The 283,261-nt window shown below is 53.0% G+C and overlaps 7 protein-coding genes and 1 pseudogene across 18 annotated transcripts in view; 3 read left to right on the top strand and 5 right to left on the bottom strand.

The window, feature by feature from the left end:
- Positions 1 to 544, top strand: part of KLHDC9 (kelch domain containing 9) — a 10,077-nt gene extending 9,533 nt beyond the window's left edge. For all 3 annotated transcript variants that reach the window (XM_054011419.1, XM_054011418.1, XM_054011417.1), the window contains one exon: positions 1 to 544. This exon is cut by the window's left edge and continues 452 nt beyond it. The gene's annotated coding sequence lies outside the window, so the exon portion shown is untranslated.
- A 6,333-nt stretch (positions 545 to 6,877) lies between these two features.
- PFDN2 (prefoldin subunit 2) lies at positions 6,878 to 10,987 on the bottom strand. The gene is made up of 4 exons (XM_054010800.1): positions 10,881 to 10,987; positions 9,837 to 9,925; positions 8,774 to 8,897; positions 6,878 to 7,200 (listed from the first exon to the last, which is right to left on the bottom strand). Exons 1-4 carry the CDS (start codon positions 10,950 to 10,952, stop codon positions 7,021 to 7,023), a joined length of 465 nt encoding a protein of 154 aa, XP_053866775.1. The 5' UTR covers positions 10,953 to 10,987; the 3' UTR covers positions 6,878 to 7,020.
- Positions 10,988 to 11,052: 65 nt separating this feature from the next.
- Positions 11,053 to 21,034, top strand: NIT1 (nitrilase 1). Of its 3 annotated transcripts, none has more exons than XM_054010794.1 (7): positions 11,053 to 11,205; positions 13,300 to 13,404; positions 13,626 to 13,901; positions 14,984 to 15,087; positions 16,818 to 16,951; positions 18,145 to 18,270; positions 18,560 to 21,034. In XM_054010794.1, coding segments are annotated over exons 1-7 (1,026 nt in total). In that variant the 5' UTR covers positions 11,053 to 11,203; the 3' UTR covers positions 18,839 to 21,034. The 3 variants fall into 3 exon arrangements, with proteins under 3 accessions (XP_053866769.1, XP_053866771.1, XP_053866770.1); XM_054010796.1 differs by lacking the exon at positions 11,053 to 11,205 and adding an exon at positions 11,280 to 11,299; XM_054010795.1 differs by lacking the exon at positions 11,053 to 11,205 and adding an exon at positions 11,340 to 11,425.
- Positions 20,939 to 66,715, bottom strand: DEDD (death effector domain containing). 3 transcript variants are annotated; one of them, XM_054010798.1, is made up of 6 exons: positions 66,533 to 66,715; positions 64,839 to 64,901; positions 47,977 to 48,375; positions 35,731 to 35,838; positions 27,650 to 27,796; positions 20,939 to 24,044 (listed from the first exon to the last, which is right to left on the bottom strand). In XM_054010798.1, the coding sequence occupies exons 3-6, from the start codon at positions 48,299 to 48,301 to the stop codon at positions 23,668 to 23,670; spliced, it is 957 nt and encodes a 318-aa protein (XP_053866773.1). In that variant the 5' UTR covers positions 48,302 to 48,375; positions 64,839 to 64,901; positions 66,533 to 66,715; the 3' UTR covers positions 20,939 to 23,667. The 3 variants fall into 3 exon arrangements, with proteins under 3 accessions (XP_053866773.1, XP_053866774.1, XP_053866772.1); XM_054010799.1 differs by having other exon boundaries at positions 66,633 to 66,651; XM_054010797.1 differs by lacking the exon at positions 66,533 to 66,715 and having other exon boundaries at positions 64,839 to 66,171.
- Positions 66,716 to 76,611: 9,896 nt separating this feature from the next.
- Positions 76,612 to 82,313, bottom strand: LOC128827316 (SLAM family member 9-like; annotated as a pseudogene).
- Positions 82,314 to 94,844: 12,531 nt separating this feature from the next.
- GABPB2 (GA binding protein transcription factor subunit beta 2) lies at positions 94,845 to 112,195 on the top strand. Of its 3 annotated transcripts, none has more exons than XM_054010894.1 (9): positions 94,845 to 94,961; positions 97,208 to 97,347; positions 99,015 to 99,182; positions 100,809 to 101,003; positions 101,657 to 101,807; positions 104,618 to 104,731; positions 106,213 to 106,398; positions 108,847 to 108,989; positions 110,215 to 112,195. In XM_054010894.1, exons 2-9 carry the CDS (start codon positions 97,240 to 97,242, stop codon positions 110,500 to 110,502), a joined length of 1,353 nt encoding a protein of 450 aa, XP_053866869.1. In that variant the 5' UTR covers positions 94,845 to 94,961; positions 97,208 to 97,239; the 3' UTR covers positions 110,503 to 112,195. The 3 variants fall into 3 exon arrangements, with proteins under 3 accessions (XP_053866869.1, XP_053866871.1, XP_053866870.1); XM_054010896.1 differs by having other exon boundaries at positions 94,855 to 94,877; XM_054010895.1 differs by lacking the exon at positions 94,845 to 94,961 and adding an exon at positions 95,552 to 95,698.
- Positions 112,196 to 120,921: 8,726 nt separating this feature from the next.
- On the bottom strand, positions 120,922 to 122,320 carry LOC128827245 (cortexin-3-like). Its single transcript, XM_054011081.1, has one exon. The coding sequence runs from the start codon at positions 122,192 to 122,194 to the stop codon at positions 121,934 to 121,936; it is 261 nt and encodes an 86-aa protein (XP_053867056.1). The 5' UTR covers positions 122,195 to 122,320; the 3' UTR covers positions 120,922 to 121,933.
- Positions 122,321 to 153,598: 31,278 nt separating this feature from the next.
- On the bottom strand, positions 153,599 to 245,472 carry SEMA6C (semaphorin 6C). Of its 4 annotated transcripts, none has more exons than XM_054011409.1 (20): positions 245,358 to 245,472; positions 214,860 to 214,940; positions 190,806 to 191,008; positions 190,229 to 190,343; positions 189,263 to 189,320; positions 188,810 to 188,866; positions 187,858 to 187,959; positions 187,040 to 187,130; positions 185,083 to 185,205; positions 184,508 to 184,596; positions 183,412 to 183,629; positions 181,237 to 181,368; positions 180,563 to 180,718; positions 179,511 to 179,684; positions 178,908 to 179,045; positions 174,897 to 174,974; positions 171,118 to 171,173; positions 170,113 to 170,163; positions 165,956 to 166,105; positions 153,599 to 155,890 (listed from the first exon to the last, which is right to left on the bottom strand). In XM_054011409.1, exons 3-20 carry the CDS (start codon positions 190,921 to 190,923, stop codon positions 154,668 to 154,670), a joined length of 3,129 nt encoding a protein of 1,042 aa, XP_053867384.1. In that variant the 5' UTR covers positions 190,924 to 191,008; positions 214,860 to 214,940; positions 245,358 to 245,472; the 3' UTR covers positions 153,599 to 154,667. The 4 variants fall into 4 exon arrangements, with proteins under 4 accessions (XP_053867384.1, XP_053867385.1, XP_053867386.1 ...); XM_054011410.1 differs by lacking the exon at positions 245,358 to 245,472 and adding an exon at positions 242,221 to 242,277; XM_054011411.1 differs by lacking the exon at positions 165,956 to 166,105.
- Between the last annotated feature and the right edge of the window lie 37,789 nt (positions 245,473 to 283,261).

Raw genomic sequence — 283,261 nt, 5'->3', positions numbered from 1 at the left:
CTCTGCAGCCTCCAGCACAGCTAGGAGAGGCCAGGTGTCATGGTGCTGACATGTTGCGAGGGGAAAAGAAACCAAACATGGCTGAATGGGGCAGGTCCTGGTGATCTGCCGAGAGCGGGGGAAGGGCAGGGAGCTGTTCTCTTCCTCCACGGATCACCGTTAAAATAAAGCCTTCCGCCCTCTCGAGAATTCATCAGAGGAAACGACTGGCCGGCCCGGCCCTTGTCTGAGGCTAGACAACCTGGTGCTAGACAGCCTCGCTCCCCTAGGTCGTGTGTGAAATGAGGAGAGCGAACGGGCGAGTGCCTGCACCAGCAGCCCCCAGGAAGGCGGCTGCACCCTCCAGCACCCAGACTGGTTTCTCCGAGGTTTCAAGCCGCGCTGTCGGCGGATCACTTAGTAGGACGAGCCCGGCCCTCAGCTCATGCCAGGAGAAAGGACCTTGGCTTCCATACAGCTCTCACGGCACCACAGCCAGAAACTTTCCCACATTCGTATGCCAAGTGAGCGCCTTGTAAAATTAAAGAGTCCTCTGCTGAGACAAGTCCCTGGCCAAAGGACTTGGCGTTAATCACCTCCTAAAAATAACTCGGGCCCGTGTTTGCTTCCCCATTCAGAGTATGATATGATGGGACATCACAGCCTCTCGGACTCTTCTGCCAGCCACGTGGTCCTGCAGATGTACCCCACCCTATGGGGGGCACACTCAGTAAAGGGCCAGGGACGGGCTGGTCTCGTTTCTGCCCCTCCCAGAAAGTCACAGCTGAGGCACGGGGGTTGGGGCGCGAAGGGCAGCTTGACGTTGCCTCCTCGGGATGCTGTAGAGGAGCAAAGAGAACCAACCTTGCTGGGGAGGGGCGGGGGGAAGAGGATTCCTGCTCTAACACGCGCATGCCCACGCCCAGCTGCGCTCACCCTCTGTATGTTCCAGCCCTTTCCACCAGCCCCGGGGCTGGCTTGTCTAGTTAGGCTGTAAGCTCTTTGATGCGAGGATTGTGCGTTGCGTGTGCAGCATCTAGTACAGGAGCCCCGATCTAAGCTGGGGGTCCCCTTAGCACTACTGGACTACAGGCACTAACGGTTTCAGCCTCTCTGCAAACTCAGGCGGGCATCTCTGCAGCGGAGGTGGGTTTTCTTTGCACTCGTAACACCTAGAGATTGAGTTTTTAAAAATATCTTCTGCTGAGACTGTGGAGAAGAAGGTCTGTGCGTGCCCCACCCCCTCCATAAGGTTCTGGAATCAAGCCCCAAAACTGCCAAAGTCATCTCCCAGCAATCACTGGGGTCACTTGGCTGGACTCTCTGGGGTCACAGCTCCCAAGTCCTGGCCTGGAATCAGGAGGGATTAGTGCAGATTGGGTCCAGGCTGTGTCTACCCAGCAGGTCACAGAGAGTTTGTCTCCCATGCCTGGCTTAGCTCCAGTCATCCGTTCCCCACTGGCAGTGCAGGAGTGTTTTATTTCAGGCCCAGGGATTGCAGTTTCAGCAGGGAGCAGGGGGTGGACTGGTGAACCTCAAACTATCCCGGCCCAAGCTATTGCAAACTGGGTTTTGCCCTGGAAAAGCAATGGCCTGGAAAAGCCAGGCCCTCTGACAGCCAGCACCTGCATGGGCTGGGAGGGTAGGAACAGAAGGACGGATCCTCTGTGGATATAAAGGGTGCAGCACCATGCATCCATCAGCTAAGGAGCTGGACTAGAATATATAGCACCCATGGTTCTATTTCACCAAAAACTGCACCACAGCTAACTTTGTTCTGCGGCGGGGCTGGATGGGCTGTAGAGCAGTGGGGGGGTCTTCTGGCCACTGAGCTGATGCCCGTGACCCAACGGAGCTGGGGATGAGGGGTTTGGGGAGTGGGAGGGGCTCAGGGCTGGGGCAGAGGGTTGGGGTGTGGGGGTGAGGGCTTTGGGGTGCAGAAGAGTGCTCTGTGTTTGTGGGGGCTCAGGGCTGGGGCAGAGGGTTGGGGTGTGGGGGTGAAGGCTGTGGGTTTGGGGTGCAGGAGAGTGCTCTGTGGGGGCTCAGGGCTGGGGCCAGGGATGAAGGGTTTGGGGTGCAGGAAGGGACTCTGGGGTGGGGGGGCTCAGGGCTGGGGCAGGGGATTGGGGCACAGGCTTGCCTCCGTGGTGCAGCGGGGGTGCTAAGGCAGGCTTCCCGCCTGTCCTGGCACTGCGGATCACGCTGTGTCCCAGAAGTGGCCAGCAGCAGGTCTGGCTCCTAGGTGGAGGCGTGCAAGTGGATCCGCGTGGATCTCGCCTGTGGGCACCACCCACCTCAGCTCCCATTGGCTGGCTTCCGGCCAATGGGAGTGCAGAATCAGTGCTCGTGGTGGGGACAGCACGTGGAACCCTGTGGCCGCCCCGCCTAGGAGCCGGACCTGCTGCTGGCTGCATCCAGGGCTCAGTGCGATGTCAGAACAGGTAGGGACCGACGGGACTTTTAACCGCCTGGTGGGCTGTGCTGACCGGAGCTGCTGCAACCCACTGCCTTCCATTCTGCACCCCAGTACTGGGTCGCGACCCGTAGTTTGCAAACCACTGGTGTAGAACAGCGGCAGTGATTCAGCCTAGAGCAAACCAGCTGCACATTCTCCAACCTAGGATGCACCCCAGCCTCCCGCGTTCTTGTGCTAACACTAACGGAGCCGCCAGTTGCAGGATCTCTGCCGCTGGAAGCCAAGCTGTTGAAATTCAAGTCCTCTCTCCAAAAGCCCGTCAAAGCCGATGGCCGAGCAGGTTTGATGCCCTGCAAGCAGTCGAGGAATCCGTGGCGAAGGAGAGGGATTGGTTCCACAAGCAGAGCACCCCACATATGGTTACTGACTTTGGCTCTAAAGTTAGGCCAGGACTAAAAAACAGGAGGTTTAGTGGCATCCCAGCAAACAGGGAAAGAAAAACAAATAAGGAGGATAGGGATAAGATACAGATAAGAGGGAACGTGCATTCATGGACTGGTAACTGGTTAAAAGATAGGAAACAAAGGGTAGGAATAAAAGGTCAGTTTTCAGAATGGAGAGAGGTAAATAGTGGTGTCCTCCAGGGATCTGTACCGGGACCAGTCCTATTCCACATATTTATAAATAATCTGGGAAAAGGGGTAAATAATGAGGTGGCAAAATTTGCAGATACAAAATTACTAAAGATAGTTAAGACCCAGGCAGACTGTGAAGAGCTACAAAAGGATCTCACAAACTGGGTGACTGTGCAACAAAATGGCAGATGAAATTTAATGTTGATTAATGCACATTGGAAAACATAATCCCAACTATACACATACAATGGTGGGGTCTAAATTAGGTGTTACCTCTCAAGAAAGAGATCTTGGAATCATTGTGGATAGTTCTCTGAAAACATCCACTCAGTGTGCAGCGGCCGTCAAAAAAGCGAACAGAATGCTGGGAATAATTAAGAAAGGGATAGATAATAGGACATAAATATTATGTTGCCTCTATATAAATCCATGGTACGCCCACACCTGGAATACTGCGTGCAGATGTGGTCACCCCATCTCAAAACAGCTATATTGGAATTGGAAAAGGTTCAGAAAAGGGCAATAAAAATTATTAGGGGTATGGAACAGCTTCAATATGAGGAGAGATTAATAAGACTGGGACTTTTCAGCTTGGAAAAGAGATGGCTAAGGGGAGATATGATTGAGGTCTATAAAATCATGACTGGTGTAGAGAAAGTAGATAAGGAAGTGTTGTTTACTACTTCTCATAACTCAAGAACTAGGGGTCACCAAATGAAATTAATAGGCAGTGGGTTTAAAACAAACAAAAGGAAGTATTTCTTCACACAACACACAGTCAACCTGTAGAACTCCTTGCCAGAGGATGTTGTGAAGGCCAAGATCATAACAGGGTTCAAAAAAGAACTAGATAAGTTCACAGAGGATGGGTCCAGCAATGGCTATTAGCCAGGATGGGTAGGGATGGTGTCTTAGCCTCTGTTTGCCAGAAGCTGGGAATGGGCGACAGGGGATGGATCACTTGATGATCACCTGCTCTGTTCATTTCCTCTGGGGCACCTGGCACTGGCCACTGTCGGAAGACAGGATACTGGGCTAGATGGACCATTGGTCTGACCCAGTAGGGCCATTCTTATGTCAGGTCTAAAAGCAAGTGAACACTAAATACAGTCAGTTTGCATTAAGCAAGAGCTGAGTGATGAATGCTTGAAATTCTGTACAGTTCCCAGCTGTCGACTTGTTTGTCCCACTGTGTGTCCTATTTCTAGATGCATCCTGGGGGTTCAAACCCTTCAATCTCCTTCCTTGGACAGTTCGTAACACTCATCCAATTAAATCATCATCGGGATGTGGGCCATGCCGCAGCTGCAAACTTTCCTGCTTAGCGCTGTGCTTTTTGGCTGTCCATTTTAAAAGATCAACATGCTCAAGTTCCTGGCTAGGGAGATCTTCCCAGTGGCATCTTAGGGAACTGGACAGATTTGCATTAGGCCAGGGATTATACTGACCTGGGAGATGTCCCAAACTGCGATCTCCCTTCAGCAGCGGGGGCAGCAGAGCTGTGAAAGCAATATCCTTTCACCGGGTAATGGAAGTGGAGCTGCTCTGGGCTAAGTTATAAACCCTGCATGCTGGTCTGGCGATTGTGATGTTACTGGGGGACTAGATTGGTTTCGTTTAATGAGGGTGCAGCTGTAAGGAATCACAGCTCCAGCTAAGCCATTTCTCAGCAAACATGTGAGAAGTCAAGAGACAGCGTCCGGCTGGGAAGAGGCCTGGGAACCAGACGGTAGCAGCTTCAAGGCCAGATCAGCTAGACCCCTCTAGCACAGGCCATTAAACGCAACACCCACACAACAAGCCAACACCCAGAATCAGACCATTGCACGGGGGCGTTGTGGGGGAGCTGTTCAGGGAGGTCTTTGGGGGAACTGGTGTGTGTGAAGTCAGGCCTGGCTTGGGGAGGGCAAGGCCTTAGGGGGCTGGAGCACGACTTACGAGGAGAGGCTGAGGGAACTGGGATGGTTTAGTCTGCAGAAGAGAAGAATGAGGGGGGATTTGATAGCTGCTTTTAACTACCTGAAAGGGGTTTCAAAGAGGATGGACCTAGACTGTTCTCAGTGGTGGCAGATGACAGAACAAGGAGTAAAGGTCTCAAGTTGCAGTGGGGGAGGTTTAGGTTGGATATTAGGAAACACTATTTCACTAGGAGGGTGGTGAAGCACTGGAATGGGTCACCTAGGGAGGTGGTGGAATCTCCTTCCTTAGAGGTTTTTAAGGTCAGGCTTGACAAAGCCCTGGCTGGGATGATTTAGTTAGGAATTGGTCCTGCTTTGAGCAGAGGGTTGGACTAGATGACCTCCTGAGGTCCCTTCCAACCCTGATTTTCTGATTCTATTAAGACAGGCCTGGGTATAGACTGTCTGTGATTTGAAATCCATTCCCCCCTCCCCTCCCCAAACACTTTGTTAAAATAAACAAACCTGGGGGAGAGGGATAGCTCAGTGGTTTGAGCATTGGCCTGCTAAACCCAGGGTTGTGAGCTCAATCCTTGAGGGGGCCACTTAGGGATCTAGGACAAAATCAGTACTTGGTCCTGCTAGTGAAGGCAGGGGGCTGGACTCAACTCGATGACCTCTCAGGTATATCTCCATATATTTATTTATTTTAAGCAGCAGCTTGGTCGCTGTATTCAGCACTGGGCCCAGCTGCCAAAGGGAAGAACCAAACCCAGCAGGGTGCTGAAGCCCAAGGCCCAGGCGAAAAGTGGGACAATCCCAGGACTCCGCGGCAGGAGAGCTGACGGCCTGAAGGTGGGGGTAGTCAGAGTGAGCTCCGAGATGCCTCTAGACCTGTGTCCGTGACACCGAGCTCTGCTAGAGCCGAACAGCCTCCACTGATGAGCCGCCTGGGAGAGAATGGCCACAGATGGGAAATCAGCTTCATCCATGAGCATCACATGCATCCGGCAGGGATCCCAGAGCCTGGCCTCGAGTCAGACCTTGGGAAGATGCTGCCAAGACCATCGGGTCTCGTGGGGTTTTAAGGACACGGAGGGTGCTATGGGCAGGGCCAACGCTCTCATCCTTGGTTTGGTTTTCGTGCGTTCGGTTCCTGAGCCCGCAGGTGGCTGGGAGCTGGGCATGGACTTGCTCGTTCTCAGTTCTGGAAGGCAGCAAGTCATGGCAGTTCAGCAGCTTGCAGATGTGGGGCGTAGCTGCCTGGCAGCGTCCGAGGCGAGTTCTGCAGAGAGCAGACGTCACGACCGAACACAATTCTTCACGAACCCCCTGATTTTCCATAAAACCGTGGATGGAAAATTCTCCACCAGCCCTAACGGGAAGGCTCCCGGTGACTTTCCCTGCTGGTGGCAGGGACCAGCCGGGAGAAGATGCCCATGGAATGAAACAGGTGCGATGCATTCTCCCTGACTCCCATTCCTCCACATTGCCAATACTGCGGCCAGGCAGCCATCTGGCTCCACTTGGTGCCAGGGGCTGATTAGACTCATCTGTCATTCGCCGCCAGCCGGGGCTCTGGAACAGGAGCCTCTCCCCGAGACAGGAGCCTCCCAGGACCTCTCCTGCAAGTGGGAGGGTCGGCCGGCTGGAGGCCCTGGTGGTGGGCCGCAGATCCTTGTTCTTTCTACCCAGCAGCTCAAATCCAGCTATGGCATGGCCGCGAGGGATGCCTGCTTGCTGGCGTACGAGAGCCGCGCCTCACTGCAGCTCCTGGGAGCAGGCATCCGCATAAAAACCCCAGTGTGGCATCTGGCTCCCACACCAGCAATATTGACAGAACTCAAGGACCCATCCCTTCCCGGTAGCCAGTGCCCCTGCTCAGTGGGCAAAAGCTAACCTCTAGGGGGCCAGTCCAGCCCCTCCCCCAGCCCCACATTCACCTAAGCTCGTGACAGAAAAATGTTTATTTAACAACAACAAAAATATTACAAGAGCGACACCAAATAATAAAGTTAAGCCTCAGAGGTCAGGGAGGGGGAGGGATGCAGAAAGTCCTTTGGGTAGGGGCCTGGACACAATGGTCTCCCTCCTAGGAGACCAGGACCCCAGCGGAGCTGGTCTTGGCTCCCGCCCCGTCGGAGCTCTCCTTGGGCGGTGGCTTCTGGTCGTCCTCCCCCATCACGCGGATGTTGTGCTTCTCCCGGAACTCGTTCAGCTCCTGGCCCTTCGCCTGCAGCTGCTGGGTCAGGGTCTCGATGATTTTGTTGATCTGCAGGGTTGGAAGCAGGGAGGGAGGGAGTCAGTCAGGGCTGGGGTGCAGGGTGGGCACTGGCACACACCTCCCTCCACCCCCCTAGGGTGGGCACACTTTTTGGCCTGAGGGCCACATCTGGGAATAGGAATTGTATGGCGGGCCATGAATGCTGACAAAATTGGGGTTGGCGTGCGGGAGGGGTGAGGGCTCTGGTTGGGGGAGTGGGCTCTGGGGATAAGGAGTTTGGGGTGTAGGAGGGTGCTCTGGGGCTGGGACCGAGGGGTTGGGAGGGCAGGAGGGGGATCAGGCCTGGGCAGGGATTTGGGGCATGAGGAGAGGCTCAGGGGTGCAGGCTCCGGGCAGCGCTTACCTCAAGCAGCAGCATGTCCCTTCTCTGGCTCCTATGCGGAGGCGCAGCCAGGCGGTTCTGCACGCTACCCCAGCCGCAGGCACCGCCCCGGCAGATCCCATTGGAGTGCATAGGAGCTGGAGCAGGGCCATGCCGTGGCTTCCAGGAGCCGCGTGGGACAGCCTCCGACCCAGCACCCTGGCTGGAGCGCCGGAGTGGGGCCAAGCCATGTGGTGTGGCCCGTGACCCAGTGCCCCAGAGCGGGGAAAGCCCCAGACCCCGCTCCCCAATGGAAGTTCGCAGGCTGCCTTAAAACGGCTCTGGCCCGCGGGCCATAGTTTGCCCACCCCTGGTCTATTGCAATCCCAGGCTGAACACTGCCATCCGCTCCTCCCCATGTATGATGGCAGGGTCGCTTAACCCCAGGCCTCGTTGTTTTTGTAGATACAGACTAACATGGCTACCCCCTGATACTTAACCCCAGGCCGGTGTGCATGGCCAGAAACCCCTTCACCACCACCCCAGGGAGGAGATCAGGGCCACACTGGCCAGGAGTGGGATATCGCAGGGGAGCGTGTGGCAGCGGGTCGGTCAGTTAGCGACGGGACAGCAGCTGTGCTCACCGTGAGGCAGGCACTGCTGCTCCCAGCTCCCTGAAGGGGAAAGGGAAGCAATGAGCACAGCCCTGCCGGAGACCAACGATTAAAATTAGGAATTGAGAAGAGCCCAAGCACAGGAGCCCGGACGCCTGGATTCTATTCCTGTCTCAGTTACTGACTCGCTGTGACAGCCCGGCCTGGGAAAACGTGGGAACTGTAAGATTTTAATGAAAAATACTCGCGACTCAGTGTCCCCACTCACACTCTGTGCTACCCCCTGGATGAGAAGGGGTTAATTGCTCCTTTTGGACAAGGGATGGCTTGGTAGGGTCTCTCTGGGACCCAGGGGTGGGAGGTTCCACAGGGGCCAAACTCCCCCTGAAATCCAGTGGACACTGATCCTCTCCAGCTCCCTCGCAGAGCCCAGTAGAAAGGGGTCCAGCACCTCCCCACTCCCAGACACAATGCCCTGTCCACCTCTGCACTAATCATATCATGGCCCCTCCAGCAAGATGGAGAAGATGCTCCATCACCAAGAGAAACAGGGTGCAGTCATACCACTGGGGCTCAGAGCGTAGCGGGATTCCAGAGGAGAGCCTGTGTGGCCGCCTTTGGGGGCGGTGCCCTGCACCCGCATTACCTGCTCTTTGTTGCTCTCCAGGGCCGGGAGGACCTCCTTGACGGTGCGCTCCACCAGCACCCCGCCCACCATGCGGTAACACTTGCGGGTGGGGTCCACCTCTCGCAACGTGTCGATGACCAGGCTGTGGGAAAGGCAGATGCTGCTGAAGTCCCTCCAGACCCCACAGAGACCGTATGGCCAGGGCTGCAGATCCACAGGGCCTGGCCACGCGGGATAGTCTCAGGCCCAGCTTACCCGATCCCCAGGGCCCTGTGTTCAGAGTCACGATGGGATCAGAGCCCAAAGCAAGCCCCACATGCCAAGGCCAAAGCCCTACATCTCCATGAGATGCCGCCACCATCACCCTGGCTATGGCTGGTAACGCCCACTAGGCCAGCGATTATTTCCAACAGCGCGTTGATTCTTTGGGTGCCTTCTCCCAAGGTCTCAGCTCTCACCATGGGTCCAGGCAGCCCAGCCCAGAACCTCCTTCCACCCCCCACCAGGAGGGTGACTCATTTCTTTGGCTGCTGTGCTTTCTCCAGGCCCCCTAGCTCACCCGCCTACAGCCCCCAACGACCCGGACTCCAGCTCTGCCCCCCTCCCTTCCCCGTCTGGCTCCACGGACCAGTCCAGGGAGCACACAGTGGAATCCAATTCAGGATCCCCTGCAGGGAGAGCTGGCGGGCAAGAAGCAGCAGCAGGCAGGTGCCCGCGGGGAGCTGAAAAGGACGGCCCTCTTGGGGTGCCAGCTGGGACTTGGGAGACCCCAGTTCAATTCCTGACTCCACCAGAGTCCCGGTGCGACCCTGGGCCAGGCCCTCAGCGTCTCGGGGCCTCAGAGATTGGGGTTCTGTGCAAGAGCAGGGGCGGGGCCCGTCTCACCGGGCACGGCCCAGACACAGAGCCACCAAGATCAGGGCTACGCCATGTCCGGCTCGGCCCGTGTGAGCCGTGGGGGATCTGGGCCACGTGCGGCACAGCGGGGAGCCCCCAGGGCGCAGTTGGGGTCCAGGCGAGGCCACAGCAGCTGCCCCAGGGCAGCTCAGCGCAGGGGAGGAGGGGTCTGATCCTGCCCCACCTGTGCTCGTTCAGCTCCAGCTCCAGCTCTGCCGCCTTCGAGGCCAGGCCCCGCTGCTCCTGCCGCAGCCGGTTGAACCCGGCCACCACCTGCAGGGGGAGGGGAAGGTCAGTGGGGGGGGGGGGGAAAGAACCCCACTCAATATACACCCCCCTTCGGGTGCGATGGACCAGCCCGAAATACACACACTCCCCCCCATTAGGTGCGATGGGCCCGCCCAGCACACACACGCCCCCCCCCCCCCCCCCATCAGGTGCGATGGGACCCCCCGGCACACACACACATGCCCCCCCCCCAGGTGTGACGGGCCAGCCCGGCGCACACACACGTGTCCCCCCCATCGGGTGCGATGGGGCCCGCCCAGCACACACACGCCCCCCCCCCCCATCGGGTGCGATGGGGCCCGCCCAGCACACACACGCCCCCCCCCCCCATCGGGTGCGATGGGGCCCGCCCAGCACACACACGTGTCCCCCCCCCATCGGGTGCGATGGGCCCACACGGCACACACACACTCCCCCCCCCCATTAGGTGCGATGGGCCCACACGGCACACACACACACACTCCCCCCCCCCCCCATTAGGTGCGATAGGCCCACACGGCACACACACACACACTCCCCCCCCCCCATTAGGTGCGATAGGCCCACACGGCACACACACACACACTCCCCCCCCCCCCATTAGGTGCGATAGGCCCACACGGCACACACACACACACACACACACTCCCCCCCCCCCATTAGGTGCGATAGGCCCGCATAGCACACACACACACGTCCCCCCCGCATCGGGTGCGATGGGCCCGCCCGGCACGCGCACACACACACACTTCTCCCTCCCCCCCTCAGGTGCGATGGGGCCCCCCGGCACACACACATGTGTCCGTCTCCCCCCCCATCGGGTGCGATGGGCCCGCCCAGCACCCACACGCCCCCCCCCCCCCCCCATCGGGTGCGATGGGCCCGCCCGGCGCACACACACAGACACTTCTCCCCCCCCCCCCCCCCCCCCCCCCCCCGGTGCGATGGTCCCGCCCGGTACCTGCTCCGCCGTCAGGGCTTTGCCGGCGGATGGAGCCGTCGGTGCGCTCTTGCTCTTCCCACTGTCCGCCATCTTCCCGCCAGTCCTGCGCAGGGTCCGTTCCTCCCCACGGCCGGGGTCACGACCTCCAGCGGACGGGAAAAGGGGCCTGTGGGCGCCATCTTTGTTTGGGGCACGTCCCCTAGCGACGCTCCCGGGCCGCCCCCTGCGCTAGGGGCCCTTCCGGCTCGCCGGGCCTGGCTCCGCTGCCTGCCCCCCGCAGCCTTCCGGCGGCCTCGGGAACCAGCAGCGGCCTCGCCCAGCCCGTCCCCGCGGCCTGCTCCATGTAACGGCCCCGCTCGCTGGGCGGGGGAGGGGCGGTACCGGGCTCGGGCTCGGGCTCGCCCCGGGGCTGGTGCCTGGCCGTCAGCGCAGGCTGGGTACGGCCCGTCGGGGGAGCGGGGGCTGCGGGCTGCGAGGCGGGAGCGGATCTGATCTCGCCATTGTAGTTCTGTCCATCCGGAGACTGAGATTTCGCTGCAACAAAACAGAGATCCTGGGCCTGGGTTTGTCCCTTAAAAACTCCGCCCGTGTGGAGGCCGGCAGCCCCTGGGCTCTCCGCAGAGCAAGTGTCGCCCCCCAGAGCCCCACAAGCCAGAGCTGAAAGGGGAAGGGACTTGGGGTCAAACGGTTCAAAGCTCAGATTTGTGTCGACGCCGTTTTGACCTCAACAGCAAAGGCCCATCTTGGCTAATGGAAGCCTTTCTTAACCATACCACACCTAGTTTGACCAGGCAGCAAGTGTAAAAAATCAGGACTGGGGTGGGGGGGTAATAGGTACCCATATTAAAAAAAGCCCCCAAAATCGGGACTGTCCGTATAAAATCAGGACATCTGGTCACCCTAACCACACCCCTGCCCTTTGATTCAGTTGTTCGCGCTTTCTGTTCTCCGTAGATTCTTATGCCGTCGTGGTCCTCGCCGGCGTAGGAGCGCCTTCCGGTCATGCCTTAAGCAATTGCCTGGCATCTGGCACGTGTGGTTTGTTCTCTCACCCTCTCCCTTGGAGAATAAGTGTGTGCAGTGGAGGGTTTTGCTTTGATAAGGTTTGTTCTTAGGGTTGGAGGCAGGTTGTTGGGGGTATTTTCACATGCACGTTGCTCTGCGTTTGTGTTGGAGAAGACAAGCTCAAAGTTCGCTGAGCAAATATCACTGTGCCCTCCCATAGCTCCTGCAACCAACCCCCGGGAGGCCAGACTCGACCTTCCTGCTGTTGCTGAGATAAACCACTGAGCAGCAAGAAACTGGTTTCTTGTCTCTGGCTGCCTGAGCCACCTTCTTGGGACCAAGTTTCTAGGATGGTCCGTCCAGGAAGCCTCTCAGGTCAGATGTTCAGAGAAAGCGGCTGCAAAAGGGACATGAATCTGGATGAAGAAATATTGGTGTTTGTTGGCACAGGTATTTTGGAAAGCTTCTCAAGGACTGTGCCAAGCTGTGATGCTGAGTGCCGGGCTGGTGTGTTGTGGTAGGGTTGTTCATGATCATAGAATCATAGACTATCAGGGTTGGAAGGGACCTCAGGAGGTCATCTAGTCCAACCCCCTGCTCACCGCAGGACCAATCCCCAACTAAATCAAACATTGGGCTGGCCAGGCTGGTGTGTTGTGGTAGGGTTGTTCACGAGTGCTGGGCTGGCCAGGTTGGTTTGTGGTGGTAGGGTTGTTTCTGAGCACCGTGCTTGTTTGTTGTGGTAGGATTGTTCCTGAGCTCTGTGCTGGTGTGTTGTGGTAGGGTTGTTCATGAGCGCTGGGCTGGCTGTGCTCGTAGGTTGTGGTAGGGTTGTTCCTCAGCACTGTGCTGGTGTGTTGTGGTAGGGTTGTTCATGAGCGCTGGGCTGGCTGTGCTCGTAGGTTGTGGTAGGGTTGTTCCTCAGCACTGTGCTGGTGTGTTGTGGTAGGGTTGTTCATGAGCGCTGGGCTGGCTGTGCTGGTGTGTTGTGGTAGGGTTGTTCCTCAGCACTGTGCTGGTGTGTTGTGGTAGGGTTGTTCCTCAGCACTGTGCTGGTGTGTTGTAGTAGGGTTGTTCATGAGCGCTGGGCTGGCTGTGCTCGTAGGTTGTGGTAGGATTGTTCCTGAGCTCTGTGCTGGTGTGTTGTGGTAGGATTGTTCCTCAGCACTGTGCTGGTGTGTTGTGGTAGGGTTCTTTGTCAGCACTGGGCTATTCCTATTTCCCATTATTATTATTATTATTTATTTTCCATTGAAAAGGGAGACACTGATCTTCTTTTAACCCCCCCCTCACCACCTCCCCCCATCACCCCGGGCCGCCATCAGCAGGCAGCAGCAGGCCTCCGAGGAGTGGGGTTGGTCTGGGCTTCTCACTGCAGCGGTTGAACAGAATCGTTAACCCCCCCCCCCCCCTTTCCCTGCGCATCCCCCAGGCTGAGAGCAGTGATCCAGACCCATCTGTGCCCGTTGCACCGGGCCTTTCGCCAGGCTCCCGGGAGGCAGCTGCGAAGGATCCCATCCTGCACAGCCAGCCGCAGGTACGATGGGCAGGGTTGTGGGGAGTTGGGCACCTGGGGAGGGTTGGAGGAAGCTGATGCCTGATTCTCTAAGGCCTAGGCATAGGCGTCCTGTCCAAGGCCGTCTCCGGAAGGACCCTTTACAACACGACCACAGAAAGCTGGGCTGGAGCCCAGAAGCTGCAGCCGTCTGCCTCTCCTCGATCAGTCTGTTCCACTCTCCTCTTGTTCCTGGCCCCCAGCCCTGCCCTGCTGTCCTGTGCCCCTTGGCAGCCTGGCATCATGGCTGCCATTGCGCTGAAGCCCCTCATCGCCGTGTGCCAGCTCACCTCCACGCCCGACAAGGAACAGAACTTCGCCAGCTGCTCACAGCTCATCCAGGAGGCAGCGCACCGTGGCGCTTGCATCGTCTTCCTCCCCGAGGCCTTCGACTTCATCGGCAGCGACATGCAAGAGACCCTGAGCCTGGCCGAGAGCCTGGAGGGGGCCCAGATTCAGCGCTACGCCGGCCTAGCCAGGTACGGTTCTGTACGACGGAAGAGCAGCACAGGCGGCGCTGCGAGATCCCTTTCAGGGCCAGGGCAGGATTGGGCCCACTCGCTTAGCCCGGCCTAGTTCAAATGGCCTGCGTGATGGGGCTCCCGCCCCATCCCTGGGGAGCTGCCCCACGGCTGCACTCTGCTTTCCAGCCAAACGGTGATCCCGCACTTCGTTTCACCCTGTTCTCACTATTCCACCCCCATGTACCGCCCTGTCTATCCCTCATCTGCCTGGAGCTTGCTCCCCTCTCTTTGAACCTTTCCCCATTGTTCCTGAACTCCCTTCGCTCTGTCATAATCGCTCTGGAAGCAAGGGACTCAGTGTGGGACCCGGGTGATGGGAGGGGGCAGGAATGAACTACCCTAGGTAGTGCCAGATCTCTGAAGGGTCAGACCCTCAAGGGGGAGAGGTTGGACGTGACCCGAACCCCGTTTGGAAGGGCCCTGGCGGGGCTGATGGGGCTTGTGGTCCCTTCTCTGGGCAGGGGATGGCAGGAGAGGCAGCAAAGCGAAGCTGGTTAGGGTTCACCGCAGGCCTCCCAGCCTCGACAGCATCTCTAAATGGCAGCGTGGACCACAGCCGCTGTCGTTGGGACAGGCTGTGGAGCCTGTCTGCTTTGGCTGCTGGTTCGGGCATTGTCCCCATCCAGTCTGCTGGGCGGGGCTCAGTCCTGTTCCTATTGGACAGACGTGGCCGGCAGACGGGCCAAGCACTGAGTGAGCTATGGAACCAGCGCTCTCCGCTGGCGGGGCCTTGGCAGGGCGGGCGCGTGCAAGCAGGGAAGTGTGCGAGGGAAGCTTGCCCTGGGCTGCAGCCGCTCTGGGGGTTGAGTATCAGAGGGGTAGCCGTGTTAGTCCGGATCTGTAAAAGCAGCGAAGAGTCCTGTGGCACCTTATAGACTAACAGACGTATTGGAGCATGAGCTTTTGTGGGTGAATGCCCTCTTCTGGGGGTTGAGGCTGTCAGGGTCCAGAGCCATTGCTCGGGCATGTGGGGGGCAGTGAGGGCCCAGGGAGGGCTCCAAGCTCCTGTGTAATGCGGGTGCATCTCTGCCTGGCAGGGAGTGTGGAGTGTGGCTGTCTCTGGGTGGCTTCCACGAGAGAGGCGAGGACTGGGCCAGCACCCGGAGGATTTATAACTCTCACCTGCTCCTGGACCCCACAGGTGAGAGCGTTGGGTGCGGCGCCAGCCCCTCCCTGCAGGGACATCTCCTGGCACTGCCCTGGCTCCGAGCTCCTGCCATTGTGGGATAACTGATGGATGTGAAGGGGTCACTGCTTTCTGCCTGTTGTCCCGTGCCTGGTATGGGCACAGCTGAGAGGGCCAATCTCAGGTCAGACTGTCAAAAACTAGGCGGACGCTCCCACACTCGGGGTATAGTCTAGAATTAGATTTAACCAGAGCTGCAACAAATGTGTGTTCCTGCATCGCCATAGGTTTCAGAGTGGTAGCCGTGTTAGTCGATATCAGCAAAAAAAACTAGGAGTCCTTGTGGCACCTTACAAATGACTAACAAATGTATTTGGGCATAAGCTTTCGTGGGCTAAAACCCACTTCATCGGATGCATGCAGTTCTCTATGTATAAATATCTTCCTACTGTATTTTCCACTGCATGCATCCGATGAAGTGGGTTTTAACCCACGAAAATTTATGCCCAAATAAATTTGTTAAGTCTCTAAGGTGCCACAAGGACTCCTCGGTTTTTTTTGGATGGCCATACTAGCTTAACCCGGAGCCGCAGACAGTCCCCTTAGACATTCCAGCCTATGTCACCACCCAGGCAGACTAGACTGCTGTGAGGAAAGGTTATTAAAACAGATCAGTGGATGCTCAGGACCTTAAACCAAAGCCAACACTGCAGCCAATCCTTTAGTAAACTAACGAAAGGTTTATGAACTAAGAAAAAGGAATGAGAGTTACTAAACGGCCAAAGCAAATAAAAGTTGGATGAAACTATGTTATCCAGGATGTTAAATCTGCTAGTTGTCTATAAGTCTCCCTGGGTTGGCCAAATAGTTTTGGGGACCTCAGTCTATTTATCTGAAATTTCCCCAGTTAGAATTCACCAGGCCTGAGATGAGGTAGGAAAGAGATGGTGAGGGGCCTTTGGTCTCCTCTTTATATCTTGAGCCTTTTTGCAGGAAAAATCCTGGCTGTGTCACGAGTCAGACAGTTCCATGGCGTACGTTCTTTGCCATCAGTCCTGGATGTGAACTACGAATTTGGCTGGCACCTCCTGTGCACATGCAGTCTGTGGGATCTTTGGGGCAACATGCAGAGGCCCCTATTTACAGGTTTTGTTATACCTGAAGAGCCAGCCTGTGGGCGTTTCTCAGATAGACAACATGTTTGAGTTACAAACATATACCAGAATTTCATAACTCCACACACAGTGTCAATACACACATTATAACAGGACACTAATACTCAGCGGCTTACAACTTTTCCAATGATCCCTCACAATACATACTTTCAACAAGATTTATCACACTTTTGTAAAAGTGGTGACCTTATTAGTATAGACTGTCACCTTCCCCTTTAGACAGCATCACACACATGCTGGCAGCTCGGGGCCAGGGCATGAACCAGATCCCTGATTCATCCAAGCTGGGAAGAAGGAGGCAGTGTGGGAGTCAGGACTCCTGGGTTTTATCCCCAGCTCTGCCCTTTGCTGGGGACATCCCTTCCCCTTGCCTCCAATGGGGACAATGCTGCTGACCCACCTCCTAGAGGCTGTGGGGAGGAGTCAGTAGTGGGGTTGCAAAGTACTTGGAGATCTCATCTGGCCAGCGCCACAGAGCCTGTGGTGTTGGCCCTTTCCCCTGACCCCCCTTCTCCTAGAGGTGGGGGAATGCCCATGCTGCCTGCAGTCTCCTCTCCCCCTCGTCCCCAGGGCACGTCGTGGCCACGTACAGGAAGACCCACCTCTGCGACGTGGAGCTGGAAGGGCGAGTGTCTATGAAGGAAAGCAAGTTCACCAACCCCGGGCCTGAGATTGTGCCGCCCGTCAGCACCCCTGCTGGGAAGGTAGGAGCCCGGGTGCGGTAGGGAGGGGGCGCTGGGCAGGGTGAGCCAAGATCTGAGACTCTCAGGCCAAGCCCCGTGCCGTCGATCTGGAGCGACGGCGCCGACAGCGGGGGTGACTCTGGACTTAGCTGAGAGCAGAGCAGGGCTCTAGCAGCCACTGAGCCTGAGCCCTTATGGCTGCCGAGACAGAGCCCTCAGCATCTCCCGTTCCTCTGGGCAGCTCAGGCTGGTCTGGGCGGGAGACAGGTTTCCCCTCTGGTGAGGATTTCTGAGAATTCAGAAATGTTTCCGTTGGGAGTTGAGGCCTGGCTGGGTCATTGCTCAGGGCCCACGGCCACTGCCTGCCCCAGGTAGGATTGTTTCATGGAAAATGAGAGTTCAGAGCGGGGTGGGGGGAAGAGGAGTGCTCTTGCATATGGGGGCTGGGGGAGCCCGAGGCCCAACCGGGAGCCCCAGTAACCTGTGCTGACTTCCTTGATTCCCTGCCACAGCTGTGGGGGGTGGATGGGGGGGTGGGAAGGCGTCTCACTGGGCTGAATATTTGGCTGGTATCCCCATATTTGGTACAGGTAACCGCTTCCAGATGCAGTGGTGGTATCGGGACCAGTTCCCTGATTTCACTAATGCATGACAGACCACAGGGGCAGCATGCCCAACCCCCTCCCCCAACAGTGACCATGATGCATCCTGGTGTGCAGTGAGGCTTTATGCCTGGCCCCCAGTAACCCCTGGAGCATGAGGACCGATGGCCCACATCATTCTGATTCCTGCTAGTATCAGTGTAGGTGCCATCCTGGCTCCCATCCCCTGACTGATCCCTGCTAATGTCTGCTGCAGTGAAATCCTGCAGCGAAATCCTGCAGCAGTGAGTTCCGTGGGTCATTCTTGCAGCTTTCCATGGGTGGCCTGTACAATGCATCTAGCGCCCCTGGGTGTTTGGGCACAGGGTAAATGGGAGCCCAGTTGGCTTTCTCTCCAGTGAATTGGGCTTCCATTGAAGCAGGCACAATCAGGCCCTCGGATCCCCCCCACTTTGGTGGCAGTTGTTGTGCAGACAGGGCCGGAGCTGCCCTGGGGGCGAGTTCTGGAGCCTAGGGCAGCTGCGGCCCTTGCTTGGTTGAGGCCCATCACTAGCAGCACCTCTGGGGATCTGTGTCATTTGCCGGCTCACATAACCCCTCTTCCTCCTCCAGGTTGGCCTTGCCATCTGCTATGACCTGCGTTTCCCAGAAATCTCTCTGGCGCTAACCCAGGAGGGGGCAGAGATTCTCACCTACCCATCAGCCTTCACGGTGACCACAGGCTCCGCCCACTGGGAGGTGAGTCCAGCCCTGACGGGCAATGCAGAGCCTGTGTATATGAGACAACCGCGCACTCTAGTGGGCGTGCAGACATGTGCGCACGTAGCCATTAGAACAACTCCTGCCCATTAGAAGAAGTGTCAGGCAACACGTCTAGCTGAGACCCACTGGAGAGATGATATGGGGGAAGCCTGGGCTCAGAGCCTCCTCCCAATAGCCCAGAACTAGCCCAGGGGGGTTGGCTGGTTGGAGCTTGGCGGGGAGCGTCTGTGGTGAGCACCCCTGCCCCTCTGTCCGCCCCGCTCAGGTGCTGCTGCGAGCCCGCGCCATCGAGACCCAGTGCTACGTGGTGGCAGCAGCTCAGACCGGAAAGAACCACGAGCGCCGCAGCTCCTACGGCCACGCCATGGTGGTGGACCCCTGGGGCAGCGTGATCGCCCAGTGCCAGGAGGGGCCAGGCCTGTGCTACGCAGAGATCGACCTGGGCTACCTGCGCCGCATCCGCCGGGAGATGCCGGTCTGCACCCACCGACGGGCCGATCTGTACGGCAGGGTCACTGTGCTGAAGAAACCCCCGCCTCCCTGAGGGGCTCCCCCCACCCTGGAAAATCCACCACTGCCAGCCAAGCCCTGCAACGCTCCGTGATCAGGGAGCAGAGACCCCTCCCGATATCCCCTCCCCTCCCCACCCCGCACAGACCCAGTGATCAGTCACGGATTCATTTAGCAATAGGATGACTGGCTGAGCTGGCCCGAGGGCTCTCCCAGTGTGTGCTGGGCAGAGGCTCCCTCTAGGGGACAACATGGAACTGCAGCACAATTCCTGCTCCAGGCCCTAGTGAAAACAGAGCCTTTCCCAGGGGTGAAGGGAGCAGCTCCCGCTGAGCCTCCGGCTTCTCCATGCGGCCGTGACCGTCGGCCCCCAGGCAGCCACCCTGCGGAAGGAGCATTCGCAGGGGGCTCCCGCGGCAGAGCAGGTAGAGGGAGGAAGCGGAAGTGAGGCAGCTGCTGGCCACCCCCCGGCTCTACGGAGAGGTTCCCAGGGCTGAGCTGAAGTCACAGCTCAGTTCCCCTCTCAGCAAATGCTCGAGTGTACCAGCTCCTGAGGGGTCCTGCCTGCTGCCCTTAACACTACTTCCCACCCCCCTGCCTGGGGTGGGGTGGGGTCTCTGTTTCGCAGCGGGGGGGAGGGGCTGATGCTCCCCCCCTCGGGCAGTTCCCCTGTCATTCATAACTAGTTAGGAAGTTCTAAGAGTGCAAAGTCACTGCTACTTCTGAGCATATAGGGTGGGCCTGAGTCTCCCTTGGACCTCAGCAAGGGATGGATTGGCCTGGGCTACTTCACCTTTAGAGTTCCTGGGGTAGGGAACTGCACCCTGGTTACAGCCCCTCCAACGCTGCTGTGAGACCTTGGACAGGTCCCTTCCTCAGTTTCCCCATTGTCCTATGACACTCACGTGCTCCACGATCTTTAGGTGAAAAGCTCCATGTTAGCATGAGACCCAGGCAGCTGGTGAAAGGACAAATGACACTTAGTAATTGAAGTAATGGGCAGCCTAGAGGGCTAAATGCTGGCCACAACCCTGGTGTGAAGCAGAACTGGATAATCTTCCCACTATACCTCTCCCCCAGGCTCAGGGCCCCCTGCCTGCCATTATCTCCCCTCCCCATCCCAGTGCTCTGCCTTGCATCTAAGCTACTGTCCCTCATGTGCGTCACTTTCTCCTCCAATCCCACTGGCCCTATGGAGAGCAAGGCCCAAAGACCAACAGTGTAGCAGGAAACATGTTCCCTGCCCCAGTAAAGGGACTGTCTCTCAAGTGGTTAGAGCTGGAATCCTGGCTTATATTCCCAGCTTGTAGTGACATCCCTGGCCTCTTTTATGTTACCTCCAGGGAGCCTGTCTGTTCAGGCCGGTGCACCCAGCGTGAGACCTTTGGGACAGTACTTTTGCGGTGGCCCTCGCGTTTGCCTCTAGAAACCAGGGCCCAGGCTGGATTTCCTCCCAGGAAGAGCATGAGGATTCAGTTAAGTCATAATAGAGAATTGTGAGTTGTATGGGGGGAGGGGGAGAAAGAGGGTCCAGCCCTAACCAAGCTAGGTCTAGTGGCTGAGCCAGTGCAATTAATCAAGGTCCCACTTACATCATCTACAGGCTGATTTAAATCCAGGGGGGCAGTTCATGCGTGGTGGACCTAGTGGTTCAGGCTGGCTGCAGACTCAGGTAGACATTGCTAGATGGTTCTGGCGCTGAATTCAGCAGTGAAGAGGGGTATTCTCTAGCCATGCAACCCACAGGGCCCCTGCTACTCTCGGCTCCTTTTCCCCAGCACAGCATCTTTAATTGAAGTGCAGCTATGACAATAATGAGGATTGCACCTTTACCAAACTGAAGAGGGGGAACAGCAGCCCCCCAGCGAGGGCAGCCAAGCACACCTGGGGCCCAGCAGCTTAACGTGTCTCTGGGGCTTCGCTGAGCTAGGCCAGTTGGGATCTTAAAAAGAAGATAAACGTTACCCTGCCCAGGCAGATGTGCTTCTGCAGGGCTCAAGGTCACCCCGGAAGGAAATGGAAAACCAGAGGCCAGATGAGACACTTCAAAACAAAACACCCCAAACAGCTGGAAGGGAACGTACATGACCCAGCAGCAGGGCCCTCTGACCCAGCAGTAAGGAAGCAGACGAGATGCAGTAGATGTTTATTTCAAGAAAACTGAAAGCTACACGGGGATTATGACTGTTATATTGGAAGTTTAAAAAATACAGAAGAGTCACAGAAATTACACAGTTTGTGCCAGAATTGTCCTTAAAGAGGGAGGTGTGTGTGGGGAGGGGAGGGGGTCTACACGCTCTCAACTGAGACAACCTGTGGATAGAAAATGCATCAACACACACACACCAAACAATCCCATTGAGGCATGAGGGTTGCAGCCCGCAGGGCTATCACATGCCCTCTTCCTTGGATGGGGACTTGGTAAGCACAACGCCCTTTCTTGTCCCTCTGCCCATGGCTGGGTAGGGCAGCAACAATTCATAACAAACATTCCTCCACCCCGTGTGCACTGATCTGGCTTCCAACAGTCTTTCAAGGCACAGATCCTCAAGAGTACTGAGGTGTGTATCTCCCCTTGGGAGTTGGGCACCTACATACCTTTGAGCATCGGGGCCTATAGGGAAAACACCCTGCAGCTCAGCAGAGATGTGGGAGGGTGGGAAGAAGAAAATCAAATCCAGAAAAATAACCCTCAGACCCATTTGTTCTCCCTAAACTCAGTGTGGAATTGTGTGGAGCTGCTTTAGATTTGAGGCTCCTAAATCCTTGAGTGTCTACTTGAGTTACCAGGAAAAGAACTGGGGAGGAAGAGAATTTTCCAATTAAAATGCACTCGATGCCCCTGGCAGAGCGGTACTCAGTGTGACCATTTCAATGACAAACCCACTCAGCCTCCAGGCGCCAGGTCTGGCCCCAGGCTCAATGGAGCCTGGACATCATGTTACGAAGTGGGCATGTAACTGGCTATGTCTGCCCTGGCACCAAGTTCTGGGCTCGAGAGGAGGGAACAAGCCAGAGGCCTGTTACCAAAAGGTAACAAAAGTCATCCCAAAATTTAAAATATGCAACTAAGCCAGCCACCGGCCCCAACCCGCTCAGTGGCCTCCGGTGTCCTGCGTGCAGGGGGGAGGCGCTCGGACAACAGCCTCTAGCGTGTTCTTGCTTTATCCAGCTCAATCCCCATGCTGGGCGAGGGCTCTCTCAGCTGTGGGGATCATAAGGGAGGGGCAGGCCGAGGGCCAGTTCTGAGACTGTTTGTATTACAGCAGCCCCGAGGTGCCAGGCGCTTTGCAAACAAACAGCTTGCTGGCCCCACGCTGTAACTAGACAGGCCAGCACCTCCTACTCGCGCCTGTTGGGAGCGGCTCCTTCCTCGTGGGATGTCCAGTGCCAGCAACAGACAGACGACCCAGCGCCAAGGAGCTGACCAGGAGCAAACCGGCAATACCTCCCTGAGTGGATTTTTCCCCACCTCTAGGTTCCCATCTGGAGCCGTAGATCTGGGCAGGGGGAACAAATTAATCTCACAAACCTTCCGTTATGGGGTAGGATCAAACAGGAGCCACCTTCTTCCCAGTTGGGAACGGGCCCCGTGCCAAAGCGTTACTCTGCAACCTGCCCCACTGCATCCCTCCCCGCTGCACAGCCCAGCCCACCCCTGCGTCCCGCAGCCAACCCCACCGCACCGCCACTGAGCCTGACCTGGTGGTAGCAAGAGGGAGACATTGGAGCATCGTCTGTGACATGGGCCAGTGTTGGGCGCTCCCCAGCCCAGACCCTGCTGCTGTGACACTGCCCCGGAACATCCCAAAAGCCCAGACCTGCCCACCTGCGCCCCCACCCTGCAGGCAAAGGGAGTGGGGATGCACATCTCCCTGTGCAGAACTCTCCTGTTGGGCCTGCAAGCATCTCTCAGCTCCGGGGGGAGAGCAGCTGTGGCTGGACCAGCTCTATGCATCAGACAGCAGCAGGGCAGGGCAGGGCACCCCTTACTCAGGTTTCCTCTCTGGGATCAGAGGCCTGGCAGGGATTGTTGGGAAGGGGATAACAAAGGCCTGGGAGAAAGGAACACTGACCCCACAGCTCAGCACGAGCTCCATTGATGCAGCTGTTACTCCTGAAACAAGCCCGCCCGGCCTCGAGCAGATGGTGCCACAGGGCCACGCCAGCAGTCACCTTAGCTCAGCCTCCCTCCTGGCATCCCACGCTGGAAAGACACCCAAACTGGCTAAGGGCACACCCGGCAAGATCGCCAGCTGAGTGCTAAGTGGACTGGTGGAAACGGGCTCCCATCAATGGAGGCTAATGCCACAGGCCCCAACCCCCGCAGGCTGTTCATGCCACACGCACACAGCTCCCGCTGCGCTCGCTCATTTTTATTAAAGTGAATAATCAAGAGCCCCACCTCGCCGGCCCATCTCCGCCCTGCGTCCCCCACACACATGGGGCCCCGGCCCCACAAGACAGTTTTGCCTTTTTTTAAAAAGAAGACCGTATAAAAGAAAAACCAGCACAAGAGAACCCGGGGCAGAGGGGGGACAGGACAGAACGCGTGAGCACCCAGCGCTCCTGCCGGCAGCTCTCCCTTCCTACCGCTGGGCGGTTCGGCGACCTCCGGCCAGGCTCCCGGAGCAGAGGGGGAGTTGCTCTCTGGGTTGCCCCAGGTATCATGGGCTCTTGGCCGGGCTGGGGCCACCAGAGAGCTGGCTAACTCCTGCCGCTCAGGCAGGTCCTACAGTTACACAGCACTTGGCAGGAGTTTGCTGGGGGTCGGTGGGTTTTTAAATGATTTTTTCCTTTTTAAAAAAACGAAACGAAACGATTGGCTCCCAAAGAGCGGCCAAGGCCAAGCCCGGGGGAGGGTCAAGGGGCCGTGTGCAGCATTAAGTTCCGCAGGAGTTTCTGGCGCCCAACCTCATAATCCTCCTCGTCCACGTTGACCAGCAGCTTGATGGCCTCATGGCCCACGGCTTGCTTGAGCGAGTCCGTGATGAAGACGCCCTTGAGGGCCTCCAGCAACGAGCCGTTTATGTAGTCGCGCCAGAAGGCGTCGAGGTAGGTGAGCTCGGAGAATTTTATGTCACAGATGATAGAGCCCAAGTCCCGGGATTTTAGGATGGTGTTGGCCTGGTTGAAGCGCTCAAATTGCCGCTCCAGGGGATCCTGCTTGTTGGAGAAGACGTTGCCCTGGAGCGCTGTCTCGTGCTGGCAGTACTCTGCTCGGACTCGCAGGCGGATGTCTGGGGGCGGAAGGCAGGGGAGGACAGTTAGCGAGTTCACTGCAACCCCCCTCTGCCTGAGGATCCCAGCGCTCCGCGCCCCGGGGAAGGGGTAGCTGCCCTGTCCAGATGGCACAGAGGGGAGGGATGTAACCCAGGCCAGGGCCAGCAGTGGAGCTCAAACTGGAACCCAAGAGTGGCCACTAGCCCCCACCTCACTGCTCCTTCCCCACTTCACCATGTGTGTCACCAAGCATCGGCTGTGGAGAGGTGGCTCTGGTGGTGGGTGGGGAGGCGGGACCATAGGTCCTGGCTATCGGACCCAGTCTTGCCTCTCCCGTGTGCTGCGTGCCTAGATGTCATGGCAACCAGTACCAAACCCAAGAGCCAATGAACAGTCACAAATATCAATGACAGCTGGTCTGTTTCCAGCTGACAGGGCAGTGCCTTGTGCCCAGCCCTACACTCATTGCCAGCAGCATCCCCACTGAGCAGGAGCTGCTGGACGAGCCCTTCTCCACAGACGCCTAACTGGGTGCTGAGCTCTTCCGAAAACCCAGTCCAGAGTGCTCGATTCCCAGCTCAGTATCACCACCCAGCGCGCTGCAGAGACGCCAGCCTGTCTCCTCCAACACCCAACCCCCTTCTGCCCATTTGGATCAGCTGCGCAATCCAAACCTGTGCCCCATCACTGGCATCTGGACACTGCGCTCTCACCAGACAGACCAGGTCAGCGGGACTGCCAGCTTGGAGCTCAGGGCGCTAAGTGATCACGAGCGCACTCAGCGGGCCTTGCTGTAGTCGAGCGCCAGGAGCTTTCCCTCCACGGCAGGCACCATGGCCAGTTTTTTCTTGGGAATTAAGACATGGGCCCAACTCAGAGTGGCTGCTGCCCTCCACTCCCAACTCCTGTCGGACATATGGAGAAGGCTGCTGGGAGGAAGTAAGGGATCTGGGCCAGCTGTAACAGCTCTCAGAGTCAGGCAGGCTCCAGGCTCGGGCGAGACAGGCACATGGCTGGGAATAAGCTGCCTTGGGCTGGCTAATGGAGCCATGTGGCTGGTGAAGGGGGGTGGCAGCGGGAGGAGTGATGGGGTCTCTGCCTGCTCCATGTGCTGCAGAAACACAGTCACCCCTTGCTAGAGGCCAGGACTCTGGGCTGCTCTTGGCTTTGCAGGTAGCAGTGGTGGCTCAAACAGGTTTATCTGTGGGTGGCTAAGAGGCCAAGGTCTTTCTCTGCAGACACACACTCCTCACTCATCAATCCCTCCAGGCGGGACTATCCCAACAAGCTCCCATCTAGAGGCACCCGCTGGCAGGAGCGCATTCTCCTGTGCCAGTCCCAGGCAGCGTGGGACCCACCTGGCCTAGGGACCACCTCTCCTCCAGGCAGTGTTAATGGCTGCGAACAGCAGAGGTCATTCTGCTGACAGTCCCTAGATGGTGATCATGCTTGAAGAGTGGAGGCAGCAGAGGGTCCCCAGCTGGGGAACCAGCTCCTTTTGGCAGCCTGCCCACCAGTGCCTTCAGAGCCCAGGCTGGGCTCACTGCTGGGAGGTGGGTTTGGATGGTACAGGTGGGGGTGCTATTGGTGCTGTCTCATGAGGGCCGTTTAAAATCACGTGCCCAGATGCCACAGCACCAGGGAACTGGAAGTCATGACCAATCAATCAATCTCACTCATCACAGAAGCTAGCTCTCTGCACAGGCAATAGAGGAGAAGGCCGTTCAGGGTCATCCGGAGGGGATCAAAGCAGCTGACTGGTTTTTGCACCTCACTTTCAATGGGAAAGTTTGGAATTAAGTCCTGCTGTCACAATCGAAGGCAAGCCTTTCCAAGCCTCTCATGAAGAGCTGAAGCGACAGACCTCACAGCCAGGAGCCCCTCCCAACTCACTGATCTCCAAGGAGACTGTCATCCCCACGACGAAGCAGAGTAAAGAAGTGGGTCTACGAATGCCAAGTCTTCCAAACTTGACCATGCTGTAAGTACCCAACTCCCAGGACACAACGTTGAGCATCTCAATGAAGACCTCCACTGCTTCTCAACCCCTTGGAGAGATTCCTCATTGAGACCAAGACTAAAAAACCCTTTTGAGGGGCCGGGATTATACAAACGTTGATTTCTTGCACAGGCAGAGATTCACCATCTCTATTATTTGTATTCCAGTGGTTTCTATAGGCTCCAAGCCAGACCAGGACCCCATTGTGGGTAGGCTGGGTAAAAGGGATATAACAAGCAGAATGAAGAGTGACAGTTGGCGAGTGTCATGTTAGTCCCCAATGTAGTATTTGTTTAAAATAAATAATCTAGCCCCTTTGACAGCTAGAGACTCCTAGAAACAGGGCTGGAGGGGACCTCCAAAGGGCATTTGGGCCCTCCCTGCACAATGGGGCAGAGTCAAGTAAAGGAGACCAGCCCTGTCAGGTGTTTGTCTAACCTGGTTTTAAAAGCCTCCAAGGATGGAAGGTTTAAAAACCTCCACAACAACCTCAAGCGGCTGATCAGCGTCACTGCTCCTCCTAGGATGTCCAATACCCTTAAGGTGCCTGTGACCTCAAGGGTTTGAATTGTGAGCATCTGCACGACTGCTTTTTTCCGGTCTAGGAATTCCATTGAAAGATTTAGTTTTACTAAATTAATTCTTTGGACTTTCTCTTCCTCCTCCTAACCTGGCGTGCGCAGGAGGCAATAGTCTGAGGTTTCATTCCCGCCTGTCCCCCCCGCCAAACTAGGCTGATGATCCGGCTGCGCCCACAAAAATGGGCTTGGGTTGTTTAAATCAGACTGTTGAGATTTTTCTTAAATTTCTTCTAATGCAGCCTTTGGAAGATGGGGGCCAAACTATCAAGCTTAAGTACAAGATCAGCCAGCCCCACCCTTCACACAAGGAGGGGAATAAAATTTAACTCACTAGTCCAAAAAAAACCCACCCCCAAGCTACTCCCCTCTGCCCCATCAACAAAATCACAATACAAAGGTTTTGACCAGTTCCAGGTTGGGCTAGATCCCAATAGGTGGCTAACCTTGTAACAGGCTGAGCCAGAACTCCGCATCTGAAGCAAAGCACAATTTTGTCAGGCTGTTCTAATGCATTTCTGCATCTTTTGGATGCTGGTGGATGAAAATACAGAAATCAAAATGCTCCAAAAATGTTTAAAGACCTCAGCACGGTGTTCAATTCTGCCCTCCCCCCCCCCGCCCCTCAAGGAACTTGGTATTCATTTAGATTATCTGCAAAGTAAAAATAATAGAACTCGGTTTCCAATCTGCCCCACCACTGAGCCTTTGGGTAAAGTGGGGATGCAGAGCTTTTTGCCAGCCGTGCGAGATGACTATATGAAATAAAACCTGTCCCTGGAAGGAGGAAGGATGAGCTTCTCCCAGCACCCCAGTGGTAACCCACAAACCCACCACAGCAACAGACAGGCCTACGAACATAAGGATGGCCACAGTGGCTTCCACCTAGCCCAGGGTCTTGTCTCGGACAGTGGCCAGTGTCAGATGCTTCTGACAGTTGGAGGTTTAGGGACACCTGGATACGGGGTTGTGTCCCTGACCATCTTGGGTAATAGCCGTTGATGGACCTTCCCTCCAGGAACTTAGGCTCTTCACAAGTTCTTACCACAAGTCTGTTTCTCTTTAGGATCCGGCGTCATTGACTTCCTCCTCTTATGCTGGCTACTGAGGAGGGCTCTCCCACGGCCAGGCCTCTTGGTACAGACCGGAGGTCCAGCGGAGGAGCGGCAGACCACAGGGTGATGGGGAGGCACTAATGCAGAGAAAGAGAGCCAGGGTTAGAAAGGCAAAGGTAGACAGAGCCCAGGATCACATCGCTTCTCCAAAGGGGAGCAATATCACATGAAGTAAAGACAGATGAAGCCTCTCGGCTCCCATATATTCCTTCCCCAGCCACTTGCTGTGGGAAGTTTTGTAGGTCTCCAGTGATGGGGATTGCAGCCTCTCCTTTGGGAAGCTGTTCAACATCCCATCAGTCTGGAAGCTGTTCAGTTAGCCCTGACCCCTGCAGCACCGTAGAGAATTCCTCACCCTCCTTGCTGTGCACAGCCTCTAAAGATCAGCAGATGTATGCCCCGGCCTAGCCCGGTGCTTTCACTCAATCTCCTCCTTGTCGCCCCCACCCAGCCAAACCCGCCACCCTTCCCAGATGATTTTGCTGCTCTTCTCTTAACGCTCCCCAGTCTCTCTCCGTCTTTCTGGAAACATGGCGCCAATACCTAAAGACGGTATCTCAGGTACAGCCGCACCTGCGCCAGAGAGACAAATGGTCACTTTCTTGCTTAGTAAAAAATAACAGAGTCCTGTGGCACCTTATAGACTGACAAAGTGGGTATTCACCCACAAAAGCTTATGCGCCAATACGTCTGTTAGTCTATAAGGTGCCACAGGACTCGGCCGCTTTTTACAGATCCAGACTAACACGGCTACCCCTCGGTTTCTTGCTTAGTGATACCTGTGCTCATGCCGTCCAAAAAGTCATCTTTTTTTGGTCAAATATTACAACGCAAACACCAGTCTAATTTACTGTCCAGGATCACTTTTAACCACAACTTAAATGCAGCTGCCTCTTGGGTGGGGCATAGTAGCTGTTTAATAACTCACAACATTGCCCACCAGAGCATTCTTCACCTCTGATCCCATGTTACCCCCAATTCAAACTGCAGGAGGAATTTAAGGAAGCAGAACATATGGCATTTGGCCAGATTAACACTCCAACTCTTCCCAATGGTGCTAGAACATATTTAATGGCCACATATGGTCAGGACCACAGTTTGGCATCTCATGCAAAAGAAACTTTTCCAGCAGCACAATGCTTCTCACAGCATGTTGGGGCTCACGACCCACTGAGGGAAAAGCTCCCCGTACTGAACATTTAACATCACTGTCCCAAGCCTGCAGAGTCTGCAAGCTCCGACAAGATCACAGCACAGGCTGGGATGGCTGCAGATGCAAGTTCAACGGGACAAGGAAAATAATTCTGGCTAATCAAGGGCAGTAGCACGTACCACAACCACCTGCTGCTCTGGAACAAAATGACCCAGGATTTCAGAGACAGCCCGGGTGTGTGAGGCTAAGACTTTGCTCAATGAATTCAATGCATGGTGGTTATTGCAGTTAACCCCCCATAAAGGTGTTTGGGCTCAGTGGGCTCGGAGACCATTACATTTCAGCCTCAGAGCTTAAAGTGCTAAGTGCGGTGCTACAAATTTTAAGCAACGTTTGATCATTTTGATCTAAGCCTCCAGAATAGAATGATGCTCCTTAAACTCAGTTCATCACCAAGCCGCCTTTTAATCTGTGTCAGTATCATCTCTGCACCCAATGAATGAGCGCCTTTAGCTGCGTGGCCAGGGAACCGGCTTTGAAGTGTCACAAACCCTCGAGTGGTGGCTCCAGTACAGCAGCAAGCGCATTTTGGAAGCAGCCTATCTACAAGGAGTTGCTTTATTGTTCCTATGCAGGGTTAAAGCATATTTTGGCCTAAGATCTATAGTCAGTGGAATATAAACCTCTTGAACCCAAGGAGTGCTTGTGTGTGATCTTGTCGAAAGTGGCCACGTAAAAACACGGCTACCTCATTCCCTGCGTGGGTCAGAGTTACATTGCTAATTTGAGCAACGGTATGAACATACAATAGTAAGGATGGTTTTGCCCTTAATGCTCATTTAATCAAAACCCAAAGAAGAAGAATTCATACTCTGGCTCATCCTTTGGGAGTCTGATTGCTGAGCAAAGCCAAAGGCAGAATCATAATTGCTGGACAAGGTCAGAAGAAGCAGCAGCTTGATTTGCAGATGCCCTGTGGAGTTTGCAGTACCAGCCGTTAGAATTCCCCCCCCCCCCCCCAACTTGTTAATAGAGCACATTTGGTCTGGGATCACAGAGGAGTGACATGGAGACACTAGGTCCTTTTCGGAGGGTAACAATAACTTTTGATTTAGAAGTAGAGATTCGGTCATAATATTTTTCCACCATAAACTGTGCCGGGATATGCAGGGCTATGTCTGAGCCGAAGTCTTTTACGGTGTAATGGATGCCTCTGACAGCTCAAGAACAACAGCCCACTGAAGAAAACACTCCCTTTGCCCTGGAAAGAAGGGCTTTATAACCTCACTTTAAAAGTTAGTGAACCTTTTTCGGTGAGCGTGTTCTGCAAGCTGAAAAAAGTTAATTCTCACCCTGAACAACGCTTGAAATCACAGCTGTGAGCTGGACGTGTAACAAGTGAGCCAGAAATTACTGGCTTGAACTTTTCCAGGAAACGAGTGAGTATTTGGGACAACCCGGGACCACAGTTTGGGAGCCCAAAACTCCAGCTTGCTGCAAGCACTGCTGCTAAAGAGTACTTCCTTTTTCTAGAGCCTTCCCATAAAAGCGGCCGCCCAGCCAGGCAGCGGTACAGCTGCGAGCAGCGGCAGCAAACAGGGCGGCTAACAGGGGAGTTTGAGAGGGAGTTTGCAGGGGGAGGTAAGGGGGGAGGCAGGAGGGCGCGGTGTGTTCTGTGCTCCATCCCCCCAGGTGTCGTGGGCAGAGACCGCAGCAGCCATGAGCCAAGCAGCAGCAGACAGAATGCAGATGGCGACATGTGGGAGCTGTGGTATGTATATAGTCCTAGCAGGAGACCCGGAACAAAGGTATGTGTGTATGAAGTGTCGCCTGATAGTGTTACTGGAGGAAAAGATTAAGGGGCTGGAGATGCAGGTAGATACCCTGGTGGAGTTTAGGCGGGGGTTTGAGCAGCTGATGGAGGAAAGGCAAGGGGGGGCTGAAGGAGAATGCCCTGTGGCGGAGGTAGAGGCAGGTGAGAGGGGAATGGAGGGGGGAGAACATGGGAGGTGGAAGCATGTGACTGTGAGAAGTAGGCCAAGGAAAAGAAGGGCCAGTGAGGGGGGAATAGAACTCAGGAATAGGTTCGAGTGTTTGGATAGCGAGGTGGAGGGGCAGCAGGTGGTGACTGAAGGTGGAAGGGTGAGAAAGAAGAGAAGAGCAGCTAGTCCAAGAGAGAGAGGGGAGGAGTTGATGGAGACAGCACCAATTCTGGGCCCCGGGAGGATTCAGGAAGGCATAAGGGGGAGCATAAGGGAAGATAGGAACAGGCACAGGTCAGGACTAGAGGGATCGGAGACTAGATTACTAGATCGCACTGTTGCCAGGCGGCGGCAGGTGTATGTGATTGGAGACTCTTTACTGAGGAGATTGGACAGGCCTGTGACCAGGGCGGACCCAGAGAACAGAAGGGTGTGCTGTCTCCCGGGCGCAAAGATACGCGATGTGGACCTGCGGTTGAAAAGGATCCTAAAAGGAGCAGGTAAGAACCCCTTGATAATCCTTCATGTGGGAACGAATGACACGGCTAGGTTCTCGTTAGAGAGGATCAGGGGAGATTATGCCAGGCTGGGGAAGACGCTCAAGGAGATAGAGGCTCAGATTATCTTTAGTGGGATTCTGCCCGTTCCGAGGGAAGGGCAGCAAAGGGCTGATAGGATTGTGAGAATAAATAGTTGGCTAAGGGAGTGGTGCTATAAGGAGGGCTTTGGGATGTATGGCCACTGGGAGGCTTTCGGGGACAGACACCTGTTCTCGCGGGATGGGCTTCACCTGAGTAGGGAAGGAAATAGACTTCTGGGAGGGAGGCTGGCTCATCTAATCAAAAGAGCTTTAAACTAGGAAGTTTGGGGAGACGGTTGGGAGATGCACAGTTAATCTCCACGCCAGATTCCAGTATGGAAAAGGTGAGTAAAAGGAGAGGAGACACAGCCGGGGAGATGAGATTGGACATAGGAAGGACAGGGGGGACGGACACAAGGAGGCCCGCAACATATAGTGCTGCTAATGGGAGACGGGCTAAACGACATACATTAGGGTGTTTATACACCAATGCCAGAAGCCTAGGTAACAAAATGGAGGAATTGGAGCTCTTGGTCCAGGAACTGAAACCGGATATCGTAGGAATAACGGAAACGTGGTGGAATGGCAGTCACGACTGGAACACAGGTATGGAGGGGTATGCGCTGTTTAGGAAAGATCGGAACAAGGGTAAAGGTGGGGGGGTGGCCTTGTACGTCAATAGTGAAATAAACTGTAAAGAAATAATAGTGGATGGATTAGATAACACAGAGTCTGTCTGGGCAATACTCACACTGGGTAATAGGACTACTAGAGCCTCTCCGGGGATAGTGCTTGGAGTGTGCTATAGACCGCCAGGATCGACCCAGGATATGGATAAGGAACTATTTAATGTGTTTAGAGAAGTAATTACTAACAGAAACTGTGTAATTATGGGGGACTTTAACTTCCCGGATATAGATTGGGGAACAAACGCTAGTAGCAATAACAGGGCTCAGATGTTCCTAGAAGTGCTTGCTGATCAATTCCTCCATCAAGTGGTAACTGAAACGAAGAGGGGGGAGGCCATTTTAGATTTGATTCTAGCAAGTAGTGAGGACCTTGTTGAGGAAGTGGTAGTAGGGGACAATTTGGGCTCCAGTGATCATGAGCTAATTCGGTTTAAAATACATGGAAGGAGTAACAGAATTAAATCAAAGACTAGGGTTTATAATTATAAAAAGGCCAATTTTAACAAACTAAGGGGACTGGTAAGGGAAGTGGATTGGGCAAACGTATTAATGGATTTAAAAGCAGAAGAAGCCTGGGATTACTTTAAGTTAAAGATGCATGAGCTGTTGGAGGCCTGTATTCCAAAAAAGGGAAAAAGATTACTAAGCAAGAGATTTAGACCGAGCTGGATGAGCGACTGACTCAAAGGGGCAATTAGGAAAAAACAGAAAGCGTTTAAAGAGTGGAAGAGGGAAGGGATCAGTAAGGAAATGTACCTAAGTGAAGTCAGAGAATGTAGAGATAGAGTGAGAAAGGCCAAAGGCCGTGTAGAGTTGGACCTAGCGAGGGGAATTAAAAGCAATATTAAGAGGTTTTACAGCCACATAAATAGGAAGAAAGCAAAGAAAGAAGAAGTGGGACCGCTGAAGACTATTGCCGGAGAGGAGATTAAAGACAATCTAGGCATGGCGCAATATCTTAATGAATATTTTGCATCGGTGTTTAATGAGGCCAATGAAGGTATTAGGGATACTAGCACCACTACAGAGGGGCATTCGGGATGGGGGATTACCGTATCCGAGGTAGAAACAAAACTTGAACGCCTTAATGGGGCTAAGTCGGGAGGACCGGATGATCTACATCCGAGAATATTGAAGGAATTGGCGCGGGAAATAGCAGGCCCGTTAGCGATAATATTTAATGAATCTGTAAACTCGGGGGTGGTCCCGTTAGACTGGAGAACAGCCAATGTGGTTCCTATTTTCAAGAAAGGGAAAAAAAGTGATCCGGGTAACTACAGGCCTGTTAGTCTAACATCTGTAGTGTGCAAGGTGCTGGAGAAGATTCTGAAAGAGAAACTAGTGGAGGACCTGGAGGTTAGTGGCAATTGCGATAAATTACAACATGGTTTTACGAAGGGCAGATCGTGCCAAACGAATCTGATCTCCTTCTTTGAGAAAGTAACGGACTTATTAGATAAGGGAAATGCGGTGGACCTAATATACCTGGATTTCAGTAAAGCGTTTGATACTGTACCCCATGAGGAATTATTGGTTAAACTGAAAAACATGGGGATCGATATGAAAATCCAGAAGTGGATAAGGAATTGGTTAATGGGGAGAATGCAGCGGGTCGTATTAAAGGGTGAACTGTCGGGTTGGAGGGAGGTTACTAGTGGAGTGCCTCAAGGTTCGGTTTTGGGACCCATTTTATTTAATCTATTTATAACTGACCTCGGAACCGATTGCAGGAGTGGGCTGATAAAATTTGCGGATGATACGAAGGTGGGAGGCGTTGTAAATTCGGAGGAGGACAGGGATATCCTGCAGGGAGACTTGAATGAGCTTGTGAATTGGAGTATCAGAAATAAGATGAAATTTAATAGTGAAAAGTGTAAGGTGATGCATTTGGGGATGACTAATAACAATTTTAGTTACAAGATGGTGACACATTGGTTAGAAGTTACGGAAGAGGAGAAGGACCTAGGAGTTCTTGTAGACCGCAGGATGACTATGAGTCGACAATGTGACGTGGCGGTGAAAAAAGCCAATGCTGTCTTGGGATGCATTAGGCGAGGTATATCTAGTAGGGATAAGGAGGTCCTGCTTCCGTTGTACAAGGCGCTGGTGAGACCTCATTTGGAGTACTGTGTGCAGTTCTGGTCTCCCATGTTTAAAAAAGATGAACTCAAACTGGAACGGGTGCAGAGAAGGGCCACTAGGATGATCAGAGGAATGGAAAAGCTGTCGTACGAAAGGAGACTAGAGGAGCTTGGGTTGTTTAGTCTGACAAAGCGAAGGCTGAGAGGGGATATGATTGCTATCTTTAAATATATTAGAGGGATTAATACAAGGGAGGGAGAAGAATTATTCCAGCTTAGTACTAATGTGGATACCAGAACGAATGGATACAAACTGGCCGTGGGGAAGTTCAGACTTGAAATTAGACGAAGGTTTCTGACCGTCAGAGGGGTGAAATATTGGAACAGCCTACCGAGGGAAACGGTGGGGGCGACGGACCTGTCTGGTTTTAAGATAAAGTTAGATAAGTTTATGGAGGGAATGGTTTAATGGTAAAACATAGTAGTCAAGGAAAGCCAAGCAATGGTGGGTAAATAGTATAATGGCTAACGGGGTCAGGCTGGAGACTCTTGCCTATATGCTCGGGGTCTTACTGATCGCCACATTTGGGGTCGGGAAGGAATTTTCCTCCAGGGCAGATTGGCTGAGCCTCTGGAGGTTTTTCGCCTTCCTCCGCAGCATGGGGCAGGGATCTCTAGCAGGAGGGTCTCTGCCGATTGAAGTCACTAAAAACAGGATTGGGGACTTCAACAGCAGAGTCCAGGGAAGGGGTAGGGACGGTTTTATGGCCTGCAGCATGCAGGGGGTCAGACCAGATGATCATAATGGTCCCTTCTGACCTTAAAGTCTATGAGTCTATGAGGTCTCAGTTGGCTTTACGAATGTTTATAAATTCATAGATTTTAAACGCACAAAGGACAGCTATGATCACCTAATCCCAGGGCCGGTGCTACCTTTTAGGCCAACTAGGCGGTTGCCTAGGGCGCCAAAAAGCGGCACCCCCATTCCCCCCCCCCTTTTTTTTTTAACCACAAACAGCGGCCGCTGCGCTGGGAGGGAGAGGGAGTCTGAGCCACCGGCAGGCAGCCCTGGGGTTCCCCTGGGTCAGAGCTGCCGCACGGACCCCCAGGCCGGGGTGTGGGGAGCTGCCGCGGGGGGGTGCCTTCCCCGGGCTGGGGGGGGAGCTGCCGCGGGGGGGGTGGAGGGGGAGGCGCCTCAAGGTGCGGGGGGGGGGGCGGGGAGCTGCCGCAGCCTAATCCAACCCCTGCATAACAGGGGCAAGAGAATTTCCCCTCAGCAATTCCTGCCCAAAACTTCAGGTTAAACTAGAGCACCTCTAAACAGGGTATAATATGCATCAGCTTCAACATGTTAAGAGTTTAGTGGCATGGAAGTAAAGGGACGCAGACAAGGGAAAATAGGACTGTTCCAATAATCCACATTTAACCTACAACACACTGATGCATAAGCCTTAGGAGATCCCAGCTGTTTATGACCAAGGATTCCAGTGAAACCCTGGTACTAGGCAGCAGTACCGAACTCTTACCTGATTTGTGGGGGTGGGTGAGACCATGCTCTGCGTCGCTGTGAGCTCGGGGCATCACGTAACGAATGGACGTCTCTTCTAGGTACTTGTCCACGAGGTCTGGGCACACTGGAAAAGAGGGAAAGAATTTTTTATTTTTTTTTAAAAAAGAGGGCAGAGGAAACCATTACTGATATAGCAGATGCCAACATGAAGGCAGAGGGAATTGTTAAAAATCAGGGTGTGAAAAATTTGACATCTACCTGCCAGAGGCCAACATGAAAGATTTTTCAGGGCGAAGGAGGGGTTCACACAAAGGAGGTCCAGGGGCAAGAGCTCCAAAGCAGGGACTGCCTTCCCAAGATGCTTCAGAGTGAAACTTAACATCATTCTTGTCCCTTTCACTGTTGCCCACTGGGTTCTGAAGAGCAGCAATGGAACTGTTGTCAGTTTCACTTTGCTGCTTGAGAAATCTAGAAGCAGCAGTTGAGGCAGTGGACCTGCCAGCAGTCTCAGGAACAGGACTCTGCACTCATACACATTTTGAATGCTTTTCTTCCCAACCGTAATGGCTAGATTTTTTTTTTTTTAATTAAAGCTTAGATTCTAAAAAAGTTGACGGCTTGGACCCCAGGGACAAGTCAATTTTTCTAGCCCTGACAGTGATGATCTGACATTTATTCCCAAAATTAATTTAGTTACGTTTGCAGAATGACAGACATCACCTAACAGAAAGCGGCACAACCCATTTTCAAATTAAATAGCACATCAAGAACTGCAGCGTGTAGAACTATTAATTGTTCTTTAAGATCAGACTCCCTTTGGCTGGACAGATTTTAAACCCAAGTGCTCAACATGTGAGAGCATACCAATGACTTTCTAAAACAGAATTTACAGAAACACTTGTTTGGATTTACCACCACCATTACTTGCATCATCTCAACTCATTAGAAGCCCGAGGGCTTAATGATTGGTCAGACTTGACTGGGCGTTACATGTCACACACGTATACGCACAGCCCTTTGTTAGGGGGTTAACAACCGTAACCAGGCAATGCAGTGTCTGAGTAAAAGCAAGATCATGAGGTATGCAGATGACCTAGCCCTGTGCAAGGCTTCAACCAGTGACGCACTCAAACTAAGACTCTAACATCACAAGGGACCATCGTGATCATCTAGTCTGACCTCCTGCACATTGCAGGCCACAGAACCTCCCCCACCCACTCCTAAAATAGACCCCTAACCTCTGGCTGAGTGACTGAAGTCCTCAAATCATGGTTTAAGACTTCAAGTTACAGATAATCCACCATTTACATTCGTTTAAACCTGCAAGTGTCCCATGCTGCAGAGGAAGGCAAAACCTCCCCACCCAGGGTCTCTGCCAATCTGACCCGAGGGGAAAATTCCTTCCCGACCCCAAATATGGTGATCAGTTAGACCCTGAGCATGTGGGCAAGACCCGCAAGGCAGATACCTGGAAAGAATTCTCTGTAGTAACTCAGAGTGTCCCGTTTCTGCCCACTGGGGATTTTTACAACTGGCAGTCACTGATGAGCCACATGTCATTGTAGGCAGTCCTATTAGACTGTCTCTCCATAAACGTATCAAGCTCAATCTTGAAGCCAATTTGGTTTTTTGTCCCCCACTGCTCCCCTTGGAAGGCTGCTCCACAACTTCACTCCTTGGATCCTAATTGAGCCTAAACTTGTTGATGACCAGTTTATTGTCACTTGTTCTTGTATCCACATCGGCGCTTAACTTAAATAACTCCTCTCCCTCCCTGGTCTTTATCCCTCTGATGTATTTAGAGAGAGCAATCACATCTCCCCTCAGCCTTCTTGTGGTTAGGCTAAACAAGCCAAGCTCTTTGAGTCTCCTCTCATAAGGTAGGTTTTCCATTCCTCGCATCATCCTAATAGCCCTTCTCTGCACCTGTTCCAGTTTGAATTCATCTTTCCTAAACACAGGAGACCAGAATTGCACAGAGTATTCCAGATGAGATCTCACCAGTGCCTTGTATAATATTAACACTTCCTTGTCTTGACTGGAAATACCTCACCTGATGCATCCTAGGACTGCATTAGCCTTTTTTCGTGGCCGCATCACATTGATGGCTCATAGTCATCTCCTCCTCTGTTGCTTCCAACTGATAAGTTCCCAGCTTATAGCAAAATTCTTGTTGTTAGTCCCTAAGTGCATGACCTCGCACTTGGCACTATTAAATTTCATCCCATTTCTATTTCTCCAGTTTACAAGGTCACCCAGATCTTCTTGTACGATATTCCAGTCCTCCTCCGTACTGGCAATACCTCCCAACTTTGTGTGTCATCCACAAATTTTATTAGCACACACCCACTTTTTGTGCCAAGGTCAGTAATAAAAATATTAAATAAAATTGGTCCCAAGATTGATCCCTGAGGAATTCCACTAGTAATCTCGCACCAGCCTGACAGTTCACCTTTCAGTATGACACATTGTAGTCACCCCTTTAACAAGTTCCTTATCCACCTTTCCATGCTCATATTAATCACCATCTTCTCCAAATGAACTAATAATTTCCCACATGGAACTGTATCAAATGCCTCACTGAAATCCAGGTAGATTAGATCGACTGCATTTCCTTTGTCTAAAATCAGTTAACTTCTCAAAGGAAGAGATCAGGTTGTTCTGGCGCAATCTACCTTCTGTAAAACCATGTTGTATTTGATCCCAATTACTGTTCACATCTATGTCCTTAACTACTTTCTTTTTCAAAATTTGTTCCAAGACCCTGCACACAATTGAGGTCAAACTAATAGGCCTGTAGTTTCTTGGATCACTTTCCCCCACCCCCCTTTCTTAAAAATAGGGACTGTATTAGAAATTCTCCAGTCACAGGGTACGCCCTCTGAGCTTACAGATTCATTAAAAATCCTTGCTATTGGGCTTGCAATTTCAGGTGCCAGTTCCTTTAATATTCTTGGATGGAGATTATCCAGGCCCCCCGATTTAGTCCCATTAAGCTGTTTGAGTTGGACTTCCACCTCGGATGTGGTAATTTCTACCTCCATATCCTTGTTGCCATTAGCCACCCTGCCACTACCCCAAGCTCTTCATTAGCCTAATTAAACGAGGCAAAGTATTTGTTTAGGTGTTGGGCCATGCCTAGATTATCTTTAATCTCCACCCCAGCCGCAGTGCTTAGTGGTCCCACTTCTGCGTTCTCTTATTTATATGGTTATAAAACCTTTTATTATTGGTTTTGATTCCCTTTGCAAGCTCCAACTCTGCTTGACTTTTGGCAGTTCTCACACTTTCTGACTCCAAGTAGTAGTTTTCCTCACTAATTCCTCCCATCTTCCGTTTCTTGGAGGTTTCTGCTTTCTCTCAATAACCTGTTTGAGATTCTTGCTCATCCAGCTTGGTCTGTAACCCTTCCCTATGAATTTTTTCCCCTTGCTTGGGATCCAGACTTCAGATAGCTTCTGCAACTTTGACTTAAAGTAATTCCAAGCCTCCTCCACATTCAGATTCCTGAGTTCTTCGATCCACTTCCCCAACTAATTCCCTTAATTTTTTTTAAGTTGGCTCTTTTGAAATCAAGGACCCTTGTTTCAGATCTATTTTTGTGTATCCTTTTTAGTTTAAGCTGAAAAAACTCATGATCACTTGAACCAAGGTCATCCTCTACAACCAGTTCTTCTACGAGGTCCTCACTACTCAGCAATACCAAATCTAAAATGGCATCACCTCTCGTTTGTTTAGCAACTATTTGATGAAGAAATCTGTCAGCTATCACATATAGGAAAATTTGGGCCCCACTATTATTAGTAGCATTTGTCCTCCAATCTATAGCTGGGAAGTTAAAGTCTCCCATAATCACACAATTCCACGTAGTATTTATTTCAGTAAAAACATAAAACCTAAAAACATTAAAGAGGTCTCTATCCAGATCCAAATTGGATCCTGGTGGTCTAACACACCCCAACCACTATATCAGGGGAACCTCTAGAAGTTTTCTTCCCCAAAGTGGTTTTGGCCCAAACAGACTGTCTTATCCATTCCACCACTTCTAATTTCTTTACAGTCTATCTCAACATTAACATACAGTGCTACTCCTTTATTTGTCTTTCCTGAACAGCACATACCCTTCAATACCTGTACTCCAGTCATGACTACTATTCCACCATGCTTCTCTTATCCCTATAAAACTTCCTGCACCAGTAGTTCTAGTTCCTCCGTTTTGTTACCAGGCTCCTTACATTGGTTTGCAAACATCTGAGCTGTTGCTGCTTGGTTTCGCCCACATTCCTCGCCTAATTGGGTACAGTCATTCCACTGCCAGTTTCACGTATCTGACTGGTATCAGCACTATCCCTCTTAAATGTTCATTCTCCTACCCACGTCTGTTCCTTTCTTCATTGATACAACTCCTCTTACTTGATTTTCCTCCCTCTCAACGTTAAAATCAGGCGTGGAGGTTACATGAGCATCTCCCAACAGCCTCCCGAGTTCCTAGTTTAAAGCTCTTTTAGTGAGTTGTGCCAACCTCCATCCCAGACATCTATTTCCCTCCCTACTCAGGTGGAGTCCATCCCTTGAGAACTGTCCTCTGTCCATGAATGCCTTCCAGTGGTCAAACATCCCAAAGGCCTCCATATAGCCTAATTGCCTGAGCCACCTGTTGATCACCGTAACAGTCCTCTCATTTAAATCTCACCCAGGTTCCAGTCTTACACTCGCGAGGAATCACTAATCAAAGCTTTCCTTGCTTCAGGGCATGTCACAGTTATCCTTCATTTGCAGGTGTGTATTGTCCAGAAAGCAGCATGTATAGAACACAGCAGTCGATTCTCACAGGTGCCCAGCTGAATGAACCTTTCATCCCTGATTTACGCTCCCTACGTTTGCTGACCAAATTTTGTATTAATTTCCCAATCTACTACTTACTTTTAAAGATACTTAGTAGTTGTGTTCCCTCTGTATCTTAACCCAGTATATTCCAGGCTACTCCCAGAGGTCAGACTTCACCAGCCATTTGGCTTGTCCACATTCATCTGAGATTTCAGGTTGTAAAGACTTAATTATGCTCAACAATTGCGGAAGTCTTATTGCTCTTTGGATTGCTTGATAAATGGGCGCAAACAATATGCATTTTAATATGCTAAATGTATATGTATACATCTAGGAACAAAGAAGGTAGGCCGTATTTACAGGATAGGGGACTCTACCCTGAGAAGCAGTGACTGAAAAAGGTTTGGGGTCATGGTGGGTAATGAGCTGAACATGAGCTCCTAGTGCGACCCTCTGGCCAAAAGACCTAATGAGATCCTGGGAGAGACAAACAGCAGAATCTCAAATAGGAGCAGAGAGGCTATTTTACCTCTGTATTTGGCACTAGAATACGGTGCCTAGTTCTGGTGCCCACAACTCAAGAAGAATGTTGAATAACTGGAGAATGTTCAGAGGAGAGCCAGGAGAATGATTAAGGGTAGGTCTATACTTACCTCCGGACCCGGAGGTAAGCAATCGATCTTCTGGGATCGATCCCGGAAGTGCTCGCCGTTGACGCCGATACTCCTGCTCCGCGAGAGGAGAACGCGGAGTCGACGGGGGAGCCTGCCTGCCGCGTGTGGAGCCGCAGCAAGTTCGAACTAAGATATTTCGACTTCAGCTACGTTATTCACGTAGCTGAAGTTGCGTATCTTAGTTCGAAGTGGGGGGTTAGTGTGGACCAGCCCTGTCTTATATAGTGACAGACTCCAGGAACTCAATCTATTTAGTTTAACAAAGAGAAGGTTAAAGGGTGACTTGATTATAGTTTATAAGTACCTATATGGGGAACAAATATTTAATAATGGCTCTTCAGTCTAGCAGAGTAAGGTATCCAATGTGTGGGGATGAAGCTAGACAAATTCAGACTAGAAATAAGGTATACATTTTTAATGGTAAGAGTAATTAAGAACTGGAACAACTTACTAAGACTGTGGTGGGATTCTCCATCAAGGACAATTTTTAAATCAAGATTGCATGTATTTTCTAACAGATCTGCTCTAGGAATTATTTTGGGGACGTTGTATGACCGGTGTTAGGTAGGAGGTCAGATGAGATCATCTGAATGGTCCCTTCTGGCCTTGGAATCTATGAATCATTCAGCAGTAGACTGAAACACAGTAAGATCATGAGTCTGGGGTCAGTGGTGCACAAACTTTTCCAGTTGTGTGCCCCCCTCTGCCCCACTATTAATGGAATCTGTCTGCACCCCTCTCCTCCCCCACATTAATGCACAGCCAAAGCTTCCTCAGTAGTGGAGCTTGGGCTGCAGGCAGAGCTGGGGGCGGAACTGGGGATGGGGGAGTAGCAGAGGCTAAAGGCAGAGCAGGTCTGTGGGCAGAGCCAGACTGGGGTGGAGCTGGGCCTGTGGGCAGAGAGGGCTGGAAGTATGGCACTCGCTCTCCGTGGGGACGCTGTCCTGGGCCCCACCGTGTGCCCCCATGAACATTCCTCCATGCCCCACAGTTTGAGGGCCACTGGTCTAGCCATTTGATTCCAGCCAGCTTCAAACTTGTGTTAAAGGAGACTGGCAGGAAACTGTTATTATGCAAGAATAAAGTGCAATCACTGAGCATAATTATCCTCTTATGCCAGTGAAAGAAACCTGGGGACTGAATAAAAATTGATGAAAAATTCTGATTTTTAAAATTCAAATTAAATAAACTTAAATTACGACATCCTTTGTTAAGATCTAAACTTATTTTAATCTATTAAAATCATTTAAATTAAATACAAATAGTATTCAAGCAGGACAGGTGTGCCGTCAAAGTTTTAAAGAAAGTCCAACCCCTGAACTGGTGGAAATCACGGCTGAATATCTGGAAACAGTTCTCTGACGTGCAAAAGCACCTTTTGTCAGCAGCAGCATAGACTATTTCCTTCATTTCAGTTTATCCAACCAGTTCAGTTCAATAGTTAGTTCTTTCAAAGTGAGAAACTGACTAGAAGTTTTAATAAAAAAGCGTGTTGCCCTCTTCCAACCTATAAATAAAAATGAGGTGAGAGAGGATATGGTCTACTAGTTCTAAAATATTGCAGGATAGGGAGACCAAAAACAATCAGTTGGATTCACTAAATATAAATATTTCCTTTGTTTAATAAATCAGTTTTAAATGGTACATGGTTCGATACTTTTTTTCTTATGTATGCAGCACATTTAAGATAATTTTATTCAACCAATAATTTTAAAATGCTGGTTTTGTCCATTTTTAATTTCATTCCAATTTCCATCCAAATGCAGCCCAACAATCAGTAATCTAGTAAATAAGAAATGCTTCACTGTTTTCTAATAATAAAAAACAGAAATTAAGAATCTGAGTAAGTTTATGTTAAGCTACATAACTGCTTAAATAAATGTGTATAGATACAGTGATGTGTTGGGGAACAAAAAAGTAATAAATTACACCAACCATTGAGAATCTTTAGGAAAAAGGAGTTTAAAAAGTACAAATGCAAAATTAGGTTGAAACCGATTATTTAAATCAATCCACCATGCAACAGGACATGGAGATGAAGATGAAAATAGAAGAAGTGCTGTTTGTACAAATGTAAAAGGTTGAGAACTTATGTGCAAATTCATGAGAGAGAGAGAGAGAGAGAGACCATCAGTTTAGATTTTTTTTAAAATAAGATCAAGCTTCACTGAATTTTTACCTACTATTAACACCAGAGACCCCTGTACACCTCAAAAAAAAAAAAAAAAAAAAAAAAAAAAAAAATCAGGAAAAAAATCCTTTTTTGTTCTCAGCATTTTTCGCACACTCAATTTCCCAGTTACCGCTTATTTGTTTGGATTTGTCACACAAGAGGGAAGGGAAAAGCATTTACAATAACTTTCATATTTTCATTAATGCTCAGAAAACTGGCCAGGGAGTTCTGGGACACATGAATTACCTGAAACTAATGAAATCATCATCAAAAAAAAAAAAAAAAAAAAAAAAGAGAGAGAAAGTTATCCAGGTATCTTCAAGGAATCTCCAAGCAATATTAATTCAGTCACAATATGGTAAGTGTTTGTACTGTTAATTTATGTACCATATATATCTAATATGGTTAACGCTGCTGTGGGAAACTAACTCTGGATTTCAGTTTGCTTCAGATCTCAAACTTTCCTTTTTTCCTTTTAACGTTGTTGGTTAAAACCCAAACAGGGGAAGGAGAGAAGAAATATAAATGGAGTGTGGCTGCACATTCAAGTCACTGGAGCCTTTATGTCAGGGCTTAAAAGTTTGCCAGTCACTCACTAGCCAGGGGATGATGCATGAGCCAATGAGGAGGGCCCCACCCCCAAGGAAGTTCAGGGATGATGCATGGATGAAAAGCCCAGCCCTACCCCAACTGCTTACCGCGATTCCTACCAGGTTGCTGACTATGGACCCAGCTTGTGGGTTCTATCATGAGCCTCTGGCTAACAGGTCTCAACATTTGAAGGCCACCCCATGCTGGAGGAAAGATGCTTGCCCTCCTATCAAAGCCCCTCCCGACTTAAAGGAAAGGTGGATTCCAGAGACTATAATGAAGGAAGGCTTAAAACACATCTGATTGATAAAAAGCTGAATTCTCTTACTTTCTTTAGAGGCTTTTAATGGCTCTGTCCTTCAGCACAGCAATGTCTGAGCACCTCACAAACACAAAGAAGTTTATCGTCACACCACCATGACCAGGACGAAAAGCCTTAGTCTCACTTTCCAGATGGAGAACTGAGGCACAGATTAAGTGGCCTGCCCAATGTCAATATCTGTGACCGTCTGGATGAGAACCCAGATATCCAAGTTCCAGTCCAGTGCCTTGATCACCGTCATCCCTTCCTCCCAAAGGTGCAGTAAAGTTAGCTCTTCTGTTCACTTTCCAGGTAAATGCAAATCTACTTTTATCCGTATAACAATTATGTTGTTAGAACGCTACATGGCAAAATACCAATTAAAAAAACTAGTGTTGACACTCTGCTCATCTGTTTTAGACAGCTCTTTGATTCACTTCCAGGTTTACCATGCATTATTGAGGACATGAAATTGTCTATTACACTGACGACTACTTCCAACATTTTATTGTTGAGAAAAATCAAGAGAGTTGGCATGTATGTTCCTCCCAACCTCCTCTTCTATTAGGGTTTGTCTTGACTGCAACTGTTACCTTGAATTACTAATACCCTCCAGTCACGCCATTCAAGCTAGTTTAGCTCAAGTGAGGGCAACCACGAACTACACAGAATGATTGGATTAGCAGCTGAGGAGCTGTAACTCAAGTCACTGAATCCCCAGCTCTAGATTCAGCAGTACTCCAACTCTAACTCTCATCCCTGACAGGGCACCTACCTTGAGGTTAAAGGACCACTTAACTCAAGCAAGACATTTGTGGGTGTGGGCAGGAGTTGGGTGAGAGGCAACACTTAAGTTATATCTTGAGCTACCAATGCTGTGAAGACAAGTCAATGACAGAACAAGGAGGAATGGTCTCAAGTTGCAGTGGGGGAGGTTTAGGTTGGATATTAGGAAACACTATTTCACTAGGAGGGTGGTGAAGCACTGGAATGGGTTACCTAGGGAGGTGGTGGAATCTCCTTCCTTAGGAGGTTTTTAAGGTCAGGCTTGACAAAGCCCTGGCTGGGATGATTTAGTTGGGAATTGGTCCTGCTTTGAGCTGGGGGTTGGTCTCTTCCAACCCTGATATTCTATGATTCTATGAACAGAGCAAATGGGTGTCCTTCTCAGAGAAAGGTAATATACTCTGATTTATAGGGGATACCTTTAAATTGTCAACCTTTACCTACAGCTGCCATATAGATAAGACAACACCATAGTACCATACTGGAATGCCACCAATTTTTAACGTTAACCCTTGCCTAAACACTAAAGGAAGGAGGAGGATTCTTTAGGGTGCTACAAGGGACACAGCTAAAAGTAATCAGATTAAATTAAGAGACTAATATAGTCAGCAGCAAGAGCTATTCAACAGCTATGGCGAACCCAGGAGTCAGGTTCTAGGAGTTTTCAGGAGGATGAATAGCTATTCTGAGTCACTCTAGTTACCAGACCAGATGGGTCTCCTTAGCTCCAGATCAAGAGTATCAATGTTTAAAGTCTCTAAGGCAAATGAAAAGGGGAACAGCCAGCTCAGGGGGAAGTTTGGTCTGTAGTGCCTAACGTGACACCTCCCCCAGCCTGTTTTTGGTCCTCTTTTCCCTCCACCTGTGTATCACTTCTATCCCTGCTATATTGCTGCTCACAGCTTTCCCAAGCAGTAGCATGAAATGCCACTGGAGTCCACAGTGCTATGAACAACAACAGTGAAAACTGATCAGAGACTTGTCAATTTCACGGTGGTTTAGGAAGGCCAAGAGCAGCTGACTCAGCCAGAATTGTGTTGATTTACATTTGCAACCATTAAGGGCTAGTTTTGTTTTGTTGTTTAGAAAAAATGGAAGTTTAAATTCTGCAAAAATTGATGACAATCTTTCCTTGTTATAAGTGAAAGTTTCCTTCTGACAGGTGGATATGTCAGGTCCTGTTTAATCTGGATCAAAGTTTCTGAGGCAGAGCATTGGAATCCTGGCATGCTCTAAGGCAGTACACAGCCAGTGGATGCACGGCATTGATCCAGGAAGGTTTGGAAGCTGGAGAATTGGTACAGGGTTGTGGTGTGGATAAGATCCCACAGGTTAGTTTGCTCAGATCCGAAAGGGAGAATCACTGCACCGGGGTGGTTATTGAAATGTTCAATACATCAGTAAATCTCTCAGAGCGGTGCTTTGCAGAACGAATGGAGCACACAATGTATGAAAGCAGGTTATGGGACAGGGCAGGGGAGAAAACAGAAGGGTCATTAACCCCTTCTGAACAGATTTTTTTGTGGGATGAAGGAAAGAAGGAGGGATTGAGAAACAGTCCCCTCCCTCCTCCCCCCCATCTCGGACACTGGAAGAAGCCAAATGTATTTTTGAAGCTTCACTCCTGGGGAGATACACCCCTGCACCCTACACTATTTCAAAGTTCACCCTGATTTACTTACAATATGCACATTCCCAAGGGCTCAGCAAGGGGAGGGCATAACCAGGACATGTATTAACATTTCAAAATGTTTCCCTCCCACAGTGTAGTGACTATCAAGTCATCATCAAAGACAGCAGGTATACAGTGCACTGGAGGTTGTAACACCCAATTTTGAACTGAGTGCAAGAGAAGTGAAAAATTGAATCAAGAAAGCTCCCAAGCATGTGCTGGCCATTCCTATCCTCCCCTTACACACAAGCATCAAAACCAACTGAACTGATTCCATTTTTCCCAGAAGACTTTCACAACTGGGCCAGCACCAAGGGAGAGACTTCAGTCTAAAAAGGATTCTTTTCCCCCAAACTTCTGTAAATAAATGAATACGGCAGTTTTGCTCTGTCACTGAAATCCTGCATGGTATTGCTATTGGTAAGCAAAGAAACGGAGGAAAGGCAGGCATCTCCATCTCAGCTCCCCCACGTTCCTTGTCTGAGCATCTCACACCTGTACACCAATCTCAATGTCCTCTATCATCCCCATTATGCTTCTAGGCTCATGGGGACCAGTGGGGATTCCTTTCAGAACACTTTGCTGCTGCTGCTGATTGATCTGATCAACTTCATAATACAGTAGACCCTCAGAGTTACGAACACTTCGGGGATGGAAGTTGTTCGTAACTCTAATCAAAACATTATGGTAGAGCTTTCAAAAGTTGACAACTGAACATTGACTTAATATAGCTTTGACACTTTACTAAACAGAAGAAAAATGCTGCTTTTAAACATCTTAATTGAAATGAAACAAGCACAGAACATTCTCTTACGTTGTCATTTTTTTTTTTTTTAAACTTTCCCTTCTTATTTTTTAGTACCTTACGTTTAACACAATACTGTACCACATTTGCTTTTATTTTGGTCTCTGCTGCTGTCTGATTGCATACTTCCGATTCCAAATGAGGTGTGTGGTTGATTGGTCAGTTCATAACTGAGGTTCTACTGTATGGTCTTCCCCCTGCCTTCTGATGGGACAGGGTTATCTTAACAGACCTCGGCACTCAATTAGGTTGTCCCACACGGCAGCACAGACCGTTACCCACATTGTTACTGGACAGCCACAGACACGCTTTTATCATCTCACTTCTCAGCAACACAAAGCAGCAACAGCAGCTTGACTTAAACTGCCAACGGAGATCTATAGCTCTCAATAGAGCATTAAGAGCAGCCAAGGACACAGAGCAGATGACTTACCAGCCCTTCTCCTCTTCAGCGTGACATAGGGCAACAGGTCATGGCGCGTGATAATCCTCAGCAGCTGCAGCACCTGGCGGAAGTTGGTCTCATCACAGCGGCCCTGCCTTTCTAGTGCCAGCAGGAAGTCCCGGCCGCTGCGGATCATCCCCCTCTCGTAGTCATCAATCACATCCACAAAGAGAAAGGACAACACACGTACGTCCCGGTGGGTCAGGTGAGTGCCCACAATGTCAAACATGCGGTGCAAACTATAGAGTCCATGCTCCCTGTCCCCCGTCTCCTCTGGCCAGGCTTGCGCTCGACTCCGTTTCAAGGTGTCCATCCTGCACGATGGCCGATCCCGCCACGTGCCACCCAATTCCAGAGGATTGGGGGGCTGTTCCCAGCACTGCAACCCTGGAAGATAAAGAGGGCCAACAGGCTGTAATCAACAATTTTGCTGGTTTGTTCCCTAATTACTCTTAGCAAAATACTTAAATGAAAATCATTGTCTGAATTCCCGCATCAGGAGCAGTCTGTACTCAGATCCTCCTTATCTAGAGTCATAATATTCATAGTAATTCATTCTCTCTCTATATATACACATACACACACACACATATACACACACACACTAATTAATTCTCTCTCTCTCCCTCTCTCAAGTGAAAAGCTCTAGAGAGAGAGCGCTTTTCACTTAAGAGTCCCTATGGCGGTCAGTCAGGATTATATTTCCCCCCCGCATCTGGAAAGTGGGGTTACATAGGCTCAGAGTTTGTTCAAAGGTCAAACAACAAGTCTGTGTCAGAGCTGGAAATAGAAACCAAGAGTCCTGATCACCAGCCCTGTATCTGATCTCCTCTGCCAACTCCTCCTACTATAAAGTTGCTGGAAATCACTCCTTCTTGCTGTTCACTAGAGACCAGTCTACTGGCCTTCAAGACATAATGCAAAACACAATGTTTAACCGGCTTTGTACTGGGTATTTACAAAGGGGGGGGAGGGAGAGAAGAGAAGCTTTCCATGAGGTATCTAGCCAGGTACTGACACTGCTCCCATGGTATCTGAATGACCAGCATGAACATATTTATGCACCAATATAAAGTGCTATATATTATCTATAGATCTAAGGATCTCAAAGTACTTTAAACATTAATTCGGCTTCACAGTTTCCCTTCTGAGGAAGGTGCGGTCTCTCTTTTACAGAGGAATACTCTGGCATACAGAGGGATTAAGCGATTTACCCAAGGTCATCCAATGGCTAAATGGCAAATCTAGGAAGAGAACCCGGGAGCCCTGACACCTAGTTCCCCACTCTAAATACTAGCACAACCGAAGCATTTCATTTATGGAGCTTAAGGTGGTTTAACTTTTCCTCCTCCCACTCACACCACGTTGTTCAATTCTCATCCTGCTTGGTAATTTGTCATCCTGCCACCTGCACAACATGTGTAAGACTTAATTTGAGAGAGAGAGAGAGAGAGAGAGAGAGAGAGAGAGTGTGTGTGTGTGTGTGTGTCTTGGTGCAAAATGTATGGCACAGACTCTATCCAACCCTTCAAGGGGTGGAATATGATTAATTGCATGCAGGTCTTTCATCTGTCATCAGGCCGCCCCACCTGGAGTGCCCTCCTGTGACAGGCTGTGGCATGACAGGCACGCCTGTCTCAGCTTCCCTCGTTCAGAGGCCCCAGAGACAATGCAAAGACTCTCTTAGTTCCCATAGCCCTTGTACATTTCATTTATTACAACACACACACACACCTGGGCACATAAGTCACAACACCACAGTCTAGACAAAGCATCAAATACAGCTTCAGCAGCCTTCAGCACACCCCAGCTCCCTAGCATCTCTCACCACGCCCTGGTTCTGGTAGTTCTCTCCTGTCCTTGTACCAGGATAGCCACCGTAATCCTTCCAATTGGAGAACACCCCTGTTCTTCCCAGTGGGAACCCCTACAACCTTGTTACTGGGGAGCCTTCTTGCCAGGGAAGCATCCCTCGCTCTTCTGGGTCCAGCTCTCCAGCCCTGTAAGCCCCTCCACTACTACCCTCCCCCCACCCCTCCAATTTAGAGCCAGCAAGCAACTCTCTATGATGCTCCTTCAGTTGTGGCTCTCTCTGGCTTGGGGATGCCAGCCAGCAAACCCCTCTTGCTGCTCTCCCTGCTTTCAGCCTTTCCCCAGGAAATACCTCCTGCTTCCTGTCAGGACTCCTCCAGTCCCCTGGCAGCTCTCACCTACCCTCCTGACTGAACCAGTCTGCTCTGACTCACGGGGACTCCCCTTCCTAATCCTGAATAGCCGCAGGTACTGCCCAGCCCTCTTAATTAGCCAAATGGAGCACCTGTCCTGGCACAGGGGAGCTGAACCTACTTCATTTACAGGGACCAGACTTCCTGTGACACCATCTTTAACGATTATGGTCCCAAATGCCTTCTGGCAAGCATATCTACAAGTTACAATGCCCGAAGTGGTTAGTGCAGAATACAGAAAGGAATTCAAGCAAGTAATCAAGTGAACAGTTAGCTTTTTCCATCCCAGCAATGGCCCCTGCACCTAACAGTAGTGCATAAAGGCCATCAAATATATAAAAACCATTGAGAGCAGCCATTGGTATCACAATGAAACAGCAAGCCCAATACATCAAGTATTAGGCAAGAACCAGTTTGGGTACTAAGCAGGCCCAAACCTGTTTTACTTTTAAAATGAGATGGGAACAGGCCAAGGCAGACTGGCTTTCATGACCCCTCCTTGCTTCAGTGAATCTCTAGACTAGCCTACATTACCCATATACCATTCAGTTACGCACACTCACCTGCTATAAAACTGCCCCAAAAGCCTAGGAACTATTGGCCTAACAGTCAAAAACCTGGCATGCCAGATACCTAAATCGGATGCCCAGACATTACTCCCATGGTGACAGGGACTGTCAGTGTAGAACAGCTGATTTGGCAGGTGTCTGCATTTTAGTGTTCTCATACCAATAGCTGATTAAAAGTGGCATTGACTTGTTCAGCAAGGGAGTTGTATCAAGCCCTCAATCTGGGAGCAGGTGGGGAGAGAAGAGGGAATTCTTAGAGCTTTGAACCCTAGCCACCTACACATGCTCTGAAAGTGATGAAAGAAGAGGATACCTGGACACTAACATAGCTAAGGAAAGTTGCCCATGGTAGGTTGTTCAGCGTTAAGAGATCTTGTAAAGACAGGCCCTATCAATATTTAAGTACATGAATGGGACTGAATTTAATCATATTTTAAACAGGTTCCCTTGTTGATATTAAAACTCCATCTTAGATTATTAAAACTGAGAATCTTTTAAAAACCCAGTTTCCTGGTCCTTCTTTCTGCCGTTTTATTTTTTTTTCCATTTCTCTCATCTTAACCCAGTTATGGTTTTGTTTAGAATCAGCTGCACTTCCAGGTTCTCACAACAAGGGAAGGTTTGTTTTAGGGGGAAAAAAGAAAAAAAATGCAACAGTTGGGTTTTTTTTGTTTTTTTTTTTATTAAACAAATGTACGTTTTAGGACAATTTGGAGTTGAAAAGTTCTCACAGGCCAAGACAGCCACAGCTGGGAATTTCTGAACTTACTATTCCCTTTGTATAGCTGTTACACCGAACACGAAGTTTGCATATCATCAGCATGGATATTTATAGGCAAGGTAGACTGCTCGGGGTAGGCAGAGAACGCTTTGCATGCCTGATTTTGGGTCACACACAGTGCAATCTCTGCCCCCTGCTGCACCGGGGCTCTGAGGAGAGGCATCTATAAAATTTAGTTTTGCCTACCTCCTTTCAGAGATCGTCGTCCTCAATAGTTGCTAAGCTACATTTGTGGGGGGGGGGGGGGGGAACCTGCATATGTCTGAACTGTTTTAACAGACTGCACTAGATTGGAAGCAGGCACTTCACAGCACAAAGCACACTGTGGGAACACAAATAATGCTGTAAGAAACTGACAGGGGAACATTTTAAAGATGTTAAAAAGGCTTTTATCAAAGGCTTCTGGGTTTCGGAGTTTATTAAATTAATTTGGGGGGGTTTTTTTTGTTTTTTTTTTTTTAACACTAATTTTTGAGTTCCCTGTAGCTATCGAAAAATCAGTGGGTTTCGGGGATCTCTCTTTGTGTATACGCGTAGTCCTGTTTCAAACAGCACTATGTTACGAGAGTGCAACAGTAGGGCCTATACAGACCAATTCACGTGGAACACCTTAGTGCACTTTAGAAATCACATCCCCGTAGTCTGCATTACTGCTCTGTGTAGACAACCCCTTAGATATAAGCCAAGGAGCAGAACATCACATATATAAACAAACTGCACTAGGAAAGAGATGAAGTCAACATGAATTGAGTAACCATTTCTGGTGTTTAGTGGATAAATACTGCACTTGCGTGTATGTGGCGGGGAGGGGTATTTTACTGGTTAAAATCTAAAATCAGAAGCCCTACTTAGATCTTTTGAAACACAGCTTCTCCTGAAGGAGCTGTGCTTTTACAAGGTACACACTGGACTTAGATGTAGCAACTGTTAAAAGTAAAGATCAAACAATGGAGAAAAAGTTGTTTCAAAGTCCCAACCAAGGAAGTATATGTAGCAGGGGTAGGCAACCTATGGCATGCGTGCTGAAGGTGGCACGCGAGCTGATTTTCAGTCGCACTCACACGGCCCGGGTCCTGGCCACCAGACCGGGGGGGTGGGGGGGGGCCTCTGCATTTTAATTTAATTTTAAATGAAGCTTCTTAAACATTTTAAAAACCTTATTTACTTTACATACAACAATTGTTTAGTTATATATTATAGACTTATAGAAAGAGACCTTCTAAAAACGTTAAAATGTATTACTGATACGTGAAACCTTAAATTAGAGTGAATAAATGAAGATTCGGCACACCACTTCTGAAAGGTTGCCCACCCCTGATATATAGGTTGCCAATTAAAATCTTAGAAAAAAGACCTCCTCCCCATCCCCTCTCCGCCTTCTTCCACCTCGATGACTTTTCAAGGTCCCTTCCAGTTCTAGGAGATAGGATATCTCCATGAATTAATTAATTACATTTATTTATTTATCCTGCTCCTGTCTTTCAGGGCCCACCTCCAGCAAGAAAATGACCATGCTGAAGCACAGTTGCATAATAGTTGGAGACTGATAGCTTTATATGCTTTAACTGTCAAAAATTTGTACCACAGAGGAGCCCCTCTGACTTTTCATGCTGTCTGGGAATTAATCTCTTCCAGGGCCGCTATGGAATCCTCACGCTCCAATTAAAAGTGCATGTGTGCGTACACACACACACTTCAAATAAAGTTCGTGTAAGTTAACTCATTTCTGCACTTCAACTGTAGGGTCTTCCATTTCTCCCATCAAGGTCAGTGACACCCCTACCATCAGAAATGTCTACACAGATGTCCTCACTGCACAATTAACTCCAGTGATCAGCACCCAGGCCTAGTCAGGGTGTGAGCAACCAAAGCCCTGCTCAAGTCACTGCACCCTCACTGGTGCTGAACTCACTCACGTGTCAGGTTTCAGAGTGGTAGCCATGTTAGTCTGTATCAGCAAAAACAATAAGGCGTCCTTGTGGCACCTTAGAGACTAACAAATGTATTGGGCATAAGCTTTCGTGGGCTAGAACCCACTTCATCGGATGCATGAAATGAAAAATACAGGAGCAGGTATGAAAGGATGGGGGTTGCTTTACCAAGTATGAGGTCAGTCTAACGAGATAAATCAATTAACAGCAGGATACCAAGGGAGGAAAAATAACTTTTGAAGTGGTAAGAGAGTGGCCCATTACAGACAGTTGACAAGATGGTGTGAGTAACATTAGGGGGAAATTAGTATTGGGGAAATTAAGTTTAGGTTTTGTAATGACCCAACCACTCCCAGTCTTTATTCAGGCCTAATCTGATGGTATCCAGTTTGCAAATTAATTCCAGTTCTGCAGCTTCACGTTGGAGTCTGTTTTTGAAGGGGTTTTTTGTTGAAGAATTGCCACTTTTAGGTCTGTTATTGAGTGACCAGAGAGGTTGATGTGTTCTCCTACTGGTTTTTGAATGTTATGATTCCTGATTTCAGATTTGTGTCCATTTATTCTTTTAAGTAGAGACTGTCCGGTTTGGCCAATGTACATGGCAGAGGGACATTGCTGGCACATGATGGCATATACCACATTGGTAGATGTGCAGGTGAACGAGCCCTGGATGGTGTGGCTGATGTGATTAGGTCCCATGATGGTGTCCCTTGAATAGATATGTGGACAGAGTTGGCACCGGGCTTTGTAGCAGAGTTTGGTTCTTGGGTTGGTGTTTTCATTGTGTTGCATGTAGTTGCTGGTGAGTATTTGCTTCTGGTTGGGGGGCTGTCTGTAGGCGAGGACTGGCCTGTCTCCCAAGGTCTGTGAGAGTGAGGGATCGTCCTTCAGGATAGGTTGTAGATCCTTGATGATGCGCTGGAGAGGTTTTAGTTGGGGGCTGTAGGTGAGGGCTAGTGGCGTTCTGTTACTTTCTTTGTTGGGCCTGTCTTGTAGTAGGTGATTTCTCGGTACCCTTCTGGCTCTGTCAATCTGTTTCTTCACTTCACCAGGTGGGTACTGCAGTTTTAAGAACGCTTGAGAAGAGATTCTGTAGGTGTTTGTCTCTGTCTGAGGGATCGGAGCAAATGCGGTTGTATCTTAGAGCTTGGCTGTAGACAAGTGTGTGTCACTAGGACTTTGAGGGGCATATCCTAGGGTTCTTTGTGCAGCAATAAGCAGAGCCACTATATTCTTTCCCAGTGAACTTGTCTGTCCTCCTGGGCACGCAGAGGGAAATTGCGGAAAAGCATTGGCGGTCTGTCACCGCTCGAGTGATTTAGCTTGCGTCCTCACTGCAAAGCGGGCAGGTTATCAGCCCAATTGAAAGCAGCACACAATTCTAACCTACACTTCCAGCCAGCCTAAGCTGTGAAAGCACCAAGCACACATGAGAAGGCTGTGGGGGGGCGGGCAGAAGGGGGGTTAGGGAAAACACCCAAGTAAGAGCCTGAATTAGCTCTGCAGGGAAGATGTACCCTAAGTCAAGAGATGTGTGTCTGAGGTTGTGACTGAATGTAAAAGCAAGCAGTAAAAAAGTCATGGGAAAGAGTCCTCTCTCAAATGAGGGGTGGGCTGAAGAGAGCCAGCATTTTAAAAGGGAACCAGAAATGGTGAAACTTCAAGAGATGTTCAATTTGCCAGCTTGGGGCGATCCAGCAGCTTCATTTAGTCACACCGCTTTTGTTTCCTTCTAAGAATGCAGGCCAGCCCTTTACAGTCTGGGTCCAAGATTTCCTCCTGTCAAACCAAGGTTCTGAGCAGTCCTTTCACAAGAGTCAGGATGTTAATTATGGAGTCTCCCTCACTTGGACTGAAACCACAAGGCCAGACACAGCAACGTTTTCTTGCCTGGGAGAGCAGGCCTAGAGACATCCAACTAATGTAGAACATGGGAAAGAGCAGTGGAGGCAGAGAAAACTGCAGAACCCTGGATCCACTCCTCCATCCACTGCAGCCTGTTCCCCTGACTGCAGGTGGGTGGCCCCCACTGCAGCTGGCCACTGAAGCAGCTCACACACAGGGCTGCAGGACCTGATCATGCTTCCCTTCCATCCCCCAATCTCTAGTCCTGTGGCACTTGGCTAAGAAAACAAGGTCCAAACCCAAAGAGTCACTGCACGATCACCCTGAGTAGCACGTAGCCTTTTAGAGAAGAGAGGCAATGGAGACAACTAGCAAAAAAAAGGAGGGAAAGAAAATGGACCGAACAAGAAGTTAATCATGGCATGGTACAAAAAGGGGATATAGAAAGAGGGCACCCATCTACCAACTCACAGTATGGGAGGGCTTCAACAAAATAAGGCTGGGCATTGCCGAGGTGCGTTATTTTGAGAGGTAACATGGCCTGATGGAATAAGCATGGATGGAGAGACAGGAATCTTTTAAGTTCTATTTCTGGCTCCATCAATGACTCACATCTGGCCTTGGACAAGTGACTGAAGATGACAATATTGACCTACTTCACAGTCTGTTGTGAGGCTTAATTAATGTTTGTGCAGCGCTTTGAAGATATAAGAGCTGTAAGTGCTAAGCCTCATTCACTTCCTGCTCTGAAGTGCTGTGTGCTGTTGATGCAGGATGCTGAAGTGCGCTCACGTTCCACCCCAGAAATGAGTGCATTTCAGCAGCAGGCAAAGTAATCTCTATATACTTCTTCCATAACTCACAGGACACCATGAAGTTTAACTAGCTACAGCAAAGTGCTTTAAGATCCTTGGGTAGAAGGTGCTAGAACAGTGTGAAATATTAAGACTGCAATGGATGGTGATTTTTTTAAATTCCTGTAACAAAAATGGCCAAAAACATTTTTCAAAATAAGCAATCAATGTTATATTTAAACGCCAACAATATATTCCAGCCTTTAGGCCTGGACTACACAGGTTTTATACTTGTGTAACCATTTTGGTCAGGGGTCTGATTATTTTTTAACCAAAATAGTTATAGCACTACATCCCCTAGTGTGGACACACTTATATCAATATAAAGGTATTTACACCAGTATTACTTATTCCCCTTTCCACACAGGGATTGCTACATGGGTATAAGCACCTTTATACCAATACAACCACATCCACCGAGGAAGGTTGTACTGCTTTAACTACAGCAGTTTAAGAACTACTTAACGTACATACCCTTTCCACATGCTGGATGTAGTATAAAGTTTTCTGTCTGCTGCATTCGGGCTAGCCAGTTCTTTGCTTGTTTTGTGACAACTTCTCTTCGTGACCAAGTAGCTTAACTATAGTAGTTCCCTCTCTCCTGCCTGCAGAAGGCAGAAGTGCCCAGCTGGCAGGAGCTGGGATCATATCGTCCCCATCCCATATTCTTTACTTTGGCTGTCTATGAAATGATAGCAAGCCGCAGGGATCCACACCCACTCGCTTCATGACCTTGGGCATGTCACTTAGGATCTGATCCCAACCCAACTGAAGCTGATGGAGTTGCTCCACTGACTTCAGTGGGTGTAGGCTCATAATCCGTGACTCAGTTTCCTCCAGCTACAAAAAGGGGAGAATGATACTTGCCTTCCTCAGTCGTGCGTCTTAGTGTTTGTGAGATGCTTTGAGAGGACACCAAATTAGTGCCAAGTATCATTCAGCTGAATTCATTAGCTAGACTGCGCCTGGAAGCTTATACAGTAACACTTTCCTCCTCCTTCCCACACTTCACCAGTAGCAGCAATAACACAAAAAAGACTAGAGTGGCAACACTAATCATTTTAGATATGGGAACAGCCCGTGCAACCAAAGTTCTATCCTGAAGCACCTGTTGTACATAATTTGCACTCCTCAGCCCTCCATACACAGTTAAAGGGGCACGATCAAGAAAAACTTATCTTCCATGTTTTAGAAACATACTTAAAAAAAAAAAAAACCTCAAAGTCTAGTTTGCTTTTCCCAATTTATGCTGTTTGTTTATTATGGGCACTTCAGTTTCACCTTGTTTCTACTCAAGTTTCACTTCCTGGTTCCCAGGCTCTAGGCCTGATGCTGAATCTGGGAATCCAACACTGCGGGGCAAGGTTTGAATGCCAAATATACATATGCATACACACAATTCGTTTAAATAAGTATTTTTATTTTCATGAGTCATTTCTAGGGACATTAGGATTTATAAAAGCTACACTTGAGGTATAAACTAAATTAACACAACCCCTTACTCTAGAATTCTAAGGCGTGTGTGTACATTACGTATAGAGTACCAAACACCTGGAAAATGAAGTGCAAAGTTTAAAAAAAAATAATAAGCATCAGGCAATTCTATGCTGTACACTCTGGACAGAAACGAAAATTCAGCACAAAAACTCCAGTCTCTTCAAGCAGGCAACTTCTCATTGCTGCAATACCCCAGAATGACATTTAAGTCTGCCGTATTCTGGCTTCTTTAATCAGGGGCTTCCATTGTGTACAAGATAGAAGACACCCCACTTCTCCTCCCACTCTGCTCTCCTCAAATTTCAAAGTCATCCAGCCAGGAGAACCCAACCTGTTTTGTTGTAAAGTAGCATTAAAAAAAAAAAAAAAGGACTAGAATCCTTTGAACTTTTAGAGCTGCTCTGGGATTGAAGGTGTGGGTGTGTGTATGGATGGGAAAGAGAATCTGTCACTGACAGGGGAAAAAAAACATACTAAAACCCTGTCTACAGGACAGTTCTTAACCCGAGTTTGCAACAAGCAAGTGGCATGATGGGGGAGGAGGGGAGAGTGGGTCCGGCTCCTCAGTTGGTGTAAACTGGAATAGTTTCCTGCCAATACAAACCAGGTGAAGATCTGCTCCATTGTTTGTGTCCACACCCCACATGATTAAAGGGACACCGTCAACTGGAGAGGCAGCCAGGCTCAAAAATTTAATTACAAAGTAGTTACGTGTCTTACACCTGTCCCAACTCTTCCAGCCAATTTTAGAATTTAAAAAAACATGTTTCTCTCTCTCCTGCTGATGCATGAAAGACCCACACAAACAGGGGAAGCGGACTATAAACACTGCTGTAAAAAACATGAAGCAAAACAGCGAGGCTCAGTGATCTTAGCTGTTTTATTACTTGTAACAAAAGTGGATAAAAATTGCATACAGAAGGGTGATTTTAAGTTGATGGTATCCCTTTAACATGCTGTTGGCATGCTTGGTTGTTTTCCTGTAAACAGGTTTCAGAGTAGCAGCCGTGTTAGTCTGTATCCGTAAAAAGAACAGGAGTACTTGTGGCACCTTAGAGACTAACACATTTATTAGAGCATAAGCTTTCGTGGACTACAGCCCACTTCTTCGGATGCATACCATCCGAAGAAGTGGGCTGTAGTCCACGAAAGCTTATGCTCTAATAAATGTGTTAGTCTCTAAGGTGCCACAAGTACTCCTGTTCTTTTTCCTGTAAACAGTTTATAGCCCTTATTTTGCAGTGTACACAAGACCACTGGCAGTGAGCATGTACGACTGGCTTGGCTGTTCCCCCTTCCTCCCAGCTCTTCATGCTGTAGGAGCACATTGTCCACAGGCTGCTGACACTTCCTGCACATATCCTCTGGACACTCTGTCCCTCCGAGGCACTAGACAGCTGCCCCGGTTCTCCCAGAATGCACTGACACAAGCACACACAGGTGCGTGTACTTGCAAGCATTTATCTGAGCCACATGGCTCTAGTCTGAAGAAAGCGGAGGTACAGGTACAATTCAACTGCGTTCGTTGTAACCGAGTAAGACAAGCCTGTTATGGCATGGCTACAAAGATACCACTGCCCCTGCACACTCAGCATAAAGTACCTGATCACTCTAGCATTGCAGCCTGGCTAGCTATTACGGAGTTTAATAGCCAGTACACAAACGTTTATCTCCCCCCCACACACACACACATACACACCCCTATTCAAATGAAGGAGTTTGGGGGGGGGGGGTTGTTATTTGTTTTGTTTCACACTACTCAGAAAGATATAGGTACAATAAGTTTAACTTGAACAGCAAAAAAAAAAAAAAAAAAAAAAATCTACCTAAGTGCCATATGTTCTACAACAGATCAACTCAAATAGCATTGGGATACAAGATTATTACCAAACATACATTCCTGGGGTGTTTTCTCAAAACACTCACTTTTTTAAAATTAAGACAATGGCCAAAAAATTATTCCATGGAGTAACAGATCTACACTATCCTTTATGCATAAAAATTGCACGCATACAATATAGTAAAAGCTATACACGTGCAAACCTTAGGTTGAGATTTTGCATAAAACTCAGAAAATGCAAGGTTAATGTTCCAAAGTCAACCTTAACTCTACCTCTTGCAGAGTAAATTGTATTTTTTAAGTCTTGTTTTCATAATTCAAGGATTTACTAGGGCCACCATCAACTTTGATATCTAATCAAAGTTTAAATAGTTTCAGCTCCTCCACCAGTCCTGAGTCACCCCTGCCTATTCTTGTAGTTTTACAATCACACTTAATGTGTTTAAAAAAAAAATAGCAGCTTTCTCCATCGATTGTAGAGTGAAAGACTCACAAAACCAGAGGAAGCCCACTATACAGGGGAAATACTTCAACTAACACTAGCCGAAGTACTGCTATATAGACACCCCACCCACCCCATCCCTATCCCTTTCCCTTTCAGTGATAGCAATCTTAGGTCTCAAGCCTTCAGACTTATGCACATGTTTTACTGTACACATTGCAAACAGTTCCACTAATCTTCAGTGAAACTACTCCCAGTGCATGAGGTTAAGCAAGTGGTAAAGTCTTTGCAGAATTAGGGTTTACGGTCCTGATCCTGCAAAAACTTAAGCATGTGAATAGTCCTGTTGAAGTCGTATGTCCAAACAGATACTCACATACTTAAGGTTTGGCAAAACTGTTTTGCCCTTACATATTACTTGAAACAAGAGAACATGAAAAAAGCCAAACCCCTGTTTGAAAATTTGATTAAATTGACAGTGTCTTTTTAAAAAGAGATGCCCTTTCTCTTTTACATTCAATTAACTATAGGAGTACAAAATTCTAGAGGGACAGAAGCAATTATTTATTCTTACAATACTAAAAATGCCTCTTTCCTCGAGGATTCTTTTTTTCTTAAAGTTCCCAGACCATCACAACCACCATAAGCTCCCTAATTCTTTACTCAAAGGGACCAATACCATATTTTTTGTTTGTATCTAAGTTCCATAAGCTCCAGCACCAAGAATCCTCCTCCTCTTGATTCCATATTACGAATCAGCAGGTCTTTCCAGTGCTCCGCTTGAAAGCGGATTTATGGCATGGGAATGACACCCCTTATTTGTCTGGGTTTGTGAGCTGTTGACCAGTGACCCAATTTTTGTGTCTCTGGCCCCTTCCCATCCAGCATCACTGAGAGCCAGTGCAAATAAAGAGACTGTACAGTTAACATTCCCAGTCTTTCTAAAGCAGAACTTTTTTTTGAGGGGGTGGGGGGGGTGGAGGAGGGGCTAACTTCAGGCCTTCTATACAGATCATAATGCAGGAAAAAATAGCATAGCTTGTTTTGTTTTTTAAATCACACTAGAGCCTTAGAGTGCCTATATACAACATATTTAGGCTTGACAAAAATCTGATTCTTTTTGTAATTTTGACAATTAATATTGTTCTTTATTTGTGAGGCTAGACAATTGTTTTTATTTGTAAGAATTTGTTCCATTTTTAATCATTTTAATTTTTGCAGTGGCAGGAAATGAAGGGGGGGTTGGATTAGTGCAGCATGGACAGCAGAGAGCTCTCAGTGCTGACAGCAAGGCCAGAGACACCCAGGCACAGGAAAGTCTGTGGAGCAGTGACCCCAGGCCAGGCTCATGAAGAGAAGGACAAGCTCCCAGCCACTGGAGAGACCACCCTACTGCTGAATATGCCCCAGGCTCCCAGCCATGAGTGAGCGAGCTGCCAGAGCCAAGACAGGGGACTGCAGAGGGCTCTCTGCATAGCCCCGGGCCAGGGACACTGAGGTGTTGTGGAGGCCATGCTTGCTAGCTGTTATTGATGGATTTTTTTCATCGATTTCTGTGTGTCAGGTGAAATTGACATTTACCAACAACTAATTATTTAAATTGAATCCTGCCAAGCTTAAACATATTTAACACATGGCTCCTAACTGTGCATGTGGCATAATGTTTCAACCCTGCACATGAGATAAACAACATGATTGTCAGGCCTGCAATCAGGTTCTTGGATAGTTCTGCTGCTGCGTAGACTGGAATACTTAAATGCATTAAATTAAATTAATATCTCATCTCCTAGAACTGGAAGGGACCTTGAAAGGTCATCAAGTCCAGCCCCCTGCCTTCACTAGCAGGACCAAGTACTGATTTTGTCCCAGATCCCTAAGTGGCCCCCTCAAGGACTGAACTCACAACCCTGGTGCATATATAACCCTCCCCCCTATGCATGTATAACAAGGTTAGCAAGTCTTCTTAATTCCCAGGCTTCTGAGCACCGGATACCCCAATGTGAACTACATCATCTGAAAGACACCCACAATCCTCTACCTATGGCATCAGGGGAGGGAAGATGGGAGAACTGCCTGATTTTTGCCAGAATGCAAACAAATGTAACTGTGAAGCATGGTACGTATGAACAAGCAAATACAACTGACACAAAAATTCAATAAAGAATCAGACGTGTATACAGATAACAAGATCAGGCACATGAGATAGGATTATTTTTAAATATCAGGGGTATAAACACTCTTGCTTCAGGGCATAAGCCAATCACTAATGGGAGTTTCAAAGAAACCTGTTTCAGGGTAGCAGCAGTGTTAGTCTGTATCCGCAAAAAGAACAGGAGTACTTGTGGCACCTTAGAGACTAACAAATTTATTAGAGCATAAGCTTTCGTGGACTACAGCCCACTTCATCGGATTCCACAACTGTCTACTATGGAGTTTCTTGCACCTTCCTCTGCAACTGGTATTCGTCGCTGCCAGAGACAGGACCCTGGACCGCAGGAACCATTGATCTGATACACTATGGAGATTTCTGTACGTTGGCAGAAATGCCACTGAGTGGTTGCATTGGACTGGATCGAGCCCAATCCACACAAGAAAAACATGTAACAGTTTTCAGTATGTGTGTTACCCAGCTAACAGCTGAAACTGTATTACTGGGGTTCTAAGCTGTATTGCAGATAGGACATGGGCATCTGACATCGGCTACCCCTGCTCAGTGACTAGTTATTAAAAAGCCTGGTGCACTTGTGCTATACACCTGCCAAATACTGTTACAAGTTTTCTAATATAGCTGGGAATGTTTACCAGGTCATGAGTGTGTCAATAACCTGTTATAATCAACATGGCTCAATCTATAGCCTAGACAGGGGTTAGAGAAGGGCTCTTCGAGAAGGAACTAGTATAGCCAAAGCTTTTAAACGTGGTTTACACTGTTAGACAAACTGATTGTAACCCTGTTGGGGTGACCCAGGTTTTAAATTAGTCCTTTCAACCGTTTCTTCGTCAGTGCAGAGACGGCTTTCAATAGGACAAGCCCATTCCATGGCTGACTCCAATGCCAAATAGCTTAGAATATTGTCTACACTATAACGACAGCCATGGTTTTGTATCCTGGTCATGGACACCCTTATCTAACTAAAATGGTTGCGGCTACGCAACAGGCTTTTTTCCCCACAGCACAACCACATATCCATCCTGTTTGCACATCCATGCTACCATGCTGCCTACCAGTGTTTGTATCCGTGCATCCTGGGGAAACTAGGCAGTTATCTTTTCAGGTATTTATATCACTAATCAGCACAGTATCCAAGTGCTCTCCTATAATGCCTTAGCAATGGATGGAGTGCCAAGAGGACACACACATAGAGGAGTAAGACATACAGATATGCACTCAGATATCCTCCCAGTTTTCTGAGTGGTAGGAAGTAAGACCAGCCAACTCAGATGCACAGGCACAGTGAGGGAATCCATTTACAAAACAAATTAAGTTTGTCAGAACAGTTAGAGAAAAACAGCCATGCAGTAGCCCAGGCTGCTGGCAAGGGCGTTAACAGCTACCAGAGTTATTGACTGTAATATAACCATGTTTGGCATGGACACAAGCTATGTTTACAGCCAAACAGACGACTAGTTACAAACTCAGTTAAAAGTTATAGCGTAGGCAGGGCCTGAGGAGCCAGAAACAGCAGAACTAACCAAGTACGCTAGTTTAAATGAGTGGGCTTCAAAGCTGGATCTAGCCAAATGTCATGCTCAAATCAGGTCTGGAACCCAAGTCTAAGGCTAGATGAAAGTTCAACTAAGAATCCAGAGTTTCTTCTGAAAAATAAGTGTTCTGAACTTGGTCAGTATCATTATCTCCATTTTACAGATCGGGAACCTAAGGCACAGAAAGGTGAAGCAGCTTGCCCAGAGTCACACGGCAGGTCAGTGTCAGAGCCAGGAATTTGACCCATGTCTCCTGACTCCCAGCCCAGTGCTTTATCACCTGGACCACACTGGGAAAACTTCTCACGTTTAGCCAACCTATCCAAAAACCGGTTTATATAAGCAAAGAGGTCAGAGATGTCTGTTCTCATCCACTCTCCCTTCCCATTCATCTCCAGGAGAGAATTCTCTGCTATATATTTGTCTAGAGCAGCGTTTCTCAAACTTTTGGAAGCTGAATCCCACCATCAAGAAAATGAAACTAATCATAGAACCCTGCCATGTGTTGTTAAAGGCCTACCCACCTTAAGGTATACGTCTTCATATGTGCACACAGCATCAGACAAGCCCAGGGAGGCGTAACAGTGCACTTTGGGAAATGCTCATTTAGAGCACTATCCAGTCTAGTTTTAAATGTTTCAAGTCATGGAATTTCTAGCATTCTCCTGTATTCTATGATTCTAGAAGGCTGGCAAGAAGATAAACCAAGGGCAACCGGACTCAGACCTAGCAATTAGTATCATGTCTTGAATTTCCATTACTTGCATCTGAAGAAGTGAGGTTCTTACCCACGAAAGCTTATGCTCCCAATACTTCTGTTAGTCTCTAAGGTGCCACAGGAACCTCTGTTGCTTTTTACAGATTCAGACTAACACGGCTACCCCTCTGATACATGTCTTGAATTGAGAACCATACTCGCCCCCCTCCCTCAAATCACATGTTCAGTTTTAAATGAAGGTTTTAAGGCTCACACAGTGAGAGAAACTTTTACACATCAGCTAGGCAGTTGGAGGCTAAGTCAGTTCACACAACAGAAGCCAGCACAAGGCACAATATCTCCACTTATGGTATAAAAGAACCTCCCATGAAGATAAACTGAAGTGGATGAATCACTAGCATATTATAAAATGATATATAAATACAGACAAAACAGAGACCAACCTTAATTTGAAGCTCTTCTTGTCTTGTTTATATCCGCTCTACTGCACTGATTCGAACACGGGGCTGAACAAGAATTTTTAGAGAGTCTTCTATTCCTCCCTTTTACTTTACTTTTTAAATAAACAAAAAACCCAACAGAACAGCTTCAACTCTTTGTGAATGATTTTACAATATGGCTCTCGTGTCAGGGAAGCCTAACTTCTAAAGTTAGATCATCAGATGTGATATTAAAGAAGGCAGACGCCTAAAGAATTTTCCTAATAACTCCAATGCCAAAAATCTCTCCATCTACCTCACCCCACCGAGAAAAGGAAGGGGAGGAAGGGAAGATCCAAAAATCTATCCTGCACCCTCTAGGTCATTTCTTTTAAAAACATCATTTTTCTAAAGCTTTGACGCTACTCTGTTTCCTTATTATTAGTAGCTCCTTTGCCACTTTTGCAAATACAGAGTGGATCTCTTTTTAAAAAGGAGGTTTTGTCTACTTTCCTCTGCTCCCAATTTATTTTGTTTTAATTTTATTATAACTAACTAAATGTCTGGGAAATTTAAGTTAGAGACTCTACCACAATAACCAAGAAAAAGTCATTGGAATCTGCAAAATACTTGAAAATTCAACCTGTACTTTCTTCTTTATTTTTAATTGTGATGGTTACTTTTAGCGCTTGTCTTCCCCCCAATACACACACACTCTTCTCGTAATACTACTTTACCCCAAAGAACAGATCCCTCTCCAAAAGCAGGAGATTTAGAAATTGGGTGTTAAATTTTCAGAAAACTGGCTTGCCACACAGCTGTTCAACTTTAAGGCTCTTCCCCACGCTGCACAGCTGTATCTTCCTACATTCTTTTTAAATATTAAAAAATTAAAAATCTGACTCCCCCAGAAATTAAGAATAAGCTCCCAAAATATAACTAACCCGAGAAAATAGGGTTATCTGAAGATGCTTAATGTCATCACACAGCTTGCTTTTTGCCTGTGATTGCGTCTTTCCTCCCTTTTTATTAATTAATATTTGCTATAACTACTTAGCAGTTCCCACATTTCAATATGCAGTTCTAGCCCTGTTTTCCTGTCCCTGACCCCCTTTCCTCTCCCTTCCTAGGCCAGGGAAATTTGGTTTACTATGAAGCTGAGAAAAGGCTTTTTAAAGTGTCTTGTTTTAATTTCCTGCAACTCTCTCCCCCAGAGACGACCCCCTCCTCTCCCACACGTCAATATACACATTTAATCCTGCCCCCCAAGTACAAAATAAATCCGGAAAACTGGGTTTATTAGAAGCTGGAAAATGTGTATGTTTTTAACTGGCTTATCTCTCCCCCCCCCCCTCTGAAAAAGCCACCCTGAGACTCCCCACCTGCCTGTCACGCTTCTCTCTCCACCTCTATTGCCCCCTTCCCACCCCCCAACAAAAATAAAGATCCCAGGGAAAGAGGGCTGATGGGAAGCTAGAAATGAATGGCTCGCTCCTCCCCAGCAATGATCAACCCAGGGACCCTCCTAGCTGCCTGCTCTCTACCCTCTCTTCCCCACCCCCCCCGGACCCCAGGAGGTGGGGCTCAGTGGGAGCTGGCACAGGGGACCTATGGCAAGTGCTCCCCCCCCCCCCCGATCAGCTAGAGGCTGCCCCTCCCCCCAGAGACCAGGACACCCAGGGACCGGGGGGGTGGCAGGAGCTGGGGGGAGCTTGGACCTTTGCAGGGGCTGGTTCCCCCCGCTCCTCCTCTCCCCGCCCCCAGGGGCGGCTGCTGCTGCCGGGCTGGGGGGCTGCCCCGGGCTCCTAGGCCTCTCACTCTCTCCTCAGGATCAGGGCGGCCATATTGGATCCGTCAGCTTCTCTCCCCGTCCGAGGGAGGCGGCCGCTGCCGCTAGAGCAGGAGCAACATCCGGGTAACCGGCACCTCCTCCCGAGTGGGCGGGGGGGCGGAGGAGGGGCTGCCTACATCCGGGGTCCCGCCGCCTTCCTTCACCGCCATAGGAAGGAACGGGGCATGGCCGCCATTTTTGTGGAGGGCAGGCTGGCGGCTCCATCCGGGTTATTCATGGGTGGCTTCAATACCATTGGGAAGAATGGGGAGGAGGCTGCCATGTTTGTAGAGGGTAGACGGGCAGGCACATCCGGGATCTGACTTCACAGCTACTGAAGAGAATGGGAGAGTGCTACCATCTTTGTTATGGGCAAATGGGCACGTGGGAAAGTAGGGTCCGCTGTTGAAGCAAAGGATGAGCGTTCCCTTGTATTTATTAGTATCTAAATAAAACCTGCGTAGTGCCGAACACCAGTAAAAACCGGGCCAAGAAAAGCCATGCACAAAAATATGCTGTTTTAATGCATTGGTTTGCTTGATGCATGTTTTCTCTCTTGCTATTGCCTGTATTACCATTAGGAATATTGTTATTAATTGCTGTTTATAAAGAGGGCTGATGGGTGATCTGGGAGTGAGGAGACCTGGAGTCTATTCCTGGCTCAGCCATTGATCTTGGGCATGTCATTTCCTCTGTACCTCAGTTTCCCCATCTGTAAAATGGGGATATTTATTATTCTTTATTTCTATTCTGGGAGTGTCTGGTGGCCCCAAGCAGGGTTCAGGGTCCCAATGCATTACACTCATAGTCAAACTGATATAGACAAGATGATCCTTGCCTTAAAGAGCTCACAATCTAATTCTCTAATCCTGCAAAGACACAAGTTTAACTAAACTATATAATTTAGCTAAGCTATATAAGCACTAGGCATTATTGTCATTAGGTACTGCGAGCAGTCCTCACGATCAACTAAACCTAAACCATCCCTTACAGGTTGGACAAACCCCTGTCAGGGAAGGTCCGAGGTTTACTATGTCCCGCCGCAGCACAGGGAGGTGGACTTGAGGACCCTTCTAGCCCTTTATTTCTATGAGTCTATAATCTATAGTTAAGTTTTTGTAGGATCAGGCCCTAGGTAGATGATAAATAACATTTACATTAATTTTCTTTTGAAAGCACTTTGAGATCTACAGTTGAGGAGTGCTAGAGAAGAGCTAAGAATTATTATGTAGATCCATATGTATTTCTTTTTAAGTGCATATTTAAATATTGTGGTCAAACATTAGTTGTTTATAAGAGATCCAGCTCCATACATGTGACTCCAGCTGGGTCTAAGTTTGTACTAGTCAATTCTAGCAGGATCAGGGCCTTAAGGTCTGAATTGTCATGAATCTACTGTGAGAATGTGTCCTCACCTCAGAAATAAGGAAAACATAACCAGGGTTAATACGTACCAATTGGAAAGGAGGAAGAAGAAGAAGCAGCAGCAGCAACCCGGTGCAGTGGCAAATCACCATTTTAGGGCTGCTGGCATTTGGCTCTGTCAAATTTAAAGGGCTAGCTCCTAGAAAAGCATGCTGGGAAAAAAGGTTCCTCTGGTTTATAGGGATGAGGCAGCTACAAAGAAAGGTGCTTAGAAGCTGCTTGTATGTGTTGTGTATTGTATTGTATAAACGGCAGTGGTTGTCAGACAAAGGGACATGCCTCTCTGGAAACTACTGGTATTTAGGCAAATAACTTCCCTGCTCTGTGACTCTGTTTCACCTTCCACTCTTTATCTGTCTTGTCTATTTAGCTAGTCAGCTCCTTGAGTCTGAGGCTGCCTCTCACCATATGATTGTACAGCACGTAACATAATGGGGCCCTGATTTGCTTGGACTCTTCAGATGCTCCTGTAATATATTAATAATCAGCTGGAGAAATTCTGCTTTCCACTAGCCCTATAACTCAGCAGGGCAGAGAAAAATTAAAAGCCTCATTCTGGCATTCTAGAAGAAGTAGCTATTGTCCACGGATTACTAGCTCCAAACTCCAAGTGTTGAGGCTACAGAATGACTTAAGACATATTTCTTCCAGTCCCCACTACCTACTGGAAGGGTGGTGGAAAGATCAGACCAGTTTGCTAAGAGGATTCTATGACAAAAAGACCCCATGTTATCCCTGATGTCAATCCAGCACTAACCCCAGCTCAGCTACTTATGTATGGGTGGAGTGACAACTCAAAACAAATATGCTAACTCTGACAGGTACATTTTTGCCCTATGTGCCTCTCCTTTAAATGGCATGAGGTTGAGAAACACCAAATCAGGTCTTCTGGAACTGCTAAAATGCAGCCCAAAGCTGTCTACCAATATGATACACACCACCTTCCCATTCTATCTGAGCACCTCACAACCTTTAATGCAGGGGTAGTCAATCGCCGGACCATGGGCCAAATCTGGACCGCCAGATGCTTTTGAATGGACCCCAAAATCTTTTCATGTACTTACTATCATTATCATTGGGTTTGTTTTTAATTATTATTTTCTCTGGAGACTGGACCTTGACTATACCTTTGACCAAGAAATTTGCACCTGGACAAAAAATAATTGACTACCACTGCTTTAATGTGTTTAGCCTCACAACACTCCTGTGGAACAGGAACAGGGCCATGCTGTTCTCCCCATGTTACAGAGGGGAAACTGAGGCACAGAGAGGCTAAGTGACTTATACCAAGCAGGATTGAATCTGGGGCCTCTAGAGCTTAGTTCATGAGCCTCTACTGCATGAGCTATAAGCCAACTGACTATTAGCTAGGGTTGTAGAACAAACTAATTTTCTCTCTCTCTCTAAGTTGTCTCAGTACCACTAGATGGGACAGAACATCACACCCAGAAGCTGTGTGGGTTATACAAGGTCACACAGAGAATCTGACATTGCAGGGAATTGTCTTGCCCAAGTCCTAGGCTAATGTTCTAAGCACTGGACCATCCTTCCCAGGACCGGCTCTAGCCACCAGCAAACCAAGCACATGCTTGGGGCGGCACAATTCCAGGAGAGAGATTTTTTTTGTTTTTGTTTTGCTTCGGCACTTGCGCTCTCAGAGGGTTTGTTTTTGTTTTGCTTGGGGGCAGCAAGACCCTGATCCTTCCTCTCCCTTAAACTCCCTCAGGAGACCCAGTCCTTATAAATCTGAATGAGAAACAATACTGAACACGAGTAACAACTCCCTGCTCTGCCACACACTGCCCTGGGCCAATCCCTTGCCTCTCTGTGCCTTGGTTCCCCCTCTGTGCAATAGCGATAGTAGCCCTGCCCTGCCCTCTAGAGGTGTGAGCTGTTATCCAGTGGACATCTCTGCACTCTGAGATCATTGCTAAGACCAAGCAAGGTGCTTGGTACAGGATGGAAAGAACGAGTAACCTCTTCCGGGTGTTCCAAGCCCAACTGAACTGAATTGCTCTGTGATCCCTGTAGCTCTGTTACGCACAGGACTGTCCATATAAAGGGAGAAGATCCTCTTGAGAAGGGTCTGAGAGGAACCTACCCCTATTGGATTTGACAATCCCAGTGAATCAGCTGGACAAGCCCTCCTCCAAGCCCTGAGCTGAGGAGATCAGAGTGAGAGGAAGCCTTTCACTGATCTGTAAATATTTATCAACATTTATGGGGGCAGAATGAGGGAGGGAAGATTTGAAGATAAGGACAGACCTCTCGAGCCCACCTCATTTGGGAGAAAGTCACTCGTTTTTGTCCCCCAGTTACCTCCGTTCCGCACAGAGCTGTTGTTCTCTCACCTTTAACACTGAAGTTATTTACATCAGTTCTTGGTTTCCAAGGGTTGAGTGTAGCTGGACTCAACGTTCTGGAAGGCACTTGGTGTTCATGAAGTTTGGGAGCATTTCATTTACACTAAAGAAATGGATCCCAAATCATATTATGTTTCCTGCAAGAACAGTTTTTGTGTCCCTCATTTTGGGTCTTTGTCGCACGTTAAACTCTGCATCTGGGCCTTCGCGGGTTGAGAGAGAGATGGACACATGTACTGTTTCTTTAAATCTGGAGCAGGGACCCAGGCAGAGGTGGGGCTGGGGAGTCCACATGGGAGAGAAGTGCCTTCAGTGCACATACTGTAGGAAAAGTAAAGTGGAACTTAGTGCTCATTGGATCACTTGATGATTACCTGTTCTGTTCATTCCCTCTGGGGCACCTGGCATTGGCCACTGTTGGAAGACAGGATACGGGGCTAGATGGACCTTTGGGCTGACCCAGTATGGCCGTTCTTATGTTCTTAGTTATGCACATGAGGGAATCCCACCTGGAGAGAAACCCTGTCAAACTGCTGCCAAGGGGAAAAGCAACTCAACACTTAGGAAGAATCAGAGACGCCACATGGAGGAGAAAGTGGAGATGCGTTTCCATTTGGGGTCTAGTCCATGCACAATAATAAAATGGGATGGAGTGATGGGGGGAATAGAGCTGGGTGCTGGGGGTAGTTATTGTTGAAGGACCAGGAAGAGATGAAAGGTGGGGAGGAGGAGAGAGAGCAGGTTCATGAGGATCCCCAAGGGAATAGATGTTGGGAACCAGAAAGGGAGGGAGGTAGGGAATGGGGAATGACCAAGGGGATTGTGACATGATGTTACCCTTGTGTTCACACCCTACACACTGTTGTGATAATTTTTGTATAAAGTATGCCTTGTGAGGTATCATTTGAAAACTCATAATCTGCTGATTATTATTGTCCTGGTAAAACACATGTGGCAACATTGTATGTAAAGTTATAAAATACCGCTGTATGGTGTTGTTAACACATGTTCCAAACCCCACAACCCTGCCTAAAATGAGGTTGGCAAACAAGTCTATCCTAAACAAAGGAATGTGTGCTCTGCTTAATTTACATTTATGCAGTAAACAGAGTCATCAAGCGGGAAGGGAAACAAAGAAAGCTCAAACAGGTGAGAACAAAAGCAGCAGGGAACATCCTTCCACACAGACTCTTTGTCCCCTAGTGCCTAGCTGGAAATGTTTTTCAAGAGAGGGACTGAAATTATAAAAAGGAGGGACAAACACCCAGAGGGACTCCTCTCCCTCCTGTCCATCGCATTCACTGCATCTGAAGCAACAAAAGAAGCATTCGTTGAACTCTGGGAAAGGGGTCCTGACCTATAGTTTGGCCAGTAAAACTGCTGAAAGCATGTGGTGAGAAATGTTAATTAATGGAGATATCCTATCTCCTAGAGATAGAAGGGACCTTTAAGGTCATCAAGTCCAGCCCCCTGCCTTCACTAGCAGGACCAAGTACTGATTTTGCCCCAGATTCCTAAGTGGCCCCCTCAAGGATTGAACTCACAACCCTGGGTTTAGCAGGCCAATGCTCAAAACCACTGAGCTAATCTGATATAGTTTGTTAAGTTAGATGTTAGTAAACCTCTTATCTTTATTTTTTGTAACCATTTCTGACTGATTCCTCATTGCTTGTACTCACTTAAAATCTCTGTCTTTGTAGCTAAGCAATTTGTTGTATTGTTTTATCTAATCCAGTGTGTTTAAATTGTGTCTGAGAAAGTCCATTTGGGGTGACAAGTTATGTGCATATTTGCTATTAAAGCAATAACTGACTTTATATAAACTTGTATTGTCCTGGAGAGGGCTGGGCAGTACAGGACATATATTTCTGGGGGGAAATCTAAGACTGGGAGTGAGTTGGGGTCACTCTGCAGTATAACCAAGGCTGGTAAGAGCACACAGACATAGCTGGGAGTGACTTGCATGCTGGAGGCTGTTTTGTGAGCAGTCCAGCCTGGAGGTTACAGCAACAAAGCAGTGTAAAGGACACCCCAGGCTGACACAGCTCCTCATTGGTCTGGATTGTACTCCAGGTGTGTCACACCTCCACAGGAACGGGGGAGGCATAGGGGGCGTGCCCAGCACTGACAGACACTGCTGTTCAAAAGAACCTGATTTTGCATGCATGAGGCATTTGCACATGTGCAGCGGGATCCACAGTGACAGTAACTAGAAGAAGCAGAGGGACTGTCAGGGGCCAGGGAGGAGAGGCAGTGGAAAGGAGCTGAGGACTCTGTGGAGACCAAGGATGCCAGGTGGTAGGAACCAGAGTGGGGAGCTGTGTAGTAGGTGGAACTGAAAGCATTGGAGCCTGGTTATGGGAGGGCACCAGGGATGGTTGTGGAGGGGCCAGAGTAGAAGGGACCTGCAAGCCAATAGCTTAGGGAGACTGTGCAGATAAGCAGGGTGTAGGAGGCAGTGTGGCCTAGTGAACAGCACACTAAACTGGGCTTTGGTAGACCTGGGTTCTATTCCCATCTCTGGCCTGCTGGGTGACCTTGAGCAAGTCACTCCCTTGCTCTGTGCCTCAGTTTCCCTGTCTGTAAAATGGGGATAATTAGAAAGCACTTTGTGATCTACTGATGAAAAGTGCTATATAAGAGTTAGCTATTTGCTGATCTAGTATTTGGGCTATGCAGATCAATGATCTCCAATCCCTTGGCCGTGGGAGAAATGTTACAAACCACAGTGATTAGAACTGGACATCCAGCATAAAATGCCCATGGAAAGAGATCGCTCTGCTGACATCTAGATATGGAGCCTTGTTTGAAATGAAGAGGCCCCTGAGGCTTCAGTGTTCTGAACCTTGGGGGGGCAAGGCCTGATTTCCCTGCTGAACCTCAGAGTCTAAAGGCCTGAGACCTCCCAGAGCCATGCCAGCATGGACTGCACTTGTTCTCCCTCTGCTATGAGCTAAACTAAGCAGAGATGGACCTTCAGTGCAGCAGGGGGTACTGTGTATGGGAGTTTCCATTTTGCAGCTATGGGACAATACCCGAGATTCAGCTGCGCCATAAACAGAAAATTAGAAATGTGGATATGGAATCAAAAAGCAGGTGATTTCATTTCTCCTGATAACGCAGTTTTCTCCCATTTCTTATGCAAAAAAATATCAGTTGCCCGTAGTAGGTGGCAGTCCAGTTCCACCCCAGCAATTAGACCATACGTGGACAAATGACCAAACAGTACCACTAGGAGGTCTGGTTAAAAGGTTTGATAGTGACAGACACCTTGCAGGTAATAGATACAAATGGCTTAATTCTGTAATGTCTTGTAGTGACAGTGGCAGTAGGTAAGCCAAGTTTGGGCAGGACATGAGCAATATATCCAGCGCGACGAATTTATTGAGAACAACATCTTTAACAGCTTTTGCAAGGCTTCAAAGGCTCCGGCTAAAGGAGGTTTCCCTCAGTAGCCAAAATGCTGGGAAGGCCATCAGCCAGCAGAATTGTTTTCTGCCCCCTACTGGTGTGTTCTCTGCAAAGAGCTCCCCACTGTTCTGATGCCCAGATGTGTTCCTCCCCAGAAGTCTGCGTACTAGCATTAGCAGATGAATTAAATCTTCCACTGAAGAGATGTGTCTGTGAGTAACCAGATGTGGAACGCTCAGGGGATGGAATTTTAACACTGCCCCCTAGAGCTCCTGGGTATGAAGTCTCCTGGATGTGCTGGGAGGCTCACAGTTGTGGGTGCCCGCTCCCACTGTCACTTGTTTTCATTGACAGAGCAAGGGAGCTATGCGGGGGAGGTAGTGTAGGCTACAGCTCTACGGTTAGTGTCCTGGAGGAACCGCTCCTTATAGCATACAGATCCTTGGGAATAGGCCAAGACTTTAGCCACAGAGACCCTGCGTGCAGCATGGTCACTGTCAGAGAGAGGATGCTGGAGCAGATGGGTGGGACTTAGGGACCCCTTGATGCTGACTGGAAGTGGGGGTTCATAGGGTTTTACAGGGATCTCCTCAGTCAGATAGGGATCCCCTGCTGAATATCAGGTATTTGCCAAAGGGTGGCACATGAGGTCTCTACACGAGCCAGTGATTGCCATAATCATTGAGAAATGTCTGTTCTGATACTGTTTAAGGAGTTATGAATCTGTGCAGAACATTGTGTTCTTAAGGGCTTGGAGTCCACAAGGGGATGTATCTCGGCAATGTTCCTATCTGGTAGGAGGTAACTGACACTTATCTCCCTGTCTGGCCATGATGGGACTATGTTGTCTGCCTATTGGCACACTGAGACAGATGCGAATTGAGAGATTGTGAAATCTACAAGAGAACCAAGCAGGGGGCAGGAGGGTCCCGTTTATGAATAAAGACAAAGGCTTGGTCTGGTCTGTCTCGACATGCAAAAGGATGAACTGAATCCATCCCTGAGGAGGCAAACTTACAGTGTGCATATCTCTTGGAGGAAGGTCACAGGTGTAAAACACTGCAAGGATTTTGGGTGAGCAATATTTTATTAGGAATGAGATTTGCATGAGCAATACTTTGTTAGACATGATGCTAGTTTATTAATCTAGTGGCACCTTAGAGACTAACAAATTTATTAGAGCATAAGCTTTCGTGGACTACAGCCCACTTCTTCGGATGCATATAGAGTGGAACCTATATGCATCCGAAGAAGTGGGCTGCAGTTCACGAAAGTTTATGCTCTAATAAATTTGTTAGTCTCTAAGGTGCCACAAGTACTCCTGTTCTTTTTGAGGATACAGACTAACACGGCTGCTACTCTGAAACTTATTAATCTAGGCTTTAGAATGTGTGATTTTATGTCATACGCAGCCATTTGTTTCCAAGCTCTCTACTTGCTATGACCGGAGTCTCTGTGCTTTGTTAAATAAACGTAGATTTGTTTAGAGTGACATCAAAGTCTAAGAGCGGTGTGTTAAGCAGAGCAGTGATGTGGGGTGGGGTTGGTACGCTGGTGAGTAGTTTCTTTGGAAGCAGCTGATCAGTGGATACTGCGAGTGTCCAGTGGAGCAGAGGCTGGATGCTCCAGGGAGATACTAGGAGGTCTTGGGGGTTGGTCTGTGTCTATTGCTAAGGAGCAGAGGGACAGTGGGGCCTGTGTAGACCTAGAGGGGAGGGCTGACGGAGTTGGGGAGCAGAGCTGACCCTGGTAGGCACAGACAAGGCTGCTTTGTGCTAAGGGCAGGTGCAGGGCCGGCTCTGGCTTTTTTGCCGACCAAGGCGGCAGGGGAGGGCGCTGAGCCCGGCTGCGGGCCGCTCTCCCCGACTGGCCGGAGCACCGGGGGGAGGGCGGAGAGCCCGCTGCGGCTCCACTGGCAGCCGGAGCCCCGGGAGGAGGGCGGAGAGCCCGGCCGGGGCTCCGCTCTCCCCGGCGGCCGGAGCACCAGGAGGAGGGCAGAGAGCCCGGCCGGGGCTCCGCTCTCCCCGGCGGTCGGAGCGCCGGGAAAAGGGCGGAGAGCCCGCCACGGCTCCGCTCTCCCTGGCGGCTGGAGCACCGGGGGGAGGGCGGCGAGCCTAGGGTGACCAGATGTCCCGATTTTATAGGGACAGTCCCGATTTTGGGGTCTTTTTCTTATATAGGCTCCTATTACCCCCCACTCCCGTCCCGGTTTTTCACATTTGCTGTCTGGTTACCCTAGGTGAGCCCGGCCGGGGCTCCGCTCTCCCCGGCGGCCAGAGCCCCGGGGGAGGGCAGCGAGCCCACTGCGGCTCCGCTCTCCCCAGCGGCCAGAGCCGGAGCACTGCACCACGCCGCGCCGCCCCCCTCCAGGTGCCGCCCCAAGCACAAGCTTGGTGGGCTGGTGCCTGGAGCCGGCCCTGGGCAGGTGGTAGCAAGGGGCCCACAGCCCTGGTACCCCCAGAAAGCATCACAATGGGGCCTGGATCTGATTCTGCATGACTCCTCCCGTCCCCATTTCTGAGCCCAGCTGCATTTCCCTGGGGCTAGACCCCCCCCATTTCCTGGTCAAGAACGTCCCCCCGAAATCCACACCCTCCCACCCGGAGTCACTCCCCAGCCCACGCCCCGCAGCAGCAGGGCATGGGCCAGGGAGTCACTTGGGCGCAGAGTCCTCAGCCCTGTGTAGGCAGCTGTTGCTCCTATTAACCCTTTGGGAGCCACAGCCAACCCCGCTGCCGCATCCCCCAGTCTGGCAGTATGGGAAGTGTCAGGATGGATCAGCACCACAGTGGAAGCTCCTCTCCTCTCAGTGCCGTCTCTGCTCTCTCGCAGCGAGGACATTCACTGTGAGGATCCCGGCCAGCAGGGTTCCCAGCACCCCCAGCACAAGGATCCCCTTGGCGTGGCAGTAGGACAGTGACGTGGCCTGGGGCAGGGAGGGACCTGAAGGAATAAATCAATGGTTAGGGGATTTCCTCAGTCTGGAAAACCCATATCCGCACCAGGGGCTGGGAACTCCGACTCCGAAGAGCCCGGGTGGGGATGGGACGCAGATGCCCAGCTGTTCCTGTTGGGCCAGATGCAGCACAATGCTCAGTACCCTCAGCCATAGATTTTCCTGCCCAGCACCAGGATGGGGTGTAGGAATTGGGGAGTAGCCCTTTAAAAAGCCTGCAAGTCCACTAGTGATGCTCACTGTGCCCTAGAACCCAGCCAGAGCAGCAGTGTGTATATGTATGAGCGAGCCCTATACAGGCCGTTCCGTGCTGCATGCGTTCGAGGGGGAGGGATGGAGCGAGCGTCACCTTCACAGGCCGCCTTGGGGGAAGCGCTGGCCGAGCTGTTGCTGACGGGGTTCATGGCTGTGCAGGTGACGGGCGAGTCCTCGTCTCCCAGTCTGTGCTGGACCAGCAGGGATTCCTCAATGGAGAAAACAGGGGGCCCTGCTGGGCGCGTCCAGATGTATTTGATGGTCTCATTCCCCACCCCGGCGCTGCAGGTGAAGGTCACGTTGCAGGTGCCGTTCCCAGCCATCACAGAGAGGATCCTGATCTCCGGCTCCGAAAGTCGCTCTGGGGCCCAGGTTGGGAATGGGAAATACAAAATAACATTGTACAGAGGCTGCTGTGGAGAGAACCCACTGCAGGTCCCGCCCTGCGACAGCCAGAGGCTACAGTGGTGGGGAGTGCTGAAACCCGAGGGTTAATGGCCTCCCACTTAGAGACCGATTCCCACGGGTGAGAACAATGCCAGCCTCCCAGAGCCTGACCCGGGTAGGGGTTAGCTGAGCCCCGCTCCAGTGGCAGACCCTGATTCTGTAGGACATTCAGTGTTAAAAAGTAAAAAAAAATCATTATCCTTCTGCGTTTTCAGGTGAGATCTTCACAATGCTCTGAAAGGTGCAAATAGCTGCCATAAGGGGGCATGTTTGATCTACAATCACAGATCCCCTTAAAAGCAGTGGAGGCCAAGCATCCTATTTCAGGCTCCTCAGAAGGAGCCATCCAGCCTCTTTATATCGACCCCCCCTGCTACAAACAATAGAGGGAATGCCCAAGGAAGGTCAGAGCTAAGCTGTGTGGGCGGGGGGGGGGGGGTTCTCTGCTTGTAGACGCAGGGACTAGTAGACTGGCAGCAGGTGGGGTGTGTTTTACACACTATCTACACTAGAAAGTCTTTGCCGCCAAGGCTATATCGGAAGAAGTCCGCCGGCAAGCCCTCCTAGCAGAGATGCGGCTTATATCAGCGAGAGTTCCTTTGCTGGAATAGCTTATACTAGCTTACCCGACGACATAAGCTATTCAAGCAACAGGACCTATTTGCTGGCATAACAGTGTCAACGTGAAACCTTTTGCCGGCAACGCTATGGCAGTTAGGAGAAAGGTTTTTCACAAGTATGTCAGCGAATCTTTTAAGTGTAGCAGCCTGAGCTGCACAAAGTGAGGAAGAGGAGTGAGCCTGACAACATTGAGAGGGAACAGAGATATGGGGCTTCTTGGGCACGGAGTCCACTGGAGGGGCAGATGTGGGGGTTTCTGTTCTTCTGTATTTCTCCAACAGCCCGGGAGATATGACTCTATGGATGTTCTTTGTAAATAAGCAAGATGGCCCCAGAGTAGCCCTCCCTTGGAGCATTGATTTTTCCTCCTAGCAGAAACAGCCCAGGATGTTTGCAACCTGCTCAGGCCCAACGGGCAACACTCCATATAGCACCCAGACATTATAATTGTCAAGGTGGGGCCCTCTTTGCTCTGTGAGGGCATTACAGAGCCTGGATGTAAGGACTTGTGGGACTAGAACCCAGCTCTGCAGAGCCCAGGACAGCTAATGGTCCTACATTGCCACTGGGAGGCTGTAGAGAGCCATTTCCAAGGTGCACTAGGGAGATTAGGCGCTGCAGGAAGTACCGCCCAAAGGGACTAGAGTGACAGCACCCTGCAGCCTTCTGATTGGTGCAGGCTCACTATTTAACCTGAGGGTGGACTAGCAAATTGTCTGGGCACCTACATCAATTTCTGGCTTGCTGTGATGTCACACCTCACCTTGCTTTCTGATCTCTGGTCTCTGACCCAGGCCTGACCCAACACTCACCTCCTGATTCCAGTCTGGTAACTATCTCTGATCTCCACTCTCCAACCCTGGCCTGACTCTGACTCTTGCCGATCAAGCATAGCTTCAGCATTTACTCTGATGCCTGCTTGCTCATGGATATCCTTGACCTGTGGGCAGTAGCCCAGCTGTGACCACTAGGCCAGACCGCCTACACCCTGGTCCTTTGCACTAGGCCACTTTCTATAAGAGCTGACCTTGTTCTGCTGTACCCAAACTAAACTTCTGGGGCCCAGTTGCCAACTCTTGCGATGTTATGGCAAGTCTTACAATTTTTAGTGTTCGTTTTTTTCATCCTCCCAGTGCTGGAGGATCTCAGATTTAATTTAAAAAAGAAATAAGTCTGTAGCTTTCAAAGCTGCAGGGCAAAGCTTGGTAGCCTGAAGCAAGTGAGACCCTAAAGACCCCAAAGCCAGAAGGCAACTAACCCCACTCTCCAACATTTATTATTTTTAACATAATCTCATGATGTTTTAAGCCAATCTCATGATCTTGGCGGCCTGACTCATGATTTTTTAACATTTGGGCCTGGCGATACTGTCAGAAAATCACTGGCAATTTTTAAATCAAGATTGGATGTTTTCCTAAAAGATCTCCTCTAGTTAAAACATGAATCCTTTTGGGGCAGGTTATCCAGGAGATCAGACTAAAGGATCACAATGGTTCCTTCTGGCCTTGGAATCTGTGAAAATTTTATGCCACCTGCAAGCCCAGCCCTGCCTAGGGTCTATTTTAAGCATAAATTCCCCACCACCACCACCCCCCACACACTCACTGTGGATGTGCAGGTCATAGCTACATAAGATATTGCTATCTGCACTTGCTGTCTCCCAGCTGTACATGCCAACGTCTGCCAGCATCAGGTCACTGATCTCCAGCGAATAGTTCTGGTTGTGGAGTCTTGCTCTCCCTCGATATCTCTCGTCCTCCATCGAAATGTGGGGCAGCGCTCCAGGGGCCCCTGGGGTGATAACTGCCAAAGGCCCACGTGACGCATGGGCTTCAGCGTTGGCAGGGAAGGGGCCATGCTAGGTGATGCTTTTGAAGGCTCCAGGACTGAGTACAGGGAAAATGATGGATTCTCCCAGAATTCCGTTCACTGACACCAGGAGACAATATACTGTGGCTGGACTCGCATCTAATACAGAAGACAAAGGAGACTCGAGGAAACTGATATACCAATAGAATAAAAACCAGCAGGATCTTATTAAGAGGGATAAGGCAAAGATGCCACATTTATTGTAAATATACTGATAAAGCAAAAGATAAAAGTAAACAACATTGTTTGACTACTTATTTCTTATACACACAAACACACACACACATATATATATATAGAGAGAGAGAGAGGTTCATTCACACAATCATTCATTCAAGTTCTGTATAGGTGTTATAGTTACCAGCCTAGAAGTTGCTCATGCCAAGTTACTGGTCAGGTATCTTGGTCATGAGGATGGAGCCGAGTCTGTGTCAGGTGCACCTGATGCTCCTGGAGGTTGGCAGCAGAACCAGAGACTCAAAGTCATCAGTCTTTAGAAAAACAACAAGGAGTCTGGTGGCACCTTAAAGACTAACAGATTTATTTGGGCATAAGCTTTCGTGAGTAAAAACCTCACTTCTTCGGAGTCTTTAGAGTCCATTCTTATAGGAATTAATTCCTATGTTAGTCTATGGGAACTGTTTCATCCTGCTGTTGCTGACTCAATCAGCAGATGGCACATTCCTGTCCAAAGAGGCACATTCCTGGTGGCTCCACACTGTCCAAAGTTTGTGTTTCTCATCCTTCCAGGTGATGGGGTGGATCCCAGTTTACCCTCAGGGGGTTGTCTGGTGGTCCTACTCGACACATTCTTCGGCCGATGGATACTTTCTAGGCTGGCACCTCCCTAACCATTCATGTATATCAAGCATTCATCAACATACATTCCATATCTTAACCATATTTTAATGTACTGTCTCCACCACTTTTGGGGTGTGTGCTAATTCATTTGAGACTCCTGGCCCTTTAATCACAGAGGGTGGGGGTCTGTCCTAGGAGCCGTTGAATGAAGTGAAAGTCACTTAACAGCTTATAGTGTTGTTTACACTGTATCAATTACTTCAAGAACAAAGTCAATTAATTTGTTTGTAAGTTTTACATAGTAATAAAGTATCTTTCACAGGATAGACATAATCAATGGTTTCTACAGACAGTAGCTTACAAGTTTTAACAGAAGACCCAAGAGATTTTTGTACTTGGTGAAACTGTTGGATTTTAAAGTGTGGGGGACAAATTATGAGGAGGTCACTGTCTCTTGAGGGAATCACTGTTAGTACCTTCTTTAATATCCCTACAAAACTGACCAACTCCCGTCTCCCCACTCCCTTCCAGCCCTGGTATCCCAGCCCTGTCACTTGAAGGGGGCTTTCTGTACAATCGTAATAACCCCCAGCCCTTCTCTAGCGCCGCCCAGGCTGGAGTCCCAAAGCCTTTCACTCACAGGAGTGATTTGGGTCTCACAGCCCTGCTGCGCAGCAGAGAATTACAGTCCCAGCCCTTTACAATTCCCCCTCCTGTGCCCCCTGCCCAGGGACTCATGGTATTCAGTGGCATCGAGTCACCACACCGGACAGCAGAAGCTTCAAAGAGCCAGCGCCAAGCTTGTATCTCTGTTTAGCAGAGGAGGAAATGGAAGCCATGGGGCGGCGGGGGCACAATGAGTTGCTGGCAGAGCCGGGAATAGGAGCAGCTGGGTTCAGTTGCTGTGAGTCCAGGCTGCAGGTTTCATGCTGCTTCGCGCCTGCCCCATGCTCCCTGCTGCCCGTGCAGGGGTGTCAGGGCTTCAGAGAGGCAGCACATCTCCCAGCATAGCCCTCCTCCTGGCTGGCTCCCAGACCTGCACTCTCTCCTTCTTCCCCCTAGGCTTCATGAAATACTCTAACTGTGACCACAGAGTCTTGTACACCCGGTCATCTGAGCTGCAGCCTGTTCCTCCCTATGCCCAGCCATCGGAGACACACCCCATTTTCCATCTACCCAGAAGCCCAGACTGGATCTCAGGGATGGATCACTTGACGATTGCCTGTTCTGCTCATACCCTCTGAAGCCCCTGGCAGTGGCCACTGTCGGAAAACAGGATACTGGGCTAGATGGACCATTGGTCTGACTCAGTCTGGCCGTTCTTATGACCTCAGGCCAGGTAGCAATGGGAGCTTCTGTGCTTCTCTTTCTTGCTATTAACCAGAGTTGACTTTGGAAATAATGTCTCCCATCCCCTTGATGTAACTCCCCCAAGGGGTGGATATGTCCCTCCGTCACTTACCTCTGGGCTGGGAAACCATAAGCAGGAAGAGAAGGAAGGCACGGGGAGCTCCCTCCATTGGTGGAGAGTGGGCTGCAGAGTAGGGAGCAGTCGAAGGCAAGTGATCAGTTAGAGACTGAGGTGATCTGAGCATCTGGGTCGGGATGACAGGGATTCTGGGATCGCCCCACTGAGCGGTGAGGCTGTGCGAGAATAAATTGAACGTCAGCAGCTTCGAAGCTTCCTTCCCATCATATCTTGATTTAAGTAAGGCTTTTGACAGCCCCACAAGACATTCACATAAGCAAACTAGGGAAATATGATCTAGATTAGATTACTAGAAGGAGGGTGTACAACTCGTTGAAAGACCATATTGAAAGAGTAGTTATCAATGGTTTGCCATCAGACAGGGAGGCAGTATTTAGTGGGATCTCACAGGGGTCAGTCCTTGGTCCGGGTACTATTCATTATTTTCATGAATGACTTGGGTAATGGAATGGAGAATATGCTTATAAAATTTGCAGATGACACCAACCTGGGAACAGTTGCAAGCATTTTGTAGGACAGAATTAGACTCCAAAACGGCCTTGACAAATTGGAGAACTGGTCTGAATTCAACAAGATGAAATTCAATAAAGACAAGTGCAAAGTACTTCACTTAGGAAGGAAAAATACAATACACAACTACAAAAATGGGGAACAACCGGCTAGGTGGGATTACTGGTGAAAAGGCTCTAGGGATGATAGTGGATCACAGATTGACTATAGATCAACAATGTGATGCAGTTGTGAAAAAGGCTAATATCACTGTGGGGTGTATGAAGAGTGCCATATGTAAGACACAGAAGGTAACTGTCCCGCTCTACTCGGCACTGATGAGGCTTCAGCAGGAGTACTGGGTCCTATTCTGGGCACCGCACTTTAGGAAAGAGCTGGACAAATTGCAGAGAGTCCAGAGGAGAGCAGCAAAAGCGATAAAGGTTTAGAAAACCTGACCTATCAGGAAAGGTTAAAGAAACTGGGCACATTCAGTCTTGAGAAAGGAAGACTGAGGGAGGACCTAGTAAGTGTCTTCAGGTACATTAAGGGCTGTTATAAAGAGGACGGGGATCAATTGTCCTCCATGTCCACTGAAGTTACAACAAGAAGTAATGCACTTCATCTGCACCAAGGAAGATTTAGGTCAGATATTAGGACTAACTCTAAGGGTACTTCATCTCTGGAAGAGCCATCCAAGGGAGGTAGTGGAATCCCCACCATTGGAGGTTTTTAAGAACAGGTTGGACAACCCCCTGGCAGGGCTGATCTAGGTTTACATGGTCTGGCCTCAGCATGGGCAGCAGGACTACATCATGTCTCGAGGTCCCTTCCAGCCCAACATTGGTATGATTCTCTGTTCTGCCCTGCAGCAGGACACAGGTTATATGCCTGATCTCCCCATCCCTTCCTGCCTGCCACTCCCTGCAGCAGGTCTCCACCTGGCTATAAAGTCCTGTGGCATGGGGCTCTGACACCACCCCAGGGCCGTCCTTAGGATTTATGGTGCCCTAGGCAGGATTATTAAACTGGTGCCCCTGTGCCTGACTTGCTCTTAACAACACAAACATAAGCTTACAGTATTGGAAAACTTGCCACATGCATGTTATTAAACCCAGTTTAACTTAATTAAGCACACTGTAATGCTGATGGACTAGCACTAAAGAAGTCGCGCTATAGAAAAAATTCTGATTTGACAGAACGATGCAAATAATATAATTTTTTTAATTTGTCAACATTTGATTGGAAATGTATATGAAGAGGTATTGAAACAAGGATTTGTTTTTAATTCAAAGCAATCTTTCTGGCTTTTTTTGGCTGCAAAAGCAGTAATAATGTCATTGTATGACAAAGACAAAGTGATGTCTTGTTCGATTGCAGGACTAGCAAGACCAGTCAAGCATTCCTGACTCATTGTAGAACGGAGATAGTTTGTAATGAGCTTTAGTTTTGAGAAACTCCGTTCTCCTGATGCGACTGGTACAGGAATTGTCGGTAGAATACGAGAGCAATGTACACATTAGGATATGTGTCAACAAGTTTTGCTGGTATGAATAAACTGTACAATGTCCATCACCGATTTTGCACGTGGCAACATTGGTGACAGTGTCCTCAATTCTTCATCCAGGTCAAGTCCATTTAAATCAGAACTATCACCGTGCTTCAGGAGGCTCTCTAGGTTCTTGCGCTGTGACCTTGAGCTAGTGTGAAGACACCTCACAAGGCGCTCCACCCTGACTGAGACACAATAGAGTTGGAAACCCAGGTCATTTTTACAAAGCCACTTTTTAGTTTTAAATGTATAGTGGGCATCAGTCTCAATGTTAGTTACAACTCAACCTTCTACTGTAAATAGATCAATGGCATTATCCAGTTTAATAAGCTGGGTTTCCAAGCAGTGGGGAAATATAACCCCTAGTTTTACCCCTAGGTAAAGCACAAAGTGACCAAAATGAAGTCAGCACAGAATCATCTCATCTAGATGAAGGTAGCACAGAAATGTTACAGAAGTCCTATTGTGCCTCATTTTTGTTTGGAAAGACATTAGCAATAGCAGCACATTTGGGGCACTGCCAGAAATACATGATAAATCACTGCCTCTAAAGTCCCATCAAAAACTGACATTTTCACAGCTCTTGCATGACACAGATTCTTCACAAGGAAGTGTCCCTGACCTTTTTAACTCGTATTAACCATGTATTTACTTTATGAAAGTTGGACAAAACATTGTGAAAACGTAAGACATTGGCTGCCCAACCTCTGGGCTGGCAAAAGCTATACTGACTCACTGGGAAAAAAAGCAAGAGAATCTTAGTACAACATATGGTCACTCTATACCAGGGGTCGGCAACCTTTCAGAAGTGGTGTGCCAAGTTCACTGTCATTTAAGGTTTCCCATGCCAGTAATACATTTTAACATTTGTAGAAGGTCTCTCTCTATGTCTATATTATATAAATAAACTATTGTTGTATTTAAAGTAAATAAGGTTTTTAAAATATTTAAGAAGCTTCATTTAAAATCAAATTAAAATGCAGATCTTATCAATTTAGTGTGATCCTTGCCTGGGATCCTTGTCTGGGGTTCCAGCCACCAGCCCCGCTCAGCCCACTGCCGGTCTGGGATTCCATTCACTCAGCCGGCAGCAGGCTGAGCGGGCCGCTGGCGGGCTGAGCGGGACCGGCGGGGGGGCTGAGTGGCTCAGTCCGTTGCCAGTCTGGGGTGCCGGCAGCACTCAGCCTGCTGCTGCTCTGGGGTTCCGGCTGCCAGCCCCTTGCCAGTCGGGGTCCCAGCCGCCGGCCCTGCTCAGCCTGCCGCAGGCCCCACTCAGCCCCCCACCAGCCCTGCTCAGTCCGCTGCCGGCTGAGTGAATGGAACCCCAGGCCGGCAGCGGGTTGAGTGGCTCAGACAGGGTCTCAGCCGCCGGCCTGCTCAGCCCGTTGCCAACCTGGGGTTCCTTGGGGGTCCCCAGGCCAGCAGCAGGCGCTGAGTGGGGCCGGCGGCTGGGACCCCGGCTGGCAATGGGACAGCAGCCGGAACCCCAGAGCGGCGGTGGCCTGAGCCGCTCAGCCCGCTGCCGCGTGCCATCAAAAATCAGCTTGTGTGCCACCTTTGGCACGTGTGCCGTAGGTTGCCGATCCCTGCTCTGTACACTAGTAAGGGGATGAGATATTACAGTTGTTGGAGGCTCTATTTAGCAGTAACAGGGCTATAGGAAAGTCAGTCAACATTTTTTGTTTCTCTGATGAAAACTGGCCCACTCCCTTCCCCAAACCAAACTTGTCACAAATAATTGTCAACAACTTAATTTTCTGTTTTTGGCTAAGATATTGATTTAAAAAAATATACTGAAATTGAATTCAGGGATTGTTAGCAAGCATTTTTGGCAAACAAAGTTGTGAAATGACAATCTAAATGGCAACACAGTACTGCTTTCATGCTTGGCTCACCCCCCAGCCTGCTGGTCCAACAGCTGCAGTAGAGGAGGAGAGAGGTGGAAAACTGCAGGACCCCAAAATCCACCTCTTGGGGTGCAGAGTGGCAACAGCAGCAGCAAACCCTCAGGTCTGATCACATGCCAATGGGTCCCACCGCCAACCCCACGGACCATGGTGAAGTTAGCACAGCATCTGATCTCAGGGACGGGGCACCCATGGAGCCACCGCAGCTCATCCTGCCCTGCGCAGCTCCCCCCGGATGAGATGGATCGCTGCCAGCCCGGGGGAGAGACGCGCTCCCCAGCTAGGGTGACCAGATCCAGATGTCCTGATTTTATAGGGCCAGTCCCAATATTTGGGGCTTTGTCTTATACAGGCACCAATTACTCACACCTAGGGTGACCAGACAGCAAGTGTGAAAAATCAGGACAGGGGGTGGGGGTGGGGGGTAATAGGAGCCTATATAAGAAAAAGACCCAAAAATTGGGACTGTCCCTATAAAAGTGGGACATCTGCTCACCCTACCCCAATCCCCCGTCCTGATTTTTCACACATGCTATCTGGCTATCCCCAGCCCAGCCAAGCGTGACCCCTCCAATCCTGGCTGGCTGCCGAGGAAGTGAGTTACTTTCACTTTCATTCCTCAGCAGGCAGCCAGCTAGCCTCCCCCTGCCCCCCAACACCTCACCCAACCCAGCCCTGCCGGAGGGGAGGGGAGAGAGAGAGAAGGGTGCTCCTTGGGGGGGAGAAAAGGGGAGTGCTCCGTGGGGTGTGGGGGGGAGAAGAATGGACGTTATGGGGGACAACCAGGGGCGGCTCCAGGCACCAGCGCAGCAAGCGCCTCCCTGGGGTGCTGCCTGCCGGTTGCCCTGAGGGCGGCAGTCAGGCTGCCTTCAGCAGCATGCCTGCGGGAGGTCCCCCGGTCCCGAGAGGCACCCCTGCTCTTACACACCCCAAATACTCTGTCCAGCACCTCCCAAATACCATCTCCCAGTACACACACACCCCTCCAGCACCCCAAAATACCCCCTCGAGCTCACCCCCTCCCCCCGCAGCAGTGTCCTCTATTACGGAACTTGAAATACAGGTGGGGTCACCCTTAGGGTTACCATATTTTGTGCCTCCTAATGGAGGACACTCCCGGGGGGTCCGGCCCCGCCCCCAGCCCCGCCCACGCCCCAACTCCGCCCCCTCCCAAAGTCTCCGCCCCCTCCCCTGCTTGAAGCCTGAAGCAGGTAAGGTAAGGAGGGGAGGGAGGGAGAAGGAGGCGAGGCGCGGCGCGGCCCAGGCTGGCCCCCGGCGGCTCCAGCCTGGGTCGGCTCGGGCCCTGGCCGACCACCCCCGGCGCACCCCCCGGCTCCCAGCCCCGCGGCCCGGCTCCCGGCTCCCCGACCCCGGCCCGGCCCGGCTCCCAGCCCCGGCCCGGCTCCCCGACCCCGGCCCGGCTCCCGGCTCCCCGACCCGGCTCCCGGCTCCCCAACCCCGGCCCGGCTCCCGGCCCCGCGGGCCCGGCTCCCGGCTCCCAGCCCCGCGGGCCCGGCTCGGCTCCCAGCCCCGCGGGCCCGGCCCCGTGGGCCCGGACCGGCCCGGCACTGCGACCCTGGCCCGGCCTGGCCCCCGGCCCGGCTCCCCTGGCCCGGCCATGCCCCCGGCCCCGCACAAAGAGGCCCCGGCCGAGCCTCCCGATTTTCCCGGACATGCCCGGCTTTGGGGGATTTCCCCCCGGACGGGGATTTGAGCCCCCAAAAGCCGGACATGTCCGGGAAAATCCAGACGTATGGTAACCCTAGTCACCCTAGATACAGTTGAATTTTAAAGGCAGGTGTTTCTGTTCTACCTCATGGAGTGACCGCAATGGGGCCAGGCTCTGGAAGTCTCAGTGAGCTACAATCCCAGCTGGGTCCCCAGAGGTAGTTCCAGAAGGGCGGGGTGATTCCCTGCACAGCCCGGGCAGAGGCAGCGTTGCCCTTTTCTCTCCCCTCATTCCGAAGGCTTGGCCCGGACCCATGACACAAGGTTGGGTGAGCTGGGTACACGCTGGGAAAAGCCCTGAGTGGGGGAGACTCAGGCTGGTGCAGAGAGGGGAGCAGAGCCCGGAGGCCTCCAGCCCGGCTCTCTCTCTCCTTCCCCTCTCCACCTAGTACCTTGTGTACCCCGCTGCGGCTGGGCTGAATCTCGCCCCAGGGGGCCCAGCCGAGGGACACCCCGTCTCTCTCTCGCTCTCCCGGGGGTCTCTCTCGGAGTCAGGGTCATCGTCCACTGACGGAAGAGGTGCCTGGTGGTTGCGGGGAGTCTCGCTTGCTCAAGTGGAGATGACTCCGTCCAAGGCAGAGTGGCGCCTGCCGACATTCCCCGCTCCGTCGGGGTCTGTCCACCAGCTACCTCGTCCCTGGAGCGCAGGGTCTCGCCTCTGCCCCACACGGCGGGAGCCCTCATTGCTCAGTGTATAACAGGGGGGTCGCTTAGCCCTCCTGTACAACATGAGCAAGAGCCTTGTGTGTCCAGCAAGTATATAAATGGGAGTGGTTCCCCCCGGGCTTTGTCTGTGGGTCCGGAAGCCCGGGAGGGCGCCGCCCCTCACTCCCAGGCTGGGGTGGCCGCATGGCCGGAGTGAGACTGCTGTCTAGCCCTGTCCACACGGGGGACAGAGGGGGGACATGGGGGCACACATCAGAGCTCCTCACCTATGATATAGAAGCACAAGCCCCATGGACTCTTGCCCTCGGTTTTACAATTGTACTTCTTTTTTCTTTCTTTTTGTGTGTGTGTTTTTTCTTAATAGTTATATTTTTACCTTTTTAATATATTTTACTTGTATTTCCTTTTTTATTTTATTGTTGTTTATACATATATATATATTAAGTTTCTTTTAATTTTATTTCCCCTTTTATGGTTTTTATGTATTTTACAATTCTTTTATTTTTCAGTTTTTATTATTTTACTTTTTTTAAGTCTGTTAATATTTTTGTATTTTATTCATTATTACTATTTTAAATTTATTTTGCACTTTTTATAAATGTATTATTTTTTCTATTTTTTATTCTATTTGATGTGACTCGTATACTGTTGTCCAATCATTTGGGCTCCTATCTTCTCTCACTCCAGTGAGGATCTTCAGCCTCTCACCCCATCATGGTAGTCATGCGCCGCCCCAGCCAAGTCTCTTTGTCCCCTGACTCCAGCCAGACCCTCCACCACCACCATTCCAGCCCATGGTGCTGAAGTGCACACCCCCTGGCTTGAAGTGGTTTCCATCCTATGTTTACAGATTGGTTCACTGACTCTCAGCACCCCACTATAAAATTTGTTCCAGCACCTCTGATCCAGCCTGGTCCCTTGTCCCAGGAGTCAGCTGACTGGTGTGGGGGCCAAAGGGGCTGAGCTGGGTTTTACAGTTCAGTCAACATAACCAAATAAAGCATGTTTGTAAGCCTCTGTGAAAAAGTGGTAGCCTAAGGGAAGTTAGGCACCAACTTCTTTTAGAGCATAAAGTGCTATAGAAAGTTAACAGTACTCCTATGTTTTACCCCACCCATAAAACTTTGGCTGTTTTATCAAAATGTAAATTAATGTGATCATTTAACATAACGTGCTTAAATCCAAGGAATGAGGTTAGTCCATATAAGGGACAAATTGTCAAGGCCCCAGGGCTCACATAACCAGGGATGGGCATTGTTTTAAGAACATGAATAGAATAGAATCTGACTCCTGGTTAGGAAGAAAACAATTCAGTGATAGAGGGGGGATACACAACTGGATACACAACTGCAGTTATTGCTGTAGCTCCATAAGCAGGCTGAACTGACTTTTTCCCTGCCCTCCATCTCTTCTCTTCCCCCGCTCTGGTAGATGCATAGGGAATCTCCTAGCATGGGCCACCTAATTCGTCTCTCCTTTCCTGGACTAATCCATGACCTCAAAGGAATAATTGTGATCTTATTACCTCTTACTAGCCACCAAGAAGGCACACTGGATGCACAAGCCTAAGCACAAATATTCCCTTTGAGTAAAGCAAGTGGGTTTAAATATCTTTTAAAAAACAGCTCTGACAAATGCTGCATTTAATAAATCCCTTTGCAGATCAATTCCATCAGCCAGGGAAAAGTGGTTTTACTGAACAGCCATTATGGATAAAAGCAAGGGGAACAAAGGAAATTGCACTGCAGAATTGTGAAGGAGTGGGGAAGCATGACAGATGTAGCTACAGAATAAGTGGGAAACAGGGCCGGCTCCAGGCACCAGCTAAAGAAGCAGGTTCTTGAGGCTGCCAATACCAAAGGGCGGCACTCCAGCCGCTATCGGGGCGGCACGTCTGGGTCTGCAGCGCAGTAATTCGGTGGCGGGTCCCTCAGTCCCTCTCGGAGCGAAGGACCTGCCACCCAATTGCCACCAAAGAGTGGAATTGCGCAATCGTGCTGCCACGGCTTTTTTTTTTTTTTTTGCCGCTTGGGGCGGCAGAAAACCTGGAGCCGGCCCTGGGGACAACAAAGGATACTGGTGCCAGAGCTGCCGAGCCTGCCTCACCTCACGCCGGGGGGAAAGAGTCACACTCACAGGTGAGTTCCTTCCCCCACCCCTCCCCTCCCCTTCCCAGAGACCCCAGCAGCCAATCCTCTCCCTCAGACTGTTCTGCATTTGGCTCTCTCTAGGACCCAGCAGCCCTGCTGTTAAATGCTCCACTGCTTCCCCTCTGTCCGGGCTCTGGGCAGTTGCACACGTTGACTGTATGCTCTGTGAAGTACTGTATGCTCTGTGAAGTACTTCCTTATGTTTATTTTAAACCTGCTGCCTATTAATTTCATTGAGTGACCCTTGGTTCTTGTGTTATGTGAAGGAGTAAATAAAACGTCCTTATTCACTTTCTCCACATCATTCATGATTTTATAGATCTCTACCACATCCCCCTTCACTCATTTCTTTTCCAAGTTGAAAAGTCCCAGTCTTTTTAATCTCTATTCATACAGAAACTGTTCCACACCCTTAATGATTTTTGTTGCCCTTCTCTATACCTTTTCCAATTTTACTATATCTGTCTTGAGATGGGACGACCAGAACTCCATGTAATATTCAAGGTGTGGGTGTACCATGGATTTATAAAGTGGCATTATGATATTTTCTGTCTTATTATCCAGGGCCGGCTTTAGGCCGATTCAGCCGATTCGGCTGAATTGGGCCCCGCGCCAAGAGGGCCCCGCGCCGCAGCTGTCCACCCCGCCCCTCCTCCCCTCCCCTACTCACTTCCCCCTCCTCCCCTCCCCTACTCGCTCCGCCCCCTGCTCCTCCCCCGCCCCTGCTTCCCACGAATCAGAGGTTCGCGGGAAGTCTGAAAAGAAGCAGGGGCAGGCGGCGGCAGCAACAGGTAAGCTGGGGGCGTTGGGGGGGTGTGAGAAGGGCTCCGGGGAGGCGCGGCGTGGCCCAGTCCAGCCCCGGCCAAGCAGCTCCGGCCCCGGGGAGCCGGTCCGGCCACCTCGGCTCGGCTCCGTCCTGGCCCCCTCGGCTCGGCTCCAGCCCAGCCCCAGTTGAGCGGCTCGGGCCCGGCCCCCGCGGCTCGGCTCCGGGTCCGGCCCGGGCCCCGCGGCTCGAGCCCGGCCCCGGCTGAGCGGCTCCGGGTCCGGCCCAGCCCCCGTGGCTCGGCTCCGGGTCCGGTCCAGCCCGGCCCCTGCGGCTCGAGCCCAGCCCCGGCTGAGCGGCTCCGGCTCGAGCTCGGCCCCCACGGCTCGGCTCCGGGTCGGGTCTGATCCGGTCCGGCCCCTGCGGCTCGGCTCCGGGTCTGGCCCAGGCCCCGCGGCTCGAGCCCAGCCCCGGCTGAGCGGCTCTGGGTCCGGCCCGGCCCCCGTGGCTCGAGCCCGGCCCCCGTGGCTCGGCTCCGGGTCCGGCTCGGCTCCGGGGCCCCCCCCGCTCAGCTCCAGCCTGGCCCTGGCTGAGCGGCTCCGGGCCAGACCCAAGCCCCACGACCGCGGCTGGAGCTCCGGCCAGAGAAGGGCCCGATTCCTGGGGGCGGGGCTTGTGGCAAGCCACGCCCCCAGGAATCGGGCCCCGCTCTTGCTAAAGCCGGCCCTGTTATTATCTATTCCTTCCCTAATGGTTCCCAACATTCTGTTGGGATTTTTGCCTGCCACTTCACATTGAGCAGATGTTTTCAAATCGTGTTAATCTATGTGTCTGATAATTCTGTTCTTTACTATAGTTTCTACCAATTTTCCTGGCATTGAAGTTAGGTTTACCGGCCTGTAATTGCCAGGATCGCCTCTGGAGCCTTTTTAAAAAATTAGTGTCACATTAGCTATCCTCCAGCCACCTGGTACAGAAGCTGATTTAAGCGATAGGTACATACCACAATTAGTAGTTCTGCAGTTTCAGATTTGAGTTCCTTCCAAACTCTTGGGTGAATACCATCTGGTCCTGGTAACTCCTCACTGTTTATCAATTTGTTCCAAAACCACCTCTATCGACACCTCAATCTGGGACAGTTCCTCAGATTATCATCTAAAAAAGAATGGCTCAGGTGTGGGAATCTCCCTCACATCCTCTGCAGTGAAGACCAATGCAAAGAATTAATTTAGCTTCTCTATGATGGCCTCATCTTCCTTGAATGCTCCTTTAGTTTTTGAGTCTTTGGCTAGTTGCTCTTCAAATTCTTTTTTGGCCTGAACTTTTGCATTTGACTTGCCAGAGTTTATGCTGCTTTCTATTTTCCTCAGTAGGATTTAACATCCAATTTTTAAAGGATGTCTTTTTGCTTCTAACCGTTTGTTTTTACTTTATTGTTTAGCCATGGTGGCACTTTTTTGGTCCTCTTTCTGTGTTTTTTTATTTTGGATATACATTTAATTTGAGACTCTATTATGTTTCTAAAAAGTTTCCACGCAGTGTGCAGTCATTTCACTTTTGGGGCTGTACCTTTTAATTTCCATTTAACTAGCTTCCTCGTTTTTGTGTGGTTCCCCTTTCTGAAGTTAAATGCTACTGTGGTGGGCTTCTTTGGTGTTTTTTGCCCCACAAGAATGTTAAATGTAATTATATTATGGTCACTATTACCAAGCGGTTCCGTGATATTCATCTCTTGGACCAGATCCTATGCTCCCATTTAGGACTAAAACAAGAATTGCCTCTCCCCTTGTGGGTTCCAGAACTCGCTGCTCCAAGAAGCAGTCAGTAATGGTGTCTAGAAACTTTATCTCTGCATCCCATCCTGAGGTTACATGTACCCAGTCAATATGGGCATAGTTGTGAAATCTCCCATTAGTACTTAGTTTTCTATTTCTATAGCCTCTTTAATCATCCTGAAGCATTTCACAATCACCATCACCATCCTAGTCAGGTCATGAGAATCAGTAGACTATTATTCCTACTGCTATACTCTTATTATTCAAGCATGGAATTTCTATCCAGTGAGTCTATAGTACAGTTTGATTCATTTATGATTTTTACTCTGTGCTTTGGCTTCACTTAGGGTTACCATATTTAACAAATAAAAGAAGAGGACCCTCCACGGGGCCCTGGCCCCGCCTATTTCCCACCCCAACCCCGCCCTAACTCCGCCCCCTCCTCCCTCCCACTCCCAGCCACGCGAAAAGGGCTGCCCGAGCGCTACCGGCTTCACGGTTTTGCCGGGCAGCCCCCAGACCCTGCGCCACTGGCTGGCGCTTCTTCTGCGCAGCTGGAGCCCGGGAGGGGAAGCGCCCAGCCAGGGGCGCAGGGTCTGGAGGCTGCCCGGCAAACGGTGAAGCCGGTAGCGCTCGGGCTTCAGGCAGCCCCTATGCCTCCGGACCCCAGCCACCGGCTGGGCACTTCCCCTCCCAGGCTCCGGCAGCGCAGGGTCCAGAGGTATAGGGGCTGTCCAAAGCCCGTAGCGCTCGGCTCTTAAACAGAGCCGAAGAGTCGGGGAGGAGCAGAGCCGCCGCGGGCGGGGAAGTGCCCGGCTGGCATTTTCCCGGACATGTTTGGCTTTTTGGCCATTCCCCCCGGACAGGGGTTTGATTGCCGAAAAGCCGGACGTGTCCGGGAAAAAACGGACGTATGGTAACCCTAGCCTCACTAGGACTTCACCTTGAGTTTGCTAAATTGAGTAACTACTATTTTCCCCACTGAAGATCAGACAAGATCGTTCGGGGATAGCTCAGTGGTTTGAGCATTGGCCTGCTAAACCCAGGGTTGGGAGTTCAATCCTTGAGGGAACCACTGAGGGATCTGGGACAACAAATCTCCCTGGGGACTGGCAACACCCGCTTCACTTTCATCCTTGGCGCCTAAAGTGCCGGCCGGGACTACAGCCAGGACGTCCGCCCGCTCACTCGTCTCCCTTGTAGTAACGCCGTCGTATCCCTCCGCGGAGAAAAATAATCCAGGCGCATGGGGGCGGGGGGGTTGTCCCCTCCCCAAGCCCGTGAACCGTTAGTGATCGCTCGAGTTATGCCGCACTGGGCGGGCCCGTGGAGGAGGGCTACAGCCGTGAATCGCTAGGCGATCCCCCGACACACTGTTACTCCCCTGTCCCCCTATAACGGTTCGTGCCCCGCGGGCCCGTGTGACGAGAGCAGCTTTAGGCGGCCTCTTCCCCCCTCCGTGTATCCCTCCGCCGCGGGGAGGGGGGGGGGGGCTTCTTCCACTTCCGGGTCCGCCATTTTGTCTCCCTCCCTCCCGGGCAGAGGGGGGGGGCGGTTAAAAGCAGGTAACCCCCAGCCACCCCACCTCCTACCCCGGCCCGTGGGACGCCCACGCTGGCGCCGCCGGGGGCCGCCTCCGCCTCGCAGGGGTGAGTGGGGGGGTCCCCTCCTGGTGGGGTCACTTGGGGAAGAGGCCCCTGGGGGGGCTGTCTCTGGGAGAGGCGGGGTACCCTGCCTGGAGGGGAGGCGGGGGGTTGGGAAGGTCTTTGCCCCTCCCCCCCCCCGAGATTGGGGCTAAGGGAGGGAGCCTGAGGTGAGAGGGTGAATCCCGGGGCGGGGGGGTCCCCGCTTCTGTGGGGTTGAGGGGCTGGCAGGGAGGGGGTGTTGCAGAGCATTGGGGGTGGGGGCAGGTGCTCCTGGACCCCGAATGAGTAGAAACGAGTGCGGGGCTTTACTCGTTTATTCGGATCCCTTGAAAGGTTACAAATCAGTTTTTAGCTGAAGCTTTTCTCAAGACACCTGTTGCTGCTGGAGAGGAGGGAAGTTTCAGGTGTCAGATCCTACGGAGACCTTGACTAGGGTGGGGGGGATTGTGAGCATGGTGGGGGGGGGGGGCTCCTGATTTTGATGATTTTATAGCTGTTCAATAATGAATCCAGAGTTAGGTTAAAGTGCGCTGAGAGAAACTGCGGTTTTTGCAGGTTTTAAAATAAATCCAAACCACCCCCGTTGAGCCCCAATTCTGCAAATTCTTACACCCATGATTAGCTTTATGCACATTGAACTCAGCGGAGCTGTTCACGCGTGGCACGTTAAGTGTAAAACTGGGGCTTGGAAGACGGTTAAAGGAGCATTCAAAATAAAGGCTGCCCTACTAAGAATCAGCGTAAGTGAAGCTAAGGCCATGAGGATCCTACTAACGCTTGCCTGTGTTTACACATGTGCACGATTGCCTCAAAGTCAACGTTTATGTACAAAAAGGCCCTGATCCTGTAATGAGCTCTGCACGTGGGTGCCTGTTTTGTGCTGCATGGTACTCCTTGTAGGATTGGGCCAAAGTTAAACGTATGTGAGCATTTGTGGGAATGGGGTCGCACCTAAAAGGTTCAGCAAGGAATACAGACTGCTTTAGCGTGATGCGGAGCTTCTTTAAAGTGGCCCTTTTAAGATGTCGTCATGCAAGCTGTATGAACAACTAGAAATAGTGCAAGGATTTTTTTCGTCTTTCAAGTTTGTTTCCTTGAACATCAGGTTTTTATGACCGAGCTAAAAATGGTCACACTCCTGCCTTCTATGTTTAATACTTGGCATATAATAATTGCGCACTTAGGTTTAAAATACCGTCATGTAAAATGGGGAGTTTTACATTAGCTATGTTACTTGAGGAGAATTAGGTTTTTTTAAAAGAGATTGTTTTACTGTCATTTACGTACTGGGGGTTACTTATGGTATATTTGGACACTTCTGTTGAATTGTTCAATGAAGTGGTATAACTTTTTTTTTCATAAAAAGCGACAAAGAGTCCTGTGGCACCTTATAGACTAACCTTAGTCTATAAGGTGCCACAGGACTCTTTGTCGCTTTTACAGTTCCAGACTAACACGGCTACCCTGTGATACTTTTTTCATAAAGCTTTTCTCTCAGTTAAAGATCTGATGGATTCACTGATTAACTGTGCAGTTCAGTACTGCTATGCATAGACATTCACTTGTAGCCATTTGAAGAGCCTCGCACATAAATTAATACTTAGGCTTCATGTCAGTTCTTCATAGGAATGACATGCCACTGTATCTGCGTCAGACAAAAACTTCAGATCCCCCGATTAACCTATTTATTATACCTTTAAAGTATAGCTTGAAAAACAGAGGCAGCATTGCTTAGTAGACTTAACGCAGGAGTTCCTCTTTCCAGCTCTAAAACAGACTGCCTTTATGAACATGGACAAGTCACTTTATTTTTCAGTGTTTGGCAGCTGTAAGACGAGGACAAGGTTATCAGCCCCTTCGCTCCTGGGGGTGGGGTGTTTGTGAAGATGAAGTAACTAATCTTTGTAAAATGCTGTATTTACTAAGTACTCTGTGTTGCTGTTGCTATTGTAGACTTGGACTCAGGTCCATGCTGAGCCTCTGAAGTCAACAGGGGTACACTTGAGCCTTTGGTCTGTATCAGCTGATCCAGTTGCAGGATCAGGGTTGCATTTTGCAGTCCTATCATGTTGCAAGTACTGAACATTAAAAAGATCTATATTTTCATAAACACTTGAACTGATTAAGTAATTTACTGGTCATATCAGGCTTAGATGCACACTGGAAATCAATCTATGTCCTAGTCTAGCTGACGATATTTTAGTCATATTGCACATTAAAGTGGTTTTTTTTTCTGTTTTAAAATGCAGCTTTCAGAAAATATTTGTTCCCATGTATAAAGATGTCGTTAGTGGACCTCGGAAAGAGGTTGCTAGAAGCAGCTCGCAAAGGGCAAGATGATGAAGTTAGAACGTTAATGGCAAATGGTGCTCCTTTCACCACTGACTGGGTATGTTTTTAATAGAAAAGGCTACTTTTTCCTTAAAGGTATTTACTCCAACTAAAATATAGAACAGATCCTGTGAGGGCAGCCTGAGGAGTAGGTGATAATCTTAAGGGCTGGTCTACACTGGGGGGGGGGAATCGATCTAAGATACGTCGACTTCAGCTACACTATTCTCGTAGCTGAAGTTGCGTATCTTCAGTCGACTTACCTCGTGTCCTCACAGTGCAGGATCGACGGCCGCGGCTCCCCCGTCGACTCCGCTTCCACCTCTCGCCCTGGTGGAGTTCCGGAGTGGACGGGGATCGCGTTCGGGAATCGATTTATCGCGTCTAAACGAGACATGATAAATCGATCCCCGATCGATTACTACGGTAGTGAAGACATTGAGAGTCCTAATTTAGCTCCTGGTCACCCTCGCTCTGTAACTGTGTGACGACCAGACTGATTAACTGTGACATTTCATTGCTGGGAAATTCAAGCAACAAGCATTCCCATTCGTATGCTTTTGAAGTGTTTATGCAGACTTAGGCCCTGATCCTGAAAGCTGGTCAACATTGGTTGACCCCTGTTCCTGCAGGAAGAATTACCCTGTGAATAACTTTACTATCATGGAGTAGCCCCATTGGAGTAAGTGGGACTAGTTTGGGGTAGTAAAGTTAAGTATGGATTTAAATACACCTCTACCTCGATATAACGCTGTCCTCGGGAGCCAAAAAATCTTACCTCTTATAGGTCCGCGTTATATTGAACTTGCTTTGATCCACCGGAGTGTGCAGTCCCCTCCCTCCCTCCCCGGAGCACTGCTTTACCGTGTTATATCCGAATTTGTGTTATATTGGGTCGCGTTATATCGGGGTGGAGGTGTAGTTAAAGGATGGGGCCAAAGCATGGCATTCATACTCCTGGTACGTTGCCAGTGTAACCAGTTTGGGTGCCGCTGTTATAAAATGTTGAGCAATTTTTTACCTGTTCTTGTGTATGGGGGTGTTTGATCGCTCCTTTTAAGTCTTCTTTAAAGTCATCCTTAAGTGTCAATGTTTTTCAAACTATATTAACTTGCTAAGTACATTTAAATACTGAATTTAAAGGTTATAAGAGGGAATTAGAACAGCCAACCGTATTGATTGGCAGCTAATGCCTTTTTTGTGGATATGTTTTAAATGTTTCATTTAAAGTAATTGTATATCCGATCTCATTTGACAGAACTTTAGTTCAGTGATCAGTTTATTTTTTAACATTTGCCTTGGTGCAAGTGATCACAATCTAATTTTGTTTGCTATCTACGCACGGACTATAATCCCAATCATTCATTTATATAATTGGTGCTTGTTGCAGGGTCAATTGCTGGTTGGTTTGCCCCCTTCTGGCAGAGCATACCATGGCCATCCCTCTGCATTGGGTGCCCCCTGCCAGTAGTTGCTCTCCAGACCCCATGGTGATCTATCCATTTAACTCAGCCCTCTACCACTTCCTGACATTCAGCCCTCTGGCCAGGCTTTTTCCCCCCTTGCCACTGTGCACTTAAGGGTTTGTACCTCCCCTACTGTGGGGGATATGGTGGGGGTGTAATTCTAGTTCTTTAAAATTGCTGAACACATTAACGGAGATAAATATGTGCTTCCACACCTACGTTGAACAGAACTTTTTTAAAAACATTTTTTAATATACAGCTCGGGACATCACCTCTTCATCTTGCGGCCCAGTATGGCCACTATTCAACAGCAGAAGTGCTGCTTCGAGCAGGTGTTAGCAGAGATGCTCGAACCAAAGTGGACAGGACACCATTGCATATGGCTGCAGCTGATGGACATACACATATTGTAGAACTGCTAATTAGGGTAAGTGAGATGTTGTGTATCAATCTGCAGAATATAAATCCGGTCAATTACGTTGTAATGTCCCTTATTAGGCATTACTCTCTATGTGAAGAAGTTATTGGTCGATCAATGCCAATTAGATATTTTTATTGGTAGGATGAATTACAAAACTTCTTCCCCCTCTTAAGTATCATTTAAAAAACTTTTCTAAGGAAAACCTCAGAATTATTCAATGAAATCACTGCTTAATTTAGTGATAACTACAGGAGATTTAAAACCGGGGTTCTCAAACTTTTTTTTTTTTTTGCTGGGCCCCCCTTTGAAAATATTTCAGGCTGTGACAACACCCCCACCCCTCATTCCCATATCATGCCACCCTTTATTAGGATATCTCCATTTATAATAATATAATCTCCTAGAACTGGAAGGGACCTTGAAAGGTCATCGAGTCCAGCCCCTTGCCTTCATTAGCAGGACCAAGTACTGATTTTTGCCCCGGATCCCTAAGTGGCCCCCTCAAGGACTGAACTCACAACCCTGGGTTTAGCAGGCCAATGCCCAAACCACTGAGCTATCCCTCCCCCCTTCTGTGGTGGGAAGGAGGAAGGAAGGGTGGCAATACTGTGATCCCCGACAATAGTCTTGCAACCCCCTGTTGGGTCGGGACCCCCACTTTGAGAAATGCTGATTTAAAACAGTGTGATGCCTGTGCAGGAGAACAGGAAGCACAAAGCTCAGAATGATGTTAAAGCAACACTGTTTGCGTAAATAATTTTATTGTCTGAATTGTTTTACCCGTTGTAACAAATAATACCTAGGCTGAGTATAATTGTAAGAAATTAGTACCAAAGCAAATCTCTAAATTCTTAAGTGGTGTATGTGCGCATGCATACGCACATATTTGACAGCACGTTGGGTGGGATCATGAAGGGACTTAGACGTTGCAATGCTGAGCATGATGGTGGCACTTAACTTTTAGGTGCCTAGACACTCACAGGGACAACACTGTGGCCCACAAAGCTGGGCGAGGTGTCTATATTCCATACCACGAATGAGGGGAGATGGATGTTGGAATGCAATCCACAAAAGCCAGCATGGTAGGCAGCTCCACCCTAAGCTACCAAGGGGAGACGCTAATGAGGGGCGTGTGCTATGTTCTGCTCTTCTATCAGAGATAGGTGCCTAACTCTGGGCTACAGGGAGGCATCTGTCTACGAATGGGAACCTGCCACTTGGAGTCGTGCCTCAAGCACCTCTGAGTATGCCTACTGGATCAAGCCCTGCATGTGTCTTAGTTGGCCGAATGTCTGTCTTCCCCTTTGTTCGTGAACCACGTTCACGCTGGGGCTTTGGTGGGAGGTAGGCAGCAGTGCACATACCCAGAGGCAGGAACATAGGTGCCAAGGGAACTCTTGCTCTGACAAAAGTAGGCGCTGAGTGAGTTTAGGCACTTGTAGGGTTCGGCAGGAGTTTTGTGGATTCCAGTGGAACCAAAACTGGGACGTAGCTGCCTAAGTCTGGGATTTAGGTGCAGAAGTACCTTTGTGATTCCACCTTTTGTGTTTAGCCTGTTTCTCTTGAATCAGGGAGAGGCCATGCTCTGAAAAAAATACAGTTAGTTTAAAGCAATGTTTTTATTTCTCTCAGAATGGTGCTGATGTAAATGCCAAGGACATGTTGAAGATGACTGCCTTGCACTGGGCAACAGAACACAACCATCGCGATGTTGTAGAGCTGCTTATAAAGTATGGAGCTGATGTTCATGCTTTCAGCAAGTTCGATAAATCAGCCTTTGATATAGCCCTGGACAAGAACAATGCAGAGACTCTGGTAATGCTGCAGGTGGGTTAAGGAAGACATTTGTGAACGTACTTTCCCTGTAATTATAAGCTATCTGCCTACTGCATTTGCCAATGCGATGAGAATGAACATTTCCTACAGAAACTCTCTTTTGCATGCCTGAATCAGAATTGTGGTAACTTGTATAAAATATTGCAATGTCAATTGATATTCGTTTCTTCATCACTAAGGTAGATTTGGAGAATAATGTTCAACATTTCTGAGCTGCATTGGTTTTCTTTGCAGACACGCAGTTCTTCAGAAACTCTGCTTCTGGACTCCTGGAATTGACTCTCTTGTTGTTGGAATGTTTGTGGAAACATGCCTCTGGGAAATGGGAATGGAAGAAGCAGATTATTTTAATGTTATTACACGGTTGCTTAGTTAATGTTTGGAAAAGGCTATTTAAATAGTGGGCTTGATTCTCTGTTGCCCTGCAACTTGTGTATTGATTTACACTAGTGTAAAATGCTGCCATTTCTGATTGATTTGGTAGTATTTTAAACCTATTTTTGCACCAGTGCAAAGCAAATACAATTATTTGACTACACAAGATGCAGAGAATCAGGCCCCCAAAATGCTGTATGGATGCCAAGTATTATTTCTCTTATTGGAGATGAGATCAAAGGTGTGCCTAATTGCTTTTTCTTCTTAAGGAGGCAATGCAGAATCAGGTGAACATGAATCCAGAGAGATCAAATCCTGTCACAAATACAGTGACTGTTGCCTCACCATTTATCCTTGCATCAGGGGAAGTTCTCAATCTTGCTAGTTTTGTTTCTTCAGCAAACACCAAAACAACCTCAGGTAAGATTCTGTGAACATGTAGGCGAAAAATGTTTCTCCACAATATTTCTTGTGTAAAGGTTTTTAGAAAGCTGCATTTCTCAATTCAGTCTTCTGAATTATAGAAGGCAGATGTTTCAAGTTAGTAGAGAAAGTTCTTTAAAACATATTGGAATGCACTAAAATATCCGTCCTATCAAAATATACATTTTATCTGTAAAAGATAATGGGCCAGAACCTAAGCTGGCATGAAAAGCCTTGTTCCATTGAGTCAGGGGAGAGCTTTGCTATTTTCACCAGTTGAGAATCTGGCTCTGTGTGTATTATAAGCAATAAAATAGAACCTTCATAACTTGGGAAATGTAAAGGACTCAAATTACAATGCACTGGTAGTTAACATAAGAACGGCCATAGTGGGTCAGACCAAAGGTCCATCTAGCCTAGTAAGTATCCTGTCTTCCGACAGTGGCCAATGTCAGTTCCACTAGTAAAATTTGAGTAGATATTCACCATTTGGTACCTAATCCCTAAATTTGTCAAGGATTCATTCAATACTCTGTTTTATTACTTATTAACTGGAAGAGCAGAGTGAGTCGTCTCATGTATTTGAATGTCAAATAAGGAAACACATTATTTGCAATGATTTTCCATTTATCTTAGGTGTACAGGTTACTCAACTTCTTTTTTTTCCTAGCCAATAGTTTAGAGATGAGCGAAAAAATGAGGAAGCTAGTTATTTCCGTAAATTTGTCTGAAAAATTCATTTAAGGCCGAATATAAATTCTTTTTCTTACGTGAGACCTTATAACGTGTTGGTTTTTTGTTATATTTGGGAAATCCAAACTACTGTTTCTTTTCAGTCTTAAGGAGGCTTCTAAATACAAGGTTTGTGAAGCAAGTTGAGGGCCTGACCCTGCAAACACTTCTGCATGTGAGTAACTTTTGAAGCTAATGGGACTGTTCACATGCATGAGTGTTTGCCAGAGTTGATTGGAGCAATATTACAAATGTGGATGTTTCCTGTTCTAAGGGCCCAATGCTGCAATTGGCACCCTAATCTTGTGTGTGGCCCCATTGACTTCAGTGAGGCTCTGAATTTACTTTGAGTAGAAACTTACCATGTGGTTTACTCCTTTATTAAATTGACAGATCCCAATTTTAGTATATGTGCTGCCGAAGTAATTAACACCCCTCTCCCCCCAAAAAACCAACCACCACCTGAGGATTAAAAGAGCTTCAGATGGATAATGTCACACCTTGTCCTAAAACAAGGACATTCCCGCAATATATGTACCCGATTAATGTTAAAAATATGAAAAGGCCAATATATTTTTCCCATTTTGTTCTTTTTGGGTGCCACACTCTAAAACTTTACTCCTGTCAATATTAGAGGGGTAGCCGTGTTAGTCTGAATCTGTAAAAAGCAACAGAGGGTCCTGTGGCACCTTTAAGACTAACGGTGTCACAGGACCCTCTGTTGCTCCTGCCAATAGTAACTCCTGGTCTGTTGGGACCAGCAAACCCTTATCCCATTAGCATTTATCTTATTTGCCCACAAGAGGGCATTAGAGACTGTACTTCAATCACAGCAAGTAATAGTTTAATGTTTTTTTCATAAGTTAAGACACTTTTTGTACCACTTCTTGCTCGTAGGTGACTAAAAAGTTTATTTAAAACTACAAACTCCTTAATGAGGACGAATGTCTTTTATTTGCCTGAAGAAATTTTGTTCAGAAATAAGTTACAACTTTCTGAAAATAGCATATTGAATATACTAATTTTGGTCCCACTTAGATTTCTTTCTTTCTTCTGTTCAGTCACTGCTGTCTCAGTGTAATGGATTACTGTGCTCAGTTGAGGGAAGAAGCGTCTTGCACTGGAATTGGGATGATTTTTATTCCTTGCACAAAGCCGGATCTGCAGTTCAAGAACTTGATATGCTGACTCTGATAGTCTTTACACCAGTTCCTTTGTTGTGTTTCGACTGACTGGCTTATTTTGTGAAACTGGTTTTCAAACCATACATTGAAATGGCTAAGTGGTTATAATTGACTGATTTAGCTTTCAAGAAAAAGCTCTGATTGTTGATTTGTAACAAACAAAATGTGTTTTCTAAAAAGCAATGCTGAACGGAGTCAATACTTTGGCAAAATCTCACAGTAAAAGAACTTGGGTTGTATAATTAGCTTATGTCAACAGGCTTTTAAAAAAAAATTTGGTATTTGTAATTCTGTAATTGAAATTAATGTGACACTGCAAAGTCAAGTAAATATAATTAAATGTATAGCAACCGCTTTTGCATAATGCTAATATGTTCAGACTGTGTCTATTCTGTGCTGGTGAGGCCTTGTGTTTTGATCATGTGTGGCTTTGAAAACATTGTTCACATCTGTTCAGAAGGAAAGCTAATTGTGGTGCCAAAATCTGGATTTTGACAGCCCAGTGGATTACCATCTGGCCACTTGAAGGTGATCTTTGTGACAATGCTGGAGTAAGTCATGTTAGCTTGCATCAATTTACTCCATTTAATTCCTTTGCATTGTTTCCAATACATTTATTTTTAAATCCAGTAAAATGAATATTCAATATAAGGTATTTATTTCAACCATGTTCTAAGAACAGTATGTGGGACTGTTTCAGATCTTGAAGTGGGGTATGCTAGGTATGAATTGTAGGCTGGAAAAACAGCCCCAGTAAAGCAGTAGGTTTTTGGCAGCTTTTTTTTTTTTTTTTTTTTTTTTTGCTTAAACGGTTCTTTTAGTAGTCTTAATAGTATAGTAGAATACTCTGATTGCAAATCTCCTTCACTTGCCTTCATTTCCTCAAAATAGGTGATTCCCGTGTATCTACAGTGCAGTTTTCAAACTCAACAACCTCTGTGCTTGCCACGCTTGCAGCCCTCGCTGAAGCATCCGCTCCCCTTTCCAATTCAAACAGATCTACAGGTAGGTGGGATGAATCTGGCATTGACATCAATGTATTTAGTCCCTAGTGTATAATTTGCAAGAAATCATAAGGAAATTGGGTTACTTAAGTATAGCTTGTAAAAAGGATTTGAATTCATTCAGCATAACTCGAGAGTTGCAAAGTGATATAATATTTGGCAGTAGTTGGAAGGCTAATAGATTTATCTATTGTCATAGCTCAGATATTTCTACAGACAATAGTTACTTCTTTGAATGAAGCACCAACGTATTTTTTACTAACCAGTCTTTCACTCTATCCTGTTTTCACCTGGATCCTGTTAGAATTGTTCTGTCCAACTACGTGTTATAAAAATAGAACAGGACGCAGCCTGTATCTCTGTCAGATGCTCCTTACTACACAAATATGGACAGTGATATTTTTTTTCAAACTCCAGTTTTACAAAACATAGTTTGGAATGATTTTATTGCCACCTCGATATTTTGTATGTTCCCCCTGATTTTACAAAGCCTCATTGTGGTTTGTTTATCTATTTATTTATTTTTAAGTGTTAGGCTGTCTTGAGGTCTTGGTAACATTTGGATTCTTTTTATGCATACCATAGAATCTCAATTTTATGAACATCCATTTACATGAACTATTTTTCCTGACCCGAGAGGGGGAAATAATCGCATGGTAAAAGTGATGTCGTTGAGCAAGTTGACACCCCTTTATGTCTAATGCCATCAGTGTATTGGAAATTGCTTTGCAGTGGTTTTGAAGGACAAAAAGAAAATAATTTACAGCACCAAACTGCAATTTATGCACTGTGCCTGCTGTAATTTTGAGATCTTCATAAAATTGAACTTTCTGATTTTATGAACTCCTTAGTCCCAATTGGTTCATAAAACAGGGTTCTACAGTACTTTATTCTAAATTGTTTGATGCTTTATGGCAGTGATTCTCAGCCTATTTTCCATTGTGGGCCACATGTGCAGCTCTTTGTTATGTGGGTTGCAGCCACACAATATATATACTTCCTACATGGCCCTGAGGATGTCACATGGGTCACAGCTGCATGCTGATTGGATCGTGGGTTGAGCACCACTGCTTTATGGTATATGTACAATGTGCAGAGTGTGGAAACCACCAGTTGACTTTAGAATGATCAAGTTGGCCATCTTTTAAAAGCAAACATTATGTAATCTTTTTTTAAACCTTTGAACCCATTTTTTTCAGACACAGAGTACTTTTTACTGTATTAGTTTTATTTGTATTTGTGAATGCTGGTGCTTTAAATTCATCTAGGTATCTGAAGAGAATTATTTTTACCATTGAAAAGTTGCTGTGCTTGTATTGGTATTTTATTTTGTCCATTTTAGATTTTTAACATTTGCAGATTATTCCATACCAGATGCTTCAATGTTTGCAGTTCTTGTGCAGTAAACATTGACTCATTTACTCCAAGTGTAGCTTTTTCTTAATTTAAATAAACTTGGGAGTTTTGCTCTGCTTTCTCTAGCTAACACAGAGGAAATAGTGGAAGCAACTTCTGTAGATTCTGCAATACAGCAGGTGGTTGGCAGTGGAGGTCAACGAGTCATTACGATAGTAACAGATGGTGTTCCACTGGGCAGTCTCCAAACAGCCATTCCTACTAGTGGTATCAGCCAGCCGTTTATAGTGACCATGCAAGATGGACAGCAAGGTAAGAGGCTACTCAGTTTAGAAAACCGTAAGCCAGTTTTAGACTTTCCTAATGTTAAGAAAAATAAAAGCTATGTTAGATGCATAGAGATAGACTTAGGTCTGTGAATCTTGGGAAAGTAGGCATGGGGGGGGGAGGGAGGGGAAGGAAAAATGAGGCCATTACGTAGTTCAGCTTACTTGTAATGTGCTGCTACAAATGTGTACCTTCCAAGTGAGCTCTCTAAAGGAATGGAGAGGAGAATTAAGATTTATGACTGAAGCTAGTTACATAATCGTTCTAATTTAACACATAGTATTACATTTTTATTTTAATATTAATAGTTGAATTAAAATGAGTGAAACATGTGTAATGATAAATATTTATCATAAATTCTATTAGGTTATCTGGTGCATTCCCACCAGCTAGGCTAGGATATCTCCATATATAAGGAACCAATCCCATCTCCTAGAACTGGAAGGGACCCTGAAAGGTCATAGAGTCTAGCCCCCTGCCTTCACTAGCAGGACCAAGTACTGATTTTTGCCCCAGATCCCTAAGTGACCCCCTCAAGGATTGAACTCACAAGCCTGGGTTTAGCAAGCCAATGCTCAAACCACTGAGCTATCCTTTCCCCCCTTCTTGATTGTCAGGCTAAGTATACCTTTTCATCCCATTACTCTAATTATATTGTCTTAGATCGTCCTAATCTGTCAGTTTCACAAACCTATGCAAAATTATAGGTAGTTTATAGAGAGGCAGACCAGTCATAATGAATTACCGTATATACTCTATCATGAGCCAGTTCGTTTATATGCCGACCCCACCAAGATGGATAAGTAAAAATGGAAATTTTTATAACCCGTTCATAAGCCAACCCTATAATTCAGGAATCAGCAAACTTTTTGGCTCCCGGGCCATCAGGATAAGCTGTTGACGGGCCAAGATGGCTTGTTTACCTTGAACGTCCGCAGGCACAGAGGTAAACCTAAGTAAACTTCTTGCATCTGAAGAAGTGAGGTTTTTACCCACAAAAGCTTATGCTCCCAATACTTCTGTTAGTCTTAAAGGTGCCACAGGACCCTTTGTTGCTTTTTACAGATTCAGACTAACACAGCTACCCCTCTGATACTAAGTAAACAAAGTGTCCCGGCGCACCTGCTGCTTACCCTGTTGGGCCAGGACAGCCACTGGTGGGGAGATTTTTTGGGGAGGAGAAGCTGGGAGTCAGGGGAGTAACCCCTGTGACCATCCCCCACACTCTCCCCATCTCATCCCTTCCCACCTTATCTGGGGAGGGCCAGTGGCAGATGTCTCTGACCTGGCCACAGCCTGCTCCGGCGGGCCAGACCGGGCGACGCGGCCACAGCCTGCCTGCTTCAGAGGCTGGGGGAGAGCAGCGTGGCCAGAAGCGGAAAGATTCTGTCCTTACCTCTTCCCTTCTGGCTGTGCTGCCTCTCCTTGCTCCCTCTGTTGGGGGGAGGGGCTGTGTCCCACCTCTCCCTCTCTATACCCATTCATAAGCTGACCCCCTTCTCTGGTGCTTCCCTTTTTTACTAAAAAAATTCGGCTTATGAACAAGTATATACGGTACTTATTTTCATTTCACCTCTGTTTGTTTGCAAACTATCCATGAATGGAAAGCAATTTTCTCAAATTTATTATTCAGAATTATTTGCCAAATGTCTACATATAATTATTGATCTGTAGCTTGTTCTGTCAATGTTCCTAATTAGAACACTTTTGATAGAACACAGTAGTTCATATCCTAGAATCATGAATACCAGGATTGGAAGGGACCTCAGGAGGTCACCTAGTCCAAATCCCTACTCGAAGCAGGACCAATCCCCAACTAAATATGATCTGTTTCTGATAGAATGAAATGTTACATATCAGGTTCCCTGAACAAAAGCTTGTTTATGTATTTATAATGTACTTGTGCTCTGGAATATTCACAAGTTTTATGTACCCTCTTAATTCAATTGCTATGCTAGTGACAAGAACAGGATGATGAAAGAACTATAGTATTCCCTAAAATAGGGGGAGTTTTTAACAAAAAACATTCACCTTTGACTTAAGATTCTCCCAGCTAGGTGGTGAATGGGCTCTGAAACTTTCTTCTTGCTGTAGCAAATAGGATGTCTTAATGCAAGATATGAACAAGGAAACGTAGCCCGGGACTTGATAAGAAGCTCTGCATCCCTTCAGTGGAATTTAGAATTACTGATTTAAGTTTCCCACCACTTCTGTGCAGAAGAGCACCTCCCTCATGCATTAATTTTGAAGTAGCTCTGCATCCCTTCAGTGGAATTTAGAATTACTGATTTAAGTTTCCCACCACTTCTGTGCAGAAGAGCACCTCCCTCATGCATTAATTTTGAAGTAATCTGTGTCTCTGGATTTATGTATGAAAGCATCTGTAATCCATTGTATATTCATTTCCTGCATTTAATATTCCTTGACTTGTAGTTCTAACTGTACCTGCTGGTCAGGTTGCAGAAGAGACTGTTATTGAAGAAGAAGATGATGATGATGATGTAGAAGAGGAAGAACATCCACCAGCGAAGAAGCAAAAAATTGACCAAAATGTAAATGATTTGGAAGAAAACAAGGTAAAAGTTCCTGTCTGTAACTTTCATAGAAAATGAGTGCAGTCTAAACTATCAGTCTGCACTGAACTGAGAATGTAGGGTTTCAAGTATAGTTAAAAAATAACACTCAATATAAATGATGTGGCCCGAGTTGATTTTAAATTTCATCATGATCATGTCTTTCCCATTTCTGAAAACTCACTATAATGTTTCTCATTCTTTCTACTCAATCTGTATGGTCAGTTAATATGCAATACATTAATACCACTTAACTCTTATGTGGTGCTGTTCGTTAGTAGATATCAGATGTTTTACCGAGGTGAGTATCATTGTCTCCATTTAAGGAGGGGGAAACTGAGGCACAGCAAGGGGGGAAGTGACTTGCATACTGTCACCCAGCAAGCCAGTGGCAGAGCAGGGAATAAGAACCCAAGTCTTCCGCATGGCAGTGAAGTGCTCTGCCCACGAGGCCACAGGGCAAGTGGTGTTAGCAATTGAGTTGCTGGTGGTGGAAGGAAGAGTCTCTTCCAAGTCACTCTTTGTGTAATCTTGTCAGTTAGTTAATTTTTGAGCACAGGCTATTGAGTTGAAGCATTGTACTCTGCTCTGTTATTTAGAACTCCCTCTAAAACTGCAGTGAGAACAGATCCAATGCGAGACTGACCACTCTTCACATTCCAGCTGCTGTTTTAAAGAAAGTCAGATTACATATCCTTCCAAGTGGGAGGGTGCTGGATAAGTTGTTTGTTTTTGGTGGCAGAACTTACCTTTTGATTTGGGGGGCCACTAGGTGTTGTGGATTCTTTTTTTGTTTAGTCTGTTTCTCTAGCCCTCTCCCCAGTTGCCAACACTGTTGCTTTTGCATCTGGATGATAAAGAAATATGGAAACCCCACTAATCCATCCTTATGGGGTCACTTATACTAGAGAACTGTCCCTAGCCTACCTTGCTGAAAAGACCAGCGGACAGTTTCTGCCTTAACATATACCCTGTGCAACTTGATTTCACTTAACATAGGCCATTAATCAGCCCTTAGGTGATACAACCCAGCCCTGTTTTAGATTTACCAATGAGTAGAGGCAAAAGGCTTTGTATCCCTATGCCCTGAGACATCCATTATCTCTCTATGCACTTGGTCTGTCCTTTCTTACCTGTGTCTAGGTATTGTGTATTAGTGCTTGCATCCCAGGTCCAGGCGCAAGCTGCTGACTCATTTGGGCACTAGTCAGTCTGTCTTGTTTTGTAGGACGATAACGAAAGGGAAATGTTACAGCAGCAGTTGCACGAGGCAAACAGAAAGGCGCAAGAATATCGAAGCCAGCTAATGAAGAAAGAACTGGAAGCGGAGCAATACCGGCTAAAGCTTGAAGCCATGGCAAGACAGCAGCCCAATGGTGCTGAGCTTACAGTGGTTGAAGAGGTTGCTGAGGTGGATGCAGTTGTGGTATCGTCAGAGGAAATGGAAGGGTCTGCAGCAACTGTGGTGGAAACGGAGCAGCCTACTGACATTGCTGTGGAAACCGTAACGGCGTAACCTGTGGGTTACCGACTCCGGTTTTAAAGGACAAACATTTATTTTAAAGGAGATGCCGTTGACAAGCAACATTGTGAGCTAAGTGGTCTACTGGAATATTGAACTGAACTGCTTGTGTGGTTCCATTCAGAGGGATAAAATCTCTCCTGCAGCTCATAACATTAATTTGCTTTGAACACAAAGCCAAAGGTGCTTTTATAGTTTGAAGTTGAGAGAAAGGTATTTTAAAAAGTACCCTAATAAATTTAGCCAGCAAGTGACCAACAAGCTTATTTTGTGTCATAGGTCTATAATGTGGGAGGGAAAGGGGTGGGTGGGGAAAGAGAAGTACCTCATTGCCAAAGTAGCTGGTAATAGCGCTCAGCTGCCCTGAATTTACTGCACTGAAAACAAATTTTATGCAATGACCTATTTGCACCCTTGTGTGTAGTTATCAGATTGGAAACCATGCTTTGGAGTCTCTCAAACAGTCTGTTGAGGGTATAAACTTTTCATTAAAAAGCTGGCTTTTATTGGAAAGCAAACCTCGTTGCTGAAATAAAACACTATTGACAATATCTTCCAAAGCCCTTTGAGAGAAGGTGGAAAATGGATTGGTCTTTGTAGAGGATACGTTTGTTTCAAAAATGAATCCAAAATACAGTACTCCTACAAGAACAAAGCACAGGCTACGTTTGCATGAGCTCTTTAGCATTTAAGCAATTTGAGATATCAGGGAATATTAAAACTGCCTTTTTTGGGTCTGTTTTTGAAAGCGCTATCTACATCTGAACCCTTGACTATCTAAAGGGATACCAGGTAAAAATTAGACCCTTCAGTTTTATGAAACTCGGTCAAGTTTTCTTTTTAGAATTTTTGTGCTATTCAATGGCACCAACTGTTTATATATGCAAAATAAAATGTCTGTGAAGTTGTGTTTTATAAGACAGTCCGGGAGGTTGGTATGTTTCTGTTTGGAAGTGGGTAGGCATCTCACATCTTTACTAATCAAAATTGTCCATTTTAAATATACTAAAAAAAAATTTGAAACACATGACTGATCTTAAAATGTTTATGGGTGTTTTTTCTTTACTATTTGCTTGCAGACCCATGCAGAGTAAAGAAGTTGCCTATATGTATTGCCTGTTGCAGGCTGGGAGATTGTATTTTAAAGTGAGAGACATGTATCACATGCAGAACTGTCTGTCTTTTCTGTTACAGAACCGAAGCAAAATTATTGGAAGTGCTATGATTAACTGTGGGAACTATTGTTTACGGTATGGTAGTCTTAATTAATGATCATGAGTAAAGCAATTTAAATTGAGGAAAAACTTCACAAGAATGTAGCCTGACCAGTTTGCTGCAGTATTTAGAAAGTATTAAATCACTTCTAGCTTGAAAAACTGATACCGCTTTCTTGACAAGTTTTGAAAAATCTGTCTTCCCTTTCCAAGGCAAGTATCGTTAAATTCATGGCTTCAGTTTGCATAATGCACTCTCTCCTGCTTAAATTCTGCTGTTTGTCAGGATTGGCAGTATTCATGGTAGTTGTTCAATTTCATGGTTGCAAAGGTTTGTCTTGTATTGTTCTTATTTCCAGCAGTGTGTGTCCAGATAGTGTGGTTTTGTGTTGATACAGATACCTCTTTCATTATATTTCTTTTCTAGCAGACATGCCCATGTTAGGACATTTGAGATGAATCGTGCAGAGACTTTTTTTTAGTCCACAAAAATACTAACTTCTGGAGTCGTGAACTGTAATCCTGGGCATGGTCATAGGTGACCATGAATTGGCCTCTGTGTAGGGGAGACTGGTTCACATCAGACAAGCATGGCTCAGGTTCCTAGGATAGCGATTGCTCAAGAGTGGCTTTGAATTGATAGCAATGACATTGCAGGTCATGTCCTGGGAGGAGCCGTGGAGGCCTCTTTGAATCAGGTTTTGCTCTGTATGGTGCTGTTAGCCTCTCGCATTAATGAGCATGAGATTGGCATACATTTTAAAAAATGTAACTTCAGCCTGTCTTCGCAGCTTGAATTCTATTAACTATCTATTCTAAAGCATTTGCATTCAAACATTTGATCTATTTCCTGTTCAAAATGAATTGCCTCTGCTCACTCAAAAAATGTGAAAGATTGAAGCACCTCACATAAATTATTTTTGACCATGCATTTTGGCCCTAACAGTTCTCTATCTATAGATAGTGTACCAAATTCTACCATTACATCCATGCACCCTCATTGTCGCCGTTTGGATTGAATGGTTGAAATAGAGCAGAATTTGGTATACATCCACACTGCAGAGTACATATGTAAGTTGTATTTATTCTGTACATATGCTTACAGTGCAAAGCTTCTTTTAGATAGTGCAGATAGTACATTGTGCCTTTAGAAATGAAGGAAGAAGAACTATCCATTGTAATGATGGATTAATATAAATCAAATAGTTTTAATTTGGTAGTCTTATTAGAAAAAGAATGATGACTTCTGAACAGAGATGTTTCCTGATTAGGAGAAAAGCATTGTTTAGTTTTAATTTGAAAGAAAGAACTGTAGAAGCTAGATCTCTTCCAACTCTGTTTGGTAAACAGTCCATATCCCTATCAATACAGGACTACTATATTTTCTGAGGTTTTGCTCAGTCTAGTGTTACGTGGCACAAAACTGGGGTATCTACCAGTTAGGCTTTGGAATAATTTCTTGTTGATTTCAGTGTTTGGAGTTTTTTCTCCTTGTCTAGATGGACTTTTTAGGGATGGTTTATTTTGTCTAGCTTCCCATCTTCCCCCAAAGTAAGTGTTGGTTGCTGGAGTCATGAATCAGTAACTAGGGGATCTTACATCGTCACTCTGATCAAATCTTTGTCTCTGCAGTGGAAGCCATGAGAGGGACTTTGACTCCTTGTTAGTAGAAGATAGGAGTGTCAAACTCTTCTATGTAAATGTTCCTCTATTTAGTTCTTGTGGATAGAAGGTAACAGTGAAGAGGCCCAGACTTTTAGAATCAAACATACAGCTTTGGACAGCAACTTCAGAATGAGAAACAAAAAGGGCCAAATTTCTTTGGTAGAGCCAATCACTGCTAAAATATCATTCTGTGAATCTTGGTAGTGTCCAGATTCCTCAATTGGGATTGAGGACATGTTGTAATAGGGGCTATACAAACGCACAGAATGCAATACCTACCCCAACTAGTGATCTAAGAAAGGACAAGCCAGGCAAAGGCTGGTCAGCGATATAAACCCAGTTAAAATCCAGTAAAATGAATTTAAATGAAATGAGGTCCTTCTTGGAAAGTTGCATTTCACCAAACTTCGAAGCATCTCCTTGGAGATGTGATGGATGTAACAATTAAGAATCAAAAAGCAAGATTCAGCAAAACATGCTGTCAGTCTTCTTGCAGCTGGATTGGGGATAGGAAAGAAGCTGGTTTATAAGATGGAGAGGGGAAGGGGGGGATGTGAGCCAAAGTCATGAACAGTTTGTTGGGAAGAGTTTAATAACCTGTAATCTTATGGACACTTGCTATTTGCAGAACATACAGGTAAGAGTGTAATCTGCCATAAGGCAATAACCTATGCGGAGGGTGGTTGCACCATTTGTGTATATACCCAAAGTAGGAAGTGTGTCCCATATTCGTCTTTCTTTTAAAGTAGTGGGCCAGAGTCACCCCTACTATAAGCCCCCCAAAATCAATGGAGTCACCAAGGTGAATTTGGCTGTGTTTTCATCACTTATTGTAGTGCAATTAAAACTTAACAGTCCATAAATTTCAGAAATATTTCCTGGGGGGGCGGGGGGGTGGGGTTCTTTGAAATATTGTGCAATTTAAAGATATGCCCTGGCAGTCCAGTCCAAGCAGAAATTGTGTATGTGGTGTGGTTTTTCTTGTTTAAAACAGTTGGCTAAGTTTTAACAGTATTTTATTGGTTGTTTTCACTAACCGCTTTAGGAAAGACTTATGAAACTACTTTCTTTGTATTGTAAAATCTACCATGGGACTTACTGGTTTTATGTATCAAAGTGCATTTATTTATAAGCAGTGTAACTATTTATAAAAAGACTTTATATCTTTTCCAAAAGATGTTTTGAGGAAGGCTTTAATAATGGATTTTTAAAATTAATGATAGTTTGGAGAAACAGGACTCCTACTTATTTTACATTTTCACTATATACTTCAATACTATAAAACAGAACCAGTGTTTCCTCTGAATTGGAAAATACATTCATTTCTTTTGCTTTGTTTTCTGTACATGTTACAACTGTCTGAGCTGAAATTCTTTATTGTACACTGTGTAATTGCATCACAAGGCTTAATCCAGAGAGAAATTGATTTAACAAAATGTTTACAGATTTAAAGGGACACTGTCAAGTTTAAATTACATTTGCCTGAAAATTGTGCCTACTGTAGTTACTTGCAAGACCTAAGATGACAATAACTGAAAAGCTGGCAAAAAAAGTCTGCATTTGACAGCACTTTGTGTATAGTCATTTTAACTGTTTCCCCTATGTTGTCTCAAGTTTGCTTAAAAGACCCTTCTACTGGGAAACAGATATCTCTCTCTCTCTCTCTCTCTCTCTCTCTCTCTCAAAAAAAAAAAAAAAAAAAAAAAAAGTTCTGAATAAGGGGTCTGGGATTTAAAAATGAGTCAATTTTTTTTAAAGAAAAAAAGCACAGTATTCTTTTAATGTTGTATAGTGTGAAAAATTCACCATTTTGTGTTTTATTTTAGAAGTTTTCATGCACCATGTCTGAATTAAGGCTGCAGCACATTCAAAAAGACAATTTCCAACTTTTGTATGCCCTTATCCATGGCAGTTCTATGATGAATGCTGGCTTTTGAACAGAGAGGCAGTGCTATATTCTGGTAACCACAAGGCTAGGTGAGGCTACACAGATATTTTATGGGCTGTTCTTAAATAAGGGACAAGGAAAAAATGTAGAGATTTGTCTTAAGCCCAGATCCTGCCAACCCTTATGCATCTGAGCAATGTTATGCATGTGAATAGTCCCATTGAAATTATGCCTGGGTGTTTGCAAGATCAAGGCCTGCATTAGCTCATCTCCTCCAAACCCTACAGATTTTTAATCAAGCAATAAAGGATTACAAAAAATGTAAAAGCCTAAAATAAGCTCTTCATCTTAACCTGTGTGCAGAAAGGGAGCTGTCTGTACATTAGCACTTATTTAAAAAAAAAAAAAATCCTCCTCCCACACACCCGGCCTGAATTTCCAACTCAAGAGACCAATTTACAAGTTCTGTCTTATTTGGGGATTTGCATTTCTGAGTGGGAGAGGCGGGAGAGATTTGACTGGTTTCAAATGAACATTATTGAAAAGTGCTATTTTTAACTTACTTGGTTTCTCCTTTTTTATATGAAGATATTTTTAGGTGACTAAACGCTACCCTAAAGCAAAAGAATCCCAGAATGGAAACATAACATTTAGCAATTTAATGGGTCTGCATACACAGTCTTTACTCAGGTAAAATTCTTTGAAATCCATGAGATTTGCCTGAGTCCTGACTGTAGGGATTAGGTTTCCACCTGCAATCTAGTTTAATTCACATCCATTTAACATGTTTGTCATATGAGGTGAACATGATCTGGTTGTAATTGGGATAGAAGTTGAATTGTGCCCGTGTCTGTTTCTACATCAGTGGTTCCATTATTCTAAACTGTGACTTAAACTTTGCAAAACTTCTCCAGAGGAGAGGAAAAGAACATTAAGCAGGTCGTGTAAACTTTAACCAAACTGTTGGATTCCTTTAGATTTTAAATAATAAATGTCCTCCCAAAAAGCTCTTGTGTGCTCTGATGGGAAATTTCCATAGGGGAGTAACTAAAGCCATTCTGGTATAATTCCCTTTGTTGACACACTTTTATTGTAGAATAGTGTCCTCACAGGGAGTTACACCAGACCAGTTATTCCACTGCAGCTATGCTGGGAAACTTCCCCATGTCGACAAGGTTACGTCTACACTGCAATAAGACCCGCTGCATGGCTGTGGCTGGCCCAGATCAGCTGACTTGGGCTCAGGCTTCAGGGCTAAAAACTGCTGAGTGTGCGGCGTGGCTCCACCCTGAACCCAAATGTCTACACTGCAGTTTTTAGCCCCGCAGCATATCCTGTGAGCCGGAGTCAATTGACCCAGGCTCTGAGACTTGGTGCTGTGCGGTTTTTATTGCAGTGTGGACCTATCCTCCGTCACTTAACAAAGACCTCTTGGAGTTTTCCTTTACTCTGCCACCTGCATGAACTGACCAGTGTTCCCTGGCTTATCTTGAGATTTGCAGTTCTCTGGAGAGAAATGCCCAGGTTCTGCAACCTTACCCGTATCAGATCAGAATCCCTAACATCCTAGGGGTTGTGTGTATATTTATTATCAGTATGGCAGAATCCTATTTGCCACTTCATTACAAAAACTCCATTACAAATCCAATTAGCACTGTGATTAAGCATTTAAGTGCCCAGAATTGTAAAAGATTCTTAATAGCTTTATGTACAGGATGCCTTTAGAAAGCTTAAGTATTCTTTTTATATTTAGAATGTTTTCAAATGTTAAATTTAAACGTGTATATATACATTTTTGTACTATGTTTCCTAATAAAATGCCAGTCATGTATATGCTTGCCTTTTTTTCTTGCATTCAGTATGGGTTACTGTAACATTTGTATTTGCATTTGAGATTTTATTCAGCGCTTCAGTACTATGGGATTTAAAAATCCCATAGGACTGTTTTCCCCCCTATGAGTATATTTCTGAACTTTCAGTAGCAAACTGTTTAGTGTTGCTGTGAGTTGTTAAATACTTTTATGTTCCACCCCAGAGGTGGCTGTATTTTAGTAATGAGTAAAGCGACCCCAGATCTCCACATTCCTCTTGGACTTTCACAGAGGAACAAAGTGATCAAAAATCTCTGCAGTATTAAAATGTGCAGCCTTGCTGCCACATTACCTTCCCAGGAGGAATACAGTAGTCAGAGGGTCAGAACTAGTGCCCCTATCCAATGTACAAAAGATTCCACACTCCACTCAGTGCTGGGAGAAGAGATTTATTCCAGCTACCCTACCACAAAATACTCAGCCTGCTGAAGTCCTTTTAGAGTAGGAGTCAAGTTTTGATCCCTATTCCCTTCTCCCGCATGGATTTGCTTGGTAAGTTTTGGACAAGGTTTTTAGCCTTGTATAGAACTGGTATCTCTCACAGCTGTGCCATGAGGCTTAATTATCTGATGTATTTATTTCTTCAAATGTTTAAAATCCTTAGCCCGCACCCTCCTCCACAGTCTTGACAAAGAGCAGGGAAAGGTGGCTTTTGCAGCAGGTCAACAAATCTGGGCTCTGGGGGACTGAAGCAGGAGAGGGGAATGAGTTACAAAATCAAGGCTGCCTCGCAGAGAACGCCCTCTCATTTGTACCAAGAGTCTCTGCAGAGCTGAACTGTGGCAGTGTACCATGTGGAGGGAGTCTCTCGAAGGTTTCTGTAGCACTTTTAGGCGCAGATGTAAGTATATTAACATGTTTATTACGTGTGGATTTCTGCATGGTTATGGGTGATTTGACTTGAGTATTAGACCGAGGGCCAAATTCTGTTACATAGGTGTCAAGCCACTGACTTTAGAGGAGTTAGTCCAGATTTATACCTGTGTAACAATAGAACAGGCTTGAGTCCTGGGCTTTTCTGCAACTTATAACAACTGCAGCATCCGCACAACCTCCTTGCAAGGAAAGACTTCACAGAAAGCCTATGTGGCAGCTAGTGTCTTTTGTTAAGAAATCGATTTCTGTGCATCTCATTTTTCATACACTTACTGCAAAAGTCTGCAGAGTCCTAATGAATGGATCCTGGTTGCAGAAAATAAGTCCTACCCCTGGTGTTTTAAATGCCGGGTTTTGGTCTGATGGCGATGATTTGTTTAGCTCAGAAGAGTTTAAACCCTGGGGAACTGCCTGTAGTTAGAATGCCCCTGGTATTGGATTTGTCTGGTTTCAGAGAGGCTGTCTGCTCAATGAGAGAACAAGGAATAATCTTTAAAATTCCAGGTGTATTGCCTCTCTTGCAGTGAAGTATTGACTAACAACCCACATTTTTAGGGGTAGTTATGATCCATTTTGCTTCTGCTGCCACATTGATTTATAATAGCTTAGCAGACGTTCAACTGAGAAATAATAATTTTTCCTGAGAAACCACTGAAGAGTAGCAGCTTGCTGCCAGAAGATGAAAAGCACAGGGTGGCTTATCTAGGCATTTCCTGTCCCTCCATCAGTACACAGTTAACAGGCTAGATTTCAAGGAAACCAGTGCTCACTCAGAACACTAAAATAGCCAGGATTGGTCTCATGTATAGGCAGCATCAAGCAAAAAGGCTTTTGGCCTCCTCTGACAATGGGTCTATACACCTCCCCTGCCCAGCTGATTCATGTTGCGAAGGGAGGATAGGTAGGTCAGAGCCTCACCATTGTTTCATATTTTGTCAATAGGTGATCGAGACACTCAAGAGAGAAAGCGCTACTGTAAAGCACTTGCCTTTGTCCCAGTGTGGTGCTGCTGGGATTGACCCTCACCCCAGAAGTCCTGAATGGTAACGGGTCCTACCCCAAATGCGTGTGAAATGGTTCTTAATATTTTGCTCTTAAGCTTTCTTGCCTCTGCAGTCCAAACATCCATTCACGCAGAATGTGGGAGACTGGGCTGTAGGATCCAGCAGTGGAGGGGAACCAACATTAAGGGGCAGATCAGCTAGACCCTTCGGGCTGCTCTCCTGCAGTGGAAGCAGAGGGTGGGTGGCAGAACTGAAGACTTTAAGTCATTTCCCACCTCACCATTGGAGTCAGTGCAGCTGCAGGAGGGGAAAGGGGTAAGGACCCAAGACCATCCAAATGGAGCACTGGCAGTTGGGTTTAAGGGGCAGGGAGTGCTCCTGCAACCAGATCCACTCATACGCTCCTTGGCGTGTACCTTGGAAAGGAGGGGTAAGTAGTGTTCCTGAACCTATTTGCCCCAGAATTCTTGGGGGGTGTCTGCACTGCCCCAAATCCCTCACCCCTTCCGAGCCCCAATCATGGACTAAATGTCTATGAATCGCCCTCTGCTGCAGCCACTCTTTGTCCGGGAGGGGGAGAGAAGAGAAACAACTAGCCACTGGTCAACAGAAGACCAGGTTCCTCTGGAGAGAGACAAATGTTGCCAGTATTTAATGCGGTCAACTGTGCTTTTCCAAGAAGGATGATCTTGGCTGGCTCAGGCAATTGGTAATTTGATAAGGAACCTTTTACCTCTAAGACGTGGGTTTGTATCTAAACGGTGCAACAGTATTTCCAACCCAAGCTTTCAAGAACCGGGAGTTAAGCCCTCCCAAATGACCTGTCTGGCTTTAAAATAATGAGATTTTAAATTGTACGGGGGGGCTTTTTATTTGCTGTGTGGTTTTTGAGAAGTTAGGGCTCAGTTTGCAGCATTTCTCCTGAATAAGGAGAGCTAGAAACTTCCCTTTTAAAATGTATGTGTAAAAAAAAAATTAAAGCTGAGATTCCCACATAGTCACCTGACTCCAGAAGCTGGGGCTTTAAGAAACATTTAGTAGAGCATTTAGTACACAAAGAAATTCATCTTGGGCTGTACCATTTTCTGTAGCTAAACAGATGTTTATTTTCCAGGGCCTACTGAGCTTCACACTGTAAAAGGATTGCACATGTTGCCCACCAATGAGCTAAAAAGCAGTTCTGGGAAATGATTGACTCAAGGGGGAAAAAAATCTCACAAATATTCAGTGATTGCTGCTCAGAGCTGAGTGGTTTCTGGGAAATGCAATGCAAGCAAGAATGTATCACTACCAACCAATGATTCAGCTAGCCAGCAGAAGGCCCCTGTATTCACACATGGGTATTAGCTGATATCCATGTAGCGCTCCTGTACAAGTGGGGGCACAAGTTATGAAAACCATCTCTCCTCTCTTACCCTCCATGGTATATAATGGGTAAAACCCAGAATTGGGACCCAGGAAATCTAGGTTCAAAGACCAGGGCGCTCTCTCACTGCATGACCTTGGGCACGTCACTTTCAATCTGCAAAAAGAAGAACAGGAGTACTTGTGGCACCTTAGAGACTAACAAATTTATTAGAGCATAAGCTTTCGTGGACTACAGCCCACTTCTTCGGATGCATATAGAATGGAACTGCTTCCCCATCTGTGAAATAACATATCACCTTGGTAAAGGGCTTGGGAGAACCTCATCAGAAGGGAGCTGAAATGTGTTCTTTAGCAACCAAGAACTCACGGCCGCTTTAGAACAACCAGCACTTTATTAAGCATCTGGATTTGACTTTTGGTTCCAGATTTAAAAAAAAAAAAAAAGGTTAAACCATCAAGGCAAAGAATGGCCATGTCAGATTTGTAACTGTAGTCGATAAACATGAAAAACTCGCCTTAAACCTCCCGCCCCCAACACTTCACCGTGAATAGGCGGAAGAGCAAAGGTGACCACCCAAGAGTGAAAAACGTGGCTGGGAAGAGGAAAACTAAGCCACGTCTGCTCCTGCCTGTGCAGCATAAATCCAAAAGTTGTTGCCTTTGATGGTACTTTGTGGACCACCTGGGAGTTAATCGTCAAGTTACAGTGTGAAGACGAGTGTTGCTCATCAGTGAAGGGAGCTATTATCAGAGTTGCTCAGAGACTCATGATGAGATGTAAGTCCCTAGATCTCTAGACCTTGATGACCTCAGTAGGTACCAGGGTAATCAAATGTGGAAACAGCTGTCTGGGTTGACTGGTTGATTCCTATCCCATTTTATCATCTGCATCCGTGTGATTCTTGCACAAAGACAGGTTGTAGGATAGAACGTGACTTAATTGGATTAGGTTCACCACCACCGGCTGACTCCTCATGTCCTTGTGGGATGACTGTGACTTCTTGCTAACTGCCCAACTCCCCCATCCAGATTTTATCCCCTGATAAATGCAGGAGTGTTGGCTGTTCTCAGGTCCCTCCCTAACCTTGCATGGGCCAGCGAGACTCTACAGGTGTACAGACTGTGTCTGTCACTCCACCTCAGAGCTGCGAGAACGAGTGCCATCACAGCCGGCAAGGGGAAGGAGAAGCCAAGGAGAGCATCGTGCCCTGTGTAACCCGGGCGAGGGCTAGAGTTCAGGCACCATCTGTTGTGCTGACCGAAGGACAAAGCTCCCCTTTTTCCCTAGTGGGACTTGACTGGCGGTTGCATGAGAGGGCCGCTGGTCAGTGCCCGCAGTCGCATCCTTCCAGCCAGTGGCACATGCCTAAGGGCTTGCTCTGACCTCAGGGCAACCACCACCAGGGTGTGTTCCTATCTGCAGGTAGCTTGTTGTCTTGAAAGCGAGAGTCCTGGCAAGCTCTGCAGGCCGGGCTGCCTGGGTCATGAGAATCCCTCCTCTCCCCTTGCTAAGAGCCCCCTGCAGCCCCAGGCCCATGCTCAGGGGAGGCGGTAATCGGACGCGTCTTTCTCCATGTAGTCCGTCCAGGTGGAGGAGGACGTGCTCCGGTACGGGTCCAGCAGGATCCGGAAGCAGCGGACAATCAAAAGGCCCAGGAAGATGAAGAGGAAGAAGACGAAGACAAAGGCTGCCTTCTGCTCCAAGGTCAGGGACGGGGTCGGAATGGGCAGGGCAACTCCTGGCACAGGCAGGGCAGCTCCCGGCACGGACAGGGTGGTACTGAGGACGTCCTCTGCCATGGTGAGGAACGACGGGCCCGGAGGGTCGTCACTGGCTACTTACGGGGCCTGCAATCAGAAAGCACTTCTCACTGTTAGATCCCCAGGGCACTAAGCAGCCCTATCCTTAGCCAGGGCCTAGGGCAGGTTAGTCCTCCGGGGCGGGGCTTTGCTCAGTCTGGTTTCAAGCAGCCCAGGCAATGGGGCTCCCACCTTTTCCTCTGCCCCCCACAGCTGGGGAGTGGCCCTGGACCCAGCTCTAAGGATCGCTGCAGTGTAGGGAGCCATCATGGCTCTTCTGCTACCTCCAAGCCCAGCAGCTGGGGCAGAGGTGGGGCTGGAGGGAGGAAATGGGGCATCGGTGGGGTTTCCTGGCTTCTTCCACCCCACTGGGGGTAACAACTCATCATGGCCATTGCCGCTGGGTAATTTAGAGTTGTCTACATGCTCCCTCAATTCTAATCCCCAGCTCTTCTCTGGCACCTTTCAGCAGCAAAGCGCTTTGCTTGGAGGGCCAGGGTCGTTATCCCTCTTTTGCAGATGGGGAAACTGAGGCACGGCACGGGGTGATCTTGGGCAAGCCACTTTCCCTATGACAGAGCTGGGAATTCCTTGTTCTATCCACTAGGCCATGCAGCCTCCTTCGTGGTAGCCTGGCAACGGGAAACACTAAGGTCTCAGAGGAGTTCTCGGACCTGCTGCTGTTCATTTTTAATCCATTTTGGAACAGCAGGGAAATTCCAGAAGACTGGGAGAGTGCTACTTAGAATGACCGGGGTAGGCCAGTTCGTTAGCTTGGCTTCAGTCCTGGGCAAAATAATGGAAAACTTGATACAGGATTCAACTGCTACCCTGTTAGAGGATAGCAGTACAATTAATACTCTTCAGCATGGTTTTATGGAGAATGGATCATGCCAAACAACCCTGATTTCATCTTTTGAGGAGCGTACTGGTTTGGCTGGGCCGGGTAACGGGGTAGCTGTAATAGACAGACTTTTTTAAGGTGTTTGACTTCGTACAGCACCACATTCGGATTACGAAATGAGCCCTATACACTATAAATCGGGCAACAGTTCAATAGATTTAGAACTGGGTAACTGACAGAGTGGAGGGGGTTCAGGAGGAATCTCCAGTAGGCCCAATGCTCTTCAACAGCTGCATCAATGATCTGGATGTAAATATAAAATCACTGCTGGTGAAATTTGCACATGACACAAAGATTGAGGGAGCGGTGGATACTAGTGAGTCCAGGGCAGTCATATGGAGCAATCTGGATCGCGTGGTAAGCTGGGCCCTTTCCAACAAACTGTTTTAATACAGCCACATGCAAAGGTATCCACCAGGGCCGCCCAGAGGGCGGCGGCAAGTGGGGCAATTTGCCCTGGGCCCCACAGGGGCCCCCATGAGAATATAGTATTCTATAGTATTGCAACTTTTTTTATGGAAGGGGCCCCCAAAATTGCTTTGCCCCAGGCCCCCTGAATCCTCTGGGCAGCCCTGGTATGCACTGAGGATCAAGGAAGGCCAGCTATGCCTACAGAGTCGGTGGCTGTCTGCTGGAAAGCAGAGGGTCTGAAAAGGATCTAGAGGACGCAGTGGACAAGCACTGGCCACGTGCTCTCGGTGACACGCTGGGGCAAAAGGCTAATGCGATCCTTGGATGGATAAATGGGAGGAATGAGCAGAGGTAGGGAGGTGATTTTACCTCAGTACATGTATGAAAAAAACACTCCGATATCTTCCGGGCGCAAGCCATTAACCCCTGATATAGAACAAGGCCTGTCTCTCACACACGCACACACACTCTGCACAGCTGTCACACACACGCACTACGCTAGCACACCCCTCTGTGACTGAGAGTAAAGGAGCTAAGGTCGTTGGGCACCCAACTCATAGACTCATAGACTTTAAGGTCAGAAGGGACCATTATGATCATCTGGTCTGACCCCCTGCATGCTGCAGGCCATAAAACCGTCCCTACCCCTTCCCTGGACTCTGCTGTTGAAGTCCCCAATCCTGTTTTAAGTGACTTCAATCAGCAGAGACCCTCCTGCTAGAGATCCCTGCCCCATGCTGCGGAGGAAGGCGAAAAACCTCCAGAGGCTCAGCCAATCTGCCCTGGAGGAAAATTCCTTCCCGACCCCAAATATGGCGATCAGTAAGACCCCGAGCATATAGGCAAGAGTCTCCAGCCTGACCCCTGTCAGCCATTATACTATTTACGTACCATTGCTTGGTTTTCCTTGACTACTATGCTTTACCATTAAACCATTCCCTCCATAAACTTATCTAACTTAATCTTAAAACCAGACAGGTCCCTCGCCCCCACCGTTTCCCTCGGAAGACCGTTCCAATATTTCACCCCTCTGACGGTCAGAAACCTTCGTCTAATTTCAAGCCTGAACTTCCCCACGGCCAGTTTATATCCATTCGTTCTTGTGTCCACATTAGTACTAAGCTGGAATAATTCTTCTCCCTCCCTTGTATTAATCCCTCTAATATATTTAAAGATAGCAATCATATCCCCTCTCAGCCTTCGCTTTGTCAGACTAAACAACCCAAGCTCCTCTAGTCTCTTTTCATACGACAGGGTTTCCATTCCTCTGATCATCCTAGTGGCCCTTCTCTGCACCCGTTCCAGTTTGAGTTCATCTTTTTTAAACATGGGAGACCAGAACTGCACACAGTACTCCAAATGAGGTCTCACCAGCGCCTTGTACAACGGAAGCAGGACCTCCTTATCCCTACTAGATATACCTCGCCTAATGCATCCCAGGACAGCATTGGCTTTTTTCACCGCCATGTCGCATTGTCGACTCATAGTCATCCTGCGGTCTACAAGGACCCCTAGGTCCTTCTCCTCTTCCGTTACTTCTAACCAATGCGTCCCCATCTTGTAACTAAAATTGTTATTAGTCATCCCCAAATGCATCACCTTACACTTTTCACTATTAAATTTCATCTTATTTCTGATACTCCAATTCACAAGCTCATTCAAGTCTCCCTGCAGGATATCCCTATCCTCCTCCGAATTTACAACGCCTCCCACCTTCGTATCATCCGCAAACTTTATCAGCCCACTCCTGCAATCGGTTCCGAGGTCAGTTATAAATAGATTAAATAAAATGGGTCCCAAAACCGAACCTTGAGGCACTCCACTAGTAACCTCCCTCCAACCGGACAGTTCACCCTTTAATACTACCCGCTGCATTCTCCCCATTAACCAATTCCTTATCCACCTATGGATTTTCATATCGATCCCCATGTTTTTCAGTTTAACCAATAATTCCTCAAAGGGCAATTCAGTGGGTTTGAGGCATCTGTCTCCTTCAGCTTTCTTTTGACAATAGCCTATAGCTACATATCGCAGACTCCCCTCTCCCTGACTACTGCCAGACACTTCTCTGGTTTTGTTACTCCCCTGGGGAGGTGGAATTTGGCCCAGTGTTGATGGTATGTAGAGCAGGACAAACATCTTTCAGCTAAAACTTTTTTCAGCAAAAGAAGCAGGTTTGGTGACATCAAATTGTTCCGTGAGCTCATGGCGCTTTCATCACATTGTTCATTGAAAACAAAACAGAGTTATACCCCTCTCCCTGCAAAATGTTTCGATTTTTTTGGTTCAAAACACCTTTGTTTGTCAGTTTATTTTAATTTTATTTTAAATTAAGAACATAAAAGTGCTTGAAACTGGAAGTTTGTTTTGGGTCAAATTAAACGTCGTATTTGACCCAAAATATGTTTCTTGGTGAGTGTTTTTTTTTATTTTACAATTTGCCAAAAATTTCAAAATATTTCCCTTTTCAGTCTGATCCAAAATGAAATGTCCCCCCAACTCATCAAAATTGCCAAAAATTCAGGCATTGGTCCAGCTCTGATTGGAAGCTGTTTGGGACAGAGATTTGCCTTTTGTTATATTTCTACAGAGCTAGTGCAAGGGCTGCTCATAGGCGCCCACTCTGGGGCTGGAGCACCCATGGGGAAAAATTGATGGGTGCTCTGCATCCACTGGGAGCTTCCCATCCCGCCCCCCCCCCAGCTCACCTCCGCTCCGCTTCCTCGCCTTAGTGCGCCGTGTCCCCCCCGGCTCCCAGCGCTTGCGGCCGCCAGGGCCAGCTCTAGGTTTTTTGCCGCCCCAAGCAAAAAAAATTTTGGCTGCCCCCCATCCCAGCCCTGGGCTCTCTCCCCCCACACCAGTGGCTTCCCCCACCCGCACCCCCTGCCACCCCAGCCCTCGGCTCTCTCTTCCCCCCCACCTGCACCCCATGCTGCCCCAGCCGTGGGCTCCCCCCCCCAAACCGTGATCTCCTCGTTCACCACGGTAATCCCCGTTTACACTTGCAGTGGGGATCAAACCGTTTCTCCTATTTTTACTTCATTTTATTATAAATCTCACCCCCCCCCCATCCCCTGCAACCCCATCTTTAGTGCTCCAAATGCACATGGAAGGCATAGGGACTAACCCTCAAACCTTGTACCTGGAAAGGGATGGGGATCTAGTAAAGCGGGTTCAGGCAGAGGAGCGGGTGTGGGGGTGCTTGGGGGCTCTACACTGGCAGAGAAGCGGGGTGTGATGTACTTGTGGAGGAGAGGGGGTATCAGGAGGGTTGCGGGAGAAGAGGTGCAGGGGGAGGAGAGGGCTGGGGGAGAGGGCACAAGGGGAGAGGTGTGGGTGAAGGGACAGTACAAGGGGAAGGGGTTTGGCGAAGGAGCAATGGGGGGAGGTACAAGTGAAGAGGCTGCGAGCGGGATGGGGGTGCAAGGGCTGAGAGGGGCAGGTGCTGACAGCTGCTTCCCCAGCCCCGTGCAGGCAGAGCTGAGAGGACGGACACTGACCCCCCAGGTGCCCAAGCTGCAGGGGTCCCCCGGCGAGGCAGTATCCCCCGCTGCCCCGCTCTGAGCCGGGCTCTGCCTCTCCCCACCCCTGGTGCTGTAGGGGCCTGGGGCAAGCAGCGTGGGGCTGAGGCGGGGGAGATGCGCAGCGCACTGGGTCCAGGGACAGGAGGGGGTGATGGCAGCTCCCTGGCAGCTCGGGCTTCCCAGCCACTCGCCCCATCAGTGCACGAGCCGGGATCTGCGCCCCCTGCCCAGCCTGGCGGCGTCCTGCACAGCCCGCTCGGGCGGGGAAACGCCACGCCGCCTTGGGGAGACTCAGAGCAGCAGCAGGACCCCTCCTCCCTCCTGCATCCCGGGCCCCGCTTCCCTCCCTCCCCGGCTCCTCACACACTCCAGGAGCCCCTCTCGCCGCCACAGCCTGGGCTCGACTCCAGGGGACGATGCTCTGGCTCTCCAGCGGCAGGGCTCTGGCCAGGGCCGGCTCCCAGCTTTTTGCCGCCCCAAGCAAAAAAAAAAAGTGGGGGGGCCCGGAGTGCCGCCCCTTGGAAAGTGCCGCCCCAAGCACATGTTTGGAGCGCTGGTGCCTAGAGCGGGCCCTGGCGGCCGCAAAACAGCTGTTTCTCGGCGGCAAGCGCTGAGAGGGAGGGGGGAGGAGGGGGAACGCGGGAAGAGGTGGGGATTTGGAGAAGGAGAAGGGGATTTGGAGAAGGAGTCCAATAGGGGCAGGGAGTTGGGGCGGGGACTTTGGGGAAGGGGTTGGAATGGCGGCGGGGTCCGGGGCGAGCACCCACCAGCGCTGGGAAAATTTGGCGCTGATGGGGCTGCTGTGTCTTGATTGGGGTCTCTAGTTGCTACTGTCATACCCCTAACAAAGAAATGACATCTGTGCAGCTCTGGACACCGCAAACAACTGCCTTCAGTGTAACAACGCACTGGCTGGGCCGCTCCCCAAGGCCGTGGAAGCATTACAAGGGTCTGATCCTTGCTAGAAATCCAGCAGGCTTTGCACTGATGGCACCAAATATTGGCTCAAATCCTGCAGATCGCAAGACGCCTGAGGAAAGACTGCAGGATCGGGCCCTTAATTACAACCCGCACAAACGATTTTGTGTACAGTCAACAAACGCCAGCCAATGAGTCAATCCATCCTCAGCCAGAGATTAATGAGTCACGGCTGCCTGCACAGAACTGTGCAGACTCCAGAGCAGCTAGTCCCATCACCCTGAAAGCAGGGTTCTTAAAGGTTTGATTGGTCATTTTCCCTACACTTGTTAACTCTCCTAAAAGCGCCTTAGGGAAAAGTGGGAGTCAATGGGGCTTGGATCTAAAGCACAGCTGTGATCTGCAAGGCCTGTCTCTGCACGGGGGAAGCGGGGAAGGATGCTAGCCCAGAAGCATGGTTCCGAAACATTATTGAGAATCTCCAGCCAAGATCAGGACCCCGTTGCATCAGGTGCGTTAGGTGCAGAAACTGAGAGAGCCCCCAAGAGTTTGCAACGTAAGTTTCATTGGGTGTTTGTGCAATGCCTCGCACCAATGGGGTCTTGATCCAAGACTGGGGGTCCTAGGAGTGATAAATGAACAAATGAGGGAGAGATGGCGAAGTGGCTTGGACAAGGTCACGCAGCAGCTCAGTGGCGGAATCCCAAATAGAGCCCGAATCTCTTGCGTCCCAGCCTAGTGCCCTCCCCACTAGGCCATGCTGCCTCTCCATCAAGATTCTCTTCACAGCCCAGCTGCGAGCTCCTCTGACTGGAAGGGTCTAGAGACGAGCAAAGCATTGCTGTCCAGAGGAGAGGTCTCTGCCAGGCCAGAGCTTGTCCTGTTCCCAGCTGGTCAGTGCAGGATGGGTTCCATGCAGTGTAACAGTCTCTACGGATGGAGTGCCCACTGCTTACTTAGGAAGTGTGCTCTAGTGAGTGGAACGCTGGCCAATGACTTGGGTCACCTGGCTCCGGTCGTCTCTCTGTGCCTCAGTTTCCCCTCCCATTCTATGACTGCTCGGGCTGTAAGCTCTTTGGAGCAGAGACTGTCTCTCACTCTGTGTCTCTGCAGCACCCACCCCAACGGAGCTCTGATCCCACTGGGGGGCCTCTAGTTACTATAATATTGCAACTGTCCCCATTAGGGAGTCTGGCCTGATTTTCAGTGTTCAGGTGTGATGTAATGAGCACCCTAGAAGCGGCCATAACAGTCGATAATCACCTTTTCCTTTAGCTAATTTTACCCCATTGATCTTGGTCCATCTTAGGGTTCAGCGCCTTCAGATACAGGTAGGCCCTCCCCGTGTCATTGCTTGGCAGTCCTTGGGCATCCCAAGATTTCCACTAGGTCTAAGTACGGCTGAGCCAACTCTTGTTAGCCTTTGGCTCCTAAGTCAGACCAGTGGCAGTGCTATCTCATCTCCTAGAACTGGAAGGGACCTTGAAAGGTCATTGAGTCCAGCCCCCTGCCTTCACTAGCAGGACCAAGTACTGATTTTGCCCCAGATCCCTAAGTGGCCCCCTCAAGGATTGAACTCACAGCCCTGAGTTTAACAGGCCAATGCTCAAACCACTGAGCCTATGGGCATGTCGATCTGGAGGTATCATTTCCAGCTGGACGAGACATACCTGCGCTAGCTCGGATTGTGTTTAAAAATGGTAGGGCAGCCGCAGTGGTGTGAGCAGTGGGAGGAGCTAGTCGCCCTGAGCAGGATCCCATCCGAGACATTAGGTATATACTCAGGCAGACAGCCCCTCCCGCTGTTTGTGCCACCTGGGCCTACACTGCTGTTGTCAGGGTGCTAGCTCGGCCAGAGCGGGTGCACATACGTCTATCCAGCTGCTGTGCTGATGTCCCATAAGTCTCACTGCCTCTGCCTTTGCTCTATCATTGTAACGTAAGAACGGCCATCCTGGGTCAGCCAATGGTCCCTCTAGCCCAGTCTCCTGGCTCTGGCAGTGCTCGGTGCCAAGGCCTTCAGCAGGAATGAACAGAACAGGGCGATTATCGAGTGATCCATCTCCTGTGGTCCAGTCCTGGCTCTCCCCATCAGTTCAGGATATAGACACACGCATAGCCTAACACGCACACACACACAGAGCCTGGCCTGGCCTGCCCCTGGAGACTTGTGCGTGCATGCACCTGTACACACACACACACACACACACACCCCTCCCCATCAGTTCAGGATATAGACACACACACACACACACACACACACACCCCTCCCCATCAGTTCAGGATATAGACACACACATAGCCTAACACGCACACACACACAGAGCCTGGCCTGGCCTGCCCCTGGAGACTTGTGCGTGCATGCACCTGTACACACACACACACACACACACACAGAGAGCCTGGCCTGGCCTGCCCCTGGAGACTTGTGCATGCATGTGCCTGTACACTCACACTCACACACACATACACACTCACACACACACCCCTCTCCCCATCAGTACTGGATATAGACACACACACAGCCTACACAAACACACACTTCTCCCCGTTAATACAAAGTATGGACAAATAGCCTCTCTCTCTCTCTATATATATATACACACACACACACACACACACACACCCCACCTCTATCATTATACTATACACAGTACAGTATATATATAGAGTGTGTGTCTATATGTACCTATGCAGACAGAGAAACACATTATACATGTTACATGCAGACATGCACCTTTCCCCACTGGTACATTATATCTGAATCACTCACCCCTCCCCCTGTTCTAGAGCCCCCCACACACACACACACACACGCTGTATGAGGGACACCAAGTTGTCCCCTGTACACACAGCACACCCTGGAAGTTGGGAGGATCAGTGACTACGTCCCACTCCGGAGCATCTCTCTGCATGAACCTGCCCCTCTCCATCCCGCCCCCTGCACAAGAGCCGAGCGGGGTCGGGGCTCAGGAGAGAGCCACACGCCCAGGAAGAGCCTGTCGCGGGCATGCTGGTACATACCGCCGGTGCGCAGAACTCCATGTGTGGCACAGTCCCTCGCCACCCCAGCCAGGGGCTCTGCATTGGCAGCGATGCCCACTGGGATGCTGAGCAGCGGGGATGGGCTGCCCAAGCCGCAGAGTGCTGTAGGGAGACGCCGCCGGCTGCTCAACGCGGGACGGGTTCGGTTCATAGATTCACGGATTCCAAGGCCAGAAGGAACCACTGTGCTCGTCCAGTCTGATCTCCTGGATGACACAGGCCGGAGACGGTCCCCAAAGTTTAGCCCTTCCCTTGGCCCACGTCGGCCCCCGAACCCCCTTGATCTCCCAGTCATGCCCCTCTGCCCATTTCTCAGAGACTGCGGCTTGATCGCCTTCAATCTCACGCACACAGCGATGCCTGGGATGCTTTGAAGCAGTTGCCCATGGCAACCAGTATCTATAGCGACGCCCGAGTGATGCCTGAGCCAGCGTCCCTGCCCACGCGTTGTGCCCAGTGGCCAGGGATGGGGCTGCCCCTGGTGGTGCCCTAGGCTGCGCCCAGACCTGCCACCCCCGAGCAGGGTGCGCGCCGAGCGGCTGAACGTGCAGAGGGCTCTGTGCGGAGCTCAGGGCATCCCTGGCTCTGCCAGCTGCCGCAGAGGGTGGCACGGAGCCCCCGGCAGCTGGGCTGGGAATGCGTGGAGAGGGGAATGCGGGGGGGGGGCTGTGGGCACAGGGGAGAGTATTTGGGGAGGGAGTATTTGCACAACAAACACAGAACTACACCCCCTTACCCACTGACTGGCCAGCAGAGACCTCCCTGCAACCTCCCCCACCCCACCGACCAACCCCGCCCCACACTGACAACTCACATACACACAGACCCCCCCACCTCACACACAGACCAACCCACCCCTCATACACACACTGACACCCCCTCACACACAGACCCTCTCACCCACTGACTGGTCAGCAGAGACCTCCCTACAACCTCCCCCCCCCCCCCACACACACACACCGCGACCAACCCCCGCCCCGACAACTCACATACACACAGACCCCCCACCTCACACACTGACCAACCTCCCCACAGACTCCTCCACCTCACACATACTCTGACTAACCCACACACACACTGACCAACCCCATACACACACTGACAACCCACATACACACAGACCCCCCACCATAGATACTGATCAAGCCCCGCACACACACACTGACCAATCCCTGACACACAGACCCCCCACCCCTCACACACACTGACCAATGCTCAAACCACTGAGCTATCCCTTCCCCGTTGGGCTGAGGGCCATTCCATCACCTCCCAGCCAGTTGGGGAACTCCCTGCACTGGGGCTGGTTGAACAGCCAAGCGCTGTGTGTGTGGGAGGGTGCACGCTGAGCCCCCGGACCTCCTTGAGAGCTGCAGGATGCCGGGGCCAGGCTGACCGCGCAGTGGAAAGCAGCAGGTGACCGTAGTGCAGCCATCATCCATTGCAACAGCACAGGAGCCAGGCCCGGATTGGAGGGAGCCTGCAAGAGCCAGAGGGAACCACAGGGCCTGTCTGTATCCTGCAGCCTCTTCACTAAAGAAGCCCCCTTTATGCTCATTGCAGCCCAGCCTGGTCCCGTCTCTCCCAAGGGAGCAGGGCTGGGGGCACCGGTGACTCTCCATCCACCCAGCTCACGGCCCATGTGAAATCACAGATTGTGCCGTCGCCCCACGAAGGGGGAATCCAGAGCCAGTGACTCTGGCATATTGAATCCGAAGAGTTTAGCCTGACACGGCCGGAAGTGGCTCCATGCCAGAAGAGACCAGTCCTGGTGGGGTCCTGGAGCCAGGGACCTGCACTCCCACCAGCGGCACTGGAGTTCATCACAGCAAATAAACGGAGGGGTGGGCAGTGGGATCTGAATGGTTCTGGTTCATTCCCCCCTCTGAGCATATTTAATCAGAATGAAACTGAATGAGGACCAGCTCCCTGCTGTCGTGCCTGGCTGGGAACCCGCCCGCAGCCGGGAGCATGAGCTGGGCGGGTGTGTTTGGGGGTGTCCCAGCAACAGCAGCCTGTGGGGGCGGGGGCCAGTGCGCAGTGCCTGGTGGTTCTCCTCCAGCTCACCCCGCATCCCTGTGTTGGCTCCCGATTGGCCATGGTGCAAGCGAGAGTGGGAACCGGAGCCTGGGAATTCAAATCTACCCAGCCATTTCTAGTGACGCCTCCCCGCCCATCACCCTGGCATCTGGGCACAAACCCCAGAGCCGTTAGTCATCTGGGCCCCACCAAATCCCCAGTGCATCATGGGAATAAAAGTTGGAGCTTAGCAAGGATGGGGGAGGGGGAAGGATCATTAATTGGCTCCTGGCTGCTGATCACTCTTCCCCCTCCCATGGGAGCGCCGCTGTCCCACTTGGCTTCTGAACCCCCTCACCACCCCCAGCTGCCGATCCCTCTCCCCCCTCCTGTGGGAGCTCCACCCCCCTCTTTTTCTTGGGAGGGGACGGACTTTTTTCTGATGCTTATTGATTTCAAATGCTTCCCCTTTCTGCGTCCGTTTCTTGGCTCATTCACTGCGTTGGCGACGGCTGTTTAAAGTGTTTGTTGTACCCTGGGTGTTCCTGGTTTCGTTACCTTGCATGCCTGAAGCAATGTGAGCTCATCTGTAAGTGCACCAGGTTTGCACCAGGAGACTTTTCATTCCTAGAGCTCAACGGTCTTGCTAAAGGATGGAGAAACTGAGGCACAGAGGGGGGGGGGGAGCGACTTGCCCAAGTTCACCCAGCAGCTCAGAGGGAGAAGTGGGAACTGAAGCCAGGTTTTTGCAATCCTAGCATGCTGCCCTAACCACTAGGCCAGATGGGGTTAGCACTATTGATCGGCCCCAATAGAAGCAGCAAATGGACAGGTTCCCTGGTCCACAGAAGGCCCCAATCCTGAGAGACAGGCTGGAACGAGTGGGCCCACTGAGGCCCCAGAAGACTAGGTGCTAGTTCGCAGCTGAGGCTTCACCAGAGACGCCTTATGGAGGCCTTGCCCGGCAGGGCCCTTGTGGGGATCTCTGGTGAGCTGATTAGCGCGTGTGTACGTTCTTTGATTGTTTTCTCTGTAGTGCTTCTACCCTACGAATACCTGGGCTTGTACAGGAAAGGTTGGGCGGCCCCTGCTAGCCGCAGCAAATACCCTGTCACCGTCTATGAGCAGAAAGGCAAAGCAGGTTTGCTGAGACAGTCGGATTTGGCTGGTGAATCCACAGTATAATCGGGGAGCTGGGAGGCCTGGTCAGGAGGGAGAGAGACGCTTGTCTCCGCTAGGACAGATGCCAACCAGGGGAGCTGGAACCTGGCTGGTGGCTGCCCGTGTTGGACTACAGAAGGGGAACACAGGGGCAGTTGCCCTGAATTGTGACAACATTGATCCATTGCAGTATGTTTATATTGTGAGCTCGTCAGGTCAAGGGCCAGGTCACCCGTCTTTCTGGGAAGCAATTAGCGTACAGCTGGCACTAATTAGCGTTAAAGGCCTGGGAGGATTTTCCACTGCACTCAGGGTTCATCACAGCGTCCCACCCAAATTCCAGCCCCGCTCATCCGTTCCATCCCCCAGCGCCCCCACACCAATCAGCGCCTTTTCACTTCCTGTCCCAAAGGGTCACCGTGCGCCGTGAAACGCTGGCCACATCCCACCGCAGAGGCGGCTGGATTGCAGTGGAGACGGCCCAACAGCCCCGTAGTTATCCTGTCAGCTCAGCAAGGCTGGATTTTCCAAGGGGCAATGGGATTTAGACCCTTTTGGCAATCCCGTCCTAAGGGCTTTGGGATCCTTTGGAGACAAGCTATCCTCAAGGGCGCAGACATTCATCGCATCACTGCCTTGCTTCCAGTGTGGTGCAGAGCTCAGAGCGCTGCACTCGCTTAGAATTTAGCAGGCCCTGGTGCCCAGCCCAGTACAGATTTCAGCTTCCTAATGGGGTTTTGCATCCGCCATTTATCCCAATTACTGTGCACGCTGCATCTATCACAATATGTGCTCCTAGGAGCGGAAGAGAACATTGATTTGCCCCTGGGTGAGCGGGGGTGTGTGCAGGGGCGGGGGGGAAGAGATTCAAATAATTCTTCCTTTTTAAACAACAAAATGACCAGCTTTGGGGCATTTGAAACAAACCGCGCAGGTTGGCTCTGACGGCCGGACTGTGCTGAGCGAAACAAATGACGGTTAGAGAGATCGGGGCAGGGGAGGGAAATTCACTAGGGCTGGGGCTGCAAAAATGGTTTCTGAACAGCCGCGGAGACCAGGCGTTTAGCTCTTTGGGGTGGGCGGTGTCTTTCGGCACCCTGGGGTCTTGGGCCATGACTGGGGAAGGTGCTGCCCGAATACAGATGGTAAAAAATAGCAACAACACTCGTGCCAATGTATTCAAACTCAGGGTCTTCAGAGCTGAGTAAATGATTGAGCTAGAAGATTAGCGTTTATAAGCCCTGGAAGAAAGGCCAGATTGGACTGGCCAGAGCCCTAGGATATATGTTGGATGGAGCATCCCAATACATCCTGGCTGGGGCTACCGGTTAAGTGGGGCCTACAGGAATAGGCCTTTTCGAGCAGCAGCATGGGCCACAGAGTCCACAGGCTGGGAGTCTATTCCTGGCTCTGCCTGTGACAAACCTGTTTCTCCTCGCACCCTTTGTCTGTTGAGCCTGGGAGCTTGTCAGGGTTGGGTCCGTCTCTCACGCTGGGCACACTGGGGTCCTGAATTGGCTTCGGGGCTATAGGGGCTACCTGGCTAGAACTAACAGACATCAGCGAGTCCAAGCGCCAATGAGCATGTGCTGAGCTTCTCTGGCCACGAGGGGGACCTGTTGGCCCATCAAATTCTCCCTCTGGCTGGAAATGGTGAATGTTGTGGGTCGTAGGCTGGGTTTGAAGGTTCCACCAATGTCACGGGAGCGGAGACCCCACCAGAGTCTGCCAGGGCCATGGAGAGCCCACACAGAACTACCAGGGAAGGACCAACCGCGGGGAACAGGTTAGTGTTAATCAGACCCCAACAGCCCCCAGAGGCCCCAGCGTGCTAGGTGCTGTACATACGTACGTACATTCCATGCTAACAGATCGTGCCTGCCCTAAAGGGCTTACAGTATAAAGAGACAAAGGGCATGAGGAGAAACTGAGATACAGAGAGGGATAGTGACTCACTCAGTAGCAGAGCCGGGATTGGAACCCAGGTGTCCTGGCTCCCAGTCTGCTGCCCTTTGGGCTAAAGCATGTTGGCTGCCCGGGGCTGCTGATTGTTTCCATCACTCCTCTCTGAACCCCTACTTCTGCTTTCTCCAAGACAGGGGTGTGTGACCATAATTAATCAATTCTAATTGACATGGGGCTCTCAGAACCCAGCCCAGCACTGCTGGTCACAGCCATCCGCTGGTTTCCATAACGGGATTGGACAATGGTTCGGATTTTAATCCTTCGACAGTTTAAGGCTTGGTTTGTTTGTTTGGACGGGGCGGGACAGAAGTTTACATTGAGCTGTCTGTAGTAACACCCAGTCGTTCTCCTGCCTCCCCAGCGCATTGAGAACCCGGTCGGCACGTGCCTCACTCAGATGGTTCCTTCTGACCTCTATTACTGGCCGACGCCATTTTTTTTGACATTGTGCTGCCCATTCACCTGGCTTGGTCAGGTCCCTCTGAAATGCCTCTAGCCAGGAGGAAGCCGAATTATTTGGCAGAATCAGCATGATCTGCCGCTTTGCTTCTCCCTCTCTGACTTAGCTCATCAAGGAACAGCTGAGAGGCCAGTCCTGATTCCACAGGGAATCCCTGTGCTATTCCCACACGCCGCCGCAAGGGGTGGACATGTCTGGTACTTGTGTGACAATGTCCTATTTCGAGCCGGACCCTCCTCCCCCCACACTAGGGTCCTCCAGTAGAGTTGGAAGCCACCTTGATCCTTCAAGTGTATTAAGCACCCAGGACCAGGCTCTACCATAACACATCTTGTTGTTAGTATTAATTGTGTATTATGGTCATGGAGCAGAACCCCTTTGTGCTAGGCGCTGTACAGACAGAGAACAGAGACAGTCACAGCCCTGGAGAGCTTGCAATAATTGTTACCAGATTTACAGGCAAGCACACACACACACACATATAAATGCACACACACAGGCACACACAAATGTGCACGCACTCACACAAATGTATGTGCACACATACCCAAATGCGTGCGCACACACAAATGTCAGTGCACACACATTGTCAAGGCTGCTTCCCCACTCTGAACTTTAAGGTACAAATGTGGGGGCCTGCATGAAACTTCTAAGCTTAACTACCAGCTTAGATCTGGTCCGCTGCCACCACTCCCAAAGCTAATTCCCTTCCCTGGGTAGCCTTGAGAGACTCTTCACCAATTCCCTGGTGAATTCAGATCCAAACCCCTTGGATCTTAAAACAAGGAGAAATTAACCATCCCCCCTCCTTTCTCCCACCAACTCCTGGTGGATCAAGATCCAACCCCCTTGGATCTAAAAACAAGGAAAAATCAATCAGGTTCTTAAAAAGAAGGCTTTTAATTAAAGAAAAAGGTAAAAATCATCTCTGTAAAATCAGGATGGAAAATAACTTTACAGGGTAATCAAACTTAAAGAGCCCAGAGGAATCCCCTCTAGCCTTAGGTTCAAAATTACAGCAAACAGACATAAACACTCTAGCAAAAGGTACATTTACAAGTTGAGAAAACAAAGATAAAAACTAACACACCTTGCCTGGCTATTTACTTACAAGTTTGAAATATGAGAGACTTGTTCAGAAAGATTTGGAGAGCCTGGATTGATGTCTGGTCCCTCTCAGTCCCAAGAGCGAACAACCACCAAAACAAAGAGCACAAACAAAAGCCTTCCCCCCACCAAGATTTGAAAGTATCTTGTCCCCTTATTGGTCCTTTGGGTCAGGTGTCAGCCAGGTTACCTGAGCTTCTTAACCCTTTACAGGTAAAAGGATTTTGGAGTCTCTGGCCAGGAGGGATTTTATAGTACACAGGAGGGCTGTTACCCTTCCCTTTATAGTTATGACACACATGCACATAGAAATGTGCGCACATAGAAATGCATGCGCACACACATGCATACACACAGATGTGCACGCTCACACACACCAATGTGCACGCACATACAAAAAATATAAATGCGCACACACAATATGCACACACACAAATGTGTGCATAGACACATGCGCACACACACAAATGCACACACACACACAAATATAAATGCACACACACAAATGCGTGCATACACACATGCGCGCACACACACACACACACACACACACACACACACGTCCCTCTCCCAGTATTCACCCAAGCAACGGGCCACCAGCTCTGCCCTCCTTCCCAGAGTCGAGCCACCTGCCCGAGCTGGCGGTGGAACGGTTGAGGTGACACAGAAAGCGGACAGGAAACATGGTCAGAGAAACGTTCCCAGTCGATGCAGAGAGCGTAACACGGTGCATGATCGATAGATCAATAACTAAACCAGCGGGTGGTGACTGCAGAGCAAATTGCTCCATCCCCGCAAGGATATTCCACATGCAGAAAAAATCCATCCGTCGGTGCTACGGTGCAATGAATCCACCAAGTTCGATGGGCGAGCACTTCCTAAGCCAGCGTTAGCCACTAGGGGAGGCTGTTGGAACAAGGACGTTGCTCCTTTTACGGCAAAACTACTTCCAAGGGCCTGGCTGGCTCCCATTCAGAAGTTCCCGGCTGAGTCCGGTGCAGCCCCAGGTACTCCTGCATGACCCCATCGACCCAGAGCAGCGGCCTGGCTGTGCCCCGGGATGTGTGAGGAACACGTGTGCGACAGGAAGGGTTTTGTGTGTGTATGTGTGTGGGGGGCAGGTGTACATTCATGCGTGTGGGTGTGTGCATTCGTGTACAGGTATGGATCTGCCCTTGTGCCACTGGCCCTGCCCATGACACACGCTGGGATCTCGTGCATGTGGCACGGAAGGGATGGCTGAATCTCCCCGCAGCAGCAGCGGATCCTGCCTCGGGCCCAGTCTTCGTTTGGGGGTTGTGCAAGGCGGGGAGGTGACGGGGAAGCACGGGCTGCCCGAGCTAAGCTCCTGCTGCCAGATCAGGCGAGTCGGCCTCCAGCAGCCTGTCTCCCAGCACAGCCTGGCACGAGGCCGCCGGGGAAGCCACGTCGGCCAGGACGCCAGCCATAGTGTGAGGTGGCTAAGGACTGGCATGGAGCCAATCGGAGCACGTAATACACAGGGCTCACCACCAGGGTGTGCTAGCAAGACACAAAGGTTTGGCCCAAAATCATTTTAAAAATACAATGGGGATTTGTTCTAGGAGTAGGACAAATAAAAGTTCCCAGAATCCAGTCCAGGCTGAGACCCGGGCTAGCCCCCACCCCCACTCCCCCACCCCCACTGTGGCGTTAGTTCCCTACATCATGATAGGAAGGCACCAGACAAGCCATAGTTTATTGGCGTGGTCTAGGCGACAGGGCCCTAGGACCTGGGTGGAGTGGGTGGGCTCTAATTCTTGGCTCTGGTCTGTTGGGTGACCTTGGACAGGTCACGGCCCCACTCTGTACCTCAGTTTCCCCATTTGTATGAGGATACCCAGCTTCGTGGCAAAGCGCTTTGAAATCTGTGGTGGCCCAGCAATAGGTAGGCAGTAGGGACAAGGCGATAGCACCTACAGCCGAATGGGCCGAATGGGCCAGGCCTAGTCACACCGCGGCTCTGGCTGCTTCTAAAACACAGAACGCAGTGAGTGCGGCTAGAAGGGTCACAGGCAATTTAAAGGGATACCACCCTGTGTGACAGCCCCGCCCTGGGCACAGGATTTGCCACTCCCTGGTATTGCCCCAGACGTGCAAAATCCTGGTGCAACAGGCCTGACAGTGCTCCCCGTACATCCACACCCAGCTCCACCCACCCCCGCATCCCAGCTCCACACACCCGTCCATCCCAGCTCCACCCCCGCCCCGCATCCCAGCTCCACACACCCGTCCATCCCATTCCCAACTCCACACACCCTACTGCATCCCACCTCCACACACACCCCGCATCCCAGCTCCACACCCCTCCCTGTATCCCAGCTCCACACACACACACCTGCATCCCAGCTCCACACATATATACACCCCCTTCCCCTCCCCGACACTTCTGCATCCACACCCCCTTCCTTTCAGAGCCACGAAATGCCCAGCTCCACACACACAAACACCTCTGCCCCCACTCCCCCCCCAACAGACACCCACAGCGACACACACAGACAAACCCGTCCTCCCAGCCCCGCTCACACACAGAGGGGTGTTCTGAACTCCGGCTATGGCGCCAGGGACAGTCTGTCGGGCAGCCTGGGGGGGGGGCAGTTGCGCCCCTCACCCTAGCTAAAAGCCAAGTGGCCGCGTCTTCATTGCTATGGGCACTGGGTGAGGGAGCCCCAGTTAAGAACCCCCTTTTTTTGCAGTGCAGACAGAGCCACGGACACCCGGATCTCCACAATTCTAGGCCTCCCAACCCCCACCGGCGCACCTGGGACTTGGTGTGTCTGGATGTGTTGGCGTGAAGGAACACACACACACACACACACACACACACACACACACACACAAATGCCCAGCCCTGCCCAGCAACAGACAGGTCCCCACGGCTGAGCCAGCCCTCGGGTGCATTCAGTACATGGGGGCCAGGAGCGCTGCAGAGGCGTGTAGCAGAGCACAGGCTCATGGGGGGCCAGCAGGGTTGTACCTCCCCCCACTTCCCCGTTTCTCCCAGATCAGCTCTGACAATGGGTCTCAGCCTGGCTGCCCAGTGCCCCGGGCCCAGGCATTGTTCCCCGTGTGGCTGCATTGTTCGGAGCAGTTCCTTCCCCGGCTGGGCGATGAATGGGCCTTGCAATCCTAAGGAGCTGCATTCACAGCAGAGCTTCCTGCAGGTAGGTGGCGGCGGGGCGAGGGGTGTCACAGGATGCTGGGGCGGGGAGGTTGCACAATGGGGATTCAGTGACACCCCATCCAGGGCAGGGAGTTAATTTGGCCAGGCCATTCTTCCCTGCAGCTGCATCTCCAGTGAGGGCTCTGCCGGCTGGATGCCTCCGCTTAGCCCCAGTCAGCATCTGCCCCACCCCCTGCCCTGCTGGACCCCCTCAGTGAGGCACAAGGGCAGCCCCCCTCGATCCTTGGCCTCTCTTCTGTGGTTGATCGTGAGGGAGCCAAGCGGAGCCAGCTGGAGTGACGGCTGGATGACATTGGCCTGTGTGCACGGGGAACTGGGCTGAGACCCTGCAAACTCGTCTCAGCAGCAAGCTCGTGAAGGGCCCGGTTCTCCCCTGCCCTGCGCAGTGCAGCATGGGCAGCCAGCCACTGGCTCGGGTGGCTTTTCCCACCCACTGGGCTCTGGTGTAGATGCGTGCACAAGGGGCAGGGGGCAGGAAAATCGGGCCCTGCGCCAGAGACTCAGGTCGGATGGCTTTGAATCAAATCCGGACCGGATTGGAAAAACAGGGGCATAAACCTCCACCTCTCCTTCCCTGGGATCCCCAGGCCCTGGGAAACACCCAGGGTTCCTCCAGACAAGTATTTCACTACTGTCCATTCTTAAAAATACAAAGGAAATGTGTGTCACCAGCCCAGCCCTCCGGAGAAAACAATTAGGTGTATTACGGTAACGCCAATTGAGCTCAGGCTTCCACGGGCGGGCTCTGCCCAGACACAGAGTGAGACACAAAGCGCTTAGGCCCAGAGCCTCAAAGGTGTATGAGAGTTACCTTTGAGGATCTGGGCCTCAGAGTGTAAATAAAAGGTGGCAGGGGAAACTGAGGCCTGGAGTGAGTAAGTGTCCACAGTCACCCCGCAGGCCAGTGTCAGAACCAGCTGGGGCACTGGAAAAAATCCCCCTGAAAGATTTTCCCACTGGAAAACCCCAGTTTATCATGGGACATCGGGAAAAGGAACATTTCACAATGGCAGGCCGCTAGGAAGGGACAAATTTCTGGTTTTGTTTCGGCTTTAAAATGTTTCGTTTTGGGAAATCGAAAAGGTCTGTTTCCATATTGGCTTGGGGCTTCGGGGTTTATATGGCCTTGTCTCTTATTGCCCCTGGAGAAAGGTTGGGAGAAGTTAGGAAAAGGAGAGACAGTAGCTCTCATTGGCCGTTTTACAGTCTAGAATTTTTGGGGGGCAGGTTTCTGGCCTGTGTAACACAGGAGGTCAAACTAGATGAGCACAGTGGTCCCTTCGGCTTCAGAATTTTCTTCACACTTTGTTCAGTTCAAAAAAGTGTTTCCTGTCTCGACTCTAACCTCCCCCGTCTTCCATCGGAAAAGGTAAATGAAAAAAATCGAAAACTCCCCCATGTGAAATGGTTAAACCAATGGTTTTCCATGGCCAAAGAGCCAAATGAAATGCTGTTTGAACCCCGAACGGAACCGTGCTGGGGTTGGTAATGTCGATCCAACACAATGCTGTTCGGTTGAATTCGCCCTGGTCTGCAAATTGAAAATTGGAATGAAAATGGACATTTGCGTGGGGCAGATCATTTCCAGTGAAAAAATACGGCTCAGCCAAGATTGGAACCCGGGTGTCCTGACTCCTGGTCCAGTGGCCGAGTCACTAGACTAGGTCACATTTTCCAAAGTGTCTAAGTCCCATTTTCAAAAGTACTACGGCCAAGTTCCTCCAAGGTATTTAGGTGCCTAACTCCTGTGTATTTAGGAGGTCAACAGCCAGCAAAATCGGTGGGAATAAGGAACCTCCACACCTTTGAGTATCTTGGCCTTAGTTACTTTTGAAAATGAGGCTTGGGCACATCAGGACAATTTTTACCCTACAATAAAGCCAGACTGAGCAGGAGACCCTACAATAACAAACCAGTGTTTATCTAGGCCTAGCTACGCTGATGGGGTGGGAGTTTCTTGGTTTGAGGCTGTTCCTTTGCCAGTCCCTCTGAATCCCACGCCAGGATTTGAATCCGTTTCGTTTATTTGAAGTGCCATTAAATCCAGAATTATGCAAGGAGCACTTAAACTGCCTTTGGAAAAACTCTGCTTCAAATATTTAAGAAGGAGCAGTGAGTCCCGGATTATTTATGAACTCGGGACGCTCCCAGGCCAATCCTCCGGAGCCCACTCGTTTCACTTGCAGTCCTTCGCTGTGACAGCTGGGCCTCCCGCCGCAGAATATTAATCAGCCGCGCTGTAAGAGGCGAAGGCGATGCATGGTGAGCCACCGCTCGCCTTTGAAACAGAACTCCAGCAAGGGAGCAGCAAAAATACCTCTGCTGGCCCTAGAGCGCATCCTCCCTGTGCAACCCTGATGACCCTACAATAACAAACCAGCATGCACAGCCCCTGCAGCGACTGACCCTACAATAACAAACCAGCATGCACAGCCCCTGCAGCGACTGACCCTACAATAACAAACCAGCATGCACAGCCCCTGCAGCGACTGACCCTACAATAACAAACCAGCATGCACAGCCCCTGCAGCGACTGACCCTACAATAACAAACCAGCATGCACAGCCCCTGCACCGACTGACCCTACAATAACAAACCAGCATGCACAGCCCCTGCACTGGCTGACCCTACAATAACAAACCAGCATGCACAGCCCCTGCACCAACTGACCCTACAATAACAAACCAGCATGCACAGCCCCTGCACTGACTGACCCTACAATAACAAACCAGCATGCACAGCCCCTGCACTGACTGACCCTACAATAACAAACCAGCATGCACAGCCCCTGCACCGACTGACCCTATAATAACAAACCAGCCCCATCGCTGATGCAAAGCCCTATGAAAACAAACCGGCATTCACGGCCCCAGCACTCATGAGTAGACTGACGATAACAAGCCGGTGTGCACAGCCCTTGCACTGACGGATGAGCCTACGAAAACAGACAGGCTCAGTCCCCGTGCTGAGGCGCAACCCTACAATAACAACCCAGCCCGCGCAGCGTAGCTGTCAGTTTTTCCCTCGAAGGGCAGACGCGGCAACAGCTCCCCATTAGCCTGGACAGCTAAAGAACCACCGGAGCAAACACGGGCCAGAGGTTCTGGGCCAGATCTCAGCTGCTGCACTGATTTCCACCAGCCGAGGATCTAGCCCTCTGCTCTGGCCCTGGCCGCAGGAACGGAGAGGGGAAATTGGCGAGGCTCGCTCAGTTCCTGGCCTTATTTGGCTGCGATCCGTCCAGCAAGGGACACCTGCTTTCGATTGTCGTCGCCTGGCCAATAGCCAGCCAGTCGCACTGCTGTGTAGCTACATTCCTCTTATTATTTTAAACTAAGCCATTTAAAATCTAAGAGCGTTCGGGCAGGGGGGAGAGGAGGACTTTATAAATAGCACTTGTTAGCGGAGCTGGTGGGAAAACAAACCAAAGCAGATGGGGGGGGGGGGGGGGCGCTGAGTGGGGTGCTGGGAAGGAAAATACAACCACATGCAGCCGTGTTTCACCTTCTGCTCCCCAGCTGTCCCCCGAGCTCACGTGGGCCGAGCCCTTTGTAAAGCCTGAGCCCACGGGCCACGCCGAGCCGCTGGAATTAATGGTGATGCAGCGGAGACGGGGGCGGACCTGGGCGTGGCGTAGTGCACCACACACTGGCGGAGCAGCCAGGACACCTGGGTTCTACCCAGCTCAGCCAGGGGCCTGCTGCATGACTTGGGCAAGTCCCTTCTCCGGGCTCTGTCAGCTCTTTGCGGCAGGGACTGGGTGTGCAGCACGAGGGGGGGATGTCAGTGAGGGGCTCTGGGGGTTGCCTCGAAATATGATGCGCGTAGGAAAAAGCCGGGCTGATCAGTGGAGAAAAATGTTTCGCTCCCTTGCAACATGGGAGCCTTGTGCGTTTGTCTGCTTGGTTCCACCTGTACGATCAGTTGTTTCTCCCCTTCTCTGTGGGTCTTTGCATGGTGTGTGCCTTTGTGTTGGGAGGTGTGATTATGGGGAGATGGGATGGGGGTGCGATTATGTGTGTTTTGGGGGGGTGATTGTGGGTGAGAGTGATGATGTGTTGGGAGGTGTGTGATTGTGGCGGCTTGGGGCGTGATTGTGTATCAGTTGTGATTGTGTGTCGGGGTGTGTGGATTTTGTGTGTGTGTGTGTGTCTGTGACTGTATATCAATTGTGACTATGTGGCAGGGTGTGCGGATTGTGTGTGTTTGTGTCTGTGATTTTATATCAGTTGTGACTATGTGGTGGGGTGTGTGGATTGTGTGTGTAATTGTGTATTGAGGAAGATGAGTCACCTCTCACCTTTGACCATGTCGGGGTACGCAGTTCTAGTGGCACTGGGTCAGGCACTGCTACTGTTATGCCCACCTGCCTGAGGCCATGGGAGGGGTGGAGGCGTACCGATCAGAGCAGGAGACAGGAAGCAGGACCTCTGGGTTCTATGCCTGGCTCTGACTTGTCAGGTGAATCATTTACCCATGCTGTGCCTCAGTTTCCCCTTTACAAAAACAGGGAGACTTCCCACTCTCAGATTTGTATGAGTTGCCTTTATTATGCAGGGGGTCAGATTCCTGGCCTTAAAATCCATGAAACTATTTCCTGGAGCAGATTGGACTGATCAGCTGAGCTCCACACCCAGCAGGGAGAAGAAAACAGGTTTGGAACATTTCTTCCTGACCTCCTGCTGGGGATCAGCTTATGCCCTGAAGCTTGAGGATGGATGACAAGAGGTTTGCTTGTAATGCATTATTCAGCCACTAGAGGACTCTGTTTGCTGTAGAGGGTGTGACTCCTGGTAAACAAAGGAGACAGTGTTGGAACTTGAGCTGCACAGAAGCCGCTTTGTGTTTGTAGTTTGTATAATAGACAGAGCCTGTTCAGAGCAGCTGCAAATTCCCTAGCTCATGACTGTGTCTCAACCTAGCCAGCGTCACAGTTGTTTCTTTGGATATGCCTCTCACTCCTTTCTTTTTAAATCTTGCTCAGTTCTTCGTTTGTTTATCATGTAGCAGTGAGTTCCGCAAGTTATTTGTGTGCTAGCTGCCTTTCCAGGTACGCCGTCTGTAGATGGTGGCTTGGGAAGCCCAAGTGCTTAGCCACATATCTGGTATTTATATTCATATTAACACAGCATCTAGTGGTCCCAGCTGAGATCAGGGACCCATTGCACAGACGCAGCATGAGAGATAGTCACTGCCCTGATGAGCTCACAGTCTAAGTAGACAAGAGTGGGAAGGGAAACTGAGGCACGGAGACTTGCGGATGTAATCTTAGTGTCTCTGTGCCTTAGTGTCCCCACCTGTCTCCTGGGGACAACAGCCCTGCCTCGGGGGGTGGGGCTGGGGGCTGGAAGGTTGAATACATTAAAGACTGTGAGGAGCTGGAATAGTTTTCTTGCTCCAGTGCTGTACTTAGCTGCCGGCTCCGCAGCGGAGCTGGGGTGAGGATGCTGTACCAGGCCTGTCAGCGCTGGCTGCAGAAGGGATCACCCAGGATAACGCTGGCCAGACCAGAAAGCCGGAGGGGCCCTGCTCCTGTGTCCTCTCCGGTGCAGAGCTGCTGTTGGCTTCAGCGGACAACTGCGGCCATCACAGGATTAGGCCCTGAAAGGAGGCTGCCCTGGGGCACAGAGAGACGCTGGGTTAATTGTCATGGCGGCTCTGCCAAAGTCAGTTGTGTTGAGGTCGTCAGGGCAGGGCCGGCCTCTCCCCATGTGCCTGGCACACCGATGCCCTGATCTCAGCTGGGGCCTGTAGCCTCTGCTTTAACACAAAGAGTAAAGAGAAGGGACCTGTGTGTAACGAGGCCCAGATGGGACTGGAGTGCAGGGCAGCACTCGGGCCTCCACAGGGCCAGCTTGTGAACCTGGTCCCACTAATTTGGAAGCCAGCCAGAGCTGGGTTGAGGCCTGAAGCGTCCGCACCTAGTCTGCCGTGATGAGAGCGGAATCGCAACATTCTTGGGTTTTTTAAACAGGTTTCTAGCCCTCGGGGATGCCAAGAAAATATGCCCTGAGTGTAACTGATGCCTGCCTGAGTTTGCAGCCAGCCTGACCCGACGGCTCCGAGAGGTGTGAACCGTCCCATTCGTTATCTCTGAAACCTTCCACTGTACTGCCGCCCTGCTGGACGGGTGGGGTCATAGCCCATGGGCAGGGCTACAGAGGGGCACGCAGCGGGGACTAGAGACAGACCTTCCCCGTTGTGTGTGTGTATGTGTATGTGCTGCCTCAATTGGTCCTTCTCTATGGAAACCATCCACAGCCTGCTGGAACATTCAATCGCTGGGGCAAATGAGGTTTGGTACGTCCGGCTGGCTGCCACTGCAGTATCTAATTCACTGCCTGAACAAATCGCTTCCACTCCAGCTCGGTAATTTTCAGCTAACTCGTACAGCCAAGCCCAGCCAATTAGATGTGCCGTGTCTCGCTCACACACACGTGCTTATTTTTTAAAAACGTCTCTGCTCTTGGAAGTAATTTCAGGTAAGATCTCCAGAGTACCAGCCTCCTTGGGCTACGTGCCCTGTATCAGCTCATAATGGGGCTGGCAAATCACCCAGAACCCGCCGCTGGGGAAAGGAGTTATTATAACGGGGTTCAAAAGGGAGCTAGATAGATTCATGGAGGATAGGTCCATCAACGGCTATTAGCCAGGCTGGGCGGGGATGGTGTCCCTAGCCTCCGTTTGCCAGAAGCTGGGATTGGGTGACAGGGGATGGATCACTTGATGATCACCTGTTCTGTTCATTCCCTCTGGGACACCTGGCATTGGCCACTGTCAGAAGACAGGATACTGGGCTGAATGGACCTTTGGTCTGACCCAGTCTGGCCGTTCTTATGTTCTTATGAGTTTCAGAAAACAAAGTGACGAAAGGATCCCAGCCCGACCGTGGGCTGGGAAGGTGTGATCAACGCTCCTTTCCTTCCTACACCCCATGCTGGGCAAAGCCCATCACTAGGGCAGGCTGTGGTCACAATGAGCAGTGCTCACAGAGCTCTGCTCCGTGGGGCTTGCGCTACCACGGTCTCCACTCTTAAGAGCGGAAAACTGAGGCACGGAGTGATTATGGTCCTGTGGCCGTTTTCCAGCGAAGCCAGGCTTAGAACTCAGCTCGCCTGGCTCCCGGCTCGCCTGCTCTGATGGAGGAAAACTGCCCAGCAAGCTAATTGCCCCCCCCGGCCCACAACAGCCCATTCCGCCGTAATCCAAATCCCCTCTGATCTGTGTTCCCATGGCACTGGCATTCCTGCTGGGCATCCGCTGTGGCCACCCACCAACGACCAGGCTGAGACCCGGCCCCTCGTTTCATGCATGGCTTTTAGACAGGACCAAGTGAGGCAGGACTCAGAGCTGCCAACTGCAATGGTGTTTTTGTGCTGCCATGTCAGGGAGACAGGATGGGGGGGCTGAATGTCTGGTCAGCCTTGGAAAACTGTTAGGTCCTGTTCCCTGTTCTGCTTCTGACCTGCTGGGTGGCCTTGGGCAAGTCCCTGCCCCGCTCTGTGCCTCAGTTTCCCTTCCTGGCCAGGTCTGTCAGGTCTAATTAGCCTGTGATCAATTTGGGGTAGGGAGTGTCTCTCTGTGTCTGCACAGAGCACCCACCCCGATCTCATCTGGGGCTGCTAGGAGCTCCCCTCATACAGCTATTAGTGAAGGGTGTGAACACCCCAGGAGGGGGTGTGGTTTGGGTGCCTAGGGGAGCTCTGGGTGACCCCAGGGCAGCGCTAGGAGGACGGGGTGACATTAAGCCCAGGGGAAATGTAGTTGAACAGCAGGGGACTCTTCCTGCCCATTCTCGCTGCAGGGTTGTCTCCAGGGATTGCAGGGGGAGCCGACGAGGCTGGGGGTGAACTATAGACAATGGGGTACGCTCCTGCCCTGGCCAAAGGGGGATGGAGACATGGTGTCATATGGGGGCTATTGTGCCTGCTAATTCCTTTGGTTCGTTCACTCTCTGGCCAGGTCTGGCCAGGCCCAGCACCCTCCTATGGGACTGCGTCTGCTGGTGATCAGTGGGAATGCGAAGGCCAGATTCCCGCCCAGTGTAAACGGCTGGAAGCAGGCAATGGTCTACATCAGCAGAGGGCTTGGTCCCCATGTCAGGGGCTTGGGGAGGGACTGTTAGGCCATGGCCTTGAGATGCCATGAAACCTTCAGCAAATGCCTGAGCTGGAGGGGAGGAGAGAGCTGGGGGGCGGGGGTCTTTTCCCACCTTGCTCCTTCTGATTGTTCAGCCCGGACGCCCCCATGCTGCTCTGCTGCCGTCTCTGAGCACAACCCTTCACCTCCCGCCCACCCAGCAAGTGCTGCAGCCTCCTTACTAGGCAGAAGTCAGGGGCCGTATTCACAGAGCCGAATGCGCCGGTGTAGGGGCACCAGTGTAATAATACCGCGTGGGGCCCCATAAATCCTAAGGGCGGCCCTGTACACGCTACTGCAAGGCTATTTGTACCGAATCTGCCTTGTGAGCTATCATGTGACAACCGCGAACACACTGGTCAATGGTGTCATTGTAAAATCTCTGTGACAGCGTCAGATGTCAAGTCATAAATTCTCTCCCGGTGATGTCATTGGAACGTGGGTAAAACCCGACGGCCGAGCCCTGGTCAAGGCAATGAACAGGTTTGTCCTAGGCAAAGGAGTGTGGATTGACTTGGCTGACCAGCCCGGTGCTCAGGAGGAGAGGAGGAGAAAAGGGACTTCATCTGAGCCCGCACTGCAGTGGTTAACTGGATGATAAAGACGGGGAGGCGGCACCGCAAATGCCAGGCAGGTCAATGAACTGATTGCAGACAATATGACTGTCGTAAAAGAGTAGCTAGTCAGCTCGCTCATGAACGCTAATGGTGATGAATATTGTAACATGTCTGTATTAACACTAGGGGAGGAATTATGGCTCCTCACTGGTATTACACCGTAAAGTCTGGCCCCGAAGGCTTTCTCCCAGACAGGAGGGAAGGCAGCTGCTACCTGTCTCCAGTGAAATTAACAAAAGTGAGGCCAAACCCAATGCAAACCCCATTTATATATGAATGGGCAGGGGTGGGAAGTCCCCAGGCAGGGAGAACTGCGGGGATCAGCCCGAGTCTGGGGGACAAAACAATGAGTTTAGGATGATAGACGAAGCCATCCGGACAGACGCAAGGGGCCACAGCTCTTGCAAGCCCAGACAGATGGACAGGGCCGGCTCTAGGCACCAGCAAACCAATGTGCCTGGGGCGGCGCGGCATTCTGGTCACCTTTTTTATTTTTTTGCTTCGGGCGGCAAAAGCTTAGAGCCGGCCCTGACAGCAGCTGCGCCTCGTGCGTGGGGGCACCCAGGGGCCACTGCGGTTCGTGTTACGGGGGAGCAGTGCCCGCACCTTGTGGCTGGGCCGGGCAGGCTCCAAGCGGGGGACACTCGGGCTGGGGGCCACCCCGCGGGGCACATGGAGCCGCCTGCAGAGGCCGCAGGGTGGCCACCCCCCAGCGCCGCAGCCAGGGCTGGGCGAAGCGGCCTGAGCTGCCCAGGGACTGTGGCAGCGCGTCCAGAAGCAGCAGCGGGGCCAAGGAGGGCGGGGTGCTGCCGTACGGGGCAAACAAGGGACAGCGAGGGGGAAGGGAGGGGTTTGAAGTCCCTGGGAACTGACTAGAGTGAGAAACCTGCTTAGGCCAAGATGGTTCCCCCAGGAAGACAAGGGAAAGCAGCTCCTTGCACTTCTGACTGAGAGGAGGTCAGCCATGGCTGGCAGGAAAAGGATTGGCTGGAAATCAGCCTTGACCCAAGGCTATAGCTTATGACGTCTCAGCCACTTAGTCACTTTTATTTGCTTGTCACTGTTTTATCTTTATCCCTTGTACTTGGGCTCACTTCAAACCTCCAGCTTTTGTCAATAAACGTGTTGTAAGTTTAATCCGCCCCCTACCAGTGCTGGGTTTGCCTTGACGGGCTCGTTACCTCCAGGGCCTGGAATAAGCTGCGCTTTTATCTTTCTAAAGGAGTCATGCGGACCTTAATGCTCAGCGTGCTCCAGGAGAGGGCTGGGTGCTTCGGGGCAGATGGTGTGGGGGAAATGCAGGACGTGTGTGTGTTTGTGTGTGTGTGCTGGGGTCTCCTAGAGTTGCCAACTTTCTAATTGCACAAAACTGAACATCCCTGCCCCACCCCATCCCTGAGGCCCCGCCCCTTCCTATAGACCCCGCCCCACTTGCTCCATTCCCCCTCCCTCTGTCTGTCACTCTCCCCCACCCTCACTCACTTTCACCAGATTGGGGCAGGGAATTGGGGTGTGAGGGAGGGGGTGAGGGCTCTGGCTGGGGGTGCAAGCTCTGGGGTGGGGCCGGGGATGAGGGGCTTGGGGTGCAGGAGGGGCTCAGGGCTGGGGCAGGGGGTTGGGATGTGTGGAGGGCTACAGGGTGTAGGCTCCAGGAGAGAGTTTGAGTGCGGGAGGGGACTCCAGGTTGGGGAAGGGGATTGGGGTGTGGGGTCCCGGCAGCGCTTACCATGGCTCCCAGGAAGTGGCCGCTAGGTCCCTGCGGCTCCTAGGCGCAGGGGCAGCCAGGGAGGCTCCGCGTGCTGCCCTCGCGCCCACAGGCACCGCCCCCACAGCTCCCATTGGTTGCGGTTCCCGGCCAATGGGAACTGCGGGGCCAGCAGTCGGGGCCGGGGCAGTGCATGGAGCCTCCCTGCAGGACCTGGCGGCTGCTTCTGGGAGCCCCAGGCCCCCCCTGCGCCGCTGACCGGACTTTTAACGGCCCGGTTAGAGCTGTTATCCTGCGAGACGCTGTAAGAACTGCGGCATCGGAGCAGACAAATCAACCCTCCAGCTTGGTGGCCCGGCTCCACCAGAGGCCAAGGCAGGTGCACGTGTAATTTCTTCCTCACCTGGCCACCACTGCATGCCCTGCAGCTGAGGTCGATGGGCCGTGTACGGTAACCTCCCAGCTGACCAACCGCAGAGACTAGTCCTGAGGGGTGAGCTGGTACTGGGGCCTGGCAAAGCATTCTGGGACTTGTAGTCCAGGAGGACTGGTGGGCGTTGTAGACTCAGCAGCAGTGCATGCTGGGAAGGAATGCCCAGGGAATATAAGAAGCAGCCTTCTCGGGAAACAGAGCCTTTCCCCCTCAACATACCCCTTTACAATCACTGCCCCATTCTTTGCAGGCACCTGGCTATTAAAAACCAATGGTACGTAACCCTGCAATGTTATGTGGCCCAAAACTGTAGTGAGGCTGGGTCTTACTGGGCCCCCTAACGCAGGCAGGCTAAGCATTTAGCCCAGGTAGAAGACTCAGATGAGCTCCCGGGTCCCCTGAGTTAGTCGTGGTGTAGATGGGACCACCCCACATCCCCTTAACAGGGACAGCCCGGACTTTAGGTCTCCTGAAGGTTCAGTTCTCTTTACACTCCAGCAGTGAACTGGGTTGGCATCGGGTGCCCTGTTGGGAAGACGTGGCCTTTGCTTTACATCCAGCTCCGCTGAGGATCCCAGCACCCCTTAGCCCTCCCCCTGCGCTGGGCTCCCAGGGCACGGCCCACTGGAGTCACTCACAGGCAAGGTTGCCCCTCCGCCCCCCACGCGCTCTGCTTTAAAATCACTGGCTGGCTTCTGAGCTCAGTGTGAATCTGGCGTGACTCCACTGGGCACATTCACACCAGCGTAACGCTCTCGAATTCAGTGGCGCTCCTCTGGGCCTGTGGCGCTGGCTAAACACCAGGAGCCTGCACCAGGCCAGTCAAACTGGTTTCACTCTGATTCTGGGAAGAGCGGAGGCTCATTTCTGTGTAAATTAACCCTGCTCCCAACTGACTTCAGCCAAAATCAGAGCGTGCCCATGGCTCAGGTTTCAGTTCCTACCCGTGGTTAAAGCTGGGCCCAGTCGAGTGCCCCCACAGCCTTGTGCAGGGCCAGATTTCCTGCTCCCATTGTTCTCAGTGGGGGAGGGAGGAGGATTCGCCATTGTTTTCTGTGACGATGCATTGTTCTCAATAGTAGTGTGTGTGTGATACTCCATTGTTCTCAGTGGGGGAGCGGGTGTCTGTTCTCAGTCGGGGTGGCTGGGTGCTGACACATTTGAAATTCTAGCGTTTGGGGCCAGATCCAACGCAGGCTGGAGGTGATGGGAAGCCTCTCATTGACGTGGGCTTTGGACCAGAGCCACATCCCTGTGCTGTGGGGGGGTCAGAGAGATCAGGCCATATCCCAGAGTGTGTGTGTGTGACGATGGCTCAGACCCATACACCAGTGCAAGGGAGTGGAATTATATGGATCAGATCCATACTCCAGTGGGGGGAGTGAGATGGATCAGACCCATACTCCAGTGGGGGGAGTGAGATGGATCAGACCCGTACCCCAATGGGGGAGGGGGAGTGAGATGGATCAGACCCATAGCCCAGTGGGGAGATAGAGATGGATGAGACCCGTACCCCAGTGGGTGTGTGGGAAGAGTGAGATGGATCAGACCCATACCCCAGTGGGGGGGGATAACATGGATCAGACCTGTACCCCAATGGGGGGGGGAAGAGTGAGATGGATCAGACCCATACCCCAATGGGGGGGAATGAGATGGATCAGACCCATACCCCAATGGGGGGGGAATGAGATGGATCAGACCTGTACCCCAGTGGAAAATTCCCCCCCTCCCCCAGCACTTATCCTGATGATCAGACTCAGCCTGAACACTGGAGCTCTCTGCCGGCGCCACTCCTTTGTTGTTGTTTTTGAACGCTCTGGTACAAAGCTCATTTGTGGGTAATTGACCCTGTCCACCCACACCCGAAAAACGACCCAACATTTGGGGCATGACGAGATTATATAATTCAGGCATCAACGCGGGCTGTGTCTGTCCCGACGCCGCATGAACATGGCTGCAGCACCATTGGCTTGTGCACAGTTCGCTCTCCTACACGGTAGGATAAATTTGACTTCTCGTATGCGAAGTTACCTTGAAATATATATATATATATTCATAGCTATGTACAGTATTTATATATATTCCACAAGGCTCGTAGGGCCATCTGTCTGAGGCTTCCTAGCCCTCGAGTTGCTGGCCGGGTTGGGAGCGCTCTGATCTTCCCCCCAAAATTGACTTTTGCCCCACGACGGGCTGTGCCAGGCTGATGCTTTCTCCTGCCCCGGAGGACTCTGAAATCTGCCTGGCCGCGGTGACGCCGCTGGGTGTCAAACCTCTGGCTCCAGCACGGGCCGATGCTACAACGGGGCCTTTGCGTTTAAATTACTTTCGTCTAATAAATAAAACCAATTAGCGGCGGGTTACCGGGGGCTGGGGGGGAGGCAGGACGAGGCAGAAACTGGGGCGTGATCCCCTTTTCTTCCCGCCCCAGCTGGTTCTTGGCGTCGTTTGGAAGCAAAATGCAGCTGCGGCGTGGCGGGCTGGCCCGGCTTCCGTTCCCTCGGGCCCTGCCTCCCCGCAGATCGTAACAGGCCGAGCGGGAAAGGAGGCGGCTGGTTGACAGCGTGGCCCCCGCAGCTTTTTATGGGGGAGGGGTGGATGTGGTGGCAGGAGGTCTGGGGGACATGTTCTGCGCCCGCCCCATGGTCTTGAAGCTCGGGCGTTAGGAGGGGACGTGTGCTGGATGCATGTTAAAAAAAAAAGGCTCTTTTAGATGCAAAACTACAAATCCAGGGGGCAGAGGGCAGGACCTTTCGCCCGGCCGCTGCCGATTGTTCTCCCCTCCCCCACCCGGAACCGCGGATGGGGGCTCAGGGGGCGCCGGCAAGCAGTGCCCCCCCACCCCCTCCAGCTCATGCTGGCGGGGTCAGTACTTGAACTGGGCGGCCGGCTTGATGGGGGACGAGGGCATGAAGAGCAGCTTGGGGGGCACGTCGGGCTTCATGGAGGCCGATCTCTTGATGCCGCCGGGCCTGGGCAGCGAGCTCTGGAAGACGCCGTGCTCTTCGAGGGGTACCTGGGTGCCCGTGGAGTGCATGCGGGTCAGGAGCGCGGGGGGCGGGTGCTGCCGGACTGCCTGGCTCAGGCTGTGCTGCCGGGAGATAAGCCCCCCGCCCACCGCTAGGTTCATCAGCTTCTGCGCCGAGCACAGCGAGTGCCTCTGCGACGGGTGCCTGGGCGGCGGCTGCTTCTCCAGGCAGGACTGCGGCGTGACGTCGGGGGGAACGTCCAGCCTCCGGGGCAAGCTGTCCCTGGGGAGGGTGGAGGAGCTGTAATAGGGGGCGCTCTCGGTGTCTGGGATCTTGGGCTGCACCCTGTTGGCGAAGGACATGGCCGCGTGGGGGCTGATGGCTGGCTGATGGCTCGGCAGCTTCTTCGGGGAGCCGCTAGCTTCGTGGAGGTGTTTCAGCAGCTCCTCCAACGTCGTCACCTCCACCCCTTTGGGCAGGTAGCACTGGGAGTGGCGCACTAGCACCCGCTCCGCATTGGGGATCTTCTTTTCATCCGGGTAGCCAGCCAGCGACGGGTCGTAGCCCTGGAGGTTGCTAGGCAGCACCATGGCGCCGGGGAACTGGAAGACCTGGGTGCCGGAGACGGGGCCGGGGAACAGGTGGCCCTTGCCTTGCGACTCCTTGGCGTTGTTGCAGTTCTGGTTCTTCTCCCATTGGTTCCTGATGGCCTTCATGTTCTTCATGGGCAGCTCCGGGGTGGACTCAGGCGTGGGCAAACCGGACAGCTCCGGGTGCTCCTTCACGCCGGCCTTGGCCGTTCCGTTGTGCGGCTCCTTCTCACTGGGCAGCAGCGTGGTGTACAGTTTCGGAGAGGAGGCTTCTGTCAGCCCATCCTTGGACGGGTTGTCCAGCAGCCCGTTCATCTTAGCCAAGCTCCGCAGAGACAGGGGGCGCTGGATCGTGTTCTCAGGGTCCGTGCTGACGTGCTTGGTCTTCTGGAACACGTGGCTACAGTAGCAGGAGACGAACAAACCGGAAAAGAAGGCCCCGAGGACGAATGACACAAAGACGCAGCCGATGAGGAAGGTGAAATGGACGCTCTTGGAGCCGTCTTCGCTTTCGGATTCCTGCCGCACGCCTAGAAACACAACACACACACACAAAGAGAGAGTTAGACGGGAGGTTAATCCATCAACATCCTCAAGAGTCTCAGAAGAATTGGCTGGGGCAGGAATGTCCTTTTCGTGGGCTGGAGCTGAGTAAAATACCCTTCCCAGGTCGGGGCCCATTTTGGAGAGTCCGGAGACGTTAGCTCACGGCGTCTTTTCTCTCTTGTTTTCTGTTCAGAATGAAATAGGGACAAGCCAAGGAAATCCCCGAATTTGTGCTCCTGTTGAATAATCTCTGGGACTGCAGAAAGGGGCAATGACATGAGATGGGGAATGGAATTGGATGGCCAACATGGAGTCAATGAAGGTGCAACATGGAAGATTCCTGCCTGAAATAACTCCTTTGAGTTTGCCCAGGGGTGAAATCTGGTCCAGTGGCTGCTGTCCTGCATGGAAAGCTATGCCAGCTCTTTGGAGCTAGTGCGAAACTCCCAGAGTGCCTGGGGTGGGAGAGGGAGTGGGTTATTATTTCTAGCGATGGGCAAGCGAAGAAGGCCACCTGAAGGCCTCATTTGGGAGCAACTTCTTTAAAGTCAACAGAATCACAGTGATGGAATGAAGAGGAGATTCAGGCTGTGGGTTCAGATGAGCATCTGAAGGCCACAGTTTCAGAGGTGTTAAGAGCAGAAGGGACCATTAGATCATGCAGGTGGGCCTCCCATATGGCCACAGGCCAGATAATTTCACCCAGTTCCCCCTGGATTCGCCAAAACCTTGCGCTCGACTAAAGTTTTGGCTGTTGAGTCACGTCTTGGATGTTGCTTTGAACTTTGTGCTCACAAACAATATGGATGGAAATCTTGGGGGAACATGGGGGATGGTGAACAGTCCCTGCCTCTGGTGGGGGCAGAAATACTGCCGAGAGACGATGAAAAACAGCAGCGGGGGTGGCCCGAAGAACCCAAGTGGCTTCTGCTGGAGGTTGGGGTGATGGGTCCTCACCAGTTTACCCAGTTAGGGACGGCAACGTGTCAGCTTCCTGTGGGAAAATCCCTTGAAATTCAATCATCCTGTTAGCCGGGCCGCTGCAGCTGTTTCTGCTCCTTTATTCTTTTCTTCCCCTTTGCAAGCCGCTGAGGCATTATTCTAATGGCACTGTACGGGGGGAGCTGATTAATTTCAAAGCTGCGTGCTCCAAACAGGGAATGGAGCAGCCGAGCCCAAGGCAGCCAGAAGGCAGGCGGCTGCGGAGAGCAACGAGTGGCCTAAAGCGCAGAGTGGCAGGGAAAGCAATCAGGCTGCCTGATGGCTAATTGTGAAAGCTGGCAGCAGAGAAAGAGAGAGAGAGAGAGTTAAAGAGCAGACAGAGGAATGGAAAACTAGAGAAAAAAGAGAGCAGGAAACATGGACACGGAGAGAGAGGGAAAGGACCCTCCCCCACCCCACTCCCACTGGCTATCAGGCCAATAAGGGGCACTGAGGAGGGGGTCACCATTGGGCCCCAAGAAAGACATGGAGATAAGAGAAAAGAGGCAAGGAGATTAGGGGACAGAAAAAGAGAGAGAAAAGAGATTAGCTAGCTAGTTAGAGGGTGTGTATGGGGATAGATAGATAGATAGATAGAGGGGGTGTATGGGGATAGATAGATAGATAGATGGGGTGTATGGGATAGATAGATAGATAGAGGGGGTGTGTGGGGATAGATAGATGGGGTGTATGGGGATAGATAGATAGATAGATAGATAGATAGATAGATAGAGGGTGTGTGTGGGGATAGATAGATAGATAAAGGGGGTGTATGGGGATAGATTGATAGATAGAGGGGATATGGGGATTGTTTGTCCATAGTTTGTCCACTGGCTTCCAAGGCCTTTGGCTTGGGCCGCTTTGTGTAACTTGCCCTGAGCCCCAGGCTAGCTGTGTGGCCCCTGTGGGTCTTTGCTGATTTAGCTCTTTCTGGGGGTGCAGGGTAGCAAAGGGAGATGGCGAGTGGGGCAGCAGGGAGGGACCTGGGGGATTTGACTGGTGGAGCAGCCACTGGGCCCGTCCCATCCCTGCAGCTTGTGGAGAGATCCATGCGGGTCCTGCTGGGATGATGGGTGTAGGGAAGGGAGGGTTCAGGACTCAGAGGCAGGAGAAACCCTCAAGCTGCAGAGCATAATCCAGCCACCCCTCCTGGGGTCAGGAGGGAGCATTCCCTGGGGGCAGGTTCTCCCATCACTGCAGGATCCTGGCAGCTTCCTCTGATGCAGCTGGTACCAGCCACTGGACAAGAGGAGATTGCTGTTGGCCGGAGCCCTGTCCTGACCCACCCCGGAGATTCCCATGGGAAGGCAGGAGGGGAACAGAGCCCAGGGACCCAGCTGGGGCCATGGGGGTCAGCGGCAGGGCTGTGCTGTTTTGCAGTCATCCCAAAGGGCATGTGATGAGCACAGGTCTGTCCTGAAACGGCACAAGACACCAGGGCGCTGCGCAGGCCAGGCCGATGGCACAGAAGCAGCGCCCTGCCCAGCCCTCCCCAGCCACGAGGGACGAATCACACTCCATGCAGTTAGTAATTAAAGGAGAAGCATTTGTGCCACTGGGGAACTGAAGCTGCAGGGGGAGCGGGTCAGCCGGCCGTGGCAGTAAAGCGTGTGCGGGGGACAGCGGCAAGCAACGCGTTCCATGCAGCAGCAACAGCGGTGCTGGGGGAAGATGCCCATGTGGAGGGGCTAGCGCATGACACAGGATCGGGGGCCCCTACCCCGAGTACTCACGCTCACCCAACAGCTGATCAGTCGACCAAGAGAACAAAGGGCCATGATCCATGTTTTGGTCTCCTAAAAATATCCTCTTTTCCAGACCCAATACCCTCCAGTGGAACCCAGGAGTCCTGGATTCCAGACCTCCACACTAACCATGAGGCCCCATGTCCTCCCAAAGCCAGGAAAGGAACCCAGGAGTCCTGGCTTTTATTCCCTTGCTCTTACAACTAGGAAACACTTCCTCTTGGTGCCATGAACAGAACTCCAGGGTCCCGACTGCCAGTCCCCAACCTCTCGAATAGAACCCAGGGGTCCTGACTCCTCCTCCCAAGCTCCAGCACGGTTCAGATGAACGTGAGGGGATCGCGACACTAAGTCATGTGGATGTGCGTAGTCTCCCACAGCTCGGCCAGACTATTGGCATTTTATGTTAGCCACAGGGGTCAGGAAAAAAGGCACCATCTTCCCATTCATGCCTTGACTTTTTCAAGTACGGCGCGAGAAATGAAAGAGACGGGAGGCGGCTGATTATTGTGACCGGGTACAAAACCCTGAGAGTCAAGGGAAAAAACGATTTTTTCCATTAAAAAAAAAAAAGGGTAATAAAGTATCCATGGAAACGGGCCATTTCTTTCTACTCGGGCGGGGAGAGTTGGACATCTGTAGATCTTTTATCCAGGCAGCCGGGAGGGAAGGGGGACTGGAACTGGGTCAGTCCGGCATCTGCCAAAGGCAAAAGTCTCCCCAGAGCGAAGCCATCAAAACAGCTTCTTTGCACCCGAGCTTTTGGGAGTTAAAACCCCCAACCCAGCCCCTGCTGAAATCAGCCTTTCCACTGGGCTGAGGCATCAATCTTAAAAATCCCAGAAGAGGGGGAAGGGGAGAAGGCTGGAAGAGAACTGGATTTCTTTTCCTTTCTTCTTTTTTTTTTGGTTGTTTTTTAGCTCCATCGAGCAGGAATTTGCTCCCTGGCTGGGAAAACACCAAAGCGCCACATCACAGGCTGGAACCGGTCCACAATCCACCCCACAACCCCTTCGCCACTGACTTTTAACCCACTGGTACCTAGGAACCCTGCAGCTCCAATGCCTTTCATTTTAGGGGATTTTATTGTATCCTTTGCCCTATGCTTAAAGGGGGAGACACAAGGGGTCACAGTTGTTAACTGAGCTGGGTCGCACACGTTAAGCGCTCTTACCACAGCTGCAGCTCCCAGCTTATGAGAGCCCCCTCCACTGCTTTCACTGCCCTCCCTCCTGCCCCGGCTGGGTGCTGCTCGCTTTACAAAAGCCAAGCCACGCGAGGCCTTTAAAGAAAAGACAGCGGATCCCTTTAATCCGCTGCGGTTCGCTGTGGGGAGCAAGGGGCAGGACTGCTGGACGCGGGGACCCTCTTCATTTTGTTAAAAATGGGAGCTTGACGAATGACACAGGAAATCCGCGTCTGTGCACAACCAATCTGTTATTCAGCCAAAGTTCACGGGAATCCGTGCTTTCAAAGTCCCTTGGGGGCTGAACCCCTCCTCTGGCTGTTCAGTTCAGCCCTGCAGCTGGGAGAGCGCAATTACTAGCGCGAGATGCTTTTTTATGAGTGTTCCCCAGCCCGCTGGCAGCAAGCGGTATGGAGCCGAGCTCGTCTCCCCGTGCCACGAGGGGCCAGATCCTTAGCTGGTGGAAATGGGCATCGCTCCATCGGAGTCAACCATGCTACATAACCTGAGGATCTGGCCTATTGACTCCAATGGAGCGACGCCCGTTCACCCCAGCTGAGAATCTGACCCCATGGGCATGTCCAGCCTCAGGGAGAGGTATAGGGGTGGGGTGGGGTGACGAAGTGGGACTGTTCTTAATGCTTTCCTCAGTTTCCCCTATGCAGTTCTTAAGTATCTAGGTTTCAGAGTAGCAGCCGTGTTAGTCTGTATCCGCAAAAAGAAGATGCATCCGAAGAAGTGGGCTGTAGTCCACGAAAGCTTATGCTCTAATAAATTTGTTAGTCTCTAAGGTGCCACAAGTACTCCTGTTCTTCTTTTTAAGTATCTAGGTGGTGGGATAAGGGTGTATGGTTGCTGTAGAGCAAAGGGCTGGGGTACATAAATGCCCGACACTCTGTCTCCTAGCAACTGATGGCCTGGGCCCCTCCTCTGCAAAGGTGCCAACTGAAGGTGTTGGAGACAAAAAGATCAGGTGACCTCCTGGCCTGGGAAAGAGAAAAAGCCCAGAGAAGGGGGGGCTGGAGGGGGTTGGAGTTTGGAGCTGGCTGGGGACTGGAAGGGAGGGCAGACGGGGGTCTGCCTCGCTGGGCCCCAGAATGGACCCGGCAGAGGGGTCCCGTTCGCTGGACCTACAAGCTCTGTTTTAGACCACGTTACTGTCATCTAATAAACCTCTGTTTTACTGGCTGGCTGAGAGTCACGTCTGACTGCGAAGTGGGGGGTGCAGAACCCTTTGGCTTCCCCAGGACCCCGCCGGGGCGGACTCGCTGTGGGAAGCGCATGGAGGGGCATATGCTGAATGCTCCCAGGAGAGACCCAGGAGGTGAAGCGGTGTGAGCTTCTTGCCCTGAAGACGGTCTGCTCCGAGGGAGAGGAGGCTCCCCAAAGTCCTGACTGGCTTTGTGGGGAGCAGTTCCAGAGCATCGCCCGGGCACTCCATGACAGGTGGGGGGAATACTGTGGTTACCTTAGGCACGCTTGGCTTTCCGAGGCTGCGGTATGGGGCACCTCGGTCTGCCCTGGGACCTGCCATTTCCAGCTCTGATTTATTTCCCGGGGCAGGGCCCTTTGATCGCACGCGGGAGAGCTGGTGCCGCCCATCTGTGCCGCGGAGTCTGTCCCGGCACGGCTTACGGGGGAAGCCACTGAGGCTGCGTGGCTGGGCAGGGGAACGTGGAGGGGAACTGGTGTCTCAGACTGGACGTTACAGTCTGGGCATCAGGCTAATGTCTGGTCTACATGGCTGTTAAACAGCTGCTGCGTTCCACCCCAGAGGTGGCTGCATGCTAGTGGTGAGTGAATGGGTCCTATATAAACAGCTGCTGCGTTCCACCCCAGAGGTGAGTGCATGTTAGTGAGTGGATGAGCCCTATATAAAGAGCTGCTGTGTTCCACCCCAGAGGTGGCTGCATGCTAGTGGTGAGTGGATGAGCTCTATATAAAGAGCTGCTGTGTTCCACCCCAGAGGCAGCTGCATGTCAGAGGGGGGCTGAAGTAAAGAGAGCTGTAGCAGTAAGGTCACTCTCAGAGGCTTTGAGAGGTTTTGGTTATTAACAACACCGGGCTCTGCTCAGTCGCCCTGGAATGGCACCAAACACCCTCCTCCTCTTGCTGCAGAAGGCCCTTGAGTCGGGCCCAGGCCCCACGCTGGGAAAGGCTCCCCAGGAGCCGCTCTATTCGCCTGGCTCTGGGAGCAGTGACAACAGCTGGTCCTCGACTGACTCCTGGTTAGAAGGTCACATCAGGGACAATACCCTGGGGCACCCCTCTCAGGGCTCCCGCCCTGCTGACTTAGAAGGGATCAGACACCGTGCCCATGCAGAACTGCTCACCCCGCTGCTCCAGCCCTGCCAGCCCCTGCTCACATGAATTCAGCCTCACGGGCGCCCTGCGAGGGAGAGGCGTCCAGGGTCACAGTCAGTTCTCCGCTCGGCCCATGGCTTACACCCGGGACGGATTCGGCCCATTTCCCTCACTTGATGGCCGGGGAAGCGAAGGTGCAGAGGGCGGCAGAAGCCAGGCCACACCCTGAGTCAGGGCTTGTTCACATGGGTACATTATCCTGGTGTCAGGGCTCGTCCACACGACGGATGCTAGCGCGGCCCAGCGATGGCGCTGTAGTCCCGTAGTGCGGACGCTTCCTACAGCGGCAGACGGGGTTTCCCGGTTGCTGTAGGAATCAGCCGCGGAGCAGAGGACTGTGGATTTTTCACCCCCCTGAGCTATGTCGACCTGCATTTTACATGTAGCCCAGGTGTGAATTCAAACCGTGCTAGCTATAACCGATGGGGGGACGCTTTATCCCAGGACGAGGGGCTTTTTTTCCGGCTTAGCATAAGCCCTGTCCAAAGTGATAGATGCCAAGCCTAAAAGAGATACAGGCTTCCGGGGTCTCTCTAGTGGTTTAAATACTCATCTTATCTCATACTGGTATAACTTTCTCATACAGCCAAGCAGGCAGCAAGAGAATCCAGGCGTCCTGGCTCCCCATCCCCTGCTCTAACCACTAGACCACACTCCTCTCCCAGAACCAAGACTGGAACCCAGGAGCCCCTTCTGCTCTAACCACTGGAGACCACTGCCTGCCTGCAAGCTGGGAACAGACGCCAGGACTCGTGACTACATTTATCGGTTCTAACCCCTAGCGAAGACTCTCCTCCCAGAGCCAATAGAACCCAGGAGTCCTGCATCCAGTCCCGTGCGCTAACCGTTAGCTCACAACCCCACCACTGATTTTCCAGGCAGTATATATCGGGGAAGGGGGGGCGGGTAATGAGTCATTTTTTCTGAGAGGTGGGGGAGGTTCCCCTGAAATCGTCCCCTCTGATCCTCCAGTACCCCGCTGGGTCGGAGCCTTTACCCAGGGCTCGGAGCTGCCAGCAATCGGTGGGCTTCCCCCTGCCCATCCTGGTGCCAGTGCTGACTGGATAAGGCCAGACAAGCCTTTCATCTGTGGGAGTGTGGGGGGGGGGGGAGATAATCTGGCTGCTTTTCACGACCCATTTCCGCTCACTCCAGAGCCTGCTTCCGAGCCCTCGCTGCAATTTGACGGTTATTTTCTCGCCTTCCCTCCTGCCAGGAGCAGCGCCGTCTCGCTGCTTGGCTTTGGTTTTATAGCTTGTTGTGTGTCTGGCTGGTTTTTTTAAACAGACATTAGTCCTAATGCCCCAATCAGCTTGGCTTTTAAAAGCCATTTCGGCTCTGGCCCTTCAGCTGTCTCCCAGGCAAAAGGCATCCGTGCCTTCCCTCTCCAAAGGGGTGGGCTCATTTTCTTCTCTTCGGCATGTGAGTTCTGCAGAAGGGATGGACTGACAGCGCTGGAGCCTGTCGTACCTCAAGCCTCAGGTGGGGGAAGGCATCAGAGTTCCACCGTCTTCGAGCCAGGACTCCTGGGTTCTGCTCTGAGGTTAGATGGCTCCTTCCCTGTTGGCACTAAGGGAGCAGCAGCAAGTGCCAAGCGCTCGCTCTGAGTTCAGCGGGCAGAGGGCAGGACACTGGGGCAGCGGGGCCAATGGTCCCACTGACTGCAGCATGGACACCGGGCAGATCCCGGTTCTAATCACCTCCCACCCAGCACCTGGAACAGAACCCAGGAGTCCTACTCGTGCTGGGGACAGGGGGTGGGACTGGCTCTGCTACGGATTCCCTCTGGGACCCTGGGCAAGTCCCGGCCTCTCTTTGGGCCTGTTTCCCCATCAAGACACTGGCTCTGCTGTGTATGGCCTGGGGGATCGAGGGGAGACGAGCTAAGGATGAGCCGCTCCATGACACACACATGTACGCACCGCTCACCACACGGGTGCACACCTCCCACCGACACACACACACACACACACACATACACACAGTGCCCTGTGCACACGCCTCACACACACACAGAGCACCCTATGCACATGCCTCACACACACAGCACCCCGTGCATACGCCTCACACACACACAAAGCACTCTGTGCACACACACACACACAGCACTCTGTGCACACGCCTCACACACACACAGCACCCTGTGCAAACGCTCCCCACAGCACCCTGTGCACACGCCTCACACACACACACAAACACAAACACACACACACAGCACTCTATGCACACGCCTCACACACACACAGCATCCTGTGCAAACGCCCCCCACAGCACCCTGTGCACACGCCTCACACACACAGAGCACCCTGTGCACACACCTCACACACACACACAGAGCACCCTGTGCACATGCCCCCCACAGCACCCTGTGCACACACACACACACACAGCACCCTGTGCACATCCCTCACACACACAGAGCGCATCTGGTGCACACACCTCACACACACACAGAGCACCCTGTGCACACGTCCCCCCACAGTACCCTGTGCACACGCCTCGCACACACACACACACACACACACACACACCACCCGGTGCACACGCCTCACACACACACAAACACACAACACCCTGTGCAAATGCCCCCACACAGCACTCTGTGCACACACCTCACACACACACACACAGAGCACCCTGTGCACATGTCCCCCCACAGCACCGTGCACACACCTCACACACACACACAAACACACACACACACAGCACCCTGTGCAAATGCCCCCCACAGCAACCTGTGCACACACCTCACACACACACAGCACCCTGTGCACACGCCTCACATACTCACAGAGCACCCTGTGCACACGTCCCCCCACAGCACTCTGTGCACACATCTCACACACACAGCACCCTGTGCAAACGCCCCCCACAGTACCCTGTGCACACACCTCACACACACACACAGAGCACCCTGTGTGCACATGCCTCACACACACACAGAGCACCCTGTGCACGTACCTCACACACACAACACCCTGTGCACCCCATTCCCCCCCCCCCCCCCCCCCCCGGTTCACACAGCTCTCTCTCTTTCTCACACACAGAGCACTATAGCCGGGATATTCAGGATTTCAGAACGACCCGTGTGGCCTGGGGCTAACCCCGCGCCCTTTTGCCATTCTTCACGAAAACCCAGCCAGCGAGAGCGGCCCCGCCCCTCCCCAGAACAGCCAGCAGCCCAGGAATTGGGGCTGTCGCCTGGGATGCAGGAGTCCTAGGTTCAGAGCAGGGATCGCCCCGTGCCAGGTGACAGCGGTGAGCACCGGGCGATTGGCTCCTCTGGGGCGGGAGGCTCGCTCACTCTAGGTATTTCTCTCCCCCAGCAAGTGAAATCCCAGCCTGGCCCAGAGAACGTCCCGCGCAAACTTGCAAAAAGTTTCAGTTTCTGATGAAAAACCTGCTGCGTCACCTAATCCTCGCCCCGGTCCAGCAGCATCCCCGCCTGTGGTGGCGTTCACCGCCCCTCCTGAAGCATCCAGTGACGGGACACAGGGCTAGATGGGCCCTGAGTCCAGCCCCACACCGCTCTCATACCCTGACCCCCGATCCTGTCCCTCTCCTTGCACACCAGGGGTTATGCACTGCCCCCCCCCCCACCGAACACCACTAAACGGGAAAGAGCTGATTATTCTCCGCTTGCAAACAGGTGCCATGCTCCCGCGGGTTAATCCTCGCTCTGGGGAACCGCAACCGTCACAGCCCCGGGGCTTGAGTTAATGGTGCTGGCGACAGCCCGTCGTGCAGCTCCGCGCGGGCACATCCCCTCTTACCCTGAGTGTTTACAGCCACGCGTAAGGTGGAGCGTGGGTCCCCGGCGCCAGGGGCGGGCCGGGCGTCTCGGGCCGTGCCCGCCTGGGTACGGCCCGTGGGCGCCGGGAAGGGCGCGGCACTGGCGGTGGGACCCGCGGGTCGGACTTGCCCTGCGTTACCGGCGACAAAGAAAAACGTCAGGGGGACGCAGCAGGCTGGTGATGGCAGCATGAGTCTGCACCCTTGCGGGATCCGGGTACGGGGCCCCCTCCAACCTGCTGGAGGGCTGGATCACCCCCCTCCACCTACTGCGTTATCACCAGTGACTCCCAGTGCCGGCACAAGGGGCCAGAGGCCAGCGGCAAACCAGGTAGCCCAGCACCCCCTGCTGGGTGGTAAAATACCCCCTCCTGGATCCATCCCACTGGTGGCTGCAACAGGAGTCCTACAGATCAACGCTGGCTCTGCACAGAGCATACGCAGGGACAGCTTCCCTGCCCCCCTGCCCATGGGCCTGGGCCCTGCCCTGGAGAGACCCCCCTTGAGGGAGCGGGAAGGAGGAGCTCACTCGCTGGGCTCCATTCAGTCCTGGCCCCATTGATCACTGTAGGGTGGGCCTAGGTGCAGAGAGCCCAGGGCTGGGCTAGCAGGGGGCTGCGGGTCGGGATTGAGGGGCACTGGCAGAGCTGTGGGGAGCCCAGGGCTGGGCTAGCAGGGGGCTGCGGGTCGGGATTGAGGGGCACTGGCAGAGCTGTGGGGAGCCCAGGGCTGGGCTAGCAGGGGGCTGCGGGTCGGGATTGAGGGGCACTGGCAGAGCTGGGGGAGGGGGCAGGGCTGGGATAGGAGGGGGCTGCGGGTCGGGATTGAGGGCACTGGCAGAGCTGTGGGGAGCCCAGGGCTGAGCTAGCAGGGGGCTGCGGGTCGGGATTGAGGGGCACTGGCAGAGCTGTGGGGAGCCCAGGGCTGGGCTAGCAGGGGGCTGCGGGTCGGGATTGAGGGGCACTGGCAGAGCTGTGGGGAGCCCAGGGCTGGGCTAGCAGGGGGCTGCGGGTCGGGATTGAGGGGCACTGGCAGAGCTGTGGGGAGCCCAGGGCTGGGCTAGCAGGGGGCTGCGGGTCGGGATTGAGGGGCACCGGCAGAGCTGTCAGGGGAGCCCAGGGCTGGGCTAGCAGGCGGCTGCGGGTCGGGATTGAGGGGCACTGGCAGAGCTGGGGGAGGGGGCAGGGCTGGGATAGGAGGGGGCTGCGGGTCGGGATTGAGGGGCACCAGCAGAGCTGTGGTGGGAGCCCAGGGCTGGGCTAGCAGGGGGCTGCGGGTCGGGATTGAGGGGCACTGGCAGAGCTGTGGGGAGCCCAGGGCTGGGATAGGAGGGGGCTGCGGGTCGGGATTGAGGGGCACCGGCAGAGCTGTGGGGAGCCCAGGGCTGGGATAGGAGGGGGCTGCGGGTCGGGATTGAGGGGCACCGGCAGAGCTGGGGGGGCAGGGCTGGGATAGGAGGGGGCTGCGGGTCGGGATTGAGGGGCACTGGCAGAGCTGGGGGAGGGGGCAGGGCTGGGCTAGCAGGGGGCTGCGGGTCGGGATTGAGGGGCACTGGCAGAGCTGTGGGGAGCCCAGGGCTGGGCTAGCAGGGGGCTGCGGGTCGGGATTGAGGGGCACTGGCAGAGCTGTGGGGAGCCCAGGGCTGGGATAGGAGGGGGCTGCGGGTCGGGATTGAGGGGCACCGGCAGAGCTGTGGGGGGAGCCCAGGGCTGGGCTAGCAGGCGGCTGCGGGTCGGGATTGATCGGCACTGGCAGAGCTGGGGGAGGGGGCAGGGCTGGGATAGGAGGGGGCTGCGGGTCGGGATTGAGGGGCACTGGCAGAGCTGTGGGGAGCCCAGGGCTGGGCTAGCAGGGGGCTGCGGGTCGGGATTGAGGGGCACTGGCAGAGCTGTGGGGAGCCCAGGGCTGGGCTAGCAGGGGGCTGCAGGTCGGGATTGAGGGGCACCGGCAGAGCTGTCAGGGGAGCCCAGGGCTGGGCTAGCAGGGGGCTGCGGGTCGGGATTGAGGGGCACCGGCAGAGCTGTGGGGGGAGCCCAGGGCTGGGCTAGCAGGGGGCTGCGGGTCGGGATTGAGGGGCACCGGCAGAGCTGTGGGGGGAGCCCAGGGCTGGGCTAGCAGGGGGCTGCAGGTCGGGATTGAGGGGCACCGGCAGAGCTGTGGGGGGAGCCCAGGGCTGGGCTAGCAGGGGGCTGCGGGTCGGGATTGAGGGGCACTGGCAGAGCTGTGGGGAGCCCAGGGCTGGGCTAGCAGGGGGCTGCGGGTCGGGATTGAGGGGCACTGGCAGAGCTGTGGGGGGAGCCCAGGGCTGGGCTAGCAGGGGGCTGCGGGTCGGGATTGAGGGGCACCGGCAGAGCTGTCAGGGGAGCCCAGGGCTGGGCTAGCAGGCGGCTGCGGGTCGGGATTCAGGGGCACCGGCAGAGCTGTGGGTGGGGTGGGGGAAAGCCCAGCACTGCCCAGGAGGAACTTGCAGGGCACCTGCACATGCCGTGCCCGGCTCCGTGTACAGAGCAGCCAGCGTGGGCCCTACGCTCAGAGCCTGGGCCCAGCACCTCACTTGCTACGGCGCCGCGTGGCCGTCCCTGTGTCCTCAGCCCCAGTCCAGAGGGGTGAGAAGATGAGAAAGAGAGAAACCAACCCCACACTCTGCCCCATGCCGCGGCTCTTTGTGACGCTCCAAAGGACAGATTCAGCCCCCACCCCATGCCAGGGGGCATCGCCCGCCGCAATCTAACCCCTCTCTTCAATAAACCCAGCTGCCCCTTCCCGGCTGCTTTCGAACAGTGACCACGCACGCAGCCGTCTGGCCCTGCTTTCTCCTCCAGACCTCGCCCTTGGGGAGGACAGGTCGGGTCCTGGCTGCCTGGGGGCTACGAGGAATTCTGCTGCTGCCCACAGAACCAGGATCTGGCCTGCTGTATTCACAGCACGACCTTAGGGGTGAGAGCCGTCATGGCGGGGCCTGACTCGAGCTGTGCAGCACGGCCGGTGAGGGAGCCATTGGGTTCCCAACCTCTCTCCAGAGCTCTGGGAATCAGTGGCTCCGTCCCTGCCCTGGAGGAGAGGGCTGCGGGACATTCTGAGTGATGATGAGCAGAGATGGCGGGTGGGGTGATGAGAGGTGACGGGTTTAGCAATGGCGGCTAGGGGACCCGGTTAGTGTCGATGTGGATGGTGACAGACTAGCAACGCAACTCCTGGCACCCATGGAGGGCACCCTCTGCCCTCTCTCCATTTTGCCACCTTGCCAAGCCTCACTGGCTGGTGAGCATTTTGTCTGGGCGTGGTCGGGCCTGGTGGGAGCCATCTTTGGACACCAGGCTTCAGCAGACCCAGACTCCCAGAGCAGGAGACACCCGGCCTGGCCCTGAGGGAGCTTATCGCTGTCCCAATAGGATGGTGAGGGGGATTCGTGGAGGGTGTTACCCTTACCCAACAGGAAGCAATGGTGGTACTGCAGACAGGGGGGTCCTGGCCAGTGGCACAATGCTAATACTCTGTGGGGTCAGGGGATTCCCAACATGGCACCCTCATGGAATAATCCAACATGGCGTCACCAAGGGGCATCCCAACATGGCGTCCCCATGAGGTGGTCCAATGTGGCATCCCCATGAGGTCTCACAACATGGCCTCCTGCTGAGGTGTTCCAACATGGCATCCCCATGAGGTGTCCCAACATGGGGTCCCAATATGACGTCCCCATGAGATGTCCCAGTGTAATGTCCCAACATGGTATCCCCCTGAGGTTCCCCAACATGGCGTTGCCAAAGGTTATCCCCATGAGATGCCCCAACATGACATCCCAATATAGAGTCCTCATGGGGCATCCCAACATGGGCTGTCTCACTGTCCTGTCCCCATAGGCTGTCTCAATACGGCGTCCCAGCATGGTGTGCTCATGGGACGTCCCGATGTTGGGGTCTCAGTGGAACTGGGACAAGCCCTCTGTGTTGTAACGCACCCTCAAACTCTCCCCGGCCTCGGGGTGGGGGATGAGAGCAGAACCGCGATGAGTAGTAAACCATGTAGGGCCCGTCCCTCCCGAGGCTTTGGGGGGAGACGTCACAGAGGGTTGGGGGTGAGGGATCTGGGGGGCAGCAGGGTTGGCGGGAGGGTGAAAGTGAGGGAGGGGTTCACTGACCATACGATGAGTCACTGGCACTGTTGTGATTCCCCGTGGAGGTCACGGCGTCTACGGAAAGGAGAAGAGAGAGGGAGCTAGATATCAACAATGAACCAAGTGGGGAGAGGGGGCAGGAATGGGGAGACTGCAGCAGAGCTGGGGGGAATGTCAGGGTGGGAAACTACAGGGCAGGGGAGGGGGGGGGTTCAGGGATTCATCCAACCAGGCCAGCACCTGGTCCACCTGCTTCCTGCATCTGAGTGACGCTGCTAAGGGTCTGGGTGGGTCCCAGCATTCCCAGCCTGGGAGGCCTGGAGCTCGGTTTGCAAACTGGGGCCCTTGTGGGTTCAGTTCATGGGGCTTTTAGCAAGAACTGCCCCCATGGTCACAGCTCTGGGTTGCCACCAGGTGGAAACCAGAGTCCAGGAGGTGACAGGCCCCACGCTACCAGCACCCTAGAAAGGCAAGTCCCCAAAGCCCATTCCTAGCTCCCCTTATCCAGCCAGTGCCCTGGCCTGGGCCCAGCTCGGTACTAGCCTCCTAGCAGCGAAAGGCCCCATACCCCCTTCCTTGCCTCCCGGATCTCTCCAGTCCCCCCGGATGGAAACACGAGGATTTTCCCCCTAGAATCCAGCTCCAAATTTTGCATCTCTCCACAACAGGCAGAACCCGGCCCCCCGCCGGCCCCACACCTGCGATATGACAGGGGGCTGCAAACCGGATGGGAATTTTTCCTTTTCGCAATTTAAAGAGGCTCAATGATGAAGAAACCATGATGGCTGCTGCCTCCTCCTCTTTCCTCAGATGAAGTTCACGCTCCCACGCAACAGCTATTCGCCCGCCGCCAGGCTGTCAGAGCCGGGCCTCCGGGGGCACACGGCCACTTTTGTTCTGCTTGGCCAGGGCTGTTTTATGGGCAGCCCGGGATGCTGACTCATCCCGTTTCTCCTCCGCGGAGACCCCCAGCACTTCCTGCCCCTGCAGCTGCCGCTGCTGGGGGGAGGTGGCCCTGGCCCCACTTACCTTGACAGCTCCCCGGCTGCTTGGCTGCGTTCTCAACATCTTGTTCGAATCCGGCCCTGGAAGGAAACCAAGGGAGACCGCGGTGAAGGAGCCTGTCGCCTCGATTAGACCCTCTGCTCGTTAATCGGGGCTCCAAGAAAATGATACAGAGATAAACCTAGAGGCACGGGACCCCCTCCCCCGAAGCAGCCCCCCCGAACCCCAGCCGTCGCTCTGCTCGGAGGAGCCTGACGTAATGTCTTCCCTTGGCTGGTTAGTTGGTTTGATGTCAGATGCAATTTACCGCATGGATGTTTAGGGTCTTAGACGCGTGGCAAAGGTAGGAGGGAGTCGGGGGGAAAGCAGGGAAGGCCATCAGGAAGGAGCTAGAGTGAAGAAACCAGGAGATCTGGAATTCAGGTGACGGCGGTTAGGAGAGGGCTCTTCCACCCTGCCCCCTACAACCTGGGCTCGGAAGCAAATGAGGCTCAATAAAAGGACCCCCCCACACTGCTCTCGTTCACACTATCACCCCCGCCCCCAACCCTTCTGGATGCAGGGTCACCACATGGCAGAGCTGGGCTGCTCCCAGGTCCACACTCCCCCCCCCCAGCATTAAGGTTTCCACTTCGCAAACAACATCCAGCCTGTGGCTGCAATGGGCTAGTGGGGTCATAAAACACTCCATATGGAACAGACAGTGTCTCCACGGAAGTGTGATGTAGTGGTTAGAGCGGGGGGACTTGGCGTCAGGACGCCTGGGTTCTGCTCCTGGTTTGGGAAGGGGAGTGGTGCCCAGTTGTTAGAGAAAAGGGAACTTGGAATCAAGACTCCTGCGTTCGAGTCTCTCCATTCATTCCAGGCTCTCATGCCTCAGTTTCCCCATCGGTGAGATAGGGACGCTTGCCTAGACCTATCTCTTTTGGGGCTTACAGAACAGGTGAGATGGGGCGTGACCCACACTGAGAGATGTTCAGCTCAGAAAGCTTCACCCTCATCATCTAGTTTGACCTCCTGGCTGTCCGCCAGCCATAGGACTTCCCTGAATTAATTCCTAGTCCGAGTTGAACGCAAGCAGGTCTTTTAGAAAAGCAGCTGGTCTTGATCTGAAAAGGTCCAGCGAAGGAGAGTTCCTGGCGCCGCTAGGTCATTAGCAGGGCCAATGGTTAATAACCCTCGCTGTTAATGTATTTAGCTTGACCTCCCAGCTGTCAGGTCGTGTTGGATGGAAGAGCCCTCTATTATCAAATTTCTGTTCTCCTCTAGGTACCGCTAGACTGTGATCAAGTCACCCCTCAATCTGCTCTTTGTTAAGCTAAACAGATTGAGCTCCTTAAGTCTCTCACTATAAGGTTTTCCAATCCTCAATCTCGTGGCTCTTCTCTGACCCCTCTGCAAGAGGGAGGGAGTGTACATAAGACAGGGACACAATGAGGGGTGGGATCCAGGTGGCCCCTGACCAGACGACCGAAGGCGGATGGACCTGATCTGAGAGCATGGCATAGCTACCTGGTACACAGTCACAACATCTGGTTTACACTAGGTCGACCCAACTATGGGACCGCTCAGGGGTGTGACCGATGTGGTTCAGACTTTCCTAGACCCATGGAAGAATTCTCCCTCCGACTTAGCTACTGCTTCTCGGGGAGGCGGATTAACGACAAGGATGGGAGCACCGCCGATGTCGACATGGAAGCATTTCACCATAAACCATCTAACACCCATTGCGCAGTATGATCCCAGGAACTGACAAACCCACAACCTTGATTTCTGTCCTTCCCCCACTATCAAACCGCTCGGACCCTTTCCAGAGCCGACCAGACAATCCCCTTTCGAGGCGCAGAAATGTATTGTCCTTCTGCCTGGGATGGAAGCCAAGCCTCTCTGACTGTTTTTGCCAAAGAGAGGAGTTAAAATGTCCAAGGATGTGAGGCCAATGGCCGGGGCCGGGGGAGTCCCTGCTCTGCCTGGGTCAAAGCTGAATTTTTTGACCCGGAGCACGCTGCTCCAGGCCACAGAACACGCCTCTCCCCCTGCTCCAAAAACCGCTTCGTCGCAGCCTATCTCAAAACATTTCAGCTTCCGTGAAATTTCAGTTCATAAAATACGTTCCTACCAGCTCCCCCTTCCTCCTCTCCTCCCGGCCCCGCATGGGCTGGGTTTCAAGGGTTCCTTTCTAACACCCAGATCTGGCGGGTCTCCCAAGGCAGGCCGAGGACCCAGGAGTCCGGGGGCCGCAGGAGCTGACGTGGCTGAGCCCAGCTGCCTGTGTAGCCGGGGAGCAGGGGTTTGTCCCGAGCTCTCTCAGGGACGAAGCCTTTCGTGCCTCCCCCGCTAGGCGCCCTGTTCTGCAGCTTCAGAAGGCGGCATGCTGGGGAGCCCTCTGGCTAGTGCCACTGCGTCTCCGTCTCTGTGCATGTTCCCAGGCATAACCGAACCCAGAGCCCAATATTCCCCGGGCAGCTGTTCCCCAGCACAAGTTCCTAATCAGATGCAGCTGGGAGGCACGGCTGTACTGCCGCCGAGCTCCATACAGCCTAGGAGCCGGTTTATTTGTGCTGCGGCCCTAATGAGGCTAATTACAGGTTTCGTGCCCTGTGGTTCTCTCATGGTCCCCACGCAGGTGTCTTCTCCAGCAGAGGGCGCTCTGGAGCACACGCCTACTGGGTCCTGGCCAGCCAGGGTGATGGAGGAACTGGGAATCGAAGGGAATGGCTGACACAGGGCAGGGCCCGAGGGAAGTCACTGCATGGACACATGCACAATGCTCCCGGATGGGCACACGGCTAGCTCTGCCGTGGCATGGCGGCACTCAGATTGCTTCTGCAATACGCCCGCTTAGCGCCTACGACTCTGTCTCCCTCTAATGGTCAGCCTGGCAACTGCACCAGCTCACAGAGAAAGGCGCCACTGCCCCCAGAGGGGTGGAGCGAGGCAGCTTTGTGCATTACGCTTCCCAAGGGGACCCAGCCACTGAGCATTCCCAGGAGGGTGGGGCTGGGGAAGGGGAGCTCTGCTAACCATCTTTGCCAGCACATGGGCCTCGGGCCTGGTTCTCCAGAGCCAGGCATGGATAGCACAGGCGGGTACACAGAGCAGGGTGCTATCAGATGGCACCGGCAGCCTGTCACACCCACTGTGCGCTGGGGAAAATGACTGTGCAATCAGGGAACAGGCGCGCGCCAGCTGTGAGAACCGGATCACACTCGCCACAGCTGTGTGTGTGTGTGTGTGTGTTACACCCCCGCTGACGGGAAGGGGCTTTCCTCACTGTCACCCTGGGGACTCAGCTTGGGGACAGCTATCCGTGCAATCTGTACTGCCGAGCTCCGTGGGATAGGAGCTGATTCAGACGGTGCAAGAGCGACGCAAACTGAGCCCGAGAGTTGGCAGTGGCAGACAGGCCAACCCCGCCGACCGGAGACGCAGAGGAGGGACCCTGTGTGAAGGAGACAGACACAGAGCAGTGGGAGAGGACAGGAGAATCTGAGCGGGACTCTGCTGCCCTGAAGTGGGGGTGAAAGGCCACTGTCCTGATTTGACTGGTGCGAATGAGCACACACCAGGTGGGCAATGTGTAACAGGCTCAGGGAGTGGTGCAGTCGGCGGGGCAGGGCAGCTAGTCAGGGACATACGGTAAATTCTTCCATCCCCCAGCTGAGTTGTGTCAGGGCACATTTGAAACCTGTATCTGGTTTACTTCAACAGCCATCCCTTGTGCTGGGCGCAGACACTGACCGGGGGCTGCAGACCCCTGGGAAATCCTCCGCCCCTCCCAATCTCTAACCAGAGCCACTCACCTGATTTCTTGTCCAAAAGCCACACACGCTCCCGGCCGGAGCCAGACACAGTATGGATCGCGGGAGGCCAAGCAGCTCCTGTGGTGGATTGGGAAGCAGATCAGACACAGAAATGCAGGGCTGGATGGAACCTTGACAGGTCAGCTGATCCAATCCCCTGCACTGAGGCAGGACTAAATATTATCTAGACCATCCCTGACAGGGTTTGTCCAACCTGCTCTTAAAAACCTCCAATGACGAGATTCCGAAACCACCCTAAGTAATTTGTTTGAATGCTTAACTATCCTTAAAGTTAGGAAGTTTTTCCTAATGGCTGACCTAAATCTCCCTAGCTGCAATTTAAGCCCATTACTTCTTATCCTATCCTCAGGGGCTAAGGAGAATAATTTATCACCCTCCTCTTTATCACAACCTGTTACCGACTTGAAGGCTGTTATCATGTCCCCGACTCGGTCTTCTCTTCTCCAGACTAAACAAACCCAATTTTTCTAATCTTTCCTCGCAGGTCAAGCTTTCTAGACCTTTAATCATTTTTGTCGCTCTCCTCTGGACTTTCTCCAATTTGTCCACATCTTTCCTGAAGCGTGGCGCCCAGAACTGGACACAATACTCCAGGTGAGACCTTATCAGCGCCGAGTAGAGCGGAAGAATTACTTCTCGTGTCTTGCTTACAACCCTCCTGCTAATACAGCCCAGAATGATGTTCGCTTTTTTTGCCACAGTGTTATATTGTTGACTCATATTTAGTTTGTGATCCGTTATAACCCCCAGATCCCTTTCTGCAGTCCTACTTCCTAGGCAGTCATTTCCCATTTTGTATGTGTGCAACTGATTGTTCCTTCCGAAGTGGAGTACTTTGCATTTGTCCTTATTGAATTTCATCCTATTTAATTCAAACCATTTCTCCACTTTGTCCAGATCATTTTGAATTTCTAATCCTGTCCCCGAAAGCGCTTTCAACCTCTCCCAGCTTGGCACGGTCCACAGACTTTATAAGTGTACTCGCTGTGCCATTATCCACATCTGTTATGAAGATATTGACTAGAACCAGAGAAAGGAGAGATCCCAGTGGGACCCCACTCGATATGTCCCTCCAACTTGACTGCGACCCATTGATAACTACTCTCGGAGTACACTTTTCCAGCCTGTTGTGCACTCATCTTAGAGTAGAGTCATCTCTAAGCTATATTTCTCTAGTTCAATTACGAGACGGTCATGTGAGACAGTATCGAAAGCCTGACTGAGGTTGAGATATACCGCATCCACCGCTTCCCCCCATCCACAAGGCTTGTTATCAGTGAAGGGTATTAGGTTGGTTTGTCTTGACAAATCCATGTTGACTGTTATTTATCATCTTATTTTCTTCTAGGTTAGGGGTAGGCAATCTATGGCACGCGTGTCGAAGGCGGCACGCAAGCTGACTTTCAGCTTGTGTGTATATCTCCTCAATATATGTTTCACTCTATATGCATCCGAAGAAGTGGGTTGTAGCCCACGAAAGCTTATGCTCTAATAAATTTGTTAGTCTCTAAGGTGCCACAAGTACTCCTGTTCTTCAAGCTGACTTTCAGTGGCTCTCACGCTGCCCGGGTCCTGGCCACCGGTCCGGGGGGGCTCTGCATTTTAATTTAATGTTAAATAATAATAATAATGGAGATACCCTATCTCCTAGAACTGGAAGGGACCTTGAAAGGTCATCGAGTCTAGCCCCCTGCCTTCACTAGCAGGACCAAGTACTGATTTTTGCCCCAGATCCCTAAGTGGCCCTCTCAAGGATTGAACTCACAACCCTGTGTTTAGCAGGCCTAGTTTAGTTCTATATTATAGACTTAGAGAAAATGTATGACTGGCACGCAAAACCTTAAATGAGAGTGAATAAATGAAGACTCGGCACACCACTTCTGAAAGGTTGCCCACCCCTGTTCTAGGTGTTTGCAATTCGATTGCTTAATTATTTGCTCCATTATCTTGCCAGGTACCCCAGTTAAGCTGACTGGTCTGTAATTCCCTGGGTTGTCTTTAGTCTCCTTTTTACAGCTAGCTATTATGTTCGCCCTTTTCCAGTCCTCTGGGATCTCTCCCGTCCTCCATGAGTTCTCAAAGATAGTCACTAACGGCTCACAGATCTCTTCAGCCATCTGCTTCAGTAATATGAACGGTAGCAGCCTGGTCGGGGCTAGCCAACCTCATGCTCCAGGGCAAAATCAGATCATCCTCTGAGGGCCAGGAAGGAACCCCCCACTTCTGCCCCCAGGAGTAGTTAATGCTCATGTGGGGGGTGGTTACCTGCCTTCAAAACAGCTGGCATGGGACCCTGTCAGGAAACCAGACAAGATTGATCACGGGTGTGTTCTGGGGCCTGATTCTGTCTTCACTTATGGCCCGATCCAAGGCCAGTGAAGTCAGTGGGGGGACGTCCCTGGGTGTCAGATCAGACCTTGGTTTGATGCCCGTGTCAGTGACGGACTGATCCCGGGACACGCGAGCGTGAGAGCAGGGCCAGGATGTCCAGCGTGTTCCTTTAGCTCCTCCCGCCCAGAGGGCCAGGGGTGCCGCTGGGTCGGGCAGGCTGCACCGGGCGGGGGAACTACAAATGCGAGGCAGCGGGGAACTCCTAGGTTCTGGGCCCGGCTCCACCGTCTGCGTGACCCCTGTGCAATGAGGCGAATGGTACTGGGAGCCGCAGGGATTAGGCAGCTAAGAAGCGCTAAGGATTAGAGCACCGAGCAGCAGTGACTAGCCCATGTGGAGAGGACGCAGCTGGTAACACGTGCTGCAGAGACACCAGCTCACCAGCTCCCTCCCCCCGCCGGGGGCCACTTTCAGCCACGTAGAAAATGAGGCTCAGAGAGCAGAAGTGACCTGTGCGAGATCACACATATCACTGGCAGAGTTGGGAATGGGACCCAGGAGTCCTGGCTCCCTTCGCCCTCGCCCACTCCTACCACTAGACCCCAGTCTCCTCCCAGAGCTGGGAATAGAACCCAGGAGTCCTGACTCCCTTCCCCCTCCCCCGCTCCAACCACTGGACAGGCCCCCATGCTTCTAATGCCAGCCCGGTTCTGCTTGTTATCCCCGCTCCTGACGACTCGGAGGGGGGTTGCTCAGGGCTTCGCTGGGGGCTTTTTATAGGTGGTTTTAATTGCCAGATAAAGGTCAGTGAGAGATTGCAGGGGGCTCTGGGTTTCTTGGAACTGGCTCGGGTCGGACATCTACACCTGTCGGGGCTGGGACACGGGCCAGGCAGGGGCACTGGGGGAGCCAATGGCTGCTTACGGTGCAAACACACCCTACGCTCACACACACACACACACACTCCCCCTCGACACACACACACATGCTGTACACCCCCCACCCTACACACACACACACACAGATTTCCCCAACATGCACACCCTCTCGACACACATACACATGCTGTACACCCCCACCCTACACACACACACACTTCCCCAACACCCTACACACACACACTCCCACCCTCTTGACACACACACACATGCTGTACACTCCCACCCTACACACACACACACACACACACAGACTTCCCCAACACACACACCCTACTCACACACACACATGCACACGCACACACTTCCCTTTGACACACATACACATGCTGTACACCCCACACCCTACACACACACACTTCCCCTCAACACACACACGCACACTTCCAACAACACACATACACATGCTGTACACTCCCCATGCCCTGCACACACACACAGACTTTCCCCAACACACACACCCTACACACACGTGCATGCTTCCCCGACACTCAGATACACACTTCCCCCGACACACATACACATGCTGTACACCGTGCACACACACACACTCCCCCACCTGACACACACACACAGTTCCCGTCCCTCTCACCCCCCAGCATGCGCACTGTGTGAATGGAGCCCCGGGCCCTGCTGGACCTTCGGGACTCTGCTGGGAAGGGTCCCTCCAAGCCCGGGGGGCAGCAGGCCCCCGCCCACCCCACGGCCCTTCCCCACTCACTTCCAGCAGCTCCCATAGGCGTCGCAGCGGCTGAGTGGCACGCGGCGCACGCAGCTGGAGAAGGCCACGTACAGGGCCTGGTGGGCTGTGTCCAGCTCCAGGCCCACAATCCGCCTGTCCTCCCTCTTCACGTTGCACCTGGGGCCGAGCACAGAGAGACAGAGTCAAAACCAAGCCCACGCCCCCAGTCCCCGTGCCGACCTGAGCCCCTCCTCCTACGAAAGCACAGGGACAGCAGAAGCACTCTCCCTGTTTGACAGGTGGGGAAACTGAGGCACGGAGAGGGGGCGGGGTGAAGACTCCCAGGCTAAGCAGCTAGTCAGTGGCACAGGGGAATAGAACCCAGGAGTCCGGACTCCCAGGTGCCTTTGCTAATCACTCAGCCACATCCAGGAACAGAACCCTGGAGCCGTGATCCCCCGCCCCCTCGCTCTAACCACTAGACACCACTTCCCCAACACTGAGGCCAGAACCCAGGAGTCCTGCTCTAATCCACTAGGTCCCACGCTCTCCAGTGAGCACTTTGCTTGGTCTCCATCTCTCCGTCCAGGCGCCCCTCCCGCAGGCTGTGCCGAGCGCCTGCTGCCCCCCGGCTGCACTCACTGGGCTGGGCTGTAGACGCTGATCTCCTCCAGGAGCAGGGTCTCCACGCTGGAGTTCTCCTTAGTCCCGGTAAGAACCTTCAGCACCTTCCCGTCCTCCGAGCCAAGGAACAGCACCGTGTAGTTCCTGTGGGGGCCGGCGGCCGTGTCGACTGCCAGCTGGGTCAGCTTGTACCTGTGGGGGGTGGCAGGAAGCGAGGTCAGGGCATGAGCCTGGTGTAGAAGCCATTGGACACCCAGACACATGAACATGCCTGTGCACCCACATGCCCACGTGGGTGCACACGCCCCTGCACATGCACTACTGCACAAAGGAAAAACATACAGACACGGGCACATACCCATGCACACGTGATCACACCTGCAAATGCACGCACACGTGCACGACGGGCACACACAGAACCGTATCTGGGCATGGCACACGCCCATGCAAACGCACACAAGGGCACGCACGCACGCACATGTCACGCATGTGAACACACCCATGTGAACACGTACACATCCGTGCACACCGGTACGCGTGCAGAGGCTGGTCTGTCGCCAGGGCCCAGGTGGTTTATTCTCACTGATCACTGGCCAAAGACCATTTGCTGGTAACAGTTTACTGGCCCCAAAGGATCCCAGCCCGAAGAGCGTGGGGTCGATTGCCTCTGCCACTGATGGCTGCCCCTCAATCCCAGGCACAGCTTGGTGCGGATCCCCTTCCCCAACTCCTGGCGGGCCGGAGGATCAGGCCGCATGGGGCTGTTTAGGGTGAGCCAGCAGGGAACGGGGCGGACGGGCCCAGAGGACAATTTAGCAGGGAAAACGTCCGGACAGCATCAGCTCCCGGGGGAAGGGCTGGGAGTCCCCTCCCCAGGGTCCTTTCGCCCTAGGATGAGACAATGCCTTGGACCATCTTGATGGGGTAGATGGGCGCAAATGCGGTACAGGAGAACCTGGCCCTGGGCAATGGGCTAGGTGGGACCTGGCCGGGCTTGATGGTTTCCCACCTCCCCAGGAGGCCTCGTCCCTTTCTTGGCTGCCTCTCCAGCCCCAGCGCCCACGTGGTACCTGCTGGTGGTCTTGGTGAACCAGGGCCTTCCCGTGGCGGCGGGCACGGCCTCGTCCAGCAGCGGGTAGGACTTGATGAAGGCCAGTGTCTCGTCCGGGAACTCATTGGAGGTTCTGTACCCAGCTGCTTGGCCAACGCTGGCACAGCTGCCGGGCCTGCAGGGACGGAGAGAATCCAGATGTAGGTGTGGGTGGCCCAGGAGTGGCAGCTCATCTGGCTCTGGGTAGGGGGCAGTGCCCCCTCCACTGTAGCTGCTCCACATGCCCAACTCCCACTCCCATCCACAGCGTTGGACTGGGGAGTCCCCAAGGGAGCCGATGTTGCATTAACCAAACCTCGTGTCCATCTCTTTACATAATTAAGGTTCCAGGGTAAAACCCCCTAGACCCCATTTCCTGCCCCCTCCCCTGCTTGGAAGAGGCTCCCGCCCCTGCTCCAACCACTAGACCATACTCCCCTCTAAGAGCACAGAGAGGAACCCAGGAGTCCTGGTTCTCAACCCTCTGCTCCGATGCCCAGGCCACTGTTCTAGCCTCTAGTCCCAGGGCTGGAAATAGAACCCAGGAGTCCTGGCGTCTGGCCCATTGCCTTGACGGGCTGGCCAGGGGCTGTGCCCAGTAACAGCCCACACACATCCTGCTCCATTTCGGGGGGGGGGGAGGGGGCTGTTTACCTGGGTTTAGGCACCTTCTCCTCCGGGACTGGGGTCCAGGCGGAATCCGCGTTCTTCTGCTCCTTGAACTTGCCGGCGAACGCTCGCTCGATGTCGTCCAGGTAGAAGGCGCAGACGGCCGAGCCGGTGATGCTGGGGGGTGGGAGAGATGAGGGGAGGCATGAGTGGGACTGCCAGTGGCTCCAACCTCCACCCAGTTGCTGCTGGGCCTAGCTCGGATTCACCCGCCCCCCCCGCCAGCCATCCCCCTCCCCGTCACCTTCAGGCCCCGACCTCCCGAGGGGGCTGCAGCAATCTAGGGGGCTAACGGGGTCAGAGGCTGCGACGTGAGGGGTGGGGGTCACAGTCAGTGTATGGGCACCTGTGGGGCTCACACTGAGCAAGGAGGGGCTAGGGCCCCATTGCCCCCCCCCCAGCATTTCAGTCCATCTCAGACCCTCCACAAGTCCCCCTCCCCCGCATCCCGTTCCAATCCCACCCCACCCCAGGACTCTCCTCCAGCCCCTCCCATCCTGTCCTCCCTACGCCCCCTCCTGCCCAGCACCCCCTCACCCAGCCAGGGTCCTTCTCCCTTCATTCCCTGCCCCACACATTTACCTTACCCCCAGTCAGCACCCCCCCAGCCCTAATTCTCCCTACACCCCCCCATGACACCCCCAGTCTCTTTTCATCCCCCCATAATGGGCACGATCCATTCCCCCCGCCCAGGTCCCTCATCCTCCTGGGAAATGGCCCCCACAGTGGAGGGGTGAGGCCTCTCCCAGGTGGGTCCTAGCGGCTCATCTCTGGTGCCATCTTCCCACGCTTGGAGCTTTTATTACCTCCCTGACCCTGAGCATGGCTCTGAATCTTCATCAGGGGCCATTAAACCTCGGGGCTACAGTCCACAGCTCCTGGGGTGTCCCGGAATCGCCCGCCCCGTCCTGGTTTTCCCTTTGGCCCTGTGCCGCGTGTGTGCTGGAATGTTCCCCCCCCCCCCCCGCACACCCACGACTCCCCAGACATCCCCACCGCACGGGGCTGGGGCCATTCGTAAGCGACCCTGTCAAATCCGAGGGACGGCTTGAGCGCATTTCGGCTGATCAGAAAGGCAGCGGTGGCTAAGTGATGAAATACACCAGGCGGGCCGCATTTCTCTCCACTAGCCACCCTGCGGGAATGGCAGAGGCTTGTCGTTTGCCTGTTCTCAGCTAATCAACCCTGTGCCAAGCCAGGCTCCCGCCGGAAATGCTCCAGGGGCCTCTGGCACAGTTCTTCCCTCGCAGCCCTTGGCTTTAGATCAACGAACAGCTCCCCACCCCAGGTAACGGGCAAAGGAAATCCTCGGGGTCATGCAAATGCCAGCTTGTTCTTGTAGGGTCTTCTGTGAGCACTAGGGCTGTGCATGCTGGTTTGTTATTGTAGGGTCTCTCGGGGTGCTGGACTGTGCACACTGGTTTGTTATTGTAGCGTCTCTGGGCTGTGCACTCTGGTTTGTTATTGTAGCGTCTCTGGGCTGCACACACTGGTTTGTTATTGTAGGGTCTCTGGGCTGCGCACTCTGGTTTGTTATTGTAGGGTCTCTGGGCTGCGCACACTGGTTTGTTATTGTAGGGTCTCTGGGCTGCGCACACCACTTGTTATTATAGGGTCATTTATAAAGAATCCCAATGGGCTTTGCAGGCAGGAAGTGACAGGGCGATGGGGGAGGCACAGCAGGGGGATTTATACATCCGGGCCCCCTCCCACAGCTCTGTGCCCCCCTCTTTCAACCTTTTCTAACAGGCTCCTCCGCTCCACATCGGAGCCCGTCACTGACAGGAATGGATGGATCCTCCCACCCCCCTGGGAAGCAGGAACGTTTCCTTATCCCCATTGTACTGATGGGGAAACTGAGGCACGGTGCGATCACGTGACTTATCCATGGTCACATGGGAAGTCAGCAGCAGAGCCAGCTCCCTCCTCCCCCAGCTGGGGAGTGGATCCCAACTCTTTCCCTCCTGCCAGCACCCTCAGACTCCTCCCTCCTCCTCCCCAAGAGGCCCCTGAAGGCGCAGGATGTCTTGCAGGCACATGGCATCCCAGCGCCATGCTCCAGGGCCTGGCACCCTGGGTGCTGCTGGGCCGTTAGCAAGAGGCCCCAGGAGGACCCGCCCCATCGAGCGAGCTGGCAGGGCTGGAGGGGGGCTGCAGTACCTGTTGGATTGGGTGGTGAACACCCCGAAGATGGCGGGGCGCCCGTTGACCTGGAAGACGTCGGTGACCGCCTGCAGCACATCGAAGTAGAAGAAGGCGTCTCCGGGCACGGAGCAGTTGAGCCGGGCCTTGAGGAAGGAGGTCCAGTACTTCTCCAGCACACGGGGAGACCCCCCCATGTCGTTCTTACACACCCGGCCCACGCGCGAGAAGATCACCTGCCGGGACAGGGCCCTGGTTACGGGGAGGGGCCGGCCGGCCCTGCCGGGGGCGCTAACACTCAGCTCCAGCCAGGGCCAGCCGGGGCAAGGCTTCGCCTTTGGGCTGAGTGCTTACGCTGCCGTGGATTAAGACGCTGGGGGAAGGGGGGTGTTCTCTTCCTGCTGTGGGGCTCCACTGAAGCACGGCCTGGCCAGAGGCCACAGCAATGGGCACACAGCGGGCTCCAAGCCTAAGGGGCTGACTGTTCAAAGTTGCTTAGTACCCAGCAGCTCCCATTGAGCATCCCCCCATGGAGAGCACCGGGGAATCCCGCCCATCCCCCCCATGGAGAGCACCGGGGAATCCCGCCCATCCCCCCACGGAGAGCACCGGGGAATCCCGCCCATCCCCCCATGGAGAGCACTGGGGAATCCTGCCCATCCCCCCCATGGAGAGCAACAGGGAATCCCGCCCATCCCCCCCATGGAGAGCACAGGGGAATCCCGCCCATCCCCCCACGGAGAGCAATGGGGAATCCCGCCCATCCCCCACGGAGAGCAATGGGGAATCCCGCCCATCCCCCTGACAGCAACGGGACAGGGATTTAGAAAGGGGCTTAAAGGGTTCAGGGATCCCCTCGGCTTTCCTGTCTATGGGATTTAGATGCCCAGCTTCCTTCGACCCCATTGCAAAGCCCAGGCTGGGAGGTGCTAGGCCTGGCCCCTTTGGCCGTCAGGGCGCTACCATGTCCGGGTATGGCCACAGTGGGCTGTGGGTGCCCCAGAGGGCATGGTGCCCCTGACTGCCAGCATGCCAACCCCTACCCGCCATAGTTGCCCCCCATCCCTTGGGGCCTGGCCACGCTGAGGCCCCTCGGCCCCCGCCCAGCACTCACCCTGCCCAGGGTGGTGTATTCCATGGAGATCTCCCGGAAGAAGAAGTAGACGTAGTTCCCGTACTCCAGGGCGTGGAGGAAGTGGGGTTCTGGGGGGAGGGGCAGAGACAAGGGGTGAAGTGGGGAGGAGCCATTATGGTAGATGTGTTTGTCTCAGGCACCAGCCACATAAGGAGCGCAAAGCACTTGGCAGGTATTCATTCAGGACGCCTCAGAGCCCCGCCCCCCGAGGGCTGGGTACAATGTTATCCCCACTACACATGGGGGGAAACTGAGGCAAAGGGTGGGGAAGGGGCTTGCCGGAGCTAGTAGCAGAGCCAGGGATAGAATCCAGAAGTCCTGACTCACCTGCTCTAACCACCAGACCTCACTCCCCTCCCAGAGCTGGGAACAGAACCCAGGAGTCCTGGCACCCAGCCCCCAGCTCTAATCACTAATTTATGCTCCCTGCTAGTGCTAAGGTTCCTGCTAGTTCCCTTGATATGAGTCATTTGCTTCCCTGTATTCCGATGTATTCCTGCTGCTCCCCCGCCCCCCACCAGCCGGGGCTTCCCCGCGGCTTCTGGCCCCCTCACCTCGCAGCCACTTGGAGTCGTACTTGATGGTGCGGAGCACGGGGCTCCTCTCGCCCAGGCTGCGGTAAATCACCGTGTCACTGGCCTGGAAGTCTGCCACGGTGGCTGAGTACAGGTTCCCGTCTGGGAGGGGGGAGGAAGAATGAGAGAGAGGTGAGGGAGGGAGGGAAAAGGGAAGATTAGATACATAGATAAATAAAGAGAGGGAGTGTATGGGGATGGATGGATGGATAGATAGATAGATTGTATGGGGATAGATAGATACATAGACAGATAGATAGATAGATAGATAGATAGATAGATAGAGGGGTTGTATGGGGATAGATAGATAGATAGATAGATAGATAGATAGATTGTATGGGGATGGATAGATAGAGGGGTTGAACGGGGATGGATGGATAGATAGAGGGGTTGAACAGGGATAGATAGATAGATGGGGTGTATGGGGATAGATAGACAGACAGAGGGGGTGTATGGGGATAGATAGATAGATAGATTGTATGGGGATGGATAGATAGAGGGGTTGAACAGGGATAGATAGATAGATGGGGTGTATGGGGATAGATAGATAGATAGATAGATAGATAGATAGATAGATAGATAGATGGGGTGTATGGGGATAGATAGATAGATAGATAGATAGATAGATAGATAGATAGATGTGTATGGGGATAGATAGACAGACAGACAGACAGAGGGGGTGTATGGGGATAGATAGATAGATAGATAGATAGATAGATAGATAGATAGATAGATTGTATGGGGATGGATAGATAGAGGGGTTGAACGGGGATGGATAGATAGATAGATAGAGAGGTTGAACAGGGATAGATAGATAGAGGGGGTGTATGGAGATAGATAGATAGATAGATAGATAGATAGATAGATAGATAGATAGATTGTATGGGGATGGATAGATAGAGGGGTTGTATGGGGATGGATGGATAGATAGATACAGGGGTTGAACAGGGATAGATAGATAGATAGATAGATAGATAGATAGATAGATAGATGTGTATGGGGATAGATAGACAGACAGACAGACAGAGGGGGTGTATGGGAACGGGACAGACACATTAGATAGATAGACGTGTAGGAAGGAAGGAAGGAAACATGAGGCTGGAGCTCCGGGAGCTGTCTAGTGTAATGGAGATGGGCTTGTCCCGGGGGTGCCCCACACGTGCCCCGTAGCGCCCAGTCCTGGTAACCCCGGGGCAAGGACTGAGCTGGTCGCCATCAGGGAGATATACCTGGTGAACTGAGCCAACAAGCAGCTTCTGCCCCTCTCAATGGGATGCTGCAGGCTGGCCCCTGGGGAGCATTGTCCCATGGGCTTTGTGTGCAAACACTCCCGTGTGTCAATGCACACGCATCAGAGATGGGCCCTAGCCCCTGCCCCATAGACTCAGCACCCCCCAGCGTCAGGCCGGCCCCTGGGGAGCATTGTCCCATGGGCTTTGTGTGCGAACACTCCCATGTGTCAATGCACACACATCAGAGATGGGCCCTAGCCCCTACCCCATAGACTCAGCACCCCCCAGCGTCAGGGTGTCAGAATGCAAACCCCCGTGTGGGTCAGAACTGTGTGCGAATCCCCCCACCCTCCACAACCCCAGAACGACCCCTAGGTCCGGACCCCAAAGAATAAGCAATTGACTCAACTGATGGTGCACAATGTTACAGGACTATGATGCTCACCGACGTTACGCTTTAAAGTCTGCGACCAAACAAAGGGAGAAGCGGCTTTTCCCCCAGGCAGGCTGGTGTGTCAGGACTGACTGCACAGTATGACCACTTTGCCTGTGCAATTGCGTATTCAGTGGGGATCAGACCCCCTGTTCTCCCCATAGGGAGTCTGGACCCTGACTGTCACCCCCCCCATCCCGGCACAGCATCCGGAGGCTGGTTGCGCCACTCAGCCTGTGTCCCACCACCCGCCGAGGGTGTGGCCGCGTACCTGCAAAGAGGGCAACGTTGGTCTGCTTGGCATCGAAAGGGCAGCGGGCCTGGCCGTTCAGCTCCTCCCCTTCCTGCTCCAGGCTGCTGATCTGGGAACCAAGGGCCGAGGTGAACTCATGGGCCACGCAAATACCACCCTGGGGCCCTAAAGGAGAGCACGCCACAGCGATGCATGGGGCCCCGTCCAGGGAGGGCTGGGCTGGACTGACCCTCACAGATCCTGGGTGGTCTGAGTGCGGCCCATGGAGCTGATGGCCACCCATTATCTTTGATAGGGAGACACGGCCCATGAGGCCTCCTGCTCCCAGCATGCATTGCCCCACCCTGACCCTGGGGGAATCGGCCAAGGCCCGCTCATACCTGACCTGGGCGAGACTCCAGTCTGTGGGACACACTCCCTCCTTGGCCTCTCTGCTGAGGCTGCCCGCAAGGGGGTGGTTTCTGAGTCCTGGACACCTGGGCTGAGTCCTAGCAAACTCATTTCACTTGGGGGTCACCCAGCAACCACCTGCCGGCCCAGCCTTTGAACCCTGAGCCTGGATTGGAACCTAAGGCCAGCTCCTGCAGCACGGACGCTGGAAGTTCACTGGAGCCTAACAAGATTTGCCCAGCCACGTGGGCCACCAGGAACAGCCCTGAGCGTGTGCAGGGCACTAAGTGAGAAAGGGATCCTGCCAGCAACCAGGGTCCATCCACTCCCCAAGCCCCACCACCTCAGCCCCTGCATGAGCTCAGCGGGGATCGGGCTTGGTCCCCGTGGGGCTCTGTGATGCTGCAGACAGACCAGCGCGGGGGACGGGTGGGTGGTGCCCTCACCTGGTAGGTCCGGCACATGGGATTGAAGGAGTTCGTCCCGCAGGCGAAGAGGGTCCGATCATTCTTGGGCACCAGCACCTTGATGTAGTTATAGCATTCGTCCTGCGGGGGGTTAGCCATGATCCAAATTAAAGGGGGTTGGGGGAGGGGTGGGGGACCTGGCATTGCGGGGGACATGGTTTGCCTAGCACTGGGAAGGAGGGGTCTGAGGGGTGGGTGTGGTCTCCCTGGATAGTGCAATCAGGTGGTATGGAGGGGCAAAGAAGGGGGTGTGGTCAGCTGGCTCTGACGGGGGTGGGGAGTGAGTCACCTGGGGCGGAGCGGGTGTGTAGATCACCTAGCACCGGAACCTGGGTTAAGTGATGAGGAAAGGAGACAAGAACCTGGAGATGTCACAGTTCCCGACCCGCGTCCAGCCTGGAGGATCTCAAAGGGTTTTGGAGGCTTGTGCCTAGTGCACCACTGGAATGCAGCCACCTCTGGGGTGGAGGGCAACATCTGACAGGCACATAGGGTATGGCACAACCCTGCAGGGTGGGGCCCTGAACCACCCCCCCCCCCCCGGCCCCCGAAGCTGTAGATGTCATGGGCTTCGGACTGGGCCCTGAGAGCGCATCTCCCAGGAAGGGGGGATGAATCTCCCAGGCGTCCAGAGCTGCCCCCTGCTATGGGAGCTCAGAGACCCACGGGAATGGGCAACGGGATGGCTCACTTGGTGATTATCTGCTCTGTTCACTCTCTCTGGGGCACCTGGCATTGGCCACTGTTAGGAGACAGGATACAGGGCTAGATGGACCTTTGGTCTGACCCAGTAGGGCCGTTCTTATGGGGGAGAGAGAGGCTCCGGGACTTGGACAGGGGCATTTCCAGACTCCAGCTCTCCCCTCTCCCTGGGGTGGCGAGGAGCGAACATCTGTATAGGAACATCTGGAGGCGGAGCCACATTTCTTACCTGCAGCTTCCCACGCATGGCGCAGTTCTTCATGTCCTGGGTCTTCCAGGTGAGATGCTAGAGAAGGGGTGGGGGAGGCAAAAGAAAGGGGTTAGGAGGGGCACAAAGGTGTTCTGGGGGGAGCATGGGACCACGCAGGCGTCCAGCTAAGGAAGGGAAGGGCAGGATGGCAGCTGAGGTCACAGGCTGCTCTGTGGACAGCCCCAGCCAGCAGCTTTTAACTCTTAAGCCGGGTGAGCCAAGAATGCCCATGCCACTGTTCTAACCCCTGATTCCCAGCCCCCTGCTCTCACCACTGGAGAACACTCTCTTTGCAGAGCTGACAACGGAACCCAGGAGTCCTGGCTCCCAGCCCCCTGCTCTCACCACTGCACCCCATTCTGACAAGAGGGAAGATTGCCAAACATTCCCACCCACCCCCGCACCATGGCTGCGATTCCCTTTCCTCCTTACCCTGTCGGGATAGAACTCCTCTGGGGCCTGCCTGAGGTCAAAGGCATAAACGTGGTCCCTGTGGGGAGAGAGCAGGGAACATGACGATCTCCCGAGCAGGGGGGGGGGGGGTTGTGATGGTGTCCGTGCGTCGGTGTGCTGTGGTCATGTGCGAGGAGTGTGAGCGGGCTCTGGTTGTGTGAGGGGACCCTGCGTGGCATGGGACAGCTGTGTGCTGTGTGTGTGAGGCCATGTGCACCCTGCGGTTGTGCGAGGGCTGTGGGGGTGTGGGAGGGGATGCACGCACTGTGGCTGGGAGAGGGGCGTGTGCACACTGTGGTTGTGCGAGAGGCATGGGAGGTCTGTTCTGTGGCTGCAGGGGCGCGTGAGGTGTGTGCTGTGGATGTGGGTATGTGGGAGTGCTGTGCTCACACTGTGGTTGTGCGAGGGCCGGGGCAGGTTTGTGCTATAGTTGTGAGGGTGTGGGAGGGGGTGTGCTCACTCCAGCTGGGCGAGGGGCATGGGCACAGGTGGCTGGGCGAGGGGGTGCGCACACATGGCTGGGCGAGGGGTGTGTGCAGATGGCTGATCGTGGGGCGTGCACACACAACTGATTGAGGGACATGCACACACGGCTGATTGAGGGGTGTGGACACAGCTGGGTGAGGGGTGTATGTAAACACAACTGAGGGGCGTGCACACAGCTGATCGAGGTGTGTGCACATGGCTGATCAAGGGGTGTGCACACATGGCTGGGCGAGGGGCGTGCACACATGGCTGGGCGAGGGTCGTGCACAGATGGCTGGGCGAGGGGTGTATGTACACACAGGGGGTCTGTGCACATTGGCGGCTGGGCGAGGGGCGTGCACACACAGCTGGGTGAGGGGTGTGCACACTGCCGTCTGGGCGAGGGGTGCAGGGGCCCCGCGTTGCACGTGGGGTGCCCTGGCGCGACGCCCCCTGGGGGCTGTCTCTCTCCTCACTCACCGCGCGGCAATGAAGAGCGTCTGGTTGAGCCGCAGCATCCTCTGGAAGTCCAGGCCGAGCTGGGCCGTGTCATTGTCGCCGGCGAGGCCTCGGAAGCAGGGGTACGGGGACGTCGCTGGTGGCAGAGAGTAGGGCGGCCATTATACACTTCCACCTCCCCCAGCACGGGGGTCCCCCGCCCACATGATGGCCACCAGTGACATCCCAGCACAGCAGTTGAGGTAACCCTATAGTTTCCTTCATACGTCACCCCCCGCACCCTACTGACAGACCCTGTTCTGGTCCCAGGGGTTCATTCCAGACTTGGGGAGACACCCCAGCCGGACACCCCAGCCCAGGCGGGGGCCACCCCATTTGCTCTCCCTCTGGCGGGAAGGGGGGGACACGTCATGGTCTCGGCAGCAGGCCATGTGGTCTAGTGGCCAAGGCCACGAAGTGGCTTGCCCAGTGTCCTGTCCTATAGGCAGCTGGCTCGGGCGACATGAGCGTGGCAGGTCTCAGCCCAGGCCCGTGGCTCGACACCCGTGGGCTCCCTGCTCCGGGGGGCAGCATGGAGGGCACGACCGGGCTGGCTTACTTGGCAGGCCCACGGTGCTGAGGGGAGCGAGGTCCTTGGGGAAGGAGAGCGCGGACGGCAGCAGGCATCGGCCCAGCAGGAGGAGCAGAGCGGCCACAGCAGGGCAGGAGGGGGGCATCCTCGTGGCCTTCCCAGCCGGAGAGCAGAGCGGAACCGGCTGGGCCTTACGACTGGACCATCGCTCGCTCGCCCATCGGCAGGACCTGTGGAGACGGGGGGGGGAGGGTGGCTGTCACTGTCACATCGACCTCGGAGCCCACGCTGCTGGCTCTACGCAGCTCCTCCTCCTCCTCTCCAGAACACGGAGGCGCCTCCCCACCGTGCCTCACAAGCCCTCGTTCCACCCCAGAGCCAGGGCTGTGGCAACGGAGCTGGGGAAGGGGGAGCTTCCCGCAGGCTCTGCCTCCCTGCCGACGTGCTCCAGCCCTGCCTTCCGGGCACCCCCTCCACTTGAGCTAGCGCCCCCCTCAGGTTGCTTCTGGTTGATGCCTCGTGGGGCACGGCACAGGAACGACGGGGGGGAGACAGACAGGCCTGGGGTGCAGAACAGCTGGCCCTGGGTCGGTCCAACCGGGCACAATGGGGAGGGAACGGGACGCACACGGGTGCCGTGAGTCAGGCTGGGCAGGCTCCAGAAAAGCCGGTAAGGCCAAATGGGAGCAAGATGGCCAATCCGCGCCCACAACCTCCGCCCCCCCGCAACAAAAAATTAATGTAAGGGTCTATTGGTAACAGCAGAGCCAAAAGGCCAATCGGAGGGAAAGGCAGACACAGGCGATTTGCCAGCATTGACTCACTAAAGCCCACAGCATCCCCGCGAAGGCATCACCACTTCGTTATACAGATGGGGAAACTGAGGCAGGCGGGGGGGGTGACTGCCCCAGGTCATACATCCGGTCAGCTGCAAATCTTGGGAAAGAACCCATAACCACTAGATCACACTCCCCTTCCTTAGAGCCCAGAAGCCCTGACTCCTACGTCCTTGCTCTAGCCATTGGATTACACTCCCCTCCCAGAGCTGGACAGAGAAGCCAGGAGTCCTGATTCCCAGACCCTCCTGCTTTGCTCCTAGACCGCGCTGCCCTCCCAGGGCTGCAAACAGAACCCAGGAGTCCGGATGCCCAGACCTTGTAGCCTGATTCTTATTTACATTAAGACTCCCCTGCTTTAAGGCCTCTTCATTTTGCCCTGGCTTTCCCAGCCCACCCACCCCCCGGCTCTAACCACTAGACACCACACCCAACGCCAAGGGGCCCTACAAGCAGCCACATGGGATTTGGGGATGCTGAGGACTGCTGAAAGCACAGAAAGCCCTGCCCAGGGTGCACCCGTCCTCAGAATACCTGGTCAGCGCGGGTGCTCTGGGAGCGCGGGCTCCGCCCAAGCGGGGACGGGCAGGGGCGTGAACACCCCTGCCCCCCCAGCTCCCACTTTGTCCTGCGGGCTGGAGCTCTCCCCAGGCCAGGTTATAAACAGGGTACCAGACCCCCACCCGGCCCAGCTCGCATATGGGGCTTGCAAGCATTAGAGAGCAGCAGCTGGAGCAAGGGGTCGAGTTACAATGGGAGCCGCAGCCTAAGATCTGGGTTGTGGGGGGAGGAAGGGAGTGATCAGAGGGGGAACAGCGCGGGGGAGGGGAGAAGCAACCCCATTTCCCCCCCTCCCCCGATGCCAGAGGACCCACACCTCTTCCCCAATCCCCTTTCATTTGGAGCATGGCTAACCCCCTAGATCAAGGTACTGCTGCATGAAGTAGTAACAACAACCCAAATACACGGTTTCCGCCTTCAGCACCCCCACTGAAAAACTGTTCCAGCACCACTGATACCCTGGGCGTGTGTAAGGCGCTTGTGTGTGTGAGTGTATCCCTGTGTGTGTGAATGTATGTGTAAGCGGTGCGTGCTATGTAGACCGCTGCGTGTGTGTGTAATGGTTGTGTATGTGTATACCAGTGAGTGTGTATACCTGTATGTGAGCAGGTGTGGGAGTGTGTAAGGGGTGTGTGTGTATAGCTGTGTGTGTGAGGTGTATAAAGTGTGTGTGTCTATGTTTATATGTGTGTAAGGGTTGTGTGTACAGGCTGTGTGTGAGGGCTGTGGGGGATGTACAAGGTGTGCATGTGTCTATGTAAACCTGTATGTGTAAAGATTGTGTGTGTATACCTGTGAACGGGTGTATGAGAGGTGTGTGTGAGTCTATGTATAAGTGTGTGTGTACAGGCTGTGTGTGAGGGGTGTATAAGAGGAGTTGTAAAAGTTGTGTGTGTGAGGGGGTGTTGGAGAGTATAAGGGTGTGGGTGTGGAAAAGGGGGTGTATGGGCTGTGTGTGAGGGGTTATACAAGGACTGTGTGTGCAGGGTGTGGGGGTGTAAAAGGGGGGTGTGCGGCCTGTGGGGGTGGGTGTACAAGGACTGTGTGTGTGAGGAACATGAGGGTGTAAAAGGGGTGTGTGTACAAGGGGTGTGTGTGGGAGGTGTGGTGGAGACTCTCCCCATCTACACACCCCAGGAGAGCCATCCTCTGGGCTGCCAATTAGCAGGCCCTGCCCACAGGGCCTCCCCCGGGTGCAGCGGGCAGCCAGTGCCCTGGAACAGAGGCAGGTGATGGCGTCAGTGCCGCGTGGCGCTGACGGGCGCTGACGTGGGTTGGCTCTTGCGGGAGTCTCAGAAAATCTCTCCGGTAATTCCAGGACGGAGCTCGGCGTCCCTGGAAAGTCACCGGGGTGAACCCAAGACCATTCCCCGCCCTCTGGAGTTCCCACGCAGGCTGGATGTGGGCTCGTCCTCCCGGAGAGCTCCCCAGAGCACAGGCAAGTGGGGGTAGAGACTAGCCAACTGGGGGGGACATGAGGGTGCTATTGCAAAGGCCAGCTCAGCAGCAGTTTGGAGCAGAGCCCCAGATCGACGGACAGACACACTTGTTTTAAAAGGAAAAACGTGACAACAAATTCTTTATCGGACGAGTGTTTCTGGCTCCACGCCCCTGCTCTGACCACTAGGCTCAACTCCCCTCCCAGAGCTCCTTCCCAGCACTGAAAATAGAACCCAGGAGTCCTAACTCCCAGTCCCCTCCCCCTGCTCACACCATGAGAAACCACTTGAGCGGGACGAACCCAGGAGGCCTGGCTGCCAGTCACCTGCCCTAACCACTGCGCCGCGCCACCTGCCAGCTCAGCGCTGCGCCCCTTTCCCCTTGGGAGGAGCCGGAGACCTGCCCCGGGAAGGGGAAATCGCCACCAAAGCCCAATTAATGCCCAACACGATGGCAGGAAACGACAGTTACAGGGAGGCTTGTGGGGTGGGCTGGGGGGGGACCCCGTTCCAGGGCGGTTTTCCGGCCGGGAGCCAAGTGCCAGGCAACCCAGAGTGGTGAGCCATGATTAGCCAGGGACGGGAGTTTGTGCTGCCGGATGTATAGGGAGCAAAGGGGCTGGGGTCCCAGCTCGGGGCAGCGGGGGTTAGGGGACGGGAGACAGCACTAGGGAAGGAAGGAAGGGGAGAAAAGAGGAGGAAAGAAGGCGCTAGGGATGGAGAGATGGAGGAAGGCTGGGCTGAGTGAGAGAGAGAGGAGGGGAGAGGGGGGAAGGGTGTGAGTATGGAAATGATTGGGAATGAGAGTGTGTGTGGGTGTGTGTCAGTGAACGTGGGAATAGGAGCGTGTGTGTGCATGCATGCGTGTGTGTGTATCCAGGCAGGGGAATGCATGGTGTGTGTGTGTGGGGGGGGGGTGTAGCTGGGCAGGGACAATGCATGGAGGGGATTACTGCAGGGGCAGGGTGATGCATGGTGTATGTGTGTGTGTGTATCCAGGAAGGATGAGGCTGTGTGTGTGTGTGTGTGTGTGTGTGTGTAGTCAGACAGGGGCAATGCATAGTGTGTGTGTGTGTGTGTGTGCAGCTGTGGGGGCAATGCATGGTGTGTGTGTGTTTGTGCCCGTGTGTGTGTATCCAGGCAGCGGGATGCATGGTGTGTGGGGGTGTAGCTGGGCAGGGACAATGCATGGAGGGGATTACTGGAGGGGCGGGGTGATGCATGGTGTGTGTGTGTTTGTGCACGTGTGTGTATCCAGGCAGCGGGATGCATGGTGTGTGGGGGTGTAGCTGGGCAGGGACAATGCATGGAGGGGATTACTGGAGAGGCGGGGTGATGCATGGTGTGTGTGTGTGTGTCCAGGAAGGATGAGGCAGTGTGTGTGTGTGTGTGTGGTGTGTATAATGAGGAGAGCAGGGGCTGGGAAGAGAATGATTTGAGCTCGCCAGCAGGTTTGCAAGTCCCAGCACCCCTCCCGTCAGCCCGAGCTCCCCGCTGCACTGCTAATTACGAGGAGCTGTGCCATCCCAATCACCTGCTAATTGGAAGTTGGGACTGATTAGCTGGGAGCTGTAATCTGATTGTGATGAGGCACCAGGTTAGAACAAAGCCAGGCTGCCAGGCCGTTCTGCAGGTCGCTTTCTTGGGCGGTAGCCGGGAGGGGTTGGTGGGGGAAGAACCTGGCACCCTGAAGACGCCCCCCAATGTCGGGCGTCGTTCTCAGCCACGCCCTGCTACTCCTGGCCATTCACTCCATGGAGCCGATGCACGGTCCCCCAAAGTGGGGCGAGGGGACCTGGGCTCTGGAGCGGAGGGAGGTCTGGTCAGTCGCCTTGGACTCTTGATCAGGAAGAAAGCTAAGCTGACGCACTGGAGCACGAAGCGTAGCCAGGAGCCCTTTGCCAACAGGGGAAACAGCCAGGCCTAATCAAAAAACTCCATTAGCGCCCAGGTCCGGCTGCTCAGTCACACATCTCACCCCCCACAGCCAACAAGAGGCCCCAGGCTCCCAGTTGAGGCAGGGGACCTGGGTTCTCATCCCAGCTCAGCCACCTGCCGGATAACTTTGGGCTGGAGAACCCGTCCGCTCTCTGTGCCTCAGTTTCCCCTCCCCTGTAGCTGTCTGTTTAGCTCGGGAGGGCTTTGGGGCAGGGATTGTCTCTCGCTCCACACCTGTCAAGTGCCCGGAACAATGGGGCCCCTATCTCAGTTGCTACCGTCATGTAACTAAGTCCTTGTAAAAGCCAGAAAATCCAGAAATCTGGGTTTAAGTCAATTTTTAAGCCATTTCTCCGGAACCCTGTTAATTGCCCTGCGTCCAGGCTAACCCCAATGAAATGGAGCAGCTGTGGTCTCAGAGCTGGGAATAAGCAGCAGGAGCTGGGCAAGCCCTTGAGCCGCTCGGCTTCTCTGTTTGCATCTACACTGTTCCCTGGCAATAGGGGGGATGGAGGCAGCAAACCCCAGGCCCGGCTGGGGTGATAGCCGTTTATTGGCGTTTTCCAGGAAGTCTCGGCAGGCTCCTGCGGGAGGCTCACTGCATTTTGCTTTTCTTGTCTCCCAGCGCTTGTTCCTGGTGATTGAGTTACAATGAAAATACACCCGGCGCCGGGGCTGATCATATGGTTCATTCGTGAGTGACTGAGCTGAGAATTCGCCCCCCCTGCCCCCCTCGCTCACTGCCTGTCAGCAGCCAGGACACCAGAGAACGCTGGTTATGAACCTCCAGCCAGCACTGAATGAGAGGGGAGTCAAATCACTCCGTTGACATGGCTTGTCAGCTTAGCAGTACGTCGCCGAGGGCCTCGGTTAACATCCTGCAGAAGCTTTGGTACGGTTAGGATGGCTAATCTTGAGCAGTGATGCCTAGTGGGTGGATCGCTACCCTGAGACTCAGGAGGCCTGAGTTCTAGACCCACCTCTACCACTAGCCTGCTTGGGTGACCCTGGGCAAGTCCTTTCCCCACCCCGTGCCTCAGTTTCCCCATCTGTGAAACGGGGATAACCGTACCGACCTCCTTTGTAAAGTGCTTTGAGATCTGTGGAAAAGAGCTATTAAAGGGCGTCAGAATGCACAGAGCTCTCCCCAGATCCAGTCTGATTTCTTTGATGGGAAGCATGACGGTATCAGGGAATGCCCCCAGCTGAGATTCGAGCCCCATTGTGCCAGGCGTTGCACAGACAGAGCAGAGCGCATCCCTGCTCCAGAGGGCTCCCGGCCCAAACACATAAAGGGACAAACGGGAGCTGAGGCCTGGGATGCCGCTTGTACAGACACCCCCGAGCTGGCTTTAAACTTGCGAAGCTGTGGCAGGATGGACTTCGGCGTGGGCTAGCTGCCCACGTAATTACCCAGTGGCGGGGGCTTCTCTCCTCCAGCACCCGAGCAGGTCCCAGGAAATCTGGCTGGGGTACATCTACACACGCTGCTGTCACCCCACGAGTGCAATCTCGCCCTACCCTTAGGATAGGACAAGATACAGCAGGTGGAGACAGCCGGGGGAGCACAAGGAAACCAGGAGACAATATTGGGCCAGCATGACGGACAGTGAGATCTGCTTCTGCAAAACTGGCCTGATCCCTTCCCTGGATCCCATTCCAATGAGGAGCTGATACCAGGTGCTGGGAAGCCAGCACAATCTACGAAAAGCCGTGAATTTCATGGGGGGGGGGGACAGACGGCAAAGACGCATTTTTAATATAGACTGAAAATTAATTTCTTCCCCGAGCTCCGTGCTGCGACCGTCACCATTCCCAGAATCCCAGCGGGGCGTGCGCCGAGCTCTCCTTTGTCGGCGCAGCCCAGCAGGTGAGAAGGAGGCCGGGGCGGATTTGTTTACACTTGATAAACTGACGCTCCAGCCGATTTATAATTAGACTGATGGGGAAGGGGCCCTTTTATGTTTTCAACACCATTTAAAAATAGATGGTGAGTCACATGGAGAGAAGGTTTCTTTTTACCCCGGGGCAGAGAGTGGCCAGGACTCAGCCTTCCCTGCTACGGCTGGCCCAGGCCGTGGGCTGCAGAGCGATACACACCAGGGGATTGCAAAGGTGGGTGAGGATCATTTGTCACACTTGACAGATGGAGAAAAATGAGGCAGAGAGATGGGAAGTGACTTACCCAGACCCACGCAGCAAGGAATCAGCAGAGCTCGGTATAGAGCCTGGGAGTCTTGAGCCACCATCCCCTGTGCTAACCACTAGATCACACTGCCTCCTATGGCTGGGAATAGAAGCCAGGAGTCCTGGCTCCCAGTATACCCTACTCTGATGACTAGATTCCACTCCCCTCTCACAGGTGTGAAGAGACTAGCGGTCCTGACTCTGAGCCCCTCCTACTCTACCTACTAGGCCACATACCTTTCCAGATCCAGGACTAGAACCCAGGAGTCCTGCTGGTAAGGCCTGACTACTCTAACCCACAGCAAGGAATAGAACCCAGGAGTCCTGGCTCCCAATCCCATCCTACCTCTAACCCACTATATCTCACTCCCCTCCCAGAGCAGGGAACAGAACCCAGGAGTCCTGGCTCCCTGTCCCTACCTAGCCCCAACCCACTACACCTCACTCCCCTCCCAGAGCAGGGAATAGAACCCAGGAGTCCTGGCTCCCTGTCCCCACCTAACCCCAACCCACTACACCTCACTCCCCTCCCAGAGCAAGGAATAGAACCCAGGAGTCCTGGCTCCCTGTCCCCACCTAACCCCACCTCACTCCCCTCCCAGAGCAGGGAATGGAACCCAGGAGTCCTGGCTCTCAGCCCTCTGTGCTACAGCCTCATGGGCAGCCTAAGGGTGTTGGACTCATGCCAGTCCTACCAACTCCCTCGGTGGGTTTTGTGCCAGTCACCCCCAGTGGAACATTAACCCCTATTCCAGAAGCTGAGCAATGTGGGGGGAACCAGCCCCCCAAATGCCTGTGAGTTTAGTGCCACCCAGGCAGGTGTCTTTCTGCCAGACAGATGGCGTGACGACGCACTGCTGGGGGGAGCCCCATTGCTTGGGGGCTGTATAACACTGGGCAGCACAAAGCGCTGGAGAGATGGATGGACCAGATCCTGACCCTACTGGGCCTGATCCGCGGCCAATGTCCCATCGCATTTCATGGGAGCAGCCCCGGTGCCTAGAGGGTCCATCAGGATCCTCCGTCTCCGGTCCCTGTAACACCATTGGGTGAAATGAGCTGGGGGAGGGGGGACCTCGGGCCAATCGCCACGTCCCCAAACGCTCCCAGCGGATTCATCACTCAACCAGTCCCCAATTGGCTGAGTCAGCCGCGGGGCCACGGACTACATGGTCCACGAGAGGCCGTGGCAGTGGGTGGCGAGTGCAGAATCTTCCCCTTCTGCTGCCGCCCTTCCTCCCGGCCTCCAGCCCCCGTGTCCGCCCCGCCCCTGCCAGTCCGTCCAGCCCAACCTCTCCCCCACCAAAGGGATTTAGATAACAAGACTGAACCCAAAGATCCCTGGCGCTACCATGCCACCTGCCCGCTCGCTCTGCACGCACGTTCTACCCCTTCCCCGCCCCCCTCGCCCGGGGGCTGTCTTGTTTATTTCGTCTAGGGCAGGGGCTGTCTTGTCTGTACAGCGCCTAGCACAAGGAGGCCCTGTTCTCCGTTGGAAACCAGGCGCTACTGTCATAAACAAGCTCCCCCATGGATGAACAGAGTTGTTAAGCTGGAATCTTTCGTAACAATTACTGGCTTAGGCGCTAATCTAGCCGGGAGCCTGCATCTGCCAGTGGCTGGCATCAGCTGGAAAAGGCTGGCATAAAGAGCCCTGCAGGAGGTAGGGTAACCTGCCCCCACTAGTCAGAACTGGAGACAGTTTTTTCTCATCCAAGCAAAGGCCTTTCTGCTTTGGTTCTTCCCCACGGTACCCGGGGAGGAGCGTGGACTGATCTCAGTCTAGCTCTGCAGGGTGGAGGAGGTGTTGGGTTTTTTTCCTCCGTTGTGCCATAAAAACGTGTCATAATTTTAAAGCCCAGGCGAAGGGAAGGAAAGGGCGAGGAAAAGCACAAATGCGAAGGACGACCCCCCGATAGGCTGAGAAACTGTCGAAACGGCGGCGCCGTCAAGCCATCTGTCTGGCAGAAAGACACCTGCCTGGGTGGCACTATAAATAGGCCAGGAATGAGCCTGGCTCAGGCGCCAGCGAGCTGCTGTGATTAATGGGAGAGCTGCCAGACAGTGGCGGAGGGGGACAGGGTGGCTCCGGCGCATGGGGATAGCACACAGGGCCTTTCACCTCCCAGTCTAGGGCTGGAGATTGCCCACTGGATCCTTGGGCTTCTCTGTCGGTCTGCATCTCCTGTCTCTTGTCTTAGACTGTGAGCTCTTTGGGGCAGGGGCTGTCTGTTTGTTCTGGGTTTGTACAGCCCCTAGCGCCATGGGGCCTGGGCCATGACTGGCCATGTTCATTCAGGGCGGACCAAGGCCTGCGTTACACCGGCGGGCAGATGAGATAATGCCAACGGTCCCGTCTGGCCTTGGAATTCAGGCCTCTGGTTCCGTTTGGAAATGGGGAGCGAGGGATGGCCGGAGACTGCGGGTGCATGTTGCAGGTGTGCCGAGGCGTGGCACAGACGTGTTATAGGCACCGCGGGGTGATAGATGGCTAGACACGACCTATAGCAATCGGTCACTCGGCTCTATAGGGATCGATTAACCTTTCTGAGGATGCTTTATAAAGAGGACCTGATGGAAAGGTTTGCCCATGCCCGATGGCGCCGCCAGGGCTGCGGCCCCCGTTGGCTTAAGCTGGCAAAGCTGCATTACCTTCAGCTGAGGGGGCAGGTGCTGGCATGAGGCCCCTGAGGCTGTGCCCCCTCCTCCCCCCCGCCATTAAGATACAGAGCGGGTCCTGCTCCCCTCCACCAACCTGAGCCTGCCTGGTGCCATCCTGCCACACTGTCTTGCCTTCCAGGTGGTCCTGTCTGCAGGGGGGACTGCGAGGGGCTCCAGGCAGCTGGCAGGGACGGGGCAGGGAAGGCATCAGAGCTGGGGGGGGCAGGGTGAGCAGACAGGTTGGGTGGGGGGTGCCAACAGAGGGCTGGCTGTTGAGCTAGGCAGGTTTGGGACTAAAAAAGGAGCCACCAATCGAAATCCTCAGGAGCTCTGGCCTCATTCCAGCTCCAGTTATTGCTCCTTGCTGTTGCCCAGACATAGCTGCTTTCCAGCAGCGGGTGGCTGGGATCCCTAGGCCAGTGACTGTATCAGTGCTGCGGAGAGAACCCAGGAGTCCTGGGCTGGCTCACCCCTCCACGGCCGGTCTCTCCCTCCCCCCCACCTCTCTCTCTCTCTCTGAATCCATCAGTTCTTTTTCCGCTCTATTATTTTTAAAGAAAGATCCCAGCGCTGCTGTCGCTGCCACACGCATCATTAGCGCGGTTAATTACACTGCTGCCGAAAAGCCGGGCTCAGCCGCTTCCCCCCGCCCCCCGGCTGCCCCCAGCCCCTGGCTGGCACGGCACAGCACTGCTGGAATTAGTTGTGTGAGTGTGGGGAGTGGGCTTTGGGCCTCTAGAGGTTATGGGATGAGGACTGGGATCTAGTCCCAGCTCTGGCAGGGGACTGGGGACTAATGGTTAGCGCGGGGCCAGGGGGAGCCAGGATTCCTGGGTTCTGCTCCCAGCTCTGGGAGGGGAGTGGCGACTAGTGGTTAGAGGAGGGAGGTGGGAGGAGCCAGGATTCCTGGGTTCTGTTCCCAGGTCTGGGAGGGGAGTGGCAACTAGTGGTTAGAGGAGGGAGCTGGGGGGAGCCAGGATTCCTGGGTTCTGTTCCCAGGTCTGGGAGGGGAGTGGCAACTAGTGGTTAGAGGGGGGAGCTGGGGGGAGCCAGGATTCCTGGGTTCTAGTCCCAGCTCTGGGAGGGGAGTGGCAACTAGTGATCAGGCCAGGCGGCAGGGGTGGGGGATAGCCAGGACTCCTGGGTTCTATTTCCTCACTCTGCTAGTGTGGCCCTAGGTGAGTTACTTCCCTCTCTCTGTCCCGCCTCTCCCACCGAACAAAGGCTGCTGAGACACCAACACCCTCTCTAGGGTCCTTTCCCCACACTGGCACTGCAACAACTCAGCCCCCAGGAGGGGCGGCTGCAGAATGACGCTTAGCAGGCACCAGGCTAATGGCCAGCTACGCCACCTGTGGGTCTGGTCCCTGGTGTCCGTGACCACGGGGTAACCACCATGCATGGTGCTTGCACGGTAACAAAGACCCTCCCCCCCCGGGGAGCTGTTCCCACCTTCCAGCTGTCCCGGTCTCCCAAGGCAGCTGCTCCCATCCAACAGCGTGGGAACACTGGGGGGACAAAGGGCTTGGTCCTGCAGAGGAAAAATTCACCTCCTGGCCAGCGACCGATTCCCCGTGGCTCCCCTATCACCCTCAAGGAAGGAGAGGGGAGATGGGAGCCTGGACTGCAGTTTCCAGTCCTGACTCTCGGGGGGGGTGGGTCCCATTCCTGCATGTGGGACAGGGACAGACATGCGGATGGGAAGCTGCTCTGAGCCCCTTTGAACCCCCTGTATCCAGGCAGCCCAGCCAGGGTATAAATTAGAGCAGTCCTGAGGTGGCTCTAACTTACTCTCTGCTTCCCATGATCCCTTTGGGGGCAGAGAATAGCCAGAGCACAGTGTGCTCTGACCACACCCCCAATGCTGGGGGGGGCGGAGCAGGGGCTAGCGGCAGGCTTGGTGCACAGGGAGGCTGTTTCCACCCACTCCAAGGTCCTTTTATGCTGCCAGGGTGGGGCAAAGAGGCCAGAGAATTGCCCCCCCCCCCCCCCGCACACACCCTCATCTCTCATTCAGCAACATTTTGTGGTTTAATGCAAATTTAATGGCAGACAATTAAGCTCTGCGTCAAAGAAGATCCAGCCAGTAACAACCGCTCCCGCAGGCCCATTCAGCGGTAATTTGTGTCAGCCTCAAATTGGTGCGCTGCTGCAATTTAAATATCATCTCTAACTGCGGCTGCATCGCTTGGCCTGGGGACTTGTAGCGACATCAGTGTGCCACAGGTAGAGAGGTGGGTCACACGTCTGGGTGGGGTGCTGATCCAGTAAGGCAATAAACAAGTGGAGAGTTCTGGGATTTATCTGCGAAGGTCCTTTCTGTCCCCATTTAACTGGTGGGGAAACTGAGGCACGTCACAATTTTTTTTTTTAAATGATTTGGAGGTGGGAAGAGAAGCGGGTCTCCTAGGTCCCAGTGAAGTGTCCGACCAACAAGGCTACTTTGCATTACAGTGCAACTGAAAGGCCCCTGATCACACTAGGCAGCAGGGCAACCAGCTCCTTACACACCTGTCTAAAATGTGTAGCAAAAAAACAAAACCGGCATGATCATGGGAGCCTTCAGTTTGAGTGACACAAGCTGGAGGTCTCATGCTGCCAGCTGTGAAACATCCTTGGAATTTCTAAATATTATAGATTGCAATTTCCCAACTCATACCATGTTGCAGCCAACACGGGGGAATTCTATATTAGACCTTGTCTTGACAGATAAAGAGGGACTGATCACAGAACTAACAATTAATGGTAACTGAGGTATAAGTGATCAAGACTTGATCACATTTATAATGTACACACAGAATAAAGTCCAGACCAGCAATAGATATACTTGGTGCTTTACAAGGGACAGTTTCACAAAGTTCAAAACAATTATGAGCCAAATCATCTGGGAGGAACAATTTAATCAGAAAAATGTGAACAATCACTGGGAATTGTTTAAGAACGCTTTAGTGGATGCCCAAGAAAACACAATTTCACAATCAAGGAAGAAGGCTGTATTGGTTCCAAAAAAGCCAACAGTCTGGTTTAAAGGGGAAGTGAAGACAGCTATACAAATAAAAAAATTATATATATATAAAATGGAAAAGAGGGGAAGTTGATAGTAACAAAAATAAATCAGAAGCTAGGAACTGTAGAAAATTGATCAGGGAAGCAAAGGACACAAGGAGACCACTGTGTCCAGCAGAGTTAAGGACAATAAGGAGTTTTTTAAAAGTATATTAGGTACAAAAACAATGATATCAGTCTGCCAGTACATGGAAATGGTAAAATTATCAAGAACAATCCAGAAAAGGCAGAAGTGTTCAATTAATATTTCTATTCTGTATTTAGGAGAAAATCAGAAGATAAGACTCTTTTATTTCCACTAGTATCTCAGGAGGATAAACAGCAGCTGCTAAAGTTAGACATTTTTAAATCGGCAGGTCTGGATAACTTGCATCCAAGAGTTTTAACAGATCTGGCTGAGGAGCTCGCTGGACCATTAATATTGTTTTTCAATACATCTTGGAACACTGGGGAAATTCCAGAAGACTAGAAGAAAGCCGCTGATGTGCCAATATTTAAAAAGGGTAAATGGAATGACCGGGTAATTATAGGCCTGTCAGTCTGACACTGCACCCTGCAAGATAACGCAGTGGCTGATATGGCACTCAATTAATAATTAAAGGAGGGTAATATAATTAATGCCAATAAACATGGGTTTATGGAAAATAAATCTTGTCTAACGATCTTTTTTTGATGAGATTACAAGATTGATTGATAAAAGTAATAGCGTTGATGTAATAGACAAACTTCTGTACGGCATTTGACTTGTTACTGCACGGCCTTTTGATTAAAAAACTGGAAAGATATAAAATGAACATGGCACCGATTAAATGCTGGCTAACTGATAGGTCTCCAAATGTAATTGTAAACAGTGAGGGGGCTTGTTTCTAGTGGGGTCCCGCAGGGATCGGTTCTTGGCCCCACGCTATTGAACATTTTTAGTAATGAAGAAAACATAAAATCATCACTGATGAAGCTTGCAGACGACGCAAAAATTGGGGAAGTGGTGAATAATGAAGAGGACGGGTCACCGATACAGAGCGATCTGGATCGCTGGGTAAACTGAGGGCACACGCGTACATCTAGGAACAAAGAACGCAAACCGTACTTACAGGACGGGGACTCTGTCCTAGGAAGCAGGGACTCTACACAAGATCGGGGGAGGAGGGGGGGGTCCTGGTGGATAATCAGCTGACCGTGAGCTCGCAGTGCGATGCTGTGGCCAAATGGGCTAATATCCTGGGAGGCGGAAGCAGGGGAATGGGGAGTAGGAGCAGAGAGGTTATTTTACCTCCGTCTCTGGCACTGGTGCGACCGCTGCTGAAACCCTGTGTCCAGTTCTGGTGCTCACAATTCAAAAAGGATATTGAAAAACTGGAGAGGGGTCAGAGAAGACCCTCATGGACGATTAAAGGGTTAGGAAACCTGCCTTAGGCTGGGTCTACACTACCCGCCTGAATCGGCGGGTAGAAATCGATCTCTCGGGGATCGAATTATCGTGTCTCGTCAGGACGCGACAATCGATCTCCGAATCGACGCTCTTACTCCACCAGCGGAGGTGGGAGTAAGCGCCGTCGACGGGAAGCCGCAGAGGTCGATTTTGCCGCCGTCCTCACAGCGGGGTAAGTCGGCTGCGATACGTCGAATTCTGCTACGCTATTCACGTCACTGAATTTGCGTATCTTAAATCGACCCCCCCCCCTGTAGTGTAGATGTAGCCTTAGAGTGACAGACTCCAGGAGGTGAATCTATTTAGCTTAACAAAGAGAACGCTACGGGGTGACTTGATCCCCGTCTATGAGTACCTAGATGGGGAACAAATATTTAATAACGGGCTCTTCAGCCTAGCAGAGAAAGGTCGAACACCATCCAACGGCTGGAAGTTGAAGCGAGACACATTCAGACTGGAAATCAGGTGCACGTTTTTAACAGGTGGGTAATTAACCATCAGAACAATTCCCCAAGGATCGTGGTGGATTCTCCATCACTGACCATGTTTAAATAAAGACTGGCTGTTTCTCTAACATCTCCGCTCTAGATATTCCTTTGGGGCAGTTCTCTGGCCCGAGCTATCCAAGACGTCAGAGTAAATGATCACAGTGGTCCCCTCTGGCCTTGGAATCTGTGACGATCCAGGCCCCAGTGCGCCAGGCGCTGGACAAACATATAGTGAGAGACAGAGTGCAGGCTCTTCAGGGCAGGAAGGAAAATGGAGGCACCAAGAGGGAAAGTGACTTGCTCAAGATCACAGAGCTGGTCAGTGGCAGAGGCGGGAAAAGAACCCAGGTGTCCTGCCTAGCACCCTGCCCGCTTCTATGGGCTGGCTTTCCAAGACATCATAGCATTAGGTCAGCGAGGCCTCTGGGAGGGGAAATGACCGAAAAGCATCCAGGGGTCAGCTGAGGGGTCAGCTGAGATGGGTCTGAAGTCGGGCTGCCCAGGCCGGGTTATGGAGATGCCAGACCTGGGGAAATCCCCCCTCTGGCTTAGCGTAGGGCAGCCTATAGGGTGGAGGTTGGGGAGAGCAGGGCTTTAGCTGTACCTTGAGCTAAAGCAATAGTCGTTCCTCTCCGCAGACCTGGGTTTAAATCCTGACTGAGGGGCATGGGCAGGGCACCAGCAGGGACCCCCATGGTCCGGGCTGGAGCTGGCAAGCACAGCAGCTCCCCCTGGTTCTATCCCTGCCCCATTGATCCCTGGTTTCCACGGCCCTTAGCATCTCCTCAGTGACAGAAAGAACGTGCAGGGACACAGCCCCCTGGCCCAAGAGGCTGCAGCTGGGGCTGGGGAGACACGCATCACCCTGTGTTTTGCAGACCGCAGCAGCCTGTGGCCCCATCGGCTGCTCCCAGATGTGGCCAAGGAGCCTCTCAAACGGCCCGGCCAGGATTGGGGAGCTGGGGGAGCTTGGGGCCAGAGGACTGAGTTCCCCCCGCCCCCCGGCTGTGCTGTGCTTTATTCTTCCGTCATCGCTATCCCCCCACAAGCCACCCTCACCAGCACAGGGTGAAGGTGGGACCGGCCCCCACTTCCCCCCCAGCAGGCAGGTGGGTGCAGGCCGGTCTTGGCCAAAGGGGCTGGCTTGGGAGCCCCATTTCTGAGCATCCTGCAAGCCCCTCCCCCATTCCCTCTGTGGGGCTGTCCCCCCAGTGCCGCGATTGCCCCCCCCCCGGCTCTCTCCAGATGATGGAAGAGACTCCTCAGGCCCTGTGCCGCTGGGCATTGGGGTGGGCATCATGCATCCATGAAGCTGGGCAGTGCTGATGTCTCCATGGCAGGCACAGAGGGGTGCATGTGCCCGGCCCGCAGAGAGGCTGCTCAGTGCAAGGCTGCAGTGTGCCACCCCTTCAGCTCTGAGCGAGTGGCCTGGTGACCTGGCACACAAGATCGCCCAGGACGGCTGGGTGGTCGGGCTAAATCTGCCACTCTAGGCAGTGGCCCAGAAATCCGCAGCCCCGGGCAGATGCCTAGCTTGCCTGTGGCTGGGGTACGCCGGGCTGGGCAGGGGCTGGGGCTGGGAACTCTGCCTTTGGGCCAAGGAGGGAGAGGGCTCCCCCGCGGTGGGCGGATTTCCGTGCCCAAGGGAACAGATCCCAGCTGCCAGCCCTGGTGTCTGAGCGCAGCGGGGCAGGTGCTACGGAACCTGGGTCTCTGTGCCAACCAGGAGCTGCCTCTGGGTGCCACCCTTCCCCCATCAGGGCTGTGCTGCCCGCCCCACAGATCCCTCCCATTCCCAGCTCCCCAGCCCGTCGCCCGCCTCCTCCTTCCCAGCTATTGCGAAGCAGCTGGGGCCCGGCCAAGTCCTCCAGAGGCCACTCGACTTCCCAGTGCCCAGGGATGAGCCGTTCAGCGCCGTGGCCTCACGCCGACCCAGCTGGGCGGGGCGCGGCGCCGGGGGGGGCTGCCTAACGCTGCCAGCAGCCCACGGGGACGTGCCAAGCTGCCTTGGGCCGGTGCCAGGTGCTGGGAGAGCAGGGGATGCCACGGCCTTGGTGCAGGTGGGGAGGAGGGGCAATTGATGGGCACCCATCACTAGGGCATGAAAAGGGGCGAGAATTCAGACCCGCTTCTCGGCAGCCTCTACCCTGCCTGGGAGGGGGGAGTCTGCTGGGTGGGGCTGGGAGTCAGGGCTCCTGCCTTGTAGCCCCAGCTCTGGGAGGAGGGGTCTAGTGGCTGCAATGGCGGCAGGCTGGGGGGCAGGACTCCTGGGTTCCCATCTCATTTTAATGACGCGTGAGAAGAAGAAATAAAGCTTTTCTATGTTCCTATGTACAGATCAAGGCTCTGACGCGCCGCAGTTCAGTGCTGCTGGCTGGAGACGAGCGCAGGGAGCTAGGGGTCGGTGCCCCTCGTGTCTGCGAGACTGTTGTCCCCAAAGCCCTTCTCACGAACGGCACTTGCCCTTAAGCACGTTCCTGCTGGCAAAAGCAGTGAGAGTCCCCACACCCTACCCCGCCGCCCCCCTCCAGGGGCCAGGAGAACCAGGGCCGCTGGCCTCAAGCTACGCTCTGGGCTGCGGCGCTTGGGAACAAAATCTGCTCGGATCCCAAGGCCAGAGAGAGGTGGAGAAGATGCAATGGGTGCACCATCTCCCTCTGCTGGATGGAAAATGAACTGCTCACCTGTGTGTCATATTCCCATTACTGCTAATCGGGATTCTTCTTCAGCTCTAGCTGGGGGTTGGGGCTTTTGACCCCCTAATTCTATCCTTGCAGTCACCATGAAGCTCTCAGCAGCCCCTCCCTGGATCTCAAGGTGCTTAAAACACACCCAGGGGTCAGGTCTAAATCCAATATGGAGTCAGGTATAATTAACCCTGTATCACAAAGGGGGAAACTGAGTCACAAGAGGGAAGAGACTTAGCTTAAGGATCACACAGCGAGTCAGTGACTGAGCTGCGAATAGAACCCAGGAGTCCTAGCTCCTAGATCTAAGCACTAGCCTACACTTGCCTCCCAAAACCGAGGGCAGAACCCAGGAGTCCTAGCTCGTTGCCTGATCTAACCACTACACCACACTCCCTCTAAGATCTTTCTCTACTCCAAGTTCTACCCATTCCAATATTTCTTTCCTTTATTATTAATATCACAGCAGCACCAGCCCAAGATTAGGGCCCTGTTGCGTCCAGTGCTGCACACCCGCCTAGTGAGAAACAGCCCCAGCCTTGAAGAGCTCCGTCGCAACACACCAGACAAAAGATGGGAGGGGAAACTGAGGCACAGAGGAGTGATGTGACTTGCCCACATTCACCCAGCAGGCCAGTAGCAGAGCAAGGAATCAAACCCAGCCATCCTGGCTCCCAGCACAGTGCGCTAGCCACTAGGTCACAGCAGGTGGGGTCTAGCTCCCCCCTCAGGCAGCTGCCACGCCCTGACCAATCGGCCCCACTCCCCAAGCAGGCACCAAGCAGTTAAAGGAGTGAATGCTGAGTTAATGGCACAGATCTATTGAGAAACGTCATTACTACTGAAGACCCGCGCCGGGTGTCTGAAATAGACAATGTAATTAAATGAAATATTACGCCAATTAAAATCCAGGCCCCCACACGCCAATATAATTCTTACCCTGGGCCATTCGCAATGTACATTTAATGTATGATGTCTCATCAGTCCCACATTATATTCTGCTGTCTCGGCGCGGTGGCTAATTTTAGCCCGCGCTCCAGCCGGCTCTTCCACTTCCTCCAGGCCAGCGAAGTTGGGCCGAGAGAAGAGCTGGGCCTTGGCGTCTAAATAACCAGGTCCGTACAATGCAATAGAGACTTGTTCTTTTAGCTTTGCTTCTGCTTCCACCCCCGATTTCACATGAGTTGGGAATGGAACCCAGGAGTCCTGCCCCCCCCCCCCCGCCCTCACTCAGCCCTGCACCCTATGGCTCAAATGCATCCCCCACAAGCATTAATGCTGAGATCCTGGGGGGTGGGGGGGAGGGCGGCTTGGCTTAAAACTGCCCCCTCCCCCTGCACCAGGGCTGGATTCACCCTTTCCCTTCGCAGTGGGGCGGGGGAACAAATGAAGTTAAAAGGCAACTAATGCGCAGCATGAGGAAAGGAAATGTTTTCTAATGCCGCGCGTGAGTAACTTGTGGAACTCCCCATCACATGATGTCCTTGAGGCCAAGGGCTAAGCAGGATCTACAAGTGATGGGACCAGACACTGTTGCATTAGAGAGAAGAAGGGGCTTATAATGGGCTAGGGACCCTTCAGCTTTAGGGCCTGAACCCACCACTAACTAAACATTTCCTCTGAATCAGTGACTGTCAGCAGGTCACTCTTCCGTGCTGTGCCTCAGTTTCCCTTCCCACCCACTGTCTGTCTGGTCTATTCAGCCTGTGAGCTCTCCGGGGGAGGGACTGTCTCTCACTCTGTAGCTGTGCAGTGCCCGGTGCAACAGAGACCCGGGCTCGGGGGGAGGTTGGGGGTGGGGCAACAGCTGGATTCAGTTGCAGCTCTTAAGGGAGCCCAGCCAGCCTGTGCACTGTGCCCCATCAGGAGCCCCGTGAGCCCCTGCAGCCTACAGCTTCCCCACGGCCTGACTCGGCTGCCTACCCCTCGCCTGCTTCGCTGCTTCTCTGCCTGGGATTGAACCCACAGCCTCTGGAGCTCAGCCCTTCTCTCTGTGGGGCTAAGGAACCCTCGGCCCCAACTGCTACACATGAACCGGCCACTGGAGGGAGACAGGGAGCCACTCCAGGGGTCAGTCCCCATTGTGGAGGAGGAGGCAGGACACCGAGGTGTGACGGAGCGATGAGCTGACCAGGCGTGGCAGCCCCCACCATGTGATTTCAGCTTCCCCATCCCCCTGCTTAGCCTCCCCCTCGACCCACCCTGGCTCCCAAACCACAGCCCCTCCCCACTGCTAAAGGAGAATCCCTGCCAGCTGCCAGCAGTGCAGGGGCTATGGCACACACCGCTGAGTGGGTGAGATCCTGGCCTGCTCCCCAGTCTCGGCCGCCCCGTGCACCCCTCCATCCCTCCCGTGGGCCCTCGGCTGGCTGCATCGGAAATTAAAATATAAATAATTCAGTCCCCGTCGCCTTTATGAATAAGAATATGAACCTGACAGAAAGCGCCTGGGAGTAATTTATGCAGGGGGAGAAGTGACTCTGCTTTCGGATCCATTTGTGAGCAGGAGGGAGCCGGGTGCGGGGGGGACGCCGAACGGGGGGACCGGGACGGGGAGTCAGGAGGGACTCGTTAGTTTCAATCCGGGCAGGGCTGTAATTGCTCCTGATCGACGCACATGCCACGTCTTTGGCAAGCGTTGAAGCCCTGGGCACTGGTGCCAGGAGCGCGGTGAGGACACATTGTCCCCCGCCACTACCATGGGGACAGGAAGTGAGAAAAGAACCCTGGGCCCAGATCCGCAGCAGGTGCAAAGGGGTTTAAAGGAGCTGGTTTACACCAGCGGAGGATCTGGGCCCCTCTCTCTCCAGCCGCAGCTCGTGGGAAGATGGAGGGGTGTTTCGAAAGCCCGCAGGCGGCGTTCAGCTGGGACACCGTGGGATAGTGAGATCCTAAGAGATCTCAGAGGTCAGGACCGCGTTGTTTACATCACAGCGCCAATATTAACACAGACAGGAGCGCGCACCCCTGGCCCAGCTGTGTGCTCGAGAGGTTCCCCTCTGCTAGTGCAATCACTGCACTCCCAAAGCAAGCTGGTGCCAACAGCGCCCGGGGCCAGTTACTCCACACCTGGCATACACCCGCCTGCCCGGGGCCAGTCCGCACTCAGCGCCCCCCGCCCTGCGGCAGTCCACTCTGGACACCCCTTGCCCTGGGCCAGAGCTGGACCAGTCCATGCTGGGCACCACCTCGGGCCAGTCTGCACTGGGCACAAGCGGCCCCATTTCTGTTCCTGTAACTTTTATTTTGGAAACTGGAACGGGACATGGTTACGAGCCCCAAACCCTTTGCCATCGACGGAGCCGGAGTGCCAGGGCCGGGGGGGGGAGGTCACTTTAATTTCTTTTAGGGAAAAGGGCAGGCAGAAACAACCAATCTGATGTGTTTAAAAAGCTGCTGCCCGTTTCCTAAGGCCATCTCTGTGCTGTGTCTACTGGCAACGCCGCGTTCCGGCTGCGAAGTCCCTGCCCCCGCACGCCGGCCTTGGTGGCATAAATCCAGCGATAGACAGGCTGCCATCCTGCCGCTGGCAAGGCCACAGCAGACAGGGGAGTAGCAGAGGGATGTTCCCCTAGGGGGGCTGCCTGATGTGCTGGAACCGATCAGTGGGTAAAAGGCTGGGTGGAAGCTTGTTGGTTTTAATCTCCCCCAGAAAGTATCCCGTGTCAGACTGAAAAACAGGAGAGCAGAACAGCAATGCTACCCTGCCGAGCTAGGGGCGGGAGCAGGGGGGTCTGTTTTCCCATCCCACGAGAACTTGCATGATTTTGAATTATTTTTCCATCCCAAATTCAGATGAAAAATCCCAATCTCAAAACCAATTTTTTTCAGTTTGGGGCAATCAAAACCTTTTTTTTTTTTTCATCAGTCTGAACCGTTTTCTTTTGCGTTTGACATTTTCCAGGGGGGAGGGATAGCTCAGTGGTTGAGCATTGGCCTGCTAAACCCAGGGTTGTGAGTTCAATCCTTGAGGGGGCCATTTAGGGATCTGGGGCAAAAATATGTCTGGGGATTGGTCCTGCTTTAAGCAGGGGGTTGGACTAAATGACCTCCTGAGGTCCCTTCCAACCCTGATATTCTATGATTCTTTGGAACCTTTTTTTTTTTTTAAAGCCTACATTAAGGTACAGTTGGCAACAAAGAGGCGTTTCGAACAAAAAAACAAAATATGAAACTTATCCTTTTGAACAGGTCAGAACGTCCCATTTCCACACTTTCTAACCTTTCTTTTCTTTTTCTTTAAAAAAAAAAAAAAATTCAAGCCGGGAAATTTGCCACATCTGACCCTCTCCCCACAAACAATTTCAGTTCTGACAAATTGGCATTTTTCAGCAAAAAAATGTTCATACAAAAATTCTACACTAACTCTAGTTTAGATCCCACCGCTAACACTCATTTATAGCTTGGCCATCAACAAGTCAATGAGGCCAACATTTTCCAAAGTGGCCTCTAATCTTGGTTGCCTGTGTTAAGAGGTTTTAAGGGCAGGTTGCCCACAGGGCTCCGGATGTGGGGTCTGAATATCCCAGCACACCAGGGATCTGGGGGATGTGCGGCACCGTTGACAATCCGGCCCTTGTTTAGGTGCCCGAATAGGAGTGGCAGATGAACTCTGTTCATACCAGATCCTGGCTGTCTCAAATCCAGCACCCAAAGCAGTGGCCACGTTTGAGAATTAGTGGCCTGAGCGTCTCTGTGCCTCCGTTTACCCACCTGTAAAATGGGGACGAAGATACCTTTATAAAGTGCTTTGAGATTTCCGTCCTTCAGTGCAGTGTGGTGTCTGCCAGTCATAGAATCATAGAAGATTCGGGTTGGAAGAGACCTCAGGAGGTCGTCTAGTCCAACCCCCTGCTCAAGGCAGGACCAACCCCAACTAAATCATCCCAGCCAGGGCTTTGTCAAGCCGGGCCTTAAAAACCTCTGAAGATGGAGATTCCACCACCTCCCTAGGTAACCCATTCCAGTGCTTCACCACCCTCCTAGTGAAATAGTGTTTCCTAATATCCAACCTAGACCTCCCCCACTGCAACTTGAGACCATTGCTCCTTGTTCTGTCATCTGCCACCACTGAGAACAGCCGAGCTCCATCCTCTTTGGAACCCCCTTCAGGTAGTTGAATGCTGCTATCAAATCCCCCCTCATTCTTCTCTACTGCAGACTAAATAACCCCAGTTCCCTCAGCCTCTCCTCGTAAGTCATGTGCCCCAGCCCCCTAATCATTTCCGTTGCCCTCCGCTGGACTCTCTCCAATTTGTCCAATTTGTCCTTCTGTAGTGGGGGGCCCAAAACTGGATGCAATACTCCAGATGTGGCCTCACCAGTGCCAAATAGAGGGGAATAATCACTTCCCTCGATCTGCTGGCAATGCTCCTACTAATACAGCCCAATATGCTGTTGGCCTTCTTGGCAACAAGGGCACACTGCTGACTCATATCCAGCTTCTCATGCACTGTAATCCCCAGGTCCTTTTCTGCAGAACTGCTGCTTAGCCATTCGGTCCCTAGTCTGTAGCAGTACATGGGATTCTTCCTTCCGAAGTGCAGGACTCTGCACTTGTCCTTGTTGAACCTCATCAGATTTCTTTTGGCCCAATCCTCTAATCTGTCTAGGTCACTCTGGACCCTATCCCTACCCCCCAGCGTATCTACCTCTCCCCCCAGCTTACTGCCAGCAGCCAGTGCCCTGTGCCTCGACAGCACCACCCAGAGGATCCGTTGGACCGCACGGAGCAGCGGGCTGGTTTGTTCTGGGCACAGTTAGGAGAAAGGGGAAGGTGCCGTTTCCACGGAGCGCTGCATGAAGGCTGCATGGGGAAGGGTGACTTTCCCGGCTGGCTGCTGCAGAAGGGCGCAGGGCAGGGGAGGGCTGGGTGTCTCCAGCCTTCAAGTCCATGGGCGCTACCTTACTCTGCCTGTGAGTTACTACTCCCGGCCGGTGCGGCGCCCCCACATGGCCGACTCAGGGAAGGGCAGACAACACAGGGTGAAAGCCCCAGTGTCCAGACAATCACTCCTTTCTCAGTTAGGCAGAATCTGTGGTTCCCCGCAAGCAGGGAACAGCGGCTTCTGGACTCCAGCTCTTCCCTGGGCCTAACCGAGGCCCCAATCTTACCCCATCCCTGGCCAAGGCAGGGGTGTGTGCAAGTGACAGGCCATGTTCCCCAGGTGGGAGAGATCTGGGCTGAGATAGCCAGAAGCATTGAGTTGGCCACAGGGGGCAAAACCAAACTCCCCAGCTGCCCCAGAAGCCCTGCATCCAATCCCCCAAACTCCAATCAGAACTGGGACCCCAAGATCACAGCCCGGCATCCCGTGAATAACTCGGAACTGCCACATCCCCTCTGCTTCAGCCTCGAACCACCAACCCTGCCCCGTTCCTGAGCCGTGCTCTGCATCGTCCCAAGATCCCGGCTCGCTGGGTCCAAGACCCTGTGCCAGGCGGGGCATCAAACTGCATTGGAAATGCCCCCCCACCCCCGCCCCTGAAGAGAACCACCATAGGAAGCCATTAGCACCAAACACACAACCCCCCGAGGTGCACAGATCCTGCAAGGAGCTGGGCTCCGTACTCGGCAGGTGCCTGCAAGTGGCACCTTATCTCCTAACTATTGACCTATATACATGCCTAGAGCACTCCTGGGACACCACAGAGAGCGCCAGCCCCTGCCCCTTTGCAGCCAGAATACTGCGGGGGGGAAAGAGACCCCCTGCTGGTCAGGAGGAGGTATTGCAGAGCACAAGGCGAGGTATTGCAGAGCACACACCCTACTGCCGGCCGCAGCCTTACCTTAGTTTCCAGGGTCCGTGGGGCAGCTGTGCACGGCTGGGGCTGGCCAGGCACTTGGGCAACTCTGGGGGTCCGGCAAGGCTGGGAGGAGACACAATTCAAAGGGGAGGGAGGTGAGATACAAGGTCAGACAGGCAGCACAGTGGGGGTATTGAGGACCGATGTTCAGTCGGCTGCATGGGGAGGGCACTGAGCCAGGAGCATGGCACTGCCAGGGGATCGGTGCCCCAGCCCTGCCGCCTGCCCCACAGCCCAGGTAGCTCATTGGTCCCCAAGGTAATTAACCACTAACGATCCGAAGAATTCTAGCGAGAGACAGACAGGCCTGGCTAGGCCGAGTGAGGGGGAAGCAGCATCTGCCCGACAGCATCTGGGCATCACAGGGCAGCGCTACTGTGCTTTGGCACTGGGCGAGATGCCCGCTGGGCCCGGGTCCCCCGGATCAGGTGCCACCGATCAGAGAGGGCAAGGCTAGGAGCTTGTGGTTGACACGCGTGCCCCAGGCATGCACATGCATGTGCACATGCACCCCACACACACACAAGCAACCGCCAAATACACAGACCGAGGAAGCAAAGTAGAGGTTAGCCACCCCCTCGTCTGCAGTCAGGGGACAGCCTGATCCAGAGGGGAGCTCTCAACTCCCCCGAAGCCCCAGAGCTAAACCTGGGAACTGGGTATGGGCTGATGGGTCAGAGCACGGGGCTGGGCACGGCGAGGGGCACGCACAGGGTGCGCATCATTCATGGGCACCCCCTCCTTGCCCCACAGGCTGGGCACACCCACCCTCATCTGCCACCCTTTCACCTGGTGCCGGCCGGGACCTCTCAGCACTGTCCCCCGGCATGTGCCCCTGTTCCCAGTGGGGTCACAGCCCCGGGACGGAGCTCCCACCAGACGCTCCCTGGGGGGCATTATTTTAAGCCAGATGGTGACTCCGAGGGAAGCAAAGTCAGCGGCGCGACAGAAATAGCCTTCTAGGGAGCCCGGCATCAGTGGATATAGATCCCTGTGGCAGGCGGGGCAGGGGGTCTCCAGACAGACAGCCTTGGTGGGGAGGGGCAGGGACCAGACCCTTGTGCTTCGAGCCCTGCAGTCCAGCTGCAGATGTGCCGCTGAGCAAGGTTATAAATATCTCCCCCGTCAGACCCACCCACCTGCTCTCCCTCCAGCAGGTGGCGATAGCCAGAGGGGCTTCCCCAGGTGGCACAGGTGCTGCGGGCACTGACAAGGAGCTGGGGGGGGCGGCAGATTGCCCCATCATGCCCCCGCCTACCCCGAATGGATGGAGGGTTAAGGGCAGGTCTGGGTGGGGAGATGCATAGGGAAAGAACAGGGGAGAGGTGGACGGAGGGACAGACAGGCAGGGTGGAGAGGGACAGGCACACAGCACACATGGGGATACTGGGGGCAGTCGCAGCCGCGGGAGGGGCGCCTGGCTGCAGATCGAGCCCCTTGGGACCCTCCCTGCCTCCGAGTGCCATTGAATTCTCAGCTGCTGCCCGCCTGCGCCCAGAACAGGAACCCCAACGACCAGTGCCACGAGTCGGATGCGGAGCCACGAGCCACTTCCCCGGCCAAGATTCCAGCCGAGGCTCCCCGTGGGCCGCGGCGTGCTACTCTGGCCTTCTAGGCAGGCAAGAGCGTGACCCAAAACCTGAGCCGCCCGCGCGCCCCGGGCCTGCCCCCAGCTGCTCAGACCAAGGCCGCGGGGTGTTACCAGGCCAGCTGCAGAGAGGCCTTGAGCAGCAGATCAATTCATTTCATCCCATCCCGAGCCCCTGGCCACACGGCCCTAAGGAGGTGCATTATCTGGGCCGGGGATCAGCAGACCGGCATGGGACAGCATCTCATGCGCGAGGCAATTTCGGGATGAATGGGGAGATTCAGTGCAAAGTCAGAGAGGCCTTTTGTTTCCCTGATTGAAGGCTGCCCGGGTGTCACAGGAGCGGTCCCGCTTCATTTGCACGGCACAGAGAAACTCCACGAAGCCAGGCCAGCGTCTTCCCGCGGGCCGCGGTGCTGGGTGCCTGAGGCAGACATGCCAAGGCTTCCTGGTTAAAAGCCAACAGCTGGATCCGGATTACGCCCGCTCTGGGGAGGTTAGGAACAGCTTCCCGGCGGGTCAGAGATCACGCTGGCTCAGCAGCCGTGTGCATGTGCCCACGGGCAGCACCAGCCGGGGGGTAGTGCCAGCTGTGAGGCAGGCAAGCTTCCCCCGGGCAGCCCTGCTGCAACGCTTCGGTCCTACCCTGCAGCACATGCCGCAGTTCCTGTCTCAGGACCCCGATCAAACTGTCAGTGTCCCTCCATCCCAACCCCTTCCCCCAACCCCCCATCCTATCCCAGCCCTGCCAGATCCCGTTTCTCCCAGCCTGCACCAAAGGGCTGGCTCTTGGGCAGTGCCCGCGGGGCACAGGGCTGGGCGGGGACTCACGGGGCGCTCAGCTGCTCCCCGGCAGCGCTAAGGACGTTCTCCAGCCACGGAGGAGGCGCAGTTGAAGCTTTGCGACCACAGCCTCTTTTCCAGTCCATTTCCCTCGCTCCGACATCTCAGTCCGGCCGCGCCTGCCCCCAGGGACCAGGGACCAGGGATTCTCCCCCCCCCACCCCCGCTGCAAACACAAGATTGCCGGGCGCACTGGGCTGCGTTGGAGGGAAACGAAAGCAGATCGGATCCGTGAAGGAAACGCGGCATTTTAACTGGGCTCAGTGGAGAGGAAATGAAATGCATGGGGGGGGGGTCCCTAATAGAGCGGGAGGAGGGTATAATGGGGGTGTAATCGCTTTCCACTCCGGCTCCCTCAGAAAGGTCTGATCGGCCATGATTGCTAACACGTGTGGGAAATGCTGAGGAGGGAGCCGGCCTCCATGCAGAGCAGGGAACTGGTGGCCGATGGCCCGATGCCCGCGCCGGGCCCTGCCAGCTCCTGGGGAAGCAGCGGCTGCAAGAGGATCCAGGCCAGTGACTGTTGTTACACGTGGTACGGGAGCATCACATCAGAGCAGGGCCCCCCTTGTGCCGGGCGCCGCGCAGACCCCGGGCGAGAGCGGGGCCCCCGTTGTGCCGGGCGCCGCGCAGACCCCGGGCGAGAGCGGGGCCCCCGTTGTGCCGGGCGCCGCGCAGACCCCGGGCGAGAGCGGGGCCCCCGTTGTGCCGGGCGCCGCGCAGACCCCGGCGAGAGCGGGGCCCCCGTTGTGCCGGGCGCCGCGCAGACCCCGGGCAAGAGCGGGGCCCCCGTTGTGCCAGGCGCCGCGCAGACCCCGGGCGAGAGCGGGGCCCCGTTGTGCCGGGCGCTGCGCAGACCCCAGGCGAGAGCGGGGCCCCCGTTGTGCCAGGCCAAGTGAGATCAGGCCCCCATTATGCTGGGCACTGAGCTGATCTGAACTAAGGGAGAATCCGTGCCACAAAGAGCTTGGAGACCTGCCCCCTACCCGTTATCTGCTCTACTCACACTGAGCTCTCTGGGGCCAGGACTCTCTCACTCTGCATCTGTGCAGCCCCCAGCACAACAGGGCCCTGATCTCGGCCGGTGCTACCACAACATCCCAAACAACAGTCAGACGGTGCAGTGGGACGGCGCTGCAGTGAAACATGGCGAGGGGGACGGGCGACTCCAGAGGTACAGAGCACGGTGGGGAAACTGACAAAGCCCGAGCTAGGGGACCATACGGGCTTTAGCTTGGAACCACCGGGCAGAATCACCCAGGGGCTGGAGAAACCGAGGCCTCACTCGTGAGCTACGTTCTGCACAGGAGCGTCAAGAGTTGAAGCTGCCTGGGGGAGCGAAGGATGTCCAGGGCTCAGCGACCCAGCTAAGCTGCCTCCCCCCTTCATGTTCTTCCCAGCTCTCTCGGCTGATCTCGGCAGAGGGTAATTGCCCCCCACAGAGCTTGCTGTGTGGAGCGTGACACCATGTGTGAGCACCAAGACCAGCCCCTGGGACATCCCTGGGAGCTGGCCAGCCCATGGCCAGGGAGCGTGGGGCCGACCTCCATCCAGCCTGGGGAGCAGCTGCTGCAGTGAGATCTAGGCACTGGCAGTTGATATGTGTATTACGGTCATGCTGGCCAAGAGCAGGGCCCCATTGTGCCAGGCGCTGCACAGACCCCGACTGAGAGCAGGGCCCCGTTGTGCGAGGCACTGAACAGACCCCGGGCGAGAGCAGGTTCTCCCTCTCCCCCCAATACCAGGCTACTTGTTCTCATTGACAACTGAGCCAGCAGCCACCAGTGCAATGAGTGGGGTGTTCTTAGGGGCTCACTCTCTGCGTTTTAATGGGAGGAAATACAGGAACTTCCAGACTGGATCAGACCAGGGTCCCCACCCCTTTATCCTGCCTCCCACAGTAACCTCAGTCACACAGCAGGGCAGAGCAGAGCCAGAAATAGAACCCAGGAGTCCTGACCTCCAGCCCAATGCTGGGAATGAAGCTCGGGGAGGGGAGTGGGGTCTAGTGGTTAAAGCAGGGGGCTGGGAGCCAGGACTCCGGGGTTCTGTTCCCAGCTCTGGGAGGGGAGTGGGGTCTAGTGGTCTCAGTGGAAGGGGCTGGGAACCAGGAGTCCTGACTCCTGTCAAATACCCAGTGGTTGATTCCTGTGGTGTGACAAGAGGAAACCGCAGCAGCCCTTGTCCTGGTCTGGCTCCCCAGCCAAAGCCAACAGGCTGCCTCTAAGAAGGAGAACTGGCCCCGTTAACTCTTTGGAGCCTGGTGTTTCCCAGCAGGGGGTTGGGGGGCGTCGATACAAGTGCAGCCTGGCCGGGGAGACCCACCAGGGGGGCAGTGCTGAGACAATGCCTTTGTGTGGTACTGGGGCCAGGTGGGGAATAGCGCCTGCTGCTGCCCCAGCAGGGGGTGCTCTTCTCTGAGCCAGTGCAGTGCCCTAGCAGGGGGTGCGGAGCTGCAGGGGAAAGGGGGGTTCAGTAGGACGTGCTCCTGCCTTTGAGCATTGCTGAGCCAGGACACCTGGGTTCTCTTCCCAGCTCTAGGAGGGGAGAGGGCCCTAGTGGTTAAAGCAGGGTGGGGGGTGGGAGCCTGGAGTCCTGGGTTGGGATCCCAGCTTTGGGAGGGGAGAGGGGCCTAGTGGTTAAAGCAGGGAGGAGCTGGAGAGTCAGGACTCCTGGGTTCCTCAAAGGAGCATGGTCTCGCGGCCATGGGAGTCAGGACTCCTGAGTTCGAAGACAGTAAGTTCTGGGCACATCACAGATTTTAGTTAAAGGAGAACTCCGGAGCTGCTGTGCCGTGCCCTCCTCCAGAGACCCTGGGCGCTATTCTCCACCCTATGCATCTCAGACCCACTCCTGTCTTCTCCCACTGGTGAGCGCCCCCCAACTCAGACCCCTGCCCGCCCTCACCCCAGCGTGCCTAGAGCCTGGAGCAGCGCGGAGGAGGCAGGGGGGAGTTAAGCATGCGCTGTTAGCAGTCCATGCAATTGTATCAACTGGATCATTAACGAGGTCAGGGCTCCTAAAGGCACCTTTATTATTTGAAATGTAAATAATTAAATTAAAGACAATAAATCACTATTAATGCCAAGGGGCAGGGCAGGGACTGGTGTGAGTGGGATGGGGGAGGGGAGTGCATCGGATTGCATCATTAAGTGACCCTACAATAACAAATCAGAGAGAGCTCCACAGTGTCTGTGAAGGACTCTACAATAGCATCTATGAGAGACCCTACAATAACAGGCTTTATGAGAGACCCTACAAGGTGCTTTACAAACAATGGCTTATTGTGAAGTGGGCCCTGTCAGACCCATGTTACAGGTGGGGAAACTGAGGCATGGTGGGGCCAAGTAATTTGCTTCAGGACACGTGGCAGGGAATTGATCCCAGGCATCCCGACTCTCAGCCCACTGCTTTAATCACTAGTCCACGCTGCCCAATGACCTCCGGCCTCAAAGGGTTAACGAGGGCAGAGCTGGCTGGCTGGCAGCTCCATTTCCCTAATGGGAACATCGTGTGTCACCCCGCCCCTGACAAAACGCCAGGCTGCCCTGGCCAATGCCCATTCTGCACCAAACCACAGCTGCCTGTAGCAGGCTGTGAATGGCCGACACCGACGCAAGATTCACACAGCTCAAGGCTGGCAAGGCCACCACCCTGGAGGAGGAAACCATCTTGGAGGGGTTGCTCCACAGCAGAGAAGGGCTTGTGTGTGCATGCACATCTGTGTGTGCATGTGTGTTTGCACGTGTATATGCATGTGCACATGCATGACTGTGCATATACATCGGTGTGCATGCACATGCGTGCGCTCAGGTGCATATATGTGCACAAGCGTGCATGTGTGTGCATGAGCGTGCATGTGGATGCCTACGTGTTTGTGCAGGTATGTGCATGAGCGTGCATATGGATGCCTGCACATGTGTGCAGGTATGTGCATGAGCGTGCATGTGGATGCTTGCATGTGTGTGCAGGTATGTACAAGTGTGTGCATGAGTGTGCATATGGACGCATGCACGCGTGCATGTACAGATATGCATGTGCATGTTTGTGCGTGCAGGTGTTTGTGCATGCACATCTCTCTGTGTGTGTCTTTGTGCAGGGACGCGTGTGCACATGAGGGCGTGGGTGGCAGGTGGCACTGGGAAGCCATCGCTGAGGAGAATGAAGTCATGTCTTCTAAGGAGGCAAAGTAACAGCCCCGGTGTGAATTCCAGCGTAGGCAGGGAGCCATTTTAAGGGCTGCCAACTTTCTTCTTAATTATTAAAGAGCCCACAATGTATCACAGCTAACTACCGTTGGCGCGGGGAGAGTAAACAACCGGGTAAGTTATGGCTTGCCTCGGGCACGGAACGACGCCGGCCTGTGGCCTGCACCGTGGCCCAGACCTCACCGGCACGATGCTCGTCAAAGCCTGACCAGAGGCGCTGAGCTGCACTGATTCCCGTGGTGCACGCCCTCGCACGCACACACACAGAGCACCCATCTCTACGTGTGAGCTCTGAGGTGCATGTTTACCTGCATGCTCATGAACTGCCCCTCCACCCCGAATCCTGTCCCCTGAACTCGGCTCAGCGGGTCCAATGCTCTGTCGCCCAGTGGTCAGCCAGTCGTTTGCATCAGGGCAAAGAGAGTCCTCCCCCACCCCCCCACTTTGCACTGGTGCAGGCAACTGCCTGGCGGCCAGGCCATGGTGCATCGGGCCCCCTGCATTCGTTATTTGTATTCCAGTAATGCCCAGAATCCCCACGGAGATGGGACCCCGCCGGGTCTCTGGGCCCCGAGCTCAGAGACACTCCCAGGCGCTTTAAGCACATGTAGCCCCATTGATTTAACGGGCACGGCGCAGAGCCAGATCGTTAGCTGGCGCAAGCTAGTGTAGCTCCATTGACATCACTGATTTACACCACGGGGGATCTGACCCCATTGGCTCCAATGGAGCGAGGCCCAATTACACCTGCTGGGAATCCGGGCCATGCTCCGTGGGGCTGAGCTGTGTAATGACAGAGGGGTTTCCCAGGTGGGAGGATGCACCCCACCGGAGGGATGCACAGGGGGGTGTCCCTGGGGCAGTCCCCTTCCCTGGGCCTAACTGGCTGGAGCCCTGATCCCCCCTGAACCCCTCTTGAAACTGACCAGCGGCTTTCCCTCTCCTTTTTGAGGAATTCAAGCAACCCCCCAGAGGGGCAGTGACCAGCTCTAGGCAGCCCCGGGCTGGCTCCTCGCCCACCCCAGCCCAGAGCCGCGCAGACGAAGGGCAGAAGCCACAGGCGAGCCCGAGCTTTCCAACCTCCTCTCGGCTGTAACTAGCGGGGGACAGAAATGGGCCTGACTCCCAGGAGAGCTCGGGGTGTGGGGGCCAACCGTGCAGAGCCCCCAGCGGGAGCCAGATCTTCAGAAGGGGCGTGTACAACTGTGCGTGTGCATTCACACGTGTGTGTGGACGTGCACGTATGCATTTGTGTGTGTGTGTGTGCACGACCGTGTATGCAGAGCAGCGTGCATCCAACGTGCAACGCTCTTGTGAAAATCCTGGCTGAAGCCTGGGAGTTTAGCGGGGGAGGGGGAATCACAACGGGCAGAGCTGCGAGAGACAGGACTGGTCAGTGGGCGCAGCACCGGGCTGGCAGTCAGGACACCTGGATTTCATACCTAGCTCAAGGAGGGGAGTGGGGTCTGGTGGTTAGAGCCAGGGGGCTGGGAGTCAGGACTCCTGGGTTCTATTTCCCAGCTCTGGGAAGGGACTGGAGTATAGTGGTTAGAGCAGGGGATTTGGAGTCAGGACTAAGACCCCCCCCACACACACACACACCCAATCATTCTCATATTTGGGGGTGAGTTTTGTGAATTTAACACTGTTTTTGGGGGCGGGGAGGGGCTGAAGACAAATTCTCTGATGCTCTCCAGGGCAGGACCAGTCTGGATCCTAACAGCGGGCACTCCCTGTTACCCCGAATTTAAGGGGGGGATGTACCCGAGAATGTAATCAAGCTAATTGCAACCATATTGTGTGCATTCAGCCATCACAAATGAATCCAATAAAACGCCACATAGTAGAGGGTTAATTGGAAAGCAGGCTTTTAGAGGCAAGGTCAAAACGAGTTGGCAGTTTCCGCTAATTAGAATGGAAAAAGCGGGGAAACAAGTGAACAAATCAAACCAGAAAAAAATTAAGTAAATAAAAAACCTTAAGTCTGGGCACCTTCAATATTAAAAAATTATTACACATTTTAAAACATAATAATTTTCTAGGGGTTATTGTAACCTGTGTGTTTTATAAAAAATAGTGATAAAAAACCTAGCTAATATAGCGGACTTCAAAGCCATCCTCTGAAGCCATCTCGAGAAACGTTTTTCCTAACACCGTTTTTCCCCGGTGGGTGAGCAACTGGCCACTGCGTACCCACTGTTAACTACCCACCACCGTTCCGGATTTAAGGTAAACCGATTGCTTCTGCCTGTGCGTGCCTAAATCTAATAAACGGCAGCTTACTCGCATGAATCTTTTATCAGACGGAATTGCTGTGTTCCCCATCGATTGATTTCCTGACACTGCCTGGAGTGAAACAGTGAAGTAGCCCCTCCTGGGGGTTCCTAAAACCCTGGGTAACATGCCCCCATCCCGCAGCTATTCCTTTCGCCTCCCGCTCGCCTTTCCTCCCGGCCCTGGTGCCCTGGGCCTCTGGCACCTCCCGGCTGGGTCCTCCTAAATCCATGACTGTGCAGAGCCTGGTATGGCACACAGCTGCCCACCTCCTCTGTGGCTCAGGCCACCACACCCAGCCCATTCGCCAGTCCCACTCAGCATCCCTCGCCCGTTCACAGAATATCAGAGTTGGAAGGGACCTCAGGAGGTCATCTAGTCCAACCCCCTGCTCAAAGCAGGACCAATCCCCAGACAGATTTTTTTTGCCCCTGATCCCTAAATGGCCCCCTCAAGGATTGAACTCACAACCGTGGGTTTAGCAGGCCAATGCTCAAACCACTGAGCTATCCCTCCCCATTTGAGGCCCTGCTCCTAATTCTCCCAGCAGCAAACGGCTCAGCAACGTCAGGGAGTGAATATCCATCCACACACGCCCGCGACAGCTGAGCGGCTCCGGGACAAGGCAGACCCCAGAGCCGGGACGCGGGGGACACAGCACCCCCAGATCTAGATCGAACTCCCCGAGGAGACCAGGCGGATCCAGAGTCTGACCAGTTTTAGGAGGCGTCGCAGGACAAACGCTCCTTTTACTCCCAACCCTACCAATCCCTTCCCACCCCCCGAAGAAGCTACCCTAAGCAGAGTTCTGGCCCCAGAAAGGGAGAAGTGCCAGAGACGCCATCAAGTCCATTAGGGGCTTCGCTATTGCTCCTGATTTTACCTGGAAGGTGCCGAGACACCACAGTGGTGGGCAGCAGGATAACACCCTAAGGAGTAGCTCGCTAGCTAGAATTACCCAACGTGGCTGCCAGCAGGGGAGGATTGGTCTTGGTCTTGGTCTTATGGTCCTGAGATCAGGACCTTCTTGCACCGGGCGCTGCCCAGACGCACAGTGAGGGACACTGCCTGCCCTTAAGAGCTAACAATCTAGACAGATGAGACGGGCTAAGGATGGGAGGGGAAACTGAGGCAGAAAGAGGGGTCTTGATCTGCCCAAGCCAGGCCTAGAACCCAGGTGCCCTAATGCCCAGTGCCTTAGCTGGCGGCTCATCCAGCATTGCTGTTCAGGGCTCACCCACCAGGCGGCAGCAGTGCCCCCAACTGCCACATTGGGGCTTTAAACAACCACCTCCTCCAATGCCCCCCTTCCTGCAGATCCCGGAGCCTGACTCTAAAGCCCGACTCCGTTGGCATCCCCCAGCCGCTGAGCACCCACTAAAGGGAACTGGGAACAATTCCGTTACCACTTGGGTTCTTCCTGCTACAGCCAGCGGGGCCGTAAATGCCATATTGATTAATCCGTTCGCCCGCTTACTGATAAATAGCTTCTAATTTGTTGCCTCTGGGCACGGCAGCCAATGCAGATGAACCGCGGGTGACGGAGATTAATGGGTTGCTGGGTGGTAATTTGATTTCATCGGGGCTCTGAGTCACTCCGACTTCGGCAATTTAACCCCGTCGCCTGCGATTCCGCTAGCACCTGGGACAAGGCTGCTTCTCCACGGGCCGGGTGGCAAGGGGGTTTCCTCATTGCTAACTACCACAGGCTTTCGAGGGTTAAACCGCCCCGGGGAAATAAAATCCTTGCAGGCCAAGGAGGCAGTGTTGCCTAGTGGCTTGGGAGACAGCACAATTGGGCTCTCTTCCTACTGACCGTGGGTAAGCCCTTTCTCGCGCCGTGCCTCAGTTTCCCCGCTCACTCCTTGTCTATTTAGCCTGTGAGGCCCAGATCCTCAAAGGTATTCAGGTGCCTGACTCCCATAGGCATCTAGGCCTACACCCTTCGGGCCAGGGACCGCCTCCCACTCTGTGTCCGTGCAGCGCCCTGCGCAATCTCAGCTGGGTCATCTCGGCGCTACCATAATACACCTAATATTATCACCACCTGGGGATGATGCCAAAGGCCTTGTCTACGCACAGTGCTATTTTAGAGGGAGCCTCGCCGATTTGGCCCTGCGGACGCACGCGTGTCTCATGGGTCATCAGGGCAAAGTGGGGATTTTCCAGAATATTGTTCTGAAGCCCCTGCGTGCCTCAGTTTCCCCCACATTTTGCATTGCTACTCAGCGGGCGCAAAGGGCTTAACAGTGCTCTTGGAGCAGAGCTGGAGACGGGGGATGGGCGGAATAGCCTCTCTGTCCGGGGCAGACCAAAGGGGGCCAATAGAGAATCCGAAAAGGGCCAATGCTCAGAACATGCCCACAAGCAAACAGCAGCCCAGAGGAAGGCGATTTTCCCCAGGGAAGCTGAGCCGAGGGCCCCGCTCGAGAACAAAGGGAGCAAGGTGCCAGGTGGCGAAGTTAAATGGAGTCCGAGACAGTTTGGCAGGCTGATCGCATTGGCTTAGTCAGCATGGACCATGGCTTCACCTTTGCCTGTTTGCTGGCCTAAGGACTTTCAGATTCTGTAGCCAGGCGACTAATAAACTCTCCTCTGCTGGGAGAAGGCTGACTGCTCTGGCTGCAGGTACCCACCGAGAGCACTGCGCCCTGCCGGGGTCTGCCTGGGCTGGATTCACTGCAGGGAGCCGTGGAGAGAGACCGGGATCGCTGGTGCCCAATGGGCCAGGCTCAGCGTCTTGAAAGCCCCGGGCCTGCCCCTGTGGAACTGAGCGTCCTGGGGGCCCAGCCCACTAAAGGGGTCACTCCCATGGACCAGCCCTGTGGGTCCGCGCTCTAGAACTTCCCTGGAAAGGGTTAATGGGAGCGGTGCCCAGCGTCCCCCTGGGGCTGTTTGCATTCTGCTGTGTCCATCGATTGCATTTTGCAGGCGATAGATTTCATTGAACATCTTAATTATTAAATGCGGCGCACCTGCTGTTCCGCTGCAGTGCCAGCCACCCCCTGCCCCACACCGGTGCAGCCAGCCGCCCGGAAACCCAGCCCCGTGCGCTCCGTCCCGGGAGGGAAATCAAACCCCACTGAACGGCCTCGGTTCTCACTGAGCCACCTGCCTCACCCCGGGGGCGGCTCCCTGCTCCCTCCATTTGTTCGAAAGGTGAGCTGGGGCAGCCGCTAAGATGTTCCTAATGCAGTCCCCCGGGGAGGGGGAAATCGGAGCTGGCTCAGCTGGGGGAAGGCGGGCCGGATCAGTGGGCAGAGATCAGGACTGGGAGTTGGGATTCTGTTCCCCAGCTCTGGCAAAGAGCGAGGTCTAGTGGTTAGGGCAGATAGCTGGGAGTCAGGACTCTTGGGTTCTGTTTCCCAGTGCTGGAAGGGAGTGAGGTGCAGTGGTTAGAGCCGGGGGCGTGGCGTGGCTGGGAGTCAGAACTCTTGGGTTCTGTTTCCCAGTGCTGGAAGGGAGTGGGCTGCAGTGATTAGAGCCGGGGGGCGGGGCGTGGCTAGGAGTCAGGACTCCTGGGTTCTGTTTCCCAGTGCTGGAAGGGAGTGAGGTGCAGTGGTTAGAGGCGGGGGGGGGGGGACGTGGCTGGGAGTCAGGACTCCTGGGTTCTGTTTCCCAGTGCTGGGAAGGGAGTGGGGTGCAGTGGTTAGAGCTGGGGGGGGCATGACTGGGAGTCAGGACTCTTGGGTTCTGTTTCCCAGTGCTGGGAGGGGAGTGGGGTGCAGTGGTTAGAGCCAGGGGCATGGCTGGGAGTCAGGACTCCTGGGTTCTATCCCTGGGAGGAGAGTGGGGTGGTGATTAGAACCAGAGTGGAGGGGGGCAGGCTATAAGCCAGGACGTGCAGCGAGACGCTCACACACTATATGGATGGACACAGACAGCTGCCTGGGACAGTTTGGCTAGTGACCTCCCTTGGAGCAGGAGCGGGAGCAGGCTTGTGTGAAATGGGCCGGGAGAAGGAGGCAGGGTAGTGGGCCTGGCACTCTGATACAGAGTCATTCTTTCATGGCCCTTGTTAGGGGTGACTAAGCCAGCCATAATCACCCCCCATGCGCTGCCAGGCAGCCATCTCTGGGCCTGAGCCTCTCGACCCAGCCTAAGAGCGGGCCGGGAACTGCTCTTGGAGCAACAGGCGCTTTATTCCAGCACAGCCTGGTTTAACGGGGGGGGGGGGGGGGATCCTCTCCCCCTTTGAAAGTCTTCCCCGAGGGCATTAAGCCACAGCAGGTGGAGCAAGGGAAGGTTGCAGCAGAGCTAATGGGGCAGAGGGGAGCAGCTGCTAGAACAAACCCAGAGCTTCACCACTATCCGACCCACGGGGCTAGATTTCAGCTCCTCCTGTCACCTGAGCCAAAGGAGAATCCTCCACAGGCTGTTAGCAGTCCAGGGCTTATGACACACAGTTGAGCAGTTCTAATTCCAGCCACCAGGCAGCAGCGGTGATGCGCAGGCTCTAGATAGATTGACACAGTATTCGAGAAGGCAATTCTAGCGGCCAAGCGGTGAGCAGTTTATAGACTGCTCTCTTCATCCTGACGGAGCCCAGAATGCTAACTTATAAGGATCACCTCCCCTGCCACAGAAGCGCAGCCCCTCTGGGGTGCAGCACAGCAGGTGGTTAACAGCTGCACAGCACTGCTGCAATGGGATTGCTTATCCAGCGCTGAAAGGTTGCGATCTCTGGGGTGGGGCACAGCAGCACGTTAAGAGCTGCCTGGTAAGAGTGCATAGGGATGGCTTGCCCAGGGCTGAAATGCAGCCACCTCTGGGGTGGAGTGCGTCAGTGGTTTAGCAACCACCCAGCAACGCTGCACAACCTTTTAGGACACACAGGAAGACGAAGGCCAACCAACGCTGGATCGGGCTAGGAAATTAGCCCTTCGCACCTAGAACCCAGTCACGCCCAGCAAGTGGGAGGAGTCTCTGGGATTTCAACCCAGTTTCTGGAGGGAATCATCCCAGCGGCTGTCAGGTACCATCAGCTCCCCTGCTCAGCCTCTGCCCTGGCTCTGATGAGGGAAGGGAGGGACCTGAGAGTGTCTGTGACAATATCAGGAAGCAAGTAACCCTGCGAGACATCCTGATTCTGGCAGCGCCGGGGCTCCTCCGACCCATTGCCTCAGCCTGTCCCCATAACCCTTCACCCCAGGGAGAGAGCAGAGGGGTGGACGGAGCAGACGGCCTGCCTGCCCGCTCGGGGGTGAGTAGCAGACCCCTGACGCCCCCACAGCTCCGGCCTGGGGCTCTGCAACTCTTGTGAGCCGGCTGCTGCCTGCTTGGAGCCTGTGGTTTGTTACAAGGGCAAATGCCCCTCCCCACACTCCACTGCCCCTGCCCAGCCCCCAGGGAGGCTGGCGTGGGGAGGGGCGGGGGGATTTCATGCAGCTCTTCTGTTCGCACAGTCACTGGATGGAAGGCACGGGGGCACCTGGCAGCTGCTCTCCTGCCTAATTAAAGTGAGCAGTTAGCACGAGGTAATCGCTGGCAGGAGACAGAGCCAAAACTAATGACACCATGGCCATAAACAATGGGCTCGGGCCGGGCCGCTCACGGTGCCAAAGCACTGGTCTCCCCAGGCCGTCGGCCGAGTGCCCACAAAGGAGGGGGCACAAATCAATCGCTCTTAATCCCCCCCCCCAGCACTCCCCATCTCTCCCAGCTAGAAATGGGGCACAACCACCACCGTTAGAATTCTTATCAGGATTAGAGCTTCTATCCGAGATCGGGACCCCGACGTGCCAGGTGCTGCACGGACACAGAGTAACTGAGATCAGGGCCCCAACATGCCAGGTGCTGCATGGACACAGAGTAACCGAGATCAGGGCCTGTCGTGCCGGGTGCTGCCTGGAGACAGTGAGAGCCAGTCCCCACCCTGAAGAGCTCCCGGTCTCTACAGACACAGGTAGTGCCCTTGTCCCACAGGTGGGGCCCAGAGAGATTGAGCGACTCCTTCAAGGCCACAATTAGAGACAGCAGCAGATGCTGGAAAAGGCCCCAGATCTGGCCACAAGCCCTTTGTCTGGGCACTGCCCCAAAGCATCAAGTGGCAGTGACCGCGCAGGCCCAGGGCCTCGGAGCAGAGGAGCATGTCAGGGCACCATCACCACCATGGCTGGGACCCCCCTCCCTGCCATCTCCCATCAGCCACAGACAAAGCCTGAGTCCCTCCTCCCCTCCCCCCGCCCCGGCCACTCACCCCAGTGCAAAGCAGGAAACACCAGCAGAGCAGAGCGGCAGGGCCATCCTCTGTGGGGACAAGTGAGGGTCAGCAGGGGCGCTGGAGACTAGACCCTGAGTCTCCTCCATGCAGGATCCGGGAGGGTGGGGGGGAGGGAGAGACCTTCCCTCCTCCCCCATCCGGCTCCTCGATCCATCCGTCCCTGTGCCCCAGCCCTTGGCAAAACCAAGTACCAGGTTTGTTACAATTGCCCTTTCGCCACCCCTTGTCCTCTCTAATGTTGCAAGCAGGACTTCTGGGTTCTACCCCCAGCTCTGGGAAAGGAGTGGGGTCTAGTGGTTAGAGCAGGGGGGGGGACTGGGAGTCAGGACTCCTGGGTTCTAGTCCCAGCTCCAGGAGAGGAGTGGGGTCTAGTGGTTAAAGCAGATGAACCTGCCCATCAGGACTCCTGGGTTCTCATCTCTATGATTTCCTGTGTGACCGGGAACAAGTCCTTTCCCCTCTGTAAACGCAGCCAACCCTGCCCGCCGTGGCTGTTTCGCTGCCCCCGGCTCGCAAGGTGCCAGATAAGCCAAGCCCAGCCGATACCCGCAGGACGGGACGCAGTGCTCAAGGCCATGCTGGCACGACTCCACTGTGCCCGTCGTCAGCCTGGCCCGCTCGCTCGGGCCCCACACGCAGCCCAAAGGGCAGCCAACAACGCCAACCGCGTGGCTTTCACAGCAGGGTCTGATCGCACTGGGTACGTCGACACTGCAGTAACAAACCCGCGGTGCCCGTCTCAGGGTTACGAGACCCTGGGCTATGAGAACCTCCCACTTTGCGGGGTCTCGGAGCCTGGGCTCCAGCCTGAGCCCAAACGTCTCCTCTGCGAGCCTGAGTCAATAGACCCAGGCTCGGAGGTTTTTTGTTGCGGTGTAGCCATAGCCACAGAGACAGGGCCCACAGTGAACCACCACAGCCCTGCCCGGGGCTGGACCGGGGACAACGACCGGAGTGTCCAACCGTAGGGAAACACTAGGCAACCGCCATCCAAATTAGTGCCCTTCGGTTCGATCACCCCAACTCCTCCGGAACCCCCCGCAGGCACCCAAGCTCCCCAGGTGCCTCGGGGGTAGCCTAGGGTTGAGTAGAAATTAGCCTTACTCGAGCAGTGTGGGAAATTGTGGTCAGTAGTGTGAGAAAGTTAAAAATGCGCTTCAGACAAGGACAAGGCCCGAGGGTAAACTGTGGCTCTGTTTTGGTTATAACTGGTCTCTGCAGGGCTTTTAACGAGTGTTTTTAAGAACTGCGAATGTTTTATTAAACCGCTATCTATACTGATAGTATGGGAAGGAGACTGGTGCAGATGGACGAGCTAGGGGAAGGAATATTTTTTATTGGACCAATTTCTGTTGGTGAGAGAGACAAGCTTTCAAGCTACACAGGCTCTTCTCCAGGGCTGGAAACGTGCTCAGAGCGTCCCAGCGAAATACAAGGTGGAACAGATGGTTTAGTGTAAGTAGCGAACACGTATTTCTGGACAAATGTACCATGAAACCAATGATACACCTGAGACACATGGATGATATTTTCCATGATATATACCACAACTTCAACAACCACCACCCGTCCACACCAGCATCCACTTCCTGGACACCACAATCAGCTTCAGCAGTGGATAGGTTGACCACTTTTCGAATGGCTGGCAACTGGACCTCTGAGACCCCACCCCGTCCTGCCTCTGCCCCCAAGGCCTCGCCCCTGCTCCATCCCTTCCCCAGGCCCCATCCCATGCTCCGCCTCTACCCCAACGGCCCCGCCCCTGCACACCACGCCACCGTGAGCTGCACAAGCCATCTGGCCTGTGCCGCCTCCTTCCTTCCACTTAAGGTTGCCACAGATTTAAAAAAAAAAAAAAAAAAGAACGTCAGGGCTTGTCAAATGGCACCCATCACATAAGCCGAAACCCGGACTGTCCAGGTGAAAACCAGACAGATGGTAACCCTAGCAGCAGACCCATACAGTCACCTACATACAAGAAACCCAGGGATCCCCACACCTACCTTCATAGATCCCGTAACCACCCAAAACACAGCAAGAAATCTGTTATCTACAGCCAGGCCCTCAGATACCACAGAATATGCTCCAAGGAGAAAGTCCGGGATACACGCCTTAACACACTCAAAACCACCTTCTCCAAACAAGGACCCGGCACCAGGGAAGTAGATCGCACCATGGAACGGGACCGTCCAAATACCCCGAGAGAACCTGCTTCTATACAGATATAAAACCCCCTCCAACCACACACCCCTAGTTGTCAACCACTACAACCCAGACTCGACATCCTAAAAAAAAAAAATCTTTCCTGAACCCCTTCTTCTGGCCTTCAGACAACCTTCCAAGCTCATCATCAGAAGCAAGTTCCCCACAGGCGAGGACCCACCAACCCAAAGCGGCACCAGACCCTGCCAGAACAACAGATGCAAAACCTGCAGACACAGCTCCACTGCTATGATGATCAACACCTCCCACAACACACCTGTCAAGATCCATGGGTCCTACGCAGGCCTAGCACAACATGTGGTGCACCTCAACCGGCGCCCTGAATGCCCCAATAACCACTATGGGGGTGACACTAGACAATCAACGATCAAAGACAGAAACATCCTGTGGATGAGCACTTTTCACAGAGCTCTGTGTCTGACCTCTCAGTCCTCGTCCTCAAAGGAAACTAGCACGACCCCTTCAAAAGATGAGCCTGGGAGCTTAAATTCAGAGCTTTGCTAGGTGCTAAAAATCATGGACTGAACAGAGACGCTGCTTTCCCCCCCATTTCTTTTCCCCCTCTGACTGGAGGGGTGTTAAGGGGCCCCTTTACCTCGAATGGCCCCTTGAAACACCATGTGTCCCACCTTGTATTTAGCTGTGACCCTCAGGGCATTTCCCAGCCCTGAAGGGGGATCATAGAATACCAGGGTTGGAAGGGACCTCAGGAGGTCATTTAGTCCAAACCCCTGCTCAAAGGGGGACCAATCCCCAGGCAGATTTTTGCCCCAGATCCCTAAGTGGCCCCCTCAAGGATTGAACTCACAACCGTGGGTTTAGCAGGCCAATGCTCAAGCCACTTTGCTATCCCTCAACTCTGGAGAAGCTCGAAAGCTCCATCTCTCTCACCAACAGAAGTTGGTCCATTACAATATATTCCCTCCTGCACCGTGTCTCTCTGACCCCCTTGGCCCCGCACGGCTACAACGCTGCAGATGCTACTTCAAATAACGTGTCCTGTAAAGCACCAATCAGGAGGGTGGCAGAAGCAGAAATGGGAACAGGGTACGGGGCAGTTTGATGTTAATTAGTGGGATGATGGCTTGTCACAGGAGTAGTTTTGTTAAAATAGAGGAGCGCCAATTAACATGCCCAGGGGCCATTAGGTTACCAGGTGTCCTTCACTCTGTTGTCAGCGGACTGAGCGCCCAGCGACACACTGTCTCCTCGGCGGGTATAAGAATAATTGTTAGTGTCAGTGGGACGCGAGCACAGTGGCAGTATTGTGGGAGCGGGAACCTCACGCCTGTTTGCTGACCTCCTCGCTCTTGTGTGGAATAACGATTGGTTTTCTCATTCAAAGTGTCGCCCGGCGTCCTCCACTAAATACATCTTCTGTAACCCACCGAGAGGCTCCAACCGGATACCCGCGCTTGGTTTTATTGCACCTTTATCTTTCAGGGCTTAATATTAATCGGGAACGTTTCGACATAAAGGGGCTGATCCTGCAGCGCACCCCAGGATCTGATTGCCCCGGTGTCCAATCCCCCTGGAGCTTCAGGGCCTGATCTGTGCCGGTGCCCCCGGCACCTCCAGGACGATCCCCCCACAGTGAGCGTGACCCACGTCTGTTCTGCTTGGGCAGCATTTTGCACGGGCGTAAGCGATTCCACGAGGCAAAGTCCTGCAAAGGGGCCGGAACCCTGGCTGGTGTGAAGTAGCATTGCTCCCTCTGGCCCTGGTTTCTGAAGCCGGGCGCCCTCTCGCCACACTCCGCGATGGGACGGATTGTGGACGCAGCCCGGACGCTCCCACAATGGCTCAGTTCCCACCAGCGAAAGCCACCCCCGGCAGCACGTTCCGCTGGCCATTTCCCGGGGGGGGAGGGGACGCGGCAGGGGCTGGGAAAGCGTGAGATTGGGAAAGATTTCCCCCTTCTCCTGCCGTCAGCCCAGCTCTTCCCATGACTCTTAACACAAACATCCCGTCCCTGGTGTGATCGGAGTGTTACAATCATTCATTCCCCACCCCCGCCCCCACCCCTGGCTTTGCACGGGGAAGCTGGGAACTGGAAGCTGTTATTTTCGTCACGCACACTGGTTTGTTACGGTAGGCTTGCACATGTACCCCATTGTTGTGGTAGGGTTGCGTGCACACACTGCGGTTTGTTATGGGAGGGTTGCACACATACCCAGCTGTTATGGTAGGGTTGTGCACAGTGATTTGTTATTGTACAGTCACACACATTCCCCTCCCCCCCCTTGTTATGGTACAGTTGTGTACACACACAGCACTTTGTTAGTCTAGGGTTGCACACTCATCCAGTTATTATAGTAGGATTGCGCACACAGTGGCTTGTTATTGTAGGGTCACGCATGTCCGCCATTGTTATGGTAGGTTGCGCACGCACAGGGGTTTGTTATTGGGGGGTTGCCCACATACCCAGCTGTGCACACAACAGGTTGTTATGATAGGGTCACACACGTCCCCCACTGCGCACAGAGTGGTTTGTTATTGTAGGGTCACACACACACACCAGTTGTTATGATAGGGCTCCATACAGGCCAGTCTGCTATTTGCAGGGTTATGCCCATGCAAGCGGGTTACAGAAGCGAAGCAGGTGCCAGGTTGTTATTGTAAAGGCAGCAGGTCCTTGTTATTTGAGGGTGTGTGCATGCCAGTTTGTTTACTGTAGGGTCGCACACTTGCGCATTTGTTATGGTCCCCTTCTCTAGCCACTGGACCACAACTCTTTCCATACATAGGAACAGGGTCCAGGAGTCTTGATTGCCTCCCGTTCCCCACCAGCTCTAACCCTTAGACCCCACTCCCCTCCCAGAGCTGGCAACAAAAGGAGTTTTGATGACCCATCTCCCACTGATCTCAGGAGAAGGTTTGGGTGGGGAAAGGGGAAAGCAGGGGTGTGTCCTATCAAAATAGCCAAGCAACCCTGCCATGGGGGCTGGGAATGGGTTCTCAGTCCCCACCCCCCCGGAATCCTGGCCCCCACATCACACCCAAGCTGCTCACCCAGGACAAATATTTAAATGCACATTTGCTTATTTACATTTCCCGCAGCTTGGGGCTGGCTCCCCGAAAGCCAAGCACACACCCCCATCCATCTCCATGCCAACCCCAGAGCAGGGAGTGCAGACTGCCAGCAGGCGCTGCCAGGGCTTCCCCCTGCACTGCCCCTCTAGCTGTGGGAAGGGGTCAGAGGCAGCTGGGCTCACAGCGCCTCCTGCTGGCGAGAGGACAAAGACAACTGCAGGAGATGCCGCAGCCCCAGATGCATCGATGCAGGCTCCGGGGTTACTAATGCAACAGTCTCGAGCCCCCATGCAGGCCGCACTGGGGGTTAAAAAGCAGAGATGGGGGGGCAGCCAATGGCTGTTCCAGTGCCCCCTGCTGGTGGCGGGGTGCTGGGAACATCCCAGAGCCTGGGGGCAAGCCAAACAGGAAGTGTCTCCTACCGACAGTTCCCAGCCCCAGAGGAAACTGGACCAGCTGCTGCTGCAAGGAGCTTGCTGGGCTTCGTAACACACGGGCCTCCAGGCTCAGCTCCTGGGCCTCTGTGGTGCGAAGGGGACCCCTCCCCTCTCGCGGGGATAGAGGGGGACACTGCGGGGCCAGGCTGAGAGTGGGGTGCAAGGGGAGATGGGGGCACACAGGCGTTCCGGGGACCCTGCAGGGCAGTGGGGGAATGGGAACACCTATAATTTCAAAGACCAGGCTGGGTGGGGGAGCAGAACGCATGGGGCAGACCCCACTCCCCAAGTCACTCTGCCCACAGCGTTCACCTCACTCCTGTCTTTCGCTGCCCGTGTGTGTGTGGGGGGGTCCTGGGCTGCTCCCCTAAATCCCTGCCTCTGCACAGGCACTGCCCCTCCCCTGCTGGCTCAGCACCTGCCCGGGGGCTCCTGTCCCACCCCTGGAATATGGACTCAGGATCTCCGTTAGCACCACCCAGTGAGCACAGCTGAGCAGGACATCAGCTGAGCAAGGCGGCACCAGGCCTGGGCTACCCACCTCCCAGGTTCAAGTGCTGACTCACCTAGAGCAGGGGCTGGGAGCCAGGACTCCTGGGTTCTAACCCCCAGCTCTGGGAAGAGAGTAGGGTCCAGTGGCTAGGGGAAAGGGGTATTAGGAGCCAGGACTCCTGAGTTCTAACCCCCAGCTCTGGGAGGAGAGTAGGGTCCAGTGGCTAGGGAAGGGGGTACTGGGAGCCAGGACTCCTGGGTTCTAACCCCCAGCTCTGGAAGGAGAGTAGGGTCCAGTGGCTAAGGAAGGGGTATTAGGAGCCAGGACTCCTGGGTTCTAATCCCCGGCTCTGGGAGGAGAGTGGGGTCCAGTGGCTAGGGAAGGGGGTACTGGGAGCCAGGACTCCTGGGTTCTAATCCCTGGCTCTGGGAGGAGAGTGGGGTCCAGTGAGTAGAGCATGGGGGCTAGGAGTCAGGACCAAACACACGGATCTGTCTCCCTTCCCTCCACACTTTCTTGGTCTCTTTTTGCCATTGTTCCTGATTCGGGGGTAGTTACCAGACACCCATTTGCCCCAGATGGCCACATTCAGGTCCCTCATAATGACCCCCTTCTTCCCACCGCCCTGGCCACTCCTCTGTTCCGTTCCTACCCTATAAACGTGCACTAGGATTAACCGGCCCCATTACAATGCGAAATATTTGTATTCACTCCCAGTGCAAACCCCAGGGGGGAGGGGGAAATCAATGGGGTGAAGTTGCCCCCTACCCGTCTGCAGAGGCCGCTGCCTGAGAGCACATTTGTATTGCATCGAGCACTCTGCCATCTCCCCGAAAGGTCACCCTGCAAAGGCTGGAAGGGGGGAGCATAACTAGTCCGGTGGCTCCGGACTAGAGAGCTTTATTTATACGCTGTTTGTTAAAGCCGAAGCGGCAGCATTAGTAGAGAGCTTCCAGCCGCTGCAGCCAGTAATCAGGGCCAGGGGAAATAATCAATTCACTTATATTAATGGGGGGTTGTTTTTAAAGGCTTGTAAATATCAGAAATCGAGCAAAGCAGCGACTCGACAAGCAACAGAGAGTGGGGTGGCGGCCCATCAGAGGCAACTTTTGTTCCTCTAAAAGCTTAAACGTGCCAAGACAATTCTGCTCCTTTATTTTCTGCAAGCCAGGATCGCGCTGGTCATAACATCCCAGCCTGTAGGTGGCGCCCGAGTACAGCCGGGCAATAGTTCCGTGGGGTTGGGTCACGCTGCCCCCTGCATAACGTGCAGCCCCGACACTGCTGCAAAGCAAGTGTGTAGTGCATAGCAACTCTACCACGACAAAGCACCACACATAGCCCCATGGCCCACGAGAGACCCTACAATAACAAACTGGTCTCATAGCCCCAGAGCCTACGAGCAACCCTACCATAACAAAACAGCATCGTAGCTCCACGAGTGACCCTACAATAACAAAGTGGCACCATAGCCCCAGGCCCACGCAGGTACCTTACCGTGTCAAGGCGGCATGTGCAGTGCTTGGCATTAACGTTGCAGTGGTGCCAGTGACCGCACGTGGTGCGAGGCGCCAGAGCCACACAGCCCAAATGTTGCTCCATTTCCTCCTGCATTCGTAGGGGCCCTGCGTTCCTCTGCCCCCAGGTCAGGGATGTAATGGCAAAGAGCGGCTGCCCCAGCGCTCGTCATAGGTCTGGAGATGCTAAAACAGCCAAACGCCAAGGGCCTTTCTTCAGGCAAACCTCCCAGTGACAGGATTTGCCCCGAGCTCACCGAAGACCCTACAATAACCAACAACCAGCTGCAAGACAAGAGGCAGCAAAGCAGTGCATGTAGGCTAGCATTCCCCCGCCACCCTGCACTAACAAACCAGCGCCTCCGGCCTCAGGCTCAAACAATAACTCTCGTTTGCCCCAACCAGCATTTGCAAGAGGCCCTACAATAATAAAGCCAGCCACTAGAGAGACCCTGCAACAGTAAAGAAGGAGGCACAGCCCGGTGCCTCGGAGTCACCCAACAACTGTTACGGAGAGCTCCAGCGACTCAGTGCAGATCTCAATTGGAGGCTCTTTGGAGCAAGGACCATCTCTTTGTTCTGTGTGTGTACAGCACCTAGCGCCACGAGGTTCTGGTGCAGGACTAGGGCTCCTGTGAGCTACCATAATACTCCTAATAAATAATGTACGGCGTCTAGCACACTGGGATCTTGGTCCAGGACAGGAGCGCCTAGGCATTACCATAATACACCTAATAGCATTAAAAAGGAGAGTGTCCAGCACAGTGTGGTTGTGGTCCTGGTCCCAGACTGGGGTGCCTAGGAGCTACCATAATACACCTAATTTCAATACAAATGTACAGCGCCTAGCACGATAGGGTCCTGGTCCATGACTGGGGCTCCTAGATGCTACCATAATACAGCATAATAGTTATAAAACTGATGTGTATGCAAAGCCGTCACAGGCGACCCTACAGAATCAAACCAGCACCGAGAGTCCCAGCGTTACCGGTGCCACCCTACGCTGAAATTCTCGAGCATGCGGCACAGCGGTCACACGCGACCCTACGATAACAAACCAGCACGTAAACAAAAGACGGAGAGGAGCGATCGTTTCAGTGTGCTCAGTTTCCAGCCTGAGGCACATTTGCTATAATTAACAGCCAAAGGGAAATATATTATATATATATATTAGAAATAAAAATAGACGATAGATCTTGTGCCAGGGCCCCAAGCGGAGGAACTAACCCATACTTTTCCAGAGGAACAAGAGAGAGCGTCTCTTGTGAATGGAAATCTCTGCTCGGCTCTTTCCATCCTTGAGCTCCAAGCGCAGCATGGGATTTGACCTCGCAATGGACACCCTGGGGGAGTAAAGGCCAGGCCCGGGCATTGACCAAAACTCTGTCACCTGGTGAACGTGGCAGGACAGTGGGTCGATCTCTCCCATGTCTCCTTGGGTTGGGAGCTGCAGTTATCTCGGGGGGCGGGGGGAGAGACAGACACCCCTACCTCCGCAGGGCAGCAAGGAACTGGGTTTGTGTGGCGTCCCAACACACCTCGCTGTCTTGTTAGCATGCTGGTAATCGGCCCTCATAAGAGACCCTACAATAACAAACCAGCATGCATGGCCCCGATGGCCCATGAGCAACCCTATCATAACAAACCAGCATACACAGAGAATTACCAGGTGGGATCACATTTGGATCCATCTGGCCCAGTACAGCCAGTGACCAGAATCAGCTGCATCAAAACAAGCTGCAAGAAACCCTGCAGCCATGGGATAGCCTGTCCCCAGGGAAAGGCCCCTTGTGGCGCACCCAAAAATAAGCACACCCTACAAAAACAAACCAGCACACGCAGCCCCAGCCTCACAGGGGCCCTACAATGATAGGGCAGCATACGGCCCCACCTGTACAAGGAGCAGTGTTTCATAAAATTGCTCACGGTACATACACAGGAGTCAGTTCCTTTCTCACTGATGTGCAGCCACTTCTGGGGTGGAGCACCGCCACTGATTAACTCTTAAAACACCCACAGTGCTAACAGCTCTCAGGGGGCATTTTTCATCCTTCCATCCATCTTTAAATGCTTTACATGGGCGGGTAAGTATCATTATGTTCCTTTCACAGGTGGGGAAACTGAGGCGTGGAGAAGGGAAATGACTTACCTGAGGTCACCAGGCTGGTCAAGACCAGGAACAGAACCCAGGAGTCCAGTGCCTCAGTTGCTACACTGCATCACCTCCCCCTCTCCTCCCCCAGATCTGTCCCGATGGTTCCTCGTTTGCCCGTTTGGGACAGGAAGTGAAGAAAAACGCCGTCTCTAATGGAAACCACAAAGGGGTGGAGGTGGGGGATTCGCACAGGAGAACTGAATTCCCTTTGCTGGAGCAGGAAGGGCTCAGAGCTTATGTCAAAGGCTCCTATATGCTAAGCCGGGGAGCGTTCTGATGTACAAGGGGCTCTGGGATGCAAGCTAAGGAGATGGCACCAGTGCCCTGCGCGGCTTGGATGGGGAAGTCCGTGCTGCCGTTTCTGAGGCAATCACGGGGCCAGAGCGCCGGGGAAATCGGTTGTTGCCAGGCATGTCCATCCACACATGGTTGTGTCACCCCATCCTGCCAGGGTGCAGGCTCCAAACGCTGCAGAGAGATTCAGCCCCAGAGGCCAGGGAGAACTGGCTGGACTGAGCGTGGGAGATGCAGCCTCCTTCAGCCTCCAAGAGAGGGCGCTGTTCTGCACCCAGCTGCGTGAAACGAGTTTGCTGGATCTCAGTCCCGGGCCCAGTGAGCAGCGTGGCCAGGCGGATGGCAACTGATGCCACCCTCCTTGGCATTCACTGGTCTCCTTGGTGAAGGGCCCAGGGCAGAATGGGTCACAGAGCCTGAGTCCCCTCTAGAGAGTGGGTCCCTTCAGGGCAGGGCAAAGAGGGTGGGAGACAGATGCCTCCTGGGCTGTCCCTGATTGGTGGGGTGGGAGTCTCCAGGGCTGCCAATCCGGCAGTCACCCCAACTTCAGAGATGGGGGGGCAGGGCTGTGAAACCAGCTTGCTCTAGTCTAATGACAGCTGATTTCCACAGTGCTAATTGCCAATCAAGAGATTGAACAGCCCCCCTGGCAGGGAGACGGGGCTGGCAAGACAGAGTGAGTCTCAGGGGGTCTCTCAGCCAATCCCCCCCATCGGGGCGTGACCCCTTTACAGGCTTGGGGGGGGGCAGGGAGGGGATATTTCCGGCTCCCCACCCCTGGCATCAATAGACCAGGAGCTGTGATCTTAGGGGGCCAGAGGGGGGAGAATCCCCGCCCCCATACACTGGGCTGGGGGAGGCAGTGGCGCTCCGATCGGGGCTGGAAGGGCAACCTCAGCATCCCAGCGCCTCACCTGCTCCTCCAGAGCTTCTTCCCAGCTTTTATTGTTAATAATAATTAAAGGGAAGTTGGGGGAGGGGCAGGAGTGGCTCCGCGTCCTGAATTTCCAATGAAAGAGAGAGATCCCTGCAGAGAGAGAGAGACACAATGAAAGAGCCGGAATCCGGGACTGCGTCCCTAGGACTCAGCCAGCCCTCGTCCTTCCAATGCCTCACCAGCACATGCTGCACCTCCCAGCTCTTCAGCAATGGAGGGGAAGGGGGGGCAGCTTGGTGCCTCGAGTACAGCAGGAATTAGTCGTCACGCTGGCCTGGGATCCGCAGCCCCACGGCAGGTCTGTACTGGGATGCGTCTGCATCCGAGCAGGGGGCAGGGTAGAGGGTGGAATCTGTGGGGCAAAGGAAGCAGATCTCCGCCCCACTCTTTCCCGCCTGGATGGGGAGGGGTTACACACATACACACACGCGGCCTGGACGCCATGATTTCCCAGCCCCTTATGCCCCACCACCAGTGTTAACTGCACAAAGTCACCGCAGCCTCAGAGCTTTGCCACAGAAAGGAGCGACTTCCCCCTCCCCACACTTCACCCCCTTAGCCGTTCCTCGGGCTCCCCACAGATCAAGATAAGCTCCCATAGCAGCTCTGCCGTGAGCAGTACAGGGCCCATGACACGCAGTCGAGCCATTCCCAATCCATCCAGCGGAGGACAGTCTCTCCACCAGTTCATAACAAGACATAAAGCTTCTCTCTCTGGTGTCTGCTAGAATACATTTCATACCTCCACAGGCTAATCGGATATGGGAACCGTGTAATATGATTCACAGTCACAGCATAACCTGCTTCCTACTGACATGGTGCAAAACGCCTCAGACTCACTCTAACTTTCCATTAGGAATAATATGGACAATTACATGTAAGAGAGCAGTGCTTAGAGGCCCAAACTGAAATTAGGGCCCCATTGTGTCAGGTGCTGCACAGACACAGGGGCAGAGACAGTCCCTGCCCCCAAAAAGCTCACAGTCAGAAGAGACAAAGAGCAGGAGGAGAAACTGAGGCACAGAAAGGGGAAGCAACTTATCTAAAATCATCCAGCAGGCTGGTGGTAAAACCAGGCTTAGAACCCAGGCATCCTGAGGGCCAGACTAGCATCTTACCCACAAGGCTATGCTGCCTCCCAGTTTGGTTATGACTAGAGCTGGTCAGGGAAGCTCAGACGGGACTATATTCCATCAGAAGACAGAGTTCCATCAAAATTGACAGGTTTCAGAGTTTGAAACACTTCACGAAATCAAGTCAATTTCACGGGAATTTTGCTTCAGATCAAAAACGGAGGGGGGCAGAATTCTGACAATGCTGAAACGGCCGGTTTTACCATTTTGGGGACCGAATGTTTTTGTTTTGAAACGCCATGTTGTTGCCAATTTTTTTTAAATGTTGTATTCTACTCCGCCGTTCGGAATCAACAACGGCAGCCATCGAAATGGAACGTTTCCATCCACCCAAAAGGAATCTGGTTTTCGGAATTTTCCTTCCTGGAGAATTCTGAAGCGTTTGGGTTGCGTCCGGATTTGGAACAAAAGCCCCTTTCAGCCTCTCACGCCTTCGCAAAGGGGAATGCCCACCCCCGCAGAGCTCTAGCCAGGAATTTCTGCCCTCTTTGGGCTCGCGACCTGTCCCGGACTGCTCTTTGTCAGCAAATTGCTTTGGACAAATTGGTTTTGGCCGCCAGCCTTGCTCTCAGACGGGTTCCCTCTTGCCATTCGAGGTGTGCAGTTGGTCACCTCTGAATCACATGCTGTTGCAGCTCCGCCCCGATTGGAAGAATGAAATTCTCGAGGAGCTGCTCATTCTAAAAACCATGGAACTCGGAATTCGTGAACTTTTTTCACACCTTTCCAGCTGCCGAGCAAATGTCTGTACAGTTTCTGGGACAATGGGGATCTGGTCCCTGTCTGGGGCTGCTAAATGATACCATAATACACCTAATAGCAATAAAAACGTACAGCTCCTGGCACGTTGGAGTCCTGGTCCATGTCTGCGGGCTCTTACATGCTACCATAATCCAGATAGCAAACAACAATTACAGCCTCATGCATCACAGTGAAACCTACACAATGCTTTTATTTACACTTCACGGCCCAAACCTGGGCGTAGCATGAGGGACTGGAGAAGAGGGTGTGACACCCGGGGCTCAGGAGCTCAAGGAGCCTGATTCAGTTCGACCGCCCCATCGGAAGCAGCCCCACGATGGGAGCTTTCGCTTTCCTTCTTGGTTAGCACCCATTCCTCTTAAACAGGAGTAACCGAGGCTGGACGCGCAAGGCGCTGTACAAACGCAGTCTTAAGAAATCTCGCTCCATTGTGCCAGTGCCGCCCCTCTCAGTGCGCCAGGCATGGCATGATCCTCGGAGAGCAGCTTCCGAATCTGACATTGCAACCTGCCGCCGCTGAGTTATTAAGGAAACGAGCGAGGAACTATTCCAGCCCTCGCCTCTGACACAACCAGCAGGGCCCTTCGTACAAAGAGCCGTCTCCTTTCCAGGCCTCACCAGCAATGTCACAGGTGTCATCCTCAACATCGCCCGACTGCCAACACTAGCGTGGCAGCTGACGGGAGGGGAAGGACGGTCGGAAAGGGTTAAAAAACACAGAAGAGGCTGTGTTTGTTTTTCCAGGACGGATTTCCACACACACCATTCAGAGGATCTGAAATTAAATCTGAGCGCTGTGGAGAGAGGAGTTTTATTGTGCCATAGGGTTGCAATCTGGGAGCAAATCCATAATCCTGGAATTTAGGGGGAGGGAAAGAGTCAGTTCCACCTTTGATTTCAGGATCCCCCAAAATACCATCGCCCCCCTTCCCCCTCCCCGTTCCCCTCCCCGATTGAGACCAATGATAACAGGGCACTAAAGGAATTTCAGCCCCCCAGGCAGCATTTTGCCTTCCAAGGTTTCCAAAACAGCCATCAGACCTCGAATGGATTTCACTCAGCGCTCCCCATTCCAGGAGCAGCGACCCTGCAATCCCTGGGGTGCCATATCCCTAGTTTTTTGGGGGGGAACCCACATTGCTCTGTGCACTGCAGCAGCCTCGCTAGCAAAGCGGGCACGGGTCCGAGCAGGGCAAGGGATTAAAATAAACTTGGGGATTAACAGGGGGGGGATTGAATTCCCCTCGCCCCTCCGCCCCATTCTGGTGCAGAGGTGCCAGCCCTAGAGGTATTTTCGCCTCCATGTTACAGTGTTGAACGGCAACACCAGGGGAATAAAAATAATGAATAAATTGCAAACTTTCCAGCCAGCTTCCCTGCCTGCGAGCCGGACTTCTGCACACGCTGCTCGCCACCGCTTGTGATGGGTTGGGGGGGGGTGATGGTGCAGGAAACGTGGGGAAACGTGCAGTCACCACAATTCACGAGGGTTGTCTGTATTTCTGTCGGGAAGGGATGTGCGGGGGACACCTCTGGGCGAAGTGGGGTACCCCCAAACGGTTGGAGTGTGTGTGTGGGGGGGTCTGTCCCCCATAACATGTCTCCTAAAACATCCCCTCTAGCACTGGTGTTAGTCCTTGGTGGTGCAAAGTGCCGTGCCCCTTTGCCCGGCCGGCGGGCTGGCAAACTCCCGGGGGACCCCAGGGATCATGGACCCGCAGGCTCGGAGTCACCCTGGGGGGAAAGAGGGGTGCACCCCAGACCCCCTGCCGACCCAGCCAGCGCTCCGGCACCCTCCCGGCTCAAGGAGCAGGCGAGGAGCCAACTCGACACCTCCAGCAGGGGGCAGGCTGCTGTGCTCCGTCTCCCCCTCGCCCCGCAGATCTCGGCTCGGTGACAGCCTCCCAGCTGGGAGCCCACTGGTTTCCAAACAAGACTTCTTGGACACAGGATGCGCGTCGCAAGTCGCTTGCCAAGCAACCCCCCCACCCCACCGCCATGCAATAACTCCCCCCTCCAGTGTCCTCGCCCCCTCCCCCCACAACCCTCCCAACACAAACAGGGGTTTCCGTTTGCAGTGTCAATGCGCGCACCCCCCCCCCTTTGCAGAACAGAGACACACAAACACACATCCAGGCTGAACCCCCTCCCCATCCCCCGCCCGGATCGACCCCCCCCCCCCGCCTTTGGGAGAAGTTTCACGCCACGGAGTAAGTCACATCGCTAACTCCGGACAACCCGCCCCCCCGGCCAGGGCAGGCTCCGCTCAGCCCCGGGCATAGACAGCTCCGTGCACGACCCCAGCCCCCGACTCCCGTCCCTGGCAGGGAAAGCAGCCGCCACCCCCCCGCCGGTCTTACCTCCGATCCCTGCAGCCCCGGCTGAGGCCGCCCCGTCAGGGGCCCGATCCCCGGGGGTGGGGGGAGCTGGCGCCCCGCAGCTGAGTTATAATCCGGCCCTGCGCCCCGACGGCCGAGGCGGGGGGATAACAAAGCCAAGGGCTCGCAGCTCAACGCCCAGCCGGCCCTCCCCCAGCAGCCGGCGCCAATCTCCTGCCTCTCCCCTCCCCCGGCCCAGCCCAGAGTCCTCCCCCTGCTCCCGGCCCTGGCAGCCGCCCGCAGCCCGCGCCGCTTCCCGGCAGCCGGCAGGGAAAGGGAAGGGGGCCGGGCGGAGGCGAGCCAGGGGGAGCGAGCCCGGGCTGTAGGCCTGTCCCCCAGGTGGTGCCTGTTGCCCCGAGGGAGAGGGAGGAGAAGGGATCAGGAGGGGGAGGAGAAGACCGGAGGAGAGGAAAGAGGGGAAAGGCGGCCAGGGGGTGTCGGCCTTGGGCTAAGCCCTGTGAAAAGTTCTCCCTGGCCATGGGGAAACTGGCAGAGGCACCACCTTTCCGCTCCCCAGCCATGTTCCACCATTTCAGAATTTCCTCTTCTCCCGAGGGCGAGCGAAAGGTGGAAATTTCCCCCCAGACTTGGCGTCGGAGCCGTCGAGCCGCCCGTCCAGGCTGGGGGCCCGAGGGAAGCGAACCCCCTTCCCCACGGGTTTGCGGGCAAGATCGCCCCGTTCCCGCCAGCGGTTCTGTGAAGGGATTGTGCCCCCGGCGGTGCCGAGCCCCCGGGGAGCGGCCGGGACTCCTGGAGCCGCTCAGCAGTGGCCCAGGCTGGACCGGGCTCAACACCTGTGTGCGAGCGTGTGTGAAATGCCCTCTCCCCCGAGTACGCTAGGCTAGTGACACGGGGGTTTGGAAAAGCTTTTATCCCAGGGCCTTGTCTTCCCTAGGAAACGGGGTGTATGGACCCATGGTAAAACCTGAGTGTGGACAGGGCAGTGTGTATTTTAACAAGGGTTAAGCCCCTTGGAGCCACCCTAGAGGGGGGCCTACAGGGTAGCACGAGCAGCTAACTTGTTAAAGCTACAGCTTGTCTTCTTTGCACTAGGGCTAAAAGCCTGGCTCCAATGAGTACAGGTGAGGTTTGCCATTGACTTCAGTGGGGTTAGGATTTAACATGTGTTGGCTAATATATCTCAGCTAACGTGAGTTAATACACACCAGCTAACACATGTTAGTAAAATACATCCCAGCTGACAGGTGTTAGCTAATACATGCCAGCTAACACATGTTAGTTAATGCATGACAGATAACATGTTAATACACATCAGCTAATGTGTTGATTAAAACACGCCAGTTAATGTGTTAGTTAAGGCATGTCAGGTAATATGTTAGTTAATACATAATTCATGTCAGATAACATGTTAATACATGCCAGCTAACATGCTACTTAATACATGCCAGGTAATGTGTGTTAGATAATACATGCCAGCTAACACATGCTAATTAATATATATCAGATGCCACATTAGTTAATTAATGTTTGCTAACATGTGTTAGATAATACACACCAGCTAACACATGCTAATTAATACATATCAGCTGCCACATTAGTTCATTCATGTTTGCTAACATGTGTTAGATAATACACACCAGCTAACACATGCTAATTAATACATATCAGCTGCCACATTAGTTAATTCATGTTTGCTAACATGTGTTAGTTAATACACACCAGCTAACACATGTTAAAACCACACCGTCTTCCTAGTGTAAACATGGTTGTAGTGAAGACACACACACACTCTCTCTCTCCCTGACGCGCATGCAAACACACACACACACACTTACTTTCTAGCCCAGGTTAGAGTGGAGGCCTTGACAGCCAGAAAGCAACTTGTGGGAGGACTCCTGATCTCACCGGAGAAATGGGCAAGCAGCAGGGAGTGTGTGGAAGCCCAGCCCCGCCTCCCCATGCTGCTTTCAAAGGACAAGACTGCAAAGCTGGCCTGGGCAGGCCTGGCAAGATGTTGGCACTGCCCAAGCTCTTCTGCAGAGAGACACCTGCCCAGGTAGACATGGCTAGAATGTGAACCAGCACAGCTCTTCCTGGTGCACAGAGGAGTCCCGGTTTAGTGCCACGCGATGGGAGGCCCCAAGCGGTGCACTTGGGGGGGGGGGGGGGGGAATAAACACACAACAAATCTTGTGCTAAGTAAAACATCTGTCACTCCAAGAAGCATTTGGGTGCTAATTAGCCAATTATTTCTCTCTCTATCTTTTTTTTTTTTTAGTGTAGCATCAGTAACGGGGGCGGGCAGGGGGGAGGAATTGAATAAATAAAAATACGTGAAGCGCCTGCCCCCAATAAACAGGGGCCTGCACAAAGGGGGGCCAAGCTGGGGCCTGGCACCCCCCCAAGAATCGGCGGGGGCACAGAACTCCTCTAGCCCTGGGGCCATGGTGGTGAGAGCGAGCTCCTCTGGCCCCTGGGCCTCGGTGGGGTCACAGAGCTCCTGCAGCCCCCAGGGCTGCGGCAAGGCACCCCACTGAAAGCGGTCGAATTTAAATTACTGTGCATGCCCCTGCCAATAAATAAATCTAGGGACAAACTATTTTCAGTCAGGCGATCTTAAACCGTGCCACCGTCTTCCTGCTATCTCTTAAAAGCAGAAAGCACTAAGATGACGAATACACTTGGATTGTGTGTGTGTATATGTGCATGTAGTTGGGGTTTTTTATTGCTCCGTTTGCCTGGGTAGAAAGTGCCGGTGTAATTAGCAACACAGCAGCCTAGGATGCTGGGGTTTTGAAATGAGAAGAAAGTTAAAAAAAGATCAGCCATTTTTTATGATTGTGTGGTTGTCGCTGCAAGTTTAAAGACCTGCTGCTGCCATGTGTGCGTACTCATCTGCAAGGATAGACGGATAGATCTGAATCTGTGCAGCACCTGGCATGATGGGGCCCTGATCTCAGCTATTCTGTGTCTGTGCAGCACCCGACACAACGGGGCCTGATCTCGGTTATTCTGTGTCTGTGCAGCACCCGACACAACGGGGCCTGATCTCGGTTATTCTGTGTCTGTGCAGCACCCGACACAACGGGGCCTGATCTCGGTTATTCTGTGTCTGTGCAGCGCCTGACACAACGGGCCCTGATCTCGGTTATTCTGTGTCTGTGCAGCACCCGACACAACGGGGCCTGATCTCGGTTATTCTGTGTCTGTGCAGCACCCGACACAACGGGGCCTGATCTCGGTTATTCTGTGTCTGTGCAGCACCCGACACAACGGGGCCTGATCTCGGTTATTCTGTGTCTGTGCAGCACCTGACACAACGGGCCCTGATCTCGGTTATTCTGTGTCTGTGCAGCGCCTGACACAACGGGGCCTGATCTCGGTTATTCTGTGTCTGTGCAGCACCCGACACAACGGGGCCTGATCTCGGCTATTCTGTATCTGTGCAGCACCCGATACAACGGGGCCTGATCTCGGTTATTCTGTGTCTGTGCAGCGCCTGACACAACGCGCCTGATCTCGGTTATTCTGTGTCTGTGCAGCACCCGACACAACGGGGCCTGATCTCGGTTATTCTGTGTCTGTGCAGCGCCTGACACAACGGGCCCTGATCTCGGTTATTCTGTGTCTGTGCAGCGCCTGACACAACGGGGCCTGATCTCGGTTATTCTGTGTCTGTGCAGCACCCGACACAACGGGGCCTGATCTCGGTTATTCTGTGTCTGTGCAGCGCCTGACACAACGGGCCCTGATCTCGGTTATTCTGTGTCTGTGCAGCGCCTGACACAACGGGGCCTGATCTCGGTTATTCTGTGTCTGTGCAGCACCCGACACAACGGGGCCTGATCTCGGTTATTCTGTGTCTGTGCAGCACCCGACACAACGGGGCCTGATCTCGGTTATTCTGTGTCTGTGCAGCGCCTGACACAACGGGGCCTGATCTCAGCTATTCTGTGTCTGTGCAGCACCCGACACAACGGGGCCTGATCTCGGTTATTCTGTGTCTGTGCAGCACCCAACACGATGGGCCCTGATCTCAGCTATTCTGTGTCTGTGCAGCACCCGACACAACGGGGCCTGATCTCGGTTATTCTGTGTCTGTGCAGCACCCAACACGATGGGCCCTGATCTCGGTTATTCTGTGTCTGTGCAGCACCCAACACGATGGGGCCTGATCTCGGTTATTCTGTGTCTGTGCAGCACCCAACACGATGGGCCCTGATCTCAGCTATTCTGTGTCTGTGCAGCACCCGACACAACGGGGCCTGATCTCGGTTATTCTGTGTCTGTGCAGCACCTGACACAACGGGCCCTGATCTCGGTTATTCTGTGTCTGTGCAGCACCCGACACAACGGGGCCTGATCTCGGTTATTCTGTGTCTGTGCAGCACCCGACACAACGGGGCCTGATCTCGGTTATTCTGTGTCTGTGCAGCGCCTGACACAACGGGCCCTGATCTCGGTTATTCTGTGTCTGTGCAGCGCCTGACACAACGGGGCCTGATCTCGGTTATTCTGTGTCTGTGCAGCACCCGACACAACGGGGCCTGATCTCGGTTATTCTGTGTCTGTGCAGCGCCTGACACAACGCGCCTGATCTCGGTTATTCTGTGTCTGTGCAGCACCCGACACAACGGGGCCTGATCTCGGTTATTCTGTGTCTGTGCAGCGCCTGACACAACGGGCCCTGATCTCGGTTATTCTGTGTCTGTGCAGCACCCGACACAACGGGGCCTGATCTCGGTTATTCTGTGTCTGTGCAGCGCTTGACACAACGGGGCCTGATCTCGGTTATTCTGTGTCTGTGCAGCGCCTGACACAACGGGGCCTGATCTCAGCTATTCTGTGTCTGTGCAGCACCCGACACAACGGGGCCTGATCTCGGCTATTCTGTGTCTGTGCAGCGCCTGACACAACGGGGCCTGATCTCGGCTATTCTGTGTCTGTGCAGCGCCTGACACAACGGGGCCTGATCTCGGTTATTCTGTGTCTGTGCAGCGCCTGACACAACGGGGCCTGATCTCGGCTATTCTGTGTCTGTGCAGCGCCCGACACAACGGGGCCTGATCTCGGTTATTCTGTGTCTGTGCAGCACCCGACACAACGGGGCCTGATCTCGGCTATTCTGTGTCTGTGCAGCACCCGACACAACGGGGCCTGATCTCGGTTATTCTGTGTCTGTGCAGCACCCGACACAACGGGGCCTGATCTCGGTTATTCTGTGTCTGTGCAGCACCCGACACAACGGGGCCTGATCTCGGTTATTCTGTGTCTGTGCAGCGCCTGACACAACGGGCCCTGATCTCGGTTATTCTGTGTCTGTGCAGCACCCGACACAACGGGGCCTGATCTCGGTTATTCTGTGTCTGTGCAGCGCCTGACACAACGCGCCTGATCTCGGTTATTCTGTGTCTGTGCAGCACCCGACACAACGGGGCCTGATCTCGGTTATTCTGTGTCTGTGCAGCGCCTGACACAACGGGCCCTGATCTCGGTTATTCTGTGTCTGTGCAGCACCCGACACAACGGGGCCTGATCTCGGTTATTCTGTGTCTGTGCAGCGCCTGACACAACGGGGCCTGATCTCAGCTATTCTGTGTCTGTGCAGCACCCGACACAACGGGGCCTGATCTCGGTTATTCTGTGTCTGTGCAGCGCCTGACACAACGGGGCCTGATCTCAGCTATTCTGTGTCTGTGCAGCACCCGACACAACGGGGCCTGATCTCGGTTATTCTGTGTCTGTGCAGCGCCTGACACAACGGGGCCTGATCTCGGCTATTCTGTGTCTGTGCAGCGCCTGACACAACGGGGCCTGATCTCAGCTATTCTGTGTCTGTGCAGCACCCGACACAACGGGGCCTGATCTCGGTTATTCTGTGTCTGTGCAGCACCCGACACGATGGGCCCTGATCTCAGCTGTTCTGTGTCTGTGCAGCACCCGACACAACGGGGCCTGATCTCGGTTATTCTGTGTCTGTACAGCACCCGACACAACGGGGCCTGATCTCGGTTATTCTGTGTCTGTGCAGCACCCGACACAACGGGGCCTGATCTCGGTTATTCTGTGTCTGTGCAGCGCCTGACACAACGGGCCCTGATCTCAGCTATTCTGTGTCTGTGCAGCACCCGACACAACAGGGCCTGATCTCGGTTATTCTGTGTCTGTGCAGCACCCGACACAACGGGCCCTGATCTCGGTTATTCTGTGTCTGTGCAGCACCCAACACGATGGGCCCTGATCTCGGTTATTCTGTGTCTGTGCAGCACCCGACACAACGGGGCCTGATCTCGGTTATTCTGTGTCTGTGCAGCACCCAACACGATGGACCCTGATCTCAGCTATTCTGTGTCTGTGCAGCACCTGACACAACGGGCCCTGATCTCGGTTATTCTGTGTCTGTGCAGCACCCGACACAACGGGGCCTGATCTCGGTTATTCTGTGTCTGTGCAGCACCCGACACAACGGGGCCTGATCTCGGTTATTCTGTGTCTGTGCAGCACCCGACACAACGGGGCCTGATCTCGGTTATTCTGTGTCTGTGCAGCACCCGACACAACGGGGCCTGATCTCAGCTATTCTGTGTCTGTGCAGCACCTGACACAATGGGCCCTGATCTCGGTTATTCTGTGTCTGTGCAGCACCCGACACGATGGGGCCTGATCTCGGTTATTCTGTGTCTGTGCAGCACCTGACACAATGGGCCCTGATCTTGCTCTTGTCCTTTAGGCACTACAGTAACAAACTTAAGAATACTAATAATGTAAGAGAGAGAAAAGTCCCAAGATAAAAATAGTCTATCCCATATTTCCTCTAACCGATCACCCTGGGGTTGTTCAGACAGACTCTGAACCGGCCGATTTCCTTCCCGCTTGTGGGTTCACTTTTCGCGCTCCCCTCGGTGGCGCCCATTCACTTTCTGTTTCCAGCCGTTTTACTTTCTAGCTCTAGGGTCTGATCCGAATGGAAGTCGAGGCCAGTCTTTCCCATTGACTGCGGTGGGCTTTGAATCAGGCCCCTAATGCTTTATACTCAAACTATGGTGGTTAGTGGATAGTGCACTGGACTGGGACTCAGGAGATCTGGGTGCTAGTCTCGGGTCTGCCACTGGGTGACCTGGGGCAATTCGCTTCCCTGCTCTGCGCCTCAGTTTCCCCAATCTATACAATGGCTGAAAACCACCCTGCTTTGTAAAGCGCTGTGAGAGCTGCAGATGGAGAGGTGATAATTAATATCACTGGGGGTGTACACGCTTTATAGCATCTTTTGGCTGAGGTCACTGCATACACAGGGGCCCCCTGCACCCCTCCATCTCCTGTGTGTGCCACCCTCTATAGCCGGTTCTCTGTGCCCCACCATACCAGCATCTTCCATTCTCTTCCCCCGACTCCCATGCCAGGGGTTGTGTGCCGTCCTCCCCCGGCCCCATCATAATTATTTGTGTCTTTCTGTCCAGAAGAACAGAGAAAGGGCTAAGCCTTGGGAAGCCCAGCTACTGACCCATAGCCGCAGCCTGGCGGTTTAGACCCAACAATTTTGGTTTGGAAGAAATAAAACAAGTTTTATTGATCGAAATACTAACCAGGCCTCGCTGGCCTGAGCGGCCTGCGTCAGGGAGCGGGGATGCTGGGTTACCCCACTTCCAAGCGAAGTCAGTGGGAGCTGCAGGGACTTGGGCCCAGGGCTCCTAACGGGCATATCCGATGCTGAGTGCCCGTGAGACTCTGGCCTCAAGCATCCCACTGAGCGCTGCAGGCCCTTGGGGGTCCCCGGCTGGTTGCCCCGAAACAGAGATCATGGCCCCCGAAACAGAAGCCCTAGCAACATAGGAATGGGCAGACTGGAGTCAGGACACCTGGAGTGTATCCTCCAGCCCGGCTTCTAAGTTACAGTGGCACCTTGGGCAAAACACTCTCCTCCCGTGCCTCAGTTTCCCCACCCATTAAGTGGCCTCACAGCCAGGCACTGTAAATCAATGCTCACTGTGCGTTGAGCTCCCTGGCTGAAAGGAGCTGTAGCTGGTTGTTCAATAACTCGGTTCCCACCACAAGGCCACCTCTCTCCAGAGCAGTCCTGCACCAGGAGGAGCCTGCGGGAAGAGCATGGCATTCTGGGTATTGAGATGCAAATGAGCACCCCAGGCTCATCTGTTAAAGGACAGAGAGGCCCGGTGGAACAAGACATGCTCCTCTTAAATGAAGCTGCTGTTCCCTGCAACCTCCCAGGCAAAGGGCTCCTCTAATTCCAGCAATTAGCGTTTGTTCGTTAGCTCGGCAAAGCGCTGATTAGAGAACGGGGCTGCTGCAGGGATGGCGACCCTCTCGCCCCCTTCCCTCACCCCCGTGTTGCCTCTGCTCCATGATCTGAGATACCCCCCCTTCTCCCTCCCCTGCCGGGGGCGCTCTCTGCTGGTGGGGATGAGATCAGATGTAGCTGCAGCGGCTGGTGGCACTGGACCGGGTAACATAACGCTCGGCCTGCGGGCTTACGCACGCCGATCAGTGGCGCTCTGCCAGCCCCAGGAGCTCAGCGTTGTTCTCCTCCTTTTACCAACGGGGAGGCGAAGCATGGAGAAGGGGAGAGATTTGCACAGTGAGTCAGGGCCTGCCGGACATGGCCATAGAACCCAAGCGTCCGGGCTTCCTGCTCCTTGCTCTGGCAGCTAGACCACACTGCTCACCCAGAGCTGCGGATAGAACCCAGGAGTCCTGGTTCCCAACCCCCCGCCCTCTCTAACCACTAGACTGCACTGCCTACCCAGAGCCAGGAATAGAACCCAGGAGTCCTGGCTCTCTGTCCCCTCCTATAACAGCTAAATCACACTCCCCTTCTATAGATGAGGATAGAACCCAGGAGTCCTGACTCCACCGTCCCTCCTCCCACCACTAATCACTACACCCCACTCCCTACCAAAGCTTGGGATAGAAGAACCCAGGCGTCCTGACTCCCAGCCCCTCTGTTCTAACCACTAGATCCCACCCCCAAGGTCTTTCTCGTGACTCTTTCCCAGCTATTAGCTTCTCAATCCCTGCCATGTGGGAGTGCCAGGCCCATGTTCATGTGATGCCCAGACACTATGGTGATGGGCCCATCAGAAAGACAAATCCCAGTTAGCCACATTCCAGGCCAGCAGAGATGGGGAAGATCACTGGCAGGAAGGCAGCTCTCGGAGATGGGGTGTGCGACCCCATCTGTGAGGACGGCTCACCTGGATTGCAGCTGGCAGAAGGGATCCATCTCCTTCTGACCCCCCCTTGGGACCCCACATCCTGCCTGGGGCAGGGGAGGAACCCCACAGCCTAGGACTAAGCAACCCCCGCTGGGATCTGGAACAGGCCAGGGGGAGAGAGGTATGTGACCCTGCCCTGCTTGGGGGGCTGGTGGGAGAGGGTCAAGAGCTCAAATAACAGGGCAAAGGGACTGGATCGGCCTGACACTCTCCCCCCCCAGCCGCTCACACCCCCCCAACTCCCCACCATGACCCCTCAGCCACTGAGACCCCCCAACTCCCCACCATCACCCCCCAGCTGCTCAAACCCCCCCACCAACTCCCTACCATGCTCCTCTTCCAGCCGCTCACACCCCCACAACTCCCCACCATCACCCCCCAGCTGCTCACATCCCCACAACTCCCTACCATGCTCCTCTTCCAGCTGCTCAGACCCCCCAACTCCCCACCATGACCCCCCAGTCACTCAGACCCCCCAATTCCCCACCACACACCCCCTCCCCAGCAGCTCAGACCCCATCCCCCCCCAGGGCCTGCCTGCATCATAATCCGCCTGGCTTATTTATTTATTGACTCAGAAAAACTTTGTGTTGATTAGGACGTGGGGGTCCCGGTGGGATCCAGCGCCTGCCACACATGATTTCCCTGGCACGCTAATTACCAGCAGCGCTAATGGAAGCGCCAGCCAGAACTAATGAGCTCAAAGCGGGATGGGATGGGGGGGCAGGCGCCGAGCCAGGCTTTGGGGACGACTCCTTGGGTGTTGATTTCCTTGATCTTCTCTCCTCCTTCCCCCCCCTCCCAAAATTCTCCAGCCCCCTTGAGGACACGTGGATGGCGAGCTCTGGGAAGACAAGATCCCGCCTCTGATCTTGGGATCAGCATAGGAATAAGAGCTCGGGAAGGTCTATTTGAACAGCTGGTACCTCCCTCCGCTGCAATACGGGATGACATCTGGAGTGAAGGGGGCTGCCACAGCCGCCCCTCGTCTGGCAATGCTGAGATCTCGCCGCTGGGCAGCTCCCCCTGCCCTTCGGCCTGGGTTTTCCTTGGCCCTGTGCCCCCGTACAGGAGCTGGACGGGCCGGCTGGGGAGAGGAGGGAGGGTCTTGATGCTGGACGGTGACTCAGGAGAGCTGGGACCAGCACAGACCAAACACAGCCCCTGCCTCAAAGAGCTTGCCAAGGATAAGACAAGAGGCACCAGGTGGGCACGGACAGACGAGCCGGGGAGCTTAAACTCACAACGGTGCTAACCACTAAAAATCCTGGAGTGGGCAGAGTCACGTCTCATTCCAGCAATCTGTAACCCACCGACCCTCCTTTGGCCTCCGGCAGAGATGTCAATTGCAACGTGCCTTGATTGGTCTCTTGCAACGTGTGTTAACTGCTTACGCTTAACACTCTGTTCTGCCTTGTATTTAGCTTTGACGCTCAGAGTACCTCTCCCAGCCCTGAAGAAGAACCTGTAGAGCCCGAAAGCTTGTCTCTCTCACCAACAGAAGCTGGTCCAATGAAAACTATCACCTCACCCACCTCATCTCTCTCAGACCCTGGGACCAACCTGGCTCCAACAACACTACAAACAGATAGACAAGGGAGCAGAAGGAGACAACAAAGCTACAGACTTCCAGCCTGACACTGGGCAAGTCATTTAGGGCCAGACTTTCTGCAGTGCTCAGCTGCCTTACTCATAGGGTCATAGATTTGAAGGCCAGAAGGGACCGCTGTGATCATAAGAATGGCCCTACTGGGACAGGCCTCTAGCCCAGTATCCTGTCTCCCGACAGTGGCCAATGCCAGGTGCCCCAGAGGGAGTGAACAGACAGGTAATCATCAAGTGATCCATCCCCTGTCGCCCATTCCCAGCTTCTGGCAAACAGAGGCTAGGGACACCATCCCTGCCCATCCTCGCTAATAGTCATTGATGGACCTGTCCTCCATGAACTTATCTAGTTCTTTTTTTAACCATGTTGTAGTCTTGGCCTTCACAACGTCCCCTGGCAAGGAGTTCCACAGGTTGACTCGTCTGTCCTTCTGGATAACAGAGAACTGCCCCTAAGGTAATTCCTGGAGCAGATCTTATAGCAAAACATCCAATCACACAGGCATCAATGTAAGTGACCCGCTGTTCAGAGGAACGTAGTATGTCTGGGGTTGCGTTCTTCATGTTACAGCTGTTTCGGTGAGAGCTGCTGGACACTGTGGAAAATCTGGCCTCACTAGGGCTGTTAAGCCTTAAAGGTCTGGCCCTGAGATCCTTTGGAAATCTAATGCTCATGTCTCTGGCAAGCGTCTTGCTTGCGTCCCCTAGTGCGCAGCGGGGGTGAAATGCTGCCAGTCAGAAGGGCAGCACGTTCCATGGGTGCAAATGGCTGTGCAAAGCTCAGGGCCGTGGCAAGGCGACAGGTCTGTGCCTCAGTTTCCCCCACTGTAAAAGGGATGTCAAATGACCCTCCCAGGGAGCACTGAGAGGATAGTTTGCCCACCGTGTGTTTTCATTCCCGTGCGGGAGGGGCCGCCCAGATACCACGGTGATGGGGAGGCCATACAAGAACCGAGTTTGGAAGTCTTAATTAAAAAAATATCCTCAGTCACCCAATGAGGGAGCAGAAACAAAACCGCATGACTCAGGTGTATTATGTGTAGGCGCTGACTCCCTGAGTGCTCCGGGGCTGGAAGGCAGAGGGGACAGGAAGAGGTGGGGTGGGAAGAGGCAGGGCAGAAGGCTTGGGGGAAGGGGTGGAGTGGGGCAGGGCCGGGGTGGAGCAGGGGCCCAGCACCCCCAGGATAAATCCCAAAATCAGTGCCTCTGGTATTATGGTAGTGCCCCAGAGCTCCAGTCATGGACCAGGAACCCATTGTGCCAGGCGCTGTGTATTAGTTATTAGGTGTATTATGGTAGCATCCAGGAGCTCCGGCCGCAGACCTGGCCCCCATTGTGTCAGGTGCTGTACATATTTATTAGATGTCTTACGGTAGTGCCTAGGTGCTTCAGTCATGGAGCATTGTGCCAGACGCTGTATAAATGCGCACCAATGAGCCAGTGCAGCGTTTACCATGCACGGAGTATTTGTCAACCCCCAGCCGCTCACCCCTTCTGCCGCAGCCAATGAGACAACCAGAGACACATGACAGAGGTGCAGCGCGGAGAGCAGCCCGGTATAAAAACCTGCACCGAACAGAACAAGCCGGCTTAGCCAGCAGCCCGAGTGCGCGATCCGGCCTCATTTCCAGAGGGACTCTGAGCCAGCTAGCAGGTTGCTATTCCGCTCTCCCAGCCCCTGGGCTCTTGTAATTATTACCCATCTCTGTGTCAACAAATTGAGCAAGGTGGGGAAGGCGGAGTGCAGGCAGGGGTGAGTGTGGGGGGATGGATGTGTCATTCCCAAGCCTGGGCTTGCTTGAGACATCCCTGCCCAGGAAAACTCACAACTCTCCCAAGCCATGGCAGGTTGCTGGGGGCTGGCATGGTTGCTTAACTGCAAGGGAGGGGGTGACACTGCAGGATCTAGCAGTGTGTGTGTGTGTGTGTGTGTGTGTGTGTGTGTGTGTGTTGCTGCTGCTGCCAGGGAACTCCATGGCCAGCCCTTTGCCCCCAGCAGCCTGGCTCAGCATTGCCAACTCTCATGATTTGCAGTGTGTTTCGGAACCCCCCAGTACCCAGAGGCAGGTGGGAACCCCAGCTTTCCTTTGCACTCCTGTACTACGGTGACAAGGGCCAGTCTAATGATAATCCCTAGTCCGTTTCACCAGTCGAGCGCAAAGCACTTTATAAAGGAAGTTGGTATCACTGGCTGCACTTGTCACATGGGGAAACTGAGGCACGGGGGTGGGACGCTAAACTAGTTTTTTAAAAATTCAAGTCTCCAGCTCTTGTGGTGGCAGAGATGATCTTGAAAACATGCCTTGGGTGTGACCAAAAGGCTCAGAAACGAGAGGGCAAATCAAAAATAACCCAATATTTAATGTGTGCAGTGTTGCTATAGCCTTGTTGGTTGCAGGATATGAGAGAGAGACCAGGTAGGTGAGGTTGGTCCAATAAAAGATGCATCCGAAGAAGTGGGTTGTAGCCCACAAAAGCTTATGCTCTAATAAATTTGTTAGTCTCTAAGGTGCCACAAGTACTCCTGTTCTTTTTGCGGATACAGACTAACACGGCTGCTACTCTGAAACCAATAAAAGATAGTAGCTCACCTATATTGTCTCTACAGTGTTTATATATATATATAAAGAATCTCAGGATTTTTGAGCCAATCTCATGATGTGGGGATCCTGACTCGTGAATTTTGGTGACACCATTTGTGCTTACCAAAGGGCTGGCTGGAAAATATTTTCTGGGGAAAAAAAATAAAAAAATATAAGAACATAAGAATGGCCGTACTGGGTCAGACCAAAGGTCCATCTAGCCCAGTATCCTGTCTACCGACAGTGGCCAATGCCAGGTGCCCCAGAGGGAATGAACAGAACAGGGAATGATCAAGTGATCCATCCCCTGTCGCCCATTCCCAGCTTCTGGCAAACAGAGGCTAGGGACACCATCCCTGCCCATCCTGGCTAATAGCCATTGATGGACCTATCCTCCATGAATTTATCTAATTCTTTTTTGAACCCTGTTATGGTGTTGGCCTTCACAACATTCTCTGTCAAGGAGTTCCACAGGTTGACTGTGCGTTGTTTGAAAAAATACTTCCTTTTATTTGTTTTAAACCTGCTGCCTATTAATTTCATTTGATGACCCCTAGTTCTTGTGTTATGAGAAGTAGTAAATAACACTTCCTCATCTACTTTCTCTACACCAGTCATGATTTTATAGTCCGCAATCATATCTCCCCTTAGCCATCTCTTTTCCAAGCTGAAAAGTCCCCGTCTTATCAATCTCTTCTCATACGGAAGCCGTTCCATACTCCTAATCATTTTTGTTGCCCTTTTCTGAACCGTTTCCAATTCCAATATATCTTGGGATATGGGGGAAAAATCGTTTTTTTTTTAAATCTTTCCCTGGGAATTTTCAATTTTTTGTCAAATCAAAATGAAATAATTTCTTCTTTTGGGGGCAGGGGGGGTCCCCACCCATCCCTCTCTCTCCTTCTCCTCCCCCTACACTGGAAAAAAGGAGGAGGAAAAGGAAGAAATGGGATAGATCCTCCAAAAAAACCCAAACGAAAAAACCCCTGAACATTTCCCATTGCGATTCAAATCAACTGGAAACGTTTCATTTTGATGAAAAATGGATCTTTCCCCCAGTATATGTTTGTCCCCTTTGAAAAGCGGCTTTGCCTTGCTTGAAAAAGCTTTTCTGATGGCAAGAAATCTCAGCAGCTCCATCTCACAGTCACAGCCAGAATCAAACCAAAGGCTCCATTAAGCTCCGTATCCCCCAACCTAACAGGCCAGATGAGACCCGTGGGCCGGTCTAGCTGGGGAACCTGTCTCCCGTCCCTGACTGCAGCTGCTGCAAAGGGACGTGTACGAATCCCTGCACCGATGGGCGAACTTGCCCCCAGGGACTGTCCCCTCCTGACCCCAGCAGTCAGAGGTGCGGTCATGCCCTGAAGCTTGAGGGTTTATAGCCTTGATATAGGTTAGGGTGGAATTTTGAAAGCAGCCCAGAGGAATTAGACCCTTAAATGCATTTCAATGGGGTTCAGGTGCCTGGCTCTGTAGCAGTGCAACACCACACACACACATACCCCACGCCATCTGCTCTGGGACTGAGAGTGGCAGTCAGTCCCTGTGGTCCGATCCATTCTGGGCTCTTGTTATGCTAAAAGGTGCTGAGGGCTGCCACACCAGGGGACTCTCTGATCCAAAGGCAACCCCAGACTCTCTTTCAGACTCAAAGGAAGGAACAACTAAGCCCCTTTGGGTACGTCTACACTGAAGGTCTGACGTGGGCACTGAGATGTGTTTAAGCCTAACCCCCCCTGCCCGTCACACACAAAGCCCTCAGGCACTTTCCTGTGTGTCCTCAGACCACGCTTTGCTGGCTCGGCCAGGTGCCTCGGTACAGACTTATTCCCTGTTGTTGCGCATGTCTCCATCCAACTGCACACACTTTGCCGTGAGAACATAGATAAAGCCTGGAGAGCTGGGCTTATGTTTGGCTAGGCTGCCAATGGCGGGTAGGAGCAAGAACTCCAGACAATGGAGGCAGCCCCCAAGGGACATGGTAGGTCAGAGCTGAGCCGAGCAGGCTGAAGGGTTTCCAGAGGCCGGGGGTGAGGAAGTGGGACGCAGCCTGTGTGTGTTGCCTGCTATAAGCCAGGGGAAGCAGTTGTGTGACCTGGAGAGGAAGCAGAGAGGCGGGTTTCTTGGGCACAGAGCTGCCAGAAGAGCAGATGTGGGGACTTCAAAACGAGGAGACTCCCTGCTGCTGTTCATTTCTCTTGCGTTCAGTGGGACAGGATTCTGTGGCCACCTTCTGTAAATAACCCAGATTGCACCAAGGGCTATCTCTGCTCATAGCCTCCAATTCTCCTCCTCCTGGAAACAGCTCGGCCAGACTCCAGATATTGGCAAACTGCTGAGATCAAAGAGGCAACAGCCCTTCCTGCTACCGATAAGGGGAATTGGCTGCACCGATGGCATCTGTGACTTGGATGCCAACTGGCTAGGATCTGGGCCAAGACCCCACAAACTCACTACCCAGAGAGCTGCATTCAGGCCTTGCCTGAGCGGAGGGTTTGCTGGCTACACCCGTGCAGAGAGGGGAATCTACTAGCAGCCCAGTGCCAACAGCAACTGTGCCTTGCTACGCTGCCACTGCTCTCCCGGGCTGGCGCCAATCCGGTGACCTGCACTTGCCATCAGCGGCGTCTTGGCTTCTCACAGGCAGACTCCAGGCTCATCCCATGGCCGGCTGTGGCGGCGGCCTGAGCTTTACGACAGGCGAGTCCAAGGAGAGGCACGTTTCCTTTCAAACTTGATTTACAGCCCGGGCCGGACGTCAGTGGCGAGCGGCCTGGCTTGGAGCACCCGGCAGCCGCGGCGAGAGGGTTTGCAGCTGGCATTTAAAAGCGGCAAGGAGGGAGCCGGCGTGCCAGGCAGCGGGCACTTACCTGCGTCGGCGTGTGGCGGGGGGGAGCTTGGAGTCATTAATAAACACGGCAGAGGAAAAGTTCATCTCCATCCGGCAGGAGAATCCCCTCATCTCTAGAACTAGGGCTGATGGCGTGAGCTGGCCTGTGCGGCGGAACAGGAAAGGGTCAGAGCCGCCCGGAGGGGGGGGGGGGCAAGTGGGGCAATTTGCCCCAGGCCCCGGGCCCCCCACGAGAATATAGTATTCTATAGTATTGCAACTTTTTTATGGAAGGGGCCCCCAAAATTGCTTTGCCCCAGGCCCCCTGAATCCTCTGGGCAGCCCTGGGAAGGGGCCAAAGCAGCTGCCCTCGTGTTCCTCTCGGAGCAGCACGGTCACCCCGGGGCTGTTTCCAGGACTCCGTCGCTCTCTTGCCACGATGCTGTGTGCTGGCAGAGCACATTCCCACTGTGCCAGGCTGCTACGAACTCGCCCAGCCTCACAGCTCCCCGGAGACGCCACGTGGCACTATGCTCATTGGACTGGGGAGGGAAACTGAGGCACTGAGGGGGCAGAGACTTGCCCAAGTCAGATGGTTGATCACAGACAGAGCAAGGAATAGAACCCAGGTCCCAGCCCCGTTCTGCTCTGACCAGCAGATCCCACTCCCCTCCCCCAGCTGAGAATAGGACCCAGGAGCCCTGACTCTCAGGCCACCTGCAACCCCGCTTGACTCACGAGATGCCATTCCTCTTCTGAGCTGGGGATAGAGCCCAGGAGTCCTGACTCCCAGAACCCCTGCTCTAACCTCTGGACGCCACAGCTGAGAATAGGACCCAGGAGTCCTGGCTGCCAACCCCTTGCTCTACGAAAGGTAGGATGGGAGCTCAGTGCTCCCCATGGCCTCTCTAGTTCAGCTGTTTGAGGTCTGCTGGGTAATCTGCTATAGACGGGGCTCCCCACATGCCCTGCGCTCAGAGCCCCTGCCATGGGACACGCTGTAACCCCCCAGAGACACTGGGCAGGTGGACCCAGGGGAAGAGAGATGTTCTCCATCACCCCCTTCCAGCCCAGGGGTGTCATTATTCCATGTGTTACGACAGCCCATGGGGGGCCTAACCCCATCGTGCTAGCTGCCCCACAGAGCGAGGGGCAGCAGCTCGCCGGGGGACTAGACCTGCTCCCCCTTTTACCCGGCCCAGGGATCTGGAGTGACTCACTCACGGGGCTGAGAACTGAGCACCGGTCTCCGGGTCCCGGCCCAGTGCCTTAACCACAACCCCCTCCTTCCTCTCCCATGCAGAGGCTGTGTACGGGCCTGGGGAGGGGGCGCCTCGGTATGCTCCAGCAATCCTGGCTCAGCGCGAGCGACTGCCACTGATGGGCGTAATTTACATTTGACCCTCCCGCCGGCCCACCCCCGGGGAAGGTTTGAACCCAATTATCTCCGTCCCGGACTCGGAGAGGAGCCCTGATCTGTTTGGGAAACACGGCGCTCTCCCACGCTCAGGCTCTACCATGACCTTCCATTGCGCTGACCTGAAATGAATTAAACTGTCAGATCAATACCCAGCCCACATCCATCTGCTAGCTCCACATTATTACCTCTCCATTCATTCGCTACCTCTCCACCTAGCCAGCCGCCCCCCCCCATTATCTCTCTGTCCATTATCTATATATCTAGTCATTATTTGCCTCTCCCACCAAAGGCTGATCTCTCCTGTCCCTCCACCATTATCTCACTCCGGTTCTGTATCTATCTGTCTTGCCTTGTCTGTCCAGTATGGATCTCGGCAACGCTGGGAATACAAATGCAATTCCTTTAAGCGGATTATATAACTGCTTTTCTTAAAGCACCGACAGATTTTTGGCTGGGGGGGTGAGGTGAAGTTCTTACAGACTTGAAGCACCCGAGACATTTCCGTCCCCGCCCTGAGACGTACGCATGGCTAGATTCTTTTGACTTCAGTGTGGCATGCAGCACTCTGGCCCGTTTACTCCGATAGAGTGGTGCCCATTCACACCAGCTGGGGATTGGGCCCCTTTACTCCCATAGAGCGGTGCCCATTCAGACCAGCTGGGGATCGGGCCCGTTGACTCCATTAGAGCGGTGCCCATTCACACCAGCTGGGATCGGGCCCGTTGACTCTGGTAGAGTGGTGCCCATTCACACGAGCTGGGGATTGGGCCCGTTGACTCCATTAGAGTGGTGCCCATTCACACCAGCTGGGGATCGGGCCCGTTGACTCTGGTAGAGTGGTGCCCATTCACACCAGCTGGGGATCGGACCCGTTGACTCCCATAGAGCGGTGCCCATTCAGACCAGCTGGGAATCTGGCCCGTTGACTCCCATAGAGCGGTGCCCATTCACACCAGCTGGGGATCAGGCCCGTTGACTCCCATAGAGCGGTGCCCATTCAGACCAGCTGGGATTTGGCCTGTTGACTCCATTAGAGTGGTGCCCATTCACACCAGCTGGGGATCGGGCCCGTTGACTCCATTAGAGCGGTGCCCATTCACACCAGCCGGGGATCGGGCCCGTTGACTCCATTAGAGCGGTGCCCATTCACACCAGCTGGGGATCGGGCCCGTTGACTCCATTAGAGCGGTGCCCATTCACACCAGCCGGGGATCAGGCCCGTTGACTCCGATAGAGCGGTGCCCGTTCACACCAGCTGGGGATCGGGCCCGTTGACTCCATTAGAGCGGTGCCCATTCACACCAGCTGGGGATCGGACCCGTTGACTCCCATAGAGCGGTGCCCGTTCACACCAGCCGGGGATCGGGTCCTTTGACCTTGAGGGCACCAGGCCCGTTGACACTGGCTGGGGAGCTACTCCATATCCCCTGCCTAGAACTGATCCGGGAGAACCGCGTGGAATGGGGGGAGGGGCGAGGAACTGAAATGAACGGCCCCCCCGATCCGGGGGCATGGGTCTTTGAAGCTCCCTGCGTGCGGCTAGCGTAACGAAGGAGGGTTTGTACTGGCTCTTGATGGCTAATTGGCTATTCGTTAGCGTGGCCGCGCCACTCACCCGGCTCATCCCCCCGCTCGGTGGTTGGTGGCTGGATTGGCGCACGAGTGGCCCCCAGCTGGGTCCCTTGGCCGACAGCGCGGGGCCCGGCTGATTGGGATTGTCAGAGGAGCTAATTGATCTGGACACCACACGTCTGCTTACAGAGCAGGGGAATGAACGCAATGAGCTCATTTGCATCTGAAAGGGGGGGCAGCATTTGGGAGCAGCCTCCATTCAGTGGCTGCACAGGCTGGGAGCTGATGGAGCTATTGGGCTTCACCCCCTGCTCCGGATCAGCTCAATACTGCCGACACCAGTGCCCTTGGGAGCCACGCAGGCAGCATTCTGCCGGTAGGGTTGTCTGGTCTAGTGGTTAAAGCACAGGGCTGGCGTTTAAGAGACATGAGTGCAAATTGGGGCTCTGCCACAAATGCTCTGTGTGATACGGGGCACATCGTTTCCCTGCGCTGTGCCTCAGTTTCCCCCCTGTAAGAGGAGGGTGATAGTTCTTCTCCATTGTATTGCAAACTCTGTGGGCCCAGAGGCTGTCTGTCACCAGAGCTTTGTCTAGACAAGGATTAAAGGGCTGTTACCAATGTGTTTTAACTGTCCAGTGGAGCCAAGCCACATTGCTTGTAGGTAGGGCCCTACCGCATTCACGGACGTGAAAAACATGTCACGGACCATGAAATCAGACCTTCCTCTGTGAAATCCAGCTGGGGGAGGGGCAGAGCTGGCGGCATCCCCGCCGGGAGCGCCAGCGGGACTGGATTTCCTCTTCCTCTGCGCGGCCAACTTTGGGGGAAGATCAGACCCACCTCCGGGTACCTCCCCAGCTGCAAGAAGCTCCGTGGCTGTGCTGCCTTCAGACTCCAGAAGTGAGGGTGTCAACTCCCTCACATCAACTTTGCAACCCCCCCCACACACACACATACACACAATCCCCTTTTGGGTCGGGACCCCCATGGTTACAACACCATGAAATTTCCGATGTAAACATCGGAAACCGTGAAATTGACCAATTTTAAAACCCTCTGGCTGTGAAATTGATCAAAATGAACCGTGAACTTGGTAGGGCCCTAAACATAGGCTAAGCTAGGCTCTGCCCATGACTTTAGCTCAACCATTTTAATGATCCCAGCTCTTATCATCAGCAGATCTCAAAGCACTTTACAGAGGTGCCATTATCACCAGTTTACAGATGGGGAAACTGAGGCACAGGGAGGGGGAAGGGACTTGCTCCAGGTCACCCAGCAGGCCAGGTGACAGAGCCAGGAATAGAACCCATATCCCTAAACTCCCCCTGCAGTACTCCAGCCGCTAGGAAGGGCTGCCTAGCACACATTAAAGGCGCATCAGCGCGTCTACACTCAACTTTTGAACCCTGTGAGCTGCGGCCCTGGCTCTTGAGTGGGGCCTTGAGAGGCTACTGTAATACACATAATACTAACCCCCTCCAAAGGCGGACTCAGGGCCTGTCCTGGGAGCTGCATGCCCAGACTGCGGGCTGAGCACACAAAAGCTGGATTGGGGAGGGCTGCTTTTAATTTTTTAATTAAACCCACTTCCTGCCCCTTTGTTCTGGTTTCCTGTCCCCCTGGGACTCCGGAGCCGGAGTTTTTTCTTAATGCCTGTGAGTGGCAGGGAGTCGAGCCAGTCCTGTTGGCTCACCCAGGTGGTGTCACCGCACTCAGGGGGGTTTGTCCACACTCCTCAGAGGGGGATTACACTGGGGTGAATCTGGAGGGGACACTGTGACCTCAATGGGGTTACTGTGTTTTCCACCACTGGGATGGAAAGTCTATGCCGCCGCTAACACAGAAGGGCCAGCGTGATCTCAGTTATGCTGGTGTAAACGGGGAGTCAGTGGAGTCACTCCAGATTACTTTGGATTTACACCAGAGAGCAGAAGCTGATCCCGCAGTGCGTGCAACCCACGGGTCATTCTGAGATCCGTTACGTGGTCCCTGCCGCCAGATCCCCTGTCGCTGTTGGCGGATTGAGAGCGGCTGGCACCTTAGCTCAAGCCCTGAGTGTTCGGCTCTGGTTCTGGTTCAAGCCAGGCCGCTGGCTAGTTTAGCGGCTGCCATGTGTGACGGATGGGTGCATTCACAGGGCTCGTCTTCCCCTTGTAAAGCAGCACCAGCAAGGTCTGCGTTTAACGCAGTAAGCTGGGAAGGGAAAAGATCATTTGACTCCTGTAGCTATTTGCATTTCTAAAGCCGCTTTGACAGGGGGAACCCCAGACCCCCTTGCAAGGCAGGCACGTCAGCGTTGGGGGAAACTGAGGCATGGCGAGGGGAAAGTGACTTGTTTAAGACCAGCTGCTGGCAGAAGAACCCCGGAGTCCTGGCTCCCAGCCCACTGATTTAATCACTAGTACATGCTGCCTGACAGCCTCAGCCTGCTAAGTGTTAACCAGGGAAGAGCTGCCCGTCCAGCAGTCCCATTTCCCCAGTGGGCGGCTGCGAAATTCCCTGCCCCTTTCTGTAACCAGCAGGCAAACGCTGACTGTTTAACACCGACAGACTTATAAAGAGCTGCATCCTGTATTGGACGAAAGCAGCCAGCATTCCAGAGTCCCATTCCTAGCTCTGTGCTCAATGGGCTGGGTGATCTTGGGCCAGTCACTGCTCCGTGCCTCAGTTTCCCCCCACCCCCCGCATCTGCAAAAGAAGGCTAATGACAACAATGACACTTACGCTACTTGCCGACTTCCCCGGAGTGTGCGAGGATGAGCTGAAGTCGGTAAAGTGCTTTGAAGATGAAAAGATGCTCTCACCTCCTTCCCACGGGGGTTGTGAGCATTAATTAGTTGATGTTTGTGCAGCGCTTTGAACGCGTAAAGCACCATAAGTGCTGAGCGTCGTTATTACTGTTTAGAGGCACTCGGTCTTATTGTCGCAGGTGGGGATTAGGACTCGGATGCTGGGTTCTGTTCCCAGATCCCGGGACCCTTTCTCGATCCAGATTCCCACTGATTTGTGTGTGGAGGGGGCAAGGTCCTGAGCGAAAGCCCTCAGGGGGCTGGAGAAACAGAACAGGAAGTCTTGTACTCCCGACTTGCACTGGCGTAACTAACTGCGCGAGGGACAGGGGAACAAGCAACCAGGCGTTAAAATGGGACCAGCAGTGACACTGACAAGGACGATATTAACATACTGCATCTCCAGGCCCCTGCCTAACAAGCAGGGACCTCTGCTTATTTCATAGAATATCAAGGCTGGAAGGGACTTCAGGAGGTCATCTAGTCCAACCTGTTACTCAACGCAGAACCAATCCCCAATTAAATCATCCAATTTTTGCCCCATATCCCTAAATAGCCCCCTCAAGGGTTGAACTCACAGTTTAGCAGGCTAATGCTCAAACCACTGCTAGTGTGAGCTTCACCAGGCCCAACCCCCGCAGCAGGCGGCTGTGACAGAATCATAGGACCTGTGGATCGGGCCGCCGGGGGGGCTAACACACACTAGATTGCACCGGCATCAGGTCACCGCTGGCACCTGCTGCTTTTCACTGGCTGAAGATTTGCCCTGCACAGAACAATCCCGGGCCTCGCCCCAGCTGCCCAATTGCCTCCTACGGGGCCCAGCTCCTGGGCTGGCATGGCCTGGCCTAGCTCCGTTGACATCAACGGAAACGATGCAGGTTAGCCAAGGAGCGATTTGCTCCCGCGCGTCTGCCCGGCCGAGCGGCTCCGTCTGCCAGTGCTCACGACGGGGCAGCGACTGAAGTGGCCTGGGGAGGATGTATTGCTGAAGTGCAGACAGCCGACGGGAGGATTTGACTAGCAGGGACTGATGGCTTTCCAGGCCTCTCGCTTCTAATCTAGCGCTGAAGGGAAACGTGCGTTTTGGGACATGTCTGCAAGCCGCCCTCATCCCTGCTGCCAAAGCCCATCCATCGACCACCCGTACGCGGCCGGCTGCCCATCAAACAGCATTAGAGCCTCGCTGGTGATGGACGGGCCATGGGAACTTGGCCGACTCCGTGCACAGACACTCCGGAGTCATTGGGGGCTGATGGGACGTACCCAAGTCCTCGCAGGTTGGAAAGATCCTCTGGCTTTTCCCTGGCAAGAGCTGGGGGGGCTCCCAGTCGGGGTGGAAAAGCCGATTCGCCGCCATCCCACGCTTTGCACGGCGGCGTGGGTAGCGTTTCACGCCCACTTTGCACGGGGCAGATGGCTGTACACGGGGTAGGCAGAGGGCAAATCAGGCCCAAAGTCCAGGGCAGCGGAGAATGGGGCTGTAGGAGAACAGAGCCTCCTCGGTGGGAGTATTCCTAATCTCAGTCTGTGGGCACAGGAAGGGTGTGAGGTTCTGTACCTCGGGGAAACACGCTACACGCCCCTGTTCATCCTTATAAAATGATTGTGTGGTATCAGTGCAAAGTTTGTCATGTCGGGTGTCTTCGGAAGGCTCGTGATGCACTGAGCATTGTTGTCATAGTGATGTTCTTACAGTAATGTTATAGTCATGTTATAGGTTATAGTTTCATGTATGTAGTTATGAGGCTGAAATGTGTCTTCATGATTTAAAATAAGCCCAGGCAAAAACTCTCCAAGAGCAGTTCACACCTCATCAGGGCATGTATGGGACAAACCCAGCCCAGCCTCACAGGAACAAAGGACGCTGGCTTAGGCAGCAACAAAGGCTCTGTTGGACTCTTGAGGGAGTCACCGAAGAAGTGGGCTGTAGTCCACGAAAGCTTATGCTCTAATAAATTTGTTAGTCTCTAAGGTGCCACAAGTACTCCTGTTCTTCCACTTCCTTTGGTCAGTTTGGGACTGTGATGAGGTAATGCTCACCTGACTCTGAAGGGAGGGGGGCAAAGCCAAGAGGGAAGAAAGGACATGATAAAAGGGAGAGATGTTTGCCATGCTCTTCCTCTCTCTTCCACCTACATCTACAGACACCACACCAAGCATCCAGTGGGCATAACTGGGCACTGCAAGATGGAGGTTCCTAGGGTTGTGTCTGGGACCAGAGATATTGGCTAGTGTCATTCAGTTGCACAATCCAAGGAGCAGTTACATGCCAGAGGCTGTGCGTGAACAGCCCAGGAGTGGGGGTTCTCACAGCAGAGCAGGGTAAGGCTGGCTCCCAGAGTCGAGGATTGGAGTGACCTAGCAGATCACCGGTCCGGATAACACCAGAGGGGAATGTCACAGAGGGTCAGCACTTCCCAGAGGCTCCAGGTTTGGCTCTTGACCGATGCAATGTGTCTGCCCTCCCCACTGTGCTCCCCCCAGTCTCTAATTAGTCTCTAATTAGTCATTAGTGTTTTCTGAGTGCTCCATTGGGCTGATCCTAGAGGTGCTGAGGGCAAGTAACAGCCCCCTGCCCCGAGGAGTTTACAGCTAGGCCAGACAGAATGGGAAAGACAGGTGCCGATTGGGTGACTTGGGTGCGGTGAAATGATGCAATATCCACGTCTGGTTGGTTCAGGTTATGTTCAGGTAGTGATTTAGGTTGTCTAACTTGTCCCATTACAAAAGCTTTTAGGAACCTCTCCCAGCTCCAGTGTTCCTTTGAGAGCTGGGTTCGGGAACACCCTGGGGCTAAGGAAGTGCCTTTTCTTTGTCCCATTCAATTCCCTTCTCAGCTTTTGCTGAGCTCTAAAGGGTCAGCAATCACCGGCCCTCTTCCTTGCTTGCCTCCCTCAGAGGACACGTTGGCAGCCTGGCAAAATAACGACCCGTTCTAAGGCTGGGTTGGCGTCGACGCCAAAGCACCGAGAACAGATACGAAGAGCTGTAGCAGGGCGGGTGGGGGTATAAAGAGAGACAGATCTGGCATCGGGCCCCAGCTGGGATAACGGCTTTCTCCTGCTGCTAGCTGCCAGAAGTGCCGGGGTTCAGGTGGAAGAAGCCTGTGGTGAAAGCTAAGGGTTCAGACCCTCCAGATCAGTGTATCTGCCTGACACCGCTGAGGAAGGCAGCGCCAGCAAGCCAGTCCCTGAGGAACCCTGCTCCAGCTGACACAGGGCATGGGGGGAGGGGCGCTCGCCCTTGCACACCAGAACGTTTGTGTTTTCCCTTAATAAAAAAGCCTGTCTAGAAAAGGGCCGTTATTTATGTGACAAAGCCAAGTACTGGAGAGCCAGGGGATGCCAGATTTACAATTGCTGAAGCACCTCTGGTGCGTGTGCATTACCGGGCAGTATTTCACAGCGGCGGCCGTGCTGGGTTTTTTGCACCGGGCCCGTGCTTCATTCGAAGCTCAGGGTGGCCACGCAAGGGGGCCGAAGTGGCGCCCAGACAACCCGAACGCTCACCGTTCCAATCCTACCTCTCGGGGGCTTTGCCACCTGAACAACCTTCTTCTAACGTTGATGCAGTTTCGTCACAAGATTGGCCATTTCCCCGGGACGACCTTGTCGTGAAGCCATTGGACTCAGGAGTTCTGGGTGCTGTTCCTGGCTTTTCCGCAGACTCCTGGGTGAGCTTGGGTAAGTCACGGTGTTTTCCCGTGCCTCAGTTTCCCCACCTGCAACGTGGGGATAATCCTCCTTTCCTTTCCTTGTCTGTTTGGACTGTGAGCTCTTGGAGGCAGGTACAGCCTCTCACCCTGTGTCTGAAAGGCCCGGCCCAACGGGGCCCTCACTTGGTTGGGGTCTGTGCAGTGCCTGGCACAATGGGGCCCTGATTTTAGCTGAGGTCTGTGCAGTGCCCAGCACCACAGGGCCCCGATCTCGGTCGGGGTCTCTTCCGCACCCAGTAAAATGGGGCCCTGATCTCGGCTAGATGCTACTGGAATGTAAATAATAATACACCCAGGGCGGAGGGACACGAGGCGGGGCCAGATTCTCCTCTGATGGCAGCGGAGCTTTGGTGACAGACTCTGGCCCTGTGGGTTTTTCCAGCCTGCCTGGATCAAGCTCGAACATGAAACTTGAGGGGGAGGAAATCAGCTGCTCCCCAGACGCGCTGGCGCTTGGCCCTGATGGCGTCAGAGAAGATTCCGGCTGGGCCCCCCCGCGGGCATGGAGGATACCCAGGGGCACTGGCTTGTGACGGGAATCCACTGGCCTGTGGTTGGGGCTTCATGGTTCCCCGCTGCTGAGCCAGGAGGAATCCAGCCCTGCAGAATGAGCAGCTCACCGCGGGATGAACCCAGCCTGTCTCGGTGACGGCTGGATCTGGGCTGGGCGCACCCAACGGAAGCATGAATAGGTGCTGAGTGTTCCTACCCTGTGGGCTGCTGCTCCAGCAACACACAATTCACTTCCCAATATACTTTGCTGGAGGCAGGCGCGCAGGGAGGGAGCACAGGTGAGCCACAGACGAGGGACGTGTGCCAGCAGCTGCGGGGCTCTGAACGGAAGCCAGGGCTTACTCCTGGCTGGGGCATGTGCATCGCCACTGCCCTCTGCTGGAGGGAACCATAATTTCTCCTCTGTGTGTCATAGCCCCAATACTGCACATGGAGATTCCCTATAGCTCAGAGAGCTCAGAGCTGAGGGTGCGGGCCGTTGGGGAGGGCGCCTACAGCCTGGAGTTGAGGACCTTCCCTCTGGGAATTCTTAAGTCACAGGCTGCTCCCGTTTAGCGTCCTTCATCCTGAGATCTCACAGCTCTTGGAGGGAGGAATTTAGCATCCCATTATTTCAGAGGGGGAAACCGAGGCACCGAGCAGGGACGTGACTTGCTCAAGGCCACATAGCGAAACGGTGGCAGAGCTGAGTATAGAGCTTATAAGTCGTTCCCTGCTCTAACCACTAGCCCATGCAGAGTTGGGACTGGGAACTCAGAAGTCCTAGCTCCCAATCCACACTCACATAGAGTTCATACTCAGAACCCAAGAGTCCTGGCTCCCCATCCATGCTCCGTCTGGAGCTGAGGCTAGGAACCCAGGAGTCCAGGATCCCAGTCCATGCTCCATCTGGAGCTGAGGCTAGGAACCCAGGAGTCCTGTCTCCCAGTCCATGATCCCATACCAACCCCAGGGTTTGTTAAACAGGCACCTTCCAGTGAAGCTTAAGCCACATAAAGGGACACACACAAAAGGGTGCGAAGTCAGCCTTAGATGCTACAGCATTTGACACAACCAATCCAGGGTCCCTTTAAGACCCGGCGGGATATTAACTTCTGAAGATGCTGATGGGCAGATTTTTCCCCCTCCCTCCCCCATTATTTTTTGACTCAGACATTTCATGGCAAACGTGAAAATACTCTGATCCCAGCTGAAGGCAAATGAGCCCAGCTGGCTAGCAAGTAACGGGGCTGTTTGTTTACAAGGGGATCTCTTTGATGTAGATAATTAAACATTGGCCCCCTTCCCATAGGAATTAATTGTCCTCCACGGAGGTACTTGCGAGAGGAAATGGAAGCAGCAGTAGGGGGTTCCAGACGAAATATATTCCCTTTAATTTTTGTCGATGAAGCTCCGGGCCAGTGGAGATGTGTAAATAAGTCCAATATTGGAGATTAATGGGCGTTTAGCCTTGTGAAATTAACACCACTCCAGCAAATCTACAAAAATACTGTCCTTGGCTGGTACAACTCAGTAATTCTGCATAGTTCACCTCTCCGGCAGCGTGGAGTGGCTTTTAAACAAGGTAATAATACCATGGCCTTGCTCTTAGCGAGGGCTTTTCAGTAGTAAATCGCCACGCTCGTGACAAAGGTATTCACAGATGGAGAAACTGAGGCCCAGAAAGGGAAGCCCCAGCTGCAGAGCCAGAAATAGAAAGCAGGGCTCTTAGGTGCCTATTTAGGGTTCTGTCCACTAGGCCGAACTGCCGGCGTCGTGCAGGGTGCCCTCCCAGGAGCTCCAGGGTCTGCTTCTCCGGCGTGCAACGGTTTGGCACCCGTGCAAACGCGTGTGCAAGATGCTCCGGTCGTGCGTTAGCTCCCGCTTGGCGCGGGAAAAATGGGAGCCGGCGGGGTGGGGAATCGGGAAAACCCTCTCCATCCTCCTTCTCAGATTGAAGTGACACCTGCCAGGCGTCAGGCGGGGCACTACTTACCAACACAGTCGGGCCTTAATGATAGCTCTGGCCTGCAGCTGCACAGGCGGGGGAGAAAGTAAAAAAAACCCGACTGTGTCCCTTTAAATAGACCAGCGAGGGAAGCCCAGATTCCAGAGAGTTATGAGAGGGAATCAGTCATCAGAAGGGGGGTAGAAGACTGCTGGCCAGTGTCTAGGGCATTAGTAGGGCCCTACCAAATTCAGGGTCCAGTTTGGTCAATTTCATGGTCATGGGATTTTAAAAATTGTTAATTTCATGATTTCAGCTATTTAAATCTGAAATTTCACAGTGTTGTAATTGTAGGGGTCCTGACCCAAAAAGGAGTTCTGTGGGGGGGGGGGGGTCGCAAGGTTATTGTAGGGGGGGTTGTGGTTCTGCTACCCTTACTTCTGCGCTGCTGCTGGCGGCGGTGCTGCCTTCAGAGCTGGGCAGCTGGAGAGCAGCGGCTGCAGGCCGGGAGCCCAGCTCTGAGGGCAGAGTCACCACCAGCGGCGCAGAGGTAAGGATGGCATGGTAGGGTATTGCCACCCTTACTTCTGCACTGCTGCCTGGGCCCTCAGCCAGCAGCCGCCACTCTCCCGCCGCCCAGCTCTGAAGGCAGCGCAGAAGTAAGGGTCGCAGTACAGCAACCCCCTGAAATAACCTTGGGACCTCCTGCAACTCCCTTTTGGGTCAGGACCCCCAGTTTGAGAAACGTTGGTCTCCCCTGTGAAATCTGTACAGCATAGGGTAAAAGCACACAAAAGACCAGATTTCACTGGGGGAGACCAGAGTTCACGGTCCTTGACGCATTTTTCATGGCCATGAATTTGGTAGGGCCCTAGGCATTAGACATGGGTTCAAATCTCTGTGTGACACTGAGTGAGTCACTTTAGAGACGAATTTTTGACATCAACAGGAACTAGGGGGCTAAATACCTGTAATGGTCTGGCCCTTTGTCGCTCCCTGCCTCAGTTTCCCTAGCTGTGCAATGGGGATAATGGCCTGCCTGACCGCACAGGGGCGCTGTGAGGGTAATTACATTAAAGATTAGGAGCTGCTCTGGTATTACAATGATGGAGGCCAGGGTAAGGACCACATGGTCCTTGCTTCAGGCGCTCAAAGGTATTTCAGTGCCTAACTCCCCTGGCCCTAAGTGAGCCCCGCAAGGTCACGCGGGGAGTCTGCATGAGCAGTGCACTGCACCCAGCGCTCCCACGTCCCAGGAGAACAGATTTCAACCTGGAGTGAGACGCCAAAATCCCTCTGACTCCAGACGTAGACTGGCGAGGGGAGGGCGGAGAGAGCGGGCAGGGGAGGGATCACACCTCCAGAGATGGCCCGTGTCCCTTTAAACGGATCTGGCGCCCGAGGCCCAGTGAGCAATCACTCAGCAAACAATCAGATCAGCAGCAGCCCTTCGCGGCAGGCTCCTCGATTGCCTCCATTTGTCCGCCTGTCAAGACCCCGTTCCGCGCTGACGAGCCACCGGCGCCGATCATTTTTCGCTGTGAAAAATCCCCCGGCGATGATTGCTCCGTGGGCAGCGTGGCTGAGCGGGCGGGTTGGCGGCGATGGGAGGGGGCGAATAAGGCAAACCAGGCCGCACGGTTTGCAGGTTGAGGTGAAGGGATCCCAGCTGCCAGGGCTGGCTACCCCTGCTTGGGGCTCTCCTGGGGTGGGCTGGGGAGGACGGCCTTGGCAGAACTCATCTAGCTCCGCGCCGGTTCAGATTTGCTCCCCTTGGGGGGATGGGAGAGCAAACGGTTAAAGAAGGAGCCGTGGGGCAATCGAGCGGGGGGGAGGGGATCAGCCGCAGTGGGCAGGGGGGGGATATTGGAGAGGGGCTGGGAGGTGGGAGATCTAAGTTGAAGTCCCAACTTTTGCTACTGAGTCTGCGGGTGACCTTGGCCCTGCTGCGTCGCCTCTCTGGGCCTCAGTTTCCCCCATCTGTAGACGAGGGGTAAGGATCCTTCTCTTGCCTGTTTAGACTGGGAGCTCTCTGAGTCTGGGCAGCAATGGGGCCTCTGGGTGCTACCGTCATGCCCCTAATAACAGGGCCCTCAAATTCAGCTTCTCTCTGATCTTGCCTCCCGCAGGCCCACGTGTTCCCCGCCGCCTGGCTGCCAGCGCAGGACGAGAAACACGCAGGGCAAGTGGATCCATTTGGGAAAGGCTCGTCAGGAGGGGGGCCAGGGCTGGGGATTCTCCACAGGGGCTGTGAATCGGGCTGGTACAGGACAAGAGGCTCACGGAGGAGGTGCCTCGTGTTGGCCTCTCCCATCCCCAGCCACCTATCTCTGTCCCTGTCCCTGTCTCTTGTCCCTTGAATTCTCCTTCCCGCTGCCTCCCCCGGAGACATGCCGGAGCGGCTGTCTGCCAGGGCAACGTTCCACCGCGGGACCCCTGGAGCCGCAGAACGTTCTCCATGAAACAGGGGCAGAGTCTGTGTTCCCAGAAGCCGGGCCGGCTCAGCTGGTCTCACTGGCACCCTGGGGGGCAAGTTTCATCAGAAGCCGCAGCCGAGGCCAGCCGACCCCCTCAGCACTGAGGCCACAGCTGCTGTCCTCTGGGGGCTGCAGTTCTCGTCCACCCTGTGCCAGATCTGGGGCCTGCTCTGGGCAGTTCTTCCCATTTGGCCCAGTGCCTTTTGGAACAAGGTCATCCTCCCGGCAAAGGCCAAAGGAACAAGCCCTGGTGGGCTAGAGCAATAGAAGCTGGCAGTCAGAACTCCTGGGTTCCCTTCCTGACTCTGCCACTGACTCGAGCTGTGACCTTGGGCGGGTCCTTCCTGGCTCCCCATGCCTCAGTTTCCCTCCTATGCTTTCTGCTCTAAGTTCCCATTACTCACCCTCCTTCATCAGGCGCTTGGAGAATAAAACATGGAAGCACAAAGCACTGATGGGTCTATTGTCCCTTAGAGCTGGACCAGAGCCAGCAGCCCAAACGCTTCTGTATTCTGGGTCCGGAGACCCACTCCTAGCCCTGCTCCAAACCCCGTCACAGCCAGATACCCCCGAAACAGAGGGGCTGGGGTCAAACTCTGCGGCTTGGGGCCTGCCTCTGCTATGGGGATGGCCCCAGCACCAGGGCTGGGGATAGACCGTGGGCTGGTCAGTAAACGGTAAGGACGCCGCTTTCTTGGGGGGCTGGAATCTTTGGGGCTGGTTCTCTCCTGAGCCCGGTGTAAATCTGGAATAACTCCATTGGCACGGGCGGGGCGGGTGGGTTTACAGGGAGAGGCAGATCAGGCCCTTTGCATCCCCAGCAAGTGAATCTGAGCTTTGGCCCATGTCTCCAGAGGGGCAAAGACACCCGCTTTGCCCCTGACCTGCCGTCCTCTCCTCCACTCCCGAGGCTGGCCAAGGGCCATCTCTGTCTGCCGGTCCCCCGGCTTCGCTTAGCAGCCACCGTGGAGGATTTCAGCAGAGGGGGGCCGTGGAGACGGAGGGTGCATTACGGGAGTTCATTAGCATCTTGGGAAGATAAATGGATCATAAACAGCCCGGCCCCGAGTGATTTACGAGCTTCCTCCCATGATGCGATAATTCCACCGTTTCTGCAGTGACTCTGTAATTGACCTAGATGGGGAACTATTTTAAAGGGGACAAATATATATGTAAATAAAACATCCGCCCACGCGCGCACCTTGCACACAAAGGCTATGTGCGCGGAGCGTTGCCATGGCAAAGTCAAGCCCCCAAATGTTGGGAAACGGCAGAATTAAGGTTGCCCGTAACACTGTGGGGAACGCGCGTGGATGGAGTCTAGGGTGAATTTCGCTGTCAAACTCTTCCTGTGGCTGCACTGTGTGTGTGCAAAGTGAGATTTCCTTGGGGTACATTTTCATAGGGAGAGCAAAAGGCACATCCCCGGCCCCAGGGGTGGGAGGGCGGGGGGGCTGAAGCTTCTCAGTGAAACATATGTAAGATGGGCCAAAACAACATATTGTTTTTGCTAGTCTCGTTCTGGGAAACGGCTGAAACGTTCCCCCAAAATTTACCCTGAAGCGGACGTCTGGCGTGGGAAACCTCCGGCCGAACAGCTGACGTTTTGGCAAAGTTATAAGCAACTTCAACCAAGGTCGTATAATGGGTCGTGTCAGGCAACCTTAACTAGAGGCCACACCACAAGCTGGGCCTAGAATACACACAGCGCCGCTCCGGGAGCCCGGCTGGCAGGACGCAAAGGAAACCTGGCAGCACAGTCCGCGCTGGAGCAGAGGGGACGGCAATGAGATTAAGGCGGAATGGGCTTGGGGGTGGAATTGAATTACCAGCCCCAGCTAATCCTGTTTCCAGGAACCTAATTAGATTGTTTAAACTCTCCGCGGGAGCAAACGAAAGACCAGCTGGATTAATCTCCGAGCTAAGTGGACTCCGCAGCTCTGCCGCCTGGCACACTGGATGGCTTCGGGGCAGGGCTCTGGGGGCTTAGCCATTTCAGTTAGGGAGGGGGGGATTGCTCCGGTTCCATTCGCAGTATAGGGCTTATGACACATGCTGGAGCAGCTCTGATCCCAGCAGGGGGCAGCGTTGCAGGCGGTGGACGGTGGAGGAGCTACATCCTCACCATTTCCAGCTCCCTCCTGGATTTGACTTAGCTCACTGGCACGTGGCCCTTTTCTGTACTGTGACCCCTGCCCCGGGGTCTCCCTCTGCCACTGAGCCCAGGTGTAGCTGGGAAGCCCCCTGCCCATTCAGCTATATGGGAAAGGCTGGGTGGCTTCACTGCACCCCGACCATTAATTCCTTCTAGCCACCACAGGCTCGGGTGCCTGACCAGAGCTACCGGCTATGCTGGGACATGGCTGTTTGGTTCCTGTGCCACCGCTTAAATCCAGCACCCCATGCCCTTAAACACATGCACACACGTCCCCCCGTGCACACGCCCCCGTGAACGCACACATGCCCATGCACCACACGGATGCACTTCAACACACATGTCCCCATGAACACAGGTATCACCCCATGTGCTTACACCCATGCACACGGACATGCATACGTGTCCCCACGTAGCACCCTCTGCACGGACACCCGTGCACCGCCCTGTGCACACACACTTGCTCACGCACACCTTGCCTCCATGCTAACACAACAAACTCAGCCTCTAGAGTCTAGGGCCCCGCTCGGCCCTTGGGGTCCTTGCTTGAGGCACCGACAATGCCAATTGTGGTGGCGGCTTTTGCAATGTGGACACTGGGCAGAGCCCCTCCAAACTCAGCTCACGCCAGGGCCAGCAAACAAGCACTCCGGCCCGTGCCAGCCAGGGCTGGCTCCAAGCTGGGTTCTGGCTCCCATTCCCAGCCCCAGCATCCCGACCAAGTGGGCTCTGCCGGGGGAAAGGGGCAGGAAACCGCCAGCTTCAGCCTGGAAACACGGTTTCCTTTTCGCCAGCGCCGCCAAGAACAAAACCACGCTGGGCCCTCCCGCTCCAGGTGTCATTATCCCCATCCATCATGCTAAAACAATTAAATGCAGAGGCAATTAGCGCTCCGGCAATAAACAGCTGCAGCGCTATGTATGGCTTGGCTATATTACGCTCATCTATTAATATTACGCTGCCAAGACACTTACAGTAACCAGAGAGAAAACAGGCTGCGCAGGGCTCCGTAGAAAGGGAAGTGGGAAAAAACATCATGATGCATTAAATACGCATCGTGAGAGGGCAGCTGAAAGTCACCTGCTGGCACGGACGGGGGGAGGGATGGACGGGCAGAGCCTTGGCAAAGGGGGGATGGGAGACACACCACCTTGGGGGGATGGTGCCCCAGGGCAGCTGACTCTGGAGGGACCAGGATCAGTCAAGATCCATCCATACTCTGCGCCCCTTCACCGATGTCAGCAGATGGCCTGGGGGGATCAGGTTCCCCCTCTCCTAGTGATCCCCTTCTTTGCACCATCCAGCCCTGGGAGCTGCTCCACCAACTGCCCAACCCTGCACCCAAAGCCCAGTGCCTTGTCCTGGATAGGGCCTTTTATGGGGAGAGGAGGCGGGGCTCTGTGTTCTGGGTGGGGCCAGGCCCCTTGGCTCCGCCCTCCTCCCCTCCCTGTATAAAAGGATCTGTGCTAAGCCTCAGGTGCTCTAGGGATCCTGGATTTCCTTCTGTAGTGTCCCCCACCCCCACCACTGGGGCTTCCAGGAGGCTCAATTCCCCCATATGGGAGCCATGGAGCAAGTCTGGAGCAGAGGCCTGTAGTGCCCCCGGCCAGCTGGCGATCTGCATGCCACAGCTCTGCCAATGCACCTGAGTCCTGTCTTGAAGTGTCCTTGTCCTGCATCCTTCCAATGCTGGGACCCCAATGCCCATCACAGCTCTGCCAGTGCCCCTCAATCCTGACCCACAGCCCCTGCTGTCCCAGCCATGGGCTTTCCCCCGCCACAGCTCTGCCGGTGCCCCTCAATCCCAACCTGCAGCCCCTGCTATCCCAGCCTCAGAGTTGGAGAAAGTCCCTCTGCGTGGGGGGCATTGTGTCATGGGGTGTCTGTGTGTTACCAGCCTATGCACTGGCGGGCAGCATATGTCTGTGGATTGGGGTGTATCCTGCAGGTCTGCATGGGGGGCGGAGGGGGCTGAAGGCGATCCACTGCTGTTTGTGTTCGTGAGGCCAGGTTCTGTGTGTGCCCCCCTGTGTGTTGCTGGGGCACTGGGGGGGCTGCACACAAGAGCCTGCGTATTGCTCTGTGTGTGTGCACAGGGGGCAGGGACACTGGTGAGCTGGCGTGCGAGCGCTGGGGCCTGTCGAGGAGGGAGCGGGGCGGGGGGGCAGCGTGTCCCTTTGCAGCAGCCTGTGTCCCGGCTAAGTGGGATCATCTCTTTAATGGGGCTTAAGTTCTATCTATAGGGAAGAAATGGCCAAACCAGCACAAGGTGCTGCCCTGTCCCCAGGGGAACCCGCTGACCCCCTCCAGGGGACACGCTGACCCTTCCCCAGGGTAACCAACTTTCCCCACACCCCCTCCCCAGGGGAACCCACTGCACACACACACCCGCCACCTCCCCAGGGGAACCCACTGCCCCCCTCTCCCCCTCCCCAGGGGAACCCACTGCCTCTTTCCTGGGGACCTGTGTCCCCCTTGCTCACTGGCTGGCGGGGGTGGAGGGGTTGTCCACAGGCCTCTGATAATTTGAAGGAAGGCTTGAGTGGGGGAGGGGGAAGGCTAGTAGTGGCCAAAGTTGTACATCCCCCAGCCCCTTCCCTTGCTGCATTCACGTGGCTCCCTGCCCCTCCCGGTCAGACCCCCATGCAGCACAGATGGGGGGGGGGGGCTGAGATAATACAGGGACTCTCCCCCCCACACCATCCCCACACACACACTCTCCCTTTCAGTTCTGGAGCTGCTGATCCTAACGCGCTCGCTCAGCCCCAGCCTGGGGTCTGATCTGCAAGGGGAGGCTCGGGGGGGGGCAGGATTCCCCAGCATTGTCTGCCTCCTCCTGGCCCCCGCAGTGGTCAGAGCGCGGGCCCCGCTCCCTCCCCTCCGGCTGGCTTGGCTGGCAGCGCTAACGAGGGACCATATGGACGGCTTGCATCAGCCTGCTGGGGCCTCTCGCCTCTCTGCTCCGTAAGCCTTTAAACCCCCAAATCCCTTCAATCTTCCTGGCATAAGCTCAGACACACGCTCCGTTAGCCAGACCCACAGAAGATGGGCGCTGCGGCCTCGGCCTGGCCGGACTGGGCCCAGGACTCCTGGGTTCTGTTCCCAGCTCTCTGGGAGGGGAGGGGGATCTAGTGTTTCGAGCGGTGGGGCTGGGAGCCAGGACTCCTGGGTTCTATTTCCAATTCTGCAAGGGGCATGGGAGTCTAGTGATTGCAGCGGGGGTGGGGTTTGGGACTCAGGGCTCCTGGGTTCCATTCCCAGCTCTGCCACTGACTTGCTGCACTGCCTCCCCGTGCCTCAGTTTCCCCATTTGAAGAGTGGGGCTAATGGTACCAACACAGCTCCGAGGGGAGGGGGGGTTATAAGGGTTCATCCGTTGGGATGGAAAGGGCTGGAGAAGCCCTGGCTGGTTTTCCCCAGAGCCCCTAGCTCAGGGGGCAGGCGTCACTGTGTAGAACAATCAGACATACCACTTCTCCCTCCCTCGTCTAACACACTCAGCCCTGCGGGGAGAGGGGACCCCAAGCAGGTGGGGGGCGAGCAGGGCCACAAGGGTGGCACTCACAGATCATTCCCCCCGCCCCGGCTCCTTCTCGAGCCCCAATTCCCCTCCTGCCGAGCCAGGGGACAGGGGCGCTTTGGGACATTGGCTTTGCAGAACAAGAGCCAGAACTATTCACCCCCACCCCTCCCTGTATCCCGCCTGGCCCTGCGCCCCCCAGGGGATGGGGGAACACGCTGTGCCCCAAAAGGGGGTCTGGGTGCCTTGTGCATTGTATCCTCCGTCCGACTCAACACATGGCTGTCCCTTTAACCCCACCGTATAACCCTCCTGCTTCCTTGGGCTTCCCCTTCGGCCAGTCGGTCCATTGCCACCTCTTGGCTTCTGTCTTATGCTTGGATTGGAAGCTGGCTGGGGCAGGGCCCATCCCTTTGCTCTGCGTTTGTACAGCGCCTAGTGCCAGAGGGCGCTGGGCCCTGGCTGGGCTCCTAGTCCTTGCTGCAGATGAAGCCCGTTACTTCTTGTCCTACCTTCAGTGGACTTGGAGAACAACTGATCTTTATAACAGCCCTTAACGTCTCTGAAGACTTCCCAGGTCCCCCCTCAGTCTTCCTTTCTCCCTCCACCCGGCCCCGACCCCCGCAGGAGCTCGGTCTTCCTGTGTCCCCGACGATTATTGCGGGGGGGTCCGTGCCCCTGCTTGCCCCCCCCTTGCACATGCATCATATCAGTGGCTCACATTCAATTTGTGAGCCACCCCCACCCCCAGATCCCGTTTAGCCGTCCGACAGCCTAGCCAGTCATTCCCAGCAGTGGCGCTTTTGAGTTTTAGATTCTCAGTGTCGCTCTTTGCACTTGTCCTGGACCTGGAGAATTCATGAGAAGAAAGATTCAGACCTCCCCTGTGAACTAGTTAAAAGACTCGCGGAAACCTTTTAGTGACTTCTCGGAACAAGGCTAAAAGGAGCAGGGATGGCAGTTCTCGCTCTCTCTCCTGTACTAACAAATGTTCAAGTGTAATTGAATTGTTATTGCGAGCAGCTCAGTGTTATGGTTTAATTTGACTAAGAAAATTGTTTGCAAAACAGACATTTGTGGGATTTTTCATCTCCGTCGTACTTTAAAGCACTGAAACATTATCCGGCGATGTTCCACCAGCCTCCTGGAAAAAAAAAAACATTATGAAAATGAATGTTCCAAACCGGGTGTTGCGGATTGTGGGGGAGTTAGGGCCCTGCACCCCTCTTCCCGAGATTCACTGTGACTCTCAGCCAGCCAGTAAAGCAGAAGGTTTATTTAAGGACAGGAACACAGTCTCAAGCAGAGCGTGTAGGTACGACCAGACCCCCTCAATTAGGTCCCTCAGGGAGGTTCAGGGAGCTTGGACCCCAGCTTGGGGTTCCCTGCGTTGCACCACCCAGCCCCCAACCGAAACTAACTCCAAACTCCTCCCGTTGCTCCTCTCCTTTGTTCAGTCTCCCGGGCAGAAGGTGTTAATTCTCCCCACCCCCGTTCCTGGCTCAGGTTACAGCTCAGGTAGCTTCCTTCAAGGGAAGTCCCACATCCCCACTGCAACCCCCCTGCAACATTCCCAGGTCA

Source organism: Malaclemys terrapin, chromosome 21, assembly GCF_027887155.1.
Source record: "Malaclemys terrapin pileata isolate rMalTer1 chromosome 21, rMalTer1.hap1, whole genome shotgun sequence".
In the NCBI taxonomy this organism is placed as follows: domain Eukaryota; kingdom Metazoa; phylum Chordata; order Testudines; family Emydidae; genus Malaclemys; species Malaclemys terrapin.
The sequence above is the reverse complement of the archived record's forward strand: the minus strand, read 5'-3'. Positions and strand labels throughout refer to the sequence as shown.

What these genes read in the sequence shown, in the direction of transcription:
- PFDN2 (XM_054010800.1), bottom strand. Translation starts at nt 10,952, where the DNA reads ATGGCGGACAGTGGGAAGAGCAAGAGCGCACCGACGGCTCCATCCGCC. An exon ending in CTGGAGCTGAACGAGCACAG is followed by an intron (nt 8,898 to 9,836) that starts GTGGGGCAGGAT and finishes CCTTTCCCACAG; the next exon opens with CCTGGTCATCGACACGTTGC. An exon ending in TGGAGAGCAACAAAGAGCAG is followed by an intron (nt 7,201 to 8,773) that starts GTAATGCGGGTG and finishes CCAACCCTGCAG; the next exon opens with ATCAACAAAATCATCGAGAC.
- NIT1 (XM_054010794.1), top strand. An exon ending in CGCTACGCCGGCCTAGCCAG is followed by an intron (nt 13,902 to 14,983) that starts GTACGGTTCTGT and finishes TCTGCCTGGCAG; the next exon opens with GGAGTGTGGAGTGTGGCTGT. An exon ending in CCTGCTCCTGGACCCCACAG is followed by an intron (nt 15,088 to 16,817) that starts GTGAGAGCGTTG and finishes CCTCGTCCCCAG; the next exon opens with GGCACGTCGTGGCCACGTAC.
- DEDD (XM_054010798.1), bottom strand. Translation starts at nt 48,301, where the DNA reads ATGGACACCTTGAAACGGAGTCGAGCGCAAGCCTGGCCAGAGGAGACG. An exon ending in GCTGAAGAGGAGAAGGGCTG is followed by an intron (nt 35,839 to 47,976) that starts GTAAGTCATCTG and finishes CCTCTTTTCCAG; the next exon opens with TGTGCCCAGACCTCGTGGAC. An exon ending in CACCCACCCCCACAAATCAG is followed by an intron (nt 27,797 to 35,730) that starts GTAAGAGTTCGG and finishes TCTCTGCATTAG; the next exon opens with TGCCTCCCCATCACCCTGTG.
- GABPB2 (XM_054010894.1), top strand. Translation starts at nt 97,240, where the DNA reads ATGTCGTTAGTGGACCTCGGAAAGAGGTTGCTAGAAGCAGCTCGCAAA. An exon ending in CTCCTTTCACCACTGACTGG is followed by an intron (nt 97,348 to 99,014) that starts GTATGTTTTTAA and finishes TTTAATATACAG; the next exon opens with CTCGGGACATCACCTCTTCA. An exon ending in AGACTCTGGTAATGCTGCAG is followed by an intron (nt 101,004 to 101,656) that starts GTGGGTTAAGGA and finishes TTTCTTCTTAAG; the next exon opens with GAGGCAATGCAGAATCAGGT.
- LOC128827245 (XM_054011081.1), bottom strand. Translation starts at nt 122,194, where the DNA reads ATGGCAGAGGACGTCCTCAGTACCACCCTGTCCGTGCCGGGAGCTGCC.
- SEMA6C (XM_054011409.1), bottom strand. Translation starts at nt 190,923, where the DNA reads ATGCCCCCCTCCTGCCCTGCTGTGGCCGCTCTGCTCCTCCTGCTGGGC. An exon ending in CAGCACCGTGGGCCTGCCAA is followed by an intron (nt 190,344 to 190,805) that starts GTAAGCCAGCCC and finishes CTCTGCCACCAG; the next exon opens with CGACGTCCCCGTACCCCTGC. An exon ending in CCATGTGCCGGACCTACCAG is followed by an intron (nt 187,131 to 187,857) that starts GTGAGGGCACCA and finishes CTTGGTTCCCAG; the next exon opens with ATCAGCAGCCTGGAGCAGGA.